The sequence below is a fragment of the Anomaloglossus baeobatrachus genome, chromosome 1, assembly GCF_048569485.1.
Source record: "Anomaloglossus baeobatrachus isolate aAnoBae1 chromosome 1, aAnoBae1.hap1, whole genome shotgun sequence".
Classification (NCBI taxonomy): Eukaryota; Metazoa; Chordata; class Amphibia; order Anura; family Aromobatidae; genus Anomaloglossus; species Anomaloglossus baeobatrachus.
Genome location: NC_134353.1, coordinates 62,960,510 through 63,248,867, shown reverse-complemented (window position 1 = coordinate 63,248,867; position 288,358 = coordinate 62,960,510). Strand labels below are relative to the sequence as shown.

The 288,358-nt window shown below is 49.9% G+C and overlaps 3 protein-coding genes across 4 annotated transcripts in view; 2 read left to right on the top strand and 1 right to left on the bottom strand.

Annotated features, from left to right (window-relative positions):
* Positions 1-56,281: 56,281 nt before the first annotated feature.
* NELFA (negative elongation factor complex member A) lies at positions 56,282-170,725 on the top strand. The gene is made up of 11 exons (XM_075332886.1): positions 56,282-56,751; positions 64,139-64,310; positions 64,386-64,547; positions 65,159-65,248; positions 65,348-65,478; positions 65,676-65,745; positions 99,926-100,014; positions 118,812-118,923; positions 155,342-155,586; positions 155,748-155,847; positions 169,854-170,725. The coding sequence occupies exons 1-11, from the start codon at positions 56,542-56,544 to the stop codon at positions 170,036-170,038; spliced, it is 1,566 nt and encodes a 521-aa protein (XP_075189001.1). The 5' UTR covers positions 56,282-56,541; the 3' UTR covers positions 170,039-170,725.
* A 67,324-nt stretch (positions 170,726-238,049) lies between these two features.
* LOC142281415 (uncharacterized) lies at positions 238,050-264,058 on the top strand. 2 transcript variants are annotated; one of them, XM_075332865.1, is made up of 9 exons: positions 238,050-238,211; positions 244,441-244,566; positions 249,042-249,177; positions 250,894-250,982; positions 258,093-258,156; positions 259,285-259,373; positions 260,358-260,470; positions 262,492-262,648; positions 263,013-264,058. In XM_075332865.1, the coding sequence occupies exons 1-9, from the start codon at positions 238,154-238,156 to the stop codon at positions 263,171-263,173; spliced, it is 993 nt and encodes a 330-aa protein (XP_075188980.1). In that variant the 5' UTR covers positions 238,050-238,153; the 3' UTR covers positions 263,174-264,058. The 2 variants fall into 2 exon arrangements, with proteins under 2 accessions (XP_075188980.1, XP_075188972.1); XM_075332857.1 differs by having other exon boundaries at positions 249,021-249,177.
* Positions 264,059-274,184: 10,126 nt separating this feature from the next.
* The window catches only part of NSD2 (nuclear receptor binding SET domain protein 2), a 235,518-nt gene continuing 221,344 nt past the window's right edge, over positions 274,185-288,358 (bottom strand). Inside the window, exons 20-23 of the mRNA XM_075346808.1 lie at positions 283,987-284,128; positions 280,623-280,729; positions 279,032-279,236; positions 274,185-277,527 (exon numbers count right to left, since the gene is read on the bottom strand). Coding sequence (XP_075202923.1) covers positions 277,286-277,527; positions 279,032-279,236; positions 280,623-280,729; positions 283,987-284,128 — 696 coding nt within the window. The 3' untranslated portion in view covers positions 274,185-277,285. The remainder of the gene's footprint in view (positions 277,528-279,031; positions 279,237-280,622; positions 280,730-283,986; positions 284,129-288,358) is intronic.

Here is a 288,358-nt window from a genome sequence, read left to right as displayed (position 1 = left end):
AGTACCAACTTCCTCCTGTCAGTCTCAGTACCAACTTCCTCTTGCCGGTCTCAATACCAACTTCCTCCTGCCAGTCTCAGTACCAACTTCCTCCTGCCAGTCTCAGTACCAACTTGCTCCTGCCTGTCTCAGTACCAACTTGATCCTACCTGTCTCAGTACCAACTTGATCCTGCCTGTCTCAGTACCTACTCCATCCTTCCAGTCTCAGTACCGATTCCATTCTGCCAGTCTCAGTACCAATTTCCTTGTGCCGGTCTCTGTACCAACTTCCTCCTGCCAGTCTCAGTACCAACTTCCTCTTGCCGGTCTCAGTACCAACTTCCTCCTGCCAGTCTCAGTACCAACTTCCTCCTGCCAGTCTCAGTACCAACTTCCTCCTGCCTGTCTCAGTACCAACTTGATCCTACCTGTCTCAGTACCAACTTTCTCCTGCCAGTCTCAGTACCTACTCCATCCTTCCAGTCTCAGTACCGATTCCATTCTGCCAGCCTCAGTACCAACTTACTCCTGCCAGTCTCAGTACCTACTCCATCCTGCCAGTCTCAGTATCTATTCCATTCTGCCAGGCTCCTGTACCTGTTCCATCCTGCCTGCCTTCCGTACCTCAATCCCTGGCTTTTGGGTCAGTTCCTATAGTACCAGGGACTGCCCTGAAGTGATACCTGGTGTCGATCAGCAGCCCAGTCCATCCTCACCATCAGTGACTCTAGTAAATACCAGGAAAACATTTAGTACTTCCCCTCCAGGATAAGCCCGATCCATGGCGCAGTGGGTCCAAATGCTAGCGATACCAGATATGTTATTTTTTTTTATATATATATATATATATATATATATATATATATATAATTGCCTTATTCTGTCTGTCTGTCTGTCTGTCTGTCTTGCTCCAAAATTGTGTCCTTATGGTTACAACCGTCTGATTGGCCGCTGGCTCGGCCTGGCCCCGCCTCCCCCCACGGATTGGTCGCTCGCCTTGGCTTGCCCCCCCCCACACGGATTGGCCGCTCGCCCCGGCCCTCCGCACGCATCGCCAGACATAACCTTGCGCTGCTGGGATCAAGACGGAGCCGGTGAACGCAGGTAACCATTATACACATCGGGTAACTAAGGTCCCTTAGTTACCCGATGTGTATCATAGTTACCAGCATACACCGGCTCCATCACGATCCCAGCAGCACCAGACATAACCTTGCGCTGCTGGGATCGTGACAGAGCCGGTGAATGCTGGTAACCATTATACACATCGGGTAACTAAGGTCCCTTAGTTACCCGATGTGTATCATAGTTACCAGCGTACACCGGCTCCCGGTACATATGTGCAGGGAGCCGGCATTATACTCCTCTCCCCCCAGGGTGCGCAGCATGGGGGATGGAGCACGATGGGGGGTGAGCAGCATAGGGGATGGAGCACGATGGGGGGTGCGCAGCATGGGGGATGGAGCACGATGGGGAGTGCGCAGCATGGGGGATGGAGCACGATGGGGGGTGAGCAGCATGGGGGATGGAGCACAATGGGGAGTGCGCAGCATGGGGGATGGAGCACGATGGGGAGTGCGCAGCATGGGGGATGGAGCACGATGGGGATTGCGCAGCATGGGGGATGGAGCACGATGGGGATTGCGCAGCATGGGGGATGGAGCACGATGGGGATTGCGCAGCATGGGGGATGGAGCACGATGGGGAGTGCGCAGCATGGGGGATGGAGCACGATGGGGAGTGCGCAGCATGGGGGATGGAGCACGATGGGGATTGCGCAGCATGGGGGATGGAGCACGATGGGGAGTGCGCAGCATGGGGGATGGAGCACGATGGGGAGTGCGCAGCATGGGGGATGGAGCACGATGGGGGGGGTGCGCAGCATGGGGGATGGAGCACGATGGGGGGTGCGCAGCATGGGGGATGGAGAACGATGGGGGGTGCACACCTCCCCCCAAAACACTCACACACCGCCACACACGCACTGCACAACACACACACTGGGAACCACAAACACCGCCCTACACAGACACCCAACACACAAACAGCGCGGCACACACAAATATACGCACATGCCGCACAACACACACATTGCACAAAACATACCTCCCACCAAAACACACACACACACCCCACACCAACCGCGCAACACACACACACAGCGCTCCACAAACAACGCAACACACACAACGCAACACACAAACAACACCGCTCTCACCCCCGCCACATCCAGACAACACCCAGAACATGTACAGCGCCCTACACAAACACTGGCAACTACACACAACAGCATCTATATATATAACAAAAATCATACATTAACTACACAATACGTAAATTCTAGAATATCCAATGCGTAGAATCGGGCCACCTTCTAGTATATATATATATTTCAATATATTAACATTTGGGGAAATGACCAATGATTTAAACATTTGTATTTTGGTGACAGGTCTGGTGAGAAGCAGAACTGTGATATTAGTGAAACTATAAAGCTCAACACAAGTTCTGATATAACATATTTGGCTATTAGTGGTTGAGTTTACACTGTTATTAATGTATATACACAGAGACAACAGTGTATGTAAAGAAGCACAGGGCTCAGCACAGTGAGAGCTGTGAGTAGGAGAACTGCTCTGAGAGCAGCCGATGGTGGGGGCTGCTGGTGATTTTGCAAAATATGTAATAGCAACTTGTCAGGAGCTGATAGGGATGGAGGTTATGGGAGGTAACTAGCTAACTGCTGAATATAAATCAGTGGGCTGGAGAGACGTGGCTGGTATGTTAGGAGTTAACTCCACTCCTAGTTAAGACTTTACTCTTGGCCATGGACTGGGCAGGCTCTCAAACTAACTCTCATCCCCCTGCTGAGATTGTACTGTAATAATAATCCTACAATATTGCATAGAAGTATTATTACATGATGATCATGGTGACTAGTAGAAATATTCCCAAGTTAGGATCCATAGAGTGTCACATTTCCTTTCTCACATCCTTGAAAATCATGGAACCGAGAAAAAACTCCAAGCCTGTGCCATTGTGATCCGATGTTGGTGATCAGAATAGGATATAGTTAGTGGGTCTATGTGCTGACCCCGGATGGCAGTATTCATATACCGTAGTATATATGAATCCCTTTGATCTACATGTAATGTGATCGTTGATGCTAAACCTCTACTCTCAGAAGTTTGGGGTTTTTTATCACTGGAGTGTTGCTTTTAATATAAGTCTCCTGCCCACTGTCGTATACTTACCCATCGACATCTTCACCTTTTACCAACACCGTTCAAAGCCCACGTCGCCATCTTCGGACAGCAACTTCTGACCGGTTAGAACTTAGAAGTTACATCACAAATGCTCAATATATACCATGTGCAGAATTATTAGGCAAGTTGTATTTTAGAGGATTTTTTTTATTATTGATCAACAACTATGTTCTCAATCAAACCAAAAGACTCATAAATATCAAGTCTTAATATTTTTGGAAGTTGGAGTGGGGTCTTTTAGATTTGGCTATCTTAGGAGGATATCTGTTTGTGCAGGTAACTATTACTGTGCAGAATTATTAGGCAACTTAATAAAAACCAACTATATTCCCATCTCACTTGTTTATTTTCACCAGGTAAACCAATATAACTGCACAACATTTAGAAATAAACATTTCTAACATGCAAAAACAAAACCCCCAATAATTAGTGACCAATATAGCCCCCTTTCTTTCTGATGACACTCAGCAGCCGACCATCCATAGATTCTGTCAGTTGCTTGATCTGTTTACGATCAACATTGCGTGCAGCAGCCACCACAGCCTCCAGACACTGTTCTGAGAGGTGGACTGTTTTCCCTCCCTGTAGATCTCACATCTTATGAGGACCACAGGTCTCTATGGGGTTCAGATCAGGTGAACAAGGGGGCCATGTCATTATTTTTTCATCTTTTAGACCTTTACTGGCCAGCCACGCTGTGGAGTAGTTGGATGCATGTGATGGAGCATTGTCCTGCATGAAAATCATGTTTTATTTTTAACAATACCGACTTCTTCCTGTACCACTGCTTGAAGAAGTTGTCTTCCAGAAACTGGCAGTAGGTCTGGGAGTTGAGCTTCACTCCATCCTCAACCCGAAAAGGTCCCACAAGTTCCTCTTTGATGATACCAGCCCATACCAGTACCTACCTCCACCTTGCTGGCGTCTGAGTCGGAGTGGAGCTCTCTGCCCTTTACTGATCCAGCCTCTGGCCCATCCATCTGGCCCATCAAGAGTCAGTCTCATTTCATCAGTCCATAAAACCTTTGAAAAATCAGTCTTAAGATATTTCTTGGCCCACTCTTGACGTTTTATCTTATATTTCTTGTTCAGACGTGGTGGTTTTCCAGCCTTCCTTACCTTGGCCATGTCCCTGAGTATGGCACACCTTGTGCTTTTTGATACTCCAGTAACGTTGCAGCTCTGAAATATGGCCAAACTGGAGGCAAATGGCATCTTGGCAGCTTCACGCTGGATTTTCCTCAATTCATGAGCATTTATTTTGCGCCTTTTTTGCCCAAAACGCTTATTGCGACCCTGTTGGCTATTTGCCATGAAACGCTTGATTGTTCGGTGATCACGCTTCAAAAGTTTGGCAATTTCAAGACTGCTGCATCCCTCTGCAAGGCATCTCACAATTTTGGACCTTTCAGAGCCCGTCAAATCTCTCTTCTGACCCATTTTGCCAAAGTAAAGGAAGTTGCCTAATAATTAAGCACACCTTATATAGGGTGTTGATGTTGTGGCACCCTGGCCTAGCCAGGTTGTCACAGATAACATACAAACACCCCCCACCCCCATTAGACAGGGACACCAGCCAAAGAAAAACCCTTGTTGCCTCCCTCCAGTGTCTGATGTCCACATCAGGTGGGGCGGAGCTAAGCGGTTGGCTCCACCCACCGAGGAGTTCACAGGCCTGGAGGCGGGAAAAGTGTCAGTTAGAAGTTGGAGTTTGAAGTGAGAGGAGTGAGCACTTGGGTGTCTGGGTTTGTGGCCCAGGCAGTGACAGCAAGGTTGGCAGACGGTGGTGGCCGTCTGCAGGAGTGGTGGAGCAACGCGGAACCGTAGGACCGGGGACGGGCGACAGCCCGCCGGTACCGACCGGGGAGCGAAGTGAAGCCAGCACACACAGGCAGGCCATCGGACCCCGACCAGGCTTGGAGCCGCCGACAATAGTCAGATCCGAATGTGACTGGAACCCCAGGGGTTTCACAACAGCAAAAGTCCCGATTGAAGGCAACAGCCCCCACCGTGAGGGTATACAGCTACCGCCTAAGGCTAGAGACCCAAGGGCCAGCGTCTGCGGGCAAACGGGCTCCTCCGGTACCCATACACTGGGGAGCGGACTACCGTTGGGAATCCATAGTAGTCAGAAAGAGAACATTAAGGTGCAGGGAAAGACAGCCGCCATCACCTGTCCGGGGAGAAGCACTGCAGCCGGCTGCGGGACCCGTCCATCCAGCTGTTTGGTTTACCGAGGACTTTGTACCTTTCTTGCTGAGTGAGTACACCCGTGCCATCCAGCACCGCACCGCGCTGTCCCTGCAACCCTGCACCTCACCGACCCTGCCTCCTCCCCGTCACATCACTGGGCCCCGGGACCACCGACCCCTACCCACGGAGGGGGAAAACAACATCCCAGCTGCTCCCTACCATCGCTCCTGGGATTCCCGTCACCAGCAGCGGTGGTGCCCATCTTCACCACGACCCGTGGGTAGTGTCACGGACTAAATCCCCCAAACCAACCACCCCTTTTCACGCGAGGAGCGCCGCTCGAGTCCCTGGATCCAGCCCACCGCTCGAGCCACCGAGCAGCAGCAGCAGCCACAGCAGCGCCGGACCCGAGCGTTAGTGAGAGCGCAGCAGCGACGGCGTCCTCCCCGCCTGCGACAATGTCATTACACCACACCCCTCCTGATTACAGAGATGCACATCACCTGATTTACTTAATTGGTAGTTGGCTCTCAGCCTATACAGCTTGGAGTAGGACGACATGTATAAAAAGTATCATGTGATCAAAATACTCATTTGCCTAATAATTCTGCACATGGTGTAGTACACAATTAGCAGGGAGGAGGAGGCACATTTTAATTTTCGCTATAGCCATTGTGTGAGCTGATGAAATACATTGCATTAAGGGTAAAAGCATGCATGAGACATTAGCGATGACAACCATGTAAAATGCTTGTATCGCATGCAGCACGCCGTCCCCTCTTCAGCGGAGAATGCTAATTTCCAGAAATCGTGCTGGAAAATGTATTTGACGGATATTTCTTTGTGTTTCAGCCGCTAATTGAGAACGCTTGTTCAGTAGAAGAGAACGGCACAGAATCTGCTGAGGGAGAAGAGATAATATCTCTCTCAGCGGCGTCTATCAATAATACATTTCCTGGAAATAGGCTTATAGATGTTATAGATGGAGCCACTAATTGCAAACTTAGCACCAGCAGCTGTGAGCGTGAAAATTAAAGGGCCTTTTACACACGAGATGCAGATATCCGGACCAGAACATTGCAAGCTAAGTCTCATCCATACATCAGAACATGGCAAGTCCAGAATAAACTATTACGCCAAAGAATGAAATCATAGAGTTACAAAACATTCTGACTGCCCGTGGCCACCACTAGAGGGAGCTGTGGAACATTACACCCCATAATGGTGATTCCATAATATACAGTATATAGTTTTTGGAAGTGTGGTTTGAAGGACAAGGCAGAGTCAAGGTTTACTCCGATGCAGCAGACTTCAGGTATGTAATGCAGTCACTACTTACGGGTTGTACAAACAGAAGAGTAGTCAGGAAAGCTGGGGTCTGGTAAAAGGAGGACACGTATGGATACAGAGAGTATACAGAGGCGCAGTCAGGTCACAATCCAGGGGTCAGATTTCCAGGAAGGCACGTAATAGATTCAGGGAGTAAACTGTGACGTGGTCAGGTAACAGTCCGAGGTTTAAAGCCAGGAGGTTGCAACTGGAACAGGGAGCGGGCAGAGAGGAGTCAAACAATAGTCCTGGGTCAAAAAACAAAGATCAGAACACTAGCAGAAACATAGGCGAATAGCACAACTACAGAACCAGAATGAATGACTGGCAAGGTTCTGTGGGAGCATGCTCAGTAAAGAAGCAGAGCAATTAACCTGCCAGCTCAGTAGCCAGGAAAACACAGCAGAGCATCTCCTAGTGTGCATGATGCTCTGAACAGAAGAATCGTGACAAGGTACAGGGGAAAGCATGGTGTTATTTATTGTGAAAGATAGATCAGGTAGGGAAGATAGGTGAGATGGAGGAAAGCTGTTGACTTCAGTTTTGTCAACATTGAGTGTTGTGAATGTTAGTTATGTTTTGGCTGCTGGGAGGCTCCCTCTGGTGGCCAGGAATGGTTTGGACTTGGACCAGGTGTGTTGTGCTATGAGTGTTTCCTTTGCTAACTCTCTGCTTATTTAAATCCTGGTCTGATTGCAGGCTGTTGCCGGATGTCAGTTGTTCTTTGTATCTCCAGTCTGCTTCATCCTGCTCTACACCACATCTATCCCAGACAAGTGCATGCTCTTTATTTATTGTCTGGTTCTTTTGCCTATCTGGGTTTGTCTTTTGCTGTGGTTGTTTTCAGTTTATTTGCATGCAGGGATTTTCCCCCTCAGTGGTTTGTTGGGGAACTTCCTGCAGTTCTGTGTGGAGTATAGCTCCTTTGAGTCCATGTGTTTGTGGCTTGTTGAATTTGTTATGATTCTTGTTTTCTGTTCATTGGTATGACAAGGGCACCTGGTATAGGACGGAGTTCAGATCGTGCTATCTGAGGGCCTTTTTGTACTATCAGGAAGTTGGTATTTTGCAGGGTTTTTCTCTGGCCACCATCAGTCCCTTTCCTGTCCTTTCCTATTTTAGTCAGCGGGGGCCTCACCTTTTGCTAATCCTGTCATCTACCTGTGTATTGTGTTTTTCCTATATCACCGCAGTCTTTGAATGTGGGGGGCTTGCTATTCTTGTCTATTTTCTGAGGCAGAGAGTTATTCATCTTTCCTACCTTTAGGATAGTTAGTTCTCCGGCTGGGTTCGCGGTGCACAGGATGTTAGTTCACCCCTCGGCTACTTCTAGTTGTGATGGTTAGTAAGGGGATGGCGGCCAGATTAGTTGCCAATGCTCTTGTCACCTTTTGCCAATGATTTGTGGTGGTCTTCTATGGTTCCGGATCATAACAATTGAGCTTTAGGAAGCGAGAGGAGAAAGAGGAGGATATGTGACATTTGGACCAGAGAGGTAGATCTGAGTGTCATCGGCGTATAGATGGAACTGGACGCCATGAATTGTCCCAGGCCAAGTTATGGATGAAGAAAAGAAGAAGTACCAGGACAGAGTTTTGAGGGACAATTAAAGAGAGGAAGGGATGACGAGGTAGTATTGGAATGGGAGAAGCTAAATGTATTGTTAGAGAGGTATGAGGAGATCCAGGAGAGGGTAAGGTCTTTGATACTGAGGGAAGAGAGGATCAGTCCCTTCACTGGCTACCCATACATCATAGGATCCAATTTAAACTGCATATTCTCACCCACAAAGCTCTCCACAGTGCAGCACCTCCCTACCTCTCCACCTTCATCTCTGTCTATCACCCTACCTGTTCTCTATGTTCCACAAAACGACTTTCCTAACATCCACACAAATCCAAACCTCCCACTCCCGGCTTCAAGACTTCTCCCGAGCTGCACCAATCCTCTGGAATGCTCTACCCCAAGAAGCTAGGACGAACAACAGTTTCAGACGCTTCCTAAAAACACATCATTTTAGGGTGGCCTATCACCTTCCTTAATCAAAGTAATTTCATATAGAGCTCCTCCACTACTTCTCAGAACATAATGTTCCGTCAAACTCCACCGCACCCAAAAGCATCACAAAGATTGGCTGGTGTCTGGCTCATGCAGCTATTATCTATCCCCCATTTGTTTGAGATGGCTGGACCGTCGTAGTAAATAAGCACTTGTACCTTGTGACACACCCACCTTACTCCATAGATTGTAAGCTCTTATGAGCAGGGTTGTCATTATTTTTGCTGTAAAAATTATATTTTCTTTAACTGTTACTTATGGTTGTTTGTATATGAAACTCTGAATTGTAAAGCGCTGCGGAATATGTTGGCGCTATAGAAATAAAGATTATTATTATCTGTGATAGGAGGAAGTGGTCAACTTTATCGAAGGTAAAGGTCAGGTTTGAAGGAGGGAGTATAAAGAAATATCTGTTATCTTTGGTGGTAAGTCGTTAGTAATTTTGGTCAGGGCAGTTTCAGTGGTGTGGTGGGGAGGAAGCCGAATTGAAGGTTCTCAAATAGTAGGTTATATGAGAGATGGGAGGAAAGTACAGAGTACACATGCTTTTCAAGGAGTTTGCAAGTGAACAGTAGCAGTGATTTGGGCCGCTAGCTGGATGTAGAAGTCGTGTCGAGGGATGATTTCTTTAGGATGGGTGTGACTGTTGCATGTTTGAAAGCAGAAGGGAAGATACTAGAGGTTAATGATAACTTGAAAATATAGGTTAAGGCTGGGATAAGCTGGGTGATGAGGTTAGAGAGAAGGTGGGATTGGCTCAAGTGCACAAGTGGTGAGCTGCAATTTGGAGAGGAGATGAGTAAGGTCTCCTTCAGTGATGGTGGGGTAGACGGTTAGTGGGGGAGGCCAGTGATCTGGTATACATACGGGATGTGGTGGTTGAGCAGTAAAGATTTACCTAATTTAGTTGATCTTGTTGTTGAAGTGTATGGCAAAATATTCTACAAAGGTGAGGGAGGTTGGAGGGGTCAGTGGTGAGTGGAGGAGGGTGTTAAGTGTTGAAAAACTGTTTGGGGTTGTGGAATAAAGAAGATACAAGGGTTGTGACGTAGGCCTGTTTACCAGAGGTGAGGGTTAACTTGAATTTGAAAGTTTCTTATTTGAATATGGTGAAGTCTTTCTGTGAATGTATTTTCTCCCAGCCCCGCTCCACAACCCTGGACACTCGCTGAAGCTTTTTAATAAGGTTGGTGTGCCAGGGTTGCCTATTGATCAACACAATTTGCAATTCACGAGAGGGGTGACTGAGTTAATATCTGATGCTAGTATGGCACTGTAGAAAACTGTGGCACTGTCTTTGTCATGGAGTGAAGATATGGAAGACAGCGGTAGAGTAAGAGTCGGAGAGTTTGTAAGTGTCTAGGTGTGTGAGGTTTCTTCTGTGCTGTGCTAGCTGCTACACTTGAGGGCAGGTGAAGAGGACAGGGATGAGAATGTAAGTAGATGGTGGTCAGAAATGGAGAGAGGTGAGGTAGTGAGGTTAGATAGGTAGCAGAGGTGGGTGAAGATAAGGTCTAGTGTATATCTGTATAACCAAGGATGGTCAACATCCAACACCACAGAGACACCATCACGTGTTTCTCAACGCAGTGATTCTAGAGCAATGCCCCCTGGGAAATATTCAAAGCAAGAAAGCCTGCGGTGACACCATCACATGTTTCTCAACGCTGGCAGGAAACTAGCCAGGTCTTTCACCAGATAGGAACAACCACGGGAAGGGCAGTCTCCAGTCAAGGAGACCACCTATGCCAAACATGGTATCCATCCACAGACAGCTGTTTCAGGGTATTTGCCCTTCATCAGTGTGGATTAGGAAACTGGCTAGTGGGAGCATTGCCTAGTAGAAGACTACATAAGCAAGGATGGTTGACCTTAGGGAGATCAACATCCAACACCACGGAGACACCATCACATGTTTCTCAACGCAGCGATTCTGTGCCCCCTGGGAAATATTCAAAACACAGACAGCTACTAGGCAATGCTCCCACTAGCCAGTTTCCTACTCCACACTGATGAGGGGCAAATACCCTGAAACAGCTGTCTGTGGATGGATACCATGATACCAGGCTTTCTTGTTTTTAGTGTATATCTGTGACGCCCTGGTGCCGCCAGGTGGTCAACAGAATAGACCCCCGCACAACACCTTCCCTCACAGGGTTACACCAGCCAACAAAACCCTAGTCACCCATCTCAGGGTAGGACAGACACACCAGTGAGTGGGACCAGGCGAGTGGAGAACGCCCACCTAGAGGTCTAGAGAACCCGAGGCAGGAAAAGAGTGAGAGTTGTCAGTCAAGTTTAGTTTGGAGTAGGAGTGAAGTGAAGGTGGTAGTTGAAGTGGAGTACAAAAGTCAGAAAGGAAAGCCGTCAGGGTTGGAGCCCCGGTGTGCTGGCGAGGTGGCAGACGGTGGTCCGTGTCTGTCCGGAGACGGGAAGACGGCTGCCAGAGATCCGATGTGGACCCGGGCAGGGTTGGCGCCCGCCGGTATTGACACCGGAGAACCGACCCGAAAACCGTGAACAGAGGGGGTACTTGGACCCTGAAGCAGAGAACCGGAACCACCGACTTTGCTAATTAACCAATTGAGGACAGGATTACAGGTCCTGTCCCAACCAAAGTCCCGAAAGCAGACAACCACCCACCGAGAGGGATAGGGCATCCGCCAGGGTCCGGTAGATCCCAAGGGTCAGCGTCAGCGGTCGAGGTTCCCAACAAAGTACCGGGAGCGGACTCCCATGTTCCACACCGGGAAGTCCAACACACTGAAAACACAGTGCAGAGGAAAGTGACACAGACCATCACCCCGGGTGGGGGACCAGAGTACACCCGGCCGCGGCGGCCGGCCACCAGCACCTTGGTTTACCATTGGATTTGTGTGATTCTTTCAATCGTGAGTAAACTAACATTTTCCGGTCTGACCGGGCGCGCCGGCCCCTGCAGTCACCATCCTCAGCACAGAGACACTGGACCCCGGGGCATCCATCCCTACCCACACAGGGGTTAACATCCAGCTGCTATCCCATCGCCCCAGGGTGCCACACAACAGCAGCGGTGGTGCCACACTTCACCACACACCGTGGGTGGCGTCACAGAGTGTCTACGGCAAATTCCGTACAAATACGTACCCTTTTATTCGAAGTGTCCGCGCGACCCCCGGGTCCGGAAGAACCACTTGAGCCACACTGCAGATCCGGATATGAGCAGCCCGACGGCTGGCATGGGGCGGCACATATCCATCTATATGGGTGGCTGAGGAGGACCACTGAGTAAGATCAAAAGATGAAGCAAGTGACAGGAGTTTGTAGGCTGCCAACTGGCCGTTGTCATTAGTAGGGATGTTGAAATTACCCAAGATGATGGTGAGAATGTCAGCAGAGAGAATGTGTAGAAGCATTGTGAAGAATTGGTTAATAAAGGCAGTGGCCAGGTCCAGGGGTCGGTATATTATGGCCATTTGGAGGTTGGAGGCAGAGTAGATATGGACAAAATGAACTTCAAAAGAAGGTAATGTAAGTGAGGGAGGATGGAGGATTGGATTGAAGATGCAGTTGTTTGAAAGGAGAAGACCCATGGAGAAGTCCAACTCCTCCACCATGTCTATTGCCTGGGCGAGGAGTGTGGGTAAAGTGAAGGCCACCGCAACACAGTGTGACGCCCTGGACCCCAGGGGTCACAGGTAACAACACCTACCACATTACACACACACCCCCATCCCTTGTGAGGACACACCAGTCACCCGAAAGGGAGACCTGATGCCTCCCTCAGGGCAAGTAGGGCACACCAGGTGGGTGGAGTCAGGCAGAAAGACATGCCCACTGAGGAGACTACTGTCCTGAGGCAGGAAATACAAACAGATGAAGTTGTACAGTGACAGTGCCAGGAGGTGTGGAGGAGCAGAGCTGTCAGGGACCCGAGTTGGAGCCTGGGATTCCCGTAACGTCAGGCAGGCAGACGGTGGTGGCCGCCTGCAGGAGTACCGGTATAGCAACCGGCGGAACCGTAGGGACCGGGCCAGGGTTGGAGCCCGCCGGCCCTGAACCGGGGAGTCAACCGTTTACCGGAGCACCAGAAACCGGGTACTCAGACCCCGTCCTAGCTTAGAAGCCACTGAGTATAGGAAAATTAACTGATTGCAGTCTGGACCTCACGGGTTCATCCTCACCCAAAGTCCCGGAAGAAGGCAACAGCCCACCGATACCGGGTGAGAGCCACCGCCAAGGGCCAAACATCCGATGGGCCAGCGCCTGCGGGCAACCGAGGGCTCTTCCGGCAGCTAAACGCCGGGGAGCGGGCTACTGTGAAGCCCCACAGGTGTTGTGTCGGTGCATTACCTTCAGGGACTCCAGGTGGATGGAACAGTCTAGTCACAGGTAGGGAAACTTCTTTTAGGATTGTCGTGACGCCACTCTCGGTATTGCGGTCAGGGTGACCGCCACTGCAGATTAAGGGGTGCCTGGGGGTGCGCTGATGGTGGGTGCAGTCAGTTATAGTGGCCTCTCGAGAGTGAGGCAAGCCCCAGGGCCCTGTGTAGGTGTGTGGAACCACAAAGCGCAGAATGACTCAGGCACAGTCCAAACAGTCTTTCAGGGATTTTACTCACTGATGGTGGCAGAGTGAGTAACCCGGGCGTAGCTGGGATGAACCAGGCTGGAACCAGGTATCCTTCCAGCTGGCTGATGAGGGTGACTACTGACTCGCCTTCTCTAGCCCTTCTGTTGTTTGTGATGACCCCGACTTGCAGTCCCTACGGGGGTCACCCAGGAAAGTTGCTGCTGTGCTCCCCTCGTTTTGGCCCGTTTGCTTGTAGCCTGGACCAGGTCACTCAGCCTGCTTACCTCCTGTGAACTATGGGCCGTCTCTTTGCTACGTGGCTGCGGACTCTGTGGTGTTGTCTTGAGGGTCTGAAATGCCCCCTCAGGTAGGTTTGGCAGAAGAAAGCTGAATCTATCTCTGCACCGGGACCTGTTACCCTTTGCGGGCCTGGTACCTCCCCAGCAGTCCCCTTACTCTGCCACCCGTTTGCTCTCTCTTTAGCCTTGGGTGGATTTCGGGTGGCACTACTAGGTGACCGATCTCCCCCGTCAGTAGTCACTGCGCGGACGCTGTTAGACTGCAACAGCTCCAGGGTCTGCTCCTCACATCTGCTCTCCCTGAGCTGCACACTAAACTGGCTCACTCGTGGGTTCTGCACGTCTGCTCTCTCTGAGCTCCACTTCCCAACTCCTCACTCCTCTCTCCTCTCTACTTCCTCTTTTCCACTGTAGAAAAAACAAAAAGCCAGCACTAAATGTGCACTTCAGCACTAAAAATTCCAAACTGTACTTATTATAAAAATTTTAAGATTTTTCGAAAAAATTGCAATTTCTCAAAATTTTTATAATAAGTACAGTTTGGAATTTTTAGTGCGGAAGTGCACATTTAGTGCTGGCTTTTTGTTTTTTCTTCATTGAATTGGTCAGTGGCTGACCCCCACCCTGCTATGCACCCCAATCTGGGATGTATTCCACCTGTCTAGATTTTGGCGGTTGGTGACTGTTCACATTCAGTCATCAGGCCTTGTCCACAGGCTATTTACTTCATGCAGCATTTGCTCGGACCTGTCCCGCCCACAGCCATGACTCAGTCATGGGTACGGGATTGAAATAGACCAGGTGAGTGCTGCTAAGAGCAGTTCTACTATTCATATGTGAGGCCGTATGGCACATTTTATAAAAATATTTTAGTGTAGGACTGCCTCAAATGAGATTTGCCGTGACGTGGCGGGGCAGCTCAAGAAATTGCAATTTTTTGCCAAAAATCTCAAAATTTTTATAATAAGTACAGTTTGGAATTTTTAGTGCTGAAGTGCACATTTAGTGCTGGCTTTTTGTTTATTCTCTTTTCCATTGTGCCTGCCTACGCAACCTAGCAACCAGGCTCTCCACCACACCACTTGAGTGGACATGGAGGCTACGCCCCCTCCTGGAATCTCTCAGGAGTCCTCCCAAAGGTAGATGTGTGAGACCTGATTACTATGCGCCTGTGTAGTCACACCTCGGTCAGCCTTCTGGATTACCTGTATTGTACTGCCCCCAGCATGGGTGCAGTACTCAGTGGTGCCTGACCAGGTCAAGGGCGCCACACTACCACTGCCCAGGCAGGGGAGCCGAAAACCACAACAAGAGGTGCAAGTGAAAGGGGCCACCATCAGCTTCACAAGGGACACAAGCAGCCGGCTGCGGGACCCGACCATACCCGAACTTTGGTTTACCAGTGACTCTGAGTGTGAATTAATAGTGAGTACACCAGTGCCAGTGGCACAACACCGCACCGCAGTACGGCCCCTTGCACCCCGACAACAACATCGCCCGTCCCCGGGACACACTGCCCCTACCCACGGAGGGGCTAACATCCAGGCTGCGCCTTCAACACCGATCCCGGAAGCCCCCTTCACTCCAGCCGCAGCGGTGGTGCACCCCGTCACCACGACCCGTGGGTAGCGTCACGACCCGTACAACGACAGCGCGGCCACCGGCTGCGGATCTCGTCCCACACCACCACCCCACTGCCTCCCCTTAACAGAGCGACGTGGCCCCCGGTCCAGAGGCGCTCGAGCCTCCGACAACCCGAGCCCGGACCTCGAGCGGCTCGGCCCGGCAAGCGGAGCGGTCGAGCCCCTCTCAGGGCGGTACAACAGCGCAGCAGGGGAGGCCATGCCAAAGCATGTCAGTCATGTTTCAGTGAGGCCCAGGAAGGAGAGAGGTAACAAAGTCATGAATGTCGTGGAGCTTATTGCAGATGGAATGGCCATTCCAGAGTGCTCCAGAGAGAGGGAGCGGCGGAGTGAGGGTCAAGGGAATGGGTTTTCTAATTGAGAAGTTGCGGTAATTTCTAGTGGGTGTGGAGTGATAGGGGGGAGAAATAATATGGGGTATCAGCTGTTGAGGTCCAGGATTGAGAGACATATCGCCAGCTGTGAGGAGAAGCAAAGGGAGAGCAAGTGGAGTCAGAGTGGTCGGCTTGTTTGTGCTTTTATAGGAGGTTGAGAAGCAGATAAGCAGGTGAGGTTAGGAGGGTGGTAAGAGGGAAGGGGAGATACAAGATTTGTTTTGAGAGTAACGGGGTTTGGGAATAATGAAGGAGAGTAATGATTAGTGGAGTAATAACTGATTGTTAGAGCATAAGTAAGTATGGTCAGGGCCGTATTTACCATTAGGCACCCGTGGTCCGGTGCCTAGGGCGGCAGATTGTGAGGGGCGGCACCTTCTGGCAGCAAAAAAAAAAAAAAAAATTTTTTTTTTTTTTTTTTTTTTTTTTTTACATTTTTTTTTTTGTGGCCGCCGAGCACAGGGAGCTGATTGACCCCGGAACTGCCGGCGCCTGCACTTCCGGGGTCACAGGCGCGCGCCAATCAGCTCCTTCCTCTGTGCTGCGTCCACTGCTGTGTGGACGTCACATGCAGAGCTCACAGCAGGACGCCGTGGAGGACGCCGTGATGGAAGCCGGTGTCAGAAGAGGATACTCACGTGAGCCAGGAAGATGGCGGCGGGCACTGGAGCAGGTAAGTGGATTCATAAGGAGCGTGGGAGTGTCTCTAATGCAGACCAGAGATCTGCGCATGCGGGGGGGTGAGGCGGCAAAGGCAGATACTGGAGGGAGGCAGAGGCTGAGACTGGGGGGAGGCTGGAGGGAGGCAGAGGCTGAGACTGGGGGGAGGCTGGAGGAAGGCAGAGGCTGAGACTGGGGGGAGGCTGGAGGTAGGCAGAGGCTGAGACTGGAGGGAGGCAGTGGCTGAGACTGGGGGGAGGCTGGAGGGAGGCAGAGGCTGAGACTGGAGAGAGGCAGAGGCTGAGACTGGGGGGAGGCTGGAGGGAGGCAGAGGCTGAGACTGGAGGGAGGCAGAGGCTGAGACTGTGGGGAGGCTGGAGGGAGGCAGAGGCTGAGACTGGGGGAGGCTGGAGGGAGGCAGAGGCAGAGACTGGGGGGGAGGCTGGAGGGAGGCAGAGGCAGAGATTGGGGGGAGGCTGGAGGGAGGCAGAGGCTGAGACTGGGGGAGGCTGGAGAGAGGCAGAGGCTGAGACTGGGGGGAGGCTGGAGGGAGGCAGAGGCAGAGACTGGGGGGAGGCTGGAGGGAGGCAGAGGCTGAGACTGGGGGGAGACTGGAGGGAGGCAGAGGGAGAGACTGTGGGGAGGCTGGAGGGAGGCAGAGGCAGAGACTGGGGGGAGGCTGGAGGGAGGCAGAGGCAGAGACTGGGAAGAGGCTGGAGGGAGGCAGAGGCTGAGACTGGGGGGAGGCTGGAGGGAGGCAGAGGCTGGGGGGAGGCTGGAGGGAGGCAGAGGCAGAGACTGCAGGGAGGCAGAGGCTGAGACTGGAGGGAGGCAGAGGCTGAGACTGGGGGGAGGCTGGAGGGAGGCAGAGGCTGAGACTGGAGAGAGGCAGAGGCTGAGACTGGGGGGAGGTTGGAGGGAGGCAGAGGCTGAGACTGGAGGGAGGCAGAGGCTGAGACTGTGGGGAGGCTGGAGGGAGGCAGAGGCAGAGACTGGGGGGAGGCTGGAGGGAGGCAGAGGCAGAGACTGGGGGAGGCTGGAGGGAGGCAGAGGCTGAGACTGGGGGGAGGTTGGAGGGAGGCAGAGGCTGAGACTGAGGGAGGCAGAGGCTGAGACTGTGGGGAGGCTGGAGGGAGGCAGAGGCTGAGACTGGGGGAGGCTGGAGGGAGGCAGAGGCAGAGACTGGGGGGAGGCTGGAGGGAGGCAGAGGCAGAGACTGGGGGGAGGCTGGAGGGAGGCAGAGGCTGAGACTGGGGGGAGGCTGGAGAGAGGCAGAGGCTGAGACTGGGGGGAGGCTGGAGGGAGGCAGAGGCTGAGACTGGGGGGAGGCTGGAGGGAGGCAGAGGCAGAGACTGGGGGGAGGCTGGAGGGAGGCAGAGGCAGAGACTGGGGGGAGGCTGGAGGGAGGCAGAGGCAGAGACTGGGGGGAGGCTGGAGGGAGGCAGAGGCTGAGACTGGGGGGAGGCTGGAGGGAGGCAGAGGCAGAGACTGGGGGGAGGCTGGAGGGAGGCAGAGGCAGAGACTGGAGGGAGGCAGAGGCTGAGACTGGAGGGAGGCAGAGGCTGAGACTGGGGGGAGGCTGGAGGGAGGCAGAGGCTGAGACTGGAGAGAGGCAGAGGCTGAGACTGGGGGGAGGTTGGAGGGAGGCAGAGGCTGAGACTGGAGGGAGGCAGAGGCTGAGACTGTGGGGAGGCTGGAGGGAGGCAGAGGCTGAGACTGGAGAGAGGCAGAGGCTGAGACTGGGGGGAGGCTGGAGGGAGGCAGAGGCTGAGACTGGAGAGAGGCAGAGGCTGAGACTGGGGGGAGGTTGGAGGGAGGCAGAGGCTGAGACTGGAGGGAGGCAGAGGCTGAGACTGTGGGGAGGCTGGAGGGAGGCAGAGACTGGGGGAGGCTGGAGGGAGGCAGAGGCAGAGACTGGGGGGAGGCTGGAGGGAGGCAGAGGCAGAGACTGGGAAGAGGCTGGAGGGAGGCAGAGGCTGAGACTGGGGGAGGCTGGAGAGAGGCAGAGGCTGAGACTGGGGGGAGGCTGGAGGGAGGCAGAGGCAGAGACTGGGGGAGGCTGGAGGGAGGCAGAGGCAGAGACTGGGGGGAGGCTGGAGGGAGGCAGAGGCAGAGACTGGGGGGAGGCTGGAGGGAGGCAGAGGCAGAGACTGGGGGGAGGCTGGAGGGAGGCAGAGGCTGAGACTGGGGGGAGGTTGGAGGGAGGCAGAGGCTGAGACTGGAGGGAGGCAGAGGCTGAGACTGTGGGGAGGCTGGAGGGAGGCAGAGGCTGAGACTGGGGGAGGCTGGAGGGAGGCAGAGGCAGAGACTGGGGGGAGGCTGGAGGGAGGCAGAGGCAGAGACTGGGGGGAGGCTGGAGGGAGGCAGAGGCTGAGACTGGGGGGAGGCTGGAGAGAGGCAGAGGCTGAGACTGGGGGGAGGCTGGAGGGAGGCAGAGGCAGAGACTGGGGGGAGGCTGGAGGGAGGCAGAGGCAGAGACTGGGGGGGAGGCTGGAGGGAGGCAGAGGCAGAGACTGGGGGGAGGCTGGAGGGAGGCAGAGTCAGAGACTGGGGGGAGGCTGGAGGGAGGCAGAGGCAGAGACTGGGGGAGGCTGGAGGGAGGCAGAGGCTGAGACTGGAGGGAGGCTGAGACTGGGGGGAGGCTGGAGGGAGACTGAGGCTGAGACTGGGGGGAGGCTGGAGGGAGGCTGAGGCTGAGACTGGAGGGAGGCTGAGGCTGAGACTGGGGGGAGGCTGGAGGGAGGCATAGGCAGAGACTGGGGGGAGGCTGGAGGGAGGCAGAGGCAGAGACTGGGGGGAGGCTGGAGGGAGGCTGAGGCTGAGACTGGAGGGAGGCTGAGGCTGAGACTTGAGGGAGGCAGAGGCTGAGACTGGAGGGAGGCTAAGACTGGGGGGAGGCTGGAGGGAGACTGAGGCTGAGACTGGGGGGAGGCTGGAGGGAGGCTGAGGCTGAGACTGGAGGGAGGCTGAGGCTGAGACTGGGGGGAGGCTGGAGGGGGGAGGCAGAGGCAGAGACTGGGGGGAGGCTGGAGGGAGGCAGAGGCAGAGACTGGGGGGAGGCTGGAGGGAGGCAGAGGCTGAGACTGGGGGGAGGCTGGAGAGAGGCAGAGGCTGAGACTGGGGGGAGGCTGGAGGGAGGCAGAGGCTGAGACTGGGGGGAGGCTGGAGGGAGGCAGAGGCAGAGACTGGGGGGAGGCTGGAGGGAGGCAGAGGCAGAGACTGGGGGGAGGCTGGAGGGAGGCAGAGGCAGAGACTGGGGGGAGGCTGGAGGGAGGCAGAGGCTGAGACTGGGGGGAGGCTGGAGGGAGGCAGAGGCAGAGACTGGGGGGAGGCTGGAGGGAGGCAGAGGCAGAGACTGGGGGGAGGCTGGAGGGAGGCAGAGGCTGAGACTGGGGGAGGCTGGAGGGAGGCAGAGGCAGAGACTGGGGGGGAGGCTGGAGGGAGGCAGAGGCAGAGATTGGGGGGAGGCTGGAGGGAGGCAGAGGCTGAGACTGGGGGAGGCTGGAGAGAGGCAGAGGCTGAGACTGGGGGGAGGCTGGAGGGAGGCAGAGGCAGAGACTGGGGGGAGGCTGGAGGGAGGCAGAGGCTGAGACTGGGGGGAGACTGGAGGGAGGCAGAGGGAGAGACTGTGGGGAGGCTGGAGGGAGGCAGAGGCTGAGACTGGAGGGAGGCAGAGGCTGAGACTGTGGGGAGGCTGGAGGGAGGCAGAGGCTGAGACTGGGGGAGGCTGGAGGGAGGCAGAGGCAGAGACTGGGGGGGAGGCTGGAGGGAGGCAGAGGCAGAGATTGGGGGGAGGCTGGAGGGAGGCAGAGGCTGAGACTGGGGGAGGCTGGAGAGAGGCAGAGGCTGAGACTGGGGGGAGGCTGGAGGGAGGCAGAGGCAGAGACTGGGGGGAGGCTGGAGGGAGGCAGAGGCTGAGACTGGGGGGAGACTGGAGGGAGGCAGAGGGAGAGACTGTGGGGAGGCTGGAGGGAGGCAGAGGCAGAGACTGGGGGGAGGCTGGAGGGAGGCAGAGGCAGAGACTGGGAAGAGGCTGGAGGGAGGCAGAGGCTGAGACTGGGGGGAGGCAGAGGCTGAGACTGGGGGGAGGTTGGAGGGAGGCAGAGGCTGAGACTGGAGGGAGGCAGAGGCTGAGACTGTGGGGAGGCTGGAGGGAGGCAGAGGCTGAGACTGGAGAGAGGCAGAGGCTGAGACTGGGGGGAGGCTGGAGGGAGGCAGAGGCTGAGACTGGAGAGAGGCAGAGGCTGAGACTGGGGGGAGGTTGGAGGGAGGCAGAGGCTGAGACTGGAGGGAGGCAGAGGCTGAGACTGTGGGGAGGCTGGAGGGAGGCAGAGACTGGGGGAGGCTGGAGGGAGGCAGAGGCAGAGACTGGGGGGAGGCTGGAGGGAGGCAGAGGCAGAGACTGGGAAGAGGCTGGAGGGAGGCAGAGGCTGAGACTGGGGGAGGCTGGAGAGAGGCAGAGGCTGAGACTGGGGGGAGGCTGGAGGGAGGCAGAGGCAGAGACTGGGGGGAGGCTGGAGGGAGGCAGAGGCAGAGACTGGGGGGAGGCTGGAGGGAGGCAGAGGCAGAGACTGGGGGGAGGCTGGAGGGAGGCAGAGGCAGAGACTGGGGGGAGGCTGGAGGGAGGCAGAGGCTGAGACTGGGGGGAGGTTGGAGGGAGGCAGAGGCTGAGACTGGAGGGAGGCAGAGGCTGAGACTGTGGGGAGGCTGGAGGGAGGCAGAGGCTGAGACTGGGGGAGGCTGGAGGGAGGCAGAGGCAGAGACTGGGGGGAGGCTGGAGGGAGGCAGAGGCAGAGACTGGGGGGAGGCTGGAGGGAGGCAGAGGCTGAGACTGGGGGGAGGCTGGAGAGAGGCAGAGGCTGAGACTGGGGGGAGGCTGGAGGGAGGCAGAGGCAGAGACTGGGGGGAGGCTGGAGGGAGGCAGAGGCAGAGACTGGGGGGGAGGCTGGAGGGAGGCAGAGGCAGAGACTGGGGGGAGGCTGGAGGGAGGCAGAGTCAGAGACTGGGGGGAGGCTGGAGGGAGGCAGAGGCAGAGACTGGGGGAGGCTGGAGGGAGGCAGAGGCTGAGACTGGAGGGAGGCTGAGACTGGGGGGAGGCTGGAGGGAGACTGAGGCTGAGACTGGGGGGAGGCTGGAGGGAGGCTGAGGCTGAGACTGGAGGGAGGCTGAGGCTGAGACTGGGGGGAGGCTGGAGGGAGGCATAGGCAGAGACTGGGGGAGGCTGGAGGGAGGCAGAGGCAGAGACTGGGGGGAGGCTGGAGGGAGGCTGAGGCTGAGACTGGAGGGAGGCTGAGGCTGAGACTTGAGGGAGGCAGAGGCTGAGACTGGAGGGAGGCTAAGACTGGGGGGAGGCTGGAGGGAGACTGAGGCTGAGACTGGGGGGAGGCTGGAGGGAGGCTGAGGCTGAGACTGGAGGGAGGCTGAGGCTGAGACTGGGGGGAGGCTGGAGGGAGGCAGAGGCAGAGACTGGGGGGAGGCTGGAGGGAGGCAGAGGCAGAGACTGGGGGGAGGCTGGAGGGAGGCTGAGGCTGAGACTGGAGGGAGGCTGAGGCTGAGACTTGAGGGAGGCTGAGGCTGAGACTGGAGGGAGGCTGGAGGGAGGCTGAGGCGGAGACTGGGGCAGGCTGAGGCTGGGGGGAGGCAAAGGCTGAGACTGGGGAAGAGAGGCTGATGCTGAGGGAAGATAGAGGCTGATGCTGGGGGAGAGAGGCTGATGCTGGGGGAGTGGGAGAGAGGGGCTAATGCTTGAGACAGAGGACAAGGGATGAGGGATAGTGCAATGACAAAATCGATTGGGTGGGGGGAGTGTAAGGACTCAGAATAAGAGGGGGCAGCATTGGGAGCTCATTGTGAAGAAGGGGCAGCATGTGTGGGATCAGTATGGAGTGGAGCAATGTAGGGGAGTCAATATCAAGAGTGGGGTAGTGTGTGTGTGGGGGGTCTCAGCATAAGCGTTAGTGTGGTGGTCTTAGCATGAGTGGGGCAACATGAAGGTCTCATTATGGAAAAGAGGAAGGCAGCATTAGGAGCTCATGGAGAGGGACAGCATGCATGGGACATTGTGAGAAGGGGGCAGCATGCATGGGACACTGAGGAGGGGGCAGCATGCATGAGACATTGTGAGGAGGGGGCAGCATGCATGGGACATTGTGAGAAGGGGGAAGCATGCATGGGACACTGAGGAGGGGGCAGCATGCATGAGACATTGTGAGGAGGGAGCAGCATGCATGGGACATTGTGAGGAAGGAGCAGCATGCATGGGACATTGTGAGGAGGGAGCATCAAGCATGAGACATTGTGCGGAGGGAGCAGCATGCATGGGACATTGTGAGGAGGGAGCAGCATGCATGGGACATTGTGAGGCGGGAGCAGCATACATGAGACATTGTGAGGAGGGGGCAGCATGCATGAGACATTGTGAGGAGGGAGCAGCATTCATGGGACATTGTGAGGAGGGAGCAGCATACATGAGACATTGTGAGGAGGGGGCAGCATGCATGAGACATTGTGAGGAGGGAGCAGCATGCATGGGACATTGTGAGGAGGGGCATCATGCATGGGACATTGTGAGGAGGGAGCAGCATGCATGGGACATTGTGAAGAGGGGGCAGCATGCATGGGACATTGTGAGGAGAGAGCAGCATGCATGGGACATTGTGAGGAGGGGGCAGCATGCATGGGACATTGTGAGGAGGGGGCAGCATGCATGGGACATTGTGAGGAGGGGGCAGCATGCATGGGACATTGTGAGGAGGGGGCAGCATGCAAGGGACATTGTGAGGAGGGGGCAGCATGCAAGGGACATTGTGAGGAGGGAGCAGCATGCATGGGACATTGTGAGGAGGGGGCAGCATGCATGGGACATTGTGAGGAGGGGGCAGCATGCAAGGGACATTGTGAGGAGGGGGCAGCATTCATGGGACATTGTGAGGAGGGGGCAGCATGCATGGGACATTGTGAGGAGGGGGCAGCAAGCATGGGACATTGTGAGGAGGGAGCAGCATGCATGGGACATTGTGACGAGGGAGCAGCATGCATGGGACATTGTGAGGAGGGGGCAGCATGCATGGGACATTGTGAGGAGGGGGCAGCATGCATGGGACATTGTGAGGAGGGGGCAGCATGCATGGGACATTGTGAGGAGGGGGCAGCAAGCATGGGACATTGTGAGGAGGGGGCAGCATGCATGGGACATTGTGAGGAGGGAGCAGCATGCATGGGACATTGTGAGGAGGGGGCAGCATGCATGGGACATTGTGAGGAGGGGGCAGCATGCATGGGACATTGTGAGGAGGGGGCAGCATGCATGGGACATTGTGAGGAGGGGGCAGCATGCATGGGACATTGTCCTCACATCATGCTGCTCCCTCCTCACAATGTACAGATCATATTTCATAATCGAGGAAGGTGTGGTGGATATACAGTAGTTTATAAGGGAGGGCAGTGTGGTGTTTATTAGGGGCAGTGTCACAGTCACAGTATATAAGTGGGGACGGTGTGGTGGGAATATTTTATACTCATGCTATGTTTTGATGTGCCTGTGGTGATTCCCATTGGGGGGGGGGTTCGTTTCTTATTGATACTTTTTAAAGTGTGCTACAGAGTAGATCTGCCTTAAACAGATGTCGTGTGCGAAAACTCAGTTTTACGTTGTCACTAAGGGGCGCGACCACTTAAAGTGCCTAGGGCAGCACGAAGGCAAAATACAGCCCTGAGTATGGTGAAAATATTAGTGGGAAAGTAAAGTGGTAAAGACAGTGAGAAACGTCGTAGCTCTTACCTTCTGGTCACTTCTGGGATATTTCTGGTATATTTCAGCTGTGCACTTAAAGAGACGCACTTTAGGGAGCTGCACAGACCTCGCAGTAGGAGCTGTGAACCCGGCTGCGTACACTGTGTACATCCAATTGCACCTAATCGGTGGGGATGCTGGACCCCCGTAAATCTGATATTGATTACTTACCCTCATTTCATACTCATGGGCAAATCTTTGTAATTCTGCTGTTAATTGCAGAGAATTTTCTTGCAGAATCTGCATAAAAAATTAACCCTAATTTCACCACCTCTGGGAGTGACATTACTGTTATAGTGGCTACTTTTAGCCACAAGACCAGCTGTACAAATCCATATGCAGATAGCTCCCCCTAGTGGTGGCTGGTCATATATCACATTGAGCCACCTCATCTGGGGTCACGGGACAATTCTGGACCACACAGATGAAGCTTTAAACAATGTGCAGGACAGCACATACATGCATATATATATATATATATATATATATATATATATATATATATATATATATACAGTATATGCTGCTCAAAAAGATAAAGGGAACACCAAAATGCAAAATCTTTATATATATATATATATATATATATATATATATATATATATATATATATATATATATATATATATATATTTAAATAAGGATTTTGCATTTTGGTGTTCCCTTTATTTTTTTGAGCAGCATATACTGTATATATATGCATGTATGTGCTGTCCTGCACATTGTTTAATGATTCATCTGTGTGGTCTAGAATTGTATATTATATATATATATATATATATATATATATATATATATATATATATATATATAGTATATATACTGTATATATTACTCACAAAAAGTTAGGGAGATTTCACTTTCGGGTAAAGTTTATGTAAAACATAAAACGATCATGGTAAAATTATATTTTCTCGTGAAGGTCGGGCATTTAAGTAGATGCATATAATGGTGATTTCCTCATCTCAAACTATTTATTGAAAGAAAACCCAATAACGGTGGGTATACCTCCAAAATATGTCAATTTCTCAATAACTTGTCACATGGCCTTGAGCATCAATCACAGCTGACAACGACGTCTCCTGCTGGTCAAAAGTGGAGTTATTGTCTTTCCCACTCTTCTTGAAGGGCAGCCCTCAGGTCATTGAGGTTCTACGGTACAGAGTTACGGCCTCTACACAGTGACTCAGATGATCCTATAGGTTTTCTATGGGATTCAGGTCTGGAGAAAGTGCAGCCGCTAAATCTGAGGTCCCCGAGTCTACAGCAGTCGTTCCCTAATGATGTGAACTTGATGAGCTGGAGCACTGTGGTCCATGAAGATGACATGAGACCAGTGCTAGTTATGCAGAGGCACAATGACTGATTAATGAGGTTATTCCAGTAGTAGGGGCTGTCCCTGTATCATTCACACAGTGTAGGGCCGTTCTGTACCGACTACACACCGGCCCACATTAACACCACCGCCAAAGGCTCGTCTGGTGACAACAGTGGCTGATGCACAGAGCTCTCCTTGATTTCTCCATCATTGTAGGCCATCATTTCTGCTCAGCGTGAATCTGCTTTCATCAGTAAACAGCACTGAGGCCACTAGTCCCTCATCCAGCCTAAATGACGACTGTGTCTGGTGGTGTGGTCAGGGACCTTCACAGGTAATTTAGCACGCAGACCACGCTGATGTAAATGATTTTGAATGGCCTGATGTGACACTTTGGTGCCCCTTACCTCCCTTGAATGTGCCTGAAGTTGTGTGGCATTCATCATCCAGTTGTGAAGGGCATTGTTTCACAATGAAGCAGTAATCGGTGTGGGGTGTGGCCAGAGGACATTCACTTCTCTGAGGGTTCGGTTCCACTTGCGCATAGCTTCCGATGCGAGAGCATCAGAAGCAATATGCTAATGACTCTCTGCTACAAGCGTCAGCCGATGGTCATGCGACTGTGATGTGATCTTGCCATCATATCAAGCTGCGGAGAAGAGGGAGGGAACACTTTCTCCCCATCTCCTCCACTGCCTGTCTCTGCGTATATTGCACTACAGTCTGATGACATGTGAGTGCAGTGCGATGTTTCACATGCTCCCCTAGAATTGTATGGGGGACATGAGCCGAGAATTGCTGCCAAACACAGTGTTCTGTGATTAATTTCTCAGGCTGATATGGCATGAGAAATCAATCGCAGATGGACACTACCCCATAGTTTTGCACTGGTGCGAGTGCAGTCCGATGTTTTATCGGATTGCAATCATCCGTGCAAAACGCAAGTGGAACCGTACCCTTCGACTCTTCCAGTCTCTCTGTGTCTCTGTACAACCTGCTGGTCACACTCTAAGCTCAATGGCCTCTTCCACTTGAGAACATCCTGTTGCTTGAAGCCTCGCAATGGCACGGTCCTGCTGATCAATTGTTAGATGTCGTCTTGGTCTCATGATGTCAAAATGTGAACAGCTTGATGAGGAGGATGGTTTAATACCAATTGTAACTGAAACCCAAAATTTATTGGGCAATTCAGGGATCAACCACCTGTTGTGAATTTTGCCATTACGCTCCTTGTTAGAGAACAGCAAGTTGTGCAAAAAGTCCTGAAACATTGAACAGTTGGAGATCGAAAAGATTAGAGAAGATCGCGTCAAATTCACCTGAAAAGGGCATTACAGGATAATCCTGAAATTTCACCCGAAAGCCAAATATCCCTTTCTTTTTGTGAGTAATGTGTATATATATACTGTATATATATATATATATATATATATTGTGTGAGACTGTGACCGGGGTTATCTATGACGGCCGGTATGTCTCGCCCCGGTTGTGCTCACTCCATGATAGAAAGTAAATCCACTATAGGGTTAATGCTGTTTCCTTACAGGCTGAAGGAAGGGTTAAATAGAATCAGGAACAAGGGCAGGTGTGCCGGGTGTGAGGGAGTGAACAGAACTCCCTGAGTTTTCTGCTGGAGAGGCACATGTATTTTTGTTATGGACTTTTGTTTGGACATTAAAACCGTGTGCTGTGACCCTTAATGCCTGGATCCCGTGTCTTCTGCTGTGCAGCCGACCGTGCTACCTCACAATATATATATATATATATATATATATGTATATATACACACACATACACAGTGCCTTGCGAAAGTATTCGGCCCCCTTGAATTTTTCAACATTCTCCCACATTTCAGGCTTCAAACATAAAGATAAAAATGTTAATGTTCTGGTGAAGAATCAACAACAAGTGGGACACAATTGTGAAGTTCAACGAAATTTATTGCTTATTTTAAATTTTTGCAAAAAATAAATAACTGAGAATTGGGGCGTACAATATTATTCGTCCCCTTTAAGTTAATACTTTGTAGAACCACCTTTTGCTGCGATTACAGCTGCAAGTTGCTTGGGGTATGTGTCTATCAGTTTTGCACATCGAGAGACTGAAATTCTTGCCCATTCTTCCTTTGTAAACAGCTGGAGCTGAGTGAGGTTGGATGGAGGCGTTTGTGAACAGCAGTTTTCAGCTTTTTCCACAGATTCTTGATTGGATTCAGGTCTGGGCTGTGACTTGGCCATTCTAACACCTGGATACGTTTATTTGTGAACCATTCCATTGTAGATTTTGCTTTATGTTTGGGATCATTGTCTTGTTGGAAGACAAATCTCCGTCCCAGTCTCAGGTCTTTTGCAGACTCCAACAGGTTTTCTTCAAGAATGGTCCTGTATTTGGCTCCATCCATCTTCCCATAAATTTTACCCATCTTCCCTGTCCCTGCTGAAGCAAAGCAGGCCCAAACCATGATGCTGCCACCATCATGTTTGACAGTGGGGAAGGTGTGTTCAGGGTGATAAGCTGTGTTGCTTTTACGCCAAACATATCGTTTGGCATTGTGCCCAAATACTTCGATTTTGGTTTCATCTGACCAGAGCACCTTCTTCCACATGTTTGGTGTCTCCCAGGTGGCTTGTGGCAAACTTTAAACGACACTTTTTATGGATATCTTTGAGAAATGACTTTCTCCTTGCCACTCTTCCATAAATGCCAGATTTGTGCAATGTACAACTGATTATTGTCCTATGGACAGACTCTTCCACCTCAGCTGTAGATCTCTGCAGTTCATCCAGAGTAATCATGGGCCTCTTAGCTGCATCTCGATCAGTCTTCTCCTTGTTTGAGATGACATTTTTGAGGGACGGCCGGGTCTTGGTAGATTTGCAGTGGTATGATACGCCTTCCATTTCAACATGATCGCTTGCACAGTGCTCCTTGGGATGTTTAAAATTTTGGAAATCTTTTTGCAATCAAATGCAGCTTTAAACTTCTCCACAACAGTATCACGGACCTGCCTGTTGTGTTCCTTGTTCTTCATGATGCTATCAGTGCTTTAAACAGAACCCGGAGACTATCACAGAGCAGGGGCATTTATACGGAGACTTGATTACACACAGGTGGATTATATTTATCATCATCAGTCATTTAGGACAACATTGGATCATTCAGAGATCCTCAATGAACTTCCGGAGTGAGTTTGCTGCACTGAAAGTAAAGGGGATGAATAATATTGCATGCCCCAATTTTCAGTTATTTTTTTTTATAAAAGCTTAAAATAAGCAATAAATTTTATTCAACTTCACAATTGTGTCCCACTTGTTGTTGATGCTTCACCATAACATTAAAATGTTTCATCTTTATGTTTGAAGCCTGAAATGTGGAAAAAGGTTGAAAAATTCAAGGGGGTGAATACTTTCGCAAGGCACTGTATATATATATATATATATATATATATATATATATATATATATATATATACGTATATGTAGTTTAATATATTTATTACAATCTCAATTCAGATGCCAAGTTGTAATGTGAGACCACTACAATTACTTTTTTTTCCCTTTTAATACGAATTTCTAGAACATAACTCTATTTAAAGCAGGGTCATCGTGCGCCCACGGTTCTGTAGGACAGGACTGTGTTAGTGCATTATTCCACATGACATATTACGTGTCTCCTCCTATAGGAGTGTAAGTAAAAGCCGTATCATCATGAAGAGATGAGGATCGCACAACTGACCTGTATGTGCCACTTATAGGGTGCACTAATAAATAGGCTTCACATAAAAACAGGCTTTGCGAATGGTTGGATTTATTTTATAACTGCCTCAGAAATCTGGGTTAGAAGTCTCCAGATACCTGTCCTACAAGCTCACTCACTAGGTAATTGGAATGATCTGGTCTGGAAAATCCTCACAAAAAAAAGTCCATAGACCTTCAAACGGGAAGATTCACCGCCATGTACGGCTAAACTAAGCTGCACACGTTTACAAGACGTCTGGGTGCGCTACAGCTAAGCCTATGTTCACACTCAGTTTGGATTCTCTCCAAAATCCTCCTCAAGAACTGCTTTTAAATTTCTCAGAAAAAATTTTTTCTTGTCATTTCTATAGGAAATTAATTTTGCTGTTACATGGATTGAAAAAGCCCTCGGTCCATCTAGATCACCTTCCTCCACCAATTATACATTTTGGCACTAAATAATTTATAACCAACAATGTTGTGTGTAGTGAGGAAATCATCCAGCCCTGATAGAAAAGCTGTCATAGCATCTGCCATTACTACCTCTTGTGGTAGTGCATTCCACAGTCTGACCGCTCTAACTGTAAAGAACCCTTTCCTATTTAGCTGTCGGAATCTCTTTTCTTCCACTCGCAGTGAGTGACCCCTGGTCCTTAGTACGGTCTTTGGAAGGAATAAGTCATGGCCAGTCCTTTATATTGACCACACATGTATTTATACATATAAAAAATCTCCTCTGAGACGTCTTTTCTCTTTTCCAACCTCTCATCATATGGGCGGCTTCCATTCCTTGTAGTAATCTAGTTGTCGCCTTTGAACTGATTCTAACTTCTGAATGTCCTTTTTAAATGTGGAGCACAAAACTGGATCAAATATTCCAGATGTGGCCTTACAAGTGATTTATAGAGGGGTAACAATACGTTGGGATCACGAGATCTAATCTCTCTTTTTATACACCCTAAAATCTTGTTTGCTTTAGCAGCTGCTGCCTGACATTGAGTGCTGCTGCTCAGTTACTTGTAACGAGAATCCCCAAGTCCTTCTCCTTTTCTTTAGTCCAAAGTTTACTTCCATTTAATATACAGTGTATGCAGCTATAGGATTACTCATTATTACTCATGCATTACTTTAAATTTATCAAGATTAAATCTCATTTGCCAAGTATCTGCCCATTCTGACATCTTATCCAGATCGTTTTGTAATATTGTACTATTAGAGTTGAGCGGATTGCTAATAATCCGGGTCCGGCGGATCAGTGGCGGGTTGACAAGGAAGTCCGAGATCCGATCCGGAATCCGGGCCAATGTATGTCAATGAGGAGCGGAATCCGGAACGAGAGAGAGGGGGAGAGGGAGAGAGAAAAAAAAAAACGAATCCGGATCGTGCACCCGAAATCCCGCGTCCGGGTCGGACCCGGATCTATCGCTGAAACCACGCGTATCCGGATTTTTACAGTCCGGGTCCGCTCAACACTATGTACTATCAAGGTCAGTTTTTAAAATCCTACATAGTTTGGTGTCGTCAGCAAAGACTGACCTTTTACTAGCAATCCTGTTCACAATCACATATTTTTAACTTTATTTTTCCTAAAGTGTTTTTAAAAAAAACGCCTGGTGGAAAAAGGAAAGCGCTTGTCAATCCTTTGAAGAAGATCAAGGAAATCTGCTCTAAACTGTCCAATGAAAAGGGTGTAAAGAACAATCAGGAAAAAAAAACTTCAGAAAAACAACATTTCTTAAAAATTCCTCCCAAAAAAGAAGTGTTTCCTGAAGTGGTTTGTGCTTGAACAACTCATGGTTTTTGAAGGTCTAAAGTTTAAGGGTATGTTCACACTGGGTATTTTCCGCCTTTTTTTGCCCAGAAAATGCTGCAAAAAAATTGCTGAAAAAAATGAATCAATATATTTATGTCTTTGTTGTTCATTTGTTTAGGATTTCGAGGTTCAGGTTTCTAAAGACGCCAAGAGGTTAACACAGTTTATCTGTAAACTTTTTTGGCTCAGTACTTTACAACAGAAGTAAATGGAAAGGAAAACATGCAGGCGTTTTTTGTGCATTTTTGTTTTCCTATGAAGATCAAAAAACACTATGAAAACACAAGGGAAAAAAAAACATAATAAAAGCCTAAAAAATGCCAAGGAAACAAAAAAAAAGCGCTAGCAAAAGACTAATCTGTTTAAAAAAAATGCACAAAAACAGAGAATTTTCTGAAGCTTTTTTCTGCTTGAAATTGATGTTTTCGATCACCAGAAAAAAAGGATTTTTCGTTGTGTGTGTTTATTTTCTTAACTAACAGGTTAATCATGTAATTTATCGTCTGCCATAATTAACCTAGGACTTAGTGGCAGCTATGGGCTGCTGCCATTAACTCCTTATTACCTCGAATGCCACCGCACCAGGGCAATTTGGGATGAGCCGGGTACAGTCCCAGGACTGTCACATCTAATGGATGCGGCAATTCCGGGTGGCTGCAGGCTGATATTTTTAGGGTGGGGGGCTCCCCATAACGTGGAGCTCCCCATCCTAAGTATACCAGCCTTCAGCCGTGTGGCTTTACCCTGGCTGGTATCAAAATTGGGGGGGATCGCACGCCGTTTTTTTAAAAAATTTTATTTATTTATTTTACTTCATGATATAGACCCGCCCACCGGCGGCTGTGATTGGTTGCAGTGAGACAGCTGTCACTAATCGTGGGGGCGTGTCTGACTGCAACCAATCATAGGCGCCGGAGGGCAGGGAAAGCAGGGAATACGAGATTAAATAATGAGTGGCCGGCTTTTTCAAAGTGTGAACGCCGTGCAGCGCCGCGCCGCTGACCGTGGATCGGTGAGTATGAGAGAGGGGGGGGAGGGAGAGACCGACATGGATAGAGAGAGAGATAGAGACAGAGAGAGAGACCGACCGACAGAGAGAGAATAGAGACCGACTGACAGAGATAGAGATTGACCGACATTGTCAGACCTCACTCATTTGCAGTGTTTTCTGAAACATGTGATAAATGTATTTAGAAAAACGGATGTCACTAGGATGGTGTTAGTGCCGTCCTTGTGACATCCGTTTATTTACCCGCTCCCATAGACTTGGATTGGAGAGACTCGTGTGAGAAACTCACCAAAACGCAGCATGCTGCGATTTTTTTCTCAGTCCGATTTGGACTGAGAAAAAAATAGCAGATGGGAGCTGCCTCATTGATTAACATGGGTCCGAGTGCAATACGAGATTTTCTCACATTGCACTTGTGCGAGTTAATCGCAAGTGTGAAGCCGGCCTAAGGGAAATTTACTTTACTATTAATCTTAGAATTTTATTTGAGCTTTTTTTTTTCTCCGAAATCTACAAGGGATACAAAACATCAAATCAAAGAATATAGTATAAACATAAAGCATAAGATAAAAACACATCGTGATAGACAAAAATGTGCATCCGCTTGATTGACAGTGGAGTCATGTAACATAATCATAGAAAATGAAAATATTAGGACCATTAATTAGCAAACAAGAACAAAATTGTAACAAGAGGTCTCAGAGGCAGAGTTCAGATACTGTTAGGACCGGGAGGACGGGTAGGCCCAGGAAGTGGATCCACTGGGCTGAACACCTCACCGAGGGCGAGGTGCCCGGTAGCCGGAGCACTATGGGTAGCAGGACAGTCCGTTCTGAGGAGTGGAGTGAAGAAGTCCCTGGGACCACGGAGTCTCTGAAGGTAGTCCGGGTGACGGAGCTCAGGTTCGGAGGCCGAGATGATGTCAGGCAGAATCCGGAACCAACGGAGCGAGGAGGTGGGTCATCACACGGATCCAGGGATCGGAGATGGTAGGGACTGACGAGATGGCGGACAGTTACCGTTCGTGGTTCAGGAATCGTCAGGACCGGTTGGCGAGGCAGGAACGAATCTACAAGAGAGATATGTGAGTACGAGGCAAAACACAGGAAGACCTGACTCCTAGCTTAGGAAACACAAAGAACAGACCCCGCCCACTTGGAAAGGAACCCCCTATATACCCTGCACCTGAATCTTCAATATCCTGTTGGAGGACGCTGGCCCTTTGAGAGAAGGTCAATGACCGCGCGCGCGCCCTAATGCGCATGCGCGAGGCCCGGGTGCCAGAAGCCAGAGCAGGGAGCGGTGCACAGGAGGCAGGAGCGTTCAGCATCGCAGATGGGCGCCGGGACCGAGGATCGGGTTGCCTGGAGGACGGAGGTGAGTATGCATGGAGGCCGTGGAGCGGGGGACGCCTTGCAAAGGAGCCGGGGAGCGTGGCAGGGGAGCCGGGGAGCGTAGCCGGGGAGCCGGGGAGCATGGCAGGGGGGCCGGTGAGCGTGACAGATACATCACATCAGTTCAATATGGTTAAACAAATGAAAAAAATGAAAAAAACACAGGTTTGCTATAACTCACGATGTGATTTATCTTATGCTTTATGTTTATACTATATTCTTTGATTTGATGTTTTGTATCTCTTGTAGATAAACACCTTGATAAAGGCCCAAAAAGGCCGAAACGTTGGTCTCTGGACATCTATATTTTTTTTTTACATTTTTTTCTGCTTGAAAAATAAAAAGTGGACTTATATTGCAAATATTATTCTTTGGACTCCTATTATTTTACCTATGGTGTGTCGAAAATAATCTACCTTTGTTTGACTTATTTTTTTCGAGCACCCAATTTTTCGAGTGAGCAGATATTACTCTAACATAATAAAATCTAATTATCTTAACCCTCAATACTCCTCAGATTTTTGTTCACAAGTCATTAAGGCTAGTTTCACACTTGCGTTCAGCGCATTCCGTCACTATGGAGAATAGCGCAGTCCGTTAACGGGCTGCGCTATTCTCCATACAGTTGTATGGACGACGCACTGTAACGCAAGTGTCTGCGTTGCATCCGCTGGACGACGCAGCGCCGTTATTTTGACGCTGCGTCGGGCGGATGGAACGCAGCATGTAGCGTTTTTCTGCGCTTGGCGGAGTGTCAAAAAAACGCAACCTGCAGGAATCCGTTGTTTTTATAATGGACGCCTATGGTGGCGGATTCCGTTAGAATGCGTCATTTGACGGATTCCGTTAACGCAGCTGTCTTTACACAACTGCGCATGCTCAGATGTGTAAAGACAAGGGAAAAAAACTACAACGGATTGCGTTATTTTGTACGATCCGTAGCATTGCGTTGTGCCACTATATGCAACACATCCGTTGCATCCGTCACACAACGCAATGCTACGGATCCCGTCCAACGCAAGTGTGAAACTAGCCTAAAGGCTACTTTACACACTGCGATATCGGTCCCGATATCGCTAGTGTGGGTACCCGCCCCCATCTGTTGTGCGACACGGGCAAATCGCTGCCCGTGTCGCACAACATCGCCCAGACCCGTCACACATACATACCTGTCCGGCGACGTCGCTGTGACGGGCGAACCGCCTCCTTTCTAAGGGGGCGGTCCGTGCGGCGTCACAGTGACGTCACTGAACCGCCGCCCAATAGCAGTGGAGGGGCGGAGCTGAGCGGGACGTAACATCCCGCCCACCTCCTTCCTTCCGCATAGCGGCCGGGAGGCAGGTAAGGGGAGCTTCCTCGTTCCTGCGGCGTCACACGCAGCGATGTGTGCTGCCGCAGGAACGAGGAACAACCTCGTTACTGCTGCAGTAACGAGATTTGAGAATGGACCCCCATGTCACCGATTAGCGATTTTGCACGTTTTTGCAACGATGCAAAATCGCTTATCGGTGTCACACGCAACGGCATCGCTAATGCGGCCGGATGTGCGTCACGAATTCCGTGACCCCAACGACTCCGCATTAGCGATGTTGTAGTGTGTAAAGCCCGCTTAAGCCTGTATCCAGGCGATTTCCATTTGGCTACCGTCCCATTCATCTGGCGGGATTCACCGTCCCATGGATGGGTGCAGTACACAAGACAGTGGCACCCTATAAATCAATACTAATGTTCCTCGTGATACTGTACTGGACATTTTCTCTGCCGTTTGTATAATCAGTGACGTGTCCATGTGCGAGATGTCTGAAAGCTCTGCTAAATCTTCCTTTGAGATCTTATGAAGGAAGCGCCATTAGGCGTAAAATGTAAGGTCAGCAAATCTCCAGCTCCTAAGTAACTAGATATCGATCTTCTCCCTGCAGCTGCTGCTATTAAACAAGAGCCGTAGTTAAATGTCTTATTTGTTGGGATAATTTATGAGAGCAAATAGCAACAAGAAGAGGCCATTTAATAACTGTCTGCGTGATGGGGCTCGCTGACTGCAATGCTGCCTCTATTTTCGGACTGATGTTTTCATCACCTGCATTATCTCTGTCCCATTGAATTACCGCAGGCGACATGAATAATGTAATACTTTATCAAATCCACGGTAATGGCAGCAACAGGTACGAAAGACATAAATACCATCCATAGTCAATAAACAGCTAAAACGTCAAAAAGATATGGAATAACCCATCCCCTTTTCGCACTTTCATTTTGTTTCTTCTTCTTCCAAGAGACGTAACGGGCGATTTTCCGTTTTTCTTTTTGTTCCCCTTTTTCCGAGAGCCGTAACTTTTTTATTTTTCCGTCAATCTTGCCATATGAGGGCTTGTTTTTTTGCGGGATGAGTTGTACTTTTAAATGAAACCATAAGTTTTACCATATAATGTACTGGAAAACGGCAAAAAATTCCAACTGCGGAAAAATTGCAAAAGAAGTGCGATTGCATGTATGTTTTTGGGATATTTTATTCACCATGTTAACTATATGGTAAAATTGATGTGTCATTGTGATGCCTGAGGTCGGTACAAGTTCGTAGACACCAAACATGTATAGGTTTACTTCTATCTAAGAGGTTAAAACAAATTCTGAATTTTTTCAAAAAAAAGTGGACACTTTTTGCGCCATTTTTTGCAACCCGTAGCGTTCTCATTTTTCTGGATTTGAGGCTCAGTGACAGTTTATTTTTTGTGTTGCAAGCTGGCGGTTTTAATGCTACAATTTGTGCGCAGATGCTACGTTTTGATCACCTGTTATTGCATTTTGCGCAAAATTTGCGGGGACCAAAAAACATAATTTTGTCATTTGTAATTTTTTTGCCACTATTTACTGATCAGATTAATTCATTTAATATTTTCATAGATCGGGCATTTCTGATACCAAATGTGTGTATATTTTTTATTTTTTTTAAGCCTTTAATTTTCAATGGGGCAAATGGGGGGTGATTTGGGTGATTTGAACTTTTAGGTATTTTCATTTTTTTAATTTTTTAAAACTTTTTTTTTACTTTTTATATTTAATTAGGTCCCCTAGAGGCCTATGAGGATCAGCAGTCTAATCGCTCTTTCATTTCTGTCGATCACAGCTACACAGCTCAGATCACCAGAAATATTCACCTCTTGTATCAGCGGCTGCTCTGCCGACTATTACAGGAAGTGAGTCATAATAGCACAGGATTCATCACATTACCCTGTGCTACCATGGCAACCATCGGCTCCCCGTGATCACGTCACGGGGCTTCCGATGGCGGCGGGTAAGTTTACGTTACCCGCTGCGGGCATTTAAATCGCGCTGTCACATTTTGACAGCATGATTTAAGGGGTTAACAAGTGCGGGTGGGTCCCGGATCCACCTATGCCTGCGAGGCACACCTGTCAGCTGTTGAAATTAGCTGACATGTGCAGGAATCACTGCAGCATCCAGAGATGATTACCCTTGATGATTTAGAACATACCACTACATCCTCAGTCAATAAAGGGTTAATGTACTGAAAAAGGAGAAAAAAATAATCCAAATCCGGTGAAAAAGTGAAAAAAAAACCCCCACAACTCTGCTATTGTTTTTGGGCTTTCTTTTCATGGCATTAATGGTACCAATATAGGAGAGTGACCTGCAGCTCCCTGAAGACGTCAAAATTATCCCTGAGGAAGGAAGCCATATTGCTTCCAAAACGCATAGGATTTGGCCCAATCTGCTTTGTGACATCACACAACACTATTATATCGAGTGCTAACACGAGACACCGTTCGTGACTGAGTGCTACCGGCCGGAGCGCCGCTCAAACTGACTACTGAGGATGGACTTCAACTAATTTGGATACCATGGATTAATTGACTGTACAAGCTCTCTTTTGTATACCTACAGACAAGCGGGTGCAGTACAGGTGCGGTACCTTTACATGGATATTCTTGTATCATATATGTCTGTTTTATTCCATACGACTTAACAAGTGTGTAGGTGATTAAGGCCGGGGCCACACAATGATTACTGCGATCCACTCGCATAACACTCGGTTCACGCTGGCAGTACAGCAGAGCCAAGTGTCATGCGAGTGTGCCTGCGACTGAGGTCCGATCATGCAAGTGGACCTCAGCTGCTGGGGGCGGGCCGCCACTGCGGAGGGGAGGGCCGGCGCTGAGGAGGGGAGGGTCGGCGCTGAGGAAGAGAGGGAGGGATCTATCTCCCTCTCTCCTCCGTAGCCGGCTGTTGCCATTCTCGCACTGCACTCGCGATACACCGGTATACCGCGAGTGCAGTGCGATTTTTCTCTCGCCCCATTGACTTGAATGGGTGCGAGAGAAACATTGATCGCATTACAGTCACAGCATGCTGCAATTGTTTTCTCAGTCCAATTAGGGCTGAGAAAATAATCGCTCATGTGGGCTGACACACAGGCTAATATTGGTCCGAGTGGAATGCGATTTTTTATCGCACTCCACTCACACCGTTTTTTTCGCCGTGTGTCTTAGGCCGTAAGGCCGCTTTACACGCTGCGATATCATTACCGATATCGCTAGCGTGCGTACCCGCCCCCATCGGTTGTGCGACACGGGCAAATCGCTGCTCGTGGCGCACAACATCTCTCAGACCCATCACAGTACCTGCCTAGCGACGTCGCTGTGACGATCCACCTCCTTTTTAAGGGGGCGGTTTGTTCGGCGTCACAGCGACGTTACTAAGCGGCCGCCCAATAGAAGCGGAGGGGCGGAGATGAGCGAGACGAACATCCCGCCCACCTCCTTCCTTCCTCATTGCGGGCAGCCGCAGGCATGGTGAGGTTCCTCGTACCTGCGGTGTCACACATAGCGATGTGTGCTGCCGCAGGAACGACGAACTACATCGTACACGCAGCAACAACGATAATTGGGAATAGGGGGGGCCATGTCATCGATTTGCGATTTTGCACGTTTTTGCGATGATGCAAAATCGCTAATAGGTGTCACACGCAACGACATCGCTAAAGTGGCCGGATGTGCGTCACAAATTCCGTGACCCCAACGAGATCGCTTGAGCGATGTCGTAGCGTGTAAAGCGGCCTTTAGTGTAATACTATTCATACAGATGGTTAAATGCAATACATTTTATTTTTTAATCAGATTTATGATCCTCTGTTGCGTCTTTTAATTAACGCAAATTGACATTTGTTTGTATTTATGCTACATTATTTGTGCAGAAAGGTGGAATGTGTGGGTTCTTTTAGCAGCTTCTTAAAATAGCTAGATACTAGTGTGACGTCCCTGAGGCTCCAGTCGCCACAGCGAACTGCACCTCATTTAAGGTGCGGTATTCGCCTCGGGTAAGGAGGGGGTTAATTACCGATGTTCCACATTCACACCTTACATAAAGCTTAGGAGCCTTCTCACTGGGGAGCTGGACTAAGGTAGGCTGAGGGGTTGGCCATCACGAAGCGTGGGACTTCCTGGTCACTAGGACAACCACCTGGGGGGTGGGTTCCACTTGGGGTAGAAGAAGGAGCAACTCACACAATCGTCAGTTAGTCTTCCCGGGACTTCAGTTCTGGCAACACGACACCACCATCCTTCTTCCTTTTTCTTCTTTCACGGGGCCTGCGGCTTAGAGCAGAGCGCTCAGCCCAGGTTCCTCACGGCTGGAAAGGCAACTCTGAAAAAGGAGTTTCTTCTTTCAAAAACCGGTGACTTCTTCTAACTTATCCGAGGTCGACGGGGTACATCACAGCGGGTGACCGGTACTACCTGGGCAAGCAGCACAAAGAGTGAGTAAAGTCACCTGGAACCGCAGCAACTGACTCAGACTCTTATTATCGGCGCAGCCGCCCTGCGCCTCGGCGCCAAAGGCCATTCCCACTACTCCCCTCATCATCCTTCCCGGGGCCCGCTCCACCTGTGGGGAGCAATACCATCTTCAGCTGCTATTACCATCCGCCCCGGAGGACAGCGACAGCAGCGGCGGCTGATCTCTGGCCGCGTACTACAGGTGGCATCACAACAATTATCCTACTACAACCCCCATCATCCTCCCTCCTTATTGGTGTACACCTCGGGACACAAAGCAGGCCACTGCGACACCCCAGACCACCACACCAGCCCGGGGACGAGTAACTCAGGTACGAGACCCTATGCCAGACTCTCCACCTGCCCCCCTGGGTGCTAAATTCTGGCATCAAGAACAGGATAACATGCCCGGGCAAAACCCGGGTACTGTGCGCCTTACAGGACTATGTTTAACGTATTGCTTAAAAAAAAAAAGGAAAGTAGCCATTAGTCATTCTGCACAGGAAAAGAAGGGGCGTGCCATCGTGGGCGGTACCTGCAAAGTGTGCGAAAGCAGAGCCCCGCCACCGGAAACCAGCAGGAAACCCTGTGCCTGCAAGAATCTCATACCTGAGTGACTTCAAAGATAGACTGTACAGCTTGTTTTGACTGCGGCTCCAGATCCTGGAATTGATCAAAGTTATGGCTATTCTGAACAAAGCGGTGCAATCCAAGCAAGGGACTCAGCAACCTGTAACCATTGAACTGGCTTCCAGTGCTGATGACCTCCCCTGGCGGCGATGCGGGAGAACCCCGCTGCCACAAGTCCCTGACCGACACGATGCCGATGGGCAGCCGATCTGCCGGGGCTGCAATAAAGTTGGACACTTTGTCCATGGGTGTGCATTGAGTGCCCATAACCAAGTGGTTGGAACCAGCCCTCTGGCTGGCACCACCAGCCGCCAAGCAAGAATAACTGTTTTTCTTTTTTCATATGCAAATGTTGATATTAATTGCATGATGATACTGCTGACCGGTAACTGTGGAAAATGTTTGAAACTGTTTACTAATGGTGTCTCCCATAAAGGGAAGAATGTGTTATGTGTTTGCTTGCATACAAAAATATTGCGGTGTACTAATTTTGTTTGGTTGCAGCCCAGGAGTGCTGCCATATGCTGTGGGGGAATGTGGTTCCCCTGAGGCTCCAGTCGCCACAGAGTACTGTACCTCATTTAAGGTGCGGTATTCGCCTCAGGTAAGGAGGGGGTTAATCACCGGTGTTCCGCATTCACACTTTACATCAGACCTGGGCAAGGGGTGGCCCGTGGGCCACATCCGGCCCGCCTACTCTCTGTGACCGGCCCGCCCGTCTTCAGCCGGTGCAGTGGAGCCGGGCTGCAGCATGCCGAGCAGGGAGAGATCCTGTGCAGGTCCGCACAGTCAGTGCAGGCAGCGGAACGCAGGAGTCTTTCCTCTGTTCCCTGCCGGTACTAATTGTCAGTGACACACGCGCGCGCTCTGACGTTGTCAGTACTGCGCTGCGTGTGTCATTTCAAAAGTTCCCGCCCGGCAGAAGAAGCAGTACAGCAGACGGAATAATTCATCTTGCAGGACCTGCGATGATGTCACGCCCATGTGACTGTGTGGGAGGAGACACAGGATGCCGGGCAGAAAGCAAAGATACTGAATCCTGAAGGAGATGTGGACACATGATGACTGGTAATGAGAAAAGAGGGGACATGAGGGGGAGGGGGGCTGCAGGGTGAGTGCATATGAGGGAAGATGGAGTTGCAGGGTGAGTGCATATGAGGGAAGATGGAGTTGTAGGGTGAGTGGCATATGTGGGAAGATGGAGTTGCAGGGTGAGTGGCATATGTGGGAAGATGGAGTTGCAGGGTGAGTGGCATATGAGGGAAGATGGAGTTGCAGGGTGAGTGGCATATGTGGGAAGATGGAGTTGCAGGGTGAGTGGCATATGTGGGAAGATGGAGTTGCAGGGTGAGTGGCATATGTGGGAAGATGGAGTTGCAGGGTGATTGGCATATGTGGGAAGATGGAATTGCAGGGTGAGTGGCATATGTGGGAAGATGGAGTTGCAGGGTGAGTGGCATATGAGGGAAGATGGAGTTGCAGGGTGAGTGGAATATGTGGGAAGATGGAGTTGCAGGGTGAGTGGCATATGTGGGAAGATGGAGCTGCAGGGTGAGTGGCATATGTGGGAAGATGGAGTTGCAGGGTGAGTGGCATATGAGGGAAGATGGAGTTGCAGGGTGAGTGGCATATGTAGGAAGATGGAGTTGCAGGGTGAGTGGCATATGTGGGAAGATGGAGTTGCAGGGTGAGTGGCATATGAGGGAAGATGGAGTTGCAGGGGGAGTGGCATATGTGGGAAGATGGAGTTGCAGGGTGAGTGGCATATGAGGGAAGATGGAGTTGCAGGGTGAGTGCATATGAGGGAAGATGGAGTTGCAGGGTGAGTGGCATATGAGGCAAGATGGAGTTGCAGGGTGAGTGCATATGAGGGAAGATGGAGTTGCAGGGTGAGTGGCATATGAGGGAAGATGGAGTTGCAGGGTGAGTGCATATGAGGGAAGATGGAGTTGCAGGGTGAGTGGCATATGTGGGAAGATGGAGTTGCAGGGTGAGTGGCATATGAGGGAAGATGGAGTTGCAGGGTGAGTGGCATATGTGGGAAGATGGAGTTGCAGGGTGAGTGGCATATGTGGGAAGATGGAGTTGCAGGGTGAGTGGCATATGTGGGAAGATGGAGCTGCAGGGTGAGTGCATATGTGGGAAGATGGAGTTGCAGGGTGATTGGCATATGTGGGAAGATGGAGTTGCAGGGTGAGTGGCATATGTGGGAAGATGGAGTTGCAGGGTGAGTGGCATATGAGGGAAGATGGAGTTGCAGGGTGAGTGGCATATGTGGGAAGATGGAGTTGCAGGGTGAGTGGCATATGTGGGAAGATGGAGCTGCAGGGTGAGTGGCATATGTGGGAAGATGGAGTTGCAGGGTGAGTGGCATATGAGGGAAGATGGAGTTGCAGGGTGAGTGGCATATGTGGGAAGATGGAGTTGCAGGGTGAGTGGCATATGTGGGAAGATGGAGTTGCAGGGTGAGTGGCATATGAGGGAAGATGGAGTTGCAGGGGGAGTGGCATATGTGGGAAGATGGAGTTGCAGGGTGAGTGGCATATGAGGGAAGATGGAGTTGCAGGGTGAGTGCATATGAGGGAAGATGGAGTTGCAGGGTGAGTGGCATATGAGGCAAGATGGAGTTGCAGGGTGAGTGCATATGAGGGAAGATGGAGTTGCAGGGTGAGTGCATATGAGGGAAGATGGAGTTGCAGGGTGAGTGGCATATGAGGGAAGATGGAGTTGCAGGGTGAGTGGCATATGTGGGAAGATGGAGTTGCAGGGTGAGTGGCATATGAGGGCTGCAGACTGACAGAAGGATGTGAAGGGGTGCAGAGTGTTTGAGAGGGCTAAGTTGCGGTACAAGCAGGGTGAGATATGTGGGCAGGGTGTGTGACATATGGGGGTGTAGTGTGTGTGATCTGTGGGGTGCAGGCTGTATGGGGAGCAGGGTGTGTGAGATATGGGGGTGCAGGTTGTATAGGGAGCAGGGTGTGTGAGATATGGGGGTGCAGGTTGTATGGGGAGCAGGGTGTGTGAGATATGGGGGTGCAGGTTGTATGGGGAGCAGGGTGTGTGACATATGGGGGGGTAGTATATTACAGGTGTGCTATATGGAGGTGTAGTATATTACAGGTGTGCTATATGGAGGTGTAGTATATTACAGGTGTGCTATATAGGGGTGTAGTGATGTAGTATATTACAGGTGGACTATATGGAGGTGTAGTATATTACAGGTGTACTATATGGGGGTGTACTATATTACAGGTGTAGTATATGGGGTGTAGTGATGTAGTATATTACAGGTGTGCTATATGGAGGTGTAGTATATTACAGGTGTGCTATATAGGGGTGTAGTGATGTAGTATATTACAGGTGTGCTATATGGAGGTGTAGTATATTACAGGTGTGCTATATAGGGGTGTAGTGATGTAGTATATTACAGGTGTGCTATATAGGGGTGTAGTGATGTAGTATATTACAGGTGTGCTATATAGGGGTGTAGTGATGTAGTATATTACAGGTGTGCTATATAGGGGTGTAGTGATGTAGTATATTACAGGTGTGCTATATAGGGGTGTAGTATATTACAGGTGTGCTATATAGGGGTGTAGTGATGTAGTATATTACAGGTGTGCTATATAGGGGTGTAGTGATGTAGTATATTACAGGTGTGCTATATAGGGGTGTAGTGATGTAGTATATTACAGGTGTATATAGGGGTGTAGTGATGTAGTATATTACAGGTGTGCTATATAGGGGTGTAGTGATGTAGTATATTACAGGTGTGCTATATGGAGGTGTAGTATATTACAGGTGTGCTATATAGGGGTGTAGTGATGTAGTATATTACAGGTGTGCTATATAGGGGTGTAGTGATGTAGTATATTACAGGAGTGCTATATAGGGGTGTAGTGATGTAGTATATTACAGGTGTACTATATGGAGGTGTAGTATATTACAGGTGTGCTATATAGGGGTGTAGTGATGTAGTATATTACAGGTGTATATAGGGGTGTAGTGATGTAGTATATTACAGGTGTGCTATATAGGGGTGTAGTGATGTAGTATATTACAGGTGTGCTATATGGAGGTGTAGTATATTACAGGTGTGCTATATAGGGGTGTAGTGATGTAGTATATTACAGGTGTGCTATATAGGGGTGTAGTGATGTAGTATATTACAGGTGTGCTATATAGGGGTGTAGTGATGTAGTATATTACAGGTGTGCTATATGGAGGTGTAGTATATTACAGGTGTACTATATGGGGGTGTACTATATTACAGGTGTAGTATATGGGGTGTAGTAATGTAGTATATTGGGTAGAACTGAGGCAATTATATTAGTCCGGCCCTCTAAACCAATCCCAATTTCTCATGCGGCCCCATGGGAAAATTAATTGCCCACCCCTGCTTTACATAAAGCTTAGGAGCCTTCTCACTGGGGAGCTGGACTAGGGTAGGCAGGGGGTTGGCCATCCTGAAGCATGGGACTTCCTGGTCACTAGGACAACCACCTGGGGGGGCGGGTTCCACTTTGGGTAGAAATAGGAGCAACTCCCACAATCGTCAGTCAGTCTACCCGGGACTTCAGTTCTGGCGACACGACACCACCATCCTTCTTCCTTTTTCTTCTCTTCACGGTGCCTGCGGCTTGGAGCGGAACGCTCAGCCCAGGTTCTTTATGGCTGGAAGGGCAACTCTGAAAAAGGACTTTCTTCTTTCAAAAACCGGTGACTTCTTCTAACTTATCTGAGGTCGAAGGGGCACATCACAGCGGGTGACCGGTACTACCTGGGCGAGCGGCACAAAGAGTGAGTAAAGACACCTGGAACCACAGCAATTGACTCAGACTCTTATTACCGGCGTCGCCGCCCCCCGCCTCGGCACCAAAGGCCATTCCCACTACTCCCCTCCTCATTCTTCCCAGGGCCCACTCCACCTGTGGGGAGCGATACCATCTCTGCTGCTTCTACAATCTGCCCCGGAGGACAGTGACAGCAGCGGCGGCTGATCTCTGGCCGCGTACCACAGGTGGCGTCACGACAATTATCCTACTACTACCTCCATCATCCTCCCTCCTTATTGGTCTACACCTCGGGGCACAAAGCCGGGCAGGCTACCGCGACATCCCAGACTACCACACTGGCCTGGTGACGAGTAACTCCGGTACGAGACCCCATGCCTGACCCCCCCTGCCCCTTGGGTGCTACACTAGCGCCGGAGGTATTAGTGTACATGCCCACAATCTGGACATGTTGTGTACTGGATGCAGCGTGTCTTCTCCTGTGGAGATGCGAGTGTTCTCCAAAAGAGGCCACAGCTGCCTGTGCCTACAATCGAGGTTCAGGCCGCTGTGCACTTTCTTTCACTCGCAGTACTGTAGCATGAATTAACATGTTGCAACTCAGGAACCTGCACCGCGTGTCCATTTATGCTGTGGGAAAATCAAGCACAGTGGTCATTGGATTTCTATGAATCCCATCCACTGTGCTTGAACTGTACAATGCAGCATTTTGGAAGCAGCAAAACGCTGGATCCAAAAAGCTGTGAACCCTGATTGTGTTTTTTGTTTTGTTTTTTTTTAATATTTATCTTTATTGTTTTTTAAGGGACAATATGCAGAAGTTGATTAAGCAATGGATAAAAGGAGAAAACGATCACAAAACTCTCCAAGGCATCTTCTGGGCTTTTTGAGTTGTCTCCTATTGGAAAGTCTTGAGCGTCTTCCAAACAGAAATTGCCTGAAGTGTGGTACGGTCACTTCTTTTAAGCATTTTAACCATTTGGCGTTTTTGGAAACCCGAAGCATTTAAAAGACACTGAAAAATCTGAACAGCGAGGCAATTCTACATCCAAATGAAAACGATTGTTTGGAGCGGTTTCTGAGCGCTATTTCGGGTGCTTTTCAGAGTGACCCGCTCCAAACTCGCCTGGAAAAATCAGTGTGAAAATTCCATCTTGGACTTTTTTGAAATAACACAACATTTTTCCTCAATTGTACATCATTACCTTGCAAAATAAAAAAATCTAATTAAGTGAGGAGATGAAGACTAGCATGAAATTGTAAAGGGATGTACGGCTTTTTGCTTAAAAAATGCGCAAAATAAAAAAAAAAATACATTTATGATTTTGTACAAAATTCATCAACCGTTATTTTGGAGACTTTGTCGCAATAAAAAGAGCAGCATAAGAAAAGAAAAGTCACTTGCAAAAACCCGTAAATGAATTAGTGGGTCTAAATGTTTATAACTTCTAATATTACATGCAGGGTATTTTTGGCAATAATATTAAATTTGTTCACCATATTGTAGTGTTATTAAAGAATTGTATAGCGGAATTATTTGGGCACTATATAGCAGTGCATTGATTCGTTTTAATACGTGGGCACAGTATGGCATTAGTATTTGTGCACGGTGTGATGGGGTTACTCACTTAGCTTGCTGTTTGAGGTAGCTCTCAGGATCACTTTCCATTTAAAAGTCCACTTGGTTTATAACAGGTCACATACTGTAAACCCCACTCCTGCGTAACTCACGGTATGCCCACACATGTTCGGACACACTTCACCTCAGAAGTATCCCAGTGGAGGTATCTCAACCTCCACTCACTGACTCCAGTCAGTATACACACCACCCTCCACAAGTACATTGCAGAGGTATCGCAAACCTCCATACATGTTCCCGATCAGGAACAGAGAATCTCTCAGAGGATTCTTTCCTGGAGACAATACATCCTCCTCATACTGCCCATATAGCCAACAAACAGTCTCCATCTTAACAGATGAGACACACCCATGGTCAGAAGTATGTGAATAGCCAGACCCACCCATCTCTCCAGTGTCATGGGGAATAAAATGACAGAACGGGCTCCTAGGCTCGCCCTCAGACTTGAGACCCTGCTCTGTTCCTTATCTCAGAGGTATCCTTGGTGGTAGCGAGGTCTAAGCTGCCAGTGTGACCCTGACTCCTGTCTATGCCCTCATCTTATTCCCCTCTTCCCCTCCCTTGGGGCCAGTCAGAATACAGTAACAAAATCCCACAGAAGCGACACAGACAAGGGAGAACGAAAACTTGTACACACCGCACTCAGAAATACAAAGGAGAGACTATATGTGTATAGGGGAATAATGAAAAATGGAAGAAAACGCACAACAGGTGAATGTCTGCACCACTCAAAATAGCAACTACAGATCACCATGAACTGGATCCCCACTAAGACCAGAATCGCTGGAGCTAAGCTGAAGATGTAATCAGCTCAGAACCACAGGCTCCCATACCTTATATAGGAAAGAGACAGCTGTCTGTGTGTGACGCCCTGGCAAAACCAGGTAGTCAAAAATAGGCCCCTGCACAACACCTTCCCTCATTAGGAAACACACAGCCAACCAGCAAATCCTAGTCACCCCCTTAGGGAAAGATAGACACACCAGTGGGCGTGACCAGGCGGTTGGACACGCCCACCCAGGGGTTTAGACAGCCCAGGGCGGGAAAGCAGGCAGTCAAGTCCAGATTGCTTTAGAGTTCAGTTTGGAGAGGAGTGCGGGCTGGAGCTAGGGGTAGCTCCAGCAGTAAAAAACAAGTTGAACGGTACCAGGGTTGGAGCCCTGGTGCCACTGGCTAGGAGGCAGACGGTGGTCTCTGTCAACAGGAGACGGGAAGACGGCTTGGTGGAACCGAGGTGGACCGGGCCAGGGTTGTAGCCCGCCGGTACCGACACGGGGAACCGACCTGGAAACCGTAGCACAAAGGGGGACTTTCGGACTCTGAAGCCAGGAACAGAATCTACTGGAGCTGGTTAATTAACAGATTGAGGCCAGGACTAGAGGTCCTGTCCCACCCAAAGTCCCTCATAGAAGACAACAGCCCACCGATTACGGATAAGAGGTCGCCACCAGGGCCCATAGATCCCACGGGCCAGCGTTTGCGGGCACGGCTCCTTAGGCCACATCCAGCTGGAAACCGTAGCACAAAGGGGGACTTTCGGACTCTGAAGCCAGGAACAGAATCTACTGGAGCTGGTTAATTAACAGATTGAGGCCAGGACTAGAGGTCCTGTCCCACCCAAAGTCCCTCATAGAAGACAACAGCCCACCGATTACGGATAAGAGGTCGCCACCAGGGCCCATAGATCCCACGGGCCAGCGTTTGCGGGCACGACTCCTTAGGCCACATCCAGCTGGGAGCGGACTCCTACGTTTCAAACTAGGAAGTCATTTCTACTTAAAGCAGTGCAGGAAAAGGATAGAGACCACCAGCCGGGTGGGGGATCCCGAACACAACCGGCCGCGGCACCGGCCACCACCACCTTGGTTTACCAGAGACTTGTGTGTTTTACTAAAAGTGAGTACACCAGCACCCCCTGCGGTCGTCATCTCCCCTGCACAAGAGCCACTGGGTCCCAGGGCCACTATCCCTCCCCACGGAGGGGTTAACAACTTGCTGTACAACATCTCCCCCCGGGGGCCCTGTAACAGCAGCGGTGGTGTCCCACCTCACCACACACTGTGGGTAGCGTCACGAACTTATTACGGCCTAGCCCGTACATCTACGTCCCCCATTTTATTCAGCATGTCCGTGAGACCCCCGGGTCTGGAGACCCTCGAGCCACCACCCCTGAAGGTCCGGGCCCGAGCAGCGACCGGCTGCTGGCACGGGGGCGGCACATGTGGTAATTAGCAACCTGCTCCTAGGAATCGCACACAAATCCACAAGAATTGACTCCTGTAGGGCTGGGGAGCACTGGATATGACTCAGCCAACGCCCAGCTCAGACTGAGCAATTAGGAAACATCAGGTTGCTTGTCAGACTCTATAATGTGAACAGAGTCCGACACAGTAGCGGCACCCCACAAGTGTGGAACCAAACACCACATGACATCCAGCTAGCCGTAAAACCTGTCTCTAGAACACCCTAAGAAGACTCGTGGCACTATAAGTCCTAAATCGGACATCCAGGTTTACACCACTTCTATGATACTTTTCAACCACCATGTTACAACAGTAACAGTATAATTGTATTATTCGGCACTCTTATTAGTCCATTTAATAGTAGCAATATATAAGTACTATATGGTGGATATATTTAGTAGTAGAACAGCAGAAAACTTTGGACACTGTATTGTAGTATTATTGAGAAGTTGTATGGCAGAATTATTTGAGTATTATATAGCAGTAGTTGTAGTATATTGATTAGTGATATGTGGGCACAATATGGCAGTAGTATTTGTGTACAATATCACTGTGTTATTTAGCCTCTATACAGCCCTGCTATTAATCCATGTAATAATGGTAATACATAAGCACTATATGGTGGGTATATTTGGCAGTAGTACGGCTCTAGACTATTATTAAGGAGTTGTATGGTATTTTTATTTGAGTAATATATAGTACTGTATTGGTCCATTCAGTAGTGCTAATGTGCAGGCACTGTATAGCTGTATTATTTGGATAGTATCATTAGGGCGCCACCTTGCAGCAATATTTAGGTACTGTATGGCAAAATAATTTACACACTATTATGTTGGTATTATATAGCAGTACTATTTGTACTATGCTTTTACATATAAGAGGCTTTTGAAGGTGAGCGCAATAAATGGAGAACGGTATCAAGAAAGGACTACCCACTATATATAACCATTTTTCCACACCATAGGTACAAATCTGGACGCACTCACTTGTATTCGGTATACAGGATTATATGGCGTGAGCGCAACCTGATAACATTTTCCATATCTCCACTTGTCCTATCCTTCTAATGAGATTGAGATCCATTATATCACGTGATGACACCATACAGACGTATTCGCCTGCGCTGGGTGCCTGATAATTGACGGGATTAATTAGAGCTCCTCTTATGCTGCGGGATGATAAGTGAATTGATTGTGGAGCACAGCGCTGGTTCTCAAGTACTAATCTGATGTCTGCGCCATTTAGAAAACCAGAGAATGTACTGGATGTAACTAGATGGTAGAAAAATCAGCCGTCTTATTCCATGTCTATGGCCTCTGAATTAGCATTTTTTCTTAAAGGGGTATTCCCATCTCCCAATATGTAGTAGGTGTAGTAATAATAATAACAAATACCTATAGTTAGAAATGTAGTATAGTTTTCCTGATTAATTATGTCTCTTAAGGCTGCCTTCACACTACGTTTTTTTAACATGCGTCCTGAACGTTTTTTTAACGCAAAAAAGGATCCAGTGCAAATGCGTTTTCATTTCAATGCATTTGCAATGGACTCGCGTCAACATGCGTTCACATGCGTTTGCGTGCGTTATAGTAAGGATCCAGCGACTTGCAGTTTTTTAACTTTTTTCAAAAACGCTACTTGTAGCGTTTTTGAGCTGCGTCCAAATACTGCAAATTGCTGGATCCTGACTATACTGCATGCAAACGCATGTGATCGCTGGCATGCTGATAGACAGGATCCTGCTTGCTCTACTGAGCATGCCCAGAAACCAGCCTCGCGTGATCAGTCTCTCTCTCCCCCTCCCTCCCTCCCCCCCTCCCTCTCTGTCTCTCTCCCCCTCCCTCTCTCCCCATCCCTCTCTGTCTCTCTCCCCCTCCCTCTCTCCCCCTCCCTCTCTCCCCATCCCTCTCTGTCTCTCTCCCCCTCCCTCTCTCCCCCTCCCTCTCTCTCCCCCTCCCTCCCTCCCCCTTCCTCTCTCCTCCTCCGTCTGTCTTTTTCCCCCTCCCTCTCTGTCTCTCTCCCCCTCCCTCTCTCCCCCTCCCACTCTCCCTCTCTCCCCCTCCCTCTCCTCTCTCTCTCCCCCGCCTGAGAGCTGCGGACACTCGTAACCAAGATAAATATTGGGTAACCAAGCAAAGCGCTTCTCTTAGTTACCCGATGTTTACGTTGGTTATGTGTGCAGGGAGCCCGGCTCCTAGCAGCTGCGGATGCTCGTAACCAAGGTAAATATCAGGTATCCAAGCAAGTTACCCGATGTTTACCTTGGTTACGAGCCTCTGCAGCTGTCAGAAGCCGGCTCCCAGTCTATCACGTTCAGTTCCACTGACTCCCGATCACATGACTCCAATGCCTGCCCATAAACTTAAAGTGACAGGATCCTGCAAAATAACATGCGTTTGCATGCGTTTTTTTGCTGTAAAAGCAGGATCCGCTTTTACAGCAAAAAAACGTTCATGACGCATGTTAAAAAAACGTAGTGTGAAAGCAGCCTAAATCATGTGCAGGGCATTGCAGCTTAGGTATCCATGGTTACATCCTCTGTTAATTAACTGTCACTATATGCGTAGTCGTAACCATGGATACCTAAGCTACTGATATGCCCTGCACATGATGTAAGTAACATAGCCTATCAGGAGAATTATACTACATTTCTAATTGGAGGTATTTGCTAATATTATTACACCTACTACATATTGTGATAGGATCTTGGAGATGGGAATACCCCTTTAAGGGCAATCGGTTTTTATGCCTTATTCTTCAAAATGGTAAGCGTGGTTCATATATTTTTCACAAAATCAAATAAATGGCCCTTTGGGACCATTTTATTACTGCATTTTCACCTGTTTATTTGTTGAGTTTTTTATTTCTTATTCAACATTTGCATTTTTTCTTAAATCACGTTTCCTTTTTTTGTCTTATGTTATTTGTTAAAAGTTTTTACACCAAATTCTTCAAAATGGGGAGTGTGGTTTTGCGTAAACTGAAAAAATGCTTTTAATTTTTTTTTGTCCTTAAAGGGAACCCATCATGTGAAAATATGCTATTAACCTGCAGATATGCGGTTAATCTGCACGTTAATAGGGTTTGGAACCTGCCCGGTGAATCTCAGCCTCCACTCACTGACCCCGGTCAGTATACACACCTCTCTCCAGAGGTACCTTGCGGAGGTATCAGAAACCTCTATACATGGTCCCAGGAACAGCTAATCCTCCCTTCTCTCTGAGGACTCCTTCTTGGAGACATCAAAATCTCCTCACACCGCCCATGTGGCCAACAAACAGTCTCCATCTTAACAGATGAGACACATCTATCAGTATGTGAATAGCCAGACCCACCCATCTCTCCAGTGTCACGGGGTATGAAATGACAGAACAGGGCTCCTAGGCTGGCCCTCAGACTTGAGACCCATTTAAGACTTCAAACCCGCTGCTGGGAGGAAGAGAACTTTATTCCTCCGGGCAGCATTGGGTTTCAGTCATCAGGCACCGATGTGGATTCAGTCACCGCTCGGTTGTCAGTCAATGCGAGGGGGAGCGGATACAGCTGCCGCTCTCCACACACAGAGCTGTGACTGAACCCACCCCGGCACCACCCCATGACTGAAACCCAAATGCTGCCAGAAGGATTAAAGTTCTTGTCCTCCGGGCAGCGATGTTCGAACTGCAGGCTCCGGCGCTCATTCCAAACCCTATTAACCCGCAGATATTAGTGAGGGTTTTCATGTCACAGGTTCCCTGTAACTTTTCAGAGCAAATAAGTTGTATGTTCTGCTAAAACTTTGTAAAATTTTCACAAAAAAGTTTCAGACGTCCTTAGAGTTACACCAGAGAGGGGTACAGGAGCACAAATGTGCAAGAAATGGTACAAATCTATAAGATAAACTTAAAAAAAGGGACAAGTTAATAGAATAAGGCACAAATGAAAAACAAGCCAAAAACACCAACAAGTAAACAAAAAAGGCAAAAATGCAATAATGGATCCAAATCAAACGAGTCCTTGGTTGTGTAAAGTTGGGTTTATAAGTCGTTTTTAGTCTCCATCTCAAGAGTAATTTTTACCAGAAGGAAAAAGCGCAACAGAAAATCTATTGAACCGACGGCCCCCGAGACACATTATAGCTACAGGGTCTGTGTGGCCATCATGTGACAGATACATTTTTTGCAGGAGTTTTATTTTTGGGATAGCAACGCTTTTCCGTCATGATGAGATTAAAGCTTACCAATGGGTTTCTATGGCAGTCAGGGTCAGGTTGCTGATGGTTACCATGGCAGATGGGTCATGTTGTTGATGGGTTACCATGGCAGCTGGGGTCAGGTTACCAATGGGTTACCATGGCTGCTGGTGTCAAGTTGGTGATGGATTTCCATGGCAGTCAGGGTCAGGTTGCTCATGGGTTTCCATGGCAGCTGGGTTCAGGTTGGTGATGGCTTACCATGGCAGTCAAGATCAAGTTGCTGATGGGTTTCCATGGCAACGGTTCAGGTTACTGATGGGTTACCATGGCAGCTGGGGTCAGGTTGCTGATGGATTACCATGGCAGCTGGGATCAGGTTGCTGATGGGTTACCATGGATCAGGTTGCTGATGGATTACCATGGCAGCTCGTGGCAAGTTACCAATGGGTTACTATGGCAGCTGCGGTCAGGTTGCTGATGGATTATCATGGCAGCTGTGATCAGGTTCCTGATGGGTTACCATGGGTCAGGTTGCTGATGGGTTTCCATGGCAGCTGGGTTCAGATTGCTGATGGGTTACCATGGCAACTGGAATCAGGTTGTGGATGGGTTACCATGGCAGCTGGGGTCAGGTTGCTGATACATTATCATGGCAGCTGGGGTCAGGTTGCTGATACATTATCCTGGCAGCTGGGGTCAGGTTGCTGATACATTATCATGGCAGCTGGGGTCAGGTTCACAATAGGTAACTATGGCAGCCGGGGTCAGGTTGCTGATGAGTTACCATGGCAGTTGGGATCCCTTGAAGGTCCCAATTGCTTCCATTTTTGTAATTTGCTGAGCCACAGCTTTAGAGGGCGCTTGATAGGAGACAGTCATTTTCACCATATATTGAAACACTGAAGTATTGCACTATATATATAGTACGAGTGATTAAGTCCCCTTATGAGGACTGACGAAGAAATATAAGCAAAAAATAATAAAAATATTTTTCAAATATTTAAAATATATTTATATTATGTATATAGAAACTTAAATCACCCGACTTTTTACCCCATCTAAAAATAAATTAAAATTAAAATTAGACATATTTCATCTCACTGCAACCATAAAGCCCTGTGTATAACAATGTAAAATGATTTAACCGCATGGTAAACAGTGTAAAGAAAATCAATGACATTTAAATTTCAACCTCGTAAAAAAAAAACGAAAACCAGAAAGCAATGCAGGAAATTATTTTTGTTATTTTAGTAAAGTGCCACTCCAGCTTTTTTTATATATATATATTTCAGATCTGGAGTGGCGCTGTAAATGTAAGTCTCCCGCCCCCGATCTTATTCTGATCTGCCACCATCCTATAATGGAATCTGTAGTAGGGAAAGAAAGGCGCAATAGGGTCTTACCCGGTATTTGGGTTTAAAGAAGAAAATGGATGCACTCACCTGGTCAGGTTGTGCCAGCCACAACCCCTGTATAGACGTATGGGAGTGCTAGGATGGTTCAGCAGCGGCCCTGTCAAAATGAGGTTACTGCATAAAATCAGAGAAAGGAAGACGGGTTTTTCTGCCGCGCTATGAACCACAAAGCTGAAGATTTCTTAAAATATTTTTTTATTGAGCCATTCCAACGCGTTTCAAAGGCATAACCGCCTTCTTCTTCAGGGAATCAAAAACAAGATGTTTTTGATTCCCTGAAGAAGAAGGCGGTTATGCCTTTGAAACGCGTTGGAATGGCTCAATAAAAAAATATTTTAAGAAATCTTCAGCTTTGTGGTTCATAGCGCGGCAGAAAAACCCGTCTTCCTTTCTCTGATTTTATGCAGTAACCATCCTATAATAATATTTATTCACTTGTGTATCGCCAACATATTCTGCAGCGCTTTACAGACATCAGCAACACTGTCCCTATTGGGACTCACAATCTACATCCTCCATCTGTATGTCTTTGGAGTGTGGGAGGAAACCGGAGTACCCGGTGGAAACCCACGCAAACACGGGGAGAACATACAAACTACTTGCAGATAGTGTCCTTGGTGAGACTTGAACCCAGGACCCCAGCGCTGCAAGACTGCAGTGCTAACCACTGAGCCACCGTGCACTGCTAACCACTGAGCCACTGTGCACTGCTAACTACTGAGCCACCATGCACTGCTAACCACTGAGCCACTGTGCACTGCTAACTACTGAGCCACCGTGCACTGCTAACCACTGAGCCACTGTGCACTGCTAACTACTGAGCCACCATGCACTTCTAACCACTGAGCCACCACGTCTGCCTTCATCTTTTTTTAGTGTAGCACTGTTGTGATTTGTGATCTCTTGGCAGCTCTAATGTTTCCTGGCGCTGGAGGTCACAATTCAATGTAAGTCTATGGGAACCTCGTTCAGGCTCTCATAGATTTACACTGAGACCTTGACGTAACTTCTGACTTCTGGCCAGTCAGTAGATATGGGCACAAGATTGTGCTATGGGATTGTAGCAGTGCCAAAAAACTATGAAGCTGCCGGAAAGTGAGAATAGGACCGGGGGCAGGGGGCTTAGATTTAAAGGGCCACTTCAGCACTGAAAGAAAATCCCAAATCTTTGGAGCTGAGCTTTAAAGGGAACCTGTCAGGTCCAATATGCACCCAGAACCAGAAGCAGTTCTGGGTTTATAATGCTAAACCCTGCCTAACCGTCCCTGTATACACTAGCATAGATAAAGGGATCTTTAGAAGAAGTATTTGTAAAGATCTTATATTGTGTGCTAATGAGCGCAGGGACTAGTCCCAAGGGCGTTATTTCCCCTGACCAGTCAGCTCCATTAGCATGTTAGTACACCCCTGTGGGTCCCTGTGGACGTGCTATCATGCTAATGAATGTGCAGGGTCACAGGATGATATCACTCACATCTCCACTGCCCGACACTGGATTTCGGCTCAGTGCGCATGACCCCAGAGTTTGGGTGATGCGCACTATGAAGCCGAGTGTAGCGTCCTGGCTTCAAACTGAAATAGTGCGCATGACCGAAAGTCCAGAGTCATGCGCACTGAGTCGAAATCCAGCGGTGGAGAGATGCGTGAGTCGATCATCCTCTGATGCTGCACATTCATTAGCATGTTAGCATGCCCACAGGGGCCCACAGGGGCGTACTAACATACTAATGGAGCCGACTAGCCAGGGGAACTAACACCCAGAGGACTAGTCCCCGAGCTCATTAGCATAAGATAGAAGATCTTTAGAAATAATTTTTCTACAGATCTCTTTATCTATGCTAGTGTATACAGGGATGGTTAGACAGGGATTAGCAATATACACCCAGAACGGTACTGGGTGCATATTGCACCTGACAGGTTCCCTTTAACAATTTCATCTCAATTGTAATTGTATTTAATTTAAAACTACAAATTGTCTGGTAAAAAAATAAAACAAGTCCTCATATGTGAATGATAAGAATAATAGAAGCGTAAAATTAACAAAATTAGATGCATTTAAAATGTGAAAAAAAATTTCTTAAGTAGTTTGGTCCTTGTGACGACCCGTATACAAGTGCTCCCAGCAGCGGCATTTCCTTTTTAGGGAGGAGCCTGATAGACATGTCGGCCATCTTTGTTGAGGGCATCTCGCCATGGCGCCTTATCGTGAGCGGAGCGCTTGCTTTTCTTTCATTATGCCTTCTATAGTCCATGATTATTCTACGGCGCCGTCGCCTCAGTTCGGGGTTAGTGGACGCCCCCCGGCGGCTCCAGAGCGTCACTGAGCAGGTATCGCGAGACCTGGCGTCTTTCCGCTCCCGTCTCTCAGCGCCAGAGGGGGCCTTTTTTATAGGTGTCTTCATAAAATGCCTGCTCGCGATGGTTTTCTTTTTCCAAGATGGCGTCGATGAGGGAGAGCGACACTGGCCTGTGGCTTCACAATAAGCTGGGCTCCGCGGACGAGCTGTGGACGCCGCCCAGCATCGCCTCGCTGCTCACCGCCTCCGTCATCGACAATGTCCGCCTGTGTTTCCACAACCTGTCGTCCGCCGTCAAGCTGAAGCTGCTGCTGGGGATGCTGCACCTCCCGCGCCGCACCGTGGACGAGGTGAGCGTCCCTCCTCCGCCCGCCTCTGGGCGTGAGCAGGACGGGTGCAGGGTGGGCGACCTGGGGGGACAACGAGTGCCAGCAGGCCTGCGCGTCACCAGCCTCTGCTCGAAGGGAGATCGGCTACATCGGCGCGATCTCGTCGGCAGATTTGTACACGACTTGGGGAAAACCGACTACAATCTAATCTGATGGGATTTTCTTCCTTCTTCTAAAGGTCCAGTCACACTAAACAACTTACCAGCGATCCCAACAACGATAGGGATCGCTGGTAAGTTGCTAGGAGGTTGCTGGTGAGATGTCACACTGCGACGCTCCAGCGATCCCACCAGCAACCTGACCTGGCAGGGATCGCTGGAGCGTGGCTACACAAGTTGCTGGTGAGCTCACCAGTGACCAGCCCCCAGCGCCGCGTGGAAGATGCTGCGCTTGGTAACTAAGGTAAATATCGGGTAACCAACCCGATATTTACCTTGGTTACCAGCGCACGGAGCTACACGTGCAGAGAGCAGGGAGCAGCGCACACTGAGCGCTGGCTCCCTGCTCTCCTAGTTACAGCACACATCGGGTTAATTACCCGGTGTGCTGCAGCTAAATGTGCACAGAGCAGGGAGCAGAACACACCAGGTGCAGCTGCACAGGGTACATATATAGGGTATAGAGTACAGGGTGCAGCTGCAGGGAGCAGCGCACACCGCTTAGCGCTGGCTCCCTGCTCTCCTAGCTACAGCACACATCGGGTTAATTAACCTGATGTGTCCTGCAGCTACATGTGCACAGAGCAGGAGCCGGCACTGACAGTGAGAGCGGAGGAGGCTGGTAACGAAGGTAAATATCGGGTAACCAAGGTAAGGGCTTCTTGGTTACCCGATGTTTACTGTGGTTACCAGCCTCCGCAGAAGCCGGCTCCTGCTGCCTGCACATTTAGTTGTTGCTGTCACACACAGCGATCTGTGCTTCACAGCGGGACAGCAACAACTAAAAAATGGCCCAGGACATTCAGCAACAACCAACGACCTCACAGCAGGGGCCAGGTTGTTGCTGGATGTCACACACAGCAACATCGCTAGCAACATCACAAAAGTTGTTCGTTAGCAGCGATGTTGCTTAGTGTGACGGGGCCTTAAGACGTTTTCCTAGTTGTCTAGCAGGAGGGGCTGTAGTAATGGAGGGGGGGTCCGAACGCTGTGAATAGTGAGGAAAAACATGGAACACCACCATCGTTTTCAGTTCACGACCTCCAGGGCGGCGCCAGATCTGTACACCGAGAGTCATCACTAGGGATTCCATTTTGGGATGTGAGATGATGATAAAAAAAAAAAAAAAAAACAAACAGGAAATTTGGCTTTTAGGGTTTTTTTTTTTGTTTTTCACTGATGTTGAACGCTGTTCTCTGGACAAGCCCTTTAAGTGGATACTGCAGCTTTTGGAGGCTGGGGAGGAAGTGGAGGCGTGTGGCGCTGGGGAGGAAGTGGAGGCGTGTGGCGCTGGGGAGGAAGTGGAGGCGTGTGGCGCTGGGGAGGAAGTGGAGGCGTGTGGCGCTGGGGAGGAAGTGGAGGCGTGTGGCGCTGGGGAGGAAGTGGAGGCGTGTGGCGCTGGGGAGGAAGTGGAGGCGTGTGGCGCTGGGGAGGAAGTGGAGGCGTGTGGCGCTGGGGAGGAAGTGGAGGCGTGTGGCGCTGGGGAGGAAGTGGAGGCGTGTGGCGCTGGGGAGGAAGTGGAGGCGTGTGGCGCTGGGGAGGAAGTGGAGGCGTGTGGCGCTGGGGAGGAAGTGGAGGCGTGTGGCGCTGGGGAGGAAGTGGAGGCGTGTGGCGCTGGGAGTCTGGGGAAGAAGTGGAGGCGTGTGGCGCTGGGGAGGAAGTGGAGGCGTGTGGCGCTGGGGAGGAAGTGGAGGCGTGTGGCGCTGGGGAGGAAGTGGAGGCGTGTGGCGCTGGGGAGGAAGTGGAGGCGTGTGGCGCTGGGGAGGAAGTGGAGGCGTGTGGCGCTGGGGAGGAAGTGGAGGCGTGTGGCGCTGGGAGTCTGGGGAGGAAGTGGAGGCGTGTGGCGCTGGGGAGGAAGTGGAGGCGTGTGGCGCTGGGAGTCTGGGGAAGAAGTGGAGGCGTGTGGCGCTGGGGAGGAAGTGGGGGCGTGTGGCGCTGGGGAGGAAGTGGGGGCGTGTGGCGCTGGGGAGGAAGTGGAGGCGTGTGGCGCTGGGAGTCTGGGGAAGAAGTGGAGGCGTGTGGCGCTGGAGGCTCAGGAGGAAGTGGAGGCGTGTGGCGCGGGGAGGCTCAGGAGGAAGTGGAGGCGTGTGGCGCTGGAGGCTCAGGAGGAAGTGGAGGCGTGTGGCGCTGGAGGCTCAGGAGGAAGTGGAGGCGTGTGGCGCTGGAGGCTCAGGAGGAAGTGGAGGCGTGTGGCGCTGGAGGCTCAGGAGGAGGCGGAGGCGTGTGGCGCGGGGAGGCTCAGGAGGAAGTGGAGGCGTGTGGCGCTGGGGAGGCTCAGGAGGAAGTGGAGGCGTGTGGCGCTGGGGAGGAGGCAGAGGCGTGTGGCGCGGGGAGGCTCAGGAGGCAGCGGTGGCGTGTGGTGTAGGCTCTGCCCCTCATCCTGCTGCAGGCACCTGAGACAAATCTTTGGACCCCATGTTAGTCGGGGGTCAGCGTCGCTCTCGTCACTTCTATGTTTTCTGTTCCGGTTATAGAGCAGGAAACTGAATCTTCCCACTAAATAGAGAAATTCTGCAATTTTGCGTCTGCAGCTCCTATCCAGATTTGTGTGTCTCCATGGTAACAAGCTTCCCCGGTGTGGCCTGATCCTGCAGTTGTCATGTTGTGGTATTTTCTCTGGATAAAGGTTGTGGTCACTTTGCAGTTTTTTATATGAATTAAAAAGCGATATTTTATGTCACCAGCAAAAGCTGAGATTTCCGAATTCTCGTACACACACTTGGGTTTTTTGTCCCCCTTTTCCAAACTGCATTCCCCGCACATTGCTCAATTAAAGGGGTTGTCTGACTCCTGATTTCACCTTCAGGCTGGAGTCGCACTCGCACGGATCGCATCGCCCAGACCGGCCCTCTGCCCTCCGGATCGGCTCGATAGACATAGATCAAGCTGACCTGCTCCAGTCAGGAGAGCTGGGGGCCGGCCCGGGCGATGTGACCCTCGTGAGTGACACCCCAGCCTTCATGAATTGTTACAAGGACTCTGCTGAAATGTCCTGAATCTCGTGTTTATGCTCCTCGCTGGCCGGTCAGGACTCTGGGAAAGCTGAATGTCTCCCTGTAGCCTCTGCACAGACCCAGATGAAGGTTATTAGCAATCCTTACAGTGAAGTAATCTATTCCGCAACAATCGCGTTATCTGCCCTTGGGCCGTACATGTCTGTGTTGGGAATGTAATTTGTTTGGCAGTTCTTGGGTGATTTATTACATGGCACTGGCACCTTATAAGCCGGGTGCTCGCTGTGTACAGACACCTGTGTACATAGGAGCGACACTTCATGCTTCTGTCCTTGGCGGGTAGGGAGTCTGGCTGCCAGTATCAAATATGGAAGCAACATAAATGGTAGAAATCCCTGTATTATATTGTGTAGGGGGTCCAGCTGGCGGGAGGGTGGGTCTGGCGTGTGGGGGGTCCAGCTGGCGGGAGAGTGGATGCGGCGTGTCAGGGGTCCAGCTGGCGGAAGGGTGGGTCTGGCGTGTAGGGGGTCTGGCGTGTAGGGGGGGTCCTGCTGGTGGAAGGGTGGGTCTGGCGTGTAGCGGGGTCCTGCTGGCGGAAGGGTGGGTCTGGCGTGTAGGGGGTCCAGCTGGCGGGAGGGCAGATCTGGCGGGTAGGGGTATGGTGGGGCGGGGGGGGGGGGTTCAGCTGGCGGGGGTTGCATCCAGCTGGGAGGGGGGGGTGTAGTCCAGCAGAGGGTGGCGGGTTCGGCGTAGGGAGTCTAGCTGGCAGGAGACGGTTTCGGCATATAGGGGTCTGGCTGGTGGGAGGAGGGGGGTACGGCTGGCAGGGAAGGTGGGGAGGGTCCAGTTGGCGGCATCTCAAATATGTATGCAACATAACTGGAAGACAACCCCTGTAATATATTCTGTATGGGTTTGGTGTGTAGGGGATCTGGCATGTAGGGGTCTGGCTGGTGAAAGGGGGTTCTGCCGTGTAGGAGGGGGTCTGGTTGGTTGGCGGGGGGAAGGGGGGGGATCCGGCTGTTTTGGAGTCACGTCGGGGGGGGGAGGGAGTTGTCCGGCATGGTGGGAGAAGGATGGGTCTGGCTGGCGGCATCTCAACTATGAATGCAACAAAAATGGTAGCAATCACCTATAATATAATCTGTAGGTGGGCCGGCGTTTAGGGGGCCAGCTGCGGGCATCTCAAATATGTTCCATAAAATCCTTTGTAATAACATATATATATATATATATATATATATATATATATATATATATATATATATATATAATATCTCAGAATGGCGGCCCTCCTGACTTCTGCGCGGTTACATTTGGCCCTTCGGTTCCTTCCCTCCTAGCGGAGCCTGGAGCGATGGTAGGACGGATTCCTGCACCTTATTCAGGCACAGACCGGGCACACTATAGTTTTCGAAGATCTTTTTGTGCCCTCTGGTTTGTAATAATTGGGGGATACATCAGAGAGCCACTTTCTGTTAGGGTCTTGGGCTTTAAATACCGGGAAGATGGCCCCCCCCCATTGTTCTTGTGATTATTTCACACCTGGGGTTTCAATTCTACAAGTTACTCGCGCTGCTTTGGTACCAAATGCAAAGTGTTCAGCGATGCGAGGAGGGCGGGGAAGTCTGGGGTTTCTATACAGTTTTCTTGTAGTGCGAGCGGTGATCACAGACCTGCCCAGAACACACACATCAAAACCGGACTCGCAACGTCTAGTATTCATTTTCCTTTCGTCTAATGCGGTAGAAAGTGAAAGTTTCATGCACTTTTGTAGTACAAGGACCTGTATCTGCTCATGCAGAGCTTCCTGGTTCCTCTATAGGGTACTGAATAGTAGAATATAATATTTATTCACTTAATTCCACTGCACTGTGTCATCATCACTGTCCCCATTGGAGCTCATAACCTAAATTCCCTATCTGTATGTCTTTGGAGTGTCGGAGGAAACACACGCAAACACATATAATCTCCTTGCAGATGTGGTCCTTGGTAGGATTTGAACCCAGAACCCCAGTGCTGCAAAGCAACAGTGCTAACCACTGAGCCACCGTGCTGCCATAGTAGAAGAATGTAAAGGGGGGTGTTTAGTGTACATTATACTTTGTCCCTGCAGGGCCTCTGTCTGCTCGTACCATAGACTGATGAGTGCAGTCAGCCATACCATGGTGTAGTCTGAGGTTACGGAGACCCAAATAGCGGTAATAATGTGTGTGGGGTCTCCCGAATCTCCGCCGTCACATGCTGCTTACATCCTGGATATCATCACATTTGGGTTTGTCAGGCCCAATTAATCTCTCATTTACGGTCTCCTGTGGACAGGTCATCAATATGTCAGTCCTGGACAACCCCTTTAAGTCTAGCCTTTGTGTGAACAACTAGAGTTTTGGTATTACCATTCCCGATTCTCGTCTTTATATGCCGCCAGCCTCTGAGCATCTATGACTGTGTGTAAAGGACGTGTCCAGTTGACAGGGGGTTTGGTTACTTATCAGTTCTGCTATTGGGGGCTGCATGGAAATTCTTTGTATCCTTTTTTGTGAAATTCAAGAATTTAACTTAGTTTCCCCCACCTATAACCAGTACAGATCGTAACTTATTGACTGTGGAGGTCTGTTTTGGACCCACACCGATCAGCAGAACAGAGAACGGTTATTCCTGTTTGGTGTGGAGCAGCAGGGTTGCGCAGGCGTGGGGCAGCAGGGTTGCGCAGGCGTGGAGCAGCAGGGGGGGTTGCGCGCGGGTGTGGAGCAGCAGCTGTCCATCCATTCATTATGGGGCTGCACGACACTTGATTTCTATTTATTTTTTTTCTGGCGTAATCCTATAGAATGAATGGAGCGGTGGTTGATCCTCCAATCTGCTGCACAGTTTTGCAATGGAGATAAGTACCTTTTTAGGAAAGAAAAGTGCCCCATTCTGCTGATCAGTGTGTGATCCAGCTATCAGATCCCCACCGATGGGTGATCACGCATCTTGCGGACAAGTGATAAGACTTTATAACCAGACCACTCCTTATTAACGTAACGTTGTTGGGACCCAGTTTGCCTGCAACATGGGAGCAGGAAGGGTAGTACCAAGATAGTAAACTTACTGACCGCTGGACCTCCATTGATCTGCAGAGCTCTATGTGAATGGAGTGATGGCTGAGCATAGACACCTTGTCTTCATTCATTGTCTATGGGACTGCCAGAAACAGCAAAGTGCAGTGATGAGGGGCACATGGGGAGGGCTTCATACATTGCCTATGGGACTGCTGGAGATGCCAAGTAAAGCGATGAGGGCCACGTGGGGTGGGCTTCATTCATTGTCTGTGGGATTGACGGAGATGCCAAGAACAGCAATGAGCAGCACGTGGGGTGGGCTTCATTAATTGACTATGGGACTGACAGCAATGCAAAGTAAAGCGACGAGGGACATGTGGGGTGGGCTTCATTCATTGTCTATGGGACTGACTGAGATGCCAAGTACAGCAATGAGGGGCACGGGGTTGTCCATGGGGTCCTTTCCCTGGAGCTTCAGGCACTGGATCACTATCGGGTTTAGCATTATCCGCAGCTTGTTACCTGTTGGTCTCTGGGATGAGACGCTTCTTTCCCAGCATCCCAGGCGTTGGCTTTGCTGTTGCTCTTCGGGGACTTGTTACTTCCCATTGCACCAGAACATGATGAAATGAGGAGAAACCTGAGGCAGGATCGATGGCCGCCCCAGGACGCCTGCGAGGAATTCTCCGCAGGGTGTTGGCAATTAAAGGAGTTTTCTAAGGTTGGGAAATTAGGAAAAATTGTGAAGTGTTTGTAAAAGCAAGCACCTGATCAGCTTGGAGGGATTCTGTTGTTTACGGCTTGTTGCCTAAGTTACCGACCACCTCTGCAGTCTCGTCAGCAAGCTGTTTACTATGGTACTTAGTTGGCCAGATGACTATATCTTGCTGCCCCTGACCGTCTTTCTCCGACATGGGAAAGCTCAGAATTTTGGCCAGTGGCGTAATCTCCAGGAACACAACGTCTCTTCATTCTCCCCATAAAGCAGAAAGACAAATGCCCTGCTGACCACCGTAGATGAGCACAGCCTTCCCTGGATCTGTCCTCACAGTGCCACTCTTGTCCTCAGGCTGGATGTGGTATTGCAGCTCAGCTGCTCCTCAATCTCATAAGGCAAAAGGCTCAGTAGAATGATCATTTTTGAGGTCACGGTGGTCGGAGCTTCACTAACGTGACGTTTTCTCTCTTGCAGATGAAGATGGCACTAACAGAGATTATCCAGCTGGCCACGCTGGACTCTGACCCCTGGATTTTAATGGTGGCAGACATCCTAAAATCCTTTCCAGATACTGGCTCGTTAAACCTGGACCTGGAAGAACAGAACCCAAACGTGCAGGATATATTGGGAGAGCTCCGAGAAAAGGGTAAGGACGCGCTCTAGGTTTAGGCCTTGGGTTGAGCTTACAATCTCCAACACTTTGTCTTCTTTCCTAATCTAGTGAGTGAATGTGAGGCCTCCGCCATGCTGCCCCTGGAGTGCCAGTATCTAAACAAGAATGCCCTGACCATGCTGGCTGGGCCGCTCACCCCACCAGTCAAGCATTTCCAGCTAAAACGGAAGCCAAAAAGTGCCACCCTCCGAGCAGAGCTCCTACAGAAGTGTAAGTATGTTGTGGGGGTAAGGCCTGGGCTGTATGCCATTTGTCTAGATATAATAAGATGATCTGTGTGTATATAATTAAAGCATAGTGGTCGTTGCATAATTATCTGTATGTCTGTATGACAATCGCATAGACACCATAATATGATTTTAAGATGTGCAGGAATGTGTTAACCAAGATGGATAAGCTAAAATGTACAATGAACAAAGAAGTATTCATAACACACTGATTGTATTCATAACATGTTGGTTCTCACCAGCTGGGATTTTAAGCTTGGTTTTATCTCTTATTCCTTGTTCCCGTTTCAAGGTCAAATGTTGAATTGTATAGCTGTGATTGTTTTACAACATACGGGTTAGAAGAGCACTGAGCTTCTCCTGGATAGAGACACGTCTCTGTGTGGTCATTTTTCCTCATACATATACTGTAACTGTGCAGATCAATTTGAAATCCTTCTCTGTGACCCTGAGAGAACCCATTTGTGGTTTCCCCAAAATTCCCAACCTTGACAATATGACGCCACGCCAGCAGGACGGCGGCGCCTCTAGAATATGGTGTAATAGACGGAGTGTTTAGGGCTTTATACTTAACATTAGTTATTATCTTTACAGCCACAGAAACAGCCCAGCAGCTCAAGAAAACAGCCGGGGTGCCATTCCACTCCAAAGGAAGGGGCCTGGTGAAAAAAATGGACACCACAAGTGAGTGCCACCTACTGCTTAACCCCGTAGTATCTATACGAACCTCAGTCAACTAGAATAAACTCTGACTAGCGCATCGAATTTGTTTTGCCACAACAGCCCCTCTAAAGGGTATACCGAAACAGGCGCCATTCAGGAGCCCCACAACCCCCAGCGTGTTCAGCCCAACTCCCAACAGGACACCCATCACCCCCTCCAGGACACCCCTCCGTAGAGAAAGGGGAGTGAAGGTACGTGATTTTTTTTTTTTTTTTTTTTTGCCATCTTTGCAGCTCATTTTCGTGCTTCCATCTCTTGTTTGGGCTTTTCCGCCTTATCTATTGTGTCCGCCTTTATTTTTGTCTTTTTCTTCTCCTTCGGCTCAACGATTTTTTTTTTTTTGCTTCGCTTTGTGTTTACCCCGAGCATAACTTGCTTTTCTTCTCAGCTGTTGAATATCAAAGAGCTGGAGATGGTGGGCGCAGGCCGAGAAGCCAAGAGAAGGCGAAAGACTGTTGGTGAGTAAAGAGCGGCTGCAGCTATTGGGGTGTCAGTGATTACTTATTACAGTATTTCATTTTATTACTATTCTGGATTCACAGGGGCTGATTCAATAGAAATCTGGTGTAAACATGGTTATATAGTTACTTGCGTTTGAAATCAAGCCCTCGGTCCATCTAGTTCCCCCTTCCTCCACCAGTTCTACATTTTGTCCCTAAGTCACTTATAACCAACAATGTTGTGTGTGCTGAGGAAATCATCCAGCCTTTTTTTTTTTTTATTTTTTTTTTTATTTTTTAAACCTTTTTTATTCAAATTTGTAAACATAATAAAAAAAAATTTAAACAGTCAGTTCCATGGTCAAATAGTAAACCTCAGCATACACGAGATTGATTTGTTCGTCAATGCAATGGAAGAAAAAAATAAAAGGTAGTATCACAAACAAAGAATAAGAATGTGAGTGTGAACCCTTCCACAATTATGTTCTTGCTATGGTGTCGACTACCATCTCCATATGGTACAATCCAGCCCTCTTTTATAAGCCGTTATAGTATCTGCCATTACTACCTCTTGTGGTCGGCATTCCACAGTCTGACTGCTCTAACTGTAAAGAACCCTTTCTTTGTCGCTCCATTGGGAGACCCAGACAATTGGGTGTATAGCTTCTGCCTCCGGAGGCCACACAAAGTATTACACTTAAAAGTGTAAACCCCTCCCCTCTGCCTATACACCCCCCCCCCCGTGCATCACGGGCTCCTCAGTTTTTATGCTTTGTGTTGAAGGAGGCAGACACATGCACGCAAGCTCCACAATTTAGTCAGCAGCAGCTGCTGACTATATCGGATGGAAGAAAAGAGGGCCCATAACAGGGCCCCCGGCATGCTCCCTTCTCACCCCACTCTGGTCGGCGGTGCTGTTAAGGTTGAGGTACCCATTGCGGGTACAAAGGCTGGAGCCACATGCTGTTTTCCTTCCCCATCCCTTAGGGGCTCTGGGTGAAGTGGGATCCTAACCGGTCACCATGCTCTGGGACTGGGCTCCCTCCGCAGCCCCTGGGGGAATCTGCTGGACAGGAGCCGGGTATCATCAGGGACAGGGCCCTGCTACTCTGAGGTACTGTGTCCCCTTGGGGACGGCGCATAGAGCGCCTGTGTAATGGACGCTACAGCAGCTGCTGGGTGTGTTTGTGCGCCGGGACTACCGCGCTGACCGCGCTTGTTTGCCGGCCGCGCTTATAACTTTAGTCCCCAGCTTTTGCAGCCTAGTACCGCATACTCCCGCCCCCGGGCCTGCCAGTCAGGGGTAAGGGCGGGACGCTGCACTGGACGTCAGCGCTGAGGGCTGGAGCATACTTAGTATCCTCCTCCCCCCTCACTGAGCACCGTGGGGCACCAGGTTCCCGCACTTTCTGAGGCACGCCCACGGCTCCCTCCTCCTCTCAGAACGCTGGCAGCCATTCCTATCAGCACTTCTGACGCTGGAGAACTTCAGAGGGGAGACAACACCGAGTTCCACAGCTCTGGGAGGCCCAGGCAGGGAATCTGGTGGTCACACAACCGCTGAGGGCGGTCGGTAAGCCGCACCTGTTACTAGGTGCTGGCCCCCCTGGGTGCCGAAGTGTATATTTATATGCTTATATTGTATACATTTACTCTGTACGGCCGCACTTTTTGCTTTTGGCTATATACCCTCACTGATTGCTCTAAGAGGAGACAACAGCATGTCGTCCGCAAAAAGCAAGGGTGCCAAGGCACAGGCCTATTTTGCAACCTGTACCTCATGTGCGGCGATGCTACCTGCAGGTTCCACCTACCCTCATTGTGTGCAATGCTCGGCCCCTGTGACACTCACTCAGCCGGAGCCTCAGCCACCGGTGGGACCCTCGGCCCAGGTGGAACCACCTGTTGCCACTGTCCAGGTGACAGGGACAGAGTTTGCAGCATTCGCTGACAAACATTCTGAGTCTATGGATAGATGGTCTGCTAAGATACTAGAAGCTTTGCAGTCCAGACCGGTAACACAGGCCCCGGGCACTGTTGAATCATTGACCTCAGACCCCCCTCGGTCGGCGCAGCAAAGTGCTCCTGGGGCGACTCATAGGTCCCACGGTGAGGACTCCGACACGGACCGCAGTCCCAGACCGGCTAAGCGGGCTCGCTGGGAACGTCCCTCGACTTCATCACACTGCTCAGGGTCTCAGCATGAGGACTCTCTGGAGGATGAAGCGGAGGTGGCAGATCAGGGCTCTGATCCTGACGCCGCTCTCAACCTTGATACACCTGAAGGGGACGCCATAGTAAACGACCTTTATAGCGTCCATCAATCAGGTGTTGGAACTTTCTCCTCCAGCTCCTCCGATTGAGGAGTCAGCTTCTCAGCAGGAGAAATTCCAATTTAGCTTTCCCAAACGTACACGGAGTGCGTTTCTTGATCACTCCAACTTCAGAGATACGGTCCAGAAACACCGAGCTTTTCCGGATAAGCGCTTTACTAAGCGCCTTAATGACACACGTTATTCCTTCCCCCCTGACGTAGTCAAGGGTTGGGCTCAGTGTCCCAAGGTGGATCCTCCAGTCTCTAGACTGGCGGCTAGATCCATAGTTGCGGTGGCAGATGGCTCATCACTCAAGGATGCCACTGACAGGCAGATAGAGCTCCTGATGAAATCCATCTATGAAGCTATAGGCGCGTCCTTTGCTCCGGCGATCGCAGCCGTATGGGCACTCCAAGCTATCTCAGCTTGTCAGTCTGAGATTAATGCAGTCACACGTGCCTCTACTCTGCAGGTTGTGTCCTTAACCTCTCAGGCGTCGGCGTTTGCGTCCTACGCCATGAATGCTGTCCTGGACTCGGCGAGCCGTACGGCGGTAGCATCCGCCAATTCAGTGGCAGTCCGCAGGGCCATGTGGCTACGTGAATGGAAGGCAGACTCTGCTTCCAAAAAGTTCTTAACCGGTTTACCATTTTCTGGCGACCGCCAGTTTGGCGAGCAATTGGATGAAATCATTAAACAATCCAAGGGAAAGGACTCGTCCTTACCCCAGTCCAAACCAAACAGACCTCAACGGAAGGTACAATCGAGGTTTCGGTCCTTTCGGCCCTCAGCCAGGTCTCAATTCTCCTCGTCCAACAGGCCACAGAAGGGTCAGAGGAACTCTGATTCATGGCGGTCTAAGTCACGTCCTAAAAAGACCGCCGGAGGAACCGCTACCAAGGCGGCCTCCTCATGACTTTCGGTCTCCCCAAACCGCATCCTCGGTCGGTGGCAGGCTCTCCCGCTTTTGCGATGCCTGGTTGCCACATGTCCAAGACCGATGGGTGAGAGACATTCTGTCTCACGGTTACAGGATAGAGTTCAGCTCTCGTCCTCCGACTCGTTTCTTCAGAACATCTCCGCCCCCCGAGCGAGCCGATGCTCTTCTTCAGGCAGTGAGCACTCTGAAGGCAGAAGGAGTGGTGATCCCGGTTCCCCTTCAGCAACGGGGTCACGGTTTTTACTCCAACTTGTTTGTGGTGCCAAAAAAGGACGGCTCTTTCCGTCCCGTTCTGGACCTCAAACTGCTCAACAGACACGTAAAAACCAGGCGGTTCCGGATGGAATCTCTCCGCTCCGTCATCGCCTCAATGTCCCAAGGAGACTTCCTAGCATCCATCGACATCAGGGATGCTTATCTCCACGTGCCGATTGCACCAGAGCATCAGCGCTTCCTGCGTTTCGCCATCGGGGACGAACACCTTCAGTTCGTGGCACTGCCTTTCGGCCTGGCGACAGCCCCACGGGTCTTCACCAAGGTCATGGCAACAGTGGTAGCAGTCCTACACTCTCAGGGACACTCGGTGATCCCTTACTTAGACGATCTTCTTGTCAAGGCCCCCTCTCGGGTGGCATGCCAACACAGCCTGAACATTGCTCTGGAGACTCTCCAGAGATTCGGGTGGATCATCAATTTCCCAAAGTCAAATCTGACACCGGCCCAATCACTGACATATCTTGGGATGGAGTTTCATACTCTCTCAGCGATAGTGAAACTTCCGCTGGACAAACAGCGTTCACTACGAACAGGGGTGCAATCTCTCCTTCAAGCCCAGTCGCACCCCTTGAGGCGCCTCATGCACTTCCTAGGGAAGATGGTGGCAGCAATGGAGGCAGTTCCATTTGCGCAGTTTCATCTGCGTCCACTTCAATGGGACATTCTCCGCAAATGGGACAGGAAGTCGACGTCCCTCGACAGGAACGTCTCCCTTTCTCGGGCAGCCAAGGCCTCTCTTCAGTGGTGGCTTCTCCCTACTTCTTTGTCGAAGGGGAAATCATTCCTGCCCCCATCCTGGGCTGTGGTCACGACGGACGCGAGTCTGTCAGGGTGGGGAGCGGTCTTCCTCCACCACAGGGCTCAGGGTACTTGGACTCAGCCAGAGTCCTCCCTTCAGATCAATGTTCTGGAGATAAGGGCAGTGTATCTTGCCCTAAAAGCGTTCCAGCCGTGGCTGAAAGGCAGGCAGATCCGAATTCAGTCGGACAACGCCACGGCGGGGGCATACATCAACCACCAAGGTGGCACACGCAGTCGGCAAGCCTTCCAGGAAGTTCGGCGGATTCTGCTGTGGGTGGAAGCCACAGCCTCCACCATCTCCGCAGTTCCCATCCCGGGCGTAGAAAACTGGGAAGCAGACTTTCTCAGTCGCCAGGGCATGGACGCAGGGGAATGGTCTCTTCACCCGGACGTGTTTCAAGAGATCTGTTGCCGCTGGGGGAAGCCGGACGTCGACCTAATGGCGTCCCGGCACAACAACAAGGTCCCGGCATTCATGGCACGGTCTCAAGATCACAGAGCTCTGGCGGCAGACGCCTTAGTTCAGGATTGGTCGCAGTTTCAACTGCCTTATGTCTTTCCTCCTCTGGCACTGCTGCCCAGAGTGTTACGCAAGATCAGGTCCGACTGCCGCCGCGCCATCCTCGTCGCCCCAGACTGGCCGAGGAGGTCGTGGTACCCGGATCTGTGGCATCTCACGGTGGGTCAACCGTGGGCACTACCAGACCGACCAGACTTGCTGTCTCAAGGGCCATTTTTCCATCTGAATTCTGCGGCCCTCAACCTGACTGTGTGGCCATTGAGTCCTGGATCCTAGCGTCTTCAGGGTTATCTCAAGAGGTCATTGCCACTATGAGACAGGCCAGGAAACCAACGTCCGCCAAGATCTACTACAGGACGTGGAGGATCTTCTTATCCTGGTGCTCTGATCAGGGTTTTACTCCCTGGCCATTTGCCTTGCCCACTTTTCTATCCTTCCTTCAATCCGGAATGGAAAAGGGTTTGTCTCTCGGCTCTCTTAAGGGACAAGTCTCGGCGCTCTGTGTTTTTTCAAAAGCGTCTAGCCAGGCTTCCGCAGGTACGCACGTTCCTGCAGGGGGTTTGCCACATAGTCCCTCCTTACAAGCGTCCGCTAGAACCCTGGGATCTGAACAGGGTGCTAACGGCCCTTCAGAAACCACCTTTCGAGCCAATGAGGGATATTTCTCTTTCACGCCTTTCGCAGAAGGTGGCATTTCTAGTGGCAGTCACATCACTTCGGAGAGTGTCTGAGCTAGCTGCACTGTCATGCAAAGCCCCCTTCCTGGTTTTTCACCAGGACAAGGTGGTCCTGCGTCCGGTTCCGGAATTTCCCTAAGGTGGTATCTCCTTTTCATCTCAATCAGGATATCTCCTTACCTTCTTTTTGCCCTCATCCAGTTCACCAATGTGAAAAGGATTTGCACTTGTTAGATCTTGTGAGAGCACTCAGACTCTACATTTCTCGTACGGCGCCGCTCGGACGCGCTCTTTGTCCTTGTCGTGGGCCAGCGTAAAGGGTCGCAGGCTTCCAAGTCAACCTTGGCTCGGTGGATCAAGGAACCAATTCTTGAAGCCTACCGTTCTTCAGGGCTTCCGGTTCCTTCAGGGCTGAAAGCCCATTCTACCAGAGCCGTGGGTGCGTCCTGGGCATTGCGGCACCAGGCTACGGCTCAGCAGGTGTGTCAGGCGGCTACCTGGTCGAGTCTGCACACTTTCACCAAACACTATCAGGTGCATACCTACGCTTCGGCAGATGCCAGCCTAGGTAGGCGAGTCCTTCAGGCGGCGGTTGCCCACCTGTAGGAAGGGGCCGTTTTACGGCTCTTTTACCGAGGTATTCTTTTACCCACCCAGGGACTGCTTTTGGACGTCCCAATTGTCTGGGTCTCCCAATGGAGCGACAAAGAAGAAGGGAATTTTGTTTACTTACCATAAATTCCTTTTCTTCGGCGCTCCATTGGGAGACCCAGACGATTGGGTGTATAGCACTGCCTCCGGAGGCCACACAAAGCAATTACACTAAAGTGTAAGGCCCCTCCCCTTCTGGCTATACACCCCCAGTGGGATCACTGGCTCACCAGTTTTCTGCTTTGTGCGAAGGAGGTCAGACATCCACGCATAGCTCCACTGTTTAGTCAGCAGTAGCTGCTGACTATATCGGATGGAAGAAAAGAGGGCCCATACTAGGGCCCCCAGCATGCTCCCTTCTTACCCCACTTGTGGTTTGTAAGGTTGAGGTACCCATTGCGGGTACAGAGGCTGGAGCCCACATGCTGCTTTCCTTCCCCATCCCCCTGAGGGGCTCTGAGGAAGTGGGATCTTACCGGCCTCCAAGCCCTGAGGCCGGGCTCCGTCCACAGACCCATTGAACCTGCTGGATAAGGAGCCGGGGTACCGTTCAGGGACAAGGCCCTGCAACTTTCAGGTACTCTGTGTCCCCGTACAAACAGGCACGCACACGCAAGACTTGCTGGGTGTGTTAGTGCGCCGGGGACAGTCGCGCTCCACGCTGGGCTTGGATCAAAGCAGCTTAGCTGTGTGGATTCATGTGCTGGGAACTACCGCGCCGGCCACTCTTGGAGCGGCGGCGCGGCTGGGACTTGTAGTGCGCCGGGGACTTAGCGCCGACCGCGCTTTTACGGCGGCGGCGCTTATAAATTTAGTCCCCGGCTTTTGCGGCCTAGCTCCGCTTCGTTCCCGCCCCCTCCCTGTCAATCAGGGAATGGGACAGACGCTGTGCAATCGTCAGCGCCGAGGGCTGGAGCCTTATTTACATGCTCCAGCCCCCTCACTAGGCACAGTGGGACGCAGGTTTCCCGCTTTTGGTCTGAGCACGCCCAGGGCCTGCCCCCCCTCCACAGGACGCCGGCAGCCATTCCTGCATGCAGTCTGGCTGGAGGACGGACACAGGCTCTGGGAGACCCAGACTAGGGATTTCTGGCGACCACACACCCGCGTTTAGCGGGCGGTAAGCAGCACATTAGTGCTGGCCCCACTAGTGCCACAGTGTGTATTGGTGTACTTCTTCCTGTACCATATATATATATATATATATATATATACTGCACTGTACGGTCGCTTCTTGGCTGTATACCCCTATATTGCTCTGAGGAGACAGCAACATGTCATCCACAAAACGCAAGGGTGCCAAGGCACGGGCTGTATACACCGCTTGTACAGCATGTGGGGCTAATCTACCAGCAGGCTCCAACGACCCTCATTGTGTGCAATGTTCAGTCCCAGTGGCACTTCGTCAGCCAGAGCATATGGTGGTGGTAGCCCAGGCAGAGGCGCCTGTGAACCCTGCCCCGGTGACGGGGACAGAATTTGCAGTCTTTGCTGATAAAATGTCTGTGACTATGACAAAAATCCTGGAGACCTTGCAGTCCAGGCCAGTGGCTCAGACCATGGACACTGCTGTGGCTATGTTCCCAGGTCCCCCTCAGTTGGAACTAATCCGTACTTCGAGGGGGTCCCAGGCATCACAGGCTGAGGGCTCTGATTCTGATGACAGTCCCAGGCCGCCTAAGAGAGCTCGCTGGGAGAGACCCTCCACGTCGTCACGCGGGTCAGGGTCTCAGCGAGAAGGGTCTCTATATGATGAGACAGAGGTGGGTGATCAGGAGTCTGGTCCTGACACCGCACTCAATTTGGATACGCCAGATGGTGACGCCATGGTAAACGACCTTATAGCGGCCATCAATAGGCTGTTGGATATTTCTCCACCAGCCCCTTCAGCAGAGGAGGCAGCTGCCCAGCAGGAGAAATTCCATTTCCTGTATCCCAAGCGTAAATTGAGTACTTTTCTGGACCACTCTGACTTCAGAGAATCAATCCAGAAACACCATGCTTATCCGGACAAGCGTTTTTCCAAACGTCTTAAGGATACACGTTATCCCTTTCCCCCTGACGTGGTCAAGCGCTGGACCCAGTGTCCAAAAGTGGACCCTCCAATATCCAGGCTTGCAGCTAGATCCATAGTTGCAGTGGAGGATGGGGCTTCACTTAAAGATGCCAATGACAGACAGATGGACCTTTGGTTGAAATCTGTCTATGAAGCTATTGGCGCGTCGTTTGCTCCAGCATTCGCGGCCGTGTGGGCGCTCCAGGCTATTTCAGCTGGTCTGGCACAGGTGGACTCTTTCTTAAGTCCAGCAGTGCCGCAAGTGGCGTCCTTAACTACGCAAATGACTGCGTTTGCGACCTACGCTATCAATGCGGTACTAGAATCTACGAGCCGTACCTCAATGGCATCCGCCAACTCTGTAGTTTTGCGCAGAGCCTTGTGGTTAAAAGAATGGAAAGCAGATTTCTTCAGCGCTCTATTGGGAGACCCAGACGATTGGGTGTATAGCACTGCCTCCGGAGGCCACACAAAGCAATTACACTAAAAAGTGTAAGGCCCCTCCCCTTCTGGCTATACACCCCCAGTGGGATCACTGGCTCACCAGTTTTCTGCTTTGTGCGAAGGAGGTCAGACATCCACGCATAGCTCCACTGTTTGTAGTCAGCAGTAGCTGCTGGCTATATCAGATGGAAGAAAAGAGGGCCCATATGGGGCCCCCAGCATGCTCCCTTCTCACCCGTGGTGGTGCTTGTAAGGTTGAGGTACCTATTGCTGGTACAGAGGCTGGAGCCCACATGCTGTTTTCCTTCCACATCCCCTGGAGGGCTCTGTGGAAGTGGGATCTTACCGGCCTCCAAGCCCTGAGGCCGGGCTCCATCCACAGACCCAGAGAACCTGCTGGATTTGGAGCGGGAGTGCCGTTCAGGGACAATGCCCTGCAACTTTCAGGTACTCTGTGTCCCCGGCAGGCACGGACACTCTCAAGGCTTGCTGAGCGTTGTAGTGCGCCGGGGACAGTAGCGCTGTGCGCTGGGGTTAGGTCACTGCAGCTTTGCTGAGTGACGTTACATGTTGGGAACTACTGCGCCGACCGCTACTGGAGCGGCGGCGCAGCTGCGACTTGTGGTGCGCCGGGGACTTTGCGCCGACCGCGCTTTTACGGCGGCGGCGCTTCTAACTTTAGCCCCCGGCTTCTGCGGCCTAGCGCCGCTTCGTTCCCGCCCCTACCCTGTCAATCAGGGTAGGGGAGAGACGCTGCTCAATTGGCAGCGCCGAGGGCTGGAGCTTATTTACATGCTCCAGCCCTCTCACTAGGCACAGTGGGAAGCAGGCTTCCCGCTCTTCGTCTGTATACGCCCAGGGCCCGCCCCCCCTCTCCACAAGGACGCCGGCAGCCATTACACATGCGGTCTGGCTGGGGAGAGGCAGCAGGCTCTGGGAGACCCAGACTAAAGGGAATTCGGCGACCACACACCCGCTCCTAAGCGGGCGGTAAGCTGCACTTTAGTGCTGGCCCCACTAGTGCCTCAGTGTTATATTAGTGTACTTTTTTCTTAGTACCATATATATATATATAGTTGCACTGTAAGGTCGCTTCTTGGCTGGACACCCTGTACTGCTCTGAGGAGGCAGCAACATGTCATCCGCAAAACGCAAGGGTGCCAAGGCACAGGCTGTGTACACTGTTTGTACTGCATGTGGGGCTGATCTACCGGCAGGCTCCAAAGACTCACATTGTATGCAATGTTCAGTCCCAGTGGCACTTCGTCAGCCAGAGCCTAATGTGGTGGTAGCCCAGGCAGAGACGCCTTTGAACCCTGCCCCGGTGACTGGGACAGACTTTGCAGTTTTTGCTGATAAAATGTCTGTGACTATGTCAAAAATCCTGGAGACCTTGCAGTCCAGGCCAGTTACTCAGACCATGGACACTGCTGTGTCTCTGCTCTCCGGTCCCCCTCAGTTGGAACTAATCCGTACTTCAAGGGGGTCTCAAGCATCACAGGCTGAAGTCTCTGACTCAGATGACAGTCCCAGGCAGCCTAAGCGAGCTCGCTGGGAAAGACCCTCAACGTCATCACACTGCTCAGGGTCTCAGCGAGAAGAGTCTCTCTGTGATGAGACTGAGGACGGTGATCAGGATTCTAATCCTGAGGCTCCCTTCAATCTGGATGCCCCTGATGGTGACGCCATGGTTAATGACCTTATATCGGCAATTAATAGACTGTTGGATATTTCTCCCCCAGCCCCTTCTGCAGAGGAGGCAGCGGCACAGCAGGAGAAGTTCCATTTCCTGTATCCCAAGCGTAAATTAAGTGCTTTTTTGGACCACTCTGACTTAAGAGAATCGATCCAGAAACACGACGCTCATCCAGACAAGCGTTTCTCTAAACGTTCTAAGGATACCCGTTATCCTTTTCCCTCTGAGGTGGCCAAACGCTGGACCCAGTGTCCAAAGGTGGATCCCCCAATTTCCAAGCTTGCGGCTAGATCCATAGTTGCAGTAGAGGATGGCGCTTCACTTAAGGATGCCAACGACAGACAGATGGACCTTTGGTTGAAATCTGTCTATGAAGCTATCGGCGCGTCGTTTGCTCCAGCATTCGCATCCGTGTGGGCACTCAAAGCTATTTCAGCTGGTTTAGCACAGGTGGATGCTATCATACATCCAGCGGTGCCGCAGGTGGCGTCCCTAACTTCGCAAATGTCTGCGTTTGCGACCTATGCTATCAATGCTGTCCTAGAATCTACGAGCCGTACCGCTATGGCGTCCGCCAATTCTGTGGTTTTGCGCAGAGCCTTGTGGTTAAAGGACTGGAAAGCAGATGCTGGTTCCAAAAAATGCTTAACCAGCTTGCCATTATCTAGAGACAGACTGTTTGGTGAGCCATTGGCTGAAATCATAAAACAGTCCAAGGGTAAGGACTCTTCCTTACCACAGCCCAGAGCAAGTAAACCTCAACAGAAAAGGTGGCAGTCGAGGTTTCGGTCCTTTCGAGGCTCGGGCAAGGCCCAATTCTCCTCGTCCAAAAGGACTCAGAAAGAACAAGGGAGCTCAGATTCCTGGCGGGCTCACTCACGCCCCAGGAAAGCAAATGGAGGAACCGCTTCCAAAGCGGCTACCTCATGACTTTCGGCCTCCTCCCTCCGCATCCTCGGTCGGTGGCAGGCTCTCCCGCTTTTGCGACATTTGGCTGTCACAGGTCAAGGACCGGTGGGTAACAGACATTTTGTCTCGCGGGTACAGAATCGAGTTCAGTTCTCGACCTCCACTTCGGTTCTTCAGAACCTCCCCACACCCCAACCGAGCAGATGCCCTGCTGCAGGCGGTGGACTCTCTAAGAGCAGAAGGAGTCGTGATCCCTGTCCCCCCTCAGGAACGGGGGCGAGGATTTTACTCCAATCTCTTTGTGGTTCCAAAAAAGGACGGCTCCTTCCGTCCTGTTCTGGACCTAAAACTGCTCAACAAGCATGTGAACGCCAGGCGGTTCCGGATGGAATCCCTCCGCTCAGTCATTGCCTCAATGTCTCAAGGAGATTTCCTAGCATCAATAGACATCAAAGATGCTTATCTCCACGTGCCGATTTGCTACAGAGCACCAACGCTTTCTACGCTTCGTGATAGGAGACGACCATCTTCAGTTCGTAGCTCTGTCATTTGGTCTGGCGACAGCCCCTCGGGTGTTCACCAAGATCATGGCGGCAGTGGTAGCAGTCTTGCACTCTCACGGACACTCTGTGATCCCTTACTTGGACGATCTACTGGTCAAGGCACCCTCTCAAGAGGCATGCCAACTCAGCCTGAATGTTGCACTGGAGACTCTCCAGGCGTTAGGGTGGATCATCAACTTCCCAAAGTCAAATCTGTCACCGACCCAATCACTAACGTATCTTGGCATGGAGTTTCATACTCTCTCAGCGATAGTGAAGCTTCCGCTGGCCAAGCAGCGGTCTCTACAGACTGGGGTGCAGGCTCTCCTTCAAAGTCAGTCGCACTCCTTAAGACGCCTCATGCACTTCCTCGGGAAGATGGTGGCGGCAATAGAGGCGGTTCCGTTTGCGCAGTTTCATCTGCGTCCACTTCAATGGGACATTCTCCGCCAATGGGACGGGAAGTCAACATCCCTGGACAGGAAAGTCTCCCTTTCCCAGACGGCCAAAGACTCCCTGCAGTGGTGGCTTCTTCCCACCTCATTATCACAGGGAAGATCATTCCTGCCCCCATCCTGGGCAGTGGTCACGACAGACGCGAGTCTGTCAGGGTGGGGAGCAGTGTTTCTCCACCACAGGGCTCAGGGTACGTGGACTCAGCAGGAGTCCACCCTTCAGATCAATGTTCTGGAAATCAGAGCAGTGTATCTTGCCCTACTAGCCTTCCAGCAGTGGCTGGAAGGAAGGCAGATCCGAATTCAGTCGGACAACTCCACAGCGGTGGCATACATCAACCACCAAGGGGGGACACGCAGTCGGCAAGCCTTCCAGGAAGTCCGGCGGATTCTGATGTGGGTGGAAGCCACAGCCTCCACCATATCCGCAGTTCACATCCCCGGCGTAGAAAACTGGGAAGCAGACTTCCTCAGTCGCCAGGGCATGGACGCAGGGGAATGGTCCCTTCACCCAGACGTGTTTCAGGAAATCTGTCGCCGCTGGGGGGTGCCGGACGTCGACCTAATGGCGTCACGGCACAACAACAAGGTCCCAACCTTCATGGCACGGTCTCGCGATCAAAGAGCACTGGCGGCAGACGCCCTAGTGCAAGATTGGTCGCAGTTCCGGCTCCCTTATGTGTTTCCACCTCTGGCACTCTTGCCCAGAGTGCTACGCAAGATCAGATCCGATTGCAGCCGCGTCATACTTGTCGCCCCAGACTGGCCGAGGAGGGCGTGGTATCCGGATCTGTGGCAGCTCACGGTCGGCCAACCGTGGGCACTCCCAGACCGACCAGACTTACTGTCCCAAGGGCCGTTTTTCCATCGGAATTCTGCGGCCCTGAACCTGACTGTGTGGCCATTGAGTCCTGGATCCTAGCGTCTTCAGGATTGTCCCAAGGGGTCGTTGCCACCATGAGACAGGCTAGGAAGCCCACGTCCGCTAAGATCTACCACAGAACGTGGAGGATATTCTTATCCTGGTCCTCTGCTCAGGGAGTGTCTCCCTGGCCATTTGCATTGCCTACCTTTCTTTCTTTCCTGCAATCTGGGTTAGAAAAAGGTTTGTCGCTCAGCTCCCTTAAAGGTCAGGTCTCGGCGCTATCCGTCTTTTTTCAGAGGCGTTTGGCACGCCTTCCTAAGGTGCGCACGTTCCTACAGGGGGTTTGCCATATCGTACCCCCGTACAAGCGGCCGTTAGATCCATGGGATCTGAACAGGGTACTAGTTGCCCTCCAGAAGCCGCCCTTCGAGCCTCTGAGGGAGGTTTCACTTTCTAGACTATCACAGAAAGTGGCTTTTCTGGTAGCGATCACATCTCTTCGGAGAGTGTCTGAGCTGGCAGCACTATCATCCAAGGCTCCCTTCCTGGTCTTCCACCAGGACAAGGTTGTGCTGCGCCCCATTCAGGAGTTTCTCCCGAAGGTGGTATCCTCTTTTCATCTTAATCAGGATATCTCTTTGCCTTCGTTTTGTCCTCATGCAGTTCATCGGTATGAGAAAGATTTACATTTGTTAGATCTGGTGAGAGCACTCAGAATCTACATCTCCCGCACGGTGCCCTTGCGCCGTTCGGATGCACTCTTTGTCCTTGTCGCTGGTCAGCGCAAAGGGTCGCAGGCTTCTAAGGCCACCCTGGCTCGATGGATCAAAGAACCAATTCTTGAAGCCTACCGTTCTGCTGGGTTTCCGGTTCCATCAGGGCTGAAGGCCCATTCTACCAGAGCCGTGGGTGCATCCTGGGCATTACGACACCAGGCTACGGCTCAACAGGTGTGCCAGGCAGCTACCTGGTCGAGTTTGCACACTTTCACCAAACATTATCAGGTGCATACCTATGCTTCGGCGGACGCAAGCCTAGGTAGAAGAGTCCTGCAGGCGGCAGTTACCTCCCCATAGGGGAGGGCTGTCTTGCAGCTCTAACATGAGGTATTTCTTTACCCACCCAGGGACAGCTTTTGGACGTCGCAATCGTCTGGGTCTCCCAATAGAGCGCTGAAGAAGAAGGGAATTTTGTTACTTACCGTAAATTCCTTTTCTTCTAGCTCTTATTGGGAGACCCAGCTCCCGCCCTGTTGTCCTTCGGGATTTTTGGTTTGTTTGCGGGTACACATGTTGTTCATGTTGAACGGTTTTCAGTTCTCCGAGGTTACTCGGAGAGGATTTGTTTAAACCAGTTATTGGCTTTCCTCCTTCTTGCTTTTGCACTAAAACTGGTGAGCCATTGATCCCACTGGGGGTGTATAGCCAGAAGGGGAGGGGCCTTACACTTTTTAGTGTAATTGCTTTGTGTGGCCTCCGGAGGCAGTGCTATACACCCAATCGTCTGGGTCTCCCAATAAGAGCTAGAAGAAAAGGAATTTACGGTAAGTAACAAAATTCCCTTCTTCTTCGGCGCTCCATTGGGAGACCCAGACGATTGGGTGTATAGCTACTGCCTCCGGAGGCCACACAAAGTATTACACTAAAAAGTGTAAGGCCCCTCCCCTTCTGGCTATACACCCCCAGTGGGATCACTGGCTCACCAGTTTTCTGCTTTGTGCGAAGGAGGTCAGACATCCACGCATAGCTCCACTGTTTAGTCAGCAGTAGCTGCTGACTATATCGGATGGAAGAAAAGAGGGCCCATATGGGGCCCCCAGCATGCTCCCTTCTCACCCCACTTGTGGTTTGTAAGGTTGAGGTACCCATTGCGGGTACGGAGGCTGGAGCCCACATGCTGTTTTCCTTCCACATCCCCCTGAGGGGCTCTGAGGAAGTGGGATCTTACCGGCCCCAAAGCCCTGAGGCCGGGCTCCATCCACAGACCCATTGAACCTGCTGGATGTGGAGCGGGAGTGCCGTTCAGGGACATGGCCCTGCACCATTCAGGTACTCTGTGTCCCCGTACACACAGGCACAGCACACTCCAGACTTGCTGGGTGTGCTAGTGCGCCGGGGACAGTAAAGGGTTACAGTCACTGCAGCCTAGCTGAGTGACTTTATGTATGGGGAACTACCGCGCCGGACGCTCCGGGAGCGGCGGCGCGGCTGGGACTTGTAGTGCGCCGGGGACTTAGCGCCGACCGCGCTTTTACGGCGGCGGCGCTTATAAATCCAGTCCCCGGCTTTTGCGGCCTAGCTCCGCTTCGTTCCCGCCCCCACCCTGTCAATCAGCAGCGCCGAGGGCTGGAGCCTTATTTACATGCTCCAGCCCTCTCACTGGACACTGTGGGACGCCGGTTTCCCGCTCTGACTTGGGGCACGCCCACGGCCCGCCCCTACTCACACGAGCTGGAGAAGGACGCCGGCAGCCATTCCTGCAGTCCGAGCTGAGAGATCGGACTCTGGGCGACCAGGCACAGGACTAGGGCGACCACACACCCGCTTATAGGCGGGCGGTAAGCGGCACCTGAAGTGCTGACCCCACTAAATACCGCAGTTGTCCATTTGTATTTTTATGCTTACACTGCATAGGTCGCTATTTTTGGCTATATGCCCTCTTAGATGGCGACACATCAGCAGCAGGAAAGCAAGGGTGCTAAGGCACAGGCTTTCTATGCTGCTTCTATTGCATGTACTGAAGTGTTCATGTGTATTTATGCTTGTATGCTATACACTGCACTGTACGGTCGCTAGTCTGGGCTATTTTCGCCTAGAATGACTAGACTACAGCAGCAGAAAAGCAGGGGTGCTGAGGCACAGGTTTTTTCTATGCTGCTTGTATTGCAGGGGTTGCAGTGTTCATTTGTACTTATGCTTGTATGCTATACATTGCACTGTATGATCGATATTCTGGGCTATATTCCCCTAGATGGCTAGTCTACAGCAGCAGAAAAGCAGGGGTGCCAAGGCACAGGCTTTCTATGCTGCTTGTATTGCATGTGCTGCAGTGTTCATTGTACTTTATGCTTGTATGCTATACATTGCATTGTACGGTCGCCATTCTTGGCTCTATGTCCTAGATGGCTAGTCGGCAGCAGCATATAAGCAACACAGGCTTTCGATGCTGTTTTTACTGCATGTGATACTGTTCCACGGCACTGAACCCCATTGTGTGCAATGCTCCCCTGGAGCACTTGGTCAGCCGGGGTCTCTACTAGACGTGGCCAAAGGAACCACCTGTCAACCCTGTCCAAGGACAGGGATGGAGTTGCAATGGGATAGAGACTTGCAGTCCGGACAGGCCATGGGCAATCTGGATCATTGCTCCCTGGCCACCCTCATTGGGAATAAAATCGGTGCTCCGGGGGGGGGTCCCAGGAGGCTCTCTGTATGATGAGGCAGACGTAGCTCATCAGGACTTTGATCCTGACAACGCTCTCAATCCGGATACACCGGATGGTGACGCCATAAGGAATGATCCTATAGCGTCCATCAATGGAATGTTGGATCTTTCTCCCTCAGCTCCCCCAGCGGAGGAGTCAGCTTCACAGCAGGAGAAGTCCCATTTCAGTAGCTCAAACGTATATTGAGTATTTTTCTGGCCACGCTGACTTCAGAGAAGCAGTCCAGGAACACCACGCTTACCAGATAAGCGTTTTCTCCAAACGTATTAAGGATACACGTTATCCTTTTCCCCCTGACGTGGTCAAGCGCGGGACCCAGGGTCCAAAGGGGGATTCTCCAATCTCCAGGCTTGCGGCTAGAGCTATAGTTGCAGTGGAGATGGGACTTCACTTAAAGATGCCAGACAGATGGACTCTGGTTGAAATCTGTCTATGAGGCTATCGGCGTGTCGGTTGCTCCGGCATTTACAGCCGTATGGGCACCCTAAGCTTTTCAGCTGTTCTTGCACAGCTGGTCTTGAGCATATGTACATTTGTGCCGCAGGGGCGTCCGTAACCTCGCAATGTCTGCATTGCGACTTACCCTATTAATGCTGTCCTGGAAGGACAGTCGAGGTTTCGGTCCTTCCCAAGCTCGGGCAGGTCCCAATTGTCTTCGTCCAAAAGAGCTGAAAAGCCTCAGAGGGGCTCAGTTTCCGGGGGCTCAATCACGCCCAAGGAAGGCAGCCGGAGGAACCGCTACCAAGGCGGTCTCCTCATGACTCTCAGCTCTCTCATCTCTCCGCATCCGCGGTGGATGGCAGACTCGCTCGCCTTTGGCGACATTTAGCTGCCACAGGTCACAGACCGGTGGGTGAGGGACATTGTGCCCACGTGCACAGGACAGGGTTCTGTTCTCGTCCTCCGACTCGATTCTTCAGAACGTCCCCACCTCCCCACCGAGCCGATGCTCTTCTGCAGGCAGAAGGAGTGGTAATCCCTGTTCCTCTTCAGGAACAAGACACGGTTTTCCTCCAATCTGGTTGTGGTGCCAAAAAAGGATGGCTCTTTCCGTTCCGTTCTGGACCTAAAACTGCTCAACAAGCACGTGGAGGCCAGGCGGTTCCGGATGAAACCCTCCGCTCCGTCATTGCCTCAATGTCTCAAGGATATTTCCTAGCATCAATAGACATCAAAGATGCTTATCTCCACGTGCCGATTGCTACAGAGCACCAATGTTTTCTACGTTTCGTGATGGGAGACGACCATCTTCAGTTCGTAGCTCTGCCATTCGGTCTGGCGACAGCCCCACGGGTGTTCACCAAGGTCATGGCGGCAGTGGTAGCAGTCTGGCACTCACAGGGACACTCTGTGATCCCTTACTTGGACGATCTACTTGTCAAGGCACCCTCTCAAGAGGCATGCCAACTCAGCCTGAATGTTGCGCTGGAGACTCTCCAGACGTTCGGGTGGATCATCGACTTCTCAAAGTCAAACCTGTCACCGACCCAATCACTAACGTATCTTGGCATGGAGTTTCATACCCTCTCAGCGCTAGTGAAGCTTCCGCTGGACAAGCAGCGGTCACTACAGACTGGGGTGCAGACTCTCCGTCAAGGTCAGTCGCACTCCTTAAGACGCCTCATGCACTTCCTCGGGAAGATGGTGGCGGCAATGGAGGCGGTTCCGTTTGCGCAGTTTCATCTGCGTCCTCTTATTGGGACATTCTCCGCCAATGGGACGGGAAGTCAACATCCCTGAACAGGAAAGTATCCTTTTCACAGAAGGACTCTCTGCAATGGTGGCTTCTTCCCACCTCATTATCACAGGGAAGATCCTTCCTACCACCGTCTTGGGCGGTAGTCACGACAGACGCGAGTCTGTCAGGGTGGGGAGCAGTTTTTCTCCACCACAGGGCTCAGGGTACGTGGACTCAGCAGGAATCCACCCTTCAGATCCATGTTCTGGAAATCAGGGCAGTGTATCTTGCCCTACTAGCCTTCCAGCAGTGGCTGGAAGGAAAGCAGATCCGAATTCAGTCGGACAACTCCACAGCGGTGGCATACATCAACCACCAAGGAGGGACACGCAGTCGGCAAGCCTTCCAGGAAGTCCGGCGGATTCTGATTTGGGTGGAAGCCACGGCCTCCACCATATCCGCAGTTCACATCCCCGGCGTAGAAAACTGGGAAGCAGACTTCCTCAGCCGCCAGGGCATGGACGCAGGGGAATGGTCCCTTCACCCGGACGTGTTTCAGGAAATCTGTAGCCGCTGGGGAAGGCCGGACGTCGACCTAATGGCGTCCAGGCACAACAACAAGGTCCCAACCTTCATAGCACGGTCTCGCGATCACAGAGCTCTGGCGGCAGACGCCTTAGTGCAAGATTGGTCGCAGTTCCGGCTCCCTTATGTGTTTCCACCTCTGGCACTCTTGCCCAGAGTGCTACGCAAGATCAGATCCGACTGCAGCCGCGTCATACTCGTCGCCCCAGACTGGCCAAGGAGGGCGTGGTATCCGGATCTGTGGCATCTCACGGTCGGCCAACCGTCGACACTACCAGACCGACCAGACTTACTGTCCCAAGGGCCGTTTTTTCCATCGGAATTCTGCGGCCTTGAACCTGACTGTGTGGCCATTGAGTCCTGGATCCTAGGGTCTTCAGGATTATCCCAAGGGGTCGTTGCCACCATGAGACAGGCTAGGAAGCCCACGTCCGCTAAGTTCTACCACAGAACGTGGAGGATATTCTTATCTTGGTCCTCTGCTCAGGGAGTGTCTCCCTGGCCATTTGCATTGCCTACCTTTCTCTCTTTCCTGCAATCCGGGTTAGAAAAAGGTTTGTCGCTCGGCTCCCTTAAAGGGCAAGTCTCGGCGCTATCCGTCTTTTTTCAAAAGCGTCTAGCACGACTTCCTAAGGTGCGCACGTTCCTGCAGGGGGTTTGTCATATTGTACCCCCGTACAAGCGGCCGTTAGATCCATGGGATCTGAACAGGGTACTAGTTGCCCTCCAGAAGCCGCCCTTCGAGCCTCTGGGGGAGGTTTCACTTTCTAGACTGTCACAGAAAGTGGCTTTTCTGGTAGCGATCACATCTCTTCGGAGAGTGTCTGAGCTAGCAGCGCTGTCATCCAAGGCTCCCTTCCTGGTCTTCCACCAGGACAAGGTAGTGCTGCGCCCCATTCAGGAGTTTCTCCCGAAGGTGGTATCCTCTTTTCATCTTAATCAGGATATCTCTTTGCCTTCTTTTTGTCCTCATGCAGTTCATCGGTATGAGAAGAATTTACATTTGTTAGATCTGGTGAGAGCACTCAGAATCTACATTTCCCGCACGGCGCCCCTGCGCCGCTCCGATGCACTCTTTGTCCTTGTCGCTGGTAAGCGCAAAGGGTCGCAGGCTTCCAAAGTCACCCTGGCTCGATGGATCAAAGAACCAATTCTTGAAGCCTACCGTTCTGCTGGGCTTCCGGTTCCATTAGGGCTGAAGGCCCATTCTACCAGAGCCGTGGGTGCGTCCTGGGCATTGCAACACCAGGCTACGGCTCAACAGGTGTGCCAGGCAGCTACCTGGTCGAGTCTGCACACTTTCACCAAACATTATCAGGTGCATACCTATGCTTCGGCGGACGCCAGCCTAGGTAGAAGAGTCCTGCAGGCGGCAGTTGCCTCCCCGTAGGGGAGGGCTGTCTTCGCAGCTCTAACATAAGGTATTTCTTTACCCACTCAGGGACAGCTTTTGGACGTCCCAATCGTCTGGGTCTCCCAATGGAGCGCCGAAGAAGAAGGGAATTTTGTTACTTACAGTAAATTCCTTTTCTTCTAGCTCCTATTGGGAGACCCAGCACCCGCCCTGTTGTCCTTCGGGATTTTTGGTTTTTTTCGGGTACACATGTTGTTCATGTTGAACGGTTTTTCAGTTCTCCGATGTTACTCGGAGTGAATTTGTTTAACCAAGTTATTGGCTTTCCTCCTTCTTGCTTTTGCACTAAAACTGGTGAGCCAGTGATCCCACTGGGGGTGTATAGCCAGAAGGGGAGGGGCCTTACACTTTTTAGTGTAATACTTTGTGTGGCCTCCGGAGGCAGTAGCTATACACCCAATCGTCTGGGTCTCCCAATAGGAGCTAGAAGAAAAGGAATTTACGGTAAGTAACAAAATTCCCTTCTCTGCTTCTAAAAAATGTTTAACCAGCTTGCCACTATCTGGAGACAGACTGTTTGGTGACCAATTGGCAGAAATCATTAAACAGTCCAAGGGTAAGGACTCTTCCTTACCCCAGCCCAGATCAAGCAAACCTCAACAGAGGAAGTGGCAGTCAAAGTTTCGGTCCTTTCGAGGCTCGGGCAAGTCCCAATTCTCCTCGTCCAAAGGGACTCAGAAAGAGCAAAGGAGCTCTGATTCCTGGCGGTCTCACTCACGCCCCAAGAAAACAGCCGGAGGTACTGCTTCCAAGGCGGCTGCCTCATGACTTTCGGCCGCCTCCCTCCGCATCCTCGGTCGGTGGCAGGCTCTCCCGCTTTTGCGACATTTGGCTGCCACAGGTCAAAGACCAGTGGGTAACAGACATTTCTTCAGCGCTCTATTGGGAGACCCAGACGATTGGGTGTATAGCACTGCCTCCGGAGGCCACACAAAGCAATTACACTAAAAAGTGTAAGGCCCCTCCCCTTCTGGCTATACACCCCCAGTGGGATCACTGGCTCACCAGTTTTCTGCTTTGTGCGATGGAGGTCAGACATCCACGCATAGCTCCACTGTTTGTAGTCAGCAGTAGCTGCTGGCTATATCGGATGGAAGAAAAGAGGGCCCATATGGGGCCCCCAGCATGCTCCCTTCTCACCCGCGGTGGTGCTTGTAAGGTTGAGGTACCTATTGCTGGTACAGAGGCTGGAGCCCACATGCTGTTTTCCTTCCACATCCCCTGGAGGGCTCTGTGGAAGTGGGATCTTACCAGCCTCCAAGCCCTGAGGCCGGGCTCCATCCACAGACCCAGAGAACCTGCTGGATTTGGAGCGGGAGTGCCGTTCAGGGACAAGGCCCTGCAACTTTCAGGTACTCTGTGTCCCCGGCAGGCACGGACACTCTCAAGGCTTGCTGAGCGTTATAGTGCGCCGGGGACAGTAGCGCTGTGCGCTGGGGTTAGGTCACTGCAGCTTTGCTGAGTGACGTTACATGTTGGGAACTACTGCGCCGACCGCTACTGAAGCGGCGGCGCAGCTGCGACTTGTGGTGCGCCGGGGACTTTGCGCCGACCGCGCTTTTACGGCGGCGGCGCTTCTAACTTTAGCCCCCGGCTTCTGCGGCCTAGCGCCGCTTCGTTCCCGCCCCCACCCTGTCAATCAGGGTAGGGGAGAGACGCTGCTCAATTGGCAGCGCCGAGGGCTGGAGCTTTATTTACATGCTCCAGCCCTCTCACTAGGCACAGTGGGAAGCAGGCTTCCCGCTCTTCGTCTATATACGCCCAGGGCCCGCCCCCCCCTCTCCACAAGGACGCCGGCAGCCATTACACATGCGGTCTGGCTGGGGAAAGGCAGCAGGCTCTGGGAGACCCAGACTAAAGGGATTTCGGCGACCACACACCCGCTCCTAAGCGGGCGGTAAGCTGCACTTTAGTGCTGGCCCCACTAGTGCCTCAGTGTTATATTAGTGTACTTTTTTCTTAGTACCATATATATATATATATAGTTGCACTGTAAGGTCGCTTCTTGGCTGGACACCCTGTACTGCTCTGAGGAGGCAGCAACATGTCATCCGCAAAACGCAAGGGTGCCAAGGCACAGGCTGTGTACACTGTTTGTACTGCATGTGGGGCTGATCTACCAGCAGGCTCCAAAGACTCACATTGTGTGCAATGTTCAGTCCCAGTGGCACTTCGTCAGCCAGAGCCTAATGTGGTGGTAGCCCAGGCAGAGACGCCTGTGAACCCTGCCCCGGTGACGGGGACAGACTTTGCATTTTTTGCTGATTAAATGTCTGTGACTATGTCAAAAATCCTGGAGACCTTGCAGTCCAGGCCAGTTACTCAGACCATGGACACTGCTGTGTCTATGCTCTCCGGTCCCCCTCAGTTGGAACTAATCCGTACTTCAAGGGGGTCTCAAGCATCACAAGCTGAAGTCTCTGACTCGGATGACAGTCCCTGGCAGCCTAAGCGAGCTCGCTGGGAAAGACCCTCCACGTCATCACACTGCTCAGGGTCTCAGCGAGAAGAGTCTCTCTGTGATGAGACTGAGGACGGTGATCAGGATTCTAATCCTGAGGCTCCTTTCAATCTGGATGCCCCTGATGGTGACGCCATGGTTAATGACCTTATATCGGCAATTAATAGGCTGTTGGATATTTCTCCCCCAGCCCCTTCTGCAGAGGAGGCAGCGGCACAGCAGGAGAAGTTCCATTTCCTGTATCCCAAGCGTAAATTAAGTGCTTTTTTGGACCACTCTGACTTCAGAGAATCGATCCAGAAACACGACGCTCATCCAGACAAGCGTTTCTCTAAACGTTCTAAGGATACCCGTTATCCTTTTCCCTCTGAGGTGGCCAAACGCTGGACCCAGTGTCCAAAGGTGGATCCCCCAATTTCCAAGCTTGCGGCTAGATCCATAGTCGCAGTAGAGGATGGCGCTTCACTTAAAGATGCCAACGACAGACAGATGGACCTTTGGTTGAAATCTGTCTATGAAGCTATCGGCGCGTCGTTTGCTCCAGCATTCGCGGCCGTGTGGGCACTCCAAGCTATTTCAGCTGGTTTAGCACAAGTGGATGCTATCATACATCCAGCAGTGCCGCAGGTGGCGTCCCTAACTTCGCAAATGTCTGCGTTTGCGACCTATGCTATCAATGCTGTCCTAGAATCTACGAGCCGTACCGCTATGGCGTCCGCCAATTCTGTGGTTTTGCGCAGAGCCTTGTGGTTAAAGGACTGGAAAGCAGATGCTGGTTCCAAAAAATGCTTAACCAGCTTGCCATTATCTAGAGACAGACTGTTTGGTGAGCCATTGGCTGAAATCATAAAACAGTCCAAGGGTAAGGACTCTTCCTTACCACAGCCCAGAGCAAGTAAACCTCAACAGAAAAAGTGGCAGTCGAGGTTTCGGTCCTTTCGAGGCTCGGGCAAGGCCCAATTCTCCTCGTCCAAAAGGACTCAGAAAGAACAAGGGAGCTCAGATTCCTGGCGGGCTCACTCACGCCCCAGGAAAGCAAATGGAGGAACCGCTTCCAAAGCGGCTACCTCATGACTTTCGGCCTCCTCCCTCCGCATCCTCGGTCGGTGGCAGGCTCTCCCGCTTTTGCGACATTTGGCTGTCACAGGTCAAGGACCGGTGGGTAACAGACATTTTGTCTCGCGGGTACAGAATCGAGTTCAGTTCTCGACCTCCACTTCGGTTCTTCAGAACCTCCCCACACCCCAACCGAGCAGATGCCCTGCTGCAGGCGGTGGACTCTCTAAGAGCAGAAGGAGTCGTGATCCCTGTCCCCCCTCAGGAACGGGGGCGAGGATTTTACTCCAATCTCTTTGTGGTTCCAAAAAAGGACGGCTCCTTCCGTCCTGTTCTGGACCTAAAACTGCTCAACAAGCATGTGAACGCCAGGCGGTTCCGGATGGAATCCCTCCGCTCAGTCATTGCCTCAATGTCTCAAGGAGATTTCCTAGCATCAATAGACATCAAAGATGCTTATCTCCACGTGCCGATTGCTACAGAGCACCAACGCTTTCTACGCTTCGTGATAGGAGACGACCATCTTCAGTTCGTAGCTCTGCCATTTGGTCTGGCGACAGCCCCTCGGGTGTTCACCAAGATCATGGCGGCAGTGGTAGCAGTCTTGCACTCTCACGGACACTCTGTGATCCCTTACTTGGACGATCTACTGGTCAAGGCACCCTCTCAAGAGGCATGCCAACTCAGCCTGAATGTTGCACTGGAGACTCTCCAGGCGTTAGGGTGGATCATCAACTTCCCAAAGTCAAATCTGTCACCGACCCAATCACTAACGTATCTTGGCATGGAGTTTCATACTCTCTCAGCGATAGTGAAGCTTCCGCTGGACAAGCAGCGGTCTCTACAGACTGGGGTGCAGGCTCTCCTTCAAAGTCAGTCGCACTCCTTAAGACGCCTCATGCACTTCCTCGGGAAGATGGTGGCGGCAATAGAGGCGGTTCCGTTTGCGCAGTTTCATCTGCGTCCACTTCAATGGGACATTCTCCGCCAATGGGACGGGAAGTCAACATCCCTGGACAGGAAAGTCTCCCTTTCCCAGACGGCCAAAGACTCTCTGCAGTGGTGGCTTCTTCCCACCTCATTATCACAGGGAAGATCCTTCCTACCACCGTCTTGGGCGGTGGTCACGACAGACGCGAGTCTGTCAGGGTGGGGAGCAGTTTTTCTCCACCACAGGGCTCAGGGTACGTGGACTCGGCAGGAGTCCACCCTTCAGATCAATGTTCTGGAAATCAGAGCAGTGTATCTTGCCCTACTAGCCTTCCAGCAGTGGCTGGAAGGAAGGCAGATCCGAATTCAGTCGGACAACTCCACAGCGGTGGCATACATCAACCACCAAGGGGGGACACGCAGTCGGCAAGCCTTCCAGGAAGTCCGGCGGATTCTGATGTGGGTGGAAGCCACAGCCTCCACCATATCCGCAGTTCACATCCCCGGCGTAGAAAACTGGGAAGCAGACTTCCTCAGTCGCCAGGGCATGGACGCAGGGGAATGGTCCCTTCACCCAGACGTGTTTCAGGAAATCTGTCGCCGCTGGGGGGTGCCGGACGTCGACCTAATGGCGTCACGGCACAACAACAAGGTCCCAACCTTCATGGCACGGTCTCGCGATCAAAGAGCGCTGGCGGCAGATGCCCTAGTGCAAGATTGGTCGCAGTTCCGGCTCCCTTATGTGTTTCCACCTCTGGCACTCTTGCCCAGAGTGCTACGCAAGATCAGATCCGATTGCAGCCGCGTCATACTTGTCGCCCCAGACTGGCCGAGGAGGGCGTGGTATCCGGATCTGTGGCAGCTCACGGTCGGCCAACCGTGGGCACTCCCAGACCGACCAGACTTACTGTCCCAAGGGCCGTTTTTCCATCGGAATTCTGCGGCCCTGAACCTGACTGTGTGGCCATTGAGTCCTGGATCCTAGCGTCTTCAGGATTGTCCCAAGGGGTCGTTGCCACCATGAGACAGGCTAGGAAGCCCACGTCCGCTAAGATCTACCACAGAACGTGGAGGATATTCTTATCCTGGTCCTCTGCTCAGGGAGTGTCTCCCTGGCCATTTGCATTGCCTACCTTTCTTTCTTTCCTGCAATCTGGGTTAGAAAAAGGTTTGTCGCTCAGCTCCCTTAAAGGTCAGGTCTCGGCGCTATCCGTCTTTTTTCAGAGGCGTTTGGCACGCCTTCCTAAGGTGCGCACGTTCCTACAGGGGGTTTGCCATATCGTACCCCCGTACAAGCGGCCGTTAGATCCATGGGATCTGAACAGGGTACTAGTTGCCCTCCAGAAGCCGCCCTTCGAGCCTCTGAGGGAGGTTTCACTTTCTAGACTATCACAGAAAGTGGCTTTTCTGGTAGCGATCACATCTCTTCGGAGAGTGTCTGAGCTGGCAGCACTATCATCCAAGGCTCCCTTCCTGGTCTTCCACCAGGACAAGGTTGTGCTGCGCCCCATTCAGGAGTTTCTCCCGAAGGTGGTATCCTCTTTTCATCTTAATCAGGATATCTCTTTGCCTTCGTTTTGTCCTCATGCAGTTCATCGGTATGAGAAAGATTTACATTTGTTAGATCTGGTGAGAGCACTCAGAATCTACATTTCCCGCACGGCGCCCTTGCGCCGTTCGGATGCACTCTTTGTCCTTGTCGCTGGTCAGCGCAAAGGGTCGCAGGCTTCTAAGGCCACCCTGGCTCGATGGATCAAAGAACCAATTCTTGAAGCCTACCGTTCTGCTGGGCTTCCGGTTCCATCAGGGCTGAAGGCCCATTCTACCAGAGCCGTTTGTGCATCCTGGGCATTACGACACCAGGCTACGGCTCAACAGGTGTGCCAGGCAGCTACCTGGTCGAGTCTGCACACTTTCACCAAACATTATCAGGTGCATACCTATGCTTCGGCGGACGCCAGCCTAGGTAGAAGAGTCCTGCAGGCGGCAGTTGCCTCCCCGTAGGGGAGGGCTGTCTTGCAGCTCTAACATGAGGTATTTCTTTACCCACCCAGGGACAGCTTTTGGACGTCCCAATCGTCTGGGTCTCCCAATAGAGCGCTGAAGAAGGGAATTTTGTTACTTACCGTAAATTCCTTTTCTTCTAGCTCTTATTGGGAGACCCAGCACCCGCCCTGTTGTCCTTCGGGATTTTTGGTTTGTTTGCGGGTACACATGTTGTTCATGTTGAACGGTTTTCAGTTCTCCGATGTTACTCGGAGAGAATTTGTTTAAACCAGTTATTGGCTTTCCTCCTTCTTGCTTTTGCACTAAAACTGGTGAGCCAGTGATCCCACTGGGGGTGTATAGCCAGAAGGGGAGGGGCCTTACACTTTTTAGTGTAATTGCTTTGTGTGGCCTCCGGAGGCAGTGCTATACACCCAATCGTCTGGGTCTCCCAATAAGAGCTAGAAGAAAAGGAATTTACGGTAAGTAAAAAAATTCCCTTCTTTGTCTCACGGGTACAGGATAGAGTTCAGTTCTCGTCCTCCGCCTCGGTTCTTCAGAACTTCCCCACATCCCGACCGAGCAGATGCCCTTCTGCAGGCGGTGCATTCTCTAAGAGCAGAAGGAGTGGTGGTCCCTGTTCCTCTTCGGGAACAAGGACAAGGTTTTTACTCCAATCTCTTTGTGGTGCCAAAAAAGGACGGCTCATTCCGTCCTGTTCTGGACCTAAAACTGCTCAACAAGCATGTGAACGCCAGGCGGTTCCGGATGGAATCCCTCCGCTCAGTCATTGCCTCAATGTCTCAAGGAGATTTCCTAGCATCAATAGACATCAAAGATGCTTATCTCCACGTGCCGATTGCTACAGAGCACCAACGCTTTCTACGCTTCGTGATAGGAGACGACCATCTTCAGTTCGTAGCTCTGCCATTTGGTCTGGCGACAGCCCCACGGGTGTTCACCAAGGTCATGGCGGCAGTGGTAGCAGTCTTGCACTCTCAGGGACATTCTGTGATCCCTTACTTGGACGATCTACTTGTCAAGGCACCCTCTCAGGAGGCATGCCAACTCAGCCTGAACGTTGCACTGGAGACTCTCCAGACGTTCGGGTGGATCATCAACTTCTCAAAGTCAAATCTGTTACCGACCCAATCACTGACGTATCTTGGCATGGAGTTTCATACTCTCTCAGCGATAGTGAAGCTTCCGCTGGACAAGCAGCGGTCACTACAGACGGGAGTGCAGGCTCTCCTTCAAAGTCAGTCGCACTCCTTAAGACGCCTCATGCACTTCCTCGGGAAGATGGTGGCGGCAATGGAGGCGGTTCCGTTTGCGCAGTTTCATCTGCGCCCACTTCAATGGGACATTCTCCGCCAATGGGACGGGAAGTCAACATCCCTGGACAGGAAAGTCTCCCTTTCCCAGACGGCCAAGGACTCTCTACAGTGGTGGCTTCTTCCCACCTCATTATCACAGGGAAGATCCTTCCTACCACCGTCCTGGGCGGTGGTCACGACAGACGCGAGTCTGTCAGGGTGGGGAGCAGTTTTTCTCCATCACAGGGCTCAGGGTACGTGGACCCAGCAGGAGTCCACCCTTCAGATCAATGTTCTGGAAATCAGAGCAGTGTATCTTGCCCTACTAGCCTTCCAGCAGTGGCTGGAAGGAAGGCAGATCCGAATTCAGTCGGACAACTCCACAGCGGTGGCATACATCAACCACCAAGGGGGGACACGCAGTCGGCAAGCCTTCCAGGAAGTCCGGCGGATTCTGATGTGGGTGGAAGCCACAGCCTCCACCATATCCGCAGTTCACATCCCCGGCGTAGAAAACTGGGAAGCAGACTTCCTCAGTCGCCAGGGCATGGACGCAGGGGAATGGTCCCTTCACCCAGAAGTGTTTCAGGAAATCTGTCGCCGCTGGGGAAGGCCGGACGTCGACTTAATGGCGTCCCGGCACAACAACAAGGTCCCAACCTTCATGGCACGGTCTCGCGATCACAGAGCTCTGGCGGCAGACGCCTTAGTGCAAGATTGGTCGCAGTTCCGGCTCCCTTATGTGTTTCCACCTCTGGCACTCTTGGCCAGGGTGCTACGCAAGATCAGATCCGACTGCAGCCGCGTCATACTCGTCGCCCCAGACTGGCCACGGAGGGCGTGGTATCCGGATCTGTGGCATCTCACGGTCGGCCAACCGTGGGCACTACCAGACCGACCAGACTTGCTGTCCCAAGGGCCGTTTTTCCATCGGAATTCTGCGGCCCTGAACCTGACTGTGTGGCCATTGAGTCCTGGATCCTAGCGTCTTCAGGATTATCCCAAGGGGTCGTTGCCACCATGAGACAGGCTAGGAAGCCCACGTCCGCTAAGATCTACCACAGAACGTGAAGGATATTCTTATCCTGGTGCTCTGCTCAGGGAGTGTCTCCCTGGCCATTTGCATTGCCTACTTTTCTTTCTTTCCTGCAATCTGGGTTAGAAAAAGGTTTGTCGCTCGGCTCCCTTAAAGGGCAAGTCTCGGCGCTATCCGTCTTTTTTCAGAAGCGTCTAGCACGACTTTCTAAGGTACGCACGTTCCTGCAGGGGGTTTGTCATATCGTACCCCCGTACAAGCGGCCGTTAGATCCATGGGATCTGAACAGGGTACTGGTTGCCCTCCAGAAAACGCCCATTCGTGCCTCTGAGGGAGGTTTCACTTTCTAGACTATCACAGAAAGTGGCTTTTTTGGTAGCGATCACATCTCTTAGGAGAGTGTCTGAGCTAGCAGCGCTGTCATCCAAGGCTCCCTTCCTGGTCTTCCACCAGGACAAGGTAGTGCTGCGACCCATTCAGGAGTTTCTCCCGAAGGTGGTATCCTCTTTTCATCTTAATCAGGATATCTCTTTGCCTTCTTTTTGTCCTCATGCAGTTCATCGCTATGAGAAGGATTTACATTTGTTAGATCTGGTGAGAGCACTCAGAATCTACATTTCCCGCACGGCGCCCCTGCGCCGTTCGGATGCACTCTTTGTCCTTGTCGCTGGTAAGCGCAAAGGGTCGCAGGCTTCCAAGGCCACCCTGGCTCGATGGATCAAAGAACCAATTCTTGAAGCCTACCGTTCTGCTGGGCTTCCGGTTCCATCAGGGCTGAAGGCCCATTCTACCAGAGCCGTGGGTGCGTCCTGGGCACTACGACACCAGGCTACGGCTCAACAGGTGTGCCAGGCAGCTACCTGGTCGAGTCTGCACACTTTCACCAAACATTATCAGGTGCATACCTATGCTTCGGCGGACGCCAGCCTAGGTAGAAGAGTCCTGCAGGCGGCAGTTGCCTCCCCGTAGGGGAGGGCTGTCTTGCAGCTCTAACATGAGGTATTTCTTTACCCACCCAGGGACAGCTTTTGGACGTCCCAATCGTCTGGGTCTCCCAATGGAGCGCCGAAGAAGAAGGGAATTTTGTTACTTACCGTAAATTCCTTTTCTTCTAGCTCCTATTGGGAGACCCAGCACCCGCCCTGTTGTCCTTCGGGATTTTTGGTTGTTTTTCGGGTACACATGTTGTTCATGTTGAATGGTTTTCAGTTCTCCGTCGTTACGTCGGAGTGAATTTGTTTAAACCAGTTATTGGCTTTCCTCCTTCTTGCTTTTGCACTAAAACTGGTGAGCCAGTGATCCCACTGGGGGTGTATAGCCAGAAGGGGAGGGGCCTTACACTTTTTAGTGTAATTGCTTTGTGTGGCCTCCGGAGGCAGTGCTATACACCCAATCGTCTGGGTCTCCCAATAGGAGCTAGAAGAAAAGGAATTTACGGTAAGTAACAAAATTCCCTTCTTCTTCTAGCTCCAATTGGGAGACCCAGCACCCGCCCCTGTTCCCTTCGGGCTGTTGTTCTTTTGTGTACACATGTTGTTCATGTTGAATTGTTCTTGGTTCATGGTTTTCAGTTCTCCGAACATCCTTCGGATTGAATTTACCTTAGACCAATTTATAAGTTTCCTCCTTCCTGCTTTTGCACCAAAACTGAGGAGCCCGTGATGCACGGGAGGGTGTATAGGCAGAGGGGAGGGGTTACACTTTTTAAAGTGTAATACTTTGTGTGGCCTCCGGAGGCATAAGCTATACACCCAATTGTCTGGGTCTCCCAATTGGAGCTAGAAGAAAAGGAATTTACGGTAAGTAAACAAAATTCCCTTCTTCCTATTTAGCTGTCGGAATCTCTTTTCTTTGTCGCTCCATTGGGAGACCCAGACAATTGGGTGTATAGGCTATGCCTCCTGAGGCCGCACAAAGTATTATACAAAGTGTAAAGCCCCTCCCCTTCTGCCTATACACCCCCCGTGCTCCCACGGGCTCCTCAGTTTTTTGCTTTGTGCGAAGGAGGTCAGACACGCACGCACAGCTCCACAGATTGGTCAGCAGCAGCTGCTGACCATGTCGGATGGAAGAAAAGTGGGCCCATATAGAGCCCCCAGCATGCTCCCTTCTCACCCCACTCTTGTCGGTGGTGTTGTAAGGTTGAGGTATCCATTGCGGGTACGGAGGCTGGAGCCCACATGCTGTTTTCCTTCCCCATCCCCCTCAGGGCTCTGGGTGAAGTGGGATCCTATCGGTCTCCAGGCACTGAGACCGTGCTTCATCCACAACTCCTGGGAGACTGCTGGATAGGAGCCAGGTATCGTTCAGGGACATGGCCCTGCTACTTGGAGGTACTCTGTATCCCTGTGGGGACAGCGCACAGCAACACTCCAGCTTTGCTGGGTGTGCTAGTGCACCGGGGACCACGGCACTGACCGGGTTAATATGTGCCATTACACACTCAGCGTTGCTGAGTGTGTTTATGTATAGGGACTGCCGCACTGACCGCCGCGGCCATGGAAACACTGCGGCGCGGCTGGGACTTGTAGTGCGCCGGGGACTTTCACGCCGGCCGCGCTTTTACGGCGGCCGCGTTTATTACTAGAGTCCCCGGCTTTTTGCGGCCTAGTTTCCTTTCCTCCCGCCCACAGCCCTGACAGGCAGGGGAAGGGCGGGACGCTGCACAGAACGAGCAGCACTGAGGGCTGGAGCATGCTTTGCATACTCCACCCCTCTCACTGTGCACAGTGCGGGCACCAGTTCCCGCTATTTCTGGGTCACGCCCACGGCTCCCTCCTCTCCTCAGGACGCCGGCAGCCATTCCTGTCAGCTCCTCGGACGCTGCAGAGGGGGACAAAGTCTGGGAGACCCAGGCAGGGACTCTGGTGGCCTCACAACCGCTTTAGGCGGGTGGTAAGCAGCACCTGTGGTGCTAGCCCCATTGTGCAGTAGTGTAACATTATATGTTTATGGTATATATGTTTTACACTGTATGGTGCACAGTTGATTTCTGGCTATATACCCTATTGTGTTACTCAGGGAAGATAATAGCATGGCGCCCACGAAAGGCAGGGGTGCCAAAACACAGGCTTATTATGTTGCCTGCGCCGCATGTACGACCCCGCTACCGGCAGGTTCCACTGACCCTCATTGTGTGCACTGTTCGGCCCCTGTGGCACTTACTCAGCCGGAGCCTCTGCTAGGGGGGGCCCAGGTGGAGCCACTTGCTAACACTGTTCAGGTGACGGGGACGGAGTTTGCAAAACTCTCTGAGACTATGGCTAAGATACTAGAAGCCTTGCAGTCCAGACTGGTATCTCAGCACAGGGACTCTGTTGATTCTTTGTTCCCGGGCCCACCTCAGCTGGACCAACAATGTCCTCCCGGGGTGTCTCATGGATCCCAGGCTGAGGGTTCTGACACAGACCCCGGCCCCAGACCGACTAAGCGAGCTCGCTTAGATTTTCCCTTGACATCATCATACTGTGCAGGGTCTCAGAGGGGGGGGGGAATCTCTGGTTGATGATGCGGAGACAGCTGATCAGGATTCTGATCCTGAGGCCGCTCTCAATCTTGATACTCCGGACGGGGGCGCCATAGTGAACGATCTTATTGCGTCCATCAATCGTATGTTGGATATTTCTCCTTCAGCTCCTCCGGTGGAGGAGTCAGCTTCTCAGCAGGAGAAATTCCGTTTCAGGTTTCCCAAGCGTACAAAGAGTATGTTTCTGGACCACTCTGATTTCAGAGAGGCAGTCCAGAATCACCATGCTTGTCCAGATAAGCGTTTTTCTAAGCGCCTTAAGGATACACATTATCCTTTTTCCCCCTGACGTGGTCAAAAGTTGGGCTCAGTGTCCCAAAGTGGATCCTCCAATCTCCAGACTGGCAGCTAGATCCATACTTGCAGTGGAAGATGGGGCTTCACTCAAAGATGCCACTGACAGGCAGATGGAACTCTGGTTGAAATCCATCTATGAAGCTATCGGCGCTTCTTTTGCCCCAGCGTTCGCAGCCGTATGGGCGCTACAAGCTATCTCAGCAGGTCAAGCGCAAATTGACGCAGCCACACGCACGTCCGCGCCACAGGTGGCGTCCATAACCACTCAGACGTCGGCATTTGCGTCTTACGCTATTAATGCTGTCCTGGACTCTGCGAGCCGTACGGCGGTTGCAGCCGCCAATTCGGTGGTACTCCGCAGGGCCTTGTGGCTACGGGAATGGAAGGCAGATTCTGTTTCCAAAAAGCGCTTAACCAGTTTGCCAATTTCTGGCGACCGATTGTTTGGCGAGCGTTTGGATGAAATCATCAAACAATCCAAGGGAAAGGATACATCCTTACCCCAGCCCAAACCGAACATACCCCAACAGAGGAAGGGGCAGTCGAGGTTTCGGTCCTTTCGGGGCGCGGGCAGGTCCCAGTTCTCCTCGTCCAAAAGGCCTCAGAAAGATCAAAGGAACTCTGACGCATGGCGGGCTAAGTCACGTCCTAAAAAGGCCACCGGAGGTGCCGCTACCAAAGCGGCTTCCTCATGACTTTCGGCCTCCTCACTCCGCATCTTCGGTCGGTGGCAGGCTCTCCCGCTTTTGCGACGCCTGGCTGCCACGGGTAAAAGACCGTTGGGTGATAGACATTCTGTCTCACGGTTACAAGATAGAGTTCACCTCTCGTCCCCCGACTCGATTCTTCAGGTCATCCCCGCCTCCCGAGCGAGCCGAGGCTCTTCTGCAGGCGCTGGGCACTCTGAAGGCAGAGGGAGTGGTGGTCCCTGTTCCTCTTCAGCAACAGGGCCACGGTTTTTACTCCAACCTGTTTGTGGTCCCGAAGAAGGACGGGTCTTTCCGTCCTGTCCTGGACCTGAAACTGCTCAACAAACACGTAAGGACCAGGCGGTTCCGGATGGAATCCCTCCGCTCCGTCATCGCCTCAATGTCCCAAGGAGATTTCCCCCCCCCCATCCCCAGCCGGCGTACAGTTCTGGTGACTGCATATGCTTTTTAGCAAATACCGCTAAGGTTATCCATGGTTTATATGAATACCTTTGATGATCCGTCACTATTCAGTCTGTCTATACAAAGTGTTTTTTTGTTTTTCTTTTATGTGTTGCTCACGGAGATTGTTTTTTTTTTTTCTTTTTAATAATCTGCTGTGTTCCTTCCAGAAACTGATGTTGCAGAGAAGCCTCCGAAAGAAGAAACCATTGTGGAAAGTGCGACCCCCGACTATGCTGCTGGTCTCGTCTCTACACAGGTAATGAATGGCCGCTATGGCAGAAATCCCTGTGCAGAAGGTTGAGGCAATGTACCCACGGATTTTGCCACAGAAAACCTGCGGATTTATCTGGATTTTCCAAATAAATCCGCAGGTTTGCGAAAGTACTGACACTCCCTATGTTATCCTATGGAATTTGGGGAGTGCAGTGTCCATGCTGTGGAATATGCTGTGGATGTCCCGCAGCCACACTTAACTGCATGTCAATTATTCATGCGGAAATCTCTGTGGAATTCCCGCTCCTCCACTATGGAGAATTCTGCAGGTATTTCCGCTCTTGTCCCGCAGCAAAAATGCTCGAATCCCACAGCAATGGAAACTGCGGATTCCAGGGATCAGCTGCGGTAAACCTGCGGATATATCCGTGGGTACATTGTCCCGTGGACACACAGGCTTAGGCCTTACATACTGTGTGCAATCAGCACATCATAGTAATGTCAGGTTGTCAATGTGTGAGGCCTCGGTCAGACATTAAGGTTAGGTCATGTAACAGTCTACGGGCGCGGGTTCAGTGTTTTTATTGTTTTTATGCTTTGCATGCAATGAATGAAAGCTGCTTTCCGCTCGATTACACCTGTCAATTTCTTTTCACATACATGGAAAAATGGAGAGTATACCGGCTCCATCTTGGATCCACATCTCATCCGCTTTTCTACTAAAGGGAGGGAAATTAAGTTGAAGCTTCACATGGAAAACTAACGGCCATCCATTCACTTAAAGGCGTTGTACAGTACTTTACATTGATGGCCTCTAACACTAGAAGTCCCAGGAATTTCGAGCTCCATAGGGTTTCAATGGTAGAAATGTTAAATGACCCCTCTCTGGGACTTCTAGTGTTAAGGAGCGGTTATCGACATCCGATCGGTGGAAAGCGACGCCTGGCCCCGCTGCCAATCAACTGTTCACCTGATGTGATCTTTTGTGGAGAGGAACAGTGCAGCTCCGCCAACTGTATTGTGGCCGCGGCCAAGTACTGCACGTCCATCCCTTATTCCTGCAGTGAGATCAGCTTGCGCATATAACCGTACTAGACAAACCCTTTTTAAATAGCCAATTTTGGTTCAAGACAACAGGCAACGTTTGGTCCTGACTAGCGATGAACAAGCGCCACCATGCTCGGGTACTCGTAACCAGCGGTCAGACGCTCGTTTGGGCACAACTCGAGTAATCTAGTATAATAGAAGTCAATGGAGAACTTAAGCTTGAGTTTTCCATTGACTTTCATTATACTTAATTCGCACCCACCCGTGCGTCTGACTGCTTAAGAGTACTGAGCACCTGATAATGGAAATGCGGCCATGTTTTTAGTTTTGGGTTTATTTTTTTTGGGGGGGGTTATGGACATGTGAAAATAACAGTGGGTCTGTGAGCTCTTGTCCTCATTCAGATATATTTCTTTGTCGCTCCATTGGGAGACCCAGACAATTGGGGTGTATAGCTTATGCCTCCGGAGGTCACACAAAGCATTACACTTAAAAGTGTAAACCCCTCCCCTCTGCCTATACACCCTCCCGTGCATCACGGGCTCCTCAGTTTTATTGCTTTGTGGAAGGAGGCACACATCCACGCAAGCTCCACATTTTAGTCAGCAGCAGCTGCTGACTATATCGGATGGAAGAAAAGTGGGCCCATACAGGGCTCCCGGCATGCTTCCTTCTCACCCCACTCGGGTCGGCGGTGCTGTTAAGGTTGAGGTACCCATTGTGGGTACACAGGCAGGAGCCACATGCTGTTTTCCTTCCCCATCCCTTAGAGGCTCTGGGTGAAGTGGGATCCTGAACGGTCACCAGGCGCTGGGACCGCGCTCCCTCCGCAGCCCCTGGGGGAATCTGCTGGACAGGAGCCGGGTATCATCAGAGACAAGGCCCTGCGACTCTGAGGTACTCTGTGTCCCCTTGGGGACGGCGCATAGTGCGCCTGGGTAATAGACACTGCAGCAGCTGCTGGGTGTGTTAGTGCGCCGGGACTACCGCGCTGGCCGCGCTTGTTTGCCGGCCGCGCTTATAACTTTAGTCCCCGGCTTTTGCGGCCTAGTGCCGCATATTCCCGCCCCCGGGCCTGCCAGTCAGGGGTAAGGGAGGGACGCTGCGCTGGACGTCAGCGCTGAGGGCAAGAGCATACTTTGTATCCTCCTCCCCCCTCACTGAGCACCGTGGGGCACCAGATTCCCGCACTTTTACAGGCACGCCCACGGCCCCCTCCTCCTCTCTGAACGCCGGCAGCCATTGCTACAAGATGCTGGAGAACTTCAGAGGGGAGACAACTGAGCTCCACAGCTCTGGGAGGCCCAGGCAGGGATCTGGTGGTCACACAACCGCTGGGAGCGGTCGGTAAGCCGCACCTGTTACTAGGTGCTGGTCCCCCTGGGTGCCGAACTGTATATTTATATGCTTATAGTGTATACATTTACTCTGTACGGCCTCACTGTTAGCGTTTGGCTATATACCCTCTCTGATTATTCTAAGAGGAGAAACAGCATGTCGTCTGCAAAAAGCAAGGGTACCAAAGCACAGGCTTACTTTGCAACCTGTACCTCATGTGCGGCAATGCTTCCTGCAGGTTCCACCTACCCTCATTGTGTGCAATGCTCGGCCCCTGTGACACTCACTCAGCCGGAGTCTCAGCCACTGGTGGGACCCCCGGCCCAGGTGGAACCTCCGGCCCCCACTGTCCAGGTGACAGGGACAGAGTTTGCAGTATTTGTTGACAAACTTTCTGAGTCTATGGATAGATGGTCTGCTAAGATACTGGAAGCTTTGCAGTCCAGACCTGTAACACAGGCCCCGGGCACTGTTGATTCATTGCCCCCATGCCCCCCTCGGTCGGAGCAGCAGGATGAAGCAGATACGGCAGATCAGGACTCTGATCCTGACGCCGCGCTCAACCTTGATACGCCTGAAGGGGACGCCATAGTAAACGACCTTATAGCGTCAATCAATCAGGTGTTAGATCTTTCTCCTCCACCCCTTCCGATTGAGGAGTCAGCTTCTCAGCAGGAGAAATTTCATTTTAGGTTTCCCAAACGTACACGGAGTGCGTTTCTTGATCACTCCGACTTCAAAGACGCAGTCCAGAAGCACTGAGCTTTTTCGGATAAGCGCTTTACTAAGCGACTTCATGACACACGTTATCCCTTCCCCCCTGACGTAGTCAAGGGTTGGGCCCAGTGTCCCAAGGTGGATCCTCCAGTCTCTAGACTGGCGGCCAGATCCATAGTTGCAGTGGCAGATGGTGCATCACTCAAGGATGCCACTGACAGGCAGATAGAGCTCCTGATGAAATCCATCTATGAGGCTATCGGCGCGTCCTTTGCTCCGGCATTTGCTGCCGTATGGGCACTACAAACTATCTCAGCTTGTCAGTCTGAGATTAATGCAGTCACACGAGCCGCGACTCCGCAGGTTGTGTCATTAACCTCTCAGGCGTCGGCGTTTGCGTCCTACGCCATGAATGCGGTACTAGACTCTGCGAGCCGTACAGCGGTAGCATCCGCCAATTCAGTGGCAGTCCGCAGGGCCATGTGGCTACGTGAATGGAAGGCAGACTCTGCTTCCAAGAAGTTTTTAACCGGTTTGCCGTTTTCTGGCGACCGCCTGTTTGGCGAGCAATTGGATGAAATCATTAAACAATCCAAGGGTAAGGACTCGTCCTTACCCCAGTCCAAACCTAACAGACCTCAACAACGGAAGGTACAATCGAGGTTTCGGTCCTTTCGGCCCTCAGGCAGGTCTCAATTCTCCTCGTCCAACAGGCCTCAAAAGGATCAGAGGAACTCTGATTCATGGCGGTCTAAGGCACGTCCTAAAAAGACTGCCGGAGGAACCGCTCCCAAAGCGGCCTCCTCATGACTTGCGGACTCCCCAAACCGCATCCTCGGTCGGTGGCAGGCTCTCCCGCTTTTGCGACGCCTGGTTCCCACATGTCCAAGACCGATGGGTGAGAGACATTCTGTCTCACGGTTACAGGATAGAGTTCAATTCTCGTCCTCCGATTCGTTTCTTCAGAACATCTCCGCCCCCCGAGCGAGCCGATGCTCTTCTTCAGGCGGTGAACTCTCTGAAGGCAGAAGGAGTAGTTATCCCCGTTCCCCTTCAGCAATGGGGTCACGGTTTTTACTCCAACTTGTTTGTCGTACCAAAAAAGGACGGATCTTTCCGTCCCGTCCTGGACCTCAAACTGCTCAACAAACACGTGAAAACCAGACGATTCCGGATGGAATCTCTCCGCTCAGTCATCGCCTCGATGTCCCAAGGAGACTTCCTAGCCTCAATCGATATCAAGGATGCTTATCTCCACGTGCCGATTGCACCAGAGCATCAGTGCTTCCTGCGTTTCGCCATCGGGGACGAACACCTTCAGTTCGTGGCATTGCCTTTCGGCCTGGCAACAGCCCCAAGGGTCTTCACCAAGGTCATGGCAACAGTGGTTGCAGTCCTACACTCTCAGGGACACTCAGTGATCCCTTACTTGGACGATCTTCTTGTCAAGGCCCCCTCTCGGGTGGCATGCCAACACAGCCTGAACATTGCTCTGGAGACACTCCAGAGGTTCGGGTGGATCATCAATTTCCCAAAGTCAAAACTGACACCGACACAATCGCTGACATATCTCGGGATGGAGTTTCACACTCTCCCAGCGATAGTGAAACTTCCGCTGGACAAACAACGATCACTACAGACAGGGGTGCGATCTCTCCTCCGAGCCCAGTCGCACCCCTTGAGACGCCTCATGCACTTCCTAGGGAAGATGGTGGCAGCAATGGAGGCAGTTCCATTTGCACAGTTTCATCTGCGTCCTCTTCAATGGGACATTCTCCGCAAATGGGACAGGAAATCGACGTCCCTCGACAGGAACGTCTCCCTTTCTCGGGCAGCCAAGGCATCCCTTCAGTGGTGGCTTCTTCCCACTTCTTTGTCGAAGGGGAAATCCTTCCTGCCCCCATCCTGGGCTGTGGTCACGACGGACGCGAGTCTGTCAGGGTGGGGAGCGGTCTTCCTCCACCACAGGGCTCAGGGTACCTGGACTCAGCCAGAGTCCTCCCTTCAGATCAATGTTCTGGAGATAAGGGCAGTGTATCTAGCCCTGAAGGCGTTCCAGCCGTGGCTGGAAGGCAGGCAGATCCGAATTCAGTCGGACAACGCCACGGCGGTGGCATACATCAACCACCAAGGCGGCACGCGCAGTCGGCAAGCCTTCCAGGAAGTGCGGCGGATTCTGCTGTGGGTGGAAACCACAGCCTCCACCATCTCCGCAGTACACATCCCGGGCGTAGAAAACTGGGAAGCAGATTTTCTCAGTCGTCAGGGCATGGATGCGGGGGAATGGTCCCTGCACCCAGAAGTGTTTCAGGAGATCTGTTGCCGCTGGGGGAAGCCGGACGTCGACCTAATGGCGTCCCGGCACAACAACAAGGTCCCGGCATTCATGGCACGGTCTCAAGATCACAGAGCTCTGGCGGCAGACGCCTTAGTTCAGGATTGGTCGCAGTTTCAACTGCCTTATGTCTTTCCTCCTCTGGCACTGCTGCCCAGAGTGTTACGCAAGATCAGGTCCGACTGCCGCCGCGCCCTCCTCGTCGCCCCAGACTGGCCAAGGAGGTCGTGGTACCCGGATCTGTGGCATCTCACGGTGGGTCAACCGTGGGCACTACCAGACCGACTAGACTTGCTGTCTCAAGGGCCATTTTTCCATCTGAATTCTGCGGCCCTCAACCTGACTGTGTGGCCATTGAGTCCTGGATCCTAGCGTCTTCAGGATTATCTCAAGACGTCATTGCCACTATGAGACAGGCCAGGAAACCAACGTCAGCCAAGATCTACCACAGGACGTGGAGGATCTTCTTATCCTGGTGCTCTGATCAGGGTTTTATTCCCTGGCCATTTGCCTTGCCCACTTTTCTTTCCTTCCTTCAATCCGGAATGGAAAAGGGGCTGTCCCTCGGCTCTCTTAAGGGACAAGTCTCTGCGCTCTCTGTATTTTTTCAAAAGCGTCTAGCAAGGCTTCCGCAAGTACGCACGTTCCTGCAGGGGGTTTGCCACATAGTCCCCCCTTACAAGCGCCCGCTAAAACCCTGGGATCTGAACAGGGTGCTAATGGCTCTTCAGAAACCACCTTTCTTCGTCGCTCCATTGGGAGACCCAGACGATTGGGTGTATAGCTACTGCCTCCGGAGGCCACACAAAGCATTACACTAAAAAGTGTAAGGCCCCTCCCCTTCTGGCTATACACCCCCAGTGGGATCACTGGCTCACCAGTTTTCTGCTTTGTGCGAAGGAGGTCAGACATCCACGCATAGCTCCACTGTTTAGTCAGCAGTAGCTGCTGACTATATCGGATGGAAGAAAAGAGGGCCCATATAGGGCCCCCAGCATGCTCCCTTCTCACCCCGCTTGTGGTTTGTAAGGTTGAGGTACCTATTGCTGGTACGGCGGCTGGAGCCCACATGCTGTTTTCCTTCCACATCCCCCTGAGGGGCTCTGAGGAAGTGGGATCTTACCGGCCCCAAAGCCCTGAGGCCGGGCTCCATCCACAGACCCATTGAACCTGCTGGATACGGAGCTGGGTACCGTTCAGGGACATGGCCCTGCACCATTCAGGTACTCTGTGTCCCCGTACACACAGGCACAGCACACTCCAGACTTGCTGGGTGTGCTAGTGCGCCGGGGACAGTAAAGGGTTACAGTCACTGCAGCCTAGCTGAGTGACTTTATGTATGGGGAACTACCGCTCCGGGAGCGGCGGCGCGGCTGGGACTTGTAGTGCGCCGGGGACTTAGCGCCGACCGCGCTTTTACGGCGGCGGCGCTTATAAATCCAGTCCCCGGCTTTTGCGGCCTAGCTCCGCTTCGTTCCCGCCCCCACCCTGTCAATCAGGGTAGGGGAGAGACGCTGTACAATCAGCAGCGCCGAGGGCTGGAGCCTTATTTACATGCTCCAGCCCTCTCACTGGACACTGTGGGACGCCGGTTTCCCGCTCTGACTTGGGGGCATGCCCACGGCCCGCCCCTACTCACACGAGCTGGAGAAGACGCCGGCAGCCATTCCTGCAGTCCGAGCTGAGAGATCGGACTCTGGGCAACCAGGCACAGGACTAGGGCGACCACACACCCGCTTATAGGCGGGCGGTAAGTGGCACCTGAAGTGCTGACCCCACTAAATACCGCAGTTGTCCATTTGTATTTTTATGCTTACACTGCATAGGTCGCTATCTTTGGCTATATGCCCTCTTAGATGGCGACACATCAGCAGCAGGAAAGCATGGGTGCTAAGGCACAGGCTTTCTATGCTGCTTGTATTGCACGTACTGAAGTGTTCATGTGTATTTATGCTTGTATGCTATACACTGCACTGTACGGTCGCTAGTCTGGGCTATTTTCGCCTAGAATGACTAGACTACAGCAGCAGAAAAGCAGGGGTGCTGAGGCACAGGTTTTTTCTATGCTGCTTGTATTGCAGGGGTTGCAGTGTTCATTTGTACTTATGCTTGTATGCTATACATTGCATTGTACGGTCGCCATTATTGGCTCTATGTCCTAGATGGCTAGTCGGCAGCAGCATATAAGCAACACAGGCTTTCGATGCTGTTTTTACTGCATGTGATACTGTTCCACGGCACTGAACCCCATTGTGTGCAATGCTCCCCTGGAGCACTTGGTCAGCCGGGGTCTCTACTAGACGTGGCCAAAGGAACCACCTGTCAACCCTGTCCAAGGACAGGGATGGAGTTGCAATGGGATAGAGACTTGCAGTCCGGACAGGCCATGGGCAATCTGGATCATTGCTCCCTGGCCACCCTCATTGGGAATAAAATCGGTGCTCCGGGGGGGGGTCCCAGGAGGCTCTCTGTATGATGAGGCAGACGTAGCTCATCAGGACTTTGATCCTGACAACGCTCTCAATCCGGATACACCGGATGGTGACGCCATAAGGAATGATCCTATAGCGTCCATCAATGGAATGTTGGATCTTTTCTCCCTCAGCTCCCCCAGCGGAGGAGTCAGCTTCACAGCAGGAGAAGTCCCATTTCAGTAGCTCAAACGTATATTGAGTATTTTTCTGGCCACGCTGACTTCAGAGAAGCAGTCCAGGAACACCACGCTTACCAGATAAGCGTTTTCTCCAAACGTATTAAGGATACACGTTATCCTTTTCCCCCTGACGTGGTCAAGCGCGGGACCCAGGGTCCAAAGGTGGATTCTCCAATCTCCAGGCTTGCGGCTAGAGCTATAGTTGCAGTGGAGATGGGACTTCACTTAAAGATGCCAGACAGATGGACTCTGGTTGAAATCTGTCTATGAGGCTATCGGCGTGTCGGTTGCTCCGGCATTTACAGCCGTATGGGCACCCTAAGCTTTTCAGCTGTTCTTGCACAGCTGGTCTTGAGCATATGTACATTTGTGCCGCAGGGGCGTCCGTAACCTCGCAATGTCTGCATTGCGACTTACCCTATTAATGCTGTCCTGGAAGGACAGTCGAGGTTTCGGTCCTTCCCAAGCTCGGGCAGGTCCCAATTGTCCTCGTCCAGAAGAGCTGAAAAGCCTCAGAGGGGCTCAGTTTCCGGGGGCTCAATCACGCCCAAGGAAGGCAGCCGGAGGAACCGCTACCAAGGCGGTCTCCTCATGACTCTCAGCTCTCTCATCTCTCCGCATCCGCGGTTGATGGCAGACTCGCTCGCCTTTGGCGACATTTAGCTGCCACAGGTCACAGACCGGTGGGTGAGGGACATTGTGCCCACGTGCACAGGACAGAGTTCTGTTCTCGTCCTCCGACTCGATTCTTCAGAACGTCCCCACCTCCCCACCGAGCCGATGCTCTTCTGCAGGCAGAAGGAGTGGTAATCCCTGTTCCTCTTCAGGAACAAGACACGGTTTTCCTCCAATCTGGTTGTGGTGCCAAAAAAGGATGGCTCTTTCCGTTCCGTTCTGGACCTAAAACTGCTCAACAAGCACGTGGAGGCCAGGCGGTTCCGGATGAAACCCTCCGCTCCGTCATTGCCTCAATGTCTCAAGGATATTTCCTAGCATCAATAGACATCAAAGATGCTTATCTCCACGTGCCGATTGCTACAGAGCACCAATGTTTTCTACGTTTCGTGATGGGAGACGACCATCTTCAGTTCGTAGCTCTGCCATTCGGTCTGGCGACAACCCCACGGGTGTTCACCAAGGTCATGGCGGCAGTGGTAGCAGTCTTGCACTCACAGGGACACTCTGTGATCCCTTACTTGGACGATCTACGTGTCAAAGCACCCTCTCAAGAGGCATGCCAACTCAGCCTGAATGTTGCGCTGGAGACTCTCCAGACGTTCGGGTGGATCATCGACTTCTCAAAGTCAAACCTGTCACCGACCCAATCACTAACGTATCTTGGCATGGAGTTTCATAGCCTGTCAGCGCTAGTGAAGCTTCCGCTGGACAAGCAGCGGTCACTACAGACTGGGGTGCAGACTCTCCGTCAAGGTCAGTCGCACTCCTTAAGACGCCTCATGCACTTCCTCGGGAAGATGGTGGCGGCAATGGAGGCGGTTCCGTTTGCGCAGTTTCACTGCGTCCTCTTATTGGGACATTCTCCGCCAATGGGACGGGAAGTCAACATCCCTGAACAGGAAAGTATCCTTTCGGAAGGACTCTCTGCAATGGTGGCTTCTTCCCACCTCATTATCACAGGGAAGATCCTTCCTACCACCGTCTTGGGCGGTAGTCACGACAGACGCGAGTCTGTCAGGGTGGGGAGCAGTTTTTCTCCACCACAGGGCTCAGGGTACGTGGACTCAGCAGGAGTCCACCCTTCAGATCCATGTTCTGGAAATCAGAGCAGTGTATCTTGCCCTACTAGCCTTCCAGCAGTGGCTGGAAGGAAAGCAGATCCGAATTCAGTCGGACAACTCCACAGCGGTGGCATACATCAATCACCAAGGAGGGACACGCAGTCGGCAAGCCTTCCAGGAAGTCCGGCGGATTCTGACGTGGGTGGAAGCCACGGCCTCCACCGTATCCGCAGTTCACATCCCCGGCGTAGAAAACTGGGAAGCAGACTTCCTCAGCCGCCAGGGCATGGACGCAGGGGAATGGTCCCTTCACCCGGACGTGTTTCAGGAAATCTGTAGCCGCTGGGGAAGGCCGGACGTCGACCTAATGGCGTCCAGGCACAACAACAAGGTCCCAACCTTCATAGCACGGTCTCGCGATCACAGAACTCTGGCGGCAGACGCCTTAGTGCAAGATTGGTCGCAGTTCCGGCTCCCTTATGTGTTTCCACCTCTGGCACTCTTGCCCAGAGTGCTACGCAAGATCAGATCCGACTGCAGCCGCGTCATACTCGTCGCCCCAGACTGGCCAAGGAGGGCGTGGTATCCGGATCTGTGGCATCTCACGGTCGGCCAACCGTCGGCACTACCAGACCGACCAGACTTACTGTCCCAAGGGCCGTTTTTCCATCGGAATTCTGCGGCCCTGAACCTGACTGTGTGGCCATTGAGTCCTGGATCCTAGGGTCTTCAGGATTATCCCAAGGGGTCGTTGCCACCATGAGACAGGCTAGGAAGCCCACGTCCGCTAAGATCTACCACAGAACGTGGAGGATATTCTTATCCTGGTGCTCTGCTCAGGGAGTGTCTCCCTGGCCTTTTGCATTGCCTACCTTTCTTTCTTTCCTGCAATCTGGGTTAGAAAAAGGTTTGTCGCTCGGCTCCCTTAAAGGGCAAGTCTCGGCGCTATCCGTCTTTTTTCAAAAGCGTCTAGCACGGCTTCCTAAGGTGCGCACGTTCCTGCAGGGGGTTTGTCATATTGTACCCCCGTACAAGCGGCCGTTAGATCCATGGGATCTGAACAGGGTACTAGTTGCCCTCCAGAAGCCGCCCTTCGAGCCTCTGAGGGAGGTTTCACTTTCTAGACTATCACAGAAAGTGGCTTTTCTGGTAGCGATCACATCTCTTCGGAGAGTGTCTGAGCTAGCAGCGCTGTCATCCAAGGCTCCTTTCCTGGTCTTCCACCAGGACAAGGTAGTGCTGCGCCCTATTCAGGAGTTTCTCCCGAAGGTGGTATCCTCTTTTCATCTTAATCAGGATATCTCTTTGCCTTCTTTTTGTCCTCATGCAGTTCATCGGTATGAGAAGAATTTACATTTGTTAGATCTGGTGAGAGCACTCAGAATCTACATTTCCCGCACGGCGCCCCTGCGCCGCTCCGATGCACTCTTTGTCCTTGTCGCTGGTAAGCGCAAAGGGTCGCAGGCTTCCAAAGCCACCCTGGCTCGATGGATCAAAGAACCAATTCTTGAAGCCTACCGTTCTGCTGGGCTTCCGGTTCCATCAGGGCTGAAGGCCCATTCTACCAGAGCCGTGGGTGCGTCCTGGGCATTACGACACCAGGCTACGGCTCAACAGGTGTGCCAGGCAGCTACCTGGTCGAGTCTGCACACTTTCACCAAACATTATCAGGTGCATACCTACGCTTCGGCGGACGCCAGCCTAGGTAGAAGAGTCCTGCAGGCGGCGGTTGCCTCCTCGTAGGGGAGAGCTGTTTTGCAGCTCTAACTTGAGGTATTAATTTACCCACCCAGGGACAGCTTTTGGACGTCCCAATCGTCTGGGTCTCCCAATGGAGCGACGAAGAAGGGAATTTTGTTACTTACCGTAAATTCCTTTTCTTCTAGCTCCTATTGGGAGACCCAGCACCCGCCCTGTTGTCCTTCGGGATTTTTGGGTTTTTTCGGGTACACATGTTGTTCATGTTGAACGGTTTTTCAGTTCTCCGATGTTACTCGGAGTGAATTTGTTTAACCAAGTTATTGGCTTTCCTCCTTCTTGCTTTTGCACTAAAACTGGTGAGCCAGTGATCCCACTGGGGGTGTATAGCCAGAAGGGGAGGGGCCTTACACTTTTTAGTGTAATGCTTTGTGTGGCCTCCGGAGGCAGTAGCTATACACCCAATCGTCTGGGTCTCCCAATAGGAGCTAGAAGAAAAGGAATTTACGGTAAGTAACAAAATTCCCTTCTTCGAGCCAATGAGAGATATTTCTCTTTCTCGCCTCTCGCAGAAGGTGGTCTTCCTAGTGGCAGTCACATCACTTCGCAGAGTGTCTGAGCTAGCTGCACTGTCATGCAAAGCTCCCTTCCTGGTGTTTCACCAGGACAAGGTGGTTCTGCGTCCGGTTCCGGAATTTCTCCCGAAGGTGGTATCCCCTTTTCATCTCAATCAGGATATCTCCTTACCTTCTCTTTGTCCACATCCAGTTCACCAATGTGAAAAGGATTTGCACTCGTTAGATCTTGTGAGAGCACTCCGGCTCTACATTTCTCGTACGGCGCCCCTGCGCCGCTCGGATGCGCTCTTTGTCCTTGTCGCTGGCCAGCGTAAAGGGTCGCAGGCTTCCAAGTCAACCTTGGCTCGGTGGATCAAGGAACCAATTCTTGAAGCCTACCGTTCTTCTGGCCTTCCGGTCCCTTCAGGACTGAAAGCCCATTCTACCAGAGCCGTGGGTGCGTCCTGGGCATTGCGGCACCAGGCTACGGCTCAGCAGGTGTGTCAGGCGGCTACCTGGTCGAGTCTGCACACTTTCACGAAACACTATCAGGTGCATACCTACGCTTCGGCAGATGCCAGATTAGGTAGGCGAGTCCTCCAGGCGGCGGTTGCCCACCTGTAGGAAGGGCCCGTCTTTCGGCTCTATTACCGGGGTATTCTTTACCCACCCAGGGACTGCTTTTGGACGTCCCAATTGTCTGGGTCTCCCAATGGAGCGACAAAGAAGAAGGGAATTTTGTTTACTTACCGTAAATTCCTTTTCTTCTAGCTCCTATTGGGAGACCCAGCACCCGCCCCTGTGCCCTTCGGGCTGTTGTTCTTTTGTATACACATGTTGTTCATGTTGAATTGTTCTTTGGTTCATGGTTTAAGTTCTCCGAACATCCTTCGGATTGAATTTACCTTAGACCAATTTATAAGTTTCCTCCTTCCTGCTTTTGCACCAAAACTGATGGGCCCGTGATGCACGGGAGGGTGTATAGGCAGAGGGGAGGGGTTTACACTTTTAAGTGTAATGCTTTGTGTGACCTCCGGAGGCAGAAGCTATACACCCCAATTGTCTGGGTCTCCCAATTGGAGCTAGAAGAAAAGGAATTTACGGTAAGTAAACAAAATTCCCTTCTTTTCACACATTCTATGTATTAGTTTCACGGATGGAGCACATACTCATTATAGTCTGTAGGACTGCTCACGTCACATTTTTTTCATTTGTGGACCTTGTCTGTGCAAAAACCAGATGTGTCCGTTTTTTTTGGTTTGTTTTTTTTTTCCCGGCATCACATATGAAAATGTTCAATAAAAGTCTACGGGTGCATGAAAATGACAGACTGCACATGGATGGTATCGGTGTACAGTCCGTGTGCTCCCTGTCATTAAGGCTGCTTTGACACATCAGTTTGTTTTTGGTTTTTTTCTCATCAGGCACAATCCGGCTCAAAAACCTATGCAACTGATGCGGCGAAAAAAAACAGATCCGTTGCATACGTATTTCCATGCGGCCCGTCCGTTTTTTGACGGATCCGGTTTGATACTGAGTATGCGCAGTTCAAAAACCTGCGTCCATAGGCTTGCATTGTAAATCGCAACGGATCTGGCGCAATGCGGTTTTTCGACGCATACAAAAAAACGCTGCATGTAACGTTCCATCCGGCCGCTGCATCGGCTAAATATGCCGCATCCGGCAAAAAACGGACGCAACGCAAGGCCATGCGCCACAATCTGGTGCTAATGCAAGTCTGAGGAAAAACACATCCGGCGGCAAAAAAAAAAAACGGATGGGTTTTTTCTGCAAAGCACCGGATTGTGCCTGATTGCAAAAAACTGATGTGTGAAAGCAGCCTTACATGGCAAAGCTAATCATTAACCCCATTACGACCGCGTTACGTTTTAAAACGGCACTAAAAAAGGGTACTTATTCCTTTCTGCCGTTTTAAAACGGCGGTCGGAAAAAAGGGTCTAGCGCCCCCCAGAGTCAGAAAATTTCCGGGGTCTCAGCTGCCGGGGGTAGCTGAGACCCTGGAGATCATGATTCTGGCCGGTTTTTCTGGTCCCCGCTCACCTGATGACCGGTATACACCGTATACCGATCATCAAGTTATAGTAAATGACCGCGCCGGTAAAAAATCATTTATCTCCCATCTGGCATGATCAAACATGCCAGATGGGAGATAAATCTTTTTCCCGGTTCCCTCCGGTCCCCTCGGTATCCCCAAAGTGCCCCCCCCGACCCCCAACCCCCTCCCGAAAATCCAAGATGGCCGCGCGCATCGGAGAGCACAGCAGCGCGCCGGCCGCATTTACAGTGTTCCTATGGTTTCTGTCGTATGTGCCATAACACATACGACAGAAACCTGCTCCCTAGGCCCTGCCGGGTCCCCCCCTACCCCCCCCTGGTGTCCCCCGGTGTCCCCCGGTGTCATACATACCGGAGCGCTGATCCCCCGCGGCCCCCTCCTCCTTCTCTGCAGACGCCGGTCACATGTGCCGAGCAGATGACAGCTTCCTGTGTTCAGGACGCTGGCTGCTGATGCTGCTCAGCACTGTGCAGCTGTGACCCGGGGAGAGTGGGTGCAGCTTTTTGCACCCACTCTCCTCAAATGGAGGGTCTGCCCTCCTAGAAAATGGGGGATACGTTCCCTGAACGTGTCCCCCATATTCTAGAAGGTCCAGAGGCGACGTGGGACGTCCAAATGGATTATAGTGGATTTTTTTTTTTCTTTTCAATAAATTGGTCAATCAGGGAATGTTTTGGGGAGTGTTTTTTCAAATAAATTTTTTTTTGTTGTCAATTTTTTTTCTTATTACTGTCAATTAGTTATGTCGGGTATCTGATAGACGCCGTGACATAACTAATTGCTGGGCTTGATGCCAGGTGACATTACACACCTGGTATCAACCCCATTCATTACCCCGTTAGCCAACGCACCAGGGCGCGGGATGAGCTGGGGCGAAGCGCCAGAATTGGCGCATCTAATGGATGCGCCACTTCTGGGGCGGCTGCGGCCTGCTATTTTTAGGCTGGGAAGAGTCCAATAACCATGGCTCTTCCCATCCTGAAAATACCAGACCCCAGCTGTCAGCTTCACCTTGGCTGGTGATCTAATTTGGGGGGACCCCACGTTTGTTTGTTTTTTTTAATTATTTATTTATAAATAATTAAAAAAAAAAAACAGCTTGGGGAGCCCTCCAAATTGATCACCAGACAAGATGAAGCTGTCAGCTGTGGTTTGCAGGCTACAGCTGTCTGCTTTACCCTAGCTGGCTATCAAAAATAGGGGGGACCCCACGTCATTTATTTTAATTTTTTTTTTTTTTTTTTTGGGCTAAATACAAGGCTAGGCATCCTTTAGTGTCACATGAAAGGCACTAAAGGGCGCCAGCTTAGAATATGCAGGGGGGTGGGACGTTATATATGTTTGACATCTATCCATTCATCCACTGTAGCATTTTACGCTGTGTGCCCACAATCAGGGTTTGCAGCGTTTTGGGCGCAGAGTGTTTTCCCTGCGTCCATAACGCTGCGTTGTGCAGTAGAAGCACAGTGGCAGGATTTTTAGAAATCCCGTGCCCACTGTGTTTCTTTTCTCCGCAGCACAAACCGACCTGTGGCGCAGCTTCCCGAGCCTCAGCATGTCAATTTATGCTGCGGAGATGAGTGTTCTTTGCAGGTAGAATAAAACTAAAGTCCACAGCAGCCTGAACCCAAATCGTGGGCATGGGCAGCTGCGTTCTCCCGTGGACAACACTCACATTTCTGCAGGAGGCTGACACTGTGTACTAGACGCCGTGTCGCTGGATCATGGCCACATAGCCTAAAGGCTACTTTACACGCTGCGATATCGGTCCCGATATCGCTAGTGTGGGTACCCGCCCCCATCTGTTGTGCGACACGGGCAAATCGCTGCCCGTGCCGCACAACATCGCGCAGACGCATCACACATACTTACCTGCCCGGCGACGTCGCTGTGACCGGCGAACAGCCTCCTTTCTAAGGGGGCGGTCCGTGTGGCATCACAGTGACGTCACTGAGCGGCCGCCCAATAGAAGCGGAGGGGCGGAGATGAGTGGCCGGAACATCCCGCCCACCTTCTTCCTTCCTCATAGCGGCCGGGAGGCAGGTAAGGAGAGGTTCCTCGTTCCTGCGGCGTCACACATAGCGATGTGTGCTGCCGCAGGAACGACGAACTACATCGTTACTGCTGCAGTAACGATAATCGAGAATGGACCCCCATGTCACCGATGAGCGATTTTGCACGTTTTTGCAACGATGCAAAATCGCTCATCGGTGTCACACGCAGCAACATCGCTAATGCGGCCGGATGTGCGTCACCAATTCCGTGACCCTAACGACTCCGCATTAGCGATGTCGCAGCGTGTAAAGCCCCCTTAACAGTGAGACATTTGTTGCTACAGCAACATTTTTGTGAAGTACCTGTGGATTCAAAATGCTTACTATACTCCTGAATAAAATCCAGTTTCCAAAATGAGGTCACTTGTGGGGGGTTTCTGATGTATAGGTACCCAAGGGGCCCTGCTAATGTGACATGGTGCGCGCAATTTACTTCAACTTTTCCAAAATTCAAATGGTGCTCCTTCCATTCCAAGCCCTCCCATTTATCCAAACAAAGGTTTTTGGCCACATGTGTGGTATCCCTGCGCTCACAAGAAATTAGATAACAACCTGTGGGGTACACGTTTTGTTGTTGCCTCTTGAAAAAGTGAAAAATGTGTCGCTAAATCAACATTTTTGTGAAAAAAATGAAAATTTCAATATGGCAACCTAAGCTTATCAAATTCTGTGAAGTATTCGTGGATTCAAAATGCTCTATATACACCTAGATTAAAGCCTTGAGGGGTCTTATTTCCAGAATGGGGTCACTTGTGGGGGACCTCCACTGCTTAGGCACCTCAGGGGCTCTCCTAATGCAACATGGCGTCCGCTATTGATTCCAGCCAATTTTGCAGTCAAACTGCACTCCTTCTCTTCTGAGCCCTGTAGTGTGCCCAAACAGTTGATTTCCACCACATACAAGATATCAACAAACTCAGGAGAAATTGCGCAATAAATTTCATGGTGATTTATTTCCTGTTACCCTTGTGAAAAAAAAAGCTACCTGGTTGAAGTAACAATTTTGTGGTAAAATTTTATTTTTTTATTTTCATGGCTCAACGTTATAAACTTCTGTAAAGCACCTGGAGGTTCAGGGTACTCACCAAACATCAAGATAAATTCCTTGAGGGGCCTAGTTTCCAATATGGGGTCACTTGTGGTGTTTTTTTGCTGTTTACGTACCTTAGGGGTCCTCCAAATGCGACATGGTGCCTGCAATCTTTTTCAGCCAAATTTCCTTTCCAAAATTCAAATATTGCTCCTTCCGTTCCAAGCCCTCCCATTTCTCCAAACAAAGGTTTCAGACCACAAGTGAGGTATCACCGCGCTCATAAAAAAGTGGGTAACAAACGTTGGGGTCAAATTTTTGGAATTACCTCTTGAAAAAGTGAAAAAATTGATGCTAAAGCAACATTTTTGAGAAAAAAATGAAAATTTTCAATGTGACAACGTAACGTTATCAAAATCTGTGAAGTACTTGTGGATCCAAAATGCTCACTATACCCCTAGATAGAAGCCTTAAGGGGTCTAGTTTCCAAAATGGTGTCACTTGTGAGGGGTTTCTGCTGTTTAGGTACCTTAGCGGACATGTAAATGCAACATGGTGCCCGCAATCTATTTCAGCCAAATTTGCTTTCCAAAATTCAAATATTGCTCCTTCTGTTCCGAGCCCTCCCATTTGTCCAAACAAAGGTTTCTGACCACATGTGGGGTATTGGCGCGCTCATAAGAAAGTGGGGAACAAGTTTTGGGGTTCATTTTGTTGTGTTATTTCTTCTAAAAGTGAATAAATTTGGGGTAGAGCAACATTTTAGGTAAAATTTTATTTTTTGCTTTTTTTCATTCCACTTTGCTTTAGTTCCTGTGAAGCACCTGAAGGGTTAATAAACTTCTTGGATGTGGTTTTGAGTACTTTGAGGGGTGCTGTTTTGAGAATGGTGTCACTTTTAGGTATTTTCTGTCACTTAGGCCTCTCAAAGTCACTTCAAATGTGATGTGGTCCCTAAAAAAATGGTTTTGTGAATTTTGTTGAAAAAATGGGAAATTGCAGATGAACTTTGACCCCTTCTAACTTCCTAACCCCAAAACATTTTGTTTCAGAAATTGCGCTAATGTAAAGTAGACATGTGGGAAATGTTATTTATTAACTGTTTTGTGTGACATAACTCTCTGGGTTAAGGGCATAAAAATTAAAAGTTTGAAAATTGCAAAATTTTCAAAATTTTCATCAAATTTCCGATTTTTTCACAAATAAAAGCAAAAAATATCGTTCTAAATTTATAACTATCATGAAGTACAATATGTCACGAAAAAACAATGTCAGAATCACCGGGATCCGTTGAAGCGTTCCAGAGTTATGACCTCATAAAGTGACACTGGTCAGAATTGCAAAAAATGGCCTGGGCATTAAGGACAAAACTGGCTTCGTCCTTAAGGGGTTAATTAGTAATTTATCCATACATGAAAATCACTAATGGTAAAAAGTGGCGCACAGACTGAACGCTGGTTAAGATCACACATGAGGTCAGCAAAGTAATCATAAAGTGATATTAAATATCTCCTACCGACTGTCTGTTCTGGAAATCTAAAGTATTTATAGGCAGCGAGTCTCGTTTAATACTAATTGTAAAAATTAATTTGCAGAAACTAGGTACCCTCAACAATGAGAGTGCGCTTCCATCTACAAGCTACCTGCCAGCGACTCCCAGTGTGGTGCCGTCCTCCTCCTACATCCCCGCATCCGAGGCCCAGCAAGGTGAGTGCATACGGCGTGCTCCCCAGCGGCTCCCCAGCGGCTCCACGGTCATCTTTTGGAAATCCAAACCCATTTTCTCAGTAATTAGGGCCTGATTACCATTACAGTCTTTTACTTAAATGCTGAAAGCCTCAAAACATTTGCAGGAAAGTGGTGTAGCTGGAGTAAAGAATCCCTGTAAGAGCAGAAATGCTTCAGCCTTAACTACTAATGATGGCCTCTGTGGGTAGTCATTCTTCAAAGGACATTATTTGGGTTTATCTTCAAGAAATGAATGGTAATGAATCACTCCTTCATAATACAGGTGGCTGGGTCAAATATGTTTTCATAATGCAGAATGTAACGGTTACGGCTGCTTCTTTAACCCCTGGGATATGCAAATACTCTTCTCTCCCCCCCCCCCCCTCCCCCCTCCTTTTTTTTTTTTTTTTTTTTTTTTTTTTTCCCCCCACCCAGTTGTATGGGGGGTGTGTGTGTGTGTGTGTGTGTGTGTGTGTGTGTGTATATTAAAATATTATAAAATATATAATTATATTACACACATACGTATAAATATATATTTATTTCTTTTTCGCTCTATTGGGAGACCCAGACAATTGGGTGTATAGGCTATGCCTCCGGAGGCCGCACAAAGTACTACACTTAAAAGTGTTAGGCCCCTCCCCTTCTGCCAATACACCCCCCCCGTGCTCCCACGGGCTGCTCAGTTTTTTGCTTTGTGCGAAGGAGGTCAGACACACACAGCACAGCTCCACAGATTAGTCAGCAGCAGCTGCTGACTATGTCGGATGGAAGAAAAGTGGGCCCATATAGGGCCCCCAGCATGCTCCCTTCTCACCCCACTCTTGTCGGCGGTGTTGTTAAGGTTGAGGTATCCATTGCGGGTACGGAGGCTGGAGCCCACATGCTGCTTTCCTTCCCCATCCCCCTCTGGGCTCTGGGTGAAGTGGGATCTTACCGGTCTCCAGGCACTGAGACCGTGCTCCATCCACAACTCCTGTGGAGCCTGATGGATAGGAGCCGAGTATCGTTCAGGGACATGGCCCTGCATCTTGGAGGTACTCTGTATCCCTGTGGGGACCGCGCACGGCATCACCTCAGCTTTGCTGGGTGTGCTAGTGCACCGGGGACCGCGGCGCTGACCGGGTCTATATGTGCCATTACACACTCAGCGTCGCTGAGTGTGTTTATATGTAAGGGCTACCGCACTAACCGCCGCTGCCATGGGACACTGCGGCGCGGCTGGGACTTGTAGTTCGCCGGGGACTTTCACGCCGGCCGCGCTTTTACGGCGGCCGCGTTTATTACTAGAGTCCCCGGCTTCCTTGCGGCCTAGTTTACTTTTCTCCCGCCCTCAGCCCTGACAGGCAGGGGGAAGGGCGGGACGCTGCACGGAGCGAGCAGCTCTGAGGGCTGGAGTATGATTTACATACTCCACCCCCCTCACTGTGCACGGTGTGAGCACCAGTTCGCGCTCTTTCTCGGCCACGCCCACAGCTCCCTCATCTCGTCAGGACGCCGCAGCCATTCCTGTCAGCTCCACCGACGCTGCAGAAGAGGGACAAGTCCTGGGAGACCCAGACACGGTCTCTGGTGGCCTCACAACCGCTTTAGGCGGCTGGTAAGCAGCACCTGTTGGTGCTAGCCCCATGGTGCTGTAGGGTATTGGTACATTATTTGTGTATCATATATACTTTACACTGTATGAGCACAGTGCATTCTGGCTATATACTCAAGGAAAACTATAGCATGGCGCCCACAAAAGGCAGGGGTGCCAAAACACAGGCTTATTATGCTGCCTGCGCCGCTTGTAAGACCCCACTACCGGCAGGTTCCACTGACCCTCATTGTGTGCAGTGTTCGACCCCTGTGCCACTTCTTCAGCCGGAGCCTATGCTAAGAGGGGCCCAGGGGGAGCCACCTGTTGGCACTGTCCAGGTGACGGGGACTGAGTTTGCTAAACTCTCTGAGACTATGGCTAAGATACTAGAAGCCTTGCAGTCCAGGCCGGTATCTCAGCAACGGGACCCTGTTGAATCGTTGTTCCCGGGCCCCCCTCAGTTGGACCAACAATGTCCTCCCGGGGTATCTCCTACATCCCAGTCTGAGGGTTCTGACTTAGACCCCAGCCCCAGATTGACTAAGCGGGCTCGCTTAGAATTTCCCTCGACATCATATTGTTTAGGGTCTCAGCGGGGGGAATCTTTGGTTGATGATGCGGAGACAGCTGATCAGGATTCTGATCCTGAGAGCGCTCTCAATCTTAATACTCCAGACGGGGACGCCATAGTAAACGATCTTATTGCGTCCATCCATCAGTTGCTGGATATTTCTCCCTCAGCCCCTCCGGCGGAGGAGTCAGCTTCTCAGCAGGAGAACTTTCGTTTCAGGTTTCCCAAGCGGACACAGAGTATGTTTCTAGACCACTCTGATTTCAGAGAGGCAATCCAGAATCACCATGCTTGTCCAGATAAGCGTTTTTCTAAGCGCCTTAAGGATACACGTTATCCTTTCCCCCCGGACGTGGTTAAAGGTTGGACTCAATGTCCCAAAGTGGATCCTCCAATCTCCAGACTGGCGGCTAGATCCATACTTGCAGTGGAAGATGGGGCCTCGCTCAAAGATGCCACTGACAGGCAGATGGAGCTCTGGTTGAAATCCATCTATGAAGCTATCGGAGCTTCTTTTGCCCCAGCATTCGCAGCCGTATGGGCGCTGCAAGCTATCTCAGCAGGTCAAGCGCAAATTGAAGCAGCCACATGCATAGGAAACGAACACCTGCAGTTCGTGACACTGCCATTCGGCCTGGCAACAGCCCCACGGGTTTTCACCAAGGTTATGGCTACAGTAGTTGCGGTCCTCCATTCTCAGGGTCACTCGGTGATCCCGTACTTGGACGATCTGTTGATCAAGGCACCCTCTCTAGAGGCATGCCAACACAGCCTCGACGCTACCCTGGAGACTCTCCAGAGTTTCGGGTGGATCATCAATTTTCCAAAGTCAAATCTGACACCGGCCCAATCGCTCACATACCTTGGCATGGAGTTTCATACCCTCTCAGCGATAGTGAAGCTTCCGCTGATCAAGCAGCGGTCACTACAGACAGGGGTACAATCTCTCCTTCAAGGCCAGTCACACCCCTTGAGGCGCCTCATGCACTTCCTGGGGAAGATGGTGGCAGCAATGGAAGCAGTCCCTTTCGCGCAGTTTCACCTGCGTCCTCTTCAATGGGACATCCTACGCAAATGGGACAGGAAGCCGACGTCCCTCGACAGGACCGTCTCCCTCTCTCAGGCGACCAAAGCTTCCCTTCGGTGGTGGCTTCTTCCCACTTCATTGTCGAAGGGGAAATCCTTCCTACCCCCATCCTGGGAAGTAGTCACGACGGACGCAAGTCTGTCAGGGTGGGGAGCGGTTTTTTCTCCACCACAGGGCTCAGGGTACGTGGACCCGGCAAGAGTCCTCGCTTCAGATCAATGTTCTGGAAATTCGGGCAGTGTATCTTGCCCTGAAAGCGTTCCAGCAGTGGCTGGAAGGCAAGCAGATCCGAATTCAGTCGGACAATTCTACAGCGGTGGCATACATCAACCACCAAGGCGGCACACGCAGTCGACAAGCCTTCCAGGAAGTCCGGCGGATTTTGATGTGGGTGGAAGCCACGGCCTCCACCATATCCGCAGTTCACATCCCAGGCGTGGAAAACTGGGAAGCAGATTATCTCAGTCGCCAGGGCATGGACGCAGGGGAATGGTCCCTTCACCCGGACGTGTTTCAGGAGATCTGTTGCCGCTGGGGGGTGCCGGACGTCGACCTCATGGCGTCCCGGCACAACAACAAGGTACCAACGTTCATGGCACGGTCTCAAGATCCCAGAGCTCTGGCGGCAGACGCCTTAGTTCAGGATTGGTCGCAGTTTCAGCTCCCTTATGTGTTTCCTCCGCTGGCACTGTTGCCCAGAGTGTTACGCAAGATCAGGGCCGACTGCCGCCGCGCCATCCTCGTCGCTCCAGACTGGCCGAGGAGGTCGTGGTACCCGGATCTGTGGCATCTCACGGTCGGCCAACCGTGGGCACTACCAGACCGACCAGACTTGCTGTCTCAAGGGCCGTTTTTCCCATCTGAATTCTGCGGCCCTCAACCTGACTGTGTGGCCATTGAGTCCTGGATCCTAGCGTCTTCAGGGTTATCTCAAGAAGTCATTGCCACTATGAGACAGGCTAGGAAACCAACGTCCGCCAAGATTTATCACAGGACGTGGAAAATTTTCCTGTCGTGGTGCTCTGCTCAGGGTTTTTCTCCCTGGCCATTTGCATTACCTACTTTTCTGTCCTTCCTTCAATCTGGACTGGAAAAGGGTTTGTCGCTCGGTTCCCTTAAGGGACAAGTTTCAGCGCTCTCTGTGTTTTTCCAGAAGCGCCTAGCTAGACTTCCACAGGTACGCACGTTCCTGCAGGGAGTTTGTCACATCGTTCCACCTTACAAGCGGCCGTTAGAACCCTGGGATCTAAACAGGGTGCTGATGGTTCTTCAGAAACCACCATTCGAGCCAATGAGAGATATCTCCCTCTCACGACTTTCGCAGAAAGTGGTTTTTCTAGTAGCAGTCACTTCTCTTCGGAGAGTGTCTGAGCTAGCAGCGTTGTCGTGCAAAGCCCCTTTTCTGGTTTTTCACCAGGACAAGGTGGTTCTACGTCCGGTTCCGGAATTTCTCCCTAAGGTGGTATCCCCCTTTCATCTCAATCAGGATATTTCCTTACCCTCTTTTTATCCTCATCCAGTTCACCAATGTGAAAAGGATTTGCACTTGTTAGATCTGGTGAGAGCACTCAGACTCTACATTTCTCGTACGGCGCCCCTGCGCCGCTCGGATGCACTCTTTGTCCTTGTCGCTGGCCAGCGTAAAGGGTCACAGGCTTCCAAATCAACCCTGGCTCGGTGGATCAAGGAGCCAATTATCGAAGCTTACCGTTCGGCTGGGCTTCCGGTTCCCTCAGGGCTGAAGGCCCATTCTACCAGAGCCGTGGGAGCGTCCTGGGCTTTGAGGCACCAGGCTGCGGCTCAACAGGTGTGTCAGGCGGCTACCTGGTCGAGCCTGCACACTTTCACGAAGCACTATCAGGTGCATACCTATGCTGCGGCGGATGCCAGCCTAGGTGGACGAGTCCTTCAGGCGGCGGTTGCCCACCTGTAGGAAAGGGCCGTTTTACGGCTCTCTTACGAGGTATTATTTTACCCACCCAGGGACTGCTTTTGGACGTCCCAATTGTCTGGGTCTCCCAATAGAGCGAAAAAGAAGGGAATTTTGTTTACTTACCGTAAATTCCTTTTCTTCTAGCTCTAATTGGGAGACCCAGCACCCGCCCCTGTTTTTTTGTGTACACATGTTGTTCATGTTGAATGGTTTCAGTTCTCCGAGTTTCCTTCGGATTGAAGTTACTTTAAACCAGTTTATAATTATTTTTTCCTCCTTCTTGCTTTTGCACCAAAACTGAGCAGCCCGTGGGAGCACGGGGGGTGTATTGGCAGAAGGGGAGGGGCCTAACACTTTTAAGTGTAGTTCTTTGTGCGGCCTCCGGAGGCATAGCCTATACACCCAATTGTCTGGGTCTCCCAATTAGAGCTAGAAGAAAAGGAATTTACGGTAAGTAAACAAAATTCCCTTCTTTCTTCGGCGCTCCATTGGGAGACCCAGACGATTGGGTGTATAGCTACTGCCTCCGGAGGCCACACAAAGTATTACACTAAAAAGTGTAAGGCCCCTCCCCTTCTGCATATACACCCCCCGTGGGATCACGGGCTGCTTCAGTTTTATGCTTTGTGCGAAGGAGGTCAGACATCCACGCATAGCTCCACTGTTTTTAGTCAGCAGCAGCTGCTGACTATGTCGGATGGAAGAAAAGAGGGCCCATACTAGGGCCCCCAGCATGCTCCCTTCTCACCCCACTTTTGTCGGGTGTTTGTTAAGGTTGAGGTACCCATTGCGGGTACGGAGGCTGGAGCCCACATGCTGTTTTCCTTCCCCATCCCCCCTCGGGGCTCTGGGTGAAGTGGGATCTTACCGGTCTCCAGGCACTGAGACCGAGCTCCATCCACAGACCCGGAGAACCTGCTGGATATGGAGCTGGGTATCGTCAGGGACAGGGCCCTGCTACATTAAGGTACTCTGTGTCCCCGTACACATCGCGCACACACACACCAGCAGTGCTGGGAGTGCTAGTGCGCCGGGGACAACAGCGCGGAGCGCTTGTGCTATTATTCACTGCAGCTTAGCTGAGTGAATTTATGTGTTAGAAACTGCCGCGCCGGCCGCTGCGGGGTGTTTTACACTGTGGCGCGGCTGGGACTTGTGGTGCGCCGGGGACTTCCGCGCTGGCCGTGCACATAGGACGGCCGCGCTTATTACTCGAGTCCCCGGCTTTGCGGCCTAGTTTTCGCTTCGTTCCCGCCCCCAGCCCTGCCAGTCAGGGGAGGGGCGGGACGCTGTACAGAAAGTCAGCGCCGAGAGCTGGAGTCTGCTTTGCATTCTCCAGCCCCCTTCACTGGACACAGTGGGACGCCAGTTTCCCGCTCTTGTCTGGGGCACGCCCACGGCCCGCCCCTCTTCACAAGACGCCGGCAGCCATTCCTGCACGCCGTCTGGGCTGGAGAACGGAGACAAGCTCTAGGCAACCAGTCACAGGATTCGGGCGACCACACACCCGCCTTTGTGCGGGCGGTAAGCAGCACCTGAAGTGCTGACCCCACTAATGCCATTTGTACTTTATGCCTAGATGGCTAGACTACAGCAGCAAAAAGCAAGGGTGCTAAGGCACAGGCTTTCTAGGCTGCTTGTATTGCATGTGCTGAAGTGTTCATTTGTACTTTATGCTGGTATGCTATACACTGCACTGTACGGTCGCTATTCTTGGCTATATACTCCTAGATGGCTGGACAACAGCAGCAAAAAAGCAAGGGTGCTAAGGCACAGGCTTTCTATGCTGCTTGTACTGCATGTGCTGAAGTGTTCATTTGTACTTTCTGCTTGTATGCTATACATTGCACTGTACGGTCGCTATTCTTGGCTAATGCTTCTAGATGGCTAGACAACAGCAGCAAAAAAGAAAGGGTGCCAAGGCACAGGCTTTCTATGCTGCTTGTACTGCATGTGATACTGTTCCACACGGCAGGTTCCACTGTCCCCATTGTGTGCAATGCTCCCCTGTAGCAATTGGTCAGCCGGGGTCTCTGCTAGAGGTGGCCAAAGGAACCACCTGTGAACCCTGTCCAGGGACAGGGACGGAGTTGCAGTTTCGGCTGATAGATTGTCTGTGACTGTGTCTAACATCTTAGAGACTTTGCAGTCCAGACGGACCATGGGCAATGTTGATACAATGCTCCCTGGCCGCCCTCATTTGGAACAAATCAGTGCTCCGGGGGGGGTCCCATGCATCCCAGGGCGCAGGCTCTGACACGGACGTCAGTCCCAGACAGTCTAAGCGAGCTCGCTGGGAGCGGCACTCGGCTTCATCACTGGTTAGGGTCCCAGCAGGAGGACTCTCTGTATGATGAGGCAGACGTAGCTGATCAGGACTCTGATCCTGAGACCGCTCTCAATCCGGATACTCCGGATGGTGACGCCATAGTGAATGATCTCCTAGCGTCCATCAAGGGAATGTTGGATATTTCTCCCTCAGCTCCTCCGGTGGAGGAGTCAGCTTCACAGCAGGGGAAATCCCTTTTCAGTATCTCAAGCGTATTTTGAGTACTTTTCTGGCCACTCTGACTTCAGAGAAGCAATCCGGAAACACCACACTTATCCAGATAAGCGTTCTCCAATCGTATTAAGGATACACGTTATCCTTTTTTCTCCCTGACGTGGTCAAGCGCTGGACACAGTGCCCAAAGGTGGATCCCCCAATCTCCAGGCTTGCGGCTAGATCCATAGTTGCAGTGGAAGATGGGACTTCACTTAAAGATGCCATTGACAGACAGATGGTCCTCTGGTTGAACTCTGTCTATGAAGCTATCGGCGTGTCGGTTGCTCCGGCATTCGCAGCCGTATGGGCATTCCAAGCTATTCAGCTGGTCTTGCGCACGTGGACACTGTCACATGTACATCTGTGCCGCAGATGGCGTCCTTAACCTCGCAATGTCTGCATTGCGACTTACGCTATTAATGCTGTCCTGCACTACGAGCCGTACGTCAGTGGCGTCCGCCGACTCCGTGGTTTTACGCTGAGCCTTGTGGTTGAGGGAATGGAAAGCAGATTCTGCTTCCAAAAAAGTGCTTAACCAGTTTGCCATTATCTGGTGACAGACTGTTTGGTGAGCGATTGAATGAAATCATTAAACAGTCCAAGGGTAAGGACTCTTCCTTACACCAGCCCAGATCAAACAACACAACAGAGGAAGGGACAGTCGAGGTTTCGGTCCTTCCCAGGCTCGGGCAGGTCCCAATTGTCCTCGTCCAAAAGGACTCAAAAGGCTCAGAGAAGCGCAGATTCCTGACAGGCTCAATCACGCCCAAGGAAGGCAGCCGGAGGAACCGCTACCAAGGCGGTTTCCTCATGACGTTCAGCCCTCTCTCTCCGCATCCGCGGTCGGTGGCAGACTCTCCCGCTTTGGCGACATTTAGCTGCCACAGGTCAAAGACCGGTGGGTGAGAGACATTTTGTCTCACGTGTACAGGATAGAGTTCTGTTCTCGTCCTCCGACTAGATCTTCAGAACTTCCTCACCTCCCGACCGAGCCGATGCTCTTCTGCAGGCAGAAGGAGTGGTAATCCCTGTTCCTCCTCAGGAACAAGATAAGGTTTTTACTCCAATCTGGTTGTGGTACCAAAAAACGACGGCTCTTTCCGTTCCGTTTTGGACCTAAACCTGCTCAACAAGCACTTGAAAACCAGGCGGTTCCGGATGAAATCCCTCCGCTCCGTCATTGCCTCAATGTCTCAAGGAGATTTCCTAGCGTCAAAGACATCAGGATGCTTATCTCCACGTGCCGATTGCTCCAGAGCACCGGTGTTGGCTACGTTTCGTTATTGAAGACGTGCATCTTCAGTTCGTAGCCCTGCCCTTCGGTCTGGCGACAGCCCCACGGCTTTTCACCAGTTCATGGCAGCAGTGGGAGTAGTCCTGCACTCTCAGGGTCACTCTGTGATCCCTTACTTGGACGATCTACTTGTCAAGGCACCCTCTCAAGAGGCATGCCAACACAGCCTGAACGTGGCGCTGGAGTCTCTCCAGAGTTTCGGGTGGATCATAAACTTTTCAAAGTTAAATCTGACACCGACCCAATCGCTGACATATCTTGGCATGGAGCTTCACACTCAGCGATAGTGCAGCTCCCGCTGAACATACAGCGTTCACTACAGACGGGGGTGCAGTCTCTCCTTCAAGGCCAGTCACACCCCTTAAGACGCCTCATGCAGAGGCAGTCCCTTTCGCGCAGTTTCATCTGCGTCCACTTCTATAGGACATTCTTCGCCAATGGGATGGGAAGTCGACGTCCCTAGACAGGAACGTACCCCTTTCTCAGACGGGCAAGGACTCTCTTCAGAGGAGTCCACCCTTCAGATCAATGTTCTGGAAATCTGGGCAGGGTATCTTGTCCTGCAAACCTTCCAGCAGAGGCTGGACGGCAAACAGATCCGAATTCAGTCGGACAATTTCGCAGCGGTGGCATACATCAACCACCAAGGCGGAACACACAGTCGGCAAGCCTCCCAGGAAGTCCGGCGGATTCTGATGTGGGTGGCAGACAGAGCATACACCATATCCGCAGTTCACATCCCGGGCGTAGAAAACTGGGAAGCAGACTTCCTCAGTCGCCAGGGCATGGACGCAGGGGAATGGTCTCTGCACCCGGACGGGTTTCAAGAAATCTGTAGCCGCTGGGGGAGGCCGGACGTCGACCTACTGGCGTCTCGGCACAACAACAAGGGCCCGATTTTCATGGCGCGGTCTCACGATCAAAGAGCTCTGGCGGCAGGCGCCTTAGTTCAGGATTGGTCGCAGTTCCAGCTACCCTATGTGTTTCCCTCTCTGGCACTGTTGCCCAGAGGGCTACGCAAGATCAGCTCCGATTGCCGCCGCGCCATCCTCGTCGCCCCAGACTGGCCGAGGAGGTCGTGGTACCTGCATCTGTGGCATCTCACGGTCGGCCGACCGTGGGCACTACCAGACCGGCCAGACTTACTGTCCCAAGGGCCGTTTTTTTCATCTGAATTCTACAGCCCTGAACCTGACTGTGTGGCCATTGAGTCCTGGATCCTAGCGTCTTCAGGATTATCTCAAGACGTCATTGTCACCATGAGACGGGCTAGGAAGCCGACGTCTGCCAAGATCTACCACAAGACGTGGAAGATATTCTTATCTTAGGGCTCTGCTCAGGGAGGGTCTCCCTGGACATTTGCATTGCCTACTTTTCCTTCCTTCCTGCAATCTGGTTTGGGAAAAGGTTTGTCGCTCGGCTCCCTTAACGGACGAGTCCCAGCGCTGTCTGTATTCTTTCAGAAGCGCATAGTACGACTTCCTCAGGTACGCACGTTCCTGCAGGGGGTTTGTCACATTGTCCCTCCGTACAAGAGGCCGTTAGACCCATGGGATCTGAACAGGGTACTAATTGCTCTCCAGGAGCCGCCCTTCGAGCCTCTGAGGGATGTTTCACTTTCTCGATTTTCACAGAAAGTGGCCTTTTTGGTAGCGGTCACGTCTCGTCAGAGAGTGTCCGAGCTAGCAGCGCGGTCATCCAAAGCTCCCTTCCTGGTGTTTCACCAAGACAAGGTAGTGCTGCGCCTGATTCCGGGGTTTCTCCCTAAGGTGGTATCCCCCTTTTCATCTCAGTCAGGATATCTCCTTACATTCCTTTTGTCCTCATCCAGTTCATCGATATGAATTGGATTTGCATTTGTTGGATCTGATGAAAGCGCTCAGAATCTACATTTCCCGCACGGCGCCCCTGCGCCGCTCGGATGCACTCTTTGTACTTGTCGCTGGTCAGCGCAAAGGGTCGCAGGCTTCCAAATCCACCCTGGCTCGATGGATCAAGGAACCAATTCTTGAAGCCTACCGTTTTGCTGGGCTTCCGGTTCCATCAGGGCTGAAGGCCCATTCTACCAGAGCCGTGGGTGCGTCCTGGACATTATGGCACCAGGCTACGGCTCAGCAGGTGTGCCAGGCGGCTACCTGGGCGAGTCTGCACACCTTCACCAAGCGTTATCAGGTGCATGCCTACGCTTAGGCGGATGCCAGCCTAAGTAGAAGAGTCCTGCAGGCGGCGGTTGCCTCCATGTAGGGAAGGGCTGTTTTTACAGTCCAAACTTGAGGTATTAATTTACCCACCCAGGGACTGCTTTTGGACGTCCCAATCGTCTGGGTCTCCCAATGGAGCGCCGAAGAAGAAGGGAATTTTGTTACTTACCGTAAATTCCTTTTCTTCTAGCTCCAATTGGGAGACCCAGCACCCGCTCCTGTTCCTTCGGGTTTTTTGGTTGTTCGGGTACACATGTTGTTCATGTTGAATGGTTTCAGTTCTCCGATGTTCCTTCGGATTGAATTGTTTAACCAATTATTGGCTTTCCTCCTTCTTGCTTTTGCACTAAAACTGAAGCAGCCCGTGATCCCACGGGGGGTGTATATGCAGAAGGGGAGGGGCCTTACACTTTTTAGTGTAATACTTTGTGTGGCCTCCGGAGGCAGTAGCTATACACCCAATCGTCTGGGTCTCCCAATTGGAGCTAGAAGAAAAGAAATTTACGGTAAGTAACAAAATTCCCTTCTTTTTGTTTGATACCATTCATCTTATCATATCTTGTAGAGAAAATAGTAACATCCTTCAAGTACAGTGCAATTTAAAAAAAAAAAAAGCGATATTTATTTAAAAAGAAAAAGGCAAAAAAAATAACCTGGTAACTTTTGTTCTACCAGTCACTGGATCCTTATTCCTAGGTTGTTGTTTTTGGGGTTTTTTTTTTTTGGTTTTTTTTTCCCCAGGGTTGAGCTTTAGTTTTACATTAAAACTTGAGGTCATATGATTTTGATTGACTTCGATTTTATTTATTTTATCTATTAAAATTATTTTTTTTTTTTTTTTTTATTCAGGATTAAGCTATAGTTTTTATATTAAAATTTGAGGTCAAAATGATTTGGATTGACTTCCATTTACTTTTTTTTTTTTTTGAGACCTGATTAAAAAAAGCTATTATGTTTTTATTTTCCTCCGTTTGTCTCAGTGCTTACTTTATAGGACATTTTTATGTTTGCCTCTGACAACTACACAAGTAATATTTTTATTTCTTTGTCGCGCCATTGGGAGACCCAGACAATTGGGTGTATAGCTTCTGCCTCCGGAGGCCACACAAAGTATTACACTTTAAAAAGTGTAACCCCTCCCCTCTGCCTATACACCCTCCCGTGGATCACGGGCTCCTCAGTTTTATGCTTTGTGTGGAAGGAGGCACACATCCACTCATGCATTCTCAACTTAGTTATGTCGGTTGGAAGAAAAGAGGGCCCCCACGGGGCCCCGGGCATGTTCCCTTCTCACCCCACTATGTCGGCGGTGCTGTTAAGGTTGAGATACCCATTGCGGGTACAAAGGCCGGAGCCTCATGCCGTTTTCCTTCACCATCCCTTAGTGGCTCTGGGAGAAGTGGGATCCTGACCGGTCATCCATTCACTGGGACCGGGCTCCCTCCGCAGCCCCTGTGGGAATCTGCTGGACAGGAGTCTATTCATCCTCAGGGACCTGGCCCTGCATCTATAAGGTACTCTGTGTCCCCATGGGGATTGTGCATGGAGCGCCTTCTTCCCGGACGCTGCAGCAGCTGCTGATTTGTGAAGACCGGCGGACTTCCGCGCCGACCGCGCCTGCTTGTCGGCCGCGGTCTTAAATTTAGTCCCCGGCTTCATCGCGGCCTAGTAGCAAAAATCCCGCCCCCGGGCCTGCCTGTCAGGGGTAAGGGCGGGACTGCCGACCTGACGTCGGATGTGAGGGCCGGAGCATCTTGTATGTTTCCTCCCCCCTCACTGATCACTGTGGGGACCCCAGATTCCCGCACTTTTCTAGCACCGCCCACGGCTCCACTCCTCCCCTGAGAGCTCCGGCAGCCATGTTTTTGGCATTCTGCCGGTGGAGGATTATCAGAGAAGAGCTCTGCAGCTCTGGGAGACCTAAGGCAGGGAATCTGAAGGACACACACTCCGCTTTTTAGCGGTCGGTCAGCCACACCGGTCACCCGGTGCTGGTCCCCCCCAGGGTGCCGGAATAGATACGTATTTATATACATATTTCTGTTCGGTCGGGCTGTGTACCCCTTTCCATATACCCTCAGTGATCACTCTCCTAGGAGACAACAGCATGTCGTCCACAAGGAGCAAAGGGGCTAAGGCACAGGGTTTTTCTTTGTCGCTCCTAATTGGGAGACCCAGACAATTGGGTGTATAGCTACTGCCTCCGGAGGCCACACAAAGTATTACACTTAAAAGTGTAAGGCCCCTCCCCTTCTGGCTATACACCACCCTCCCGTGGGATCACGGGCTCCTCAGTTTTCATGCTTTGTGCGAAGGAGGCACACATACACGCATAGCTCCACTGTTTAGTCAGCAGTAGCTGCTGACTATGTCGGATGGAAGAAAAGTGGGCCCATATAGGGCCCCCAGCATGCTCCCTTCTCACCCCACTTTTGTCGGCGGTGTTTGTTAAGGTTGAGGTACCCATTGCGGGTACAGAGGCTGGAGCCCACATGCTGCATCCTTCCCCATCCCCCTTAGGGCTCTGGGTGAAGTGGGATTTACCGGTCTCAAGGCACAGAGACCGTGCTCCGTCCACAGCCCCTTGGAATCTGCTGGATATGGAGCGGAGTATCGTCAGGGACAGGGCCCTGCTACGCCAAGGTACTCTGTGTCCCCGTACAGACCGCGCGCACACTGCAGCATTGCTGGGTGTGTTAGTGCGCCGGGGACAACAGCGCTGCGCGCTGGTGCCATTCCTATCTACAGCTTTGCTGAGAGGGGACATGTATTTGAAACTGCCGCGCGGCCGCTGTTGTCAGTTTTTTCGCTGCGGCGCGGCTGGGACGTGTGGTGCGCCGGGGACTTCCGCGCTGGCCGTGCATATATCACGGCCGCGCTTATTACTCGAGTCCCCGGCTTTCTGCGGCCTAGTTTCGTTTCGTTCCCGCCCCCAGGCCTGCCAGTCAGGGGAAGGGCGGGACGCTGTATAGAACGTCAGCGCAGAGGGCTGGAGTCTGCTTTGCATACTCCAGCCCTCACACTGGGCACAGTGGGACGCCAGTTTCCCGCACTTTGTTTGAGGCACGCCCACGATCCCTCTCTTCACAGGACGCCGGCAGCCATTCCTGTGTGCAGTCTGAGCTGGAGAGAGGAGACTGGGAGACCCAGACACGGGATTCTGGTGCCCACACACCCGCTTTTCAGCGGGCGGTAAGCTGCCCTCAAGGGCTGACCCCCACTGGTGCCGAAGTGTATATAGTATTTTATGCTTGCAGCTTTACATTGCACTGTACGGTCGCTGGGGATCCTCTGCTATATACCCTCCTAGTTTTTCTCAGAGGACACAACAGCATGTCGACCGCAAAAAGCAAAGGTGCCAAGGCACAGGCTTTCTATGCTGCTTGTACCGCTTGTGGGGCTGTTCTACCGGCAGGTTCCACTGACCCCCACTGTGTGCAGTGCTCGGCCCCTGTGGCACTTGCTCGGCCGGGACCTCTGCTGGAGGTGACCCAGGCAGAACCTCCTGTAAATACTGTCCAGGTGACAGGGACGGAGTTTGCAGTCTTTGCTGACAGATTGTCTGTGACTATGACTAAAATTCTTGAAACATTGCAGTCTAGACCAGTACCTCAGGCCATGGACACTGTTAACTCATTGCTCCCTGGTCCCCCTCAGTCGGAACAGCTCCGGGATCCGGGGGTGTCTCTTGCATCCCAGGGTGATGGCTCTGACACGGACGACAGTCCCAGACAGCCTAAACGAGCTCGCTATGAGCGGCCCTCGACTTCATCACACTGGTCAGGGTCACAGCAGGAGGACTCTCTGTATGATGAGGCGGAGGTAGCTGATCAGGATTCTGATCCTGAGACCGCTCTCAATTTGGATACACCAGATGGTGACGCCATAGTGAATGATCTTATAGCGTCCATCAATAAAATGTTGGACATTTCTCCCCCTGCTCCTCCTGTGGAGGAGTCAGCTTCACAGCAGGAGAAATTCCATTTCAGGTATCCCAAGCGTAAATTAAGTGTATTTCTGGACCACTCTGACTTTAGAGAGGCAATCCAGAAACACCACGCTTATCCGGATAAGCGTTTTTCCAAGCGGCTTAAGGATACACGTTATCCTTTTCCCCCAGACGTGGTCAAGGGCTGGACCCAGTGTCCCAAGATGGATCCTCCAATCTCCAGGCTTGCAGCTAGATCCTTAGTTGCAGTGGAAGATGGAGCGGTACTTAAAGATGCCACTGACAGGCAGATGGAGCTCTGGTTGAAATCCATCTATGAAGCTATCGGCGCGTCGTTTGCTCCAGCATTCGCAGCCGTATGGGCACTCCAAGCTATTTCAGCTGGTCTTACACAGATTGACACGGTCACACGTACATCTGCTCCGCAGGTGGCATCCTTAACCTCTCAAATGTCTGCATTTGCGTCTTACGCGATTAATGCTGTCCTAGACTCTACGGGCCGTACGGCAGTGGCGTCCGCCAATTCCGTAGTTTTACGCAGAGCCTTGTGGTTAAGAGAATGGAAGGCAGATTCTGCTTCCAAAAAGTGTTTAACCAGTTTGCCATTTTCTCGTGACCGACTGTTTGGGGAGCGCTTAGATGAAATCATTAAACACTCCAAGGGTAAAGATTCATCTTTACCTCAGCCCAGACAAAATAAACCCCAACAGAGGAGAGGACAGTCGGGGTTTCGGTCCTTTCGAGGCTCAGGCAGGTCCCAATTCTCCTCGTCCAAAAGGACTCAAAAGGATCAGAGGAACTCAGATTCTTGGCGAACTCAGTCACGCCCAAAGAAGTCAGCCGGAAGACCCGCTACCAAGGCGGCTTCCTCATGACTTTCGGCCTCCTCTCTCCGCATCCTCGGTCGGTGGCAGGCTCTCCCGCTTTGGCGACATTTGGCTGCCACAGGTCACAGACCGTTGGGTGAGAGACATTCTGTCTCACGGGTACAGGATAGAGTTCAGCTCTCGTCCTCTAACTCGCTTCTTCAGAACGTCTCCACCTCCCGACCGAGCCGATGCTCTGCGGCTAGCGGTGTCCACTCTAAAAGCGGAAGGAGTGGTGACCCCCGTTCCTTTTCTGGAACAAGGTCACGGTTTTTACTCCAACTTGTTTGTGGTGCCAAAAAAGGACGGGTCATTCCGTCCCGTTCTGGATCTAAAACTGCTCTACAAGCACGTAAAAACCAGGCGGTTCCGAATGGAATCCCTTCGCTCCGTCATCGCCTCAATGTCCCAGGGAGATTTCCTAGCATCTATAGACATCAAGGATGCTTATCTCCACGTGCCGATTGCTCCAGAGCACCAGCGTTTTCTACGCTTTGTTATAGGAGACGAACACCTTCAGTTCGTAGCTCTGCCTTTCGGGCTGGCGACAGCCCCACGTGTCTTCACCAAGGTCATGGCAGCAGTAGTAGCAGTCCTGCACTCTCAAGGTCACTCTGTGATCCCGTATTTGGACGATCTACTTGTCAAGGCACCCTCTCAAGAAGCATGCCAACACAGCCTGAACGTTGCGCTGGAGACTCTCCAGAGTTTCGGGTGGATCATCAACTTTTCAAAGTCAAATCTAACTCCGACCCAGTCGCTAACATATCTTGGCATGGAGTTTCATACTCTCTCAGCGATAGTGAAGCTTCCGCTGGACAAACAGCGTTCACTACAGACAGGGGTGCAATCTCTCCTTCAAGGCCAGTCACACCCCTTGAGACGCCTCATGCACTTCCTAGGGAAGATGGTAGCAACAATGGAGGCAGTCCCTTTCGCGCAGTTTCATCTGCGTCCACTACAATGGGACATTCTCCGCCAATGGGACGGGAAGTCGACGTCCCTCGACAGGAACGTCTCCCTTTCTCAGGCGGCCAAGGAATCTCTTCAGTGGTGGCTTCTTCCCACCTCATTGTCAAAGGGAAAGTCCTTCCTACCCCCATCCTGGGCGGTGGTCACGACGGACGCGAGCCTGTCAGGGTGGGGAGCGGTTTTTCTCCACCACAGGGCTCAGGGTACGTGGACTCAGCAAGAGTCCACCCTTCAGATCAATGTTCTAGAAATCAGAGCAGTGTATCTTGCCCTACAAGCCTTCCAGCAGTGGCTGGAAGGCAAGCAGATCCGAATTCAGTCGGACAACTCCACAGCGGTAGCATACATCAACCACCAAGGTGGCACACGCAGTCGGCAAGCCTTCCAGGAAGTCCGACGGATTCTAACGTGGGTGGAAGACACGGCTTCCACCATATCCGCAGTTCACATCCCAGGCGTGGAAAACTGGGAAGCAGACTTCCTCAGTCGCCAGGGTATGGACGCAGGGGAATGGTCCCTTCATCCGGACGTGTTCCAGGAGATCTGTCGCCGCTGGGGGATACCGGACGTCGACCTGATGGCGTCACGGTACAACAACAAGGTCCCGGCTTTCATGGCACGGTCTCACGATCACCGAGCTCTGGCGGCAGACGCCTTAGTTCAAGATTGGTCGCAATTCCGGCTACCTTATGTGTTCCCACCTCTGGCATTGTTACCCAGAGTGCTGCGCAAGATCAGGGCCGACTGCCGTCGCGCCATCCTCGTTGCTCCAGATTGGCCGAGGAGATCGTGGTACCCAGATCTGTGGCACCTCACGGTAGGCCAACCATGGGCACTACCAGAACGACCAGACTTGCTATCTCAAGGGCCGTTTTTCCACCTGAATTCTGCGGCCCTGAACCTGACTGTGTGGCCATTGAGTCCTGGATCCTAGCGTCTTCAGGATTATCTCGAGAGGTTATTGCCACCATGAGACAGGCTAGAAAACCATCCTCAGCCAAGATCTACCACAGGACGTGGAAGATATTCTTACCTTGGTGCGCGGCTCAGGGAGTTCCTCCCTGGCCTTTTGCATTGCCTACTTTTCTTTCCTTCCTGCAATCTGGGTTGGAAAAAGGTTTGTCGCTCAGCTCCCTTAAAGGACAAGTCTCAGCGCTATCTGTATTTTTTCAGAAACGCCTAGCACGACTTACTCAGGTGCGCACGTTCCTGCAAGGAGTTGGTCATATCGTCCCTCCTTACAAGCGGCCGTTAGAGCCCTGGGATCTGAACAAGGTTCTGATTGCTCTCCAGAAGCCGCCTTTCGAGCCTATGAAGGATGTTTCCCTTTCTCGTCTTTCACAGAAGGTGGCTTTTCTAGTAGCGGTCACGTCTCTTCGGAGAGTGTCCGAGCTAGCGGCGCTCTCATGCAAATCTCCCTTCCTGGTGTTTCACCAGGACAAGGTGGTTCTACGTCCGGTTCCTGAGTTTCTCCCTAAGGTGGTATCCCCCTTTCATCTCAATCAGGATGTCACATTACCTTCTTTGTGTCCTCCGCTTCGGCGGACGCCAGCCTAGGTAGACAAGTCCTTCAGGCGGCGGTTGCCCACCTGTAGGACAGGGCTGTTTGACGGCCCTATCACGAGGTATTCTTTTACCCACCCAGGGACTGCTTTTGGACGTCCCAATTGTCTGGGTCTCCCAATTAGGAGCGACAAAGAAGGGAATTTTGTTTACTTACCGTAAATTCCTTTTCTTCTAGCTCCAATTGGGAGACCCAGCACCCGCCCTGTTTTCTTAGGGATTTTTGGTTTTTTCGAGTACACATGTTGTTCATGTTGAATGGTTTCAGTTCTCCGATGTTTCTTCGGATTGAATTTGTCTTTAAACCTGTTATTGGCTTTCCTCCTTCTTGCTTTTGCACTAAAACTGAGGAGCCCGTGATCCCACGGGAGGGTGTATAGCCAGAAGGGGAGGGGCCTTACACTTTTAAGTGTAATACTTTGTGTGGCCTCCGGAGGCAGTAGCTATACACCTAATTGTCTGGGTCTCCCAATTGGAGCTAGAAGAAAAGGAATTTACGGTAAGTAAACAAAATTCCCTTCTTTTGCGACCTGTACCTCTTGTGCGGCTATGTTACCTGCGGGTTCCACCTACCCTCACTGTGAGCAATGCTCGACCCCTGTTTCGCTTGCTCAGCCGGAGCCTCGGTCACTAGTGGGCCCCTCGGCTCAGGTAGACCCCCCCCCTGCTCCCCCTGTCCAGGCGGCAGGGACAGAGTTTGCTGCGTTTGCTGAGAAACTCTCTGAGTCACTTTCACAATCCATGGCTCAGTCTATGGACAAATGGTCTGCCAAGCTGCTAGAAGCTTTGCAGTCCAGACCGGTCCTTACACAGGCCCCGGTCCCCGTTAGCTCGTCGCCTCCAAGCCCCTCTCGGTCCGCGCCGCAGCGCGCTCCCAGGTTGGGCCTTTAGGTCCCACGCGGAGGACTCCTGCCCGGACCTCAGTCCCAGACCGGCTAAGCGGGCCCGCTGGGAATCTTCCCCGACTTCTTCACGCTGCTCGGGTTTCCAGCTTGAGGACTCTCTGGAGGACGAAGCGGACGTCGCAGCTCAGGGCTCTGAACCTGACGTTGCCCTCAATCTTGATACACCTGAAGGGGACACCTTAGTAAATGATCTTATCTCGTCCATCAACAAGGTGTTAGATCTGTCTCCCCCGCCTCCACCTGTAGAGGAGTCGGCTTCTCAGCAGGAGAAACACCAGTTTCGGTTCCCCAAACGTACACTGAGTGCGTTTTTCGATCACTCTAACTTCAGAGATGCTGTCCAGAAGCCCAGAGCGGTTCCGGACAAGCGCTTTACTAAGCGCCTCACTGACACACGTTACCACTTCCCCTCTGACGTAGTTAAGGGTTGGGCTCAGTGTCCCAAGGTGGATCCTCCAGTCTCTAGATTGGCGGCTAGATCTGTGGTATCGGTGGCAGATGGCTCATCGCTAAAAGATGCCACTGACAGGCAAATAGAGCTCCTGGTGAAATCCATCTATGAAGCCACGGGCACGTCTTTTGCCCCGACCTTGCAGCCGTGTGGGCACTACAAGCTATCTCAGCTTGTCAGGCTGAGATTAATGCGGTTACACGTAATTCTGCTCCGCAGGTTGCGTCTTTGACCTCTCAGGCGTCAGCTTTTTCTTCCTACGCCATGAACGCAGTCCTAGATTCTGCTAGCCGTACAGCGGTGGCATCCGCTAATTCTGTGGCAGTCCGCAGGGCCATGTGGCTGCGCGAATGGAAGGCAGACTCGGCCTCCAAGAGGTCCTTACCCGGTTTGCCGTTTTCTGGCGACCGATTGTTTGGCGAACGATTGGATGAGATTATTCAGGAATCCAAGGGAAAGGACTCCTCCTCCTTACCCCAGTCCAAACCTAAGAGACCTCAGCAACGGAAAATGCAATCGAGGTTTCGGTTCTTTCGTCCCTCCGCCAAGTCCCAATCCGCTTCGTCCAGCAGGCCGGAGAAAGGCCAGAGGAACTCCTATGCGTGGCGGTCTAAGTCACGCCCCCAAAAGGCCGCCGGAGGCGCTGCCTCCAAGGCGGCCTCCTCATGACTCTCGGCATCCCCGAACCGCATCCTCGGTCGGTGGCAGGCTCTCCCGATTTTGCGATGCCTGGTGGCCACATGTTCAAGACCGATGGGTGAGAGACATTCTGTCTCACGGTTACAGGATAGAGTTCCGCTCTCGTCCTCAGACTCGTTTCTTCAGAACCCCTCCGCCCCCCCCCCCCCCCCCCGCTCGGGCCGACGCACTTTTTCAGGCAGTGGTCACTCTGAAGACAGAGGGAGTTGTGATCCCCTGTTCCCCCTCAGGACATGGTCGCGGCTTTTACTCCAACTTGTTCGTGGTGCCAAAGAAGGACGGATCATTCCGTCCCGTTCTGGACCTCAAACTGCTCAACAGACAGGTGAGAATCAGACTGTTTCGGATGGAATCTCTCCGCTCGGTCATCGCATCGATGTCACAAGGAGACTTCCTAGCATCGATCGACATCAAGGATGCTTATCTCCATGTGCCGATCGCACCCGAACATCAACGCTTCTTGCGTTTCGCCATCGGGGACGAACACCTTCAGTTCGTGGCATTGCCTTTCGGCCTGGCGACAGCCCCACGGGTGTTCACCAAAGTCATGGCATCCGTTGTGGCGGTCCTACACTCTCAGGTCCACTCGGTGATTCCCTACTTAGACGATCTCCTAGTCAGGGCACCTTCTCGGGTGGCGTGTCAACACAGCCTTACAGTCGCTCTGGCGACTCTCCAGCAGTTCGGGTGTATAATCAACTTCCCAAAATCCCAGTTGACACCGACCCAATCACTGACTTACCTCGGGATGGAGTTTCATACACAGTCAGCGGTAGTCAAGCTACCGCTGGACAAACAGCTTTCCCTGCAGGCAGGGGTGCAATCTCTTCTTCGGGGTCAGTCATACCCCTTTAGGCGCCTCATGCACTTCCTGGGGAAGATGGTGGCAGCGATGGAGGCAGTGCCGTTCGCGCAATTCCATCTGCGGCCACTCCAATGGAACATTGTCTGCAAATGGGACAGGAGGTCGACTTCCCTCGACAGGAACGTCTCTCTGTCCCTTGCAACCAAGACGTCTATTCAGTGGTGGCTCCTTCCCAATCCTCCCTTCAGATCAATGTTCTGGAGATAAGTGCAGTGTATCTAGCCCTATTGGCCTTCAATCGGTGGCTGGAGGGCAGACGGATCCGTATTCAGTCGTACAACGCCACTGCCGTCGCATACATCAACCATCGGGGCGGCACGCGCAGTCGTCAGGCCTTCCAGGAAGTCAGGCGGATTCTGCAGTGGGCGGAAGCCACAGCCTCCACGATCTCCGCAGTTTACATCCCGGGCGTAGAAAACTGGGAAGCAGATTTTCTCAGTCGTCAGGGAATGGACGCGGGGGAATGGTCTCTGCACCCAGACGTGTTTCGAGAGATCTGTCGCCGGTGGGGAACGCCGGACGTCGATCTCATGGCGTCACGACACAACAACAAGGTCCCGGCCTTCATGGCACGGTCTCAGGATCACAGAGCTCTGGCGGCGGACGCATTAGTTCAGGATTGGTCGCAGTTTCGACTGCCTTATGTATTTCCTCCTCTGGCGATGCTGCCCAGAGTGTTACGCAAGATCAGGTCCGACTGTCGTCGCGCCATTCTCGTCGCTCCAGATTGGCCGAGGCGATCGTGGTACCCGGATCTGTGACATCTCACGGTGGGTCAACCGTGGGCGCTTCCAGACCGCCCAGACTTGCTGTCACAAGGGCCGTTTTTCCATCTGAATTCTGTGGCCCTCAACCTGACTGTGTGGCCATTGAGTCCTGGCTCCTAGCGTCTTCAGGATTACATCACTCCGAAGAGTGTCGGAGCTTGCAGCGCGGTCATGCAAAGCCCCCTTCCTGGTTTTTCACCAGGATAAGGTGGTTCTGCGTCCTGTCCCGGAATTTCTCCCTAAGGTGGTATCCCCTTTTCATCTCAATCAGGATATCTCCTTACCTTCATTTTGCCCTAATCCAATTCACCAATGTGAAAAGGATTTGCACTCGTTGGATCTGGTGAGAGCACTCCGGTTCTACGTGTCTCGAACGGCGCCCCTGCGTCGGTCAGATGCGCTCTTTGTCCTTGTCGTGGGTGCGTCCTGGGCATTGCGGCACCGGGCTACGGCTCAGCAGGTGTGTCAGGCAGCTACCTGGTCTACCTGGTCTAGTCTGCACACTTTCACGAAACACGATCAGGTGCATACTTATGCTTCGGCAGACGCCAGTCTAGGTAGGCGAGTCCTTCAGGCGGCGGTTGCCCACCTGTAAGAGGGAGCCGTTTCGGCTCTTTTTATTGAGGTATTCTTTTACCCACCCAGGGACTGCTTTTGGACGTCCCAATTGTCTGGGTCTCCCAATGGAGCGACAAAGAAGAAGGGAATTTTTGTTTACTTACCGTAAATTCCTTTTCTTCTAGCTCCTATTGGGAGACCCAGCACCCGCCCCTGTTCCCTTCGGGCTGTTGTTCTTTTGTGTACACATGTTGTTCATGTTGAATTGTTCTTTTGGTTCATGGTTTTCAGTTCTCCGAACATCCTTCGGATTGAATTTACCTTAGACCAATTTATAAGTTTTTCCTCCTTCCTGCTTTTGCACCAAAACTGAGGAGCCCATGATGCACGGGAGGGTGTATAGGCAGAGGGGAGGGGTTACACTTTTAAAGTGTAATACTTTGTGTGGCCTCCGGAGGCATAAGCTATACACCCAATTGTCTGGGTCTCCCAATTGGAGCTAGAAGAAAAGGAATTTACGGTAAGTAAACAAAATTCCCTTATTTTTTTTATTTTTTTTTTTTTTTACTTTTTTGATTTTTAGGGATTGCTTTACAGGTAAAAGGGGATGATTTTAACCCCGCTCTGTTTTCAGTCCCCCTGGGGGTCTTGATTCTGCTGTCGCCTATACAGTACACTGCTTTATTGTACTATTGACTTAGCTTCTAGGGTTTACAACATGGCAGACACAGCTGACAGCTCGTCGCACCCTGCGGTCACCGAATCGCATCCCCCTCCTCCCTTCCAAACCTCGGCAGAGATTGATAGCAGCATTGTAGAGGTTAAACTGACTCGATTTTGGCTTTTGCTCCGACTGCTACAGTTAATCCGGCCATACAACCATCGCCGGCCATCTCTGCCATGCAGAGGAACGCTTGTCCAGCCGAGTGCTCCTGTGTTCTCTATGAGAAAGCCGCCGACTGACATGTCAGCTGGTGAAGTCTCTCGGGGAGAACGACGCGATCATTGACCCAAAATCTGACACATCCAATCAACCTTTTCTTTGTCGCTCCATTGGGAGACCCAGACAATTGGGTGTATAGCTTCTGCCTCCGGAGGCCACACAAAGTATTACACTTTAAAAAGTGTAACCCCTCCCCTCTGCTATACACCCTCCCGTGCATCACGGGCCCATCAGTTTTATGCTTTGTGTTGAAGGAGGCACACATGCACTCATGCTCCCATTTTAGTCAGCAGCAGCTGCTGATTTTATCGGATGGAAGAAAAGAGGGCCCCTCACAGGGCCCCCGGCATGCTCCCTTCTCACCCCACTGAGTCGGCGGTGTTGTTAAGGTTGAGGTACCCATTGCGGGTACACAGGCAGGAGCCACATGCCGTTTTCCTTCCCCATCCCTTAGGGGCTCTGGGAGAAGTGGGATCCTATCCGGTCATCCAGGCACTGGGACCGGGCTCCCTCCGCAGCCCCTGAGGGAATCTGACGGACAGGAGACTGAGTATCATCAGGGACAGGGCCCTGCATCTACAGGTACTCTGTGTCCCCTTGGGGACGGTGCATAGAGCACCTGGACCTCAGACGCTGCAGCGACTGCAGTGATTGGTATGACGCCGGGACTACCGCGCCGACCGCGCCTGCTTGCCGGCCGCGGTTTTAACTTTAGTCCCCGGCTTTTGCGGCCTAGTGCCTTAAACTCCCGGCCCTGCCAGTCAGGGGGTAGGGCGGGACGGTCGGTCGGACGCCGACAGTGAGGGCTGGAGCACACTTGGCTGTCCTCCGCCCCCCCTCACTAATCACTCTATGGCACAGATCCCCGCACAGGTACTCAGTGTCCCCTTAGGGACGGTGCATGGAGCACCTTGGCCTTAGACTTGGCAGCGATTGCGGGGTTGGTACGGGACTACCGCGCCGACCGTGCCTGCTGGCCGGCCGCGGTTTTCAACTTTAGCCCCCGGCTTTTGCGGCCTAGTGCCTTAAACTCCCGCCCCCGGACCTGCCAGTCAGGGGGAAGGGCGGGACGGTCGGGCTGACGCCGACAGTGAGGGCTGGAGCAGACTGGGCTGTCCTCCGCCCCCCTCACTAATCACTCTACGGCACAGATCCCCGCACAGGTACTCAGTGTCCCCTCGGGGGACGGTGCATGGAGCACCTTGGCCTCAGACTTGGCGGCGACTGCGGAGGTAGTACGGGACTACCGCGCCGACCGCGCCTGCTGGCCGGCCGAGGTTTTTAACTTTAGCCCCCGGCTTTTGCGGCCTAGTGCCTTAAACTCCCGCCCCCGGACCTGCCAGTCAGGGGGAGGGGCGGGACGGTCGGTCTGACGCCGACTGTGAGGGCTGGAGCACACTTGGCTGTCCTCCGCCCCCCTCACTTTTCACTCCGGGACTCCAGATTCCCGCACTTTTGGGGTTACGCCCACGGCCCCCTCTTCCCCTGTAAACGCCGACAGCCATGTTTTTAAGCAGCACACAGTGCTTGAGCGGTCGGTAAGCCAGGTGGCTTCTTCCCATCGGGCTGGGCCACCTAGAGTGCTGAACTGTATGTGTATGTGTGTATATATATATATATATATATATATATATATATATATATATATATATATATATATATATATATATATATATATATATATATATATATATATATATATATATATATATATATATATATATATATATATATATTATAATATATATTTATATTATAATATATATATATTTATATTATAATATATATATATTTATATTATAATATATATATATTTATATTATAATATATATATATAATATTATAATATATATATATAATATTATAATATATATATTATAATATATATATTATAATATATATATATACTATTGTATGCATTTTCACAGTTCAGCGGTACATACTCAGTGATCACTGTGAGCATTGCTCGGGCCATGTGGCACTCGCTCAGCCGGAGCCTGGGGCACTGGTTGGACTCTGCCCGGGTAGAACCGCCGGCGTCCCCTGTCCAGACGGCAGGGACAGAGTTTGCAGCTTTTGCTGAAAAACTGAGTCACTTTCACAATCCAGGGCTCAGTCTATGGACATATGGTCTGCTAAGATACTAGAAGCTTGCAGCCCAGACCGGCCCCTTACACAGGCCCCGGGCACTGCGGGATCGCTCACAGGCCCCGCTCGGTCCGCGACGCAGCGGGCTCCTGGGGGGACCTCTAGTTATTACGTGGGGGACTCCGGCACGGACTGCAGTCCCAGACCGGCTAAGCGGGCTTGCTTAGAATCTTCCCCGACTTCATCAAGAGTCTCAGCTTGAGGACTCTCTAGAGGATGAGGCGGAGGTCGCAGCCCAGGACTCTGTCCGGACGTGGCTCTCAATGCTTCAGAGATGCTGTCCAGAAGCACAAGGCTTTCCCGGACAAGCGTTTTACTAAACGCATTATTAACACACGTTATCCCTTCCCCTCTGACGTGGTTAAGGGTTGGGCTCAGTGTTCCAAGGTGGCCCTCCAGTCTCTAGATGGGCGGCTAGATCCGTAGTAGCAGTGGCTGACGGTTCAACGCTCAAGAATGCCACGGACAGGCAGATAGAGCTCCTAATGAAATCCATCTATGAAGCCATAGGCGCGTCCGTTGCCCCAGCCTTTGCAGCAGTGTGGGCACTCCAGGCTATCTCAGCTGCTCTGTCTGAGATTAATGCGGTCATACTCTTCTCCGCAATTAGCGTCTTCGACGTCCCAGGCGTCGGTATTTTCATCCTACGCCATGAATGCTGTCCTGGACTTGGCTTGCCGTACAGCGGTAGCATCCGCCAATTCGGTGGCAGTCCGCAGGGCCATGTGGCTACGAGAATGGAAGGCAGTCTCTGCTTCCAAGAAGCTCTTGTCCGGTTTGCCATTTTCTGGCGACCGATTGTTTGGCGCACAATTGGATGAATCGATTGAGCATTCCAAAGGAATGGACTCATGCTTACCCAGCCCATACCAAAGAGACCTTAGCACCCTCAGCTAGGTCCCCATCTCATCGTCCAACAGGCCACAGAAGAGCCAGAGAAACTCTTCTGCATGGCGGTCCAGGTCAGGGGAGCGGTCTCCACATGTCAAAGACCGTTGGATGAGAGACATTCTGTCTCGCGGTTACAGGATAGAGCTCAGTTCTCGTCCTCCGACTCGTTTCTTCACAACATCTCCGAGCGAGCTGATGCACGTTTTCAGGCGGTGAACACTCTGAAGGCAGGAGGAGTTGCGTTACCCGTTCCCCTTCAAGAACGTAGTCGCGGTTTTTACTCCAACTTGTTCGTGGTACCAAGAAAGGACGGATCATTCCGCCCCGTTCTGGACTTCACACTGCTCAACAGACATGTGAGAACCTGACGGTTCCGGATGGAATCTCTCCGCTTTGTCATCGCCTCGATGGCACAAGGAGACTTCCTAGCATCAATCGACATCAGGGATGCTTATCTCCATGTGCCGATTGCACCAGAGCATCAACGTTTCCTGCGTTTCGCCATCGGGGACGAACAGGCATGGAAACAGCCCCACAGGTCTTCATCAAGGTCATGGCAGCAGATGTGGCGGTCCTACACTCTCAGGGCCACTCGGTGATCACTTACCTAGACGATCTTCTAGTCAAGACACCCTCCTGGGTGGCATGTCAACACAACCTGACCATTGCTCTGGAGACTCTCCAGAGGTTCGGGTGGATCATCAAATTTCTAAGGTCAAAACTGACACCGACCCAATCACTGACTTACCTCGGGATGGAGTTTCATACTCTCTCAGCGATAGTGAAGCTTCCGCTGCATAATCAGCGTGCACTACAGACAGGGGTGCACTCTCTCCTTCGGGCCCAGTCACACCCCTTGAGGCGCCGCATGCACTTCTAAGGAAGATGGTGGCAGCAAGGGAGGCAGTTCCCTTGCGCAGTTTCGTCTGCGTCCGCTTCTATCGGACACCACAAATGGGACAGGAGGTCGACGTCCCTAGACAAGAACGTCTCTCTTTCTTTCCACTTCCTGGGCGAAGGGAAAATCCTTCCGGCCCCCAGCCGGGGCTGTGGTCACGACGGACGCGAGTCGGTCAGGGTGGGGAGCGGTCTTCCTCCACCACTCGACTCAGAGAACCTGGACTCCGACAGAGTCCTCCCTTCAGATCAATGTTCTGGAGATAAGGGCAGTGTATCTAGCCCTAAAGGCGTTCCAGCGGTGGCTGGAGGGCAGGCAGATCCGAATTCAGTCGGACAATGCCACGGCGGTTGCGTACATCAACCACCAGGGCGGCACACGCAGTCGTCAAGCCTTCCGAGAAGTTCGGCGGATTCTGCTGTGGGCGGAAGCCACAGCCTACACCATCTCCGCAGTTCACATCCCGGGCGTAGAAAACTGGGAAGCAGATTTTCTCAGTCGCCAGGGCATGGACGCAGGGGAATGGTCTCTTCACCTGGACGTGTTTCTAGAGATCTGTTGCCGCTGGGGAACGCCGGACGTCGATCTAATGGCGTCCCGGCACAACAACAAAGTCCCGGCATACATGGCTCGGTCCAAGGATCACAGAGCTCTAGCGGCAGACGCGCTACTTCAGGACTGGTCGCAGTTTCGACTGCCTTATGTATTTCCTCCTCTGGAACTACTCCCCAGAGTGTTACGCAAGATCAGGTCAGACTGTCGCCGCGCCATCCTCGTCGCCCGGACTGGCCGAGGTGATCGTGGTACCCGGATCTGTGGCACCTCACGGTGGGTCAACCGTGGGCACTCCCAGACCGACCAGACTTGCTGTCTCAAGGGCCATTTTCTTTGTCGCTCTATTGGGAGACCCAGACAATTGGGTGTATAGCTACTGCCTCCGGAGGCCACACAAAGTATTACACTTAAGTGTAAGGCCCCTCCCCTACTGCCTATACACCCCCCGTGGGATCACGGGCTCCTCAGTTTTCATGCTTTGTGCGAAGGAGGCTAACATCCACGCATAGCTCCACTGTTTAGTCAGCAGCAGCTGCTGACTTTGTCGGATGGAAGAAAAGAGGGCCCATACTAGGGCCCCCAGCATGCTCCCTTCTCACCCCACGTTTGTTGGCGGTGTTTGTTAAGGTTGAGGTACCCATTGCGGGTACGGAGGCTGGAGCCCACATGCTGTTTTCCTTCCCCATCCCCTTAGGGCTCTGGGTGAAGTGGGATCCCATCGGTCTCCAGGCACAGGAGTCCGTGCTCCGTCCACAGCCCCTGGGAATCTGCTGGACATGGAGCTGAGTATCGTCAGGGACAGGACCCTGCTACATTAAGGTACTCTGTGTCCCCGTACAAATCGCGCACACACACTGCAGCATTGCTGGGTGTGTTAGTGCGCCGGGGACAGCAGCGCGACACGCTTGTGCTTTACTCACTGCAGCTTTGCTGAGTGAGTTTATGTATTAGGGACTGCCGCGCCAGCCGCTGCTGGCGGGTTTTTTACACTGCGGCGCGGCTGGGACTTGTGGTGCGCCGGGGACTTCCGCGCTGGCCGTGCATATATGACGGCCGCGCTTATAAATCGAGTCCCCGGCTTTTGCGGCCTAGTTCCGTTTCGTTCCCGCCCCCAGGCCTGCCAGTCAGGGGAAGGGCGGGACGCTGGTCAGAACATCAGCGCCGAGGGCTGGAGTCTGCTTAGCATACTCCAACCCCCCTCACTGGGCACAGTGGGACGCCAGTTTCCCGCACTTTGTCTGGGGCACGCCCACGGCCCGCCCCTCTTCACAGGACGCCGGCAGCCATTCCTGTTTGCAGTCTGACTGGAGAGGGGAGACAAGCTCTGGGAGACCCAGACACGGGATTCTGGCGACCACACACCCGCTGGCAGCGGGCGGTAAGCGGCACCTCGGGTGCTGACCCCACTAGTGCCGAAGTGTTCATTTGTACTTTATGCTTGTATGCTATACAGTGCACTGTACGGTCGCTATTCTTGGCTATATACCCTCCTAGATTGCTAGACAACAGCATGTCGTCCGCAAAAAGCAAGGGGGCCAAGACACAGGCTTTCTATGCTACCTGTACCGCATGTGGGGCTGTTCTACCGGCAGGTGCCACTGACCCCCATTGTGTGCAATGTTCGGCCCCTGTAGCACTTGCTCAGCCGGGGTCTCTGCTAGAAGGGGCCCAAGGAGAACCGCCTGTGAACACTGTCCAGGTGACAGGGACGGAGTTTGCAGTTTTTGCTGATAAACTGTCGGTGACTATGTCTAAAATCCTTGAGACTTTGCAGTCCAGACCGGTAACTCAGACCATGGGCACTGTTGATTCAATGCTCCCTGGCCCCCCCCCATTTGGAACAAATCCGTGCTCCGGGGGGGTCCCATACATCCCGGTGTGATGGCTCTGACACGGACGACAGTCCCAGACAGCCTAAGCGAGCTCGCTATGAGCGACCCTCGACTTCATCACACTGGTCAGGGTCCCAGCAGGAGGACTCTCTGTATGATGAGGCAGAGGTAGCTGATCAGGATTCTGATCCTGAGACCGCTCTCAATCTGGATACACCTGATGGGGACGCAATAGTGAATGATCTCATAGCGTCCATTAATAAAATGTTGGATATTTCTTCCCCAGCTCCTCCAGTGGAGGAGTCAGCTTCACAGCAGGAGAAATTCCATTTCAGGTATCCCAAGCGTAAATTGAGTACTTTTCTGGACCACTCTGACTTTAGAGAGTCAGTCCAGAAACACCACGCTTATCCAGATAAGCGTTTCTCCAAACGTCTTAAGGATACACGTTATCCCTTTCCCCCGGACGTGGTCAAGAGCTGGACCCAGTGTCCAAAGGTGGATCCCCCAATCTCCAGGCTTGCGGCTAGATCCATAGTTGCAGTGGAAGATGGGGCTTCACTTAAAGATGCCACTGACAGACAGATGGAACTCTGGTTGAAATCCATCTATGAAGCTATCGGCGCGTCGTTTGCTCCAGCATTCGCAGCTGTATGGGCACTCCAAGCTATTTCAGCTGGTCTGGCACAGATTGACACTGTCACACGTACATCTGTTCCGCAAGTAGCGTCCTTAACTTCTCAAATGTCTGCATTTGCGTCTTACGCTATTAATGCTGTTCTGGACTCTACGAGCCGTACGGCAGTGGCGTCCGCCAACTCCGTAGTTTTACGCAGGGCCTTGTGGTTAAGGGAATGGAAGGCAGATTCTGCTTCCAAGAAGTGCTTAACCAGTTTACCATTTTCTGGTGACAGACTGTTTGGTGAGAGATTGGATGAAATCATTAAACAGTCCAAGGGTAAGGATTCTTCCTTACCTCAGCCCAGACCAAATAAACCCCAACAGAGGAGGGGACAGTCCAGGTTTCGGTCCTTTCGAGGCTCGAGCAGGTCCCAATTCTCCTCGTCCAAAAGGACTCAAAAGGATCAGAGGAGCTCAGATTCTTGGCGGGCTCAGTCACGCCCAAAGAAAGCAGCCGGAGGAACCGCTACCAAGGCGGCTTCCTCATGACTCTCGGCCTCCTCTCTCCGCATCCTCGATCGGTGGCAGGCTCTCCCGCTTTGGCGACATTTGGCTGCCACATGTCAAAGACCGTTGGGTGAGAGACATTCTGTCTCACGGGTACAGGATAGAGTTCAGTTCTCGTCCTCCAACCCGATTCTTCAGAACTTCTCCGCCTCCCGGCCGAGCCGAGGCTCTTCTGCAGGCGGTGTGCTCTTTAAAGGCAGAAGGAGTGGTGATCCCTGTTCCTCTTCAGGAGCAAGGTCACGGTTTTTACTCCAATTTGTTTGTGGTGCCAAAAAAGGACGGGTCTTTCCGTCCTGTTCTGGACCTAAAACTGCTCAACAAGCACGTGAAAACCAGGCGGTTCCGGATGGAATCCCTCCGCTCCGTCATCGCCTCAATGTCTCAAGGAGATTTCCTAGCATCAATAGACATCAAGGATGCTTATCTCCACGTGCCGATTGCTCCAGAGCACCAGCGTTTTCTACGCTTCGTTATAGGAGACGAACACCTTCAGTTCGTAGCCCTGCCTTTCGGTCTGGCGACAGCCCCAAGGGTCTTCACCAAGGTCATGGCAGCAGTAGTAGCAGTCCTGCACTCTCAGGGTCACTCTGTGATCCCTTACTTGGACGATCTACTTGTCAAGGCACCCTCTCAAGAGGCATGCCAACACAGTCTGAACGTTGCGCTGGAGACTCTCCAGAGTTTCGGGTGGATCATCAACTTTTCAAAGTCAAATCTGACCCCAACCCAATCGATAACATACCTTGGCATGGAGTTTCATACTCTATCAGCGATAGTGATGCTTCCGCTGGACAAACAGCGTTCACTACAGACAGGGGTGCAATCTCTCCTTCAGGGCCAGTCGCACCCCTTGAGACGCCTCATGCACTTCTTAGGGAAGATGGTAGCAGCAATGGAGGCAGTCCCTTTTGCGCAGTTTCATCTGCGTCCACTACAATGGGACATTCTCCGCCAATGGGACGGGAAGTCGACGTCCCTAGACAGGAACGTCTCCCTTTCTCAGGCGGCCAAGGATTCTCTTCAGTGGTGGCTTCTTCCCTCCTCACTGTCCATAGGAAAGTCCTTCCTACCCCCATCCTGGGCGGTGGTCACAACGGACGCGAGTCTATCAGGGTGGGGAGCAGTTTTTCTCCACCACCGGGCTCAAGGTACGTGGACTCAGCAAGAGTCCACCCTTCAGATCAATGTTCTGGAAATCAGAGCAGTGTATCTTGCCCTACGAGCCTTCCAGCAGTGGCTAGAAGGCAAGCAGATCCGAATTCAGTCGGACAACTCCACAGCGGTAGCATACATCAACCACCAAGGAGGGACACGCAGTCGGCAAGCCTTCCAGGAAGTCCGGCGGATTCTGACGTGGGTGGAAGACACGGCATCCACCATATCCGCAGTTCACATCCCGGGCGTAGAAAACTGGGAAGCAGACTTCCTCAGTCGCCAGGGGATGGACGCAGGAGAATGGTCTCTTCACCCGGACGTGTTTCTGGAAATCTGTCGCCGCTGGGGGAGGCCGGACGTCGACCTAATGGCGTCCCGGCACAACAACAAGGTCCCGGCCTTCATGGCACGGTCTCACGATCTCAGAGCTCTAGCGGCGGACGCCTTAGTCCAAGATTGGTCGCAGTTCCGGCTGCCTTATGTGTTCCCACCTCTGGCGCTGTTGCCCAGAGTGCTACGCAAGATCACGTCCGATTGCCGCCGCGCCATCCTCGTCGCTCCAGACTGGCCAAGGAGGTCGTGGTACCCGTATCTGTGGCATCTCACGGTAGGACAACCGTGGGCAATACCAGACCGACCAGACTTGCTGTCTCAAGGGCCGTTTTTCCATCAGAATTCTGCGGCCCTGAGCCTGACTGTGTGGCCATTGAGTCCTGGATCCTAGCGTCTACAGGATTATCTCAAGAGGTCATTGCCACCATGAGACAGGCTAGGAAACTAACCTCTGCTAAGATCTACCACAGGACGTGGAAGATATTCTTAGCTTGGTGCTCTGCTCACGAAGTTTCTCCCTGGCCATTTGCTTTGCCTACTTTTCTTTCCTTCCTGCAATCCGGGTTGGAAAAAAGGTCTGTCGCTCGGCTCCCTTAAGGGACAAGTCTCTGCGCTATCTGTATTTTTCAGAAGCGCCTAGCACGACTCCCTCAGGTACGCACGTTCCTGCAAGGGGTTTGTCATATCGTCCCTCCTTACAAGCGGCCGTTAGAGCCCTGGGATCTGAACAGGGTTCTAATTGCTCTCCAGAAGCCGCCTTTCGAGCCTTTGAGGGATGTTTCCCTGTCTCGCCTTTCACAGAAAGTGGCCTTTCTAGTAGCGGTCACATCTCTTCGGAGAGTGTCCAAGCTAGCGGCACTGTCATGCAAATCCCCCTTCCTGGTGTTTCACCAGGACAAGGTGGTTCTGCGCCCGATTCCGGAGTTTCTTCCTAAGATGGTATCCCCCTTTCATCTCAATCAGGATATCTCCTTACCTTCTTTGTGTCCTCGTCCAGTTCATCAATGTGAAAGGGATTTGCATTTGTTGGATCTGGTGAGAGCACTCAGAATCTACATTTCCCGCACGGCTCCTCTGCGCCGTTCGGATGCACTCTTTGTCCTTGTCGCCGGCCAGCGTAAAGGATCGCAAGCTTCCAAATCCACCCTGGCTCGGTGGATCAAGGAACCAATTCTTGAAGCCTACCGTTCTGCGGGGCTTCCGGTTCCCTCAGGGCTGAAGGCCCATTCTACCAGAGCTGTGGGTGCGTCCTGGGCATTACGGCACCAGGCTACGGCTCAGCAAGTGTGCCAGGCGGCTACTTGGTCGAGTCTGCACACTTTTTCCAAGCATTATCAGGTGCATACCTATGCTTCGGCGGACGCCAGCCTAGGTAGACAAGTCCTTCAGGCGGCAATTGCCCACCTGTAAAAAAGGGCCGTTTTTATGGCCCTATCACGAGGTATTATTTTACCCACCCAGGGATTGCTTTTGGACATCCCAATTGTCTGGGTCTCCCAATAGAGCGACAAAGAAGAAGGGAATTTTGTTTACTTACCGTAAATTCCTTTTCTTCTAGCTCTAATTGGGAGACCCAGCACCCGCCCCTGTTTTTTTGTATACACATGTTGTTCATGTTGAATGGTTTCAGTTCTCCGATATTCCTTCGGATTGAATTTGCTTAAACCAGTTTATTGGCTTTCCTCCTTCTTGCTTTTGCACTAAAACTGAGGAGCCCGTGATCCCACGGGGGGTGTATAGGCAGTAGGGGAGGGGCCTTACACTTTTAAGTGTAATACTTTGTGTGGCCTCCGGAGGCAGTAGCTATACACCCAATTGTCTGGGTCTCCCAATTAGAGCTAGAAGAAAAGGAATTTACGGTAAGTAAACAAAATTCCCTTCTTTCCTTCTGAATTCTGCGGCCCTAAACCTGACTGTGTGGCCATTGAGTCCTGGCTCCTAGCGTCATCAGGGATATCTCCAGACGTCATTGCCATCATGAGACAGGCCAGGAAACCAACGTCCGCCAAGATCTATCACAGGACTTGGAGGATCTTCTTATCCTGGTGCTCTGACTCAGGGTTTACTCCCTGGCCGTTTGCCTTGCCCACTTTTCTTCTTTCCTTCAATCTGGAATGGACAAGGGCTTGTCTCTCGGCTCTCTCAAGGGACAAGTATCGGCGCTTTCCGTGTTTTTTCAAGAGCGTCTAGCCAGGCTTCCGCAGGTCCGCACGTTCCTGCAGGGGGTTGGCCACATAGTCCCACCTACAAGCGTCCGTTAGCACCCTCGGATCTTATCAGGGTGCTGACAACTCTTCAGAAGTCCCTTTTCGAGCCGATGCGGGATCTCTCTATCTCGCCTTTCGCAAAAGGTAGCCTTCCTAGTGGCAGTCACATCACTCAAGAGTGTCTGAGCTAGCAGCGCTGTCAGGCAAAGCCCCCTTCCTGGTGTCTCACCAGGATAAGGTGGTTCTACGTCCGATCCTGGACTTTCTCCCTAAGGTATCCCCGTTTCATCTCAATCAGGATATCTTCTTACTCTCTTTGGGTCCGCATCCAGTTCACCAATGTGAAAAGGATTTGCATTTATTCGATCTGGTGAGAGCACTCCGGCTCTACATTTCTCGCACGGCGCCCCTGCGCCGGCCCGATTGGCTCTTGTCTTTATCGCGGGCCAGAGTAAGGGATTTCAGGTTTTCAAGTCAACCTTGGCTCGGTGGATCAAGGAACCGATTCTTGAAGCCTACCGTTCTTTTGGGCTTCCGATTCCTGCAGGGCTGAAAGCCCATTCTACCAGAGCCGTGGGTGCGTCCTGGGCATTGCGACACCAGGCTACGGCTCAGCAGGTGTGTCAGGCGGCTACCTGGTCGAGTCTGCACACTTTCACGAAACACTATCAGGTGCATGCCGATGATTCGGCAGATGCCAGCCTAGGTAGGCGACTCCTTCAGGCGGCAGTTGCCCACCTGTAAGAGGGGGCCGTTTTTCGGCTCTTTTTATCGAGGTATTCTTTTACCCACCCAGGGACTGCTTTTGGACATCCCAATTGTCTGGGTCTCCCAATGGAGCGACAAAGAAGAAGGGAATTTTGTTTACTTACCGTAAATTCCTTTTCTTCTAGCTCCTATTGGGAGACCCAGCACCCGCCCCTGTTCCCTTCGGGCTGTTGTTCTTTTGTGTACACATGTTGTTCATGTTGAATTGTTCTTTTGGGTCATGGTTTCAGTTCTCCGAACATCCTTCGGATTGAATATACCTTAGACCAATTTATAAGTTTCCTCCTTCCTGCTTTGGCACCAAAACTGATGGGCCCGTGATGCACGGGAGGGTGTATAGGCAGAGGGGAGGGGTTACACTTTTTAAAGTGTAATACTTTGTGTGGCCTCCGGAGGCAGAAGCTATACACCCAATTGTCTGGGTCTCCCAATAGGAGCTAGAAGAAAAGGAATTTACGGTAAGTAAACAAAATTCCCCTCTTCCCCCAACGATGTGTCAGGCGGCCGGTTCCCCCTGAATTTGCTTATGGGGACGTGTTAGTCTGTGCATAGTATAGGGACCTTTTAGTCTCCTGAGCCGGCTGCATATAAGCAATGCATTTGTGGTTGTGGTTCGTGGCCATGGAAGTGACTTGTTTGTACTTATCGGCGTTTCCTTGTTCTCTCCTCTGCAGCTGGGTCTGTCCGGGAAGCTTTGCAGACGACAAGGCAGACGGAGGAACCCACAACTCCCAACAGTGCCCTCCCTAACCAATTTAAGCAGCGGACGCCCATGTATCACAGCAATCCTAACGCTCCCCCTACCACTCCTACCTCTCCACTGACGCCGACCGCTCCTCAGCCGGCCGCTCCTGCTGCTCAGGTGCCACAGATTACCACGCAGGCACAACCTCAGCCCAAGAAGAACCTGCTGCTTACAGTAAGTATTACAGAGGCGGGATATGCTCACGCGCCCGCACACACTGGGATATTGCCCACACCACAGGACTCCTTTGATATCTATACCTGCACGGTGGCTGCAACAGCCCTGTATCATGGTGGTTTGTTTTATGGGCACATATATATATTATTTCTTTACAGAGGGAACAAATGTTTGCTGCCCAGGAAATGTTCAAGACTGCAAACAAGGTTACCAGACCCGAGAAGGCGCTGATCCTAGGTTTTATGGCCGGTTCAAGAGGTAAGCCTCATCCTAAGGTGCTGCAGTCACTGATCTACTGGCCCGCTGCTGGCTCACTACTAATGGCTCCTTTGTTTTGTTTCTTTTTTGTATTTATTTTTGCTGCCGTTAGTAAAGTTACAGCAATATCTTGACTCTAACAGTAGCTGTTGGAGCCAGCTTTAATCACTATTTACCCAAGTAAACGGCGCTGACGGCGGCATTTCACTGCTGCATTTACTCCTGCATTCATCAATCGCAACGCGATAACGGTATGATGGTTTTCCATGGCAGACAAGACCAGCTAAAGCCCCCCCCCCCCTATCTTGTTAGTCATTTTTCTACGTTCACGGAGCCCAGTGTAAAAAAGATTCAGTTGCTTTTATTGATTTTGCAAGTTAAAATCGGGAGGGCTGAGTTGAGATAGCATGGGGTAACAGCAGGGAAAAGGGGTCATGGTTATAGAAGATTAACCGGGGAGTAACAAATCAGTTTACATACAGAGATCGGGGTTCAGAGTTTTTTACACTTTGATAATAGTTCTGTCAATCTGGTGAGTTTTTTGCAGTTACAGTGAGTTTGGATATATACCGGCGTACGGTAAAGTAAGTAAAAAAAAAAAAAATGAAAATTGCTGCCACAATGTCCTTAAAGGGAACCTGTCAGCAGAAATTTAGCTTTAAACCTAAAAGATTCCCCCTCTGCAGCTCCTGGGCTGCATTCTAGCAAGGTTCCTATAGTTTTTGTGCCCCCTTTTAAACCAAATTAAATGCTTTAAAAAGTTGTACCTTTTTGGTCTGCAATTCTTGTAAATTGTCCATGGGGGGCGGGCCGTCTGGTGTCCGTTACTGTCCTTCCTGGCGATTTTACGCTGTCCCCCAACGCTCCATTTCATACATCAGGACACCGCCCACTGCGCCCGAGGTGCCGCGCACGCGAGGACCACTGGTGACGTGTGACGCAGGCACGAGATTATGGGCGGCGCTGTGATTGCATCACAAGTGCCCGGCCATCTTCTCGTGGCCGCGCTTTCCCCTCTGCCTCCAGCGTTCTGCGCAAGCGCTGGCCAGATGACCCGACGTCACCTCTTTCCCATCTTGCCCTGCAGCAGGAAATAGATGGGAGGAGCGGAGCAGGCCACCACAGGTTACGAGAGGGGACGTCGGGTCATCTGGGCAGCGCTTGCACAGAACGCTGGAGGCAGAGGGGAAAGCGCGGCCACGAGAAGATGGGCGGGCACTTGTGATGCAATCACAGCGCCGCCCATAATCTCGTGCCTGCAACACACGTCACTGTGAACACAGTGCACAGTCGCACGGCGCATGCGCGGGACCACACAGGGCAGCGTCCTGAGATATGAAATGGAGCGTTGGGGGACGGCGTAAATCGGCAGGAGGGACAGCACCGGACGCAAGAGAGCCCGCCCCCATGGATAATTTATAAAGTTGTACCTTTTGGTATGCAATTCTTCTAAAGTATTTAATTTTGGTTTAAAAGGGGGCACAAAAACTATAGGACCCTTCCTAGAATGCAGCCCAGGAGCTGCAGAGGGGGAAACTTTTAGGTTTAGAGCAAAATTTCTGCTGACAGGTTCACTTTGTCAGATCTGTGAAATTCTAAAATAAAACAGACTACCATAAAAAAGTAAATTGTTTTTCAGTTGGGCTATGTTCACATAACAAAAAAGGCTTAAGTTTGTTTTTTTTTTCCTTACCAAAACCTGAGCCACAGGTGCGCACACAGCCGAAAGCCTGCTGAGACATTGTGTGGGGGGGCTTCTCATCTATTGAGGGGTCTCTCACAATTTTGCTTAAAGGGAATCTGTCACCAGTTTTTCGGCCTATAAATTGCAACCACCACCAGTGGGCTCTTTTATACAGCCCAGGCCGCTGTGTAGAACATAAAAATTACTTTATAACACTTACCTAACGGACGTGCTGTGATGGAGTTGGGACTGATGGGCGTCTCCGTTGTCCTGTGCCGGTGCCGCTTTTTTCGGCCATCTTGGTCTTCCTTCTGAAGTTGGCCTGCATGACGCATCCTACGTCCACACTCGCCAAAATTGAGGTCCTGAGCAGGGCAGATCAAAGTATTGTAGTGCGCCTGCGCAGGACCGGCGAGTGTGTGTAGGACGTAGACGCGTCATGCACCCAGGCTTCAGAAAGAAGACGAAGATGGCCAAAAGAGAAGGCCCCGGCACCAGAGAACGGAGACTCCCATCTGACTAAAATTCATCGCGGTGCGACCGTCTGGTGAGTATTATAAAATGCTTTTCTTTGTCGCTCCATTGGGAGACCCAGACAATTGGGTGTATAGCTTCTGCCTCTGGAGGCCACACAAAGTATTACACTTTAAAAAGTGTAACCCCTCCCCTCTGCCTATACACCCTCCCGTGGACCACGGGCTCCTCAGTTTTATGCTTTGTGTGGAAGGAGGCACACATCCACTCATGCATTCTCATACTTAGTTATGTCGGTTGGAAGAAAAGAGGACCCCCACGGGGCCCCTGGCATGTTCCCTTCTCACCCCACTATGTCGGCGGTGTTGTTAAGGTTGAGGTACCCATTGCGGGTACGGAGGCTGGAGCCACATGTCGTCTCCTTCACCATTCCTTATGCGGCTCTGGGAGAAGTGGGATCCTTAGCGGTCATCCATTTGCTGGGACCGTGCTCCATCCGCAGCCCCTGGTGGAACCTGCCGGACCGGAGCCTCTTCAACCTCAGGGACCGGGCCCTGCAACTTAAAGGTACTCTGTGTCCCCATAGGGGACTGTGCAGAGAGCGCACCTTCTTCCCGGAAGCCGCGGTAGTTATGAAATTGAGGAGGCCGGTGGACTTCCGCGCCGACCGTGCCTGCTTGTCGGGCGCGGCCTCAAATTTAGTCCCCGGCTTCACCGCGGCCTAGTCGCGAAAATCCCGCCCCCGGGCCTGCCTGTCAGGGGTAAGGGCGGGATTACCGACATGACGTCGGATGTGAGGGCTGGAGCATCCTGCATGTCTTCCTCCCCCCTCACTGACCACTGTGGGGACCCCAGATTCCAGCTCTTTGCTGGCGCCGCCCTCGGCCCCACTCCTCCCCTGAGAGCTCCGGCGGCCATTTTCTGGCATTCTGCCGGTGCATGCTTCTCAGTGAACAGCTCTGCAGCTCCGGGGGATCCACGGCAGGGAATCTGGAGGACACACTCCGCTCGTTAGCGGTCGGTAAGCCACACCGGTCACCCGGTGCTGGTCCCCCTAGGGTGCCGGAATATATATATGCATGTATGTGTGTATGTATGTATGTGTGTATGTGTATCTGTTCGGTCAGGCTGTATACCCTTTTCCCATATACCCTCAGTGGTCACTCTCCTAAGAGACAACAGCATGTCGTCCACAAGGAGCAAAGCCCCTAAGGCACAGGTTTTTTTCGCGGCCTGTACCTCTTGTGGGGCTATGTTACCTGCGGGTTCCACCTACCCTCACTGTGAGCAATGCTCGACTCCTGCCTCCCTTGCTCAGCCGGAGCCTCGGGCACTGGTGGGCCCCTCGGCTCATGTAGACCCCCCTGCTCCCCCTGAGCAGGCTGCAGGGACAGAGTCACCGGTGTTGGCCTCTTTTGCTGAGAAACTCTGTCACTTTCTCAATCCATTGCACAGTCTATGGACAAATGGTCTTCTAAACTCCTTGAGGCATTGCAGTCCAGACCAGACCTTCCACAGGCCCCGGCCCCTGTTAGTTTGTCTCCTCCAGGCACCTCTCGGTCCGCGCCGCAGCGCGCTCCCAGGATAGCCCCTAGGTCCCAGGCGGAGGACTCCTGCCCGGATCGCAGTCCCAGACCGGCTAAGCGGCCTTGCTGGGACTCTTCCCCGGCCTCCTCACGCTGCTCTGGATCCCAGCTTGAGGACTCTCTGGAAGACTAGGCGGAAGTGGGAGCTCAGGGCTCTGATCCTGACTTCGCCCTTAACCTTGATACACCTGAGGGGGACGCCTTAGTAAATGATCTAATCTCGTCCATCAACCAGGTGTTGGATCTCTCACCCCCGCCTCCTCCTGTAGAGGAGTCGGCGTCTCAGCAGGAGAAACACCAGTTTCGGTTCCCCAAACGTACGCGCAATACATTTTTTGATCACTCTAACTTCAGGGATGCTGTCCAGAAGCCCAGAGCGGTCCCGGACAAGCGCTTTGCTAAACGTCACACTGACACGCGTTACCCCTTTCCATCTGAAGTCGTTAAGGGTTGGGCTCACTGTCCCAAGGTGGATCCTCCAGTCTCCAGATTGGCTGCTAGGTTCGTTGTCTGTTGCCGATGGCTCATTCCTGAAGGATGCCACTGACAGGCAGATAGAGCTCTTGGTGAAGTCCATCTATGAGGCCACGGGCGCGTCTTTCGCCCCGGCCTTTGCAGCCGTGTGGGCTCTCAAAGCAATCTCGGCTTGTCTGACTGAGATTAATGCTGTCACACGGAATTCTGCTCCGCATGTTTCGTCTTTGACCTCTCAGGCGTCAGCCTTTTCGTCCTACGCCATGAACGCCGTCCTGGACTCCACTAGCCGTACGGCGGTAGCCTCTGCTAACTCCGTGGCAGTCCGCAGGGCCATGTGGCTGCGCGAATGGAAAGCAGACTCGGCTTCCAAGAGGTTCTTAACCGGTTTGCCCTTTTCTGGCGACCGTTTGTTTGGCGAACGATTGGATGAGATTATTAAGGAATCCAAGGGAAAGGACTCCTCCTTACCCCAGTCCAAACCTAAGAGGCCTCAGCAGAAAAAAATCCAATCGAGGTTTCGGTCCTTTCGTCCCTCTGCCAAGCCCCAATCCTTTTCGTCCAACAGGCCGGAGAAAGGCCAGAGGAACTCCTATGCGTGGCGGTCCAAGTCACGCCCCCAAAAGGCCGCAGGAGGCACTGCCTCCAAGACGGCCTCCTCATGACTCTCGGCCTCCCCTAGCCGCATCCTCGGTCGGTGGCAGGCTCTCCTGCTTTGGCGACGCCTGGTGGCCACATGTTCAAGACCGATGGGTGAGAGACATTCTGTCTCAGGGTTACAGGATAGAGTTCAGCTCTCGTCCTGCGGTTCGTTTCTTCAGAACCTCTCCCGCTCAGGCCGACGCACTTTTTCAGGCAGTGGACGCTCTGAAGACAGAAGGAGTTGTGATCCCCGTTCCCCTTCAGGAACGTGGTCGCGGATTTTACTCCAACTTGTTCGTGGTGCCAAAAAAGGACAGGTCATTCCGTCCCGTTCTGGACCTCAAGCTACTCAACAGACATGTGAGAACCAGACGGTTTCGGATGGAAACTCTCCGCTCGGTCATCGCCTCGATGTCACAAGGAGACTTCCTAGCATCGATCGACATCAAGGATGCGTATCTCCATGTACCGATCGCACCCGAACATCGTTTCCTGCGTTTCGCCATCGGGGACGAACACCTTCAGTTCGTGGCATTGCCTTTCAGCCTGGCGACAGCCCCACGGGTTTTCACCAAAGTCATGGCATCCGTCGTGGCGGTCCTGCACTCTCAAGGCCACTCGGTGATCCCCTACTTGGACGATCTCCTAGTCAGGGCCCCTTCTCGGGTGGCGTGTCAACAAAGCCTAACCGTCGCTCTGGCGACTCTCCAGCAGTTCGGGTGGATCATCAACTTCCCGAAATCCAAGTTGACACCGACCCAATCACTGACTTACCTCGGGATGGAGTTTCATACCCAGCAAGCGTTAGTCAAGCTACCGAGCGACAAACAGCTTTCTCTGCAGGCAGGGGTGCAATCACTTCTTCGGAGTCAGTCACACCCCTTGAGGCGCCTCATGCACTTCCTGGGGAAGATGGTGGCAGCTATAGAGGCAGTCCCGTTCGCGCAATTCCAACCATCTCCGCAGTTCACATCCCGGGCGTAGAAAACTGGGAAGCAGATTTTCTCAGTCGTCAGGGCATGGACGCGGGGGAATGGTCTCTGCACCCAGACGTGTTTCGAGAGCTCTGTCGCCGCTGGGGAACGCCGGACGTCGATCTCATGGCGTCACGGCACAACAACAAGGTCCCGGCCTTCATGGCACGGTCTCAGGATCACAGAGCTCTGGCGGCGGACGCGTTAGTTCAGGATTGGTCGCAGTTTCGACTGCCTTATGTGTTTTCCCCCTCTGGCGATGCTGCCCAGAGTACTACGCAAGATCAGGTCCGACTGCCGTCGTGCCATTCTCGTCGCTCCAGACTGGCCGAGGCGGTCGTGGTATCCGGATCTGTGGCATCTCACGGTGGGTCAACCGTGGGCGCTTCCAGATCGCCCAGACTTGCTGTCACAAGGCCCGTTTTTCCATCTGAATTCTGTGGCCCTCAACCTGACTGTGTGGCCATTGAGTCCTGGCTCCTAGCGTCTTCAGGGTTATCTCAGGATGTCATTGCCACCATGAGACAAGCCAGGAAGCCAACGTCCGCCAAGATCTATTACAGGTCTTGGCAAATCTTCCTATCCTGGTGCACTAATAACGGTTTTCCTCCATGGCCGTTTGCCTTACCCACTTTTCTTTCATTCCTTCAATCTGGAATGGACAAGGGTTTGTCCCTCGGCTCTCTCAAGGGCCAAGTATCGGCGCTCTCCGTGTTTTTTCAAAAGCGTCTAGCCAGGCTTCCGCAGGTCCGCATGTTCCTGCAGGGGGTTTGCCACATGGTCCCACCTTACAAACGTCCGCTGGAACCCTGGGATCTTAACAGGGTTCTGATGGCTCTTCAAAAACCACCTTTCGAGCCGCTGCGGGATGTCTCTCTCTCACGTCTTTCGCAGAAGGTGGCCTTCCTTGTGGCAGTCACATCACTTCGGAGAGTGTCTGAGCTCGCAGCGCTGTCATGCAAAGCACCCTTCCTGGTTTTTCACCAGGATAAGGTGGTTCTGCGTCCTGTCCCGGAATTTCTCCCTAAGGTGGTATCCCCTTTTCATCTCAATCAGGATATCTCCTTGCCTTCCTTTTTCCCTAATCCAATTCACCAGTGTGAAAAGGATTTGCACTCTTTGGATCTAGTGAGAGCACTCCGGTTCTACGTGTCTCGCACGGCGCCCCTGCGCCGTTCAGATGCGCTCTTTGTCCTTGTCGCTGGCCAGCGTAAGGGCTCTCAGGCCTCCAAGTCAACCTTGGCTCGGTGGATCAAGGAACCGATTCTCGAGGCCTACCGTTCTTCCGGGCTTCCGCTCCCTTCAGGGCTGAAAGCCCATTCTACCAGAGCCGTGGGTGCGTCCTGGGCATTGCGGCACCGGGCTACGGCTCAGCAGGTGTCAGGCAGCTACGTGGTCTAGTCTGCACACTTTCACGAAACACTATCAAGTGCATACCTATGCTTCGGCAGACGCCAGTCTAGGTAGGCGAGTCCTTCAGGCGGCGGTTGCCCACCTGTGAGAGGGGGCCGTTTTCGGCTCTTTTTATCGAGGTATTCTTTTACCCACCCAGGGACTGCTCTTGGACGTCCCAATTGTCTGGGTCTCCCAATGGAGCGACAAAGAAGAAGGGAATTTTGTTTACTTACCGTAAATTCCTTTTCTTCTAGCTCCTATTGGGAGACCCAGCACCCGCCCCTGTGCCCTTCGGGCTGGTTGTTCTTTTGTGTACACATGTTGTTCATGTTGAATTGTTCTTTTGGTTCATGGTTTTCAGTTCTCCGAACATCCTTCGGATTGAATTTACCCTAGACCAATTTATAAGTTTTCTCCTTCCTGCTTTTGCACCAAAACTGAGGAGCCCGTGATGCACGGGAGGGTGTATAGGCAGAGGGGAGGGGTTACACTTTTTAAAGTGTAATACTTTGTGTGGCCTCCGGAGGCAGAAGCTATACACCCAATTGTCTGGGTCTCCCAATAGGAGCTAGAAGAAAAGGAATTTACGGTAAGTAAACAAAATTCCCTTTTCTTCAGCGCTCTATTGGGAGACCCAGACAATTGGGTGTATAGCTACTGCCTCCGGAGGTCACACAAAGTATTACACTAAAAAGTGTAAGGCCCCTCCCCTTCTGGCTATACACCCCCCGTGGGATCACGGGCTTACTCAGTTTTAGCTTTGTGTGCGAAGGAGGTCATACATCCACGCATAGCTCCACATTGTATAGTCAGCAGCAGCTGCTGACTATCTCGGATGGAAGAAAAGAGGACACATATAGTGTCCCCAGCATGCTCCCTTCTCACCAGATGGTGTTGCAAGGTTGAGGTACCTATTGCTGGTACAGAGGCCGGAGCCCCACATGCTGTTTTCCTTCCACATCCCCTTGGAGGGCCCTGTGGAAGTGGGATCTGTCGGCCTCCAAGCCCTGAGGCCGGGCTCCATCCACAGACCCAGAAGAACCTGATGGATGTGGAGCACGAGTACTATCAGGGACAAGGCCCTGCATCGGTCAGGTACTCGGTGTCTCCGGCAAGCACAGCACGCTCCGGGCTTGCTGGGCGTTATAGTGCGCCGGGGACATTAGTGATGGGCTTATGTTGCTGCAGCCATGGCTGAGCGACGGGTCATGTTTAGGAACTTGCGCCGACCGCTCATACGGCGGCGGCGCTGATGTGACTTGTAGTGCGCAGGGGACTTGGCGCCGACCGCGCTTTTACGGCGGGGGCGCCTGTAACTTTAGTCCCCGGCTTCTGAGGCCTGGCACCGCTTCGTTCCCGCCCCCAGCCCTGCCAGTCAGAGGAGGGGCGGGACGCTGTACAGATCTCAGCGCAGGGAGCTGGAGTCTGCTTTGCATTCTCCAGCCCCCTCTCACTGAACACAGTGAGATGCCGGGTTCCCGCTCTTGGCTGGGGCTCGCCCACGGCCCGCCCCTCTGCACAGGACGTGGAAGAGAAGCCGGCAGCCATTATGGTTTCCACTCTGGGAGAACGGAACCAGGCACAGGTTTTTGAGCGACCTCATACTCGCGCTGGGCGGGCGATAGGCAGTACTGGTCCCACTAATACTGAAGTGGGCTTTTGAACTGTGTGCGGATATGCGATGCAGCACTGTACTGTCGCTATTCTGGGCATACTCTCCTAGATGGCTAGACAAGTGTTCAATGATTAGTCTGCAGTGTTTGTTGGCAGATTTGGCAACAGCAAAGTGCCAAGGCACAAGCTTTCATTGCCACTTCGTTTGCAGGTGCTGCAATTGGGTTTATTGTCATGCTATACATGCACTATATGTCGTTTTTCTTGGCTAATGCACCTAGTTAAACAGACAATAGCAGCAGTAAGGCAAGGCTGCCAAGGCACAGGCTCTCAATGCTGCTTGATTTGCTTGTACTGCAGTGTTTTTCTGTCATGCTTGTCTGCTATACATTTCCTGTATGTCGCTATCCTTGCCTCATGCTCCTAGTTAACTAGACAACAGCAGCAGTAGAGCAGTGGTGCCAAGGCACCAGCTTGCAAGGCTGCTGCATTTGCATGTGCTGGCAGTGTTTACTGTCATGTTTGTATGCGATACATTCACTGTATGTCGCTATCCTTGTCTCATACTCCTAGATATATAGACAATAGCAGCAGAAGGCCTAATGTGCTAAGCCACAAGTTTCAATGCTGCGTGTACTACATGTGCTGAAGTGTTTACTTGTACTTCAGGCTTGTATGCTATACATTCACTGTATGTCGCTATCCTTGTCTCATACTCCTAGATATATAGACAATAGCAGCAGAAGAGCTAATGTGCCAAGCCACAAGTTTTCAATGCTGCGTGTACTACATGAGCTGAAGTGTTTATTTGTACTTCATGCTTGTATGATTATTTACTGTACGGTCGCTATCCTAGGCTATGCACTTAGATAGCTAGACAACAACAGCAGAAAAAGAAAAGGCCAATGAGGACTTTATATGTTGCTTGTACTGCATGTAATACGAGTCTAGGACCCCAGTGCGGGCAATTGCTTGACCGGGGTTTTCGGCTATATGTGGTTAAAAGAACCACCTGTGCTTCCTGTCCAGAGACAGGGACGAAATTGCAGTTTCTTTCCGCTGTTATATTGGCTGTGACTATGGCTGACATCTTACAGTCTGGCAGCCCACGCAGACCTTGGGCAATATAGTTGCAATGCCCCTGGCCACCATGATTTGGGGAATAGCCCTCGACTCCATCAGTGAAAGAGTCAGCTTCACAGCAGGGGAGATCTCTTTTCTAATATCGCAAGCAATTGCGTACTCGTCTGGCCCTCTGATCCTAGAGATGCAGTCCAGAAACGCAACGCTTTTCACGATAAGCGTTCTCCGACCGTATTAATGAGACACTCTCCTCCCTGATTGGACAAGCGCTAGCCCAGGTCCAAATGTGGATCTCCCGATCTCCAGGCTTGCAGCTGGATCTATAGTTGTAGTGGTGGATGGGGCTTCACGTCAAAATGCCATTGACAGATAGATAGGTTCTGGCCGCAATCTGTCTATGAAGCTATCGGCAGGTCGGTTGCTCCGGCAGTCGCAGCCGTGAAGGCACTCCAAGCTATTTCAGATAGTGTTGCGCAGAGGGACGCTGTCACCGGTACATCTCGGTCTCAGCAGCGTCTGTAATCTCGCAATCGCCGCATGGCGAACCATGCTGTTAAGGCTGTCCGAGACTCTACGAGCCGGACGGCGGTGGCATCGGCCATCTCCGTATTTTTTACGCAGAGCCTAGTGGTTAACAGATTGGATCAGATGCTTCTTCCAACAAAGTGCTTAACCAGGTTGCCTTTATCTAGTGATAGTCTGTTGGTAAGGGTTGAATGAATTCATTCAACTGTCCAAAACGACTCAAAAGGCCCAGAAGGGCATAGATTCCTAGCAGGCTCAAGTACGCCCGGGGAAGGCAGCCGGAGGAATCGCTACCAAAGCGTTTTTTTCTCATAATTTTCAGCCTTCTCACTCCGCAACCGCGGGGAGCAGACTCCCCCGCTTTAGCGACATTTACCTACCACAGGTCAAAGGCCGGTGAGAGAGAGTCAGTTTGTCTCAAACTACCTCTCCGACCGAGCCGAGGCTCTTCTGCAGGCAGGACGAGTGGTAATCCCTGTTCCTCTTCAGGAACCAGTTACGCCTTTTGCTTCGACCTGGTCGTGGTGCCAAGATAGGACGGCTCCTTCCGTCCCGTTCTGGAATTTAAACTGCTTAACAAGCACGTGACAACCAGGCGGTTCCGGAGGGAATCACTCCGCTCCGTCATTGCCTCACTGTCTCAAAGAGTTTTTCCTAACATCCATAGACATTAGGATGCTTATCTCCACGTGCCGATTGCTCCAAGGCACCGGCGTTGGCTACGGGCATAGTTCGTTTTGTAGCCCTACCCTTCGGCTGGCGACAGCCCCACGGGTTTTTCACCAAGTTCATGGCAGCAGTGGGAGCAGTCCCGCGCTCTTACGGTCACTCTGTGATCCCTTTCTTGGACAATCTACTTGTCAAGGCACTCTCTTTTAGAAGCATGCCAACACAACCTGAACATGGCGCTGGACCCTTCCCAGAGTTTCGGGGAGGTCTTTGACTTCTTCTAAGTTGAACCCAATCGCTGGCATATCTTGGCATAGAGTTTTCACACTCTCTCAGTGATAGTGAATTCCGCTGGACAAACAGCGTTCACTACAGACGAGGGTGCAGTCTCTCCTTCAAGGAGGCGCCTCATCCAGAGGCGAGCCTTTTCACGCAGTTTCATCTGCGTCCGCATCATTAGAAGATTCTTCGCTAAGGGGAAGGAAGTCGATGTTCCTACACAGTAACGTCCCCCTTTCACAGACGGTCAAAGACCGTCTTCAGAGGAGTCCACTCTTCAACTCAGTGGTCTAGAGCTCTGGGCAGTGTATCTTGCACTGCAAGCTTTCCTGCAGTGGCTGGAATGCAATCAGAACCGAATTCAGTCGGACTATCCACAGCGGTGGCGTACACATTCCGGACGTACAACACTAGGAAGCAAGTCTTCCTCAGTCGCGAGGACGTGGACGCAGGGGAATGGGACCTGCTCCCGTTTGGCTTCAAGAAATCGGTAGCCGCGGGATGAGGACGGACGTCGACATCATGGCGTCTCGGCAACTACAAGGTCTCGATTTTCATGGCGGGAGCTCTGGCGACAGGCGCCTTGGCTCAAGATTGGTCGCAGTTCCAGCTTCCGATTGCTGCCGCACTATTCTCGTCGCCCCAGACTGGCCGAGGAGGTTGTGGTACCGAGATCTGTGGCATCTCACCGTCAGTCGACTGTGAGCATTACGTCAGGGTCACAATGAGACGGGCTCGCCAGCCGCGGTTTGCCAAGATATTCCACAACTCGTGGAAGATATTCTTATCTTGGTGTTTTGCTCAGGGAGTGTATCCCTGGCCATCGGCTTTGCCTACTTTGCCTGCCCTCCTGCACTCTGGTCGGGAAAACGGTTGGTCGCTCGGCTCCCTTTAAGGGCAAGTCTCGGCACTATCCGTGTTGTTTCAGAAGCGTCTAGCACGTCTTCCTAAGGTGCGCACGTTGCTACAGGGAGTGTCATATTGTGCCCCCGTACGAGCGGCCGTTAGATCCATGGGATCTGAACGAGGTACTCGTTGCTCTCCAGAAGCCGCCTTTCGAGCCTCTGATGGGAGTTTCCCCTTTCTCGCCTGTCACAGAAAGTGGCTTTTCTAGGGCGATCACGTTTCTTCGGCGAGTGTATGAGCTGGCAGCTCTGTCATATCAGGCTCCCTTCCTGGTGTTTCACCAGGACTAGGTAGTGTTGCGCTCCATTCAGGAGTTTCTCCCTAAGGTAGTATCCGCGTTTCAGCTTAATCAGGATATATCATTACCTTCATTTTGTCCTCATCCGACTCACCGGTTTGAAACGGGTTTACATTTGTTAGATCTGGTCAGAGGACTCAGGATCTACTTTTCCCGCACGGCGCCTATGCGCCGATCTGATGCACTGTTTGTCCTTGTCGCTGGTACGCGCAAGGGATTGCAGGCTTCTAAAGCCAACATGGCTCGATGGCTCAAAGAACCAATTCTTGAAGCCTACCGTTCTGCTGAGCTTCCGGTTCCATCAGGGCTGAAGGCCCATTCAACCAGAGCCGTGGGTGTGTCCTGGGCATTACGCCACCAGGCTACGGCTCAACAGGTGTGCCAGGCAGCTACCTGGTCGAGTCTGCACATTTTCACCAAACATTATCAGGTGCATACCTATGCTTCGGCGGATGCCGGCCTAGGTAGAAGAGTACTGCAGGCGGCAGGGGCCTCCCCGTAGGGGAGCGCTGTCTTGCAGCCCTATCAAGAGGTATTTATTTACCCACCCAGGGACAGCTTTTGAACGTCCCAATTGTCTGGGTCTCCCAATAGAGCGCTGAAGAAGAAGGGAATTTTGTACTTACCGTAAATTCCTTTTCTTCTAGCTCTTATTGGGAGACCCAGCACCCGCCCTGTTGTCCTTCGGGATTCTTGGTTTGTTGCGGGTACACATGTTATTCATGTTGAACGGTTTGCAGTTCTCCGATGTTATTCGGAGTGAATTTGTTTAAACCAGTTATTGGCTTTCCTCCTTCTTGCTTTGGCACTAAAACTGAGTAAGCCCGTGATCCCACGGGGGGTGTATAGCCAGAAGGGGAGGGGCCTTACACTTTTTAGTGTAATACTTTGTGTGACCTCCGGAGGCAGTAGCTATACACCCAATTGTCTGGGTCTCCCAATAAGAGCTAGAAGAAAAGGAATTTACGGTAAGTACAAAATTCCCTTCTTTTACATTCTACACAGCGGCCTGGGCTCTTATATACAGCATGTTAGAATTCTGTATATAAGCGCTCGGTGGTGGCGGCGGTGGCAGCTTATAGGCCGAAATACTGGTGACAGGTTCCCTTTTAAGAACGCTGCCATGAACATTGGAGGATATTTAGATCCCATTCTAACGATCCAAGATCAATGGACAATGTTTTTTTTTTTTTCTAGTAATTGAGACCATGTCACAAGGCAAACCTCTTCGATGAGGTGTAGGACAGTAGACCATGATATGGCGGTGTGCAGGAGACCGGCTGCTGTGGGCATATATTCACGCTTGGGTTTGCTCCTGTTTCCTTTCTCCTGACCTCACCACCTTCTTCCGTATACTTTTTTCTCTATTTGCCTTGTAATGTAAATGTTTGCTTCTCGCGCAGAGAACCCTTGCCCAGAACAGGGCGACGTCATCGAGATCAAGCTCAGCGAGTACAACGAGGTGATACCAAAAGGAGACGGTACGGGCAGCACCACCATGATCGTCGACACGGTTTTTGAAATGAACTATTCCACCGGCAAGTGGACCAAGCTAAAAAAATACAAACCCCTGAGCAACGTCTCGTAGGGGTGGATTCCAAGCAAGACACTATGGACCAAAAAAAAAAAAAATTAAGACTTTGTAAATGGGGTCCTTGGTATAACAATCACCATCCTGAGGCGAATGTTCTCCCTGGATGATCATTCACGGCAGAGGGGGTCAATGGTTACCACCTCAACGAAAGACCTAGGAACGAGAGAAGCGACGGCCAGTTTTGTATAATTAAAACCTATTTTTAAAATGATTTCTACAATCACAATGCAGATCCTTCTGCTAGGAACAGATTTTTTTTTTTTTCTATATAGTATTCTACAGTAACCCTGTGGATCACCAGGATTTTGTAGGCACCATACAGCATTCGGGGAGGGTTGCCTTTCTCCATTTATTGTTTTTCATCTGCAGTATTTCAAAATGCAAGTATTCGGACGTGACAAGGTCTTGGGTATCAATCTTACTGTAATTTTTCCTGGCTCTTCAGATTTTATTTTTTATCTAGTGTGTGGGCATAGCAGTGCTGGCCATTGGGTGCCGACACTACTGCTGTTTTTGCTTCTTTATGCTTGGCGAGTTTTTGGTTTCCCTAGTTTAGTACAATCACTGGGACACTGGAGAGGAGGAGAGGATCGGGTCTGGTTCTGTTGGGAAGATAGATGTGGAGTCCAAGATGCATAAAAAAATTAAAATTGAGGCGCTATTGTCTGTTTTGTGAGAAAACGAATGTGGTGTCTTTTTTTGTTTTTCTTTTTCCTCTTACAAGTTGTTTGCAAACCAATGACTCGTTACTATATTTTCTTGCAACCATTATGTATCTGCTTTGATCAGTCGCATGTCTGGCATTCATATTAAAGGTAAGGTTGCTTTACACGCTGCAACATCTAAAGCGATCTTGTTAGCGATGTGACACGCCAGATCACAGCAGATGCGATCTGCAGAGATCGCACATAGGTCGTTTTTATAGCATTGGTCACATGTGCGATCTCGGCAGATCGCATCTGTGATCTGGCCTGTCACATTGCTAACGAGATCGCTAGCGATGTCGCAGCGTGTAAAGCAGCCTTTAGTCTCGTGCTGACTTCATTGTGAACCACAGTATTTCATTCAATTAGGCTATGCTCACACGTGAAGAAAAAACTGTGGTCTGTACACCTTTTTGAGTGTATATACAGGTTCACAAATCTGCTAGGTGCACTTTTTTGTCGTACGTATTGGGGGGGGGGGGTGAGGCTCCCTCCCCTCCCGAGGCTCCCTCCCCTCCCGAGGCTCCCTCCCCTCCCGAGGCTCCCTCCCCTCCCGAGGCTCCCTCCCCTCCCGAGGCTCCCTCCCCTCCCGAGGCTCCCTCCCCTCCCGAGGCTCCCTCCCCTCCCGAGGCTCCCTCCCCTCCCGAGGCTCCCTCCCCTCTCCTCCCTCTCTCCTCCCCTCTCCTCCCTCTCTCCTCCCCTCTCCTCCCTCTCTCCTCCCCTCTCCTCCCTCTCTCCTCCCTCTCTCCTCCCCTCTCCTCCCTCTCTCCTCCCCTCTCCTCCCTCTCTCCTCCCTCTCTCCTCCCCTCTCCTCCCTCTCCTCCCTCCCCTCCCTCTCTCCTTCCCTCCCCTCCCTCTCTCCTTCCCTCCCCTCCCTCTCTCCTTCCCTCCCCTCCCTCTCTCCTTCCCTCCCCTCCCTCTCTCCTTCCTTCCCTCCCTCTCTCCTTCCTTCCCTCCCTGTCTCCTTCCTTCCCTCCCTGTCTCCTTCCTTCCCTCCTCCTTCCTCCCCTCTCCTTCCCTCCCCTCACCTCTCCTTCCCTTCCCTCTCTCCTCTCCTTTCCCTTCCCTCTCTCCTCTCCTTTCCCTTCCCTCTCTCCTCTCCTTTCCCTTCCCTCTCTCCTCTCCTTTCCCTTCCCTCTCTCCCCTCCTTTCCCTTCCCTCTCTCCCTCCTTTCCCTTCCCTCTCCCCTCCTCCAACCCTCACCCCACCTTCCCTTCCCACTCTCCCCTCCTTTCCCATCCCTCTCTCCCCTCCTTTCCCTTCCCTCTCTCCCCTCCTTTCCCTTCCCTCTCTCCCCTCCTTTCCCTTCCCTCTCTCCCCTCCTTTCCCTTCCCTCTCTCCCCTCCTTTCCCTTCCCTCTCTCCCCCTCCTTTCCCTCCCCCTCCTCCCTCTCTCCCCTCCTTTCCCTTCCCTCTCTCCCCTCCTTTCCCTTCCCTCTCTCCCCTCCTTTCCCTTCCCTCTCTCCCCTCCTTTCCCTTCCCTCTCTCCCCTCCTTTCCCTTCCCTCTCTCCCCTCCTTTCCCTTCCCTCTCTCCCCTCCTTTCCCTTCCCTCTCTCCCTCCTTTCCCTTCCCTCTCTCCCCTCCTTTCCCTTCCCTCTCTCCCCCTCCTTTCCCTTCCCTCTCTCCCCTCCTTTCCCTTCCCTCTCTCCCCTCCTTTCCCTTCCCTCTCTCCCCTCCTTTCCCTTCCCTCTCTCCCCTCCTTTCCCTTCCCTCTCTCCCCTCCTTCCTTCCCTCTCCCTCTCCCCTCCTTCTCCCCTCCTTCCCTTCCTCTCTCCCTCCTTCTTCCTCCTCCCCCCTTCCCTTCCCTCTCCCCTCCTTTCCCTTCCCTCTCTCCCCTCCTTTCCCTTCCCTCTCTCCCCTCCTTTCCCTTCCCTCTCTCCCCTCCTTTCCCTTCCCTCTCTCCCCTCCTTTCCCTTCCCTCTCTCCCCTCCTTTCCCTTCCCTCTCTCCCCTCCTTTCCCTTCCCTCTCTCCCCTCCTTTCCCTTCCCTCTCTCCCCTCCTTTCCCTTCCTCTCTCCCCTCCTTTCCCTTCCCTCTCTCCCCACCTTTCCCTTCCCTCTCTCCCCTCCTTTCCCTTCCCTCTCTCCCCTCCTTTCCCTTCCCTCTCTCCCCTCCTTTCCCTTCCCTCTCTCCCCTCCTTTCCCTTCCCTCTCTCCCCTCCTTTCCCTTCCCTCTCTCCCCTCCTTTCCCTTCCCTCTCTCCCCTCCTTTCCCTTCCCTCTCTCCCCTCCTTTCCCTTCCCTCTCTCCCCTCCTTTCCCTTCCCTCTCTCCCCTCCTTTCCCTTCCCTCTCTCCCCTCCTTTCCCTTCCCTCTCTCCCCTCCTTTCCCTTCCCTCTCTCCCCTCCTTTCCCTTCCCTCTCTCCCCTCCTTTCCCTTCCCTCTCTCCCCTCCTTTCCCTTCCCTCTCTCCCCTCCTTTCCCTTCCCTCTCTCCCCTCCTTTCCCTTCCCTCTCTCCCCTCCTTTCCCTTCCCTCTCTCCCCTCCTTTCCCTTCCCTCCCTCTCTCCCCTCCTTTCCCTTCCCTCTCTCCCCTCCTTTCCCTTCCTCTCTCCCCTCCTTTCCCTTCCCTCTCTCCCCTCCTTTCCCTTCCCTCTCTCCCCTCCTTTCCCTTCCCTCTCTCCCCTCCTTTCCCTTCCCTCTCTCCCCTCCTTTCCCTTCCCTCTCTCCCCTCCTTTCCCTTCCCTCTCTCCCCTCCTTTCCCTTCCCTCTCTCCCCTCCTTTCCCTTCCCTCTCTCCCCTCCTTTCCCTTCCCTCTCTCCCCTCCTTTCCCTTCCCTCTCTCCCCTCCTTTCCCTTCCTCTCTCCCCTCCTTTCCCTTCCCTCTCTCCCCTCCTTTCCCTTCCCTCTCTCCCCTCCTTTCCCTTCCTCTCTCCCCTCCTTTCCCTTCCCTCTCTCCCCTCCTTTCCCTTCCCTCTCTCCCCTCCTTTCCCTTCCCTCTCTCCCCTCCTTTCCCTTCCCTCTCTCCCCTCCTTTCCCTTCCTCTCTCCCCTCCTTTCCCTTCCCTCTCTCCCCTCCTTTCCCTTCCCTCTCTCCCCTCCTTTCCCTTCCCTCTCTCCCCTCCTTTCCCTTCCCTCTCTCCCCTCCTTTCCCTTCCCTCTCTCCCCTCCTTTCCCTTCCCTCTCTCCCCTCCTTTCCCTTCCCTCTCTCCCCTCCTTTCCCTTCCCTCTCTCCCCTCCTTTCCCTTCCCTCTCTCCCCTCCTTTCCCTTCCCTCTCTCCCCTCCTTTCCCTTCCCTCTCTCCCCTCCTTTCCCTTCCCTCTCTCCCCTCCTTTCCCTTCCCTCTCTCCCCTCCTTTCCCTTCCCTCTCTCCCCTCCTTTCCCTTCCCTCTCTCCCCTCCTTTCCCTTCCCTCTCTCCCCTCCTTTCCCTTCCCTCTCTCCCCTCCTTTCCCTTCCCTCTCTCCCCTCCTTTCCCTTCCCTCTCTCCCCTCCTTTCCCTTCCCTCTCTCCCCTCCTTTCCCTTCCCTCTCTCCCCTCCTTTCCCTTCCCTCTCTCCCCTCCTTTCCCTTCCCTCTCTCCCCTCCTTTCCCTTCCCTCTCTCCCCTCCTTTCCCTTCCCTCTCTCCCCTCCTTTCCCTTCCCTCTCTCCCCTCCTTTCCCTTCCCTCTCTCCCCTCCTTTCCCTTCCCTCTCTCCCCTCCTTTCCCTTCCCTCTCTCCCCTCCTTTCCCTTCCCTCTCTCCCCTCCTTTCCCTTCCCTCTCTCCCCTCCTTTCCCTTCCCTCTCTCCCCTCCTTTCCCTTCCCTCTCTCCCCTCCTTTCCCTTCCCTCTCTCCCCTCCTTTCCCTTCCCTCTCTCCCCTCCTTTCCCTTCCCTCTCTCCCCTCCTTTCCCTTCCCTCTCTCCCCTCCTTTCCCTTCCCTCTCTCCCCCACACAGTTTTAGTCCCCCTTTCAGACGTCCATGTTTAAACCGGTGCAAGCCACATGTACCGGTATGATCATCCGTGTGACATGAATGTTTGTTTGGTTTTTTTTTTTTTATGTGTAAAAGATGGGCAAAGCCTGAAAAATTATAGTTGGATAAAAGACAAAATAGAAAGATGCGAAGAAATAAAATAAGATAACATATAAAATACACAGAACAGATAGAAATAGCTCAATAGATATAGCTACCTTGGCCAGCTGTTTTACAACATTTTTTTATTTTTTAATTAAAAAAAAAAAAATGTGGGGTCCCCCTAATTTTCATATCCAGCACAGGAACAGAAACAGCTGCAGGCTGCAACCCAAAGCTCTGTATCGTGGCTGGTTATTAAAAAATAGGAGACCTCACTTTTTTAATTTAAAAAATAAAAACAAACAAAACGTGGGGTCTCCTCCATTTTACTAAAACCACCCAAGGTACCGCAGACAACTGGGGGCTGATATTAGGGTGAGAAGGGCCTTTGTTATTTGGCCCTTCCCAGGTTAACAATAGCAGCCCACAGCTGCCCCAGAAGTGGCACATTCATAAAATGTGAAAATTCTGGTGCTGGACCCTGCTCTTTCCGTTGCTCTGGTGCGGTTGCAAACTGGGTAATATTTGTGGTGTTGATGCCAGCTCCAGCTGGCATCAAGCCCTGGTATCAATACTGGGTTGCTTGTTGCCGAAACCCCCATTACTATCCCAGTAGCTAAAAGCAGAATAACAAAGTTTATTTGAACAAACCCCCCTGACTCCAGCCCTCATTCACCAATTTATTGATTGTTTTTTTGTTTTGTTTTTTAAATCTATGACGTTCCCCAAAAGCGAACCTGAAAAGACATTAAAAGAGAAAATTATCCAATAAAGACAAGAGACACCCTCTTTTCCAATTTAGTTCCCTGTTAAAGCCCTAGTCTTGGCCGCCGTAATCAAATTAGTGGGGGGCCCCACGGCAATCCCATACAGATGGCACATTCAATGGAGCACCGAATGTTCCCCATTGATTACACACTCACACTCTCTCACACTCACTCACTCTGCTGTGTATGCTTCCACCTCATAAGGTCATCACAGGTCACCGCAGGGGTGCCCTCAGCAGTGTGTGCAGGTGTGGCAATGACATCACAGGTTAATCCGAGTTCACAATGAACTCTGATGACCTTCTGACGACATCACCGTGATATCCGCGCTACTGCGGCTGTCACGGCAGTAACGTCACGGGTTCATCAGAGTTCCCAATGAACTCTGATGAACCCTTGAAGTCGCCCTCTCTTGGCCCGTTGCTTCTTACAGGTCCTTTTGTACAGTGCATATATAATGAGCGGTGGTCGGAAGCAGCGTCGAAGACTGCAGGGCTGGACATAGAAATTAATTTTATTTTAAAACCACGTGTTTTCTCTGGTACGTGTCACACTCTGCTACAGCGGCCAAGTGACGCTGTGGGACTCAGAAGCGTACTGTGCATAGTCGGAGGTGCAGGAGACATCAGATCATGCGCGGTGCGCTTGTGAAGCTACCAAACGACGCTGCGGGAATGAGATACGCGTACAGTCAAGATTTTCGTCTGCTCATGGAAATCTTTTGGAAGGCTCAATTTGTGTTTCGCCTTAGCTCCATTGACAAGTGTTGAAGGAGCTAATGTCGAACATAAATTAAGGTTTGCATAAGAGGCCAAGAGTAAGGTAAAATAATTTTGGGGGTATGTTAAAAGAAAAGTGAAGGATACTAGTAGAGTCCTGCAGAATCAAAAAGTTGAACTGGTCAACAAAGTGGGGCTACTAAGTTTGTATGTCATATCGGTTTTCTCCCAAAAAACTAATGCAAGCATCAACAATAATCATGATAGAAATGGTAATCAGGAGGAGTCTAAGTTGACAATAAGCAAAGGATTGATATTAGAACTCTTAGCCAAGTTATAGGCAATCAAAGTCTCCAGGACCAGATGATTTACTCCCTGGAGTCCTGAAAGAGATAGCTGAGGAAATAATAGTACAGCTTGCCATAATCTTCAATAAGTCATGGGAAACAGGAGAGGTTTCTCTAGATTTGGAAAAGGGCAAATATTGTTCCTATCTACAAAAAGGGGAAAAAAGGAGGATCAAGGGAATTACAGGCAAGTAAGCCTGACCTTTATTGCAGGAAAAATCTTTTAGCAGGGTGTCAAGGAACATTTGCTTAGGTACCTGGATGGGAAGGCATTAATTAACCAGAGCCAGCATGGCTTCATGACTAATAAACCGTGTCAGACAAACCTGATTTTCTTCTACAACGAAGTTACTGAATGGTTGGACCAGGGGAATGCTGTGGATATAGTATTTACAGTCATATGAAAAAGTTTGGGCACCCCTATTAATGTTAACCTTTTTTCTGTATAACAATATGGGTTTTTGCAACAGCTATTTCAGTTTCATATATCTAATAACTGATGGACTGAGTAATATTTCTGGATTGAAATGAGGTTTTCTTCGGCGCTCTATTGGGAGACCCAGACGATTGGGTGTATAGCACTGCCTCCGGAGGCCACACAAAGCAATTACACTAAAAAGTGTAAGGCCCCTCCCCTTCTGGCTATACACTCCCAGTGGGATCACTGGCTCACCAGTTTTCTGCTTTGTGCGAAGGAGGTCAGACATCCACGCATAGCTCCACTGTTTGTAGTCAGCAGTAGCTGCTGGCTATATCGGATGGAAGAAAAGAGGGCCCATATGGGGCCCCCAGCATGCTCCCTTCTCACCCGCGGTGGTGCTTGTAAGGTTGAGGTACCTATTGCTGGTACAGAGGCTGGAGCCCACATGCTGTTTTCCTTCCACATCCCCTGGAGGGCTCTGTGGAAGTGGGATCTTGCCGGCCCCCAAGCCCTGAGGCCGGGCTCCATCCACAGACCCAGAGAACCTGCTGGATTTGGAGCGGGAGTGCCGTTCAGGGACAAGGCCCTGCAACTTTCAGGTACTCTGTGTCCCCGGCAGGCACGGACACTCTCAAGGCTTGCTGAGCGTTATAGTGCGCCGGGGACAGTAGCGCTGTGTGCTGGGGTTAGGTCACTGCAGCTTTGCTGAGTGACGTTACATGTTGGGAACTACTGCGCCGACCGCTACTGGAGCGGCGGCGCAGCTGCGACTTGTGGTGCGCCAGGGACTTTGCGCCGACCGCGCTTTTACGGCGGCGGCGCTTCTAATTTTAGCCCCCGGCTTCTGCGGCCTAGCGCCGCTTCGTTCCCGCCCCCACCCTGTCAATCAGGGTAGGGGAGAGACGCTGCTCAATTGGCAGCGCTGAGGGCTGGAGCTTTATTTACATGCTCCAGCCCTCTCACTAGGCACAGTGGGAAGCAGGCTTCCCGCTCTTCGTCTGTATACGCCCAGGGCCCGCCCCCCCCTCTCCACAAGGACGCCGGTAGCCATTACACATGCGGTCTGGCTGGGGAAAGGCAGCAGGCTCTGGGAGACCCAGACTAAAGGGATTTCGGCGACCACACACCCGCTCCTAAGCGGGCGGTAAGCTGCACTTTAGTGCTGGCCCCACTAGTGCCTCAGTGTTATATTAGTGTACTTTTTTCTTGGTACCATATATATATATATAGTTGCACTGTAAGGTCGCTTCTTGGCTGGACACCCTGTACTGCTCTGAGGAGGCAGCAACATGTCATCCGCAAAACGCAAGGGTGCCAAGGCACAGGCTGTGTACACTGTTTGTACTGCATGTGGGGCTGATCTACCGGCAGGCTCCAATGACTCACATTGTGTGCAATGTTCAGTCCCAGTGGCACTTCGTCAGCCAGAGCCTATGGTGGTAGTGGCCCAGGCAGAGACGCCTGTGAACCCTGCCCCGGTGACGGGGACAGACTTTGCAGTTTTTGCTGATAAAATGTCTGTGACTATGACAAAAATCCTGGAGACCTTGCAGTCCAGGCCAGTTACTCAGACCATGGACACTGCTGTGTCTATGCTCTCCGGTCCCCCTCAGTTGGAACTAATCCGTACTTCAAGGGGGTCTCAAGCATCACAGGCTGAAGTCTCTGACTCAGATGACAGTCCCAGGCAGCCTAAGCGAGCTCGCTGGGAAAGACCCTCCACGTCATCACACTGCTCAGGGTCTCAGCAAGAAGAGTCTCTCTGTGATGAGACTGAGGACGGTGATCAGGATTCTAATCCTGAGGCCCCTCTCAATCTGGATGCCCCTGATGGTGACGCCATGGTTAATGACCTTATATCGGCAATTAATAGACTGTTGGATATTTCTCCCCCAGCCCCTTCTGCAGAGGAGGCAGCTGCACAGCAGGAGAAGTTCCATTTCCTGTATCCCAAGCGTAAATTAAGTGCTTTTTTGGACCACTCTGACTTCAGAGAATCGATCCAGAAACACGACGCTCATCCAGACAAGCGTTTCTCTAAACGTTCTAAGGATACCCGTTATCCTTTTCCCTCTGAGGTGGCCAAACGCTGGACCCAGTGTCCAAAGGTGGATCCCCCAATTTCCAAGCTTGCGGCTAGATCCATAGTCGCAGTAGAGGATGGCGCTTCACTTAAAGATGCCAACGACAGACAGATGGACCTTTGGTTGAAATCTGTCTATGAAGCTATCGGCGCGTCGTTTGCTCCAGCATTCGCGGCCGTGTGGGCACTCCAAGCTATTTCAGCTGGTTTAGCACAGGTGGATGCTATCATACATCCAGCAGTGCCGCAAGTGGCGTCCCTAACTTCGCAAATGTCTGCGTTTGCGACCTATGCTATCAATGCTGTCCTAGAATCTACGAGCCGTACCGCTATGGCGTCCGCCAATTCTGTGGTTTTGCGCAGAGCCTTGTGGTTAAAGGACTGGAAAGCAGATGCTGGTTCCAAAAAATGCTTAACCAGCTTGCCATTATCTAGAGACAGACTGTTTGGTGAGCCATTGGCTGAAATCATAAAACAGTCCAAGGGTAAGGACTCTTCCTTACCACAGCCCAGAGCAAGTAAACCTCAACAGAAAAAGTGGCAGTCGAGGTTTCGGTCCTTTCGAGGCTCGGGCAAGGCCCAATTCTCCTCGTCCAAAAGGACTCAGAAAGAACAAGGGAGCTCAGATTCCTGGCGGGCTCACTCACGCCCCAGGAAAGCAAATGGAGGAACCGCTTCCAAAGCGGCTACCTCATGACTTTCGGCCTCCTCCCTCCGCATCCTCGGTCGGTGGCAGGCTCTCCCGCTTTTGCGACATTTGGCTGTCACAGGTCAAAGACCGGTGGGTAACAGACATTTTGTCTCGCGGGTACAGAATCGAGTTCAGTTCTCGGCCTCCACTTCGGTTTTTCAGAACCTCCCCACACCCCAACCGAGCAGATGCCCTGCTGCAGGCGGTGGACTCTCTAAGAGCAGAAGGAGTCGTGATCCCTGTCCCCCCTCAGGAACGGGGGCGAGGATTTTACTCCAATCTCTTTGTGGTTCCAAAAAAGGACGGCTCCTTCCGTCCTGTTCTGGACCTAAAACTGCTCAACAAGCATGTGAACGCCAGGCGGTTCCGGATGGAATCCCTCCGCTCAGTCATTGCCTCAATGTCTCAAGGAGATTTCCTAGCATCAATAGACATCAAAGATGCTTATCTCCACGTGCCGATTGCTACAGAGCACCAACGCTTTCTACGCTTCGTGATAGGAGACGACCATCTTCAGTTCGTAGCTCTGCCATTTGGTCTGGCGACAGCCCCTCGGGTGTTCACCAAGATCATGGCGGCAGTGGTAGCAGTCTTGCACTCTCACGGACACTCTGTGATCCCTTACTTGGACGATCTACTGGTCAAGGCACCCTCTCAAGAGGCATGCCAACTCAGCCTGAATGTTGCACTGGAGACTCTCCAGGCGTTCGGGTGGATCATCAACTTCCCAAAGTCAAATCTGTCACCGACCCAATCACTAACGTATCTTGGCATGGAGTTTCATACTCTCTCAGCGATAGTGAAGCTTCCGCTGGACAAGCAGCGGTCTCTACAGACTGGGGTGCAGGCTCTCCTTCAAAGTCAGTCGCACTCCTTAAGACGCCTCATGCACTTCCTCGGGAAGATGGTGGCGGCAATAGAGGCGGTTCCGTTTGCGCAGTTTCATCTGCGTCCACTTCAATGGGACATTCTCCGCCAATGGGACGGGAAGTCAACATCCCTGGACAGGAAAGTCTCCCTTTCCCAGACGGCCAAAGACTCTCTGCAGTGGTGGCTTCTTCCTACCTCATTATCACAGGGAAGATCCTTCCTACCACCGTCTTGGGCGGTGGTCACGACAGACGCGAGTCTGTCAGGGTGGGGAGCAGTCTTTCTCCACCACAGGGCTCAGGGTACGTGGACTCAGCAGGAGTCCACCCTTCAGATCAATGTTCTGGAAATCAGAGCAGTGTATCTTGCCCTACTAGCCTTCCAGCAGTGGCTGGAAGGAAGGCAGATCCGAATTCAGTCGGACAACTCCACAGCGGTGGCATACATCAACCACCAAGGGGGGACACGCAGTCGGCAAGCCTTCCAGGAAGTCCGGCGGATTCTGATGTGGGTGGAAGCCACAGCCTCCACCATATCCGCAGTTCACATCCCTGGCGTAGAAAACTGGGAAGCAGACTTCCTCAGTCGCCAGGGCATGGACGCAGGGGAATGGTCCCTCCACCCAGACGTGTTTCAGGAAATCTGTCGCCGCTGGGGGGTGCCGGACGTCGACCTAATGGCGTCACGGCACAACAACAAGGTCCCAACCTTCATGGCACGGTCTCGCGATCAAAGAGCGCTGGCGGCAGACGCCCTAGTGCAAGATTGGTCGCAGTTCCGGCTCCCTTATGTGTTTCCACCTCTGGCACTCTTGCCCAGAGTGCTACGCAAGATCAGATCCGATTGCAGCCGCGTCATACTTGTCGCCCCAGACTGGCCGAGGAGGGCGTGGTATCCGGATCTGTGGCAGCTCACGGTCGGCCAACCGTGGGCACTCCCAGACCGACCAGACTTACTGTCCCAAGGGCCGTTTTTCCATCGGAATTCTGCGGCCCTGAACCTGACTGTGTGGCCATTGAGTCCTGGATCCTAGCGTCTTCAGGATTGTCCCAAGGGGTCGTTGCCACCATGAGACAGGCTAGGAAGCCCACGTCCGCTAAGATCTACCACAGAACGTGGAGGATATTCTTATCCTGGTCCTCTGCTCAGGGAGTGTCTCCCTGGCCATTTGCATTGCCTACCTTTCTTTCTTTCCTGCAATCTGGGTTAGAAAAAGGTTTGTCGCTCGGCTCCCTTAAAGGTCAGGTCTCGGCGCTATCCGTCTTTTTTCAGAGGCGTTTGGCACGCCTTCCTAAGGTGCGCACGTTCCTACAGGGGGTTTGCCATATCGTACCCCCGTACAAGCGGCCGTTAGATCCATGGGATCTGAACAGGGTACTAGTTGCCCTCCAGAAGCCGCCCTTCGAGCCTCTGAGGGAGGTTTCACTTTCTAGACTATCACAGAAAGTGGCTTTTCTGGTAGCGATCACATCTCTTCGGAGAGTGTCTGAGCTGGCAGCACTATCATCCAAGGCTCCCTTCCTGGTCTTCCACCAGGACAAGGTTGTGCTGCGCCCCATTCAGGAGTTTCTCCCGAAGGTGGTATCCTCTTTTCATCTTAATCAGGATATCTCTTTGCCTTCGTTTTGTCCTCATGCAGTTCATCGGTATGAGAAGGATTTACATTTGTTAGATCTGGTGAGAGCACTCAGAATCTACATTTCCCGCACGGCGCCCTTGCGCCGTTCGGATGCACTCTTTGTCCTTGTCGCTGGTAAGCGCAAAGGGTCGCAGGCTTCTAAGGCCACCCTGGCTCGATGGATCAAAGAACCAATTCTTGAAGCCTACCGTTCTGCTGGGCTTCCGGTTCCATCAGGGCTGAAGGCCCATTCTACCAGAGCCGTGGGTGCATCCTGGGCATTACGACACCAGGCTACGGCTCAACAGGTGTGCCAGGCAGCTACCTGGTCGAGTCTGCACACTTTCACCAAACATTATCAGGTGCATACCTATGCTTCGGCGGACGCCAGCCTAGGTAGAAGAGTCCTGCAGGCGGCAGTTGCCTCCCCGTAGGGGAGGGCTGTCTTGCAGCTCTAACATGAGGTATTTCTTTACCCACCCAGGGACAGCTTTTGGACGTCCCAATCGTCTGGGTCTCCCAATAGAGCGCCGAAGAAGAAGGGAATTTTGTTACTTACCGTAAATTCCTTTTCTTCTAGCTCTTATTGGGAGACCTAGCACCCGCCCTGTTGTCCTTCGGGATTTTTGGTTTGTTTGCGGGTACACATGTTGTTCATGTTGAACGGTTTTCAGTTCTCCGATGTTACTCGGAGAGAATTTGTTTAAACCAGTTATTGGCTTTCCTCCTTCTTGCTTTTGCACTAAAACTGGTGAGCCAGTGATCCCACTGGGGGTGTATAGCCAGAAGGGGAGGGGCCTTACACTTTTTAGTGTAATTGCTTTGTGTGGCCTCCGGAGGCAGTGCTATACACCCAATCGTCTGGGTCTCCCAATAAGAGCTAGAAGAAAAGGAATTTACGGTAAGTAACAAAATTCCCTTCTTTTCCCCTCACCCATGACAGCACCACGTGAGAGAGAGATCCACCCAGCAAGGACAGGAAACCATTCTGAATAAAAGGGCGGTACTTCTCCCCTTCGTCAGTTGGTTTCCTGTCCTTGATGGGAGACCCCTGTTCTGAGAACCGGCGGTAAAGAAGAAGAAAAGAAAAGTCGCCTACTTACCCAGCCCCGTCCGGTGTCTGGAAGAGCAGGGTGAGTCCTGTAGCACCGTTCTTCGGGGCTGGAAGCGCCGTCCACCTGCCGGGGGGGGTCCTGGTGTCTGGGTGGCAGGAACCGCTCTGGGGCTGCTGGTCCGCCACTCCTTTCCCCCCGCTCTGCGCTCCATGCTGCCTGGAACTTCCGGGTGCGCGCACACGCGACGGGCACGCTGGGAGATGGAGGCGGGCTTTCCGATTACTTCACCGGATGAAGATGGCGGTGCCCATGCAACGCTGCGGTGCATGCTGCCTGCCAATCCGGTATACAGGCACTCCTGGCCGTGCACCGTGGGGAGCGGGGAGGAGCCTCACCTGGGACCGGAAGGCGGAGGATTAGGGGAAAAACGACTCTCCTGGCGCTGTCAGAGGCTGGTTTCTGGGCTCTGCAATGGACACGGATGAGCAGCAGCGCTCTCCCGTGCGTCGTCAGCAGGGCAGGAAAACGGATGACCGGAGCGACACTGGTCGGACGGGCCGTAGCAGCCATGACAGCAGGTCCTCCCATGACTCTACAGCTCCTGTGAGACCTGTGGATGTTCCGAAACAGCCTTCAAAACCGGTACCCTTCATTCCTATGGTGGCGCCGCGGGAGGTGGCGCAACCCTCGAATCTCCGGGAGCTGTGGGCGGTGGAGCGTGCCCTACACGACTTTATCCCTCACCTTCGCCGGCGGCATGTTCTGGTCATGTCCGACAACCAGTCCGCAGTCTCATGTCAACCACCAAGGGGGCACGAGCTCCCCATCCCTCATGCAGGTGTCCTACAGACTGTTTCTCTGGGCAGAGCAGCATCTTCTCTCCCTCTCGGCTCTCCACATCAAAGGAAGTCTCAATGTCACGGCAGATTACCTCAGCTGCCATCACCTGCGGCAAGGGGAATGGTCCTTGAATCCTCAGGTCTTTCGCCAGATAGTGGCTCTCTGGGGCTTGCCACAGATAGACCTCTTTGCCACCAGACTGAACAGACAGGTAGTGCAGTTCTGTTCGCTAAGCCCCTCGGACCAGCCCTTCGCAGTAGACGCGCTACAGGTTCCATGGATCTTCCGGCTAGCTTATGCGTTTCCTCCAATTATCATGCTGCCGACCATTCTGCAAAAAATCAAGGAGGACCGGGCGAGGGTACTTCTTATCGCCCCCTTCTGGCCCAAACGACCATGGTTTTCTCTCCTAAGGGCAATGTCTGTCACGGATCCCTGGGTTCTGCCGGAAGTTCCGGACCTGTTAGCACAGGGACCAGTATTCCACGCGCAAGCGAAAGGATTCCATTTAACGGCTTGGAATTTGAAAGGTCGCTGTTGAGAAGTAAAGGTTTTTCCCCTGACCTTATTTCTACTTTGTTGAAAAGCCGAAAGCCTGTTACCACCAAAATATATGGGAGAGTGTGGCAAAAATTCCTGCAGTTCTCTGATGGTCCCTTGGGTCCGGAGGCTCCTGTTAAGTGCATTTTAGAATTCCTTCAGAAAGGGTTTGATCTGGGGTTAGCGGTGAACACTCTCAAGGTTCAGGTCTCTGCCTTGGGGGCCCTGTACAATTGTAACCTGGCGGCAAACAAGTGGATTAAACGATTTATTATGGCTAGTGGTAGGACTAGGCCAGTGGTCATACCAAAGGATCCTCCCTGGGACCTGAACTTGGTCTTGGATGCCCTCACAGGACCCCCCTTTGAACCCCTGACTAAGCTTTCCCTGAAATTGCTTACCCTGAAAACCGTATTGCTAGTCGCATTAACCTCGGCACGGCGGATCAGTGATTTGCAGGCCCTGTCGGTTGTGCAGCCTTACACTCAGGTCCTTGAGGATAGAGTCATCTTGCGACCGGACCCAGCGTATCTCCCGAAGGTTGCTTCTCATTTTCATAGAACGCAAGAAATAGTCCTGCCCTCGTTCTGCAGCCGTCCCACTAATGAGGGGGAACGCAGATTTCACACCCTAGATGTACGCAGGGCCCTCCTACACTATCTTTCGGTCACACAGGCAGTAAGGAAGTCACAGTCGTTATTCATCTCCTTTCAGGGTAGTACCAAGGGTCAGGGGGTGTCCAAGAGTACTATCGCTAGGTGGATTAGGGAGGCCATTACTTTAGCCTACTCCTCCGGTGGAGCGCCTGTTCCGGAGAACATCCGGGCCCATTCCACCAGAGCGGTGTCTACCTCCTGGGCTGAACGTGCACAGGTATCTATTGAACAAATTTGTAGGGCCACTACCTGGTCCTCACAATCTACTTTTTTCCGGCACTATCGATTGGACCTATCCTCCTCGGCTGCTCTTTCGTTTGGTAGAAGGGTGCTTGAGGCGGTGGTCCCTCCCTAAATGGTTTTCTCTGGAAATCTCTCACGTGGTGCTGTCATGGGTGAGGGGAAAACACAACGGTTACTCCAGAACCCATGACAGCACCCTTATATTCCCTCCCTTTCTCATCCTTGGTGTGCACTTTTTCGGTGTGCTTGTGGGTGTTTAGGGGTGGTGGAGTAAGTTCTAACGATTGTTGGAGGTCCTCTCATTCTCGGTAATCAACTGACGAAGGAGACAAGTACCGCCCTTTTATTCAGAATGGTTTCCTGTCCTTGCTGGGCGGATCCCTCTCTCTCACGTGGTACTGTCATGGGTTCTGGAAAAACTGGCTACCCGTAAGTAACCGTTGTGTATTGTACTAACAGAAAATGTGCAATCCGCATTTTATCAAAACTTGACCGGTGCAAAAGTATGGGTACCCTTATCAATTTCTTGATTTGAACCCTCCTAACTACTTTTCTTTGTCGCTCCTATTGGGAGACCCAGACAATTGGGTGTATAGCTTCTGCCTCCGGAGGCCACACAAAGTTATTACACTTTAAAAAGTGTAACCCCTCCCCTCTGCTATACACCCTCCCGTGCATCACAGGCCCATCAGTTTTATGCTTTGTGTTGAAGGAGGCACACATTCACGCAAGCTCCACATTTTAGTCAGCAGCAGCTGCTGACTTTATCGGATGGAAGACAAGAGGGCCCCAGGGCCCCCGGCATGCTCCCTTCTCACCCCACTTTGGTCGGCGGTGCTGTTAAGGTTGAGGTACCCATTGCGGGTACAAAGGCTGGAGCCACATGCCGTTATCCTTCCCCATCCCTTAGGGGCTCTGGGAGAAGTGGGATCCTAACCGGTCACCAGGCACTGGGACCGGGCTCCCTCCGCAGCCCCTGTGGGAACCTGACGGATAGGAGACTGGATGTCATCAGGGACAGGCCCTGCTTCTCTGAGGTACTCTGTGTCCCCTTGGGGACGGCGCATAGAGCGCCTGTGGATTGGACGCTGCAGCAGCTGCTCTGTTTTTGGGGTCGCCGGGACTACCGCGCCGACCGCGCCTGTTTGCCGGCCGCGCTTATAAATCGAGTCCCCGGCTTTTGCGGCCTAGTACCGCATATTCCCGCCCCCGGGCCTGCCAGTCAGGGGCAAGGGCGGGACGCTAGACTGAACGTCAGCGGTGAGGGCTGGAGCATACTTAGTATCCTCCTCCCCCCTCACTGAGCACCGTGGGGCACCAGATTCCCGCACTTTCTGAGGCACGCCCACGGCTCCCTCCTCCTCTCAGAACGCTGGCAGCCATTGTTATCATCGCTGCTGCCGGAGGAGAACTTCAGATAGAGCTCCACAACTCTGGGAGGCCCAGGCAGGGAATCTGGTGGACACACAACCGCTGAGCGCGGTCGGTAAGCCGCACCTGTTACAGGTGCTGGCCCCCCTGGGTGCCGCAGTGTATATATATATATATATATCCATATTGGGTATACATTTGCTCTGCTCGGCCGCAGTATTTGCTTGGCTATATACCCTCACTGTTTGCTAACAGGAGATAACAGCATGTCGTCTGCAAAAAGCAAGGGTGCCAAGGCACAGGCTTATTTTGCAACTTGTACCTCTTGTGCGGCTATGTTACCTGCAGGTTCCATCTACCCTCATTGTGTGCAATGCTCGGCCCCTGTGACACTCACTCAGCCGGAGCCTCAGGCACTGGTGGGACCCTCGGCTCAGGTAGAACCACCGGCTGCCACTGTCCAGGTGGCAGGGACAGAGTTTGCAGTGTTGGCTGAGAAACTTTCTGAGTCCCTTTCACAATCCATGGCTCAGTCTATGGACAAATGGTCTGCTAAGATACTTGAAGCTTTGCAGTCCAGACCGGTAACACAGGCCCCGGGCACTGTTGAATCATTGACCCCAGGCCCCCCTCGGTTGGAGCAGCAAACTGCTCCTGAGGTGACACATAGGTCCCACGGGGAGGACTCCGACTCGGACCGCAGTCACAGACCGTCTAAGCGGGCTCGCTGGGGACCTTCATCCACTTCATCACGCTGCTCAGGGTCTCAGCATGAGGACTCCCTGGAGGATGAGGCGGAGGTTGCAGCTCAGGGCTCTGATCCTGACGGTGCTCTCAATCTTGATACACCTGAAGGAGACGCCATTGTAAATGACCTTATAGCGTCCATTAACCAGGTGCTAGAACTTCCTCCTCCAACTCCACCGGTTGAGGAGTCAGCTTCACAACAGGAGAAACACCAGTTTAGGTTTCCCAAACGTACAAGGAGTGCGTTTTTCGATCACTCTAACTTCAGGGATGCTGTCCAAAAGCACAGAGCATATCCGGACAAGCGCTTTACTAAGCGCCTTAATGACACACGTTACCCCTTCCCACCTGACGTAGTTAAGGGTTGGGCTCAGTGTCCCAAGGTGGATCCTCCAGTCTCTAGGCTGGCGGCTAGATCCGTGGTATCAGTGGCAGATGGCTCATCGCTCAAAGATGCCACTGACAGGCAAATAGAGCTCCTGATGAAATCCATCTATGAAGCCATAGGTGCGTCTTTTGCTCCAGCATTTGCAGCCGTGTGGGCGCTCCAAGCTATCTCAGCTTGTCTGTCTGAGATTAATGAGGTCACACGCACCGCTACTCCGCAGGTCGTGTCTTTGACTTCTCAGGCGTCGGCTTTTTCGTCCTACGCCATGAACGCTGTCCTCGACTCGGTGAGCCGTACAGCGGTAGCATCCGCCAATTCGGTGGCAGTCCGCAGGGCCATGTGGCTACGCGAATGGAAGGCAGACTCTGCTTCCAAGAAGTTCTTAACCGGTTTGCCATTTTCCGGTGACCGCTTGTTTGGCGAGCAATTGGACGAAATTATCAAGCAATCCAAGGGAAAGGACTCGTCCTTACCCCAGTCTAAACCGAACAGACCTCAGCAGCGAAAGATTCAACCGAGGTTTCAGTCCTTTCGGCCCTCAGCCAGGTCCCATTCCTCCACGTCAAACAGGTCACAGAAGGGCCAGAGCAACTCTTCTGCATGGCGGTCTAAGTCACGTCCTAAAAAGATCACCGGAGGAGCCGCCCCCAAGGCGGCCTCCTCATGACTTTCGGTCTCCACAAACCGCATCCTCGGTCGGTGGCAGGCTCTTCCGCTTTTGCGACGCCTGGTGGCCACATGTCCAAGACCGATGGGTGAGAGACATTCTGTCTCACGGTTACAGGATAGAGCTCAGTTCTCGTCCTCCGACTCGTTTCTTCAGAACATCTTCGCCTCCCGAGCGAGCCGATGCACTTTTTCAGGCGGTAAACACTCTGAAGGCAGAAGGAGTGGTGATTCCCGTTCCACCTCAGGAACATGGTCACGGCTTCTACTCCAACTTGTTCGTGGTGCCAAAAAAGGACGGATCATTCCGTCCCGTTCTAGACCTCAAGCTGCTCAACAAGCATGTGAGCACCAGAAGGTTTCGGATGGAATCTCTCCGCTCCGTCATCGCCTCGATGTCACAAGGAGACTTCCTAGCATCAATCGACATCAAAGATGCTTATCTCCATGTGCCGATCGCTCCCGAGCATCACCGCTTTCTGCGTTTCGCCATCAAGGACGAACACCTTCAGTTCGTGGCGCTGCCATTCGGCCTGGTGACAGCCCCACGGGTCTTCACCAAGGTCATGGCAGCAGTGGTGGCGGTCCTACACTCTCAGGGCCACTCGGTGATCCCTTACTTAGACGATCTTCTCGTCAAGGCACCCTCCAGGGTGGCATGCCAACACAGCCTGACCGTCACTCTGGAGACTCTCCAGAGGTTCGGGTGGATCATCAATTTCCCAAAGTCAAATTTGACACCGACCCAATCGCTGACTTACCTCGGGATGGAGTTTCATACCCTTTCAGCGATAGTGAAACTCCCGCTGGACAAACAGCGTTCACTACAGACAGGGGTACAATCTCTCCTTCGGGGTCAGTCACACCCCTTGAGGCGCCTCATGCACTTCCTAGGGAAGATGGTGGCAGCAATGGAGGCAGTTCCTTTTGCGCAGTTTCATCTGCGTCCACTTCAATGAGACATCCTCCGCAAATGGGACAAGAGGCCGACGTCCCTAGACAGGAACGTTTCGTTATCACGGACAGCCAAGACCTCTCTTCAGTGGTGGCTTCTTCCCACTTCCTTGTCGAAAGGAAAATCCTTCTTGCCCCCATCCTGGGCTGTGGTCACGACGGACGCGAGTCTGTCAGGGTGGGGAGCGGTCTTCCTCCACCACAGGGCTCAGGGAACCTGGACTCCGACAGAGTCCTCCCTTCAGATCAACGTTCTGGAGATAAGGGCAGTGTATCTGGCCCTAAAGGCGTTCCAGCGGTGGCTGGAGGGCAGGCAGATCCGAATACAGTCGGACAACGCCACGGCGGTTGCGTACATCAACCACCAGGGCGGCACACGCAGTCGTCAAGCCTTCCGAGAAGTTCAGCGGATTCTGCTGTGGGCGGAAGCCACAGCCTCCACCATCTCCGCAGTTCACATCCCGGGCGTAGAAAACTGGGAAGCAGATTTTCTCAGTCGCCAGGGCATGGACGCAGGGGAATGGTCTCTTCACCCGGACGTGTTTCGGGAGATCTGTTGCCGCTGGGGAACGCCGGACGTCGATCTAATGGCGTCTCGGCACAACAACAAAGTCCCGGCATTCATGGCTCGGTCCAAAGATCACAGAGCTCTGGCGGCAGACGCGTTAGTTCAGGACTGGTCGCAGTTTCGACTGCCTTATGTATTTCCTCCTCTGGCACTGCTGCCCAGAGTATTACGCAAGATCAGGTCCGACTGCAGTCGCGCCATCCTCGTCGCTCCAGACTGGCCGAGGAGATCGTGGTACCCGGATCTGTGGCACCTCACGGTGGGCCAACCGTGGGCACTCCCAGACCGACCAGACTTGCTTTCTCAAGGGCCATTTTTCCGTCTGAATTCTGCGGCCCTCAACCTGACTGTGTGGCCATTGAGTCCTGGCTCCTAGCGTCATCAGGGTTATCTCAAGATGTCATTGCCACCATGAGACAGGCCAGGAAACCAACGTCCGCCAAGATCTACCACAGGACTTGGAGGATCTTCTTATCCTGGTGCTCTGATCAGGGTTTCACTCCCTTGCCGTTTGCCTTGCCCACTTTTCTTTCTTTCCTTCAATCCGGAATGGACAAGGGCTTGTCTCTCGGCTCTCTCAAGGGACAAGTATCGGCGCTTTCCGTGTTTTTTCAAAAGCGTCTAGCCAGGCTTCCGCAGGTTCGCACGTTCCTGCAGGGGGTTTGCCACATAGTTCCACCTTACAAGCGTCCGCTAGAACCCTGGGATCTTAACAGGTTGCTGACGGCTCTCCAGAAGCCACCTTTCGAGCCGATGCGGGATGTCTCTCTATCTCGCCTTTCGCAGAAGGTGGCCTTCCTAGTGGCAGTTACATCACTTCGGAGAGTGTCTGAGCTAGCAGCGCTGTCATGCAAAGCCCCCTTCCTGGTGTTTCACCAGGATAAGGTGGTTCTGCGTCCGGTCCCGGAATTTCTCCCTAAGGTGGTATCCCCGTTTCATCTCAATCAGGATATCTCCTTACCTTCTTTTTGCCCTCATCCAGTTCACCAATGTGAAAAGGATTTGCACTTGTTGGATCTCGTGAGAGCACTCAGGCTCTACATTTCACGCACGGCGCCCCTGCGCCGTTCTGATGCGCTCTTTGTCCTTGTCGCTGGCCAGCGTAAGGGGTCGCAGGCTTCCAAGTCAACCTTGGCTAGGTGGATCAAGGAACCGATTCTTGAAGCCTACCGTTCGTCTGGGCTTCCGATTCCTTCAGGGCTGAAAGCCCATTCTACCAGAGCTGTAGGTGCGTCCTGGGCATTGCGGCACCAGGCTACGGCTCAGCAGGTGTGTCAGGCGGCTACCTGGTCGAGTCTGCACACTTTTACAAAACACTATCAGGTGCATGCCTATGCTTCGGCAGACGCCAGCCTAGGTAGGCGAGTCCTTCAGGCGGCAGTGGCCCACCTGTAAGAAGGGGCCGTTTTTTCGGCTCTTTTTTATTGAGGTATTCTTTACCCACCCAGGGATTGCTTTTGGACATCCCAATTGTCTGGGTCTCCCAATGGAGCGACAAAGAAGAAGGGAATTTTGTTTACTTACCGTAAATTCCTTTTCTTCTAGCTCCTATTGGGAGACCCAGCTCCCGCCCCTGTTCCCTTCGGGCTGTTGTTCTTTTGTGTACACATGTTGTTCATGTTCAATCGTTCTTTGGTTCATGGTTTCAGTTCTCCGAACATCCTTCGGATTGAATTTACCTTAGACCAATTTATAAGTTTCCTCCTTCCTGCTTTGGCACCAAAACTGATGGAACCGTGATGCACGGGAGGGTGTATAGCAGAGGGGAGGGGTTACACTTTTTAAAGTGTAATAACTTTGTGTGGCCTCCGGAGGCAGAAGCTATACACCCAATTGTCTGGGTCTCCCAATAGGAGCTAGAAGAAAAGGAATTTACGGTAAGTAAACAAAATTCCCTTCTTTACTGACTTACTAAAGCACTAAATTGGTTTTGTAACCTCATTGAGCTTTGAACTTCATAGGCAGGTGTATACAATCATGAGAAAAGGTATTTAAGGTGGCCTCGTGCAAGTTGTTCTCCTATTTGAATCTCCTATGAAGAGTGGCATCATGGGCTCCTCAAAACAACTCTCAAATGATCTGAAAACAAAGATTATTCAACATAGTTGTTCAGGGGACGGATACAAAAAGTTGTCTCAGAGATTTAAACTGTCAGTTTCCACTGTGATGAACATAGTAAGGAAATGGCAGAACACAGCTACAGTTCATGTTACGCCCAGAAGTGGTAGGCCAAGAAAAATATCAGAAAGGCAGAGAAGAAGAATGGTGAGAACAGTCAAGGACAAAACACAGACCACCTCCAAAGACCTGCAGCATCATCTTGCTGCAGATGGTGTCAATGTGCATCGGTCAACAATACAGCGCACGTTGCACAAGGAGAAGCTGTATGGGAGAGTGATGCGAAAGAAGCCGTTTCTGCAAGCACGCCACAAACAGAGTCACCTGAGGTATGCAAAAGCACATTTGGACAAGCCAGTTACATTTTGGAAGAAGGTCCTGTGGACTGATGAAACAAAGATTGAGTTTCTTGGTCATACAAAAAGGCGTTATGCATGGAGGCAAAAAAAACACAGCATTCCAAGAAAAGCACTTGCTACCCACAGTAAAATTTGGTGGAGGTTCCATCATGCTTTGGGGCTGTGTGGCCAATGCCGGCACCGGGAATCTGGTTAAAGTTGAGGGTCGCATGGATTCAACTTCGTATCAGCAGATTCTTGACAATAATGTGCAAGAATCAGTGACGAAGTTGAAGTTACTCAGGGGATGGATATTTCAGCAAGACAATGATCCAAAACACCGCTCCAAATCTACTCAGGCATTCATGCAGAGGAACAATTACAATGCTCTGGAATGGCCATCCCAGTCCCTAGACCTGAATATCATTTAACATCTGTGGGATGATGTGAAGCGGCTGTCCATGCTCGGCGACCATCAAACTTTACAAAACAATTCCAGTTCAGTTAACTGAATATACCTTCATCCAGGATCCAGGAACTCACTAAAAGCTACAGGAAGCGACTAGAGGCTGTTATTTTTGCAAAAGGAGGATCTACAAATTATTAATGTCACTTTTATGTTGAGGTGCCCATACTTTTGCACCTGTCAAATTTTGTTTAAATGCGGATTGCACATTTTCTGTTAGTAAAATAAACCTCATTTCAATCCAGAAATATTATTCAGTCCATCAGTTATTAGATATATGAAACTGAAACAGCTGCTGCAAAAACCCAAATTGTCATAGAGAAAAAAGGTTAACATTAATAGGGGTGTCCAAACTTTTTCATATGACTGTACCTTGATTTTAGTGAGGCATTCGATAAAATATATGATCAAGTATGAAATTGACAAAACAAAACAGATTTACAACTGGCTTAATGATCGGGCGGAACGAGTAATAAATGGATACACATTGAACTGGAGGAAAGTCAAAAGCGGGGGCCGCAAGGTTCTGACCTTGGCGCAGTGCTGTTTAATATCTTTATAAATGATCTGGACAATGGAATTATTGGGAAACTCATAAAGTTTGCAGATGATCCTAAAAAAGGAGTAGCCAACACTAGAGAAGAAAGAGATTGTATTCAAAAGGATCTAGACACACTCTAACAATGGGCTGAGGAGAACAGAATGGTGTTTAACAAGGAAAAATGCGAAGTCCTACATCTGGGTGAAAGAAATGTAAATAGTATATATTGCATGGGAGGAATAGAACTAGTGATAGCACCGGGGAAAAGGACTTGGGCATAATAGAGGATCCCAGATTCAACATGAGCCAACAATGCAGAGCTGCAGCTAAAAAGGCCTACAAAATTCTTAGATGTATCAAGACAAGCATTGAATCTAGATCAAGAGAGGTAATTATTCCACTATACTCTGCCCTGGTCAGACCCCACCTGGAATACTGTGTACAGTTCTGGACGCCCCAATTCAAGAAAGACATAGTCCAGAGAAGAGCAAGCAAGATGGCAGAAGGGCTGCAGACCATGTCCTAGGAAGATCGGCTACAGGAACAAAAGAGAAGGCTGAGAGGAGACTTAATAGCGGTCTACAAATATCTGAGAGGTAGTCACCATGCAGAGGGAACCACCCTATTCTCATTAGCACAAAGAAGTACAAGAAGCAATCGGATAAAATTAAAAGGGAGGAGATTCAGATTTGACATTAGGAAAAACTTTCTGAGAGTGAGGGCAGTCAGAGAGTGGAGCAGGCTACCACGGGAGGTAGTCCGTTCTCTATCAATGGAAATCTTCAAGGGGAAAACCTGCACTCGAGGGTGGGGGTTGGACTTGATGGCTCTTGAGGTCTCCTCCAACTCTATAATTCTATGAAATCATGCCCAAAGAGGGCAGACTAGTCAGGCTGAAACAACGCCCTTGCAGCCAGTCACAGCCCTTATTAGCATACAATATCCATTAAGGCCACGACACACTAAGCAACATCGCTGCTAAGGAACAACTTTTGTGACGTTGCTAGCGATGTTGCTGTGTGTGACATCCAGCAACAACCCGGCCCCTGCTGTGAGGTCGTTGGTTGTTGCTGAATGTCCTGGACCATATTTTAGTTGTTGCTGTCCCGCTGTGAAGCACAGATCGCTGTGTGTGACAGCGAGAGAGCAACAACTGAATGTGCAGGTAGCAGGGAGCCGGCTTCTGCGGACACTCGTAACCACGGTAAACATCGGGTAACCAAGAAGCCCTTACCTTGGTTACCCGATATTTACCTTCGTTACCAGCGTCCGCTGCTCTCACGCTGGCAGTGCCGGCTCCCTGCTCCTTGCACACATAGCCAAACTACACATCGGGTAATTAACCCGATGTGTATTGTGGCTAGGAGAGCAGAGAGCCAGCGCTAAGCGGTGTGCGCTGGTAACCAAGGTAAATATCAGGTTGGTTACCCGATATTTACCTTAGTTACCAAACGCAGCATCGCTTCCACGCGTCGCTGGGGGCTGGTCACTGGTTGCTGGTGAGATCTGCCTGTGTGACAGCTCACCAGCAACCCGTGTAGCGACGCTCCAGCAATCCCTGCCAGGTCAGGTTGCTGGTGGGATCGCTGGACCGTCGCTTAGTGTGACATCTCACCAGCAACCTCCTAGCAACTTACCAGCAATCCCTATCAGGTTGTATCGTTGTTGGGATCGCTGGTAAGTTGTTTAGTGTGACTGGGCCTTTAGGCAGGGATTTTTGTCCCACAGATGTCCCTGCTGCCAGGTTAGGGGACATATGGGACCTCACAGGTTCCCTTTAAAACTCTATAAAAAAAAGAATTATTGTGCCTTTTTGGCATCTTCACATCAGTTTTCGCCTAGCTCTGCTAAAGTCTCAATGCCTGCTCAGATAATTCATGACGAGCTGTGGCAAACCTTACATCTCACGTCTGACTCCACCACGCTCCCTTGTCAAAATTGCCACCACAATAACATCAGTCCTGGTGAATCGGGGCTGCATGGAGAAGGATTTGGATTCTTGAATTACAACGCTTGCTCCTTTCGTTTGGCCTTGAGATAATGTCACAGTGTATCATGTGGTTTCTGGCCATAACAGGTCACAGTGTTTGGCTGCGCAGAATGGTCCCTGACTTTTCATTGTTCCTGCTGTCAGTATTAATTGCTATAGGTAGCTTTTCCTGTTGGATCCATCTCTCTCCCTTTTTGACCCATCAGGAGCTGCCTTCCTCCCAGCAGCTGATCATCCATATTCTCTTGGTGCTTATATATCCCTTCACTCCTTTGAACTGGTGCTGGTGATATGCTTCAGTTTATTCAAGCCTTGGTTGCAAGCAGGTGGCTTGTACTCCTCTGTGGTATCGTTGCTGAACTCCTACTTGAGTCATCTGTGGATAAGTAGTTTATGCTTTTCCCCCTGTGTGTCCTGCTTGTGTAATCTATAGTGTTTAGTGGGGTTGACGAGGAGCTCATCCCACCTGTTCCCTATTTAGGGCTCAGCACTAGGGATACTAGGGTCAGGTGTCCGGCTCCTTCCACAGGTGTGGAACCTATCTAGGGTGGTGAGGGATCCCAGGGACCAGCAATAGGTTCGGTCAGGGGTCACTATCTTCCCTTTCCCAAGACACAGGGTTTCCCTTCCCTTTCGCCGTTCCCTTGGTACTTCTCCGTACATAGCGTGACAGGTAAGCCTCTACCGGAGGCGTCAGACCGAGCGTTTCCATGTAGTACAGGGGCATCGGAGGAGAGAGCAAAAAAGATTCTGCATTACAAGGATTATTTTATATATATATATATATATATATATATATATATATAAAAAAATATATATTAGTCTGTCTGTCTGTCTTGCTCCAAAATGACGTCATTACAGTGACAACCGTCGCATTGGCCGCCCGGCCCCGCCCCCCAGCACACTTGGCCGCTCGGCCCCGCCACGTCCCACGTTGGCCGCTTGGCCCCGCCCCTGGCACACGTTGACCGCTCGGTCCTGCCCCCAGCACACATTGGCTACTTGGCCCCGGCCCCCGCACACATTGGGCACCTATACACCTCCCCCCCAGGACTACTCCACCTATCAGACACCTCTCCCCCCAGGACTACTACTCCTCTTAGACTCCTCTCCCCCCAGGACTACTCTTCCTATTATACTCCTATCTCCCCAGGACTACTCTTCCTATTATCCTCCTCTCTCTCCAGGACGACTCTTCCTATTATCCTCCTCTCCCTCCAGGACGACTCTTCCTATTATCCTCCTCTCCCTCCAGAACGACTCCTCCTATTATACTCCTCTCCCCCCAGGACTACTCCTCCAATTATCCCCCCCCCCCAGGACTACTCCTCCTATTATACTCCTCTCTGCCCAGGACTACTCCTATTATACTCCTCACCTCCACGACAGTTCCTCCTATTATACTCCTCTCCCCCCAGGACTACTCCTATTATACTCCTATTATAGCCCTCCTATTATACTCCTCTCTGAGGGGTGTGCAGCATGGGGGGATGAAGTACGATGGGGGGTGCGCAGCATGGGGGGATGAAGCCCGATGGGGGTGCGCAGCATGGGGGGGATGAAGCACGATGGGTGGTGCGCAGCATGGGGGGGGATGAAGCACGATGGGGGGGTGCAGCATGGGGGATGGAGCATGATGGGGGTGCATAGCATGGAGGATGGAGCACAATGGGGGTGCGCAGCATGGGGTATAGAGCACGATGGAGGGTGTGCAGCATGTGGGATGGAGCACGATGGGGGGTGCACACTTCCCCCCAAAACACACACACACCGCCACACACGCACTGCACAATACACCACACACACACTGGGAACCACAAATACCGCCCTACACAGACACCCACACACACAGACAACGCCGCACACATAACACCCAACACACAAACACCGCGGCACACACAAATATACGCACACACCGCAACACACACACACTGCACAAAACATACCTCCTCCCAAAACACACACACACGCTCCACAAACCCACAGAAACCATGCAACACACACAGCACCACACACGCACAGCGCTCCACAAACAACGCAACACACAATGCAACACACAAACAACACCGTTCTCACCCCCCACACCCAGACAATACCCAGAACATGTACAGCGCACTACACAAACACTTGGTAACTACACACAACAACATCTATATATATATATAACAAAAATCATACATTAACTACACAATAAATTCTAGAATACCCGATGCGTTAGAATCGGGCCACCTTCTAGTTATTATTATAATAGCACCATTTATTCCATGGCACTTTACATGTGAAAGGGGTATACATAATAGGGACAAGTACAATAATTATAAACAATACAAGGCACAGAAAGGTACAGGAGGACAGAGGACCCTGCCCGCGAGGGCTCACAGTCTACAAGGGGTGGGGGAGGATACAGTAGGTGAGGGTAGAGCTGGTTGTGCGTCGCTGTATCATACTGAGAGTTACGGCAGGTTGTAGGCTTGTCGGAAGAGGTGGGTCTTCAGGTTCCTTTTGAAGCTTGTCAAGGTAGGTGAGAGTCTGATGTGTTGGGGTGGAGAGTTCCAGAGTATGGGGGAAGCACAGGAGAAATCTTGGATGCGATGGTGGGAAGAGGAGATGAGAGAGGAGTAGAGAAGAAGATCTTGTGAGGATCTCAGGTTGCGTGGTAGGTACCGGGAGACTAGGTCACAGATGTAGGGAGGAGACAGGTTGTGGATGGCTTTGTATGTCATGGTTAGTGTTTTGAACTGCAGTCGTTGGGTGATGGGAAGCCAGTGAAGGGATTGGCAGAGAGGAGAGGTCGGGGAGTAGCGGGGGGGACAGGTGGATTAGTCGGGCACCATAGTTTAGAATAGATTGTAGGGGTGCCAGATCCCCCATTAATGACTTATAGCCTATAATCTCACTCTCCTGAGCGCATGTGTTCGGGATTGTCTGCAAATTTTGTTCAAAAAAGCAAGTGACTGTAGATTGCTCCCTCTGATGCGGGACCGTTCTGTGCTTTAGGCTAGGGTAACACTTACGAGTGACTCGCATCACCTGGCACGGCCTGCTGCTCTCCGGACACTGCTGCATAGAAATTAAAGCAGCCGACCCGCTCCTGTCTGGAGAGCGACAGGTCATGCCGGGTGATGCGATGCGAGACTCGTGCGAGTCACCAGAAGTGTGACTCTGGCCTTATGAATAGGTCAGGGCCTCCCCATCCTACAGTTTTCCACTGCTGGTAAGTGAGATGACTTTCATCAATCACACGACGGTGACACAACCAAGTATTCACAATGTCCAGTGTGAGCTGCCTCTCCCCTTTCTGGTCGTTTTTCAGCCTCGGTTTAGACCACTGAGTGCTGCAAGATGTCTCCATGAAGACCAGGACTAAGATCTTCCCAGGTTTCTTAAAACCAGTGCAAAGACAAAAAGTGGAGGAAATTCTTACACTAACCAGTCTGTTTCCTGCAGGACTTACATGGGTTGTCCAGTGCCATTAGCCTCCGCATTAGTAGGTGAGCGTCGCTCAGAAAATTGTATCTGCATGTAATTCGAGGAGGACAAATGCAAGACAACCGGCAATGGGGCACAAAGGCCAGCAGGTAGTGCCGACGCTACCCCATCTATGCCGCTCAATGTGGAAAAGAGAGGTGTCTGACTCCACTCAAAGCCTTTAGCGTAAATGAGACAAACGTGAGTAGACTTTACCATACGTTTTGTTAAAGGAAACCTGTCACCAGATTTGGGGCCTATAAGCTGCGGCCACCACCAGTGGGCTCTCATATACGGCATTCTAACATGCTGTGTATAAGAGCCCAGGCCGCTGTGTAGAACGTAAAAAACACTTTATAATACTCACCTAAACGGTCGGTGTGGAGCAGACTGGTCGGATGGGTGTCTCCGTTCTCCGGTACCGGCGCCTCCTCTTTCGGCCATCTTTGTCCTCCTTCTACGGAAGGTAGTGTATATGACGCGTCCTACGTCATCCACACTCTCCGGCATTGAGGTTCCGCGCATGGTCACTACAATACTTTCATCTGCCCTGCTCAGGGCCTGCGGAGGACCCCAGTGTCGGCTTGTGTGGATGACGGACGCATCATCCACACTTCCTTCAGAAGGAAAACAAAGATGGCAGAAAGAGGAGGCGCCGGTACCTGAGAATGGAGACTCCCATCCAACCAGTCTGCTCCACACCGACCGTTTAGGTGAGTATTATAAAGTGTTTTTTACGTTCTACACAGCGGCCTTTGCTCTTATATACAGTATGTTAGAATGCTGTATATAAGAGCCCGGTGGTGATGGCCGCACCTTATAGGCCCCAAATCTGGTGACAGGTTCCCTTTAAAGCCGAATTCACACGATGATGTTTGACCTCCGTGTGCCGTTTGTCCACATCATGGATTAAACTTGATCATGTTTCCAGGTTTGTTTGTTTTTTGTCATAAGCAATAATGTGTCGATACGCTGTCCGATCAAAAAAAAAAAAGAAGAATGGTAGCACCCGTACGAGAAAAATGTACGTCTGAATGAAGCCTCAGAGGAAGGGATGTTTTTCAGCGGCCTGCATTTCTAATTTTTCAAAAACGCCAAACTTATTGAAGAAAAAAAAAAAAATGTTCCAATGCCAAATTCAGGAATCCGCATATCACAGTCTGAGTAGTTACCACGATGGACGGAATGGCTGCGAGTCTACTGGCCTGAAAATGGCTCATTTATGACTGAGACTGAAGTTCTGGTCAGGAGCCCCACAGCCCGTTTGTGCATCCTGATCCATACATCGGTGAGAGGGCTAGAAATGTCATATTTGCATAAATAGGCATATCTGTACCCTACATCTCGAGCATGATTTTAATTATGTCTAGAAATCATTGTTGGTGAACAGTTTGGGAGTAGAGTTGAGCGGACTTCTAATAATCCGGGTCCGGCGGATCCGTAGCAGATCGGAAAAGAAGTCCGGATCCAATCTGGAACCCGGACCCATGTATGTGAATGGGGAACGGATCCGGGGAAGGAAAAAAAAAACCCCGGATCGTGCAGCCGGATTCCCACGACCGGGTCGGACTCGGATCGGACTCTGAAACCGCGCGGATCCGGATTTTTAAAGTTCGGATCCGCTCAACACTATGTGGGAGGTTTAAGGAACCTGACTTCTTGGGGTTTGTGCCCACGATTAGGATAAGCAGCCTTTCGGACGCAGCATGTTTTCGCTCAATCCAAAACACTGCCACAAAAACACTTTGTGCGTGCGTGTGTGCGCGTGTGTGTGCGTGCGTGTCTATGTATGTATGTATGTATGTATGTCCGCTAAAGGAATTCGCACCGTCGCATTTACAATCACGAAATTTTGCACAGACACACCAAGTGACTCAGGGAACGTCGTAGACTATGTTTTGACAAGAAAATTTAACCCCGCGCTTTACAGTGGAACCTTGGTTTATGAGTAACTTGGCTTGAGAGCGTTTTGCAAGACAAGATAAGCTGTTTACAAATTTGTAACTTGGTTTAAGAGCAAATATTCACCGTTCACACTTCTGGTTCTGTCCTTTCACCGTGCTCTGACCCCCTCTGGATGTAACTCTCTGTACATATGTACTGTATACTCTGCAGTATACCATTGTACAGTACAGTATATACTATATAGCATGACTATCAATTTGCATTTGTGGATACAATACTGTACTTTCTTTCTGCTAACCAGTAGAGCACATTGCTTATATGTGACGCCCCTGAACTAGTCAGGGTGTCACAGGGAACTGCACTCCTTTCTCTTTTGGTGCAGAACCCACCCTCCATGGTTCTGGGATCCTAATCTTTGGTATTGCTTCCATCAGCATTCAAATCCTAGCCACACCTCACACCACACCCTATCAGGCACACCAGTGGGTGGTCTAGCTGGAATAGAGCCACTCGCCTAGGGGTCAGGCAGACTGGTGGGAGGGATTATAGTCAGATCAGTGGTAGCCCTCAGAAAGTGAGGAACTAGCGGAGTTGTAGCTCCCTGGGTGACTTTGGCTAGGTTACAGATGGTGGTCTGGGACCGGGGGAGTCAGAGACCCAGTCGCAGGGTATTGGAGAAAGGAGCCAGACTTAGTTTTGGAGAACGGACGGCACTGGAATATCTAGTAACCGGACCGGTACCGAGCACGGCGGGGTACTGGACCCTATATCAGGGAGTAGCTTCACACAACCTGATAAATAACCTGTGGAGGATAGTCTCTTTATGAACTTTCCCCAAGAGCTCAGAGATCGAAGGCACCAACACAACGAGGGGGATAGGGGGGGGATAGGGCTTTCCAACCCATGCGGCCTACAGAAATCCCAAGTGTCAGCCATCGAGAGCACAGCTCCTCTATCAAAATATAGGGAACGGAACTCAAACGTCTAAACATAAGTGCATGGAGGCAGGTCAGGACCATCAGCAATACCAACGAGGACGGATACCTGGACGAGCTCCCCAGAGTGGCAGTGGCACCCAGAGACTTGGTTTACTCATGTGTCAGAGTCTGCTTAATGGTCGCACCAACATCCACACGGCCTGAGTGAGTACACTGCTCCCCTTCTGCCGGCTGCATGGTCTGCGCTACGCTTCCCTGCGCCATCACCATCCAGAGTCCCGGGGCCTACCCCTACCCGTGGAGGGAACATCATCTGGCTGCCCCACTCCATCTTCCTCGGGTACTCCCATCGGCAGCGGTGGTACTCCCCTTACCACGAACCACGGGTGGAGTCACGAACACTAACCCCTCTGTAAATAGTCCCCTTCTCATTTTCGAGTGTCCGCGAGTCCCTGGGTCCGGAGACCCTCGAGCCACAGCAACCCCCGGATCCAAGCAGTCCGACTGCTGCAGGGACAGTACATAATCTGCACCTCCCGCACACCAACAATTCTATTGTAAGCTAAAGTGCAGTTTAATTTGCGTTATATGTTTACTGTACAGTATTTTGCATTAGTGTACTGTAATAATTTTATATGAATACAGGACATTATTTTGTATTACTGTAACAAATTTGTATAAATACAGGAAATATTTTTGGGTTGTGGAACGAATTGTCTGTGTTTCAATTATTTCCTATGGGAAAATTCGCTTTGATATAAGAGTAACTTGGTTTAAGAGCACACTCCTGGAACCAATTATGCTCGTAATCCAAGGTTCCACTGTACTCTCCAAAACACCTGTCTCCATTAAAGTCAATGGAGATAGGAGCTACAGCTTATTAATAGGAGCTGTGAGTGGTTGCTATAGGAACAAAGGAAATTGTTAGTATAAGAAGCTTATGTGTGAGGTAATAAGATGTCGGTGGGGAGATGGATCGAGAGACAGACAGACAGACAGACATAAGCACAGACAGGGAAAGAGACAGACAGACAGAGAGAGACAAAGAGACAGACAGAGGCAGGCAGATAGGGATAGAGAGAGACAGAGGGGGGGAAAGAGACAGAGGGGGGAAAAGTGACAGAGGGGGAAAAGTGACAGAGGGGGAAAAGAGACAGAGAGACTGATACAGAGACAGACCGAGAGATAGACATAGACAGACAGACATAGAGACAGACAGACATGGATAGAGACTGACACACAGACAAACAGGGAAAGAGACTGATGCAAGACAGACAGGGAAAGAGACTGACGCACAGACAGACTGGGAAAGAGACTGACACACAGACAGACAGGGAAAGAGACTGACACACAGACAGAAAGCTAGATAGACAGACAGACAGACTGGGAGAGAGACAGAGACAGTTACTATCCCGGGCAACGCCCGGGTACTACAGCTAGTAGTTCTAATATTAATGATATACGGTATATATTTGTGAGGTTTTTAACCATAAATAGACACTCCAATTGAACTATTGTAACAAAAAGGAGACAGTTGCACTCTGTAATGCTAAGATATATGGGTATATTACTGCTATGAAAAACGTAAAAATTGAGATACTTAGCACACAAAAATGGCTGGTTTTATGTGAGCCCAACAGACAACAGCAAGGTGACCCCTTTTTGTTGGGCCCCTACCTACTTTAATGATTCTCATTAAAAACCCTCCAATTTATGGAAGGAGAGGAACCTGCAAATAAAGAATTAAAATCGCCTAAGGCCGAAGAGCAGGAGTGCTTAATCAGAAGGCATGACCCTGTAATCTAAGAAAAAGACTGATGGCAGATCCTATGTTTCTAATGTGAACAAGTACATACTAAGCATGAAACATAGTAACAAAAAGAAACAGTTGCACTCTGTAGTGCTAACATATGTGTAACAAGAGAAGCAGGGACCCAACAAAAAGAAGTCGCCTTGCAGTTGGGCTCACATAAAACTGGCCATTTTTGTCTGCTTGAGTATCTCAATTTTTAAGTTTTTCATAGCAGTAATGCATGTCTATATTCCCATATTCATTTTTACCCATATCTTAGCACTACAGAGTGCAACTGTCTCCTTTTTGTTACTATGTTTTATGTCCAATTTGCACCATTCACATGAGAAAGGTAGGATGTACAATCAGTCTTTTTCTTATATGCAAATGAACTGACATGAAATTAGGAGAACACACAAGGAGCATGTAGTTAAAAAGATTTATTTTTTTTATTTCATACAAAAAAAAATCCACTTATAAAACATATATCAAAAATTAACACAAAACAATATGTTAGGAATGAAAAATCATGAGATATAAATCAAGGATGACACACAGTCTCTGATGGAGGTCAGAAAATCACAGGGGTCCCCGGGTAGTGGGGGGTACAAGATCACATTTCAGAAAGACAATGATCCCAAACACACAGCCAAAAAAACTCTCAATTTGGTTTTGAGAGAGAGAGAGAAAAAAAAAAAAAGAAGGATCCGGATTGTGCACCCCGAATCCCGGGTAATGGTCGGACTCGGATCGGGCTCTCAAACCGTGCGGATCCGGATCCGCTCAACACTAATCACCAGTTGAATGGCCGCCAACTGGTTATGTTCTGTACACATTGGGTCAGATTGGTCTGAGAGGTGCAGCACCTGGTGTAATGTTCAAATGGTGTGAAACCCGTGATGGGTTATGAGTGGAGTTCCTCTTTAAGTATAAATATCGCACTGATGTGGACTGCAGCGGGTCTTATGATCTCATTTCTGGCTTCTATGAATGCTGTCCTGTGTCACTGCCTCCGCCGTGTTCCTCATACGTGACTCACAGCAAGACAGTCATTATGGTTAAAGGAAGGAGCTAAAGACAAGAGACCGTGCGACTCCATTGATGGCTGTAAAATGATTAAAATTAATACATCTAGTTATCAAATATTTCATAGTAAGACATATACGTTCATAGTTCTGTTTATGTTGGAGGGCATAGGTTATTAATAAAGTTTATAAGGGTAAATATGCCCATATTGAATATACTTGAGTGCTGAGCATGGAGGGATATATTTAAATCCTTCCCGAAGCTTCTCGAAGCTTCTAGAAGCTTACGTAATATGGAACTATATTCAACTGTGTTACACTAGAATGCCCTATATGGTTTGAACAGCTGGTATATAATACACGATGGAGGGGGCTACGGGGCGCTCTCCACACTGCCTGCGGTGAGAAGACTCCAGTGCTGCAAGATATGACACGTTGTCCAGGCTAAGAGATGACATCCCCAGCATTGCCGTTCAGGAGCCAAAGAGAGATGGGTAAAGACTTCCCATTGTTCAATATGGACTAAATGAACTCTTTTTACATAAGCTATCAAAGTATATTATTTTTTTCCTTTCTGTAACTGAACCTTGGCAACCATTTTTAAATAGATAAAATACATTTATTTTTTACATTTTTGAGGTCTTTTCATTCATGCGCCTTTACGTATTTGAAGAAAAATATATTTAAGAGTATATTTTTTAACATTTGGCGAGTCAGCTATTCGTGATTTTTTATATATATATTTTTTTGTTGTTCCTTCACTTTGCATAAGGGGGGTCGAAGTTATCAAAGTCATAAGTATTTTAAGTATCTCCTGCAAAGGATCAGGAATCAACAATTTATAAAAATCACGTAGAACCTAGGAAATACGTATAAGTCAAGTTGCATGAATGTTTTTTTTTTTTTTAAATGAACTTTAAAGTCTTTACAAAGTTACAGGAGTTAACTTTCGACGTATTTTTGAGCAAGAAAGATAAAGTCAGTCCATAAGAAGTATTGGACGTGTTGAATAAGGTGGATCAAGTCTTACAGGATCATCCATCAGATCATCTGATCATTTCAGGTAAGAAAATGGATTTTATCTCTTCATATGTGAAGCAAAGTAAACTTCAGTTCACTTATCCAGATATTTCTAATGTAGAAGAGATTTGGTTACGCTTTTATGAGGAGTGTGAACTTGAGAATTCACGTATAGAATGTGCAAGGTCTTTTAATAGAGAGAAACAGAAAATCAGAAATGTCTGTCATTTAGTCTATGATTTTCACAAGTTAATCGTAGAAAAGTGTAAAAATGGTGGAAATAGACAACCTGAATTGTCAGGAGAGTCAGTGACAGAGAGATCCAAAGACTGCTTAGAACCTGGAATGTCAGTCAGTGATATTGTGAATTCTGACTGTAATGTTGGCTGTAATTTTGTAAATCAGAATTTTGATAATGGCGGCAGACATGTGCTACGTAATCAAGGTGCCTTTCAAGATACTGAGAAAGAAGCAGGAAATGACGTAGTGAAGCCAGAAGGGGGAGGAGCCAGAATGGGACACGTGCAGAAAAGACACGTGGAGAGAGAAAATGGCGACGATCAGTTTCTAAAAATAGAACAGGCTAAGTTAGGGATTACACTTAGAAAAAATTTATTGGACATATGCAAATTAATTCCCGCATATAATCCTAAAATACATGTTTGCAGAAATTCAGAGGTTTTTGAAGGTTCCATCGAGAAGTTAAATTTAACCAATAGTGAGACGAATCAGTTATTCTGTATGTGGTTACCTCAGCATTTTTTTAGACAATTGGCATTAAAAAAGTCTTCTGACAATGAGACATTTGATTGTTCAAATGATAACGACATCATAAGGCTGAAAAATCTCATATTCTGTACAAGGAATGAATCTGATCCAAACTATGAGATGTTGAAGGAATTACAAATTGAACAGAATGAGAGTACGTTCTCATTTATGTCCGTTTTTGAACGTTTATATAGGGCGGTTATTCCAAATGTCAGATTGGATGGAATGATACGTTTATTCATCAAGAAATTTAATTTCCTTGACAATGCAGCCTGTGCGGTGGCATTAAATAAAAAGTCCCTATTCGAATGTACGACATTTATCGATTTTGTTAGAAATCGCCAAAGTCAATCAAAACAGAAATTAATTAATTCTGAAAAACCAACACAAAAAAGGGTGAGTTTTTGTGAAAAACCAACAGTGTCTCCCAGATCCAAATATTTTTGTGACAAAATTTATGAAATTCGCAGGAAATTTCATGTGAATTATAAGTCATACACCCCCCCTCTTTCCTTGTCACCTTCAATGAAAGAGAAAATTGTCACAAAATCTGATACCGATTATCTCAGACAAGCGATTTTTAAAAGCCCTGAAAGACAGAAACAGGTGTCTTGTGCGGATTCTCTCCCCTGGTCACTAGTGAAAGAAAAAAAGTCGTCCAGAGAATTTGATAGGCAGCGACAGCTGGGTGGTTTTCCAGAGAAAGATATTTTTCCTCATTTAAGGAAAAAAATTGAGTTACAAAATAACTTCAATTCCAATTTTCTGGAAATTACTGTAATAAATCGAATCTTGCAAAAATTGAGGTTTGGTTTTAGCTGGATAAAAGGGGATTTCTGGATAAATTAATTTTGCTATTTGATAATCATAATTTTTCATATACAGTGAATATATTTATATATTAGAAGTAGTGATAGTAAATCAAGGTCATATTTTCATTTAGTCAAATGATAGTTTAATGTTATAAATTTAATAATTTGATCTCTGTATATGAATAATAATATTTAAAATAAAATAATAAGAGAAAGTAACGGATTTTAAGTGTTTCATTTTTATCATAAATATGATAATAATTTTATTCTTTTATTTCCCTCAGAATTTATCAGTAAAACAGATTGATGAAGTATTAACTTTTTATTTTTACATACGTTCTTGTCTTCAATCAGGTAACATATATTTTCTTGTGTAAGGTTAATTCGCGAAAGCATGATTGAATAATAATTATTATTTTCTCAGGTACCAATGGTCAGAGAAGTATACTTGAACGTTTTTTTTATGAATATATATATCTCCTTTAGAGTTATTAGAAATGTAATCTGAGCTTTGGAATGTAGTAAAACTGCTTGCTGTCTTGGAATGGTGTTCCTTGCACGTGACCAGAGCATGACTTGATACTAAAAGCTAAAAATAAATGTTTGTTCCATGGTCATATGTACAGTGTGTAATACATTGGAATTTGTTTTTTTCGAGAAGTACTTCAAATTAGTAACATAATCTTTGAAATGCGCATAGAATAATTGGGAATACAGGGATTTGAGTCCGTCAATGTTTTTATGTGAAAGTATGTTACAGTCTTGTGTGCATAGATGTGTCAATGAATGATTGATTGTTTGAGCAGCTGCTAAAGTCAAAGTATTTGGATCCAGAGAGAAAAAAAAAAAAAAGAGAATTTTTGTTTTAACTTAGAGGTTATAAGATATGTATGTATACTATATAGAATAAATAAGTTATAGTACATAAGGAATTTATACAAGATATATATTTTAATTCTTAGACATATTTCTTTAGTATAGAGATATTAGGATTTTTTATTAAGGGTTTATTCTGAATAGTTACATTCTAGAATAAGGTTATAACGTTTTGATTTTCTTATATCTTTTTGTGTTAGTCACTTCTTTTACTGATACACAGATTGGTAATCATTTTTTCTTTTCAAATATGGAAGTGATATTGATAATATGGTCTTGAAGATATACCACACAAATTTTAATTTAATTTAATCTAAACATATTAATTTTTATAATATCATATTTCATGATATTGAAAGGGGGAGGTTTGGTCTCAATCACACACATTTATATTTGATAAATATATGTGTTTACAGGATACTTTAATAATTAATATTTCAAGTACAAAGGAAGAATTGGGAAAAAAAAATATATATTTGAAGTATATCATAATGCATTTATATACTAAGAGAAGTGTATTATTTGCAAGGTTACATGACTTAATTATTTTTATTGGTTATTGATAGGCTTGGTAATTTTATAAGATACTGGTAACATTAAGGTTATGTATTATTAAAGACATAGGTGTTATATACATAGAAGGCCTTATTTTTATTTCAAGTTTTATTTTTATTCCGATTTTCATTTTTCTTTTTATTCCTATTTTTTATATTAATTATTTTAATATTCACATTTTTAAATTAAAATCTTAATTCTACAATTTTATTTTTTTCTTCAGATTTTAAATATCTCAATTGAGAAAACACTTCAATATTTAGTTCAGTAATATCTAATATAAGAATATTACTTTATTAAATATGAATCATATGAAAAGGGGAAAAGTTCCATTTTTTTTTTGGAAGAAAAGATACTTCCTTCATCAATACATACAATTGTTTACTTTCTGGTAATACATTATTTTTATATTAGTATGTTAACACATTAAGGGTGAAATATTACTTATAGTTACACATTTTCTTATAGTAGGTTATTTAATAAATAATAGACAAATCAAATAAATTAAATTAGAGTAATAAAGATGGAAGATTAAGGTACATCTAGGTTTACCTTCCTATATTTACAAATAATATATATTATATTTTTAATCAATAATAATTTATAATAGGTATTATTGTGTTTTGATGGTATCATCCAGTCTTTTCTAAAAGGTTATTTGCTTTGATTTATAATTTACAAATGATCTAACTAAAAGCCACATTGTTGCTTTCATATTTATAATATGATACATGTTATAGGTACACATTATATTGTTTCATACTTTATATTATATTTTGGTTACATTCAACACATTGCCACCTATGGGTTTGGAAGGGTAATGCACCAATGACAAAAAAGGTCATTACAAGAAAATACTATTGTCTATACCATTATGCAATATTTTATCATTCTGAGTATCAATTATATTAATACTTTTACGATAATAATAATAATGACATGGTATTATAGTATTAGAGTTATGGTACGCTGTGACATTTATTAGTGATAGTTATTGCCATATTTGGTATCTAGATTAGGGAATGAATCAGTCTTCAATCAAGATTAGAGAAGATAAAAAGACTTTATATTTTTTCCTAAAGTTAAAAGGGATTTTGCAAAAAGGTCCAAAAGGTAACGTCTCAAATAAGACTGTGTAACATACAAAATACACTTACTGTGCTTGCATCTCAGAAACACAATAGTCCTATGATTTCAGGATGGACAATGACACATGGTCTGTGCATTAAGACCTCCCTAAAGTTACTAAGAAGAGCAATGACGTGTTAAAGTTAACCCCTGTCGTGCTGACCAAGAACGTCTTAACATCTGTTATTCGACAACAGGCAGCATGGAGGATAAAAGGTGACTAATGTAAATTGCACTGCACAGACATCAAAGACTTTTGCTATTCTTCTTCTACACTCATGAACTGTGGTTTATCAACATTGGCTATGGACTTTGTAATAAAGAATAAAGTTTATGGACTTTGATCTAACAATGATAAACGCAATACGGGACTGTACTAAATCGGTAACCATTCATTTTTATCAAAGGATTTATTTCTAAGAGACTGTGTTTATGCCGGATTACATCGGAGATAAGAAGACATCAACTCAGAGGACATCATATGGTGACCGGATTTGGTTTTTGCATTTCTTTTTAGGTCTAGCGAAGTATAGTTATATACATTTTTATATGATTGATCAGTCACAGCCTGTCATAACATAAATCCACATTATTATATTATTGAATTTACAAATTAATTATTCTTCATCATTATTATTGATATTAATCCATTATCGCCAAATAAGGAAAGAAGATTTGTTGTTTTAATGATGTATTAATTAATTTTCGGGGTTGCTCCACCCACTTCAAGGGGGAATTGTAAAATGATTAAAATTAATACATCTAGTTATCAAATATTTCATAGTAAGACATATACGTTCATAGTTCTGTTTATGTTGGAGGGCATAGGTTATTAATAAAGTTTATAAGGGTAAATATGCCCATATTGAATATACTTGAGTGCTGAGCATGGAGGGATATATTTAAATCCTTCCCGAAGCTTCTCGAAGCTTCTAGAAGCTTACGTAATATGGAACTATATTCAACTGTGTTACACTAGAATGCCCTATATGGTTTGAACAGCTGGTATATAATACACGATGGAGGGGGCTACGGGGCGCTCTCCACACTGCCTGCGGTGAGAAGACTCCAGTGCTGCAAGATATGACATGTTGTCCAGGCTAAGAGATGACATCCCCAGCATTGCCGTTCAGGAGCCAAAGAGAGATGGGTAAAGACTTCCCATTGTTCAATATGGACTAAATGAACTCTTTTTACATAAGCTATCAAAGTATATTATTTTTTTCCTTTCTGTAACTGAACCTTGGCAACCATTTTTAAATAGATAAAATACATTTATTTTTTACATTTTTGAGGTCTTTTCATTCATGCGCCTTTACGTATTTGAAGAAAAATATATTTAAGAGTATATTTTTTAACAATGGCAAAATTCATGGTTTTGCAATATGGTGTGACAATGATGTGTGGTTTATATATATATATATATATATATATATATACACACGCACACGCACACGCACACGCACACACACACACACACACTCACACTCACGGCCATACCTTGAAGCATTCTCACGGAAGTTATTGCACCTACCCACATTTTGTTATACACATCTTTATTTCCTTTGTATTGAAAAACAGAGAAAAAAGTTAAATTGAACATAATTTCACACAAAAAACACAAAATGGACCGAACAAAATTGTTGTCGCCCTCAACTTAATATTTGGTTGCACCCTTTACCCTTTGCAATAAATAACTGAAATCAATCGCTTCTTATAACCGTCCACAAGCTTCTTACTCCTCTCACCTGGAATTTTGAACTCTTCTTTATAAACTCTCATATTTGAAGGCATCTTCTCTTCTCCCAACAGCAATTTTAAGATCTCCCCCAGGTGTCAATGGGATTTAGATCTGGACTCATTGTTCCACTTCAGAACTTTCCAGCGCTTTGTTTCCATCCATTTATGGAGGCTTTTTGAAGTGTTTGGGGTCATTGTCCTCCTGGAAAACCCAGGACCTAGGGCACACACCCAGCTTTCTGACACTGGGCACTACATTGCAACCTAAAATCCTTCGGTAATTTTCAGATTTCATGATGCTCTTCACACAATCAAGGCCCCCAGTTCCAGAGGCAGCAAAACAACCCCAAAATATCTCTGAGCCTCCACTATGTGTAACTGTAGGTAAGGTGCTCTTTTCTTTGTAGGCAACATTCGATATTCAGTAAACAGTAGAATGATATGCTTTATCAAAAATCTCTATCTTGGTCTCATCTGTCCACAAGACGTTTTCCCAGAAGGATTTTGGTTACTCATGTACATTTTGGCAAACTGCAGTCTTGCTTTTTTATGTCTCTGTGTCAGCAGTGGGGTCCTCCTGGGTCTCCTCCATAGCGTTTCATTTAATTCAAATGTGGATAGATAGTTTGCACTGACACTGATGACCCCTGAGCCTGCAAGACAGCTTGAGTTTCTTTGGAACTTGATTGAGGCTTATCCACCAACTGGACCATCCTGCATTGCACCTTTCATCATTTTTTCTCTGCCTTCCACGTCCAGACAGATTAGCTACAGTGCCATCAGTTGTAAACATCTTGATTATGTTGTGCACCATGGACAAAGGAGCATCAAGACCTTTGGGGATGGACTTGAAACCTTGAGATTGTTAATATTTTTCAGCAATTTTGGTTCTCCAGTCCTCAGATAGTTCTCTTCTCTTCTTTCTGTTTTCCATGCTTAGTGTGGCACACACAGATGCACAATGCAAAGATTGAGTCAACTTCTCCCCTTTTTATCTGGTCTCAGGTGTGATTTTCATATTGCCCAGATCTGTTACATCCCACAGGTGAGTTTGAGAGAGCATCACATGCTTGAAACAAAGTTGTTTACCCACAATATATACAGTATACAAAATTTCTTTTTATTCTTCTCAAAGTTCTGATTTTTTCTTCTTACCAAAAATAAAACTTTACAGGTTTGGCATTGCCATAATTGTACTGATCCAGTGAATCATGTCACAAAGTAATTTTTTTGCCATAAAATGAAAACACAGAAAAAAATGGCAGATATGTGGGGGAAACGTTTTCCACGTTTGGGCATTTTTTCAGTACAACATATGGTTTACTGAATGGTATCATTCAAAATTACAACTCGTCCTAAACAAAAAAAGAAAAAAAACAAAACAAGCCATCATACAGCAATGGAGAAAGCAAGTAAAAATGATCTATGAACTTATGGTTAGAGATAAGCGAAGCCGTGGACTTTCAAGTTCTGCAGGTTCAGCCGGAATTTAGATAAAGTTTTGTTCAGGACTTAAACTTGACTCGAACCTCATTAGAACTCACTGATTGGGCAGTTCGGGTCTCCGTCACAAACAGATCACTTCCGGGGGTGGGTGGACGGGGTTCTATGGAAGAACTGTAACTGTCATTTCAGGAGAACTTGCAGCAGAGTGTCTGTGTTGGCCTCTAGCTCCTCCCCTCTCCATAGAATCTTATGAGCACCAACTGGCATCTCCTATCTCAATAATGGGACACTTGTCTTCATTGAATACTGGTTTTAAGGTACCAGAACATCAGTGGCGCCCCCCCCCCCCTTCAGCAGAGGTGGCACATGATCTTTCAGTGATCACACTGTTAGGGGGAACACTCTGGAATATTCAGCAGTTGCCTGCTCATGACCTAATTGGTGTGGATCAAGTGCATACCTGAAAGAATTACACCAGACAAAGGGTCAAATGTGAAGTCTCTCCTTGATCAGAGATTGGCCCAAGAGACCTTTATTTTGTCAGAGCTGTAACGTATATAAACTAGAGTATGGGGCGTGGTTAGCTCTGTAGAAGGCATGTTCGGATATGTCCATTGGTCAGTGGGTTGAACAATGGGTTAGTCCATTGGTGATTGGTGGGCGGATCTGTGACATCATTGTGTGTAGGTCTATGATGTCATCGTGGGTGGATCCGGGGTGTCGTCGGTGTGTTGGTCCATGGTGTCATCAGTGGATTGGTCCTCTTCTCCCATCTGGACATTCCTTGCATATCAGGGCAAGGTGTGGAGAACAGGAAATGGCAGCCATCTTTAGAGCTGCCTCACGTGTATGTATCTGATTGAACTATGTAAGGTGAAATAATACATTTCACCGGTGATTTCCCACAATCTCCTACGGCTCAAGGTTAATTAAGTATTTGATAAAATGGCCCTCCTCAACAACACAATCCAAGCACCCCTAAATATTCCCAGCGTATGAGAGTGTTCACTCTTTCCCTTTTTCTGGGCTTCTGACCTCAGGTAATCAAAGTTCTTGACAGTCAGAACCCTTAATGTGAGATGTGATCTCATGGCAGTTTACCACGGGGTAATTAAATCACAGAATCCTGCTTAAATCTAATTTTATAATTATGATTAAATTCCCTACGGGGGTCATTGAGTGCAGACAATATCATGACATCAGCTCCCACGTGGTGGGTTGTATTACTGGAGTACTAAAGCCTCTTTCACAACGTTCCTCTTCTATCTATCGGCAAGTTCCGTGGTTCCTACATGAATGTGACTTTTCATCCGGCTCAGATATTAAACCAGCAAGGCAATGTGAAACCATTAAATGTCATATACGGAACTAAGGCCTTGAGTTCCACTTAAATTGTAATTGCCAACTAATATCTGCTGCGTGTGTTATATGATGTGCTGCAATGGTGAGACACGTGTTATAATTAGTACTACCACGTACATGGGAATGAGGCAGAAGACTTTGAGTCTATTATCATGCTTTATACCAGTCCCATAGGAGGGATTCAATTTTTTTTACAACAGTTTCCATATCTAAAATATTTGTTTAGCTTGCCTGGATATAGCACACCCCAAAAATCATTTTCCTGCTTCGGTAACCAAACAAAATTTCAAATCTATGCGTTCTCTATCCAGGCTAGAATATGAAGTGGTTTGCCACACTTTGAATACATACCTCCCAACCTCGAATACACCAATCCTTTACTTATACACCTAAAGTACAAGAGTATAGCACCAGAACCAAGCTCATTCCATAAATATAGCACCAGTACCAAGCTCATTTTCAGAACCAAGTTCAGTCTTGAAATACAACACCAGAAAAATACTAATAACATAAATACAATACTAGGAACATAAATACAGCAATAGAACAACGCATAATAAATACAGTGCCAGAAACAGGCTCATAATATAAATTAATCAACAAAATCAAGCACAGTGTATAAATACAGGACCAGAACTAAGCTCAGTACAGAAATTCAACATCAGTACTAAATTAATAATAAACACAGCACCAGACCCAAATTCACAACATAAATACAGCACCAGAACCAAGTTCAGGACATAAGTACACCAGAAGAAACAAGTTTAAAACATAAATACTGCACCAAAACCAAACTAATACCATCATGATTAAGAACACCTGACTTTTAACCCCTTAGTGATGGAGCTAATTTTCACCTTAATGACCAGACCAAATTTTGCACTTCTGACCAGTGTCACTTCATGAGGTTATAACTCTGGAACACTTCAACGGATCCTGGTGATTTTGAGATTGTTTTTTCGTCACATATTGGACTTCATGTTAGTACCAAATTTAGGACAATATTTTTGCGTTTATTTATGAAAAAAATTGAATTTTGGCAAAAATTTTGAAAATTTAGCAGTTTTCAACTTTTGAATTTTTATACCGTTAAACCAGAGATTTCTGTGACACAAAATAGTTAATAAATAACATTTCCCACATGTCTACTTTACATCAGCACAATTTTGGAAACAAAAGTTTTTTTTGTTAGGAAGTTAGAGGGGTTCAAAGTTTATCAGCGATTTCTCATTTTTACATCAAAATTTACAAAACCATTTTTTTAGGGACCACATCACATTTGAAGTGACTTCAATAGGCCTAGATGACAGAAAATACCCAAAAGTGACACCATTCTAAAAACTGCACCCCCAAAAGTACTCAAAACCACATTCAAGAAGTTTATTAACCCTTCAGGTGCTTCACATGAACAAAAGCAATGTGGAATGAAAAAAAGCAAAAATTAAATTTTACCTAAAAATGTTGCTCTAACCCAAATTTATTCACTTTTAGAAGAAATAACACAACAAAATGGACACCAAAACTTGTTCCCCACTTTCTTATGAGTGCGCCGATACCCCACATGTGGTCAGAAACCTCTGTTTGGACAAATGGGAGGGCTCGGAACAGAAGGAGCAATATTTGAATTTTGGAAAGCAAATTTGGCTGAAATAGATTGCGGGCACCATGTTGCATTTACAGGTCCGCTAAGGTACCTAAACAGAAGAAACCCCTCACAAGTGACACCATTTTGGAAACTAGACCCCTCAAGGCTTCTATCTAGGGGTATAGTGAGCATTTTAGATCCACAGGTACTTCACAGATTTTGTTAACGTTACGTTGTCATATTGAAAATTTTAATAATTTTCTCAAAAATGTTGCTTTAGCATCAATTTTCTCACTTTTTCAAGAGGTAATTCCAAAAATTTGACCTCAAGATTTGTTAACCACTTTTTTATGAGTGTGTTGATACCTCACATGTGGTCTGAAACCTTTGTTTGGACAAATGGGAGGGCTTGGAACGAAAGGAGCAATATTTGAATTTTGGAAAGGAAATTTGGCTGAAAAAGATTGCGGGCACCATGTCGCATTTGGGGGTCCCCTAAGGTACCTAAACAGCAGAAACTCCGCACAAGTGACCCCATTTTGGAAACTAGGCCCCTCAAGGAATTTATCTAGATGTTTGGTGAGTACCCTTAACCCCCAGGTGCTTCACAGAATTTTATAACGTTGAGCCATGAAAATAAAAAAATTAAATTTTACCACAAAATTGTTATTTCAACCAGGTAGCTTTTTTTCACAAGGGTAACAGGAAAAAAATCACCATGAAATTTATTGTGCAATTTCTCCTGAGTTTGGCAATACCTTATATGTGGTGTAAATCAACTGTTTGGGCGCATGACAGGGCTCGGAAGGGAAGGAGCGCCATTTGACTGCAAAATTGTCTGGAATCAATAGCGGACGCCATGTGGCATTTGGAGAGCCCCTGAGGTGTCTATAAAGTGAAGCTCCCCAACATGTGGCCCCATTTTGGAAAATAGACCCCTGAAGGAATTTATCTAGATGTTTGGTGAGTACCCTGAACCCCCAGGTGCTTCACAGAAGTTTATAATGTTGAGCTGTGAATATAAAAAAATACATTTTTACTACAAAATTGTTACTTCAACCAGGTAGCTTTTTTTTTACAAGTGTAAAAGGAAAAAATTCAGCATAAAATTTATTGTGCAATTTCTCCTGAGTATGCTGATACCTTATGTGTGATGAAAATCAACTGTTTGGGTGCACAGCAGGGCTCGGAAGGGAAGGAGCGCCATTTGACTGCACAATTGGCTGGAATCATTAGCGGACGCTATGTTGCATTTGGAAAGCCCCTAAGGTGCCTAAACAGTGGAGGTCCCCCACGAGTGACCCCATTCTGAAAACAAGACACCTCAAGGCTTTTATCTAGGTGTATATTGAGCAGTTTGAATCCAAGAGTACTTCACAGAATTTGATAAGCTTAGGTTGCCATATTGAAAATTTTCATTTTTTTCACAAAAATGTTGCTTTAGCATCATATTTCTTACTTTTTCAAGAGGCAACAACAAACCGTGGACCCCACAGGTTGTTATCCAATGTCTTATGAGCACAGGGATACTCCACATGTGGCCAAAAACCTCTGTTTGGATAAATGGGAGGGCTTGGAATGGAAGGAGCACCATTTGAAATCTGGAAAAGTTGAAATAAATTGCGGGCACCATGTCACATTTGCAGGGCCCCTTGGGTACCTATACAGCAGAAAACCCCCAAAAGTGACCCCATTTTGGAAACTGGATTTTATTCAGGAGTATATTAAGCATTTTGAATCCACAGGTACTTCACAAAAATGTTGCTGTAGCAACAAATTTCTCCCTTTTAGGCTAAGTGGCCATGATCCAGTGACACGGCGTCTAGTACACAGTGTCAGCCTTCCTGCAGAGATGTGAGTGTTGTCCACGGGGGAACGCAGCTGCCCATGCCCACGATTTGGGTTCAGGCTGCTGTGGAGCTCTATGCTACCTAAAGAGAACACTCTTGTCTCCGCAGCATAAATTGACATGCTGAGGCTCGGGAAGCTGCACCACAGGTCGGTTTATGCTGCGGAGAAAAGAAGCACATTGGGCATGGGATTTCTAAAAATCCTTCCACTGTGCTTCTACTGCACAATGCAGCGCTATGGATGCAGGGAAAACACTCTGCTCCCAAAACGCTGCAAACCCTGATTGTGGGCACACAGCCTAAAATGCTACAATGGATGAATGGATAGATGTCAAACATATATAACGTCCCACCCCCCTGCATATTCTAAGCTGGCGCCCTTTAGTGCCTTTCATGTGGCACTAAAGGGCGCCTAGCCTTGTATTTAGCCCCACAAAAAATTAATAATTAAAATAAACGACGTGGGGTCCCCCCTATTTTTGATAGCCAGCTAGGGTAAAGCAGACAGCTGTAGCCTGAAAACCACAGCTGACAGCTTCACCTTGGCTGGTGATCAATTTCGAGGGCTCCCCAGGCGTTTTTTTAAAAAAAAAAAAGGTGGGGTCCCCCCTAAATTAGATCACCAGCCAAGGTGAAGCGGACAGCTGGGGTCTGGTATTCTCAGGGTGGGAAGAGCCATGGTTATTGGACTCTTCCCAGCCTAAAAATAGCAGGCCGCAGCCGCCCCAGACGTGGCGCATCCATTAGATGCGCCAATCCTGGCGCTTCGCTCCAGCTCATCCCGCGCCCTGGTGCGGTGGCAAACGGGGTAATATACGGGGTTGATACCAGCTGTAATGTCACCTGGCATCAAGCCCTGGGGTTAGTGATGTCACGGCATCTAAACAGATACCCGACATCACTAACCCAGTCAGTAATAGAAAAAAATAAACACAAAAAAAAAATTTATTTGAAAAAAAAACTCCCCGAAACATTCCTTTTTCACCAATTTATTGAAAATAAATAAATTTCGGTCGCTGTAATCCATTTTGGAGGTCCCTCGGCGACTCTGGACCTTCTAGAATATGGGGGGCACGTTCAGGGAACGTATCCCCCATTTTCTGGAAGAGCAAGCTCTCCATGAGGAGTGTGGGTGCAGTAATCTGAGAATACTGCACTCACACTGCCCCGGTCCAACCTAGGGCAGAGTGACCTGCAGTAACCTCATTCCAGAATATGAGGGGCACGCTCACAGAACGTACCCCCCATTTTCTAAAACAGCAGGCTCTCCATGTGAGGAGTGTGGCTGCAGATTACTGCACTCACTCTCCCCCGGTCCACAGCGCAGCAGCGAGGTCAGTGTCCCTGCTTGCAAGGATCCAGCTGACAGCCGCTGTCTGCGCATGCGCCGCTAGCTTTCTAGGAGGCGGAGTGATCGCGGGGACGGAGCAGCAGCCAGGTAACGGGGCTGACCGGGGGCTGACCGCGGGACCTGGGGACGACTTTTCTGCCGCATGTGATGTGTTACATGCGGCAGAAAGAGCAGGATGAATGCGGCCGCGCGCTGTGCGCTGCGCGCCGCAATCTTCCATGCTCCGGAGGGGGGGGAGGGGGAGCGCTCTAGAGAACCGGCGGGGCTCCGGTGGACCAGAGGGCTCCGGTGGACCGGAGGAGGGGTCAGGGGGAGGACATTTCCCTCCGATCTGAAATGTTTGATCATTTCAGATCGGAGGGAAATGAATGCAGAGCCGGCGGCGGCTGCAGTTTTCTGTACGCTTCGGCGCCATTTTGACTGCTCCGGAGGGGGGGTAGGGGTGGTGGGGGGACTCTCCGGTACCGGGGGCTTTGGGGGCACTAGGAATTTATATTTCTTTCTCATCTGACATGTTTGATCATGTCAGATGAAAAAGAAATCAGTTTTACCGGCCATTTATTTTTTTTCATGTGTTCGTCGGTATACGGTGTATACCGCCGATCACATGATCGGGGTCCAAAAAAAACACCCCGATTCATAATCTGGGGGGTCTCAGCTACCCCCGGTAGCTGAAACTCCCGAGATTTTCGGTCGCTGGGGGGCGCTACAGGGTTTTTTTCGGGCCGCCGCTTTAAAGCGGCGGAACAGAATAAGTGCCCTGTTTTGCCGCCGCTTTAAGTCGTACGGCCGTCATTATGAGGTTAAAGCTCATATATTCCGGGGGCAGGTAGATGAGGTTTTTTCAATTTTTTTTGGTGCACACTATATCTGATCATGCTTTTATTACCCCCAGTGTGCGCTGTTCTCACACTGCAAGCAGCTCACACTGGGCTGAGCACCAAGTGTACCTGAGCACAGCGATACTCACGCAAGTGGTTTACATACATAAAGCACCCGAACTCTGTTTTGTTTTTTTTTTTAAAGTTTGTGTTTGGAACGAACCTCGAGTTCGCTCATCTCTACTTCTGAGCGTGCAGTGAAAATTCCTTACAAGATAATAACATCCACGGAGACTCTGCTTTGGACCTGGTGAGCGGGTAAAAGCACCATTTGTGTTCTTAATACAAACTGTGCTGGGGGAGGTGGATTTTCAGAGACTGGAAAGACTCCTTTAATATTTTGAACTGTACGATCTAAACATGCGTAATCGGCAGTCTACATTAGACATACATATACTATCACATACATTCTTAAAGAAGACATTAGTTACGCCAATATTCTACTTTTTTCAATCTGGCCTCAGCTGATCTGAATCACAAGTAGAACTGGAGTTCATTGCTATAATTAATGTATTCATAAAGTAAATTGTGGCGCCCCTGACCTGGTCAGGCACCACTGAGTACTGCACCCATGCTGGGGACAGTACAATACAGGTAATCCAGAAGGCTGACAGGGGTGTGGTACACAGGCGCATAGTAATCAGCTCTCACACATGTACCCATGAGAGGACCCCTGGGGATCCCAGGAGGGGGAAAAGCCTTGACCTTCACTGGAATAGTGGAGGGGGCCAAAAGCCTCCATCTCCTCTCAAGGGGTGTGGTAAGAGAATCTGGTTGCTAGGTGGCGTAGGCAAGAACAGGAGAGGAGGGGCAGTGAGTCAGTTAGAGCAGAACTCCATAGGGCTCAGTGAGGAGCAGACCTGTGGGGCTGTTGCTGTCTAACAGCGCCCGCGCAGTGGCTACTGACGGGGGAGAACGGTCAACTAGGAGGGCTACCCGAAATCCATCTTCAGCTAAAGAGAGAGCACGGAGTGGGAAGTAAGGAGACTGCTAGAGAGTACCAGGCCCAAACGGGCGGCAGATCCCGAAGCGGAGATAGATCCAGCTTTCTTTTGCTAAACCTGCCGGTGTGGGGCTCTCAAAGCCCACGCCACAACACCACAAAAGCCGCAGCCACGTAGCCACAGTTAGGGCCCATAGCTCACAGGAGGCAAGAAGCTGGAGTGATCTGGCCCAGGCATCAAGCACACGGCAAACGAAGGGGAGTGAGGCTTCAGCAACTTCCCTGGGTGACCCCCATAGGGACTAAAAGTCGGGGTCACCCCAAACCAAAAAGGGCTAAGGAAGGCGAGTTAGTAGTCACCCTCATAAGTCAGCCTGAAGGACACCTGGTTCCCGCCTGGTTCATCCCAGCTACGCCCGGGTTACTCACCCTGCCACCTGAAGTGAGTAAAAACCCTGAAAGACATCCTGCCTGTGTTGAGTCATTCTGCGCCTTGTAGTTCTACACATCTACACAGGGCCCTGGGGCTTGCCTCACTCTCAGGGGGCTATTCCAACTAACTGCACTCACCATCAGCCCCAGGCGCCCCTCAACCTGCAGTGGCGGTCCCCCCCACTGACCGCAATACTGAGAGTGGCGTCACGACAAGAAGAAGATCTCCTACCTGTGACAGATCCAGCCGAGTGGAGTCCCTGAAGGTAATGCACCGACACAACACCTGTGGGGCTTCACAAAATTAATCGGCACAATGCAGTTTACTACATTTCCATGCCAATGTTACACCTAATAACCATGTATATACTAAGAAGGCTTGTGGATAGGAGCGAGGTGCAACACATTGGAGCAGTTTAATGGGAACGCGTTAGGTCATCCGTGCTGCCCAAAACAGCCAGGATTGTTTTTTTCTGAAACGCTCTAGAGATCTTGAAAATGTTAAAGAATTAAAACACAAAATATATTAAACAATTCTAGACCTTTTTATAAAAGGTCCTGGCAGAGATTTCCTTACTGCTTTCAAGCATGGCATTGCTCCCAGTGATGAGAACAACGCCACTGTGGCTTCTAGAAACACTGGGGTGCCACAGAAGCTTCTGTGATCAGCAGTTTTGAAGTCTTCTCAATTGATTCTGAACTGTAACTTTGCCGGTCACACATATAAATATGCTTTCATCAAAACCATCACTAGGGGTGGAAGTGAGGCCGCTGCGGAGCTCGCACCGGGATGACGCGGCCCACGGTCAGGTTTCAGTTATCCCAGGGTGACGCTGCGGAAAGTCCCGTCTCCATAAAGAAGCAGAGGACATGTGGCTCTGTCAGAAACCACCATATAACTGAATTCTTTAGGCCGTCTAACAAGCCAGATGCAGATGCGCTTATCTCTGCCCTAAGAGGAGCTGTCGGCAGCGAGTCTATGAAGCTGCAGAGCGACTCTGCCCAGTCTTGGAATGAAAAGTCTCCTGTATCTCAGAGACCGAGATGGATCCCATCACCCTCATCTTCATCACCATCCTTTAGCCCCAAAATTGACCTCTGCCTAAGCAACAGGAAAGACAATCAGAAAATTGCACCCCTGGACTCATGCCAGGATGATATAACACAGAAGAAACACATGGACCCGATTGTTAATTTGGGTCAGTTTACGCAACAGGTAAATAACATCACTTTCACCCCTAGTGATGGCTGTAATGACCAGTCATCATCCCCAGCTGTTAGTGATTGCTCTTCTCTACCTGATTCTGATGATGCCAATGTAGCGAAATTTAAGAAAGCCGCTCCTCGCAAGATCCTGTGGGATACTTTGGACAATGATGAATCATTTAAAGGCTGTTCTTTAAGTAGTGGTGATGATGAGGAGGACAAGGAAGAGCTCTTTAAACCCTTGGATGAGATTTTAAAAATGGCTACAAAACCGGTTCCAACCACGCCACAAAGGCAAAACCTTGACCACTCGTTTGTTTCTTCATCAAAACCATCCATCGTCGCGCTGACAGGATGTTTAGGGCCATTGCCCTGCTGGAAGGTGAACCTATGGTTCAGTCTCAAGTGCTTTGCAGCCTCTAACGGGTTTTTTTTCCACAATTCCGCTGGATTTAGCTCTATCCATCTTCCCATCATCTCTGACCAGCTTCCTTGCCCCTGCTGAGGAAAAGCCTCTCCACAGCATGATGCTGCCACCACCATGTGTGGTGGTGGTGATGATGGTGTTTTGCTTTTATCCCAAAAAGTTCAACTTTGGTCTCATCTGACCAAAGCACCTTCTTCCACATGCTCGCTATGTCCCCTACATGACTTTTTGCAAACTGCAAATGGCACTTCTTATGGTTTGCTAAAGCAGTTGTCCTTAGATGGGAAATTAGTTAACTGATACATCTGTGTAGCCCAGGGTTATGGGGTACTCGGTCCCAGGCGGTGTATAACTGGGGAATGTCACTTTGGTGGCCGTTGCCCAGTCCCGTGCCCTGGGTGCTTTTTGAAAAGGGGAATATTTACAGGGGATTAGAATAATATTCACACGTGACGCCACTTGCGGTGTTGCAGCTATGTAGATGGAGCCACCGCTACACAATGTCCACTACTGGGGCTGATGTTAATGGCAGCCTGGATGTTAGGCCCTCCGCAAGCAGGGCTGGGCCCCAGAGGGTAGGTGATGTGACGGGAGTCGGAAGAAGGTAGGCCACACAAGAAGGTTTCAGTGCAACTGGTTCTTTACTCACTTTCTGGTGGTAACTGGTCACCCGAGGCCGACTGGTTTCACCTTCAGGTCCCCTTAGTCCCAGTGCTGGTTTAGTAACCTAGTGCCTTCTTCCCCTGCACCTGTCTTTGTGTTGGTGGGTCTTTGTTGTGTAGCTGGGGGTCGCCTCCTGTTTGTCTTCTACAGCAGTCCGTATGACGGTAGCGTGAACCCTGTGGGGATGGAGTCTCTGGTCCTGTCCCCAGTTCTCCAATTGCTACTGAGTCCCGAACTTCAAGGTCAGTGAGGTCCTTGAAGTTCCCCTCACTGTGCAGGTGTTATCAGGCCTGCCTGGAGCTTCTGCCTGACCTAGGGTCCTGTACCCCGTTGGTGCGTAGTTCCGGGAGTACTTCACCGTACTCCACCGGTAGCTAACCGCCTGGGCACACAGGTCACTGTTCACTCCTCCAGTCAGTCCGTTCACTTCCACTCCTTCACTGTCCACTGTCTCACACCGACTGTCCACTGTCTGCCCCTCCCACCTGATCAACTAGTGGACTGGATTCCCGCCATCTCTATGCGGCCATCCATTGGTCCGATCCTAGCCTGGTACCATTCTATGGGGGATGATTGGGGAAAATAGGTATTTTTGTGAGTGTTTGTGTGTTACCACCACTGGTCTTCTGGGTCTCTAGAGGGTAGGCCCTGCTTCCTGGTGGGGATGTAGTACCTTGTAGCTCCCTGATGGTTTCAGGGGCGCTACACATCCACTGATGTATTGGCATGTATTTTTCGAAGATATTTTACAGAATTTTTAATCTATCAAGGCAGATGAAAAAGAAATCTTGCATAAAGTGCAAAAAATAAAATTTAACAGAAGATCACCATAAAAAGTGCATGCAATATACCTCTTAAATTATAATAACTAGTAAACCACACAGTATAAAATACTGTATCCCCAAAAAAACATAATAGACCCACAAATAATTTCTTACCGACTATGTTGATCACCTAAAGTACGTACATGGTGGATACCTATAAGAAAGATCCTGTTGTTCCAGATGGCGCGGCATTACGTCCAGATTGCAGGGAGCTCCCACTTGTGTGCGTGGTGTAGACTTTCTTCTATATACTTCCTGGACACGTACAATAGTTCTATGTTTTGATATACAGCCACTATTGTCCCTGAAATTATAGAGCAGGAGTCATAGCAGAGATGTTCTCTCCAGGCTTTGATGAGAATCATGACAATTACCAATAGTTGTCTTTAATGTGCTGAGAAGTTAATAAAACTCAAGTCATCCAATCATTGGAATAATGTCATTTATAATAAGAAAGGTCAGAGAGAGCAGAGGTGAAACTTGTAGCTCTGGGCCCTAATCTTTATTCCTACCCCTCTAAAAAAAAATGTACAGGCTTTTCAAGCGAATGAGTTTGTGTAAAAATGTAAAATCATAGAAATATATCCGATAATTAGATGAATAGGGACATGACAGGAGAGTGGTCTAGGTGCATGGCGGACATGACAGGAGAGGGGTCTAGGTTCATGGTGGACATGACAAGAGCATTGTCTAGGTGTATGGTGGACATGACAGGAGAATAGTCTACATGCATGTTGGACATGACAAGAGAGTGGTCTAGGTGTATGGTGGACATGTCATGAGAGTGGTCTAGGTGCATGGTGGACATGACAGGAGAGTGGCCTAAGTGCATGGTGGGCATGACAGGAGAGTGGTCTAGGTGCATGGTGGACATGACAGGAGAGTGGTCGAGGTGCATGGTGGACATGACAGGAGAGTGGTCTAGGTGCATGGTGGACATGACTGGAGAGTGGCCTAAGTGCATGGTGGACATAACAGAAGAGTGGTCTAGGTGCACGGTTGACATGAAAGGATAATGGTCTAGGTGCATGATGGACATGACAGGAGAGTGGCCTAATGAGTGGTGGACATGACAGGAGAGTGATCTAAGTGCATGACTGACATGACAGGAGAGTGGTCAAGGTGCATAGTGGACATGACAGGAGAGTGGTCTACATGCACAGTTGGTATGACATGAGAATGGTCTAGATGCATAATGGACATGACAAGAGAGTAGTCTAGGTGCATGGTAGACAAGATCGGACAGTGGCCTACGTGCATGGTGGACATTACAGGAGAGTAGTCTAGATGCATGTTGGACATGACAGGAGAGTGGTCAAGGTGCACGGTGGACATGACAGGAGAATGGTTTGGTGCATCGTGGGAATGACAGGAGATTGGTTTTGGTGCATGGTGGACATGACAGGAGGGTGGTCTAGGTAGGTGGTGGACATGACAGGAGATTGGTTTTGGTGCAAGGTGGACATGACAGCAGAGTGGTCTAGGTGTATGGTGGACATGACTGGAAAGTGGTCTAGGTACATGGTGGACATGACAGAACAGTGGTCTAGGTGCATGGTGGACATGACAGGAGCATGGTCTAGGTGTTCAATGCAACAACAAAACTTCAGACTACATATGTTCATTTACCAGAGAACAAATTGGAAAGAAAAAAAAAGCGAGTATGAATATATTGTGTTTCTGTTTTGCTTTTGTGAGAACTAAGCCTAGGGCTGGATCAGATGCGTGCATAATCCGTCCTTGTGCTGTCAGTACACAAAACAGGTAACCTACAGACAACACACTGATCAGTGCAAGGCAGTGTTAGTTCACATGAACATTTTTACACATGGCCGATGTTCTGTATGTTAAAAATTGCAGCGTGAACTACTTTGATCTGTGTTTCCAATCAGACTCGCCCATAATAAAGAACCACACACAACTTAGCATCTTTCATGGATCCATTACAATTATTACCATAGGAAAGTGGCTTCTCCTTATTTATTAAATTGTTTATGTAAATACTGAATGACAATATGGATGAAAAATCATCTGTATTTCCTGGATGAGATTTTGGGTACACTCTCTGTAGTCTTAATTCAGAAGCCCATTTATCACAGTGGCGGTATGGATCACAACTTCGGAAGTGACCACGGGTCTCCTGACTTGAACACTTCAGCTTCGCCTACGAGGTTGTTGAGTTTGGGTCAGGAAACTCACAGTACCTGACCAGTTCTATACGGACATCTGAAGGAGAACACAATGACACCATGTCCCAAATTGATTTTCAACATGGACCTATATCTCCACAGCATGCATGGAGGAGACAATGCTAGTTTCAATTGTGGTGGCACAGAGCACCTTTTCCCGCCTGTGATCCAGACGAGGGCATGGAGCCACCAAAGGACACAGTCATGTCTGTGCGCAGTCTTTTGAAAGATCTGACATTCATGAGTCTCCATTATGGCAAACCCCAAGATGGCAGCTAAATTGATACCTAAGAAACTAGAAAGGAGACACGGTCATTAGTACAAATGATAACAAAGCTGCACATGTTGAATATCCGATGGCAAGACCACGTGCACACGTTCATTATTTGGTGAGTTTTCTACCTCAGAAGTGGTGCCCGTGTTTCTATTATATATTTTGCTCTGTTTGTTCCACTCCTGGTTTTGGGTGACAAATACTGAGGTAAAAACCTCACCAAATACTCAGCCTATGCACGTGGCTTTATAGATACTGAGGTAAAAACCTCACCAAATACTAAACCTGTGCACGTGGCCTTATAGATACTGAGGTAAAAACGTCACCAAATACTCAGCGTGTGGACATGGCCTTACAGATACTGAGTTACAAACCTCACCAAATACTCAGTGTGGGTGTCGCGGGCGGGGAGGAGACGCTGCGCTCACCCACTGCTCGGGTCCGGCTGCTGCTGCTCGCTCGGTCAGTGGCTTGAGCGGTGGCCCGGATCCCAGGGACTCGAGCGGCGCTCCTCGCCCGTGAGTGAAAGGGGTGGTTTGGTTTAGGGATATTGTCCGTGACGCCACCCATGGTTTGTGGTGAGGTTGGGACACCACCGCTGCTCTGTACGGGGATCTCGGGAGCGTTGACAGGGAGCAGCTGAGATGTTTTCTCCCCTCCGTGGGTAGGGGGGTTTTGGTGGTCCCGGGGCCCGGTGGTGGAGGAAGGAAGGTGGGTTGCGGGGCTGGGCCAGGTGCAGGGTCGCAGGGCAGCGCAGTGCCAGACGGCACGGTGGTACTCACTCAGCCAGTAACGCACACGGAGTCTCTGGTAAAACAAACGGCTGGATGGACGAGTCCCACAGATGGCTGCGGCAGTCACTCCCGGTAGGTTGGCGGTAACTGTCTCTCCCTGCAGCGGTGTTCTGTTCTCGGCCCCAATGGCTTTCCACTGATAGCCCGCTCCCCAGCGGTATGTTGGCTAAGGGAGCCCTTCCTTTGCCTGCAGGCTCTGGCCCTGGGAGCTCTAGCTCTGGCGGTAGCTTTATCTCCCTCACGTTTTGGACGGTTGCCTTCAGTCGGGTCTTTACTGCTGGGAAACCCCGGAGGTTCCCGTCGCTGATGGATTTGACCGGTTTTACGGCGTCTCCTAGCCTGGTCGGGGTCCGTAGGCCCTGCCGGATGGTGCTGGCTTCTCTTCGCTCCCCGGTTCGGTACCGGCGGGCCACCGCCCGTCCCCGATCCTCACGGTTGTGCGTCAATTGGCCTCTCCTGCAGACAGTCACCACCGTCTGCCAACCTTGCTGTCAAGTGCCCGGGCCACGTACCCGGACACGGCCAGTCAGTTCCTCCACTACCACTTCCTCACACTACAACTCCTAAAACTCAACTGCCTTCCTTTTCCCGCCTCCAGGACTGTGAACTCCTCAGTGGGTGGAGCCAACCGCCTGGCTCCGCCCCGCCTGGTGTGGACATCAGCCCCTGGAGGGAGGCAACAAGGATTTGTGTTTGACCTTGATGTTCCTAACCGGGGTGTAGGGTGTGTTGTTGGAGTACCTGTGACATCCTGGCTTGTCCAGGGCGCCACATTCCCCCTTGGTTAAACGCAGACCGTCCGCGGGCTGCTCGTCCATCACCGGTTTTGTTGTATCACAACTGGAAAAAAGGTAATAAACGGTAAAACATATATAAAACATAAGCATTCTTTATAAACTTCCCTTTACGGGAGGCACTTTCTTTTAACGTTACTAAACGGTAGTCAATTTTTATTAAACGGTAACGGCTTCCGCTCTCCCCCCGCCCAAACAACCTGGCCCTGATGCTGCCCCTAAGAAGTGGGCAGCACCCCTTGCCCCAGTCCAGAACCAAATTGCCCGAGCGGGTACGGTCTCTTTCAGGGGACCCACGTGCATGGGGGACCCCTGAACCCCTGGAGGATCGCCACCGGTTACGGTAGTGGCGGGCCTGGGCCATCCATTTCCTCCAGGCCCATCCTCCCAAATCAGCCTCTCCGGAGGCGGTTACGGTGTCAAGCCAACAAATATATTTACACTCCACTAAGTTTGTGGTTGCCCTGCAAGTTCTCGGGCTTGTCCGTAAGAAGTTCCTTACGCAACGGTTACAGAAAGTCCCTACGGGGACTAGTTGCCGGCAACGGCCGGTTCAATCACGGTGTCAATCTGGTTACAGTTCGGCTGATTCATCTTTCTTATCATTCAACAACATTTAACAACAGTACTGATGGTCCCAACGGGGACAACGGTGCAACGGAGGGACCGCTGCCCTACTTCAAATCCACCACAGCGGCCGGAGAAGGAGGCTGGGCTGGTGCCTGGGCCTCCTGGCTACCTCTCAGCTTGACGCCCAGGGTAAACCAGCCCCTCTCCCCGCAGTGTCGTGTGTACTGCACCGGATCTCCTGGGAGCAGGTTACGGCCCGGGTGGTCCTCCGGCAGATGGGCATTGACGTCCCGACGTGCTACAAAGACCTCAGCCTCCAGGCCCGGTTCGTATATGAATCCGTACCCCTGACGGACATCAAATCTCCGTACTTGCCCCTCATAGATCGGGCCCCGTACACGGAAGGTGGCTCTGCGGAGGCTCTCCTTTTCTCTAATCGTGCGGGCCACCAGCTCCGCCTTCCTCCTCTCTCTGTTCCGCGATTTCCTGGCCCAGCGGGGTCTGTTCCCTGTCCCAATAGGGGGCTACTGCGGGCCCCGGCGCACGGGTCGGGTCCCGCGAGACCTCCTTCACGCTGCCCACTACTGGCATTCTGGGTGGAAGGTCCCGCGGTGTCATGGCCTGGGGTGCTGCCTCAGAGCGGCGACCCGGCGCGGCCTCAGCCGAGGCGTGGGGGATGGGCACAGGGATCGTCTCCCGCTTAACCTCCGCTCCCTCCTGCACAGAACAGCCTGCCGGAATCGGTACGGCATCGGGCACGGTCTTCGGTAGCTTCCAAGGGAGCGGCTCGGGATGGGGTCGGGCTTCTGCTGCAGGTCGGTCCGCTTGGGCGGACGGGCAGGGTACCGCTACCGGTTGGACGGGTAGCGGGCCTAGTGGCGGGGCGGTAGCGACTAAGGCGGGTAGCGGGGGAGGCAGCAGGGTGAGCGGGTGCAGGCCGGGCCCCTCAGCCGCAACGGCCGATCCCTCGGGAATACAGGGGCGTGGGTCTCTTACCCGCTCCTCCAAATCTTCCTCCACCTCGCGTCTCCTTATAGCCGCCACCACGTCCGCCATGTCGGCCTCCTACTCCTCCAGGAGGAGCTGTATGCGGACCTGGAGACGGCTGCTTAGCTGGACGGTCCGGACTTCCACACACGCCGCGGTGCCGGGCGCGGGGACTACGGTGTTGTCGGTCGGACTCAGCATCTTGAGCAGCGGCCTCTTCCAGGAACCAGAAAAATGGCCGCAGGGTCCTGGCGTCCCTGCTTTTATAGCCGCGGGCTACATGCGGCCAGACGCCATCCGTGCCCCCTTGGTGTCTTTCCGGCACCTCCTCTTCAGGGGCGGAGCATCGGCTTTCGCGCCTCCACTGCTCGGGAAGACGCTGGAGCGGGGACTTTTCGCGCCCAATATAGCGACTTCCGAAAATTTTCGGCCGGACACCTCTGGCGGGACACAAGGCGCACCTCTACCAGATGGCAGAGCGGTAAGAATCCTGTTCGTGACGCCAAGTTGTCGCGGGCGGGGAGGGGACGCTGTGCTCACCCACTGCTCGGGTCCGGCTGCTGCTGCTGCTCGCTCGGTCGGTGGCTCGAGCGGTGGTCCGGATCCCGGGGACTCGAGCGGCGCTCCTCGCCCGTAAGTGAAAGGGGTGGTTTGGTTTAGGGATATTGTCCGTGACGCCACCCACGGTTTGTGGTGAGGTTGGGACACCACCGCTGCTCTGTACGGGGATCCCGGGAGCGTTGACAGGGAGCAGCTGAGATGTTTTCTCCCCTCCGTAGGTAGGGGGGTTTTGGTGGTCCCGGGGCCCGGTGGTGGAGGTCGGAAGGTGGGTTGCGGGGCTGGGCCAGGTGCAGGGTCGCGGGGCAGCGCAGTGCCAGACGGCACGGTGGTACTCACTCAGCCAGTAACGCACACGGAGTCTCTGGTAAAACAAACGGCTGGATGGACGAGTCCCACAGACGGCTGCGGCGGTCACTCCCGGTAGGTTGGCGGTAACTGTCTCTCCCTGCATCGGTGTTCTGTTCTCGGCCCCAATGGCTTCCCACTGATAGCCCGCTCCCCAGCGGTATGTTGGCTAAGGGAGCCCTTCCTTTGCCTGCAGGCTCTGGCCCTGGGAGCTCTAGCTCTGGCGGTAGCTTTATCTCCCTCACGGTTTGGACGGTTGCCTTCAGTCGGGTCTTTGCTGCTGGGAAACCCCGGAGGTTCCCGTCGCTGACGGATTTGACCGGTTTTACGGCGACTCCTAGCCTGGTCGGGGTCCGTAGGCCCTGCCGGATGGTGCTGGCTTCTCTTCGCTCCCCGGTTCGGTACCGGCGGGCCACCGCCCGTCCCCGGTCCTCACGGTTGTGCGTCAATCGGCCTCTTCTGCAGACGGTCACCACCGTCTGCCAACCTTGCTGTCAAGTGCCCGGGCCACGTACCCGGATACGGCCAGTCAGTTCCTCCACTACCACTTCCTCACACTACAACTCCTAAAACTCAACTGCCTTCCTTTTCCCGCCTCCAGGACTGTGAACTCCTCAGTGGGTGGAGCCAACTGCCTGGCTCCGCCCCGCCTGGTGTGGACATCAGCCCCTGGAGGGAGGCAACAAGGATTGGTGTTTGACCTTGATGTTCCTAACCGGGGTGTAGGGTGTGTTGTTGGAGTACCTGTGACATCCTGGCTTGTCCAGGGCGCCACATTCCCCCTTGGTTAAACGCAGACCGTCCGCGGGCTGCTCGTCCATCACCGGTTTTGTTGTATCACAACTGGAAAAAAGGTAATAAACGGTAAAACATATATAAAACATAAGCATTCTTTATAAACTTCCCTTTACGGGAGGCACTTTCTTTTAACGTTACTAAACGGTAGTCAATTTTTATTAAACGGTAACGGCTTCCGCTCTCCCCCCGCCCAAACAACCTGGCCCTGATGCTGCCCCTAAGAAGTGGGCAGCACCCCTTGCCCCAGTCCAGAACCAAATTGCCCGAGCGGGTACGGTCTCTTTCAGGGGACCCACGTGCATGGGGGACCCCTGAACCCCTGGAGGATCGCCACCGGTTACGGCAGTGGCGGGCCTGGGCCATCCATTTCCTCCAAGCCCATCCTCCCAAATCAGCCTCTCCGGAGGCGGTTACGGTGTCAAGCCAACAAATATATTTACACTCCACTAAGTTTGTGGTTGCCCTGCAAGTTCTCGGGCTTGTCCGTAAGAAGTTCCTTACGCAACGGTTACAGAAAGTCCCTAAGGGGACTAGTTGCCGGCAACGGCCGGTTCAATCACGGTGTCAATCTGGTTACAGTTCGGCTGATTCATCTTTCTTATCATTCAACAACATTTAACAACAGTACTGATGGTCCCAACGGGGACAACGGTGCAACGGAGGGACCGCTGCCCTACTTCAAATCCACCACAGCGGCCGGAGAAGGAGGCTGGGCTGGTGCCTGGGCCTCCTGGCTACCTCTCAGCTTGACGCCCAGGGTAAACCAGCCCCTCTCCCCGCAGTGTCGTGTGTACTGCACCGGATCTCCTGGGAGCAGGTTACGGCCCGGGTGGTCCTCCGGCAGATGGGCATTGACGTCCCGACGTGCTACAAAGACCTCAGCCTCCAGGCCCGGTTCGTATATGAATCCGTACCCCTGACGGACATCAAATCTCCGTACTTGCCCCTCATAGATCGGGCCCCGTACACGGAAGGTGGCTCTGCGGAGGCTCTCCTTTTCTCTAATCGTGCGGGCCACCAGCTCCGCCTTCCTCCTCTCTCTGTTCCGCGATTTCCTGGCCCAGCGGGGTCTGTTCCCTGTCCCAATAGGGGGCTACTGCGGGCCCCGGCGCACGGGTCGGGTCCCGCGAGACCTCCTTCACGCTGCCCACTACTGGCATTCTGGGTGGAAGGTCCCGCGGTGTCATGGCCTGGGGTGCTGCCTCAGAGCGGCGACCCGGCGCGGCCTCAGCCGAGGCGTGGGGGATGGGCACAGGGATCGTCTCCCGCTTAACCTCCGCTCCCTCCTGCACAGAACAGCCTGCCGGAATCGGTACGGCATCGGGCACGGTCTTCGGTAGCTTCCAAGGGAGCGGCTCGGGATGGGGTCGGGCTTCTGCTGCAGGTCGGTCCGCTTGGGCGGACGGGCAGGGTACCGCTACCGGTTGGACGGGTAGCGGGCCTAGTGGCGGGGCGGTAGCGACTAAGGCGGGTAGCGGGGGAGGCAGCAGGGTGAGCGGGTGCAGGCCGGGCCCCTCAGCCGCAACGGCCGATCCCTCGGGAATACAGGGGCGTGGGTCTCTTACCCGCTCCTCCAAATCTTCCTCCACCTCGCGTCTCCTTATAGCCGCCACCACGTCCGCCATGTCGGCCTCCTACTCCTCCAGGAGGAGCTGTATGCGGACCTGGAGACGGCTGCTTAGCTGGACGGTCCGGACTTCCACACACGCCGCGGTGCCGGGCGCGGGGACTACGGTGTTGTCGGTCGGACTCAGCATCTTGAGGAGCGGCCTCTTCCAGGAACCGGAAAAATGGCCGCAGGGTCCTGGCGTCCCTGCTTTTATAGCCGCGGGCTACATGCGGCCAGACGCCATCCGTGCCCCCTTGGTGTCTTTCCGGCACCTCCTCTTCAGGGGCGGAGCATCGGCTTTTGCGCCTCCACTGCTCGGGAAGACGCTGGAGCGGGGACTTTTCGCGCCCAATATAGCGACTTCCGAAAATTTTCGGCCGGACACCTCCGGCGGGACACAAGGCGCACCTCTACCAGATGGCAGAGCGGTAAGAATCCTGTTCGTGACGCCAAGTTGTCGCGGGCGGGGAGGGGACGCTGTGCTCACCCACTGCTCGGGTCCGGCTGCTGCTGCTGCTCGCTCGGTCGGTGGCTCGAGCGGTGGTCCGGATCCCGGGGACTCGAGCGGCGCTCCTCGCCCGTAAGTGAAAGGGGTGGTTTGGTTTAGGGATATTGTCCGTGACGCCACCCACGGTTTGTGGTGAGGTTGGGACACCACCGCTGCTCTGTACGGGGATCCCGGGAGCGTTGACAGGGAGCAGCTGAGATGTTTTCTCCCCTCCGTAGGTAGGGGGGTTTTGGTGGTCCCGGGGCCCGGTGGTGGAGGTCGGAAGGTGGGTTGCGGGGCTGGGCCAGGTGCAGGGTCGCGGGGCAGCGCAGTGCCAGACGGCACGGTGGTACTCACTCAGCCAGTAACGCACACGGAGTCTCTGGTAAAACAAACGGCTGGATGGACGAGTCCCACAGACGGCTGCGGTGGTCACTCCCGGTAGGTTGGCGGTAACTGTCTCTCCCTGCATCGGTGTTCTGTTCTCGGCCCCAATGGCTTCCCACTGATAGCCCGCTCCCCAGCGGTATGTTGGCTAAGGGAGCCCTTCCTTTGCCTGCAGGCTCTGGCCCTGGGAGCTCTAGCTCTGGCGGTAGCTTTATCTCCCTCACGGTTTGGACGGTTGCCTTCAGTCGGGTCTTTACTGCTGGGAAACCCCGGAGGTTCCCGTCGCTGACGGATTTGATCGGTTTTACGGCGACTCCTAGCCTGGTCGGGGTCCGTAGGCCCTGCCGGATGGTGCTGGCTTCTCTTCGCTCCCCGGTTCGGTACCGGCGGGCCACCGCCCGTCCCCGGTCCTCACGGTTGTGCGTCAATCGGCCTCTTCTGCAGACGGTCACCACCGTCTGCCAACCTTGCTGTCAAGTGCCCGGGCCACGTACCCGGACACGGCCAGTCAGTTCCTCCACTACCACTTCCTCACACTACTACTCCTAAAACTCAACTGCCTTCCTTTTCCCGCCTCCAGGACTGTGAACTCCTCGGTGGGTGGAGCCAACCGCCTGGCTCCGCCCCGCCTGGTGTGGATATCAGCCCCTGGAGGGAGGCAACAAGGATTTGTGTTTGACCTTGATGTTCCTAACCGGGGTGTAGGGTGTGTTGTTGCAGTACCTGTGACGTCCTGGCTTGTCCAGGGCGCCACATGTGCACGAGGACTTATAGATACTGAGGTAAAAATCTCACCTGTGAGAATACAAAATATTTTTCTATATGCTTATCTACTGTGAGAGTACAATATGCTGTATATATATATATATGTTTCTCTATATGTTTTTATATAACCTCTATATACCTTTTTATAACCAAGGTTTTTTTTGTATATGAGGAGCAAGAAGGAGTTTTAAAGCCTGTAGCTGATGTCTGATATATATTTCAGTTTGTTTTCGGATTACTGCTACATATCAGGAAAAGTATGCATACAAGGTCACCAGCTGGACTGACACAAAGCAACAGAATGCAGCTGTGATAAGAGAATGGCTACCTGCGCAAGTCCAAATTCAAGGCTGAGACATTTCGTGCCAGAGATGGAGTCGCTGAGAGGAATTTCCAAAATAGACAAATGTCACAGACTTTTTGCATATTTTTTAATATAACGAATGGCATACATAGTAATTTTACTAAAAGAGTAACCCATTCCTGTTCTCTATAAAAAGATTGTAACAAAATAAAGCACGTCACTCTCGTGCACCTACCCTCACTGAGAGGGGGTTTAAACCAAATATCTATGTGGTCTAAATCTGACTAACTATTAGGCTATGTGCGTTTTAATGCCAAAATGCATGCGTTTTGATTTTTAAGCAAAGTCTATGGGAAATATGGCTTTCTTGTGCACATGATGCTTTTACAAACGCTACATTTTAGTTGCAGAAAATTTGTCAAAATCTCTGCGGTTAAAGAAGTAGCATGTCAATTGTTTTTGCCATTTTGCCAGCGTTTTGCTAACATGAGACTCAATGAGAAGTTTCAAAACGCATCCTAAATCAAAATCATAGCGTTTAACATGCTTTTTTGATGCAGAAAGCATGCTTTTTTGACAAATTAAACGCATGCGTTTTTGACATTATATTAAGGGCATGTCCCTTTACACACACACACACATAGTCCGACAATTAAATTATTGAAAATCCATAATTTAACGTTATTTTATACATAAATGTATGAAAACAGTTATCATTTTAATAAAATAATCAATTTTGTGTATGATTGTAATCATGATATTTATTTTTTTTTTTCTATTTTTTCATAGCGTTTGAATGTTTAAACTTTATTTAGCATTGTCTTTATAGTCAAAACGTATCTGACTTTAAGCAATGAAAAAGCATGTAAATCGCGGTAAAAAAGCAGCTAAAACACGGTAAAAACGCGAACGTATTTATAGCGTTTTTGTGGTCAAAACTAAATTTGACAAAGACAATTTCTGATAGAAGATGCGTTTAGAACTGCAAGTAACTCAACACAAAGTGCGCACATAGCCTTAATCAGAGATTTCAGCAGACATTCACCGTTAAGAAGGTGAATTCTAAAACTATGGAATTTCTCCTTGACACACCAAATACTGAACGTGTCCACAAGGCCTTACAGATACTGAGGTAAAACCTCACCAAATACTGAACGTGTGTGCGTGGCCTAACAGATACTGAGGTAAAAACCTCACCAAATACTGAACGTGTGCACAAGACCTTACAGATACTGAGGTAAAAACCTCACCAAATACTGAACGTGTGCACGTGGCCTAACAGATACTGAGGTAAAAAACCTCACCAAATACTGAACGTGTGTGCATGGCCTAACAGATACTGAGGTAAAAACCTCACCAAATACTGAACGTGTGCACAAGACCTTACAGATACTGAGGTAAAAACCTCACCAAATACTGAACGTGTGCACAAGGCCTTACAGATACTGAGGTAAAAACCTCACCAAATACTGAACGTGTGCACATGGCCTAACAGATACTGAGGTAAAAAACCTCACCAAATACTGAACGTGTCCACAAGGCCTTACAGATACTGAGGTAAAACCTCACCAAATACTGAACGTGTGTGCGTGGCCTAACAGATACTGAGGTAAAAACCTCACCAAATACTGAACGTGCGCACAAGACCTTACAGATACTGAGGTAAAAACCTCACCAAATACTGAACGTGTGCACGTGGCCCAAGGCTACATGTTGATGGGTATTTGGTAAGTTTGTAATGTTGCAGATTTTCTGCACCTCTTAGGTTAATAAGGCTACATGCGCATGCTGCGGGTTCTGTCGCATTTTTGTCGCGTTTTTGGTGCAGTTTTGTTGTCAGAACTTTCTGACATTTGACTTCCCAGCAACGTTTATGAGAAGTCAGGGCAAAGCAAAACCAAGGCAAAACCATGCTAAAAAAAAGCAGCAAAAAGCATGCTAAAAAAAACCCAGCAAAAACACCCAGTGTGAACATAGCCTAAGTCCAAAGGTAAAATCTGCAAGTAAAACTCAGCGCCCCTTCTGGAGGAATTGACTCATTGCGGATTACAGACATGCACTACGGGTCAGTTTATGCGATGAATGAATTAACATCCCTCCTCTTTCAAAAACGCAGCAGTTTTCCATATCAGCAAGTGTTTATGCATGAGGTTTCTGGAATCTCATAGGTTTTGCTGCTACTGTAAAAAGCAGCTTTTTATTTGCAAAGAAAACAATGGGAAAAACGCAGCAAAAAAAAAAAGCAGCAAAAATGGAACATGTGAACATAGCCTAAGACGCTGCATTTTTTTGAGCACAGAAAATATTCAGCGTCAAAGAGTCATTGAGGGCATAACCCCACGCTATCTGGAGAAACAGGGGTTTTGGGGAGGGATCCGTCTCGCCCCAATCCTGAGGCTCTTCAGCTTGTTAGGAGTTGTGAGCCCAGCACATGATCTCAGTCAGGTGGTGACTCACATCCAGGAGAAGCTGCAGGGAGAGAAGGAGGAAGTTTTTCTCAGAGTTTCTAGTCACTGATAGATGAGGACGGGGGTCCAGGCGGAGGACATGCTCGTGTAGACATGAAGGCTACGCTGCAAACACTGCGCTGGAGGACCCCGGCTCTGTGCCTCCTGCTAGGTGAGTGCTGCCACCTTTAAATTCCATTTTATAATTTTTGCTTAAAACATGTTGGATATTGTATACAAAGATGTTTTGAGATTTTCAGTTATACTTTTGATTGCAGTCCTATGTAAAACTGCAGGCAACACATAACAATCTCAGCTCTGCTACATGAGTCTTTCGAGTTTCGTTGTCTCTAGATTTGCTGGATTTCTCCCGTCTTCTCTGTGCACGCGCAGATATTGTATTGGACAAACACTTGTCATATCGTATCTTTACACACGCTTAAAATTAAAAGCCATCGTTGATTGTCGGCACAGCCCCCCCCCATATAAACCGCAGAAGAGCTCTCAACAAGTCTGAAAAGTGTAAGACGGAAAATATTTTGTATTAAACACCCACCGATCAATACTACATGTAAATAAGTAATCTGCGCCGATTGACCTCCAATATCATCGTCTGATGCAACATTGAAACCATTCTGTATGAAGGGACCCCTCGCCTAGCGGCTTTGTAGCCTGTACCTCCCTCCAATTACTCTCCCTCTACACTAGTGGTGACCAAAGTTTTTTGTTTGTTTTTTTTAACCCAAGAGCCATGTTGGCAAATTATACTACTCCCAAAACCTGCAAAAATGTATTCCTATTTGTACTACTTCCAACGCTCACAAAAAGAGGGCATTCCTATTTGAACTACCCCCGACGCTCACAAAAAGGGGGCATTCCCGTTTGAACTACCCCCGACGCTCGCAAAAAGGGGGCATTCCCGTTTGTACTACCCCCGACGCTCACAAAAAGGGGGCATTCCCGTTTGTACTACCCCTGACGCTCACAAAAAGGGGGCATTCCCGTTTGTACTACCCCCGACGCTCGCAAAAAGGGGGCATTCCCGTTTGTACTACCCCCGACGCTCACAAAAAGGGGGCATTCCCGTTTGTACTACCCCCGACGCTCACAAAAAGGGGGCATTCCCGTTTGTACTACCCCCGACGCTCGCAAAAAGGGGGCATTCCCGTTTGTACTACCCCCGACGCTCACAAAAAGGGGGCATTCCCGTTTGTACTACCCCCGACGCTCACAAAAAGGGGGCATTCCCGTTTGTACTACCCCCGACGCTCATAAAAAGGGGGCATTCCCGTTTGTACTACCCCCGACGCTCACAAAAAGGGGGCATTCCCGTTTGTACTACCCCCGACGCTCACAAAAAGGGGGCATTCCTATTTGAAACTTCTCCGCACTAAATCTCATAAATGCATGATACTTCAAGTGTTTGTTTTTTTTCCCACTTCCACTATGGAGACTAGATGTTCCCTACTCCACAAATTAGCACTCCATGGAAAGGTGATGGAGGTGGCTACACATGGCTATCTACATGTAGTTTTACAGACATGAAAGCAGTCAAGCATTTCACATCCATCATAAAATATGATGGAGACAGAGAGGTGTCCCCTATGTTGGGAACAGGAGATGGCTTGGCGCCATACAGAGTGGGAGGGAGGTTTTGTACCCCAGCTTGAGTAGTTTCTCATGATTTTAATTCATGTACTTGTCGCGGGCGGAGGGGTGGGAACGCCGCTCGTCTGGGATCGCTGGCGCTCGGGTCCGGTGCTTCTGCTCCTCGGTGGCTCGAGCACGGGGCCGGACCCGGGGCTCGAGCAGCACCTCCTCGCTCACGAGTGAAAAGGGGAGGTTAGTGGTGGGATGTTTGGGGATGTCGGTCGTGACGCCACCCACGGTTTGTGGTGATAATGGGCACCACCGCTGCTGGTGACGGGGAATCCCGGGAGCGATGGCGGAGAGCAGCTGAAGTGTTGACCCCCTCCGTTGGTAGGGGCTGTTGGTCCCGGGGCCCCGGTTGGGATGTAGGGAGGAGGTATAGGTGCAGGTGCCAATGCGGGGAGGCAGCGTGGGCGCGGGTACAACATTGCGGTGCAGCGCGATGCCGGATTGCACTGTTGTACTCAATCAGACACAGAAGGACAGAGTCTCTGGTAAACCAAACGGCTGGATGGACGGGGCCCACAGCCGGCTGCGGTGTTCTTGTGGCACCCTGGACAAGCCAGGTCATCACAGGTACTACACCAACACATCCAACACCCCGGCTAGGCACACCGAAGCCAAACACAAAATCCTTGTTGCCTTCCTCCAGGAGCTGATGTCCACACCAGGGGTGGGCCAGGCGGTTGGCCCCGCCCACCGAGGAGTTCACAGTCCTGGAGGCAGGAAAAGGAAGTGAGTTCAGTAGAGAGTTGAGTTTGGAGTTGAGAGGAGTGAAGTGGTAGCAGAGGAGACTGAAGGCGTCCGGGTGTGTGGCCCGGACGGAACAGCAAGGTTGGCAGATGGTGGTGACCGTCTGCAGCAGAGGCTGATTAGAGTGAACCGTAAGGACCGTGGACGGGCGGTGGCCCGGCGGTACCGGATCGGAGAGCAAAGAGAAGCCAGCACCATCCGGCAGGGCTTACGGACCCCGACCAGGCTAGGAGTCGTCGTAAAATTGGTCAAATCCGTTAGCGAAGGGAACCTCCGGGGTTTCCCAGCAGTCAAGACCCGATTGAAGGCAACAGCTCACACCGTAACTGGAAACGCTGTCACTGCCAAGGCTACAGTTCCCAGGGCCAGAGCCTGCGGGTAAAAGGGGCTCCTTCAGCACCCATCCAAGCTGGGGAGCGGGTTACCGGTGGGAATCCATTGGAACCGTACGCACAACACAGGTGCAGGGAAAGGCAGTCACCATCAACCTGCCGGGAGAACAACCACAGCCGTCTGTGGGACCCGTCCATCCAGCCGTTTGTTTGACCAGAGACTCCGTGTGAATTACTGGCTGAGTGAGTACCACCGTGCCGTGCGGCACAGCGCTGCCCCCGCGACCCTGCACCTCACCAGGCCCCATAAGCCGCCTGCAACCATCCCTACCCCATCACCGGGCCCTGGGACAACCAACCCCCCTACCCACGGAGGGGAGAACCAACATCCAAGCTGCTCCCGGGATCCCCGTCCAGAGCAGTGGTGGTGTCACCAACCTCACCACAACCGTGGGTGGCGTCACGGACAATATCCCTAAACCAAATCACCCCCTTTCACTCACGGGCGAGGAACGCCGCTCGAGTCCCCGGGATCCGGCCCACCGCTCGAGCCACCACCGAGCAGCAGCAGCAGCCGGACCCGAGCAGTGGGTGAGCGCAGCGTCCCCTCCTCCGCCCGCGACATTCTCACTTTCCCCGGATGGGTTGATGGCGGCTGTCGTTTTCCTGCACCTGTGTAAGTGTATTTGACTCCTATGGCTTCCCACGGGTAGTCCGCTCCCCGGCGTGTACGTGTCGGGAGAGCCCGTTTTCCCACAGGCGCTGGCCCTTGGATCTCTGGCACTTATCCGGATGGGTTGGGCTGTTGCCTTCTGATGGGACTTAGGTGGGAATGAACCCCTGAAGTCCAGACCGCAATCAGATAATTCGACCTTTATGGCGGCTCCGAGCCTGGTCGGGGTTTGAGTAACCTTCCTTGGTGCTTGGCTTCATTCTGCTCCCCGGTTCGGTCCCACGGTTCCGCTGACCTACACCAACTCCTGCAGACGGCCACCACTGTCTGCCGACCTTGCTGAATATGCCTGGGCTCCAACCCAGACACCAACAGTTTCACTCCTCTCACTTTCACTGCCTACTCCGAACTCCACTGTCTTTTTCCCGCCTCCAGGCCTGTGAACTCCTCGGTGGGCAGGGCCAACTGCCTGGCTCCGCCCCACCTGGTGTGGACATCAGACCCGGGAGGGTGGCAACAAGGGTTTCTGTTTGACTGGTGTCACCTAACCAGGGGAGGGTGTGTGTGTGTGTTAGTGTACTGTGACCCCTGGGGGTCCAGGGCGTCACATACTCATGCACAGTTCAACATCTGGATGTTCAACACGTAATACTATATTTATACAGCAGCTACAGTTAGGTCCAGAAATATTTGGACAGTGACACAATTTTCGCGAGTTGGGCTCTGCATGCCACCACATTGGATTTGAAATGAAATCTCTACAACAGAATTCAAGTGCAGATTGTAACGTTTAATTTGAAGGTTTGAACAAAAATATCTGATAGAAATTGTAGGAATTGTACACATTTCTTTACAAACACTCCACATTTTAGGAGGTCAAAAGTAATTGGACAAATGAACCAAACCCAAACAAAATATTTTTATTTTCAATATTTTGTTGCGAATCCTTTGGAGGCAATCACTGCCTTAAGTCTGGAACCCATGGACATCACCAAACGCTGGGTTTCCTCCTTCTTAATGCTTTGCCCGGCCTTTACAGCCGCAGCCTTCAGGTCTTGCTTGTTTGTGGGTCTTTCCGTCTTAAGTCTGGATTTGAGCAAGTGAAATGCATGCTCAATTGGGTTAAGATCTGGTGATTGACTTGGCCATTGCAGAATGTTCCACTTTTTTGCACTCATGAACTCCTGGGTAGCTTTGGCTGTATGCTTGAGGTCATTGTCCATCTGTACTATGAAGCGCCGTCCGATCAACTTTGCGGCATTTGGCTGAATCTGGGCTGAAAGTATATCCCGGTACACTTCAGAATTCATCCGGCTACTCTTGTCTGCTGTTATGTCATCAATAAACACAAGTGACCCAGTGCCATTGAAAGCCATGCATGCCCATGCCATCACGTTGCCTCCACCATGTTTTACAGAGGATGTGGTGTGCCTTGGATCATGTGCCGTTCCCTTTCTTCTCCAAACTTTTTTTCTTCCCATCATTCTGGTACAGGTTGATCTTGGTCTCATCTGTCCATAGAATACTTTTCCAGAACTGAGCTGGCTTCATGAGGTGTTTTTCAGCAAATTTAACTCTGGCCTGTCTATTTTTGGAATTGATGAATGGTTTGCATCTAGATGTGAACCCTTTGTATTTACTTTCATGGAGTCTTCTCTTTACTGTTGACTTAGAGACAGATACACCTACTTCACTGAGAGTGTTCTGGACTTCAGTTGATGTTGTGAACGGGTTCTTCTTCACCAAAGAAAGTGTGCGGCGATCATCCACCACTGTTGTCATCCGTGGACGCCCAGGCCTTTTTGAGTTTCCAAGCTCACCAGTCAATTCCTTTTTTCTCAGAATGTACCCGACTGTTGATTTTGCTACTCCAAGCATGTCTGCTATCTCTCTGATAGATTTTTCTTTTTTTTCAGCCTCAGGATGTTCTGCTTCACCTCAATTGAGAGTTCCTTAGACCGCATGTTGTCTGGTCACAGCAACAGCTTCCAAATGCAAAACCACACACCTGTAATCAACCCCAGACCTTTTAACTACTTCATTGATTACAGGTTAAGGAGGGAGACGCCTTCAGAGTTAATTGCAGCCCTTAGAGTCCCTTGTCCAATTACTTTTGGTCCCTTTAAAAAGAGGAGGCTATGCATTACAGAGCTATGATTCCTAAACCCTTTCTCCGATTTGGATGTGAAAACTCTCATATTGCAGCTGGGAGTGTGCACTTTCAGCCCATATTATATATATAATTGTATTTCTGAACATGTTTTTGTAAACAGCTAAAATAACAAAACTTGTGTCACTGTCCAAATATTTCTGGACCTAACTGTATACCACCAAGATGAGCAATTGTGGTGGGCCTGCTCTCAGATTATAGGTCCATGATTAGACATTCCCTTAAATGAAACCATCCAGGACAAACTTCTACTGAGCCTCTCTAAAAAGAATCTGTCGGGGCCATTTTTCTATACAAACAAGTATTGCATCTGTATAGGTCCTAGTACAACTAGAAAAATGATACCTGTCTTGTAATAATCCGATGTGCCAGCGCTGAGAAATACAGCTTTGAAGTCACATGCAAATTAGCCAGGAAGTGCATTTGGGGCGTGTTAAATCATGCTGAGTACATAGACACGCCCACTGTGCACTTCAAGTCTAACTTGCATGTGGGTTCAAAGCTGAATTTCTCAGCGCTGGCACATCGGATTACTTCAAGACAGGTATCGTTTTTCTGGTTGCACCAGGACCTATACAGTTGTATCCTAAAGCTACTGAGTTAAAGTATAAGTTTACCAGGTATAGGGGCTGTACCCAATGACGCACTCAGCTCTGCTGTGCCTGAGACAAACACTGTGCTACATCCATTTATAGAATAGTTGTTGCATGCTTTCAGCGTCTGCATGTTACTTTATATAAATCGCTTGATTTAGACTAATAATAAATGACGTCTTGTCATCTTCTTCCTTCTCTCATTTCCTTGCTCTGGGATTCTTCCACAGCGTGGGCAGTCGTGTGCCAGCTCCCCACCACCATCACTCCCATAACCTCCACGACTGATGCCAACTGCACCACAGTAAATACCACGGACTGTGGGGCCTGCGCCCCCGGAACACATTCAGACAATGGTGAGTAAAGATATGTCGATTGAGGGGGGTCAGGACCCCCATCTTCATATATTTGAAGTGATAACGTCCTGTCCATCAGTGACCGCTGCAGCTAATCCGCGCCCCCTCGCAGTTGTAAAATACTTTGTTTATTGGGTCTGAGCTTTTTGTTTGATGCAAAATAGACCTGAAGATTTTCTATATTACGATGTTGTGTGTTTTGTTTTGTTTTTTGTATTTGAAGATCATTGAAAATGTTTTGTTCTGATTCTCCTTCTTAAGGAAATATGCTGTAGTTGGGGGAGGGTGTGTTTTTATTACTTTTTCTATTTATTTATATTTGCTGGTGGAGTGGGGAGGCAACATGTTGGAGGGGACTGGACCCTATGTGATATTAAAATGTGTTGGTTTACAATGGGGGCAGCATAGTGTGTGAGGAGGATCTTTGGGGCCATTAAAGGGGTACTAATCTCTGTGGGAACACTAAGGGGCTTCAGTAGAGACACTATTTTCGTGTGGGTGCACAAAAAGGACGGGACGAGTTAGGGATGCGGCCTAGCTGTCACTGTCCTGACCTACAGAGTGTTATGTATGCCTCTGTGACAGTCCTGGGAAGAGGAAACTGTGCCCGTCCATAAGGAGAGGAAAATTTCTGCTTTAGACCTGAGCCGCTCTTGTAGCGAGGCAAGAGAAGAGGCTTGGTGACACAGAGATGGCACCGCAGGGGAGGGCAAGGACAAACTGACCAATGAGGAGGCAGCAAAATGCAGTCACTAGGAGACAATGGGGAGTGTCCGTCCCCTGAGGGAGCAAACAAAAAGGCCGGAGGTGAACAGAGTTGTGACTCGGGTGATTGTAAGAAGGGTAAACAGTAAGGAATGAGCCTCCGAGTGAGTACAAGGCATGGTAAAGAAAGAGGGGGTGCCGCCGCCAGCAGAGCAAGCCGCCCAGAGCGTGGGCAATCCCTCGAGAGGATGTGACTACAGGATACAGCCAGTCTAAAGAGAGACTGGAAATCAGAAATTGTTGAAATGTTTAGGGAGCTTACGCTTAGTGAAATGTAGCAAAGTTAACACTAAGACCCCCTACTTCCACACTGCCCCGAGAAGAGGGTCCCCAGCCAGGGCCCATCCTGTACGTTATGTGAGTTATGTCCCACAGATCAGGAGGCTTCATACAATAATATAGAAGGTCAAAATGTTTTCATTGTGGTGTTCTCGGTGTAGGAAAATGCTGTTGATTTGTGTTATTTCCCCTTTTTTTTGTGGTCCTGTGACTCAGAAATATGTACATGACAGGATTAAAAAACAAAAAAACAAAACTATCAATAGCGCTCATTATAGAGAGTGGCCAGGGGGACTTTGAGGGGGGGAAAATGTAACTGTTGACTAAACGTGAAGATAATCTGATCCGTGTCCCCATGACTGCACTTCTGAGACCTCATTTAGACGTCCATGGAAATTTTTTTTTTTTATTGTACTAGAGAAAATGCAGTGTTTTTCATCAGTGTGCTGAAATAAGTCCTGGATATTTGGCTGGACACCGGTCCCCAATAAGTCTATGGGGACCAGAATCTGGTGGTAGAAGGTATTGGAGCAAGCACGTTATACTACGGCCGGTTTCAAACATCCGGGCATTTTGCCGCTTTGCCGGATCCGTCACACTCCAGTACAGTGCAATACAGTACAATGGCATCGCATGCTGTCATGTGACCGGAGCCTGCCGCGATGCCATTGTACTGTATTGCACTGTACTGGAGTGTGACTGATCCGGCAAAGCGGCAAAATGCCCGGATGTGTGAAACCGGCCTTGCTGAGTCTCCAGTACAGTTGTAACTACTTCCCGGCCGCTCATTCTACTTCCTGGGCCGCTCATTTATCTTCATGCATATGCACTGCTTTCCCCGCCCACCGGCAGTCCTTGAGTCTGTGATTGGTTGCAGTCAGACAGGGCCCACGGCCTATGTGACAGCGTGTCTGGTTGCAGCCAATCACAGACCTTGCCTGCGGGTCACTGTAGATTGGAGTAAAAATAAATAAAAATTGGTATAGGGTCCCCCTATATTACGATACCCAGCACAGATAAAGCATATGGCTACAGGCTGAAGCCCCCAGCCGTGTGCTTATCGTGGCTGTGTATCAAGAAACACAAGAGATATGAGAAGCCACATGCAGCTTTTTTTTTTTTTTTTTTCTTTCCAACTATTTAAATGGTATGAGGTCACATCAAACAGCAGGTGTATGCGACACCTCCACCAACATTGCAGGACCTACGACGACGTATCACAGATGCTTGTGCAAACGTGTCACCTACCATATTGCACAACGTGCAGCAAGATACAGTATGCTGTGCAGAGTCCAGAGGTGCATTGCAGCTGACAGGGGACACTTTGAGCATCAAAGTTAAATGAGCGCCATATGCGTGACCAGCATTCATTGTTTTGGGGGCTCATGGGTTTCATACCATAGCATGTTTGTATGGCAGGTGTCGATTCGTATTGAATTGATGATGCCCTACAATTTTTTTAATTCACTTTTTTTCTCTATCTCGTTCCGTTTTCGAGATAAAATTGCTTACTCCGTAATTTTCCACCAGGTGGCGCTATAGGTGGTTTCATTGCGTAACGCATGGCTACTTTACTATACCTAGACACCACTTCTATTCCTATAGCTGCCGCCGTTCTCAAGTTAATGGCGGTCGACAGGATATGGGTGGACACACTGTATATACATAGAAGCTGAAGTATTGGATTTGTTTGGGGTAGGCTCTTCACATCTTAGAGTTAGGGGCACAACAAGTAAACATCGGGTCTTGTGGTCGCCTTCAGTAGCAGAATGTCATTATTGAGAATACAGTTAGGGCATATTATGTGGCTAATGTACTGTACTTTATTAGCACTCTGACTTTCTTTTTAAAATTCCTTGTTTGAGTTTGAGCCCGAACACCCTGTCTTTGATACGAACCCTGAAATTTACCATCTGGGTTCGCTCATTCCTAATCAGGAGATATATAGAAATATCACCTCTCTTTATAGAATGAGCTGATGTTATGTACTCTAAGGATAGGATATCAAAGAATTGGGGAAACTCCTTTTAGGCTCCCCCCCTCAGTTATACAGATGATCCCAGAATGTATGTGTGACGCCCTGGGCAAGCCAGGGGTCACAGGTAATGACATCACCACACCCTACACCCCGGTTAGGTACACCTAAGCTAGACCAGAAATCCTTGTTGCCTTCCCCAGGGGCTGATGTCCACACCAGGGGGTGGAGCCAAGCGATTGGTCTCCACCCACCAAGGAGTTCACAGTCCTGGAGGAGGGAAAACACAGGCAGTTAAGAGGAAGCTAGGAAAGTGAGAGGAGAGAGAGAGTTTGGAGGAGGAAGTGGAAGGAGGAAAGGAGTGGAAGGAAGAAAAGTGACAGAAGTAGAGCCTGAAGTTGGTCCGGGTGTGTGCCCCGGACAGAGACAGCAAGGTTAGCAGACGGCGGTGACCGTCTGCAGTGGAGGCTGATCGGAGGTTGCCGAAAGGACCGTGGACGGGTGGTGGCCCGGCGGTACCGGAACGGTATACAAAGAAGCCAGCACCATTGGCAGGGGCCTTTCGGATCCCGGCAAGGCTAGGAGTCGCCGTGAATTTGCCAAATCCGTCAGTCAAGGGGACCTCTGAGTCTCCAAACAACTAAGTCCCGATTGAAGGCAACAGTCCAACCGTATGAGAGAGACACCGCCACCGCCAAGGCACCAGTTTCTCAGGGCCAGCGCCTGCGGGCAAAGAGGGGCTCCTCCGGCCCATATCCAAGTCAGGGAGCGGGTAACTGGTGGGAACCCATCGCTACCAACATTACACAAGGTGCAGGGAAAGAGATAGTCACCGTTAACTACCGGGGAAAAGCAACAGCAAACGGGGAAAAGCAACAGCAGCCATCCGTGGGAACCGTCTTTCCAGCCGTGTGTTTTACCGAGAACTGTGTCACCGTCTCAGGCTGAGTGAGTACCACCGTGCCGTACGGCACAGCGCTGCCCCCGCGACCCTGCACCTCACCAGGCCCCGCACCTGGCCTGCCATCCCTCATCCTCCACCCAATCACTGGGCCCCGGGACAACCAACCCCTACCCACGGAGGGGAGAACTAACAACTCTGCTGCTCCCTGTCACCGCTCCCGGGATCCCCATACAGAGCAGCGGTGGTGTCCACACAATCACCACAACCGTGGGTGGCGTCACGGACAATAAATCCCCAAAACCAAACCCCTTTTCACTCACGGGCGAGGAGCGCCGCTCGAGTCCCCGGGATCCGGCCCATCGCTCGAGCCACCGAGCAGCAGCGGCCGCAGCAGCAGCGGCAGCCGGACCCGAGCAGTGGGAGAGCGCGGCGTCCCCTCCTCCGCCCACGACATATGTTGAAGGTCTGGTTTAAAAAACTAATTCTTTCTGCTTTTTTTTTTGTCTCTTTCACATGGATCCTGTAATATAGAACGAATCCTTTCTCCTCCAGATACAGAATCTTGTTTCTGCTGCTCCAATGGCTTCTGTGTAAATTCATCAGATTGCACGCCTTGCTCATCAGGCTTTTACCAGCCACGGGGTGGTCAGGTGACGTGTCTCCCGTGTCCTCCTGGACTTTATACCAAGTAAGAAACCTTTTCAACTTTACAAAATGTAGCACAGAGGTTTTTTTATTTTGTTTTTTTTAAATATTTATTTCACATTTTCAACCAGGAATTAACAATCTTTAAAGCGGCTATCCAGAGTTAGGAAAGAAACATGGCAGCTTTCTTCCAGAAGCAGCGCCAGCTCTGATCATGGTGCATGTGTGTTATTGCTGTTCAGCCCCATTATAAAGTGAATGGATCTAAGCTAATACTACATACAACCCATGATCAGACGTGGCTCTGTTTTTAGAAGAAAGCGGACATTATTATCTAATCTAAATAATCTCTTTACATTGTAAATACGTATTTACAGTATTTTTTTTTTTAAATGTTTTAAAAGTTTCTGAATATACAGAAGATAAAACTTCTGAAGTTGCTCTGTTATTCCTCCTGGAAATTTAATTATGCATTACCATTAAATGTGTTTTCTCACATACTCCTACTATTAGCAATGAATGGACACCCTATCGACAAAGGTATGGGAACACCTAGTTGTCACTTTATTTATATATTTCCAGGAGGAATCACAGAGGAGATGTACCGTGAGTGTTTCTTCTGCAATTTGCTCCAGACTTGTTATATTATGGTGCATACATATATCAACTAAAACAGAGATCAGAAGAGCTGACAGGCCCCCTTTAAAGACAACCGGTCACCAGGTCAAAAGTGGACACGGTTTTGCTCTTTAATTCCTGCTGCTGCCCTGATTTTCCTCTTTCTTCTCTTTTTTTCCTCCTTTCTTCTCTTTTTTTTCCTCTTTCTTCTCTTTTTTTTTTTCCTCTTTCTTCTCTTTTTTTTTCCTCTTTCTTCTCTTTTTTTTTTTCCTCTTTCTTCTCTTTTTTTTTTCCTCTTTCTTCTCTTTTTTTGTTTCCTCTTTCTTCTCTTTTTTTTTTCCTCTTTCTTCTCTTTTTTTTTTCCTCTTTCTTCTCTTTTTTTTTCTTTCTTCTCTTTTTTTTTTCCTCTTTCTTCTCTTTTTTTTCCTCTTTCTTCTCTTTTTTTTCCTCTTTCTTCTCTTTTTTTTCCTCTTTCTTCTCTTTTTTTGTTTCCTCTTTCTTCTCTTTTTTTGTTTCCTTTCTTCTTTTTTTTTTTTTTCCTCCTTTCTTCTCTTTTTTTTTTTTTCCTCTTTCTTCTCTTTTTTTTTTTTTCCTCTTTCTTCTCTTTCCTTCCTGCACCTTTTTTACTTTGTGCAAATTTTGATGATCTTTACAAGGTGTGGATTCAAAGGACTCCTCGGGGGTGGGTCTATAGACTGCTCTTATTACACTGTGAGCTACGCCCACAAGCACCCCCCCCCAAAAAAATAGCACCAAATAAAAAGGCACATGTCTCTGAAACTGTATGGCAAAATTTGGCTAAAAAAATGAATACTTCAGGAGCAGTGAATATAATAAAACCAAAAACTACCCAGGATTAAAGGGTTGGTTTATCATGACAATCCCTTTTAGGAATGAAGTTGGCTTGTAATTGGCTGACTGGAGTAGACATGATTGATGAAATCCCCTGTGATTGCCAGGGTAAGATGCAGCCTGTACTTTTTCCCCACAGCGGCCACTACAGGAGAAATTAAGTATTACATTCCAATATTGGTTTTTGCTAGATGACCTGCATATAATCTTCTCCATCCAGTCACCAAGTATAAACTTTTTTTTACACAACTTCTTTGTATTTAGAGGATCTCTCTTTTTCATCATACAGCACTACGAGCAGTGTGCTATGCCAGTCTTGTCAACCTGGGTATTTTGCAAATGAGACTGCATCTGTATCTTGTATGCCGTGTGAAAAAGGTAAGATCTTATGTACATGCACTATTTTATACACACTAATGCCCTATTTATCAATTTAGTCTACATACCGTAATCTGAAATTTCCCCATAGGTGCAGTATTGAACAGAGCGCGCCAATGTGATCTGTAGCCTACACCTGAAACTGTACAGTAGACTAGCATATACCAGGAAAAAGTAACTGCCCCCTGTATTTACATACTATTCAACTAATTTGTCCAATATATGTACTAATGAACAGCAGAATTATGAATGCAGCTCCGGAGTACAATACAGAACATATACATACAGCTCAATATTTAAAGCCGGACAGAAAGTCAAATGATGATTCTCAAAGGACTCTGCCTGTTTATAAATCTTATTTAAATATGGCACACACAAAAAAAAACCCCAAAGCAATAGATCCCGTGACACTTCTGTCTTGTTTTCTGTGTTTTGTTTTCTAGGAGTCAGATGACTAGAAATATAAATATGTCTGTCTTGGGTGAAAATGAAAAATTTAAGGAAAATAGTCAAGAAAGACTATGATTGTATCACCGGAGGATACGAACTAAAAATGTCACTTAAAAAAAAAAAACCAAAACCCCAAAAACCATGTGATGTTGCTTTAATGAACAATATGCCACAGTCAGTTGTGTATGTGTGTGTGTGTGTGTGTATGTATATGTGTGTGTTTTGTGTGTATGTGTATGTGTATATATAATCTCTTGTGTGTCATGGCCATAAATAATGGCACCCTTTTGAAATTGTTCCAGCAAGTTACATTTCTCCCAGACAATTATTACAATTACACGTTTATGTCTTGTGTGTATTGGTACAAAAAAAAAAAAACCCAAACAAGAAAATAAGGGAAAAATTGGAAATAATTTCACACACAACCCCAAAAATTGGGCTGGACAAAAAAATTGTTGGCACCTTTAACTTAATATTTTGCTTCACACCCTTTTACCCTTTGGAATAAATAACTGCAATCCGTCACTTCCTATAACCGTCCACAAGCTCCTCTCCTCTCGGCTGGAATCTCGGACTCTTCTCTATAACCTGCTCCAGGTCTCTCATATTAGAAGGCGTCTTCTCTTCCAACAGCAATTTTAAGATCTCTCTACCGGTGTCAGAGATTTAGATCCGGACTCATTGCTGCCACATCAGAACTCTCCAGCACTTTGTTTCCATCCATTTCTGGGGCTTTTTGAAGTATGTTTGGGGTTATTGTCCTGCTGGAAGACCCATGACCTAGGATGCCACCCCAGCTTTCTGACACTGGGCTCTACATTGCCACCCAAAATCCATTGGTAATCTTCAGACTTCATGATGTCTTGCACACAGACAAAGGCCCACAGTGCCAGAAGCTGCAAAACAACCCAAAACATCTGTGACCTCCACTATATGTGACTGTAGGTACTGTGTTCTTTTCTTTGTAGACTTCATCCATTTTCAGTAAACAATACAATGTGTTTTACCAAAAAGCTCTTTCTTGGTCTCATCTGTCCATAAAATGCTTTCCCAGAAGGATTTTGGTTACTCACGTACATTTTGGCAGACTGCAGTCTAGCTTTGTGTCTCTGTGTCAGCAGTGGGGTCCTCCTGGGTCTCGTTCCATAGTGTTTCATTTCACACCAATGTGGACTGCTAGTTCGCGCTGACACTTATGCACCCGGAGCCTGCAGGACAGCTTGAATTTCTTTGGAATTTGGTTGGAGCGGCTTATCCATCATCCAGACTATCTTGCGTTACAACTTTTCAGCAATTTGTCTCTGCCATCCACATCCAGGGAGACTAGTTACAGTGCCATGGGTTGTAAACATTTTGATTTATTTTGTCCACCAAACAAAGTAACATCAAGATCTCTGGAGATTGGTGATAGTTTGGGGTTTGTTTTTTTTAACAATTTTGGTGCTCAAGTCCTCAGACAGTTATCTTCTTTCTGTTATTTGTGCTTTTACTGTTTCACAAATACACACAATGCAAAGAGTCAACTTCTCCCCTTTTTATCTGGCTTCAGGTGTGATTTTCATATTGCCCACACCTGTTATTTGCCACAAGTGAGTTTGAATGAGCATCACATGCTTGAAACAAAGTTTACTCATTCTGGAAAGGTGCCAACAACTTTGTCAGGCCCATTTTTTTGAGGGTTTTTTTAAACTATGTCCAATATGTGTGCATATATATTATTAATTTGTTTTTTTTGTGCACGTGCGTGTTGCTCCAATAAGTAAAGAGGAGAGCCAACACCAGGATGAGGGGGCTCCACACTCATTCTGCGGTAAAATCTTGTGTTTTGTAGTCCATCCCGGATGGGGGGTGCAACACTCTAGTCTTCAGGAAAGCATCCACCTCACCATAAGCCGGTCACCATTATAGATGTGGTGGAGCAACACCTCACACAGTGTCTTTTACAGCTAAACTAACCTAATTTAATTTGTTTGTCAACCTTTTATGATAGACATGGTCAATTACATCCAAGTCTGCTGCCGCTGTTTCTCGGGTACTTTATCTGGCCTGGGACCTAGTCATTAAGGTACCGGGCCTAAGCCTCCACTTCCCCTCCCTGTTCTTCTCTCCATGGCTACTTGTGTCCAATCGCAGCCTCGGACGGCTTATAGCCTCTCGACTTCTCTATGCCTGTTCCATGTAACTCTCTCTTGGGCACGTCCGTCTAGTCCCTGGACTCTTCTAAGCCCATAACGAGGTGAGCCGTAAGCTACGGACACTTGTAGAATACCTTTGGGTTCCCCGACGGGCCCAAGGTATAAAGCACTGTCTACACACCAGGAGCCCTACTGCATAAGTGATCTCTCTGGCCTGTCTCTACAGCCAACCCCCCCGGCCGTCTGTCACTCCTCCCACCTTTACTCTGAGTACGCAGGAAATACCTGCCACAACTAGACAGTAGAGTTGCTCAGACTGGCAAAAAACCTGGACTGGTGGATCACTGCTCAATTAAAAAGAAAAAACAAACCCCGATCTGCTCCGGAATCAGGTGCCCATATAAATCAATGAGGACCAGAATCGAGAGATTAAAAACGTTGGCGGAAGGATAGGGGGGTAGGAGCGCGTGCGGTGCACTCACCTGAGGCTGTGTCATGGCAGCAAACTCCTTCCGGGTCACGCTTTTCCCTTCAGGAGCCGACCATTCAATATTCACTGTTTTCCCGCCCACCGGCGTGTGTAATTGGTTGCATTTAGACACGCCCCCAGCCTGAGTGTCAGCTGACTGCAACCCATCAGAGGCGCCAGAATGGCCAGTGGGCGGGGAATGGAGTACAAGTGTCTGTGAGTCAGTATGGTGAGCGTGCGTGTAGACAAACACATGTGGCCCGCTCTTGTCATAAGAATGTGCGGCTGTGCTGGTGATGCGATGTCAGACTCCTGCGAGTCCCTCACAAGTGTGACTCTGGCCTGAGAGAAACCGCATGCGGTTTTTTTTTTTTTTAAATAAATAATTAAAAAAAAAAAAAAACCCCGATGTGCAGTCCTCCCTAATTTTCATCTCCAGCCAAGATAAAGCCAGCTGTGGGCTGGTATTCTCAGCCCACAGCCGTGCGGATCCGGACTTCTTCAGTCCGCTCAGCCCTACTAGACGGTTAATATTAATCATATTATCAACTTACTATAAAATAAACATTAGAAGTATATAATAAAGTACATTAAACACTCAGCCACCAGGTGGCGCCGACTGCTGCATTGCCAACGTGTATTCTCCAGCAGCAGCACTTATACATTCCATATTTACAGTACATTCAGTATAACATTCATCAGACATGCAAACACCATAGGAGTGGGGGTAAGTTGACCAACTCATGTGTGTGTGTGTGTGTGTATGTGTATGTATGTATGTATGTATGTATATATGTGTGTATATATATATATATATATATATATATATATATATATATATATATATATATATATATATATATATATATATATATATATATATATATATATAATATATATATATATATATATATATATATATATATATATATATATATACACACACATTATTATTAATATATATTATATATATTACTAATAATATATGTGTGTGTGTGTATATATATATAATATATATATATATATATATATATATATTATATATTATATATTATTATTATTATTGGCATTCTCTTGATGAGCTTCAAGAGGTAGTCACCGGAAATGGTTTTCCAACAGTCTTGAAGGAGTTCCCAGAGATGCTTAGCACTTGTTAGCCCTTTTGCCTTCACTCTGCGGTCCAGCTCACCCAAAACCATCTCGATTGGGTTCAGGTCTGGTGACTGTGGAGACCAGGTCATCTGGCTTAGCACCCCATCACTCTCCTTCTTAGTCAAATCTGGAGGTGTGTTTGGGGTCATTGTCCTGTTGAAAAATAAATGATGGTCCAAAGAAACGCAAACCGGATGGAATAGCACGCCGCTGCAAGATGCTGTGGTAGGAATGTTGGTTCTGTATGCCTTCAATTTTGAATAAATCCCCAACAGTGTCACCAGCAAAGCTCCCCCACACCATCACACCTCCTCCTCCATGCTTCACGGTGGGAACCAGGCATGTAGAGCCCATCCGTTCACCTTGTCTGCGTCGCACAAAGACACGGTGGTTGGATCCAAAGATCTCAAATTTGGACTCATCAGACCAAAGCACAGATTTCCACTGGTCTAATGTCCATTCCTTGTGTTCTTTAGCCCAAACAAGTCTCTTCTGCTTGTTTCCTGTCCTTAGCAGTGGTTTCCTAGCAGCTATTTTACCATGAAGGCCTGCTGCACAAAGTCTCCTCTTAACAGTTGCTCTAGAGATGTGTTTGCTGCTTGAACTCTGTGTGGCATTGACCTTTTCTCTAATCTGAGCTGCTGTTAACCTGCGATTTCTGAGGCTGGTGACTCGGATAAACCTATCCTCCGCAGCAGAGGTGACTCTTGGTCTTCCTTTCCTGGGGCGGTCCTCATGTGAGCCAGTGTCTTTGTAGCGTTTGATGGTTTTTGCCACTGCACTTGGGGACACTTTCAAAGTTTTCCCAATTTTTCGGACTGACTGACCTTCATTTCTTAAAGTAATGATGGCCACTCGTTTTTCTTTACTTAGCCGCTTTTTTCTTGCCATAATACAAATTCTAACAGTCTATTCAGTAGGACTATCAGCTGTGTATCCACCAGACTTCTGCACAACACAACTGATAGTCCCAACCCCATTTATAAGGCAAGAAATCCCACTTATTAAATCTGACAGGGCACACCTGTGAAGTGGAAACCATTTCCGGTGACTACCTCTTGAAGCTCATCAAGAGAATGCCAAGAGTGTGCAAAGCAGTAATCAAAGCAAAAGGTGGCTACTGTGAAGAACCTAGAATATAAGACCTATTTTCAGTTGTTTCACACTTTTGTTAAGTATTTCATTCCACATGTGTTAATTCATAGTTTTGATGCCTTCAATGTGAATCTACAATTTTTCATAGTCTTGAAAATAAAGAAAACTCTTTGAAGTATAAGGCGTCTGACAGCTACCAGGAAATGGAACATACGCAAATCCACAGGATCCCACAGTTCAGCACTATTTTTTTTTTATTTTTTTTATTTGAATATCATTAAAAAATATATAAAAAGTCAAAGTTGCATAAACAAACTAATGCGTTTCGATCAAACATGTTCTTAGTCAGGGTGTAAGTCTGCCTATAATATTGTTTGAAACGTGTAGGTCTAGTTTTACACCATTATGCTGTTTTGGATATTTTTTTTAAATATATTAAAGATTTATATAATTTTTATTTTGTTAAATGCTGGATTGCATGATTCTATGGTTTTTAGTTTTTTGTTTTTTTTCCTCACTTCTTGGTGTCTCAAACTGAACATGCACCAACAATTACAAGTTGTTGGAAAGTTTTTCCATGTTTCGATGCTACTTAAATGAGGCTGGTGTACTTATGTATTTTCAATATATCAGAAAACCTTTCTGAAAGTTTATGCTTATTCTCCACCCACCTACCTGAATGACGGCTCCTCAGTGTCCCTCCTCCCTGTTGTTGCTGATATCTCACTTCCTCGGTACAAACTGCAACTGTCAGTCAAGCTGGATGGGCGAAGTGTAAATAGACTTGGACTCACGACTGAGCTATTTCATTCTACTGTATAGATGGACTCAAAATGCTCATCTTAATTTGAGCATTATACAGTAATATTCTGAAATTTTTCAAAGTAATTACACCAGCATCATCAGGTCAAAAAGGTCTAATATAATGCTGTGGCACCAAATTTTAAAATCTAAACATCTCCTTGAAGCCGCATATACAGGATACTAATCAAAGTTGCAGGACAGGAACTGTAAGGTAAATTGATGATCACCCAGAAATAGAGGATAATGGGAAAGTTTCACAGGAGTGGTCAGCAATATGGTGAGAGAGAAAAAGTCAATGTTGTATATTAGCCAGTGTTCATCTTAGCTGGAAATCTATCATATAAAGGTGTGTGTGTGTCTCCACTAAAGGAATCCGAATGTCGCATTTACAATCATGAAATATTGCACAGACGCCCCCATGTGACTCAGGGAACGTCATAAACTGTTTTGACTGGAAAATGTAACCCTGCACTTTAGTTATTCTCCAAAAAAACCTGCCTCCATTAAAATGAATGGAGCTGTGAGCTAAAGGTTATTAATAAAAGCTGTGATTGGTTGCTATAGGGACAAAGGACATTCATAGTATAAGAAGCTTTTGTGTGAGGTAATAAGAGGTCAGTGGGGAAATGGATAGAAACAGACAGAGACAGACAGACAGACAGACATAGGCACAGACCGAGTAAGAGGCAGACAGGGAAAGAGATACAGACAGAGACAGGGGAAAAAGAGAGAGAGCGAGAGAGAGACAGAGCTAGACAATCAAAGAGGCAGTCAGAAACAGAAAGGGAAAGAGACCAGAGAAAGACAGGCAGGGAAAGACAGACACAGATGGACGGGGAAAGAGACGGACAGACTGGGAATGAGACGGTTACTATCCCGGGCAATGCCTGGGTACTACAGCTAGTGCTCTATAAAACTGACATGATAAAAATTCCTGTTGCCAGCCAGCAGCATCCTGACATTGAGCGCTAGAATGATTTCTCATTGTCTGTCTTTCTTTTTAAGGTCACTTTGCATCTGCACAGAATTCATTGCGGTGTGAACCCTGTCCGGAGGACACATTTTGCAAGTAATTTTACCTATTTTCTTTGTCTCTTTTTTTCGCTTTTAAATTTTGGCTTTTGTGAGAATTACAATGGTCATAGATGCAATTTATTTATGCTGGCTGAATAGTGTGTGTATGTGTGTGATATATAGATAAAAAAAAAATATATAATATATATATATTTTGTATTACACACACAGTGTGTGTGTATGTATGTGTATATATATATATATATATATATATATATATATATAGATATATATAGATATATATATATATATATATATATATATATATATATATATATATATATATATATATATATCTATATATATCTATATATATATATATATATATATAATACACACATATCTAGTGTAAACAGATTTAGAATGCAGTACATATAAAAAATATCTATATATCATATGTGAGAGATATATAGATATTTTTCATATGTACTGCATTCTAAATCTGTTTACACTAATATATATATATATATATATATATATTTTTATTACATACACAGTGTATATATACACACACACATTATATATATATATATATATATATATATATATATATTTTTTATTACATACACAGTGTATAGATACACACACATATATATATATATATATATATATATATATATATAATAATATTATATTACACAAATAATTAATAATGTATATGTGGTCACTTCCTGGTGGCTGGAGGACTCTCTCAATCCTTACAATGTAATTAAATTATTATTACCATCATGGTAGCTGATGACTGGGACCCCAATGGGGCTCTTAAGTGCCCCGTTTGCATGGCGCTATGGCAGCTGCTGAGCACCTCCACTGTATTGTCTATGGGACTGCTGGAGATTGCGGAGTACAGTACTCTGCTCTGTCAGTCTAATAGACAATGAATGTAGTGGCAAGTGCATATGTGTGGACAGTGCCCCGTTGTCAGGATTCTTGGGGTCCCAGATGATCACTTGTTAATGTGGGAATATCCTTTAAGTGTTATGGCTCCTTCATGGATTCCGTCACTTTAATAAAGAATGTCGCAGTTCCCTGAAGATAGCTGGATGCTCATTGGCCATTTAACTTTGTGTCCTTGGAGGCACTACAACCAATATTTTACGATCTATTTATTTTGTGTCTGCAGCACATCCTCATGTACCCACTGCATAACGTGCCCTGGTGGGCAGGAGTCTCTGGAGGTTGGCTCGGTAGAGTGCACCTTGTGTCATCCCGGTAAATACGCACTCGGGTGGATATTGATGCATCATTAATTATGGGGACATAACTCTACAGATCATGGTTTGCTTTTCTGTTTCATGGCCATCCATACATGTTTGATACACGATCTCACTGTCCTGTGAGGTCAACTGTCAGGGTGAGATTAAAGATTGGGCATGTTGGATTTCTACATGCCTGATCCTCTTTTCTTCTTCTTTTTTTTTTTTTTTCCTTGCAGTAAAAAAAAGCATTGATAGCCAGAGGAGTCTGGCACCAGCTTATTCCCCTTTGTATATTGAAATAGAGAGAGACACACACACACACACACACACACACACAATTGTTGGTTCCGCCTCGTTATGTGTGTGGACACCATTTAGGATGACTAATTTATATCTGAGAATAAGCCTGGTATCTTCCCCTGTACTATATATGTATTCCTCGCCTACTTAGTGTTGAAGTAATTCTCACTTCAATTAAAAGTTTCTAGGACTCATTGTATGGCATCGGTGAGAATTAGAGAAGTACACAGGCATGTGATTTCCAAAGCTCTCCAAATGATTTTAATGAGAATAATCTTTTTATAGTCTTCAGAAATATGGCCATATCATGCATAAATGTAGGCGTTTCTTACATGATAGAAAAAAGAATACATAACTGCATAGTAATGCAGACACTCCCAGCATCCACCCAGCTTAGTCAATCCTCCCCAAGCAGTTCTTTATCTAAGGCCGGGGTCACACTTGCGTGTGACTCGTGCGAGTATCGGATCGCACTGCCTGGACCGATCGCATCTCTCCTGACAGGAGCGGATCAGCATCCTAGAAATACATACAGCGGAGCCGCTCCTGGCAGAAGAGAAGGTGGCCGGTCCGTGCAGTGTGATCAGATTCTCGCACGAGTCATACGCATGTGTGACCCCGGCCTAAAGAGTGGACTCTCACCCCCTATAAACAGATTTGAAGATTTATTTTAACGCCTTCCTTACTTTAACACTAGGTATGTATAAAGAACATGGTGACGATCGCTGCAAGTATTGCCGTGATGGTGACTACCAGGTGAACTGGGGAGGAGAGCGCTGTGAAGGATGTCCTAAAGATCACTACTGTCCTGTAAGTATTTGGTCTTAAGGGGGAGAAGATCCAGTTTTCCGCTCACTATGGGCGTCATTATACTAGTTCCCCCCCCACCCCTCCCCCACCAGTGAATACTGTTGGGTTTTCTGTTAGATTCCCCCCCTTCCCCCCAAAAAAAACCCCCAGAATTCTGTAGGATGGAGTAATTCACTTTTGATGCTGAGTGTCTCCTTGGGCTGTCTGGCCTTTGTCCCAGTGTAGCAACCCAAATTAAGTCTGGTATAGTTTAGCCCAGGCCAGAGTATACACTGGGGATTAACTATACTAGGCCAAACTATACCCCGAGGTGTCAAATAGCCTAGGCCGAACTGTACCCCTCCAGGCCAGAATATACTCATCTAACGTGGAACCCGGGTATAGTCTGGACCAAGCCACGGTATATCCCAGGGGATAAGCCCTATACCCAGGGGTGTAAATTAGTTCACTGCTTACATTGAGCTGACAGTAGATGGCGCTGTCCCATGACTGCATAGTTAATGTTATATATTGTTACTTATGTATGTTTCTTTATGCTCCCAAACTTTGTCTGGTAAGTTTGGCGTAATGCTGTAAAAACTAAAAAAAAAAAGCTGAATACCCAATAAAATGTTATACAGTTAAGTAATTCTTGTGTATATCACTACTGATGGGGGAATAATATGGAAAGAGGGGTACATTTTGGCCTAGGCCAATTTATACCCCAGGAATATAATCTAGCCTAGGCCACTTTTACCCCCAGAAAAAAGGAGCCAGCATGATCTGAAATTGGCATGCATCATATAAAAAGTGCAAATTCACAGATTTATTCCAACTGTACTTATAATAAAAAAATGAGATTTTTAGCAAATAATCCATTTTTTGAGCCACCCCTGCCAACGTCACGGCAAATCTCAATAAGGGGGTCCTACTCTATATTATGTATTTCATGTGCCGTGCGGCCTCCTAGATAAAGCTAATTAAGCACCATACTTGGATCTGGTCCGCCTTTATCAATGGTTGCTGTCTGGCACTGGGAGGGTCAGTTCTGAGATAGTGCTGGTAGGTGTATAGCTTGCTCCACATGCTGGGACCTGGGCTGGCCTCTATCCACAATTGCCTCTTTTGCAACATAGAAGCGGCTATATACAGGTTACAGGTATGTGTGCTCCATCATGGTTCTGCTTTTAACTTCATCTAGGAGACCGCATGGCACATGAAATACAGAATATAGTGTAGGACCCCCCTATTGAGATTTGCCGTGGCGTTGGCAGGGGTGGCTCAAAGAATTGATCAATTATTTGCTAAAAATCTCATTTATATTACAGTACAGTTGGAATAAATCTGTGAATTTGCACTTTTTATGATGTATGCCATTTTCAGATCGTGCTGGCTCCCCTCTCTCTTTAACCACAGGTATAGTCTGGATGGACTATGGGTGTACTCTCGCCTGTTACACCAGTAGTGGTTTGTTTTTTTTATCTTGAAGTGTGGCTGACAATATACATGTGAATGGCCCCGTTGGGGCTTCCATAGTCATCCTGTTTCTCATGGATTCAGATGGAAACTTGATGCACTGCTCCGCATAAAGCACTTGATATATGAGGCCCTTGAGTTATGGAACTGTAATGGGGCACCCTTGGAAATCTGTAGACCTGGATCCGTAAAGAAGTATGTGGGAAACCGGACTTTGCACAGACTTTGATGTCTGGACTGGCCACAGTTCTCTAGAGCTAAACTCTGCAGCCTTATGGGCAAATATGAGGCTTCCCAATTCAGGTCGTAAGTCCATACTAGGGTCACGACACATTGATGTGTGAGTCTGGAAAAATGTCCCTTCTGGATTCTCTTGACCCATCTGGAAATTGTGGTCTCTATATGGCTGGTAAAATTGGGTATAGGATGGTGAAAAGAGTCTAAAAGTTACAACCAGAGGTTTTTGAGTGTAATGTGAACAAAAGGAAGCAAACGTGAAGTCATGTACATAGACTGTGGCTTCACTTTTGTATATAATTTCATAAGATGTCTTCTCTCGTGCGCAGAGTCCAGACGTTAACCCCATCATGTGTCCTGAAGATGCCTTCTGTCCTGCTGGAAGCAGTGAGCCAAGTTATTGTATGGAGACTTTCTTGCGTAAGGATGGAGAGTCCTGTCGACTGGCGCCTTTAACGATAGCGATACTTGTAGTTTGTGTACTTGGTGAGTTGCGTAATTATGATGCTTATTTTCTCTGTTCTGTTTCAAGAATGGAAGATGCCAGGCTTTTTTGGGGGACATCCTGGCCAGTTGGATGGCTTCAAATGCGTTCCTATTTGGGTTGAGTATAGCCTTTAGAACTCCAACCATCAAATGTCCAGAAGGCAACTACCAGTCGCCCATCTTGGCTTGAGCAGCCGACCATGTTACGTTAGTAGTTTTGGCTGTTCTATGGCTGATTGTTGGCTCAGTAGATATTCGGGGGATTGGGCTTGTTGAAAATGAGGTGTCTTCTGTTGGCTGAACACTTGACCAAAACGGCTTATGCGATGGTTATGACTTATTTTCTGTGGGTTTCTCTCTTCAGTAATACTTCTAGGCGTGATGTATATCGTTCGTAAACAGATGTCGGAGAAAAGACTGGTGATCGGTGTCAGCCCCAAGTCTCCTCTTCTACACCCAAAGAGATCTTCCAGTCCTATATACGGGATCACTTATGATGCAGAACCTGTGTACGCTGGATGGTAACATATGGGCGTCTACCCTCCATAATGTAAACCGTGCTCGCTGGATGGAGGCCTATTGGTGTGGACCTATGTGCCATTTGACGGTGACAGACGCGTGTTTCCACAGACTTGAAAGCACATTGTTGTTCATTTATGAGTACTTTACATCCTGTGAATAGTCTTTATTTAAGGTCCCCCCTTGTTCATAGTTCTATGTGGTGTATAGCACTGTTATTTATAGTTTTGTAAATTTATTTTTCCTTTTGTACATAAGACTTTACACTTGTTTTACAATCGTGGTTGTTGTTTTTTTTTTTTTTTTTTGTTCTACCACTTCACCCACCCAATTGGGTTATTCTGGATCTTCTCTTTATAGTTAAGTGCCATAGAAATAAGCCCTTGGTATTTTCATAGTTTGATTTAATGAAAAATGGAGAATTGTATTTTTTGGGGTGAAATAAAACACTTAATGCATTATTTATTTATCATGAAGTGGCAATAGATACTGGTCAGCAAAAGGTGGCTATAGTGTGCGAGTCGGCTATATTTCATTGTGATCTTGAAACACTGAGCCCAGTTTATGACTATTTTGCGGATGGTTTGTGCCCAGATCCCGGCTGGATATTCTGAACTCTTATTCACATGTCCAAATTGCTATTCTTAAGCCAAACGCAAGTGTAGCTGTAAAACACATTGGCCATGATCATCTGTTTTCATCAGAACTCTGGCATAAAACAATTGTGCAAAAAATGTTCTATACTTCATAGTTACAAAAATTTTATCAGTCAACTTCAACCTTTGAAAAAGTGGTTGGAAATTAGCAGAGAAGAGCATTGCTGGTATTAATTTACAAAAAAAACATGGAATAAATTACAAATATACTCTAGTCCCTGACCGGAGTATATACAGTGTTTCTTAGCCACTAGAATATGTACCAAAAACATTAAAGGGAACCTGTCAGGTGCAATATGCATCCAGACCCATGAGCAATTCTGGGTGCATACTGCGAATCCCTGCCCAACTGTCCCTGTATCTAGTAAAAAAGATCTTGGGAAAAGGTTTTCTAAAGATCCTTTGTGATATGCTAATGAGCGCAAGGACTAGTCACAAAGACGTTAGTTACTGCGCTCATTCCACCCACTCAGCATGTTGGCACACCCCTCTGGGTGTGCTAACACAATGCCCATTGTCCAGTGGTGACGTGCATACTTGTGTCCGTTGTCACTGGCCAGTACGCATGATAAGTCACTGCAATTCCGGTCATGCGTACCAGGTATCTCTGAAGCTGGGATGTGTATACCTGGCTTCATAGTAAGCATGACCGGAAGGGTGGTGACTTCTCATCATGTGTACTGACCGGCATCTGATGTGGTGACAACGGTACACGCGTCACTGCTGATGACGTTAGGCAATGAGCATTGAATAGCATGGTAGCATGCTCCTGTGCGTGTGCTAAAATGCTAAGAGGACAGATTAGTAGGGGGAAGTAATGCCCTTGTGACTAGTCCTGGTACTCATTAGCATATCAAAGTATCTTAAATATCTTTCGAAAAAGTATTTTTAATGTACGTATGCGGCTACTAGATGCAGGAACAGTTAGTCAGGGATTGGCAATATGTACCCAGAACTGCTCGTGGTTCTGGGTGCATATTGCACCTGACCGGTTGTCTTTGAGAAGTGTTTTGGAGTAAAGGCCCTGTCACACACAGAGATAAATCTGTGGTAGATTTGTGGTTGCAGTGAAATTGTGGACAATCAGTGCCAGGTTTGTGGCTGTGTACAAATGGAATAATATGTCCATGATTTCACTGCAACCACAGATCTGCCAAAGATTTCTCTGCGTGTGACGGGGCCTTTAGACTGGCAAAACCTGTGGTTACTGGACAAGGGGCCTGCAAATGACTCCTCTTTAGAATTTAGCCAACATTTCTCCAATGATCTGTCCAGTGTCAAGAAAATGTGAAGCAAGGATAAATAAAGGCAGCAAGAGTATGTGAAGATGGAGGTTTAGGAACATAAACTCTTCAAGATGACACTGTGCACATCTTGAGCGGCTTGCTTGGTGTCCTGGGAAGGTGTCTGCCTCCCAGCATCTGAATTCTTCATTTATGGTAATTTGATGGATTGATTTTTCAATGTAAAACAGGTTAAATTGTGTATATATTGGTACTTGACTCATTTACAAGATTTTCATTACTTACCCCCAAAAAATGAGCAGCTTTGAGCACAGGGTGAAGAAAAAAAAAAAAAGCTAAGTTTGGGGTAAATCCACCACCTCTGGAGTAGACTTGTTCAGTGCAGTAACTGATCACACGTCTCTATCTGGGATTTGGTGAATGTCAGGAGAAGGTTACCCGCCTGCCTATTGTATAGTTTGGTGGAGGAAGAAAATGCTATGGCCTTATCTTGCAGGAGTTAACCTCAGCCTCTTCCTTCCAGTGACGGGAAGGACTAAATTACATACCGGTGATGGGATTTTCCAGAGCCAATGACTGCAACACGTGAGAAGGATTTGCCCCACAAAGGACCGGAAACCTACTGAATAAAAGGGATGGCACATCTGCCCTGTATCAGTTGGGTTATAGAACATGAGAGGGCCTCCTACACAGTTGTATATAGAGACCATCACCAAAAAATGGCCCAAGCCCATAGAATACAGACCCACCAAAAATCCATATAAGTGTCTAGCCAAACCAGTGACAAGACGAGTGGGGAGAGGGAGACTAAAGTGCTGTGATGGCCTCTGAAAAAAATCCCATTACCAGTAAGTAATTATCTTTTCTCTTCCCCCGTGACAGCACCACACAAGAAATTAACAGACCGCATAATTCCCTTGGGTAGGGACCATCTCTTACAGAACCCTTCTCCCAAAGGAAAAGTCATCAGAAGAGGAAAAATGTAATCAATAGTGCCTGTTGAAGGTGAAGACCAAGTTGCTGCCTTACAAATTTGGTCAATCAAAGCCTCCGGTTTATTAACCCATGAAGTCGTAATTATTCAAGTCGAATTGGCTTTGATGCCTACCGGGACTGAATTACCACTAGCAGTGTAGGAGAGGCTAAAAGCCTTTCTAATCTACCTTTCTATAGCACCCTGTGAGGCCCCTAGTCTTTACTAGAGCCCTGAAATGAAATAAAAGCAGCAGACTCTTCCTCCAGGGTTTTGTCTTTATAACATACTCTAACAGGGACCTTCTCACGTCTAAGGTGGGAAACTTGTTCTCCTCAGGCTTACTAGGCCAAGTGATAAAGTATGGCAGTATAACATCAGCACATCAGACTCTCCCCTACCGTGGAAAGCTTCAAGAGGAACCTCAAGACCCACCTCTTCCAACAAGCCTACAACCTACAACAGCCCTCAGTCCAGTAGACCACTGCGCAACCAGCTCTGTCCTCACCTATTGTACCATCACCCATTCCCTGTAGACTGTGAGCCCTCGCGGGCAGGGTCCTCTCTCCTCCTGTACCAGTCTGTTATGTACTGTTAATGATTGTTGTACGTATACCCTTTCACTTGTAAAGCGCCATGGAATAAATGGCGCTATAATAATAAATAATAATAATAATAATAATAACCTGACTTCTATGGAATCTAGATGCTACCGTCAGAAGGTAGGCCAGGTCTGGTCTTAGAACCACTATCATCAAACACCTGCATAAAAGGGGATCCACTGATAGGGATTGGATATCATTAACCCTACGGTCCGAAGTCTGCATGACCAAGAACATTGTCTGCATGGTAAGGTTCTTAATTTTTGCACTCCAAGGGAGCCCCCATTAGAACCTCCAGAACCTAAATTTAGATCCCAGGGAGGCGCTCTAGGACTATGGACAATGACATGCCTTCTGGCAATCAAGCTGTCTGTAAAATCACAATTATATAACGCCCCTAAGCCTGACACTTGTACCCTGAGCAAACTGGTGGCTAGGCCCGAGTCTAAGCCTTTTTACAGGCATTCTAGAAAAGACTGTACTGGGACCTCATCACGTGACTCGAAAATAGAAATTAGCCTCATCCAATAAAACCATGAACTCTTGGGCCAGAATGGGGCTATCAGGATAATTCTTGCCTCGTCCCTCCAGATCTTCCTCAAGACTGCTTGGATCATCATTATGGGAGGAAAGGCATAAGTCAGGTCGAAGTCTGAGGCAATCAAGAAGGCACCTATCATGTCAGGTGCCTCTCTGAGATATAAGGAACCAAACTTTCCTACCTTCCTGATCTGTTTGCAAAGAGGTCAATAGGTGGAAGGCCCCATAGGTCCACCATCTCCTTGAAAGACTCATTTAAAGCCCATGCCCCGTTCCGTTTCAGACAACTGAAGCTTAAGAAATCAGCACCTATGTTTTCCTTCACCTTTTATGTGCAGTGCCGACAACGAGGACAAGTGTTCTTCTCTCAACTCAAAGAGTTCCTCCGCTACTGCCATAAGATTTTAAATTTGTTCCCTCGATGGTTGACATATGCCTGGTTGTCTAAGGGGATACGGACATATTGATTCTGGAGAATTGAAAGCAGTCTTCACTGTATATTTCACTGCCAGAATTTCCTTTAGGTTGTAGGAACCCTTTTTCTCTTGCGACGACCAAGTCCCTTGGTCTATGCCATCCCAGAGATAAGCCCCCAGCCTCTTGACTTGCATCTGTAGTTACGCTTTCTCTTGCCTGAATTACCTATGGAACCCCTTTTGATAAGTTCCACACTTAGCCAACATGCGAGGACATCAGTTGCAACTGAAGGAAGATCTAATCTTCCTTCTAAACTCCCTCTAAGCCTTCTTTCGACTGTAGTCATTTGGTGTGGAACTGCGCCAACGAAACTGCTGGGATGCATGAATTTAGGGACCCTACTAAGAGACATTGCTTTTCAGAGTGACATAGGATTGCCTATAGCTTCTGAAACTAGGTTTAAAATCTTGTATTTCTTTTTCTCTGGAAAGAAACATCTTTGTGTCCCTGCATCTAAAAGACCTAAAAAGGACTGGATTTTCAAAGGGGCTAATCTTGATTTTGTTTAGATTTAGCAGCCAACCTAAACCCTCCATGATGGTCCTTGCCAACCAAGAGCTGCCCTGTTCCACTGAACTGCCTACTAGAAAATTATCCAGGGTTGGTATAATCAGTATATCCTATTCTCGAAAATGCAGCATTACCTCTGCAATCATGTAGGTAGAAATTCTGGGGGCCATTGATAGATCAAAGGGAAGGGACTTAAAATGGAAATGCCTGACCTGGCTGTTTGTGTGTAAGGCAACTGGTATTTTTCATGTACTATATGGATGTGAAGATGGTATCATGTAGCCTTCAGATCTCACATACTCATTACAACCTGGAAAAAGGGGTTTTATACCTGATCTTCTAGACTCCATCTTGAGGAAGAGAAACCAAGAACCTGTTCAGTTTCTTCAAATTGATGATGGTCCTGAAGAAGACATCTGACTTCTTAATCAAGAAAAGGGGGGAATGGAATCCCCTTCCTACTACTTCTGCAAGCACCTGCTTCCTTATCATATTGAGGACTTTTGTTTCCAGGGCCACCTGCTGTTGAAGCGACCTTCTGAGGGTCGTCAAAACAAATGACCGTTGACCATTATAAAGAGCATCCAATCGCTGGAAGAGATTTTCACTCAGGCATGGAAAAGGGAGAGTCTTCCTCCTACCTGGGGAACAGCATCACTGTCATGATTTTTTTTTCCCCTCTTGAGGAAGGATCAAACATGAACCCTCTGTAACCAAACTGATTTGAGGGAGAGGTTCCTCCCTTTTATTCGGTGGGTTTCCTGTCCTTGTGGGGGCATGATCTTTCTCTCGTGTGGTGGTATCATGGGGGGAAAGGAAAATCTTCGTACTTCAGCACAAGACATTTTAGCTTCCAGCTTTTTGAGAACTGTTTGGGGAAGGCCCTTTTCTATTCTCACAACTGTGCCCAGTGCACATGGTCCATAAAAGGACAGGTTGGGGAGGGGGTGGGGGGTGTAAGCGTCGTGGAAAAACATGAGCGGGTACACAGAGCTCAAACGCCAACCAACACCTTTGGGAAAAACAAGAAGTGAAATTGTAAATCGGACCTCTGACTTCCCAAATGTTCTTCCTGGATTAAAGGGACCCTGAAACCTTCCCCCTTTAAGGGGGCAAAAATTCCCAGACACTTCCAAAATCCTCTAGAAATCTTTCCCAGAAGAATGGGACCTATTAAATCTGCAAAGGAACCAACTCCATATTAATGTCTATGGATGTGTAATGTGGAGGGTGCACATACTTTTGTTCATAATCTGCTGCCAAGTTGTCCTCCATATCCACAAGCTCTGTATGACCTCTCCCCCATCACTGATTGTGTACACTGTGCATAGGCAGAAAGCTGCTAAACAGTGGTGGACATGGGGTTATACAGGGCTCAGCATTCAGAGAATTGCTAGATCTGCAGCAGATATCAGATAGCAAGCAACCCAGTGACATCGCTGGAATTTGGGGGGTCTGCCCCAAGATCATGCCTCTCTCAGATGGGGGAGCAAACACTTGGTAACAGATTCCCTTTAACGGCAGGAGATCTGAAAGCTGAAATGCCGCCATACGGTTCCCGTGAACAGGTTTTATACATCTTTAGGAAAAATAAAACACACCAGACACAGATTAAGTAATGAAAACTCTATTCTTACAGCTCATGAAAAACAAAAATAAAAAAAATAAGATACATTTTTTTGTATTGAGTTCAAGTTGAAGTAATGATAAAATAAAGGCATTATATGTAATAAAGTGCGTCTTTCATTGCTGATGAACAGGTTTTTTTTTTTTTTTTTTTTAACCAACTTCAAAACAAATGGGATGTAAAGTCCGGATTCTTCAGTATGCGAGTTGCGACTATATCCAGTCTCTAATACCAGCCTACGTCTTATACAGATTTCTTCTCTTCCTTCTTAAAACCAGGACAAATATATAACGAGAGCTCAAAGATCTACAGTTCAACCTATTTTCTAAAAGCACGCTAAAAGAGAGGTGTAGACGGATTTAAAGGGGCCAATCTATGCCAATTTTTCCCCCCTCTGAACATCTAAAAAGTGATGTCTGGGATTAGAAAATACACAGCTGTTATGAGTTTTGCAACATTCACACAGACGGGGGCCCGCGGGGTCCCACCGCAGACGGGGGCCCACGGGGTCCCTCCGCAGACGGGGGCCCACGGGGTTCTTTCCCCCAACTTGACAGTCTCAGAAGCTGATGAAACCCACAATCCATCCGTAGTAATGCAGCTCAGCCTCATTCATGGAGCTGAAATGCAATACCGGACACAACCCATAGCCAAATGTGGCGCTGTTGCTTCAAGAAAGCAGCCATGTTTATTTAATCCTAGGCAAAATTTCTTAAAAAGGAACCCTTTTGGAGGGTACACCATGCGAAAGAACAGATCTGTCGTTAAGCTTTAGCTGAAAGTTCTTCTTGATTTTACATCTTAATAAATCCAAACTTCTGTCCTGACTGATTTCATTAAAGATCTTTATAGAGGCCGGAGCGTAAAGGAGTTATCCACTACTCTGATATTGATGGTCTATCCTTAGAATAGGTTATCAATGTGTAATCAGCCGGGGTCCAACACCCGGCACCCCGCCGAACAGTCGTTATCTGTCCCAGTGGTGGCAGCAAGGAGCCAGAAATGCTCAGTTTTGGAGCTGCCCCGTCTTCTGATAGCGGCCCCTTACTGCACATCTGCCTCCTATTGATTAGAATGGGAGATAGATATGCAGTACCCGGCCACAGCTGCTATCAGAAGACGGAGCAGTTCCGGAACTGAGCATTTCCAGCTGCCTGCTGCCGCCGCCAGGACCAAGAACAGCTGATCGGCGGGATATATCAGACCCCAGCCGATCAGACATTGATGACCTATCCTAAGGATAGGCCATCGTTGTCAAAGTAGTGGACAACCCATTTAAGTTTGCTTTAGGCAATACATTTGGAGACACATCAGAATTATAAACTTTTTTTTTTACTAGTAGTCACCACCGGGGGGAGCCTAGGAGCATACGGCTATTACTTTGAGTAAGCGTCGTGGAAAAACATGAGCGGGTACACAAAGCTCAAACGCCAACCAACACCTTTGGGAAAAACAAGAAGTGAGATTGTAAACCCGACCTCTACCCAACATCAGTGTCTAACTTCCCAAATGTTCTTACTGGATTAAAGGGACCCTGAAACCTTCCCCCTTTAAGGGGGCAAAAATTCCCAGACACTTCCAAAATCCTCTGGAAATCTTTCCCAGAAGAATGGGAGCTATTAAATGTGCAAAGGAACCAACTCCATATTAATGTCTATGGATGTGTAATGTGGAGGGTGCACATACTTTTGTTCATAATCTGCTGCCAAGTTGTCCTCCATATCCACAAGCTCTGTATGACCTCTCCTCCATCACTGATTGTGTACACTGTGCATAGGCAGAAAGCTGCTAAACAGTGGTAGACATGGGGTTATACAGGGCTCAGCATTGAGAATTGCTAGATCTGGAGCAGATATCAGATAGCAAGCAACCCAGTGACATCGCTGGAATCTGGGATCTCTGCCCCAAGAACATGCCTCTCTCAGATGGGGGAGCAAACACTTGGTAACAGATTCCCTTTAACGGCAGGAGATCTGAAAGCTGAAATGCCGCATACTGTTCCCGTGAACAGGTTTTATACATCTTTAGGAAAAATAAAACACACCAGACACAGATTAAGTAATGAAAACTCTATTCTTACAGCTCATGAAAAACAAAAATAAAAAAAATGATACATTTTTTTGTATTGAGTTCAAGTTGAAGTAATGATAAAATAAAGGCATTATATGTAATAAAGTGCGTCTTTCATTGCTGATGAACAGGTTTTTTTTGTTTTTTAACCAACTTCAAAACAAATGGGATTTAAAGTCCGGATTCTTCAGTATGCGAGTTGCGACTATATCCAGTCTCTAATACCAGCCTACGTCTTATACAGATTTCTTCTCTTCCTTCTTAAAACCAGGACAAATATATAACGAGAGCTCAAAGATCTACAGTTCAACCTATTTTCTAAAAGCACGCTAAAAGACAGAGGTGTAGACGGATTTAAAGGGGCCAATCTATGCCAATTTTTCCCCCCTCTGAACATCTAAAAAGTGATGTCTGGGATTAGAAAATACACAGCGGTTATGAGTTTTGCAACATTCACACATACGGGGGCCCGCGGGGTCCCACCGCAGACGGGGGCCCGCAGGGTCCCACCGCAGACGGGGGCCCACGGGGTCCCACCGCAGACGGGGGCCCACGGGGTCCCACCGCAGACGGGGGCCCACCGCAGACGGGGGCCTGTGGGGTTCTTGCCCACCAACTTGACAGTCTCAGAAGCTGATGAAACCCACAATCCATCCATAGTAATGCAGCTCAGCCTCATTCATGGAGCTGAAATGCAATACCTGACACAACCCATAACCAAATGTGGCGCTGTTGCTTCAAGAAAGCAGCCATGTTTATTTAATCCTATTTAATTTCTTAAAAAGGATCCCTTTTGGAGGGTACACCATGCGAAAGAACAGATCTGTCGTTAAGGTTTAGATGAAAGTTCCTTTTGATTTTACATTTTAATAAATCCAAACTTCTGTCCTGACTGATTTCATTAAAGATCTTTATAGAGGCCGGAGCGTAAAGGAGTTGTCCACTACTCTGATATTGATGGTCTATCCTTAGAATAGGTTATCAATGTGTAATCAGCCGGGGTCCAACACCCGGCACCCCGCCGAACAGTCGTTATCTGTCCCAGTGGTGGCAGCAAGGAGCCAGAAATGCTCAGTTTTGGAGCTGCCCAGTCTTCTGATAGCGGCCCCTTACTGCACATCTGCCTCCTATTGATTAGAATGGGAGATGGATATGCAGTTCCCGGCCACAGCTGCTATCAGAAGATGGAGCCGTTCCGGAACTGAGCATTTCCAGCTGCCTGCTGCCGCCGCCAGGACCGAGAACAGCTGATCGGCGGGGTATATCAGACCCCAGCCGATCAGACATTGATGACCTATCCTAAGGATAGGCCATCGTTGTCAAAGTAGTGGACAACCCCTTTAAGTTTGCTTTAGGCAATACATTTGGAGACACTTAGAATTATAAACTTTTTTTTTTACTAGCAGTCACCACCGGGGGGAGCCTAGGAGCATACGGCTATTACTTTGATCCTAACAATAAAAATGTATGCAGTTAGCTCCCTCTGGTGGAGACAGCTAGTAGTCAATATTTTTATCTATGTTTATGAAGGCTATTTGGAGCAGATTTCACACGTATAACATTTACATTCCCAGTACAGACCACTTATGCAAGAACTTAGACTCAGATGACTACAGGGCAGGAGATCCGTGTCTAGTCATGATGTGCATGTCGGGCGGGTGAAATCGGGCTTTGGGTACACTCACACGAGAGCATGAATCGGACGAGTGCAATGCGAGAAAATCTCTCATTGCACTCTGACCAATGTTAGTCATTGAGGGAGAGCAGATGGTCAGCTTTTTCTCATCCAGATTCTGTAGTATGTTGCAATTGTCAGCGAGAGCAGTGTCACCCGCACCCATACAAGTCTATGGATGCGTGTGAAACATCGGACTGTACTCTGATGATATCTGAGTGCAGTGCCATAATCACATCATCTAACAATGTGACAATGGAGGAGATGCAGAGATTAATCCCGCCCTCTCCTCCATAGCTGTGATCTGACCACAGTCGCATGACACCCGGCTCATGCTGGCAGCACAGCTGGAGCCAAGGGTCATTAGCATATCAGATAAAATGCACTCGCATCGCATGCTATACGTTCGTGTGAATCCAGCCTTAGACCCTTTTTTAGACGTCCGTGTTTAATCAGGTACAAGCCACATGCATCGGTATGGTCATACGTGTGTCATCTGTGTTTGCATACGTGTGACATGTACCGGAGAAAACAAGGGTCTTTGAAATTCAAAGGTTTTCTATATTCACCTGTATCCAGTGCTGTTTTCTTCGGCTCTGCTGCCTCCTGCTTTTGACCCACGCTCATTATATTCATTGATTATTCCCTGCACTGAGGACCTGGAAGCCGGAGCATCACGGGGACAGCGCCGCCGAGGACAGGTGAGTATCCAGCAAGCAGTGTGTGTGCAGTGATGTCCAGGAGGTCATCGGAGTCCCCAATGAACTCTGATGACATCCTGGTGACACTTCCACGACATCTGCGCTACAAAGGGTGACTTCACGGGTTCATCAGAGTTCATTGGGAACTCTGATGACCTCTGAACGTCACTATATTCACTTGTTGCTTGATGAATACTGACCTGTCCCCGTCCCCGCGATGCTGTCCCCAGCACTATCCCTGTGATGCTCCGGCTTCCACGTCCTCCGTGCAGTGAATAATCAATGAATATAATGAGCGGGGATCAGAAGCAGGAGACGGCAGAGCCGAAGGAAACAGCGCTGGATACAGGGGAATATAGAAAGTCTTTTTATTTCAAAGACTCGTGTTTTCTCTGGTACGTGTCACACTGATGTCACATAGATCCCATCAGTGTGCGATCCGTGTGTGCGTGCAGGGCCACGAGGGGGGTCACATGGTCCGTGTGAGGAACACCATAGAATAACATGGGTACATGGTCCGTGCGAGGAACACCATAGAATAACATGGGTACGTGTGGCATCAGTGTTAAAAACGGATGTCACATCTACCGAAACACGGACGTCTGAAAGGGGCCTTAGAGAAACTTCCTTAACACCCCATATAAAGAGAAGTAAAGACAAATCAGTCAGCACAGTAAAAAGATCTATAAAACGCGTGGGGTTAATATTGTACATAGATAACCTACGATCCCACCCAATACATATTTCTACTTTTCGCAGTAAGAAAGTTCAGAAAGGGGGAAGGGCTGGGGGAAAGAGGAAAAAAAAACCCAAAAACATTTGCGGACGGTGATTTCTATAACAGCCATCTAACAACCATCTCCCTGACCCGGCGCACATACATTGATTAGCCACATCGCCCAGGCCTAAATGCAATGGTGTGGAGTCCCAGAGGTATATGACACCATGGAATAGTAAAAAATAAAAAAAAAAAAAAAAAAAAGGGAAAGACCTGCCTTTTAAAAGAAAAAAAAAATCCCCTCTGAAAGGAGGAGAGTCACTCAGACACTTGAGATGACAATGCCGCCAGGCCTAGGATTTACATCATCCTTAAAAGCAGATGGGGGTGGCTCCGCTGACGCGTCGGAGCGTTTTGCAGACCCATCTCAAAAAAAAAACCAAAACAAAAGTTAAGGTGGGAGCCACACTTGTAGCCAGGTGAGGTAGCAACTGTACATTTGTAAAACGAGTACACTGACTGAGTAAGTGCATTCTCACAGTCAAAATGCAGTCATAATGTTAAAAACGTGCTTAAAAAAATCCAAAAAACTAAACAGTTAACTGTTTTTCTATCAGGACATTTGGCTGTGTGAATGTGATGAAAGTGGTATTTCTAAGACCAGTGCACGGTGTCACTATTACTTTGCCTGGTTTGTGCATCCTAGTGCACGCAGCACCGCCGTTAATGAGACCTGTGGTGCAAGTTGTGTTGGCATAGTCATTACTTGGCCCTGTGAATGTAGGGCCATCATCGTGGGTGTCTATGCAACGCAGAGTGCGCGCTACCAGAGCTGGTGGGTGCAAGGTCGGCACGATGCAACCTAGTGCACTCAGTGTGGTCAGACTGAGTTCTGCGCACGCAGCACCACTAATAGTGAGCTAGTTGTGTATAGACCGCTATTATTAAACCTGCTGCATGCAACGTGGCATTGTCGAGCCCGTTACATGCTTCGCGGCATTGAATCTGGTGCACGCAATGGTGCAATTGAGCGTGTGGAACGCCATGCCTCCACTTTTGAACCCAGTGCATGTGCACGCTGCTATTGAGCATGTGGCACATCACGCCTCCACTATTGAGCATGTCGAATTCCACATCTCCACTATTGAGCCCAGTGCAAGCAGTGCTGTCAAACTTCATTCCTCCACTATTGAGCCCAGTGCACGCAGACGTTGCTATTGAGCATGTAACGTCATGCCTCCACTATTGAGCCCAATGACCGCAACGCTGCTATTGAGCATGTGGAACGTCATGCCTCCACTATTGAGCCAAGTGCATGCAGCGCTGTCATTGAGCATGTGGAACGTCATGCCTCCACTACTGAGTCCGATGCACACAATGCTGCTATTGAGCATGTGGAACGTCATGCCTCCACTATTGAGCCCGATGCACACAGTGCTGCTATTGAGCATGTGGAACACATCATGCCTCCACTATTGAGCCCGATGCACACAGTGCTGCTATTAAGCATGTGGAACACGTCATGCCTCCACTATTGAGCCCGATGCACACAGTGCTGCTATTAAGCATGTGGAACGTCATGCCTCCACTACTGAGCCTGATGCACACAGTGCTGCTATTGAGCATGTGGAACGTCATGCCTCAACTATTGAGCCCAGTTCAGGCAGTGCTGCTATTGAGCATGTGGAACGTCATTACTCCACTATTGAGCCCGGTGCACACAGTGCTGCTATTGAGCATGTGGAACGTCATGCCTCCACTATTGAGCCCAGTGCACTCAGCACTATCATTTATGAGGCCTTGTAGCAAAAGCCCTAATTAGAGAAAGAAAAAAAAAAAAACTTAAAGAAAAATCTAAGTATTGTGTTAAATGTACCTATATGTTGGAAAGAAAGGATAACGCAAAGAACCTTCAGGACTAGTAAAGAATATATAGATTTCAAACAATGGCGGAGCCAATAGTGTCTTGTTTAACTAAAAGATAAAATATCTGCTGTAATGTTGCACTGTTTTCCTGTAAGCGGCTTCAGTTGTCACCTATCACACACAAGCCTTCCCACTGGTGAGGAGTATAGCGGTAATGCAGTGTAAGGGTGGGCGTCTTATTACACGGGGGGAGATGACGCATGAGGAGCTGGCGATCAGTGCAGGCGCAGCCTCGGCTGCAGAGGATGGCTCAGTGTGTATGTGCTTTCCTGATTCGGGGGTGGGGGGTGTAGATCACATCGGTGTAAAGCAATCATTGGGAAAGGCTTCCGTTTCCCTCCCCCTATTATATGGTTATTCACACTCAGTCCTATGTACAATAGTGTTGCAGTCCGCTAGTTATCTGCTCCTCAGGCTCTTTTTACACTTGGTTTTCGAGTGCTCGCTCGGCATACATTCAGCTTGTACTTCAGTGAACTCGGCCGGATCGTGTTCCTCACAGCAGAGTTTGCCCTCCGCCGTCTTTCTGAACAGTCCATCCTCGTTGTGATTTTTGCAAAAAGAGTTTGGACACAGGCTGCAAAAGCTCACCGAAGCCTTTCCACAGACATCGCAGTGATGCCACGGGCACTCCCACTTGCCTGTAAGTAAAGGGTACATCAATTAATAAGGTTACTTTATTAATCTCATAGTCCAAATCTCCTGCACCGGCAGTTTCTGGCTTCCTCCAACCACCACTAGAGGGAGCTCTCTGCACACTAGTCAGATCTAAGGAATATAAAGTGTATGCAGTGAGCTCCCCCTACTGGTGACTGAAGGAATATAAAGTGTATGTAGTGAGCTCCCCCTACTGGTGAGTGCAAGGATCTAAAATCCTACAGTGTCACATCAGGTCTATCAGATACACAGGGACAGATATAAATACAGGGATATCCAAAAGGTTAAAGTAATCTGAAAGCAGCATGATAAAAGGGGCAGAGACCCTGATTCCTAGTGCTGAATCCCTTAGTTTACTGGGTGCAGCAGTTATGACGGTGTTACAGTTTACTCTGCTGCAGATCTAGCAGTTCTCTGAATGCTGAGCCCTGCATAACCCCGACCACACCACTGATGCTTTCTGTATACCCAGAAAAGGAGAAGGAAACACTCGGCACTATTCAGCCGCCTCACCGCTCATTCCACTTAATCCAGACTTCTCAACGCACTATATGGCAGGAAGTCCATGGAGCCATAGTAGAGGTGCTCTTTCCAATAGACAACAATCCACACAGTCCATAAAAGTAGAGGCAGAAGGCACTCACCAGATAAACTTTAAACAAGATGTTTTATTCAACCATCAGGTTAGGGGGGGGAATGGGTGTGGGGGAGGTAGGAACACACAATCCGTAGGGCGACGGCCGTTTCGCGTTTTAAAGACGCGAAACGTCCTCGTCCCAACGGATTGTGTGTTCCTACCTCCCCTACACCTACTCCCCCCTAACCTGACGGTTGAATAAAACATCTTGTTTAAAGTTTATCTGGTGAGTGCCTTCTGCCTCTAGTTTTATGCTTTCTGCATACATTGCATATACAGATAGCTGAAAATCAGTGATGAGGCGTGGTTGGATCAGGAGGTATGAGACACCCAAGTCCTGTAGTGATAATCTCCTGATGATAAAATACATTGATTTTATTGACACCGCCTAGTAAATGACATCCCTAGAGTCAGGATCTCTGCCCGTACATAATGCTGCTTTCAGATTACATAGCAAAAAGCTACAAACAGATTCCCAGCTAATGTGGTGTCTCCTAGTGGCAGGGCGCATACCCACAGTCCTGTGACCCCCATGCTGCCATTTTTTTTTTTGTCACTTTAACTGGCAGTGATAGGGGACGTCAACTGCCATGGCCAACCAACATCCAGGCATTATATTGCGGGAGAGGGCAATGTATGGCCTACTGGAATGGTGCCATTTAAATGCCGCTGTCAGGGACTAAGAGTGTGTAACAGCGCGCACCTGCATGGTATGGAGCAGATACCGGCGCCATACACCCCTGCAGATCTAATACAGATAGGCCATCAATCTGAGAAGACCGGATTAGTCAGCGCAAAACTTTCGAAGGCCAATGCTCACATTTTAGAAGAATATGTTGGGAATTACTCACCGAACGGTCTTTTGTCGAGGTCGAGACAAGAGAGGTGGTAGGTCTTTGTACACAACTTCCTGTCGCAGAGGATTAGCTCGCCCCCATCCATACAGCGGAAGCAGTAATCCTCAGATTCCTTCTTCCCATCGCCTTTAGTCCGGCGTTTTTTCGGCTTTTTCTTGGCCTTCTTGGCTTTTTCTTCATGCGATGACGCTGTTGAATTCTAAAATATCAGTGACACAGATGTGTTATTGAGCTTTGGAGCCGAGTCAGGCCCGCCGACCTATTTCGCTGGGTGCGGACTGCCACTTCTGACAATGTGATTCCAGGTTGTCAATAGTTAAGTCACATCCTACAGGCTGGTAATTGTCGTAATGTGCCAGGTGTATTTATGGGTATGGGGGGACGCTAAACAACGCGGGTTTGTGTTTGATGAAGATCAAGACACCCTGCAACCCTGTCACTGAAAAGTCACCATACACTTGTCACGTACTGTCACCTTACCTAGTGCATTTAATTTGCATCCTCCGCATTTTGGTCCACCTGAATCCAGGATGGCCACTGCAGAGACATGGGGAGAAAAGGCAAGTCTGATCTGCGCCTACGCAGCACAGGAGAGGTATGGTATTAACAGAAGAACAGATGGCCCATCTCGGTGGTGGCGGCAAACTGTGGGCACTAGTTAGGGGTCTATACATGACAAATGTACAGTCACTTTTCAATGCGGAGCTACAGGGGTTGTCCTGTTCAGATGTGGCGTCGGCTAGTGCTGCTGAGCTCCACTGACGTATACAGGGCAGAGATGTAATACCGTCTTCCCCTCTGTTCACAAGTGAGACAATGCAGCTGGACAAAAGCCGCCATGTTTTACTGTCACTAGATTCATGCTGCCCTCACTACATGGATTTTCCCTGCATGGTCTCCTCCTACGTAGACAGATTGGTGAAACACGGACCCGGCTTGAGCTACAACACCCGAGTCTCCAACCACCTCATATGGGTCTATGAGATGGTGAACTCCGGTCAAAAGACCTACAAGTCAGGCCAGATACTGCGAGTAGACCGCAGTCATGGTTTCATAAAGTTGTGCAAGAGGTATTCTTAGCTGGAAGGATTGAGCAATCACACGGCAGCAAAAGAAGCCGTCATCAGTTATGTATGGAGGCATTAAAGAGGTTGTCCACTACTTTTACATTGATGGCCTATCCTTAGGATAGGTCATCAATGTCTGATCAGCCGGGGGTCTGCCCCCCCGATCAGGTGTTTCTGGAGCTGCCCCGTTTTCTGGTCAATATGAGGCGGATGTGCAGTACCAGGCCACAGCCGCTATCAGAAGACGGAGCAGCCCCGAAACTGAGTATTTCCATCTTTCTGCTGCCGCCACCAGGACCAACTAATGGGCGGGGGAGCTGGGTGTAGGACCCCAGACGATCAGACATTGATTACCTATCCTAAAGATAGACCATCAATGTAAAAATAGTGGACAACTCCTTTAAGAAAAAAAGAGCAGAACCATCTTACACCCCGAGAACAAATGTCATGTGTTATCCCCGTCCGGCGCTTATGACTTACGGTATATACAGGCACATTGGGAATGAATATAAACGAACCTTGGGCCGATCTCCAAGGAATCCACTACAATTCGGAGCCCCACATCTACAGACTGTCTTCTCATTTCCCAGGCAATCCAAATTGTAGTTGAATGTTAGCTCTTCTCCTGCAAAATTAATACATATAGAAGTTCATTACACGATTTGACATTGGACCCTTCTATGCCGCGAACAACCAGCACTGAGAAATTCCACGACAAACAGCCTGGCCATATTGGAGAGGTTTTAGAGAAAGAAGGTCAATGGAAATAACCTTAAAGTGATGGCATATCCTAGGATCAAACGGATGCGAGACAATGTGCAGTCTGATCACTGGGAGCCACAACGAGACCAAGAACAGAGCTCGGAAATATCCGACAGAATGGAGCAGATTCGTGCAGACGTGACTGTCTCATGAAGTCACAGACAATGGAGAGAATGAATATGTGAGGCCAGGACATTTCCCGGCGTCGGTAGCGGTCCCAGTGATGCACACCCAGGACCCCATACTGGCAACATTTTTCGGGCCCCCTTAAAACTCCTCCCAAGCGCTGCCTCCACCTCTAAAACTTGCCCCAGTCTCAATGCCACTGTTTGATATTTTATTTTAAAATGCCCTCCAACGCGCATCCCGCTGAAGCAATGCAAGAGTTGGGGTCAACAGGCCCCCACCACCCCCGGTGATCGACTCACTCCTGTCTTCAGCTCACCGAGCACTTACCTATCCCCACTGGCTGCCATGTCCTCGCCACCTCCGTGGCTCTGTTACCTGCAGCTGTGTGATGAGGTTGCAGAGTGATGACCTCATCACGCTGCTGCACGCTGGGCCACAGGATAACGTGTCGGCGCCCTGCCCCACTGACCTTCCCAGAAGCACATGGCTAATTTGCATGCGCTGTCCTTGAAGCGCTAGCTCACATGCAAATTAGCCAGTGTAGGGGCCAAAGGGACACGGCCAGTCCACTCTGTTGCAGCTGGGGCCCGGTGAAGAGGGGGGCCCAGCTCAGGGCTAAATAATGCTAAGTAATTACGCCGGGCCCCCTCTTCACCCATCCCCATACACTAGTCATGGATGCCATGCCCTGATGGCGGCCATGTGCACACCTATGAAAACGATGTCAGGCGTGTCCATTTTAGAAAATGACAAAATATTGCTGCATCTTTTTGCAGAACTCTAGGTTGTGCTGTTCCTCTATTATTCAAGGAAACTAGAGTATGATCTCCAGCACTTCAAAGAAGGTTAAAAAATATTTATTGAGGTTCTATTAAAAAAGATCCATCGATCATGAAAACAGTGAGGGGGGACACATTAAGAGAAATCCAACATGTTTCAGCTAGTAGAGCCTTATTCAAGGATTGCACTTACTTTCTTGTAAGTGCAATCCTTGAATAAGGCTCTACTAGCTGTTTTCATGATCGATGGATCTTTTTTAATAGAACCTCAATAAATATTTTTTAACCTTCTTTGAAGTGCTGGAGATCATACTCTAGTTTCCTTGTCTGTGTTCTGCCTGAGGCCAGGGCAGCTCCGTGCACCAACACCGATCCTGACCTGGACTTTAGGAAGGGTGAGCTCAACTACTTTTTCTATTTTCTGTCATTCCTCTATTATTCCTCCTGAAAATGTGTGAATGTGAGACCTCTACATCACCGCACTTAATCAGCTTTGGACAGTGACGAGCAATGCAGGGACACGCGCCATTGAACAAGGGAATGATGACCTGCTCAGCTGCTGGGTTGCCAATTATTTTGATACATTTACTTAGTATTGAAAGAGGAAGAAGATTTTAAGAAAAGCAGCTTCAACATTTTCTTCCCCATGAATAATAGAAGTAGTTATGTCAAGGGAGGAATTTAGGTAAAGACTGCTAATGGAGTCTTCATACGGGGAATTCAGAGACTATGCCGTATTAGCTATATATCAGTGCCGACATATCAATGTATAAGACAATGAACACAGACATGTTCTCCTTGAGCCAGCGTCATCAACTGAACTAGTGTATTGCAAGACACCCAATACAGTTTGCATCTCTAACCTTGAAGCTAGAACAAGGGAGTAAGGAGTATTTCACTCCCCATTTTCTCCCAGCACATTGTTTGTTTCTTGTACATTCTTTCTGTGTGAAAGCTACTGATAAAACTTTGCAGCTTCACATTCTGGCTTCATTATCTTTGGTTAACTCCTTCATGACTATACAGCTTAGAACTATATTTTGGGTCTATGCGATGGCTACATAAGACAGACAGATAATTATGCAACTACATCTACATTTTGATTATTTATATACACAGATATTCTTATTACGTTTGAACAAACAAGCTATAGCTCAGCGACCTCCACAGTTACTAAAACAGACATGTTAAGAGAAGCGATGAGTAAAGATAAGAGAATAAATTCCAAGGACCATAGTAAGGAGTCTGGGTCAGTTGTCCGTGGCTGCTGGAGGGGGTCCCTGCAAACCTTCTCCAGCTGACGGCATCTCCGGCTCCTCCTGATTAACCATAGAGGGATAAGGCTGGGCTCTACTGCTATTAAATTGGAGGTGCTTAAGGGAAAAAGAGACTATAGTTAGGTAAATTCCAAGCACACAAGAGGAGAAAAGTAATTTGGATACAATAGTGGTTTTATAGACAGACTATCTGCAAAGAAAAACTAACGCCTCAATCAGAAATAGTGAAAAAGCCAACGTTTCGGCCAAGATTGGCCTTTATCAAGGTTTTGCGTATCCTATACTGGCGAGTAAGACGAATTGGATGTCTACAAGTACGTATTTCAAAGGAGGCGTCGTTTTTTTGGGTATACAGCAAAACACTGGGAGGCACGTAGGTTAGGCAGAGGGAGAGAGGAGATGCCTTAGTGGCCACCCGCTGCCTTATCCTGCTGCCACCGCTGACCCCTGGGACCCTGTCCCCATTCCTCCTGCTGCTAAGGCATCTCCTCTCTTCCCTCTGCCTATCCTTCTTGCCTCCTAGTGTATTGCTATATACCCAAAAAAAGACGCCTCCTTTGAAATATGTACTTGTAGACGTCCAATTCGTCTTACTCGCCAGTATAGGATACGCAAAACCTTGACAAAGGCCATTCTTGGCCGTAACGTTGGCTTTTGCACTATTTCTGGTTGAGGCGTTTGTTTTTCTTTGCACATAGTCTGTCAATAAAACACTATTGCATCCAAATTACTTTTGTCCTCCTGATTAACCAGTCGGCTGCAACATTAATTGAAAGAAGCTGGAGATGGCAGAGGGTAGGAGGTGGATCTCGGGGGTTCCGTTAATCATCATTTGCCTACGGACCCAACTGCTACACCGGGGTCCTGAAAATCATCTCCTTTCCAATCTCTAGTAATAAACCCTGCACTGGGGGTAAATGGACCTCGATCATTACCTGCTGGGATGTCCCGCACAGCGAAGAGGCCCACACGGGTGTCTCCATTCACACTCCACTTCTGGGTCTCACAGTTCGGCTGACAGCTGTGATTCATGAACCGGGAAAAGTTGCCCTTAGGGCCAGCGTCAATGACCCGATCCTGGAGGAAAGAAGGGAATTTTGTTTACTTACCGTAAATTCCTTTTCTTCTAGCTCCAATTGGGAGACCCAGACAATTGGGTGTATAGCTATGCCTCCGGAGGCCACACAAAGTATTACACTAAAAGTGTAAAGCCCCTCCCCTTCAGCCTATACACCCCCCGTACTGCTACGGGCTCATCAGTTTTGGTGCAAAAGCCAGAAGGAGGAAAAAATTATAAACTGGTTTAAAGTAAATTCAATCCGAAGGAATATCGGAGAACTGAAACCATTTAACATGAACAACATGTGTATACAAAAAACAGGGGCGGGTGCTGGGTCTCCCAATTGGAGCTAGAAGAAAAGGAATTTACGGTAAGTAAACAAAATTCCCTTCTTCTTTGTCGCTCCTAATTGGGAGACCCAGACAATTGGGACGTCCAAAAGCAGTCCCTGGGTGGGTAAATAATACCTCATAATAGAGCCGTAACGGCTCCGTCCTACAGGTGGGCAACTGCCGCCTGAAGGACTCGCCTACCTAGGCTGGCATCTGCCGAAGCATAGGTATGCACCTGATAGTGTTTCGTGAAAGTGTGCAGGCTCGACCGGGTAGTTGCCTGACACATCTGCTGAGCCGTAGCCTGGTGTCGCAAGGCCCAGGACGCTCCCACGGCCCTGGTAGAATGGGCCTTCAGTCCTGAGGGAACCGGAAGCCCCGAGGAACGGTAAGCTTCGAGAATTGGTTCCTTGATCCACCGAGCCAGGGTTGATTTGGAAGCTTGTGTCCCTTTACGCTGGCCAGCGACAAGGACAAAGAGAGTATCGGAGCGGCGCAGGGGCGCCGTACGAGAAATGTAGAGTCTGAGTGCTCTCACCAGATCTAACAAGTGCAAATCCTTTTCACATTGGTGAACTGGATGAGGACAAAACGAGGGTAAGGAGATGTCCTGATTGAGATGAAAAGTGGGCAAGGCAAATGGCCAGGGAGAAAACGCCTGAGCAGAGCACCACGACAGGAATATTTTCCACGTCCTGTGGTAGATCTTGGCGGACGTTGGTTTCCTAGCCTGTCTCATAGTGGCAATGACCTCTTGAGATAATCCTGCAGACGCTAGGATCCAGGACTCAATGGCCACACAGTCAGGTTGAGGGCCGCAGAATTCAGATGGAAAAACGGCCCTTGAGACAGCAAATCTGGTCGGTCTGGCAGTGCCCACGGTTGGCCGACCGTGAGATGCCACAGATCCGGGTACAACGACCTCCTCGGCCAGTCCGGAGCGACGAGGATGGCGCGGCGGCAGTCGGCCCTTATCTTGCGTAACACTCTGGGCAACAGAGCCAGAGGAAGAAACACATAAGGAAGCTGAAACTGCGACCAATCCTGAACTAAGGCGTCTGCCGCCGCCAGAGCTCTGTGATCTTGAGATCGAGCCATGAATGTTGGGACCTTGTTGTTGTGCCGTGACGCCATTAGGTCGACGTCCGGCATCCCCCAGCGGCAACAGATCTCCTGAAACACGTCCGGGTGAAGGGACCATTCCCCTGCGTCCATGCCCTGGCGACTGAGAAAGTTGATCTCCAGAACATTGATCTGAAGTGAGGACTCTTGCTGAGTCCACGTACCCTGAGCCCTGTGGTGGAGAAAAACTGCTCCCCACCCTGACAGGCTCGCGTCCGTCGTGACCACCGCCCAGGATGGGGGTAGGAAGGATTTCCCTTTCGATAATGAGGTGGGAAGAAGCCACCACCGAAGGGAAGCTTTGGTTGCTTGAGAGAGGGAGACGTTCCTGTCTAGGGACGTCGGCCTCCTGTCCCACTTGCGTAGGATGTCCCATTGAAGAGGACGCAGGTGAAACTGCGCGAAAGGGACTGCTTCCATTGCTGCCACCATCTTCCCCAGGAAGTGCATGAGGTGCCTCAAGGGGTGTGACCGACCTTGAAGGAGAGATTGTACCCCTGTGTGTAGTGAACGCTGTTTGTCCAGCGGAAGCTTCACTATCTCTGGAAGAGTATGAAACTCCATGCCAAGATATGTCAGTGATTGGACCGGTGTCAGATTTGACTTTGGAAAATTGATGATCCACCCGAAACTCTGGAGAATCTCCAGAATAACGTTGAGGCTGTGTTGGCATGCCTCTTGAGAGGGTGCCTTGACCAGCAGATCGTCTAAGTAAGGTATCACTGAGTGACCCTGAGAGTGGAGGACCGCAACTACTGTAGCCATGACCTTGGTGAAAACCCTTGGGGCTGTCGCCAGGCCGAACGGCAGTGCCGCGAACTGAAGGTGTTCGTCTCCTATGGCGAAGCGCAAGAAGCGCTGATGCTCTGGAGCAATTGGTACGTGGAGATAAGCATCCTTGATATCGATCGATGCTAGGAATTCTCCTTGGGACATTGAGGCGATGACGGAGCGGAGGGATTCCATCCGGAACCGCCTGGTCCTTACGTGTTTGTTGAGCAGTTTTAGGTCCAAAACAGGACGGAAGGACCCGTCCTTCCTTGGAACCACAAACAGGTTGGAGTAGAAACCGTGACCCTGTTGCTGAAGAGGAACCGGGACCACCACTCCTTCTGCCTTCAGAATGCCCACCGCCTGCAGAAGAGCCTCGGCTCGCTCGGGAGGCGGAGATGTTCTGAAGAATCGAGTCGGAGGACGAGAGCTGAACTCTATCCTGTAACCGTGAGACAAAATGTCTCTCACCCAACAGTCTTACTTGTGGCAGCCAGGTGTCGCAAAAGCGGGAGAGCCTGCCACCGACCGAGGATGCGGTGTGAGGAGGCCGTAAGTCATGAGGAAGCCGCCTTGGTAGCGGCACCTCCGGCGGTCTTTTTAGGGCGTGATTTAGACCGCCATGCGTCGGCGTTCCTCTGATCCTTCTGAGGCCTTTTGGACGAGGAGAATTGTGACCTGCCCGCACCCCGAAAGGACCGAACCTCGACTGTCCCCTCCTCTGTTGGGGTGTTTTTGGTTTGGCCTGGGGTAAGGATGTTTCCTTTCCCTTGGATTGTTTGATGATTTCATCCAATCTCTCACCAAACAAACGGTCGCCAGAAAATGGCAATCCAGTTAAGCACTTTTTGGAAGCCGAATCTGCCTTCCATTCCCGCAGCCACAAGGCCCTGCGTATTACCACCGAACTGGCGGCTGCAACCGCCGTACGGGTCGTAGAGTCCAGGACAGCATTAATAGCGTAGGTCGCAAATGCCGACGTTTGAGAGGTTATGGACGCCACCTGCGGCGCAGACGTACGTGAGTGCGTCAATTTGCGCCTGACCAGCTGAGATAGCTTGGAGTGCCCATACGGCTGCGAATGATGGAGCAAAAGACGCGCCGATAGCTTCATAGATGGATTTCAACCAGAGCTCCATCTGTCTGTCAGTGGCATCCTTGAGTGAAGCTCCATCTTCCACTGCAACTATGGATCTAGCCGCCAGTCTGGAGATTGGAGGATCCACCTTGGGACACTGAGTCCAGCCCTTGACCACGTCAGGGGAAAAAGGGTAACGTGTATCCTTAAGGCGCTTGGAAAAACGCTTATCTGGATAAGCTCGGTGTTTCTGGACTGCCTCTCTGAAGTCAGAGTGGTCCAGAAACATACTCTTTGTACGCTTGGGAAACCTGAAACGGAATTTCTCCTGCTGAGAAGCTGACTCCTCCACTGGAGGAGCTGAGGGAGAAATATTCAACATTTCATTGATGGACGCAATAAGATCATTCACTATGGCGTCCCCATCTGGAGTATCAAGGTTGAGAGCGGCTTCAGGATCAGAATCCTGATCAGCTACCTCCGCTTCATCATACAGAGAGTCCTCTCGCTGAGACCCTGAACATTGTGATGATGTCGAGGGAATTTCATAGCGAGCTCGCTTAGTCGGTCTGGGGCTGCGGTCCGTGTCAGAGACCTCACCCTGGGATCCATGAGACACCCCGGGAAGACATTGCTGTTCCAACTGAGGGGAACCAGGGGACAATGATACCACAGTGCCCCTGGCTTGAGATGCCGGCCTGGACTGCAAGGCTTCTAATATCTTAGCCATAGTCTCAGAAAGTCTTTCAGTAAAAACTGAAAACTCCGTCCCTGTCACCTGGACAGTTAACAGGTGGTTCTCCTTGGGCCACCCCTAGCAGAGGCTCCGGCTGAGAAAGTGCCACAGGGGCCGAGCATTGCACACAATGAGGGTCAGTGGAACCTGCCGGCAGTATAGCCGTACATGCTGCACAGGCAGCATAGTAAGTCTGTGCCATGGCACC

Bases quoted from the DNA above. Each gene is read 5' to 3' on its own strand.
- NELFA (XM_075332886.1), top strand. From the start codon at position 56,542: ATGGCGTCGATGAGGGAGAGCGACACTGGCCTGTGGCTTCACAATAAG. The intron at 64,548-65,158 runs GTAAGTATGTTG...TTATCTTTACAG, and splicing joins AGCAGAGCTCCTACAGAAGT to CCACAGAAACAGCCCAGCAG. The intron at 155,587-155,747 runs GTAAGTATTACA...ATTTCTTTACAG, and splicing joins AGAAGAACCTGCTGCTTACA to AGGGAACAAATGTTTGCTGC.
- LOC142281415 (XM_075332857.1), top strand. From the start codon at position 238,154: ATGAAGGCTACGCTGCAAACACTGCGCTGGAGGACCCCGGCTCTGTGC. The intron at 244,567-249,020 runs GTGAGTAAAGAT...CCTGTAATATAG, and splicing joins CGGAACACATTCAGACAATG to AACGAATCCTTTCTCCTCCA. The intron at 260,471-262,491 runs GTAAGTATTTGG...TCTCGTGCGCAG, and splicing joins CTAAAGATCACTACTGTCCT to AGTCCAGACGTTAACCCCAT.